At 41.4% G+C, this 288358-nt stretch overlaps 1 protein-coding gene and 1 long non-coding RNA gene across 5 annotated transcripts; one reads left to right on the forward strand and one right to left on the reverse strand.

Moving 5' to 3' along the window:
• Positions 1–9430: 9430 nt before the first annotated feature.
• On the forward strand, positions 9431–216972 carry ptprua (protein tyrosine phosphatase receptor type Ua). 4 transcript variants are annotated; one of them, XM_071499977.1, is made up of 31 exons: positions 9431–10588; positions 65450–65578; positions 105889–106160; positions 123554–123635; positions 130054–130169; positions 133640–133811; positions 135804–136097; positions 144544–144864; positions 148060–148169; positions 152214–152415; positions 155791–155893; positions 158510–158789; positions 162599–162635; positions 171327–171465; positions 173467–173496; positions 174017–174177; positions 174537–174724; positions 179641–179713; positions 181444–181520; positions 183463–183480; positions 186531–186567; positions 193459–193556; positions 196040–196156; positions 196955–197109; positions 199674–199809; positions 201757–201906; positions 203815–204129; positions 208433–208558; positions 211600–211757; positions 212427–212562; positions 215920–216972. In XM_071499977.1, the coding sequence occupies exons 1-31, from the start codon at positions 10519–10521 to the stop codon at positions 215980–215982; spliced, it is 4365 nt and encodes a 1454-aa protein (XP_071356078.1). In that variant the 5' UTR covers positions 9431–10518; the 3' UTR covers positions 215983–216972. The 4 variants fall into 4 exon arrangements, with proteins under 4 accessions (XP_071356078.1, XP_071356080.1, XP_071356082.1 ...); XM_071499979.1 differs by lacking the exon at positions 173467–173496; XM_071499978.1 differs by lacking the exon at positions 183463–183480 and having other exon boundaries at positions 9433–10588.
• Positions 171380–179474, reverse strand: LOC139633911 (uncharacterized). The gene is made up of 3 exons (XR_011693866.1): positions 179359–179474; positions 178967–179107; positions 171380–171496 (listed from the first exon to the last, which is right to left on the reverse strand). It is a non-coding gene; the product is annotated as an uncharacterized lncRNA (long non-coding RNA).
• Positions 216973–288358: the final 71386 nt, after the last annotated feature.

The raw sequence follows: 288358 nt of genomic DNA on the forward strand, positions 1-288358 counted from the left end.
AAAACCAAACTTACTTTTATTCATTTAACATACAATCTAAAACACATTCCTGATAGCATTTGATAGCATCTATCTGAGGAACGGTCCAGTTTGAGAGAACATCCTTCAGTCGGTGACTGAGATGTAGACCTAGCAGATCAACTCCACAGCTCTAAGTACACACATTATGCATGTAAATCTGTAAAAGATCTTGGTGCACTGAATTGCATTTCATATGTTTTCTGTTTGCATGCAGTAAATATTTTATTCATTGGTTTTGTTTCTGTCTTGATGTTATGTACAGAATGTTTCTGCCACTATAATTATATCTACCTAAGAATGTATGCTGTATGTAATGTTTTGTCTCTATATGTCAGCACCTATAAGTGGTGGCACACTTATTAGAATCACACTCTCTAACACTTACCACCCACACGTTCCCTTCCATAACACACCGGTTTTATTTTTTCTTTTTGACACTGATTAAATTCCCCCGCAACCTAACTCAGGTTTATTGGAAAATTGATGTGTAGGAATGAAAACATTGTCCACAAAATGCTCCATAATTACAGTGTTGGTTCAATACAACTGACAAGTGAGTGGGCTTTTTGCCACACTAACTGAGCCACAAAATGCCTGTAAGCTTTAGATTGTGTCACCCTCTGGAAACTTTATCATTTATGTTTTTTTTTTGCTCATGATGTAAATATCGTTTTGGAGGTCAGCTCAGACATGTGTCTGGAGCTTCGGGTGCTCTGCTTGAGAAAACAGTAACACACATGTGGAGATGCTACATAGGATTTTGTCCTCTGTCACTAGACGACACATTTCATGCAGTTTGACAACTGAATTTAATTTCATTTGAATAGCAAAACCATTGATAAATAATAAAATAAATATGAAAATATGTTTTTATCCTAACTGCTAATTACTTGCAATTACTACACCCACTTTCCACCCACTTTTTTTTTTAAACAGAATATTGCTGAACATATAGAAGTTGATTATATAACAGTGTTCAAGCTTCACTGCTAACTCCTACATGTTGACTGTTTGACTTGTGTCCTGTTGATGTATAAACCCACTTACATGGACATTCAGACATCTTTTGGAGAGGGGCTGTAAGCTGCAATGTGGACCTTCCACAAATGAATGAATACAAAATTCTATCCATCAGACTGTTTGTCACTCTGACCCTGTGTGATGGTTTTTTTAGTGATACTGTGACATGTGGGGGCATGTTATCATATCGCCACACTGTTTTCTGTTTCAACCTGTCACTACAGATTGGTGGACTGTACAGTGATAGACCACTGACCATTAGCTAATACTGTTATCACCACTGAGGGTTTGACTCAGTGTTTTATTAGTTTTAATGGAATTATTTAAATGCTTAACTTTTGGAATTAAATTGTCTTTGCAGTGCAGTAGTGTTTGTTCTGCATGTTCTTCATAATCAGATACATGCACACAATAAAGAATTTAAAGGGAAATTATCATTATAATATCATTATTATCATTGTTATCATTATTATAATATCATGGCATTATTATTATTGATGTTATTATTCTTGTGGTATACAATTGACTCTTACCATCCTACCGTGCACATGCACATGCACACTCACACACACTCACACACACACACACACACACACACACACACACCTAAATCTCACTTTATGTACACTCTTTACACATCTATTATGTTTTATAGACATAATGTCTTCTATGTCTTTGCGTTGCGATGTGATGTTAGAATTGTAATAAGGAAATGACGTACTGTTTGTGTACTGTACATGTGTAAACACTGCAGCTTTCAAATTAGGTTATGTTTGCATGCTCACATATTTTTGTGAGGGGTAACTGCCTTTTCTCTTATCATCGGTCATGAGTTTGGATTATCATGCACATGTGCCTCAGGACTTAAGCTTTAAGAGATTGGGCTCTTTGTTTGGACTTTTGGTTTATTTCCTGTTTTATTTTGAAATCACTATTTTGTTTGTTGCCCATCCTGTGAATTTTCCTGTTTGTTTTTCCTCAGGTGAGTCTCCAGTGTCCTGTTCCTGACTGCCTTTTTTGTGAGTAAATAGTAAATAAAATTTTGGTTAATAGTGTAAACAAAACCCATTTAGAATCAGGTTTTGATGATTACTGAAATGAGGTACCACAGGTGGGCCTGCTTTGTGGGAGACTAAGTTAGCTTTATTGGCTGAATGTTTGCAAACCAGCCTGTTAGCCTATCAGTTGTAGTTAGCTGTTCAAAAGATTCTTCTTCACTGCGGACATTTATTCCAGTTAGCCAAGTTAGCCTGACTGATAGCAGGGCTCTGAAACTGGACCCCTCAATCAAATGCAGCCATGAGTAAGCAGACCTGTGTTTTGTCTACTGTCAAAGAGGGCTAACTTTACATATATGATTTCCTCAATTACTTGTCTTGAGTGAAACACATCATCCCTTAGCTGGGTGTTATGTGTATAAGGATTTCTCAGGTGTCCTGACAGGTAAGTCTTGCATCATGGAAGTAGTTAACCCTACCTTGTCTGTTTCTTTCTAACATGTTTTAATGCATTTTAAAGCTGATGTAACGTTGTCTTTGTATGAACAACTTTTTCCATGGTCCTCTGTAAACTCGTTGAACTTGAAAGATGGCAATGTCAGACTGGACACTGGCATGATAGCAAAATGGACAGTCAGGCTGAATATTAGCCCAGCTTTATAAATGCAGCTTATGTTCATCCTCGGGCTGGATGGTGTTTCAAGGACGACTCAAGATGAGTGACAAGGACAGACTGGAGATGTGACCTTCTGATGCTCAGAACGCCACATATGAGATTTTACAATTTGGAATTACAGGAGACCCAACACATAACAAATGTTTTCATCAGTCTTGTCTCTTTCAGACGCTGAAGGCTGATACTCACTGCTGTTGAAGGCCATGTTGTACAATCTGAACACAGTACGTTACCCTTAACCAGCCTTGGAACAGCTGCTCAAACCAGAGAAGAGGAGAGGAGAACAAAGATGTGGATGAAGATGAGAACAGTGTGCACATTTTAAAAGAGTAAACTTGAGGTGAGCAATGCTGCAGTTTGACTCAGACACTTGTGATAAGTGAGCGCTGCATGATAGCTTGATAAGTGAATAGCTGTTTGTACTGCGTTGTCAATCACAGCAAATAATGTTATGAATCAGTTTAACCACTATGTAAATAGTGTCATTGCAGTGTCTGCTACAGTCACTGTAAGTCTTGGCTCTCAGTGTGCCCCTCTGGAATTGTCTTGATGACACTGCAGAAATGAGTGATTATTGATCCAAATCAATAGGTAGTTTCAAAGACAGCCTAACTGGATTGCATAGGCAGGTAACTTTAAAGCTGCACCAGTCAATATTTTTTATATTAACAACAGGTCAAAGGACTTTGTGTAATGTCATTGGGGTTGCCTGTAGTGACAACGCCACAGAAAATGATCATTTGAATTTGCAGTGTCCCCTCAGCTCTACGGAGCATCTGCACTCTTCATGCTGCTTTACTGTTTCGGCTCAACCTCATTTCCAGCAGTAGCAAGCAGCTGTTATCAGTGAAAGGCTGATACGCTCTGTATGCTACCAGTCTAGCACCAAACATCAGACTGAAGCCTTTAGCAGTGTAGCCGTGAGATGTTTTTGCCAGCCCATACAGAAATGTAATATATAACATGTAACTATATCAAGAGGGATGTTGCCATATATGTCACCTATATTATTATCACATATTTACATCCTCTGGATATATGGAGATATAGGTTTATAACATATATGAAATACCCCAATACAATTTGTATGTGTACATATATTAAAAATATCTGTATGATGAATTTCTTATGGATTTGTAACATGTAAATGTTACATATTTAATTTATATATGCAGGTTTATTAAAACAACATACATATAAAAAAAAAAAAATCTTTTTGCTATGTTTTTAAAAAAAATTAATTTCTTATTTATCTTAAACATTTCAAATTATTCTAATGCGGTTTTATTTTATATGTACATATATTACATTTACGTATGGTAGGAGTTGGTGGAGACCAAACAAGAGCGAAGAGGAGAGTAATGGATGTACATTCACAAGGTGGCCAGACACTTGACATGAATGCTAATGTTGCTCCATGTCTGGCTGTGTGAAAAAGCAGTTTGATTGCTAACATGTTGAGCTGGACAGGTAGCTTGTTATTCAGCTCTGCTTCCTTATCTGTAAAAGTCACTGCATGCCACTGGGCTACAGTTTAAAAAGACTACGGTTGTACAAACACCGCTCTCCAAACTTTAGTTTCCTGCTGTCCTAAAACACCAGGCATTTGCATCATTTTAACCCACCCACCAACTCTACTCCCTGAAAACAGGTGCATGCACAACTGCACCGAATGCCCAATGCTTGCATAATCGAGGCCATTATTTCTCACTGCATACTATAAAAGCTGTGAAAAAACAAGCAACTAAAACAGTTAAATGCATGAGAAAGGTGCAGTATATGTGGATTTCTCAGTGCCAGTTCAGATTTGTCAAGAGAAAATCTCCTAAATACAATAACCGTGGGGTGTAGAGGAAAGCACAATCCACTGTGACTGCTTTACCGCATGGTTGATTAAACTGGGGCCACCTTAACCTGACAAACAGGCTGTATACTAAATAAACAGCAGATCTGATCCATGCAGGACTATTCATCAGTAACAAAGGAAAACAGAGGCTTGCTGTGCCCCTGCCCTGATGAATTATGAAACAGCTCAGACCTTAAGTTGACCTGTGACTTATATCTACTAAACTGCTTGTATACAAAACACATTGTGGTTAATAAAACCGCTGCTAAAGGCCTGACTCAAGCACCACATTGCGAAAAGTGCCACTGCAGCAGCTAGGCATCCGCTTGCTCAAAAGCTTCCTCTGCAACCCTCATTTACCTTTCCATTCATATTAAATCACTCCCAATGTAACACATACACCAAAACAACTGCAGCAGTGGACTTCTGTTAGGTTGACCTCAGCTGTGTTCATTCAAGGGAAAAACAGCACCGAAACCAGAGCACAGTCTCTGCGGTGCACCACTCTATGATACAGTATACTGCAGGGCACACAGGATATAGAGGATACACTAATCTGCCTTTTCATTAGCTGAATATTTCAGTCTAATATTGAAATAAAAATGAAAGTGAAATGAAATTTAGCTAAGAATTCAGTACACAGAATGTGCGTGTTGTTTGTTTTTATGATTTACTTATTCAGATAAAATTGCAGTGATACGACCCTGTATAATATCTACTAATGAACAGTACTTATCTTATGGTGATTTGAATTATTGGGTAACATATAAAGTGCTGCGGTCACAGGACTACCTGTTGCTGTGAGTCTTTTCCATCACTAAAGGTGGATCCATTAAAGAGATCCATCTATGAAGAGTGGGCAGAAGTCTTCTGTTATGTGTCCGACTAGCTATTTGCAAAGCCTGCTGTCATATAGGAGCGAGTCGTGATATTTGAATATGGGGATACTGGTGCAAGCTTTTTCCTGGAAAGCATTCATGGTGCTGCACTCAGTTGTGACAGCTGGAGAGAGAAGTTTACACCCTCCCACTTTCTCACCTTTCTTGCCAATTGCTGCTTGAAGTGGGTGTGGCAAAGGGCTATATAGCACTTTTCTAGTCATACTGAGCACTCAGTGGGTTTTACACTACAGGTCACGTTCACCCATGCACACACACATTCATGCAGTGCTTCTCTACCTAACACCCACAAAACTGGGGTTCAGTATCTTGGCTAAGAACACTTCAACATGCGGACAGGAGGAGCTGGTAATCAAACCACTGACCTTCCGAGAAGTGGGCGACCTGCTCTACCACCTGGGCCACAGCCGTCCTGCGCTTGTGTCATTGTCAGTTTCGGAAGGTTACAGAAATTGTCGTAGCCCAACCCCCAATTCCAATGATGACAAACATTCAGATGTCGTAACAGTAGTTGAACTCCTATGCTTGTGTAGTGCAGGACCACCACAGCACTGAGTGTGCTAGTTCTGTTTGAACAGGGGGCTAGTTAGCCTTGCTAGCTACCTTCCACTTTATGAACTGACATTTACCATGGTTCTTCCAAATGTGAAATATTTTAAAGAGACAGCTCAACTGGCTAATGGCTAAAAATAACAACAACAACAAAAAAACTTTCAGTCAGTGGGTTTGAAAGATGCTTGCTATGGATAATGCCACATCAGAGAGGTTTAGAAATGATCCTAAACATGTCCAAAAAAGGTTTTATCTTCATTGTGTAAAATGATGCACAAATAGCTCCAGTATCATGACTGTTTATATTTCTTTCTACAAAAACTGATAAATTCAAATTTCAGCTTAACTTTAAGGAGATATTTGTAAATTTTGCTACCGCTATATTGTTCAGCATTAAACTTCATTACTTTACTCCCCAGTTTACTTTTCAGTAAAGAGTTACTTGCCAGGCAACCTTCTTCTGTTTTACCCCTATTACTATCACTTCTTTTCTTGTACTGAAGCTAGCGAGCTAACCAGCTAGCCCCGACCTGGTTGGACGGTCTCATCACTTTCAGGATACAGAGTCACTGTAACATCCAGTGCTGCTCAGATGGTGCATTATAATGTCTTGTCTTGTAAATGCAACGATGGCTGAAACACTTGCCAAGACTGGTAAGTAAACAGCTGTTGATGCTAACACTAGCTCTGTAGCAATAGCAACACTTACAAATAGTTCCTTTAATGCTGATATGAGATAGTTACAGGCCAGTAGGTAGAGTTCTTCCCTGCAGATGTCATCGACTTCTCTTTCTACACTGGCGGGAGTTTGTCTGATGATGATCACAAGCTGGAGCTCTGATCTTACCAACTTTATACTTTCCAGCTACATTACAGGTGACAAAGCTGAAATACAGCAGAATTAATATAGGCAAATTAACTGGTTATATAACATGTAACACAAGCACTTTATGAGCAAGCTGTAAACGCAAGCACAGAGCAACTTATTAGACTTGAAGGACATGTGGACCACTATATCACTGACAGCAATATATCAACCTCTCCCAATAGTTTAAAAATTTACATTGAAATATTATGTCCTGGCAAATGAAGCAAGCTCAAAATATGCCCCCCCCCCCCCCCCCCCCACACACACACACACACACACACACACACACACACACTCACACACACACACACACACACACACTCACACACACACACACACACACACACACAGCCGTCCTCCAAAAAATAAATATTTCCCAGACACAAGTTAAAAGCCCCGAGGCTACAAAATCAATATTTCATAGGCAGGAGGTGATAAAGAGTCTTGATCCAGCTCTTCCTGCCTTTGAAGCAGCCAGTAGTCCAGTAGTGAGCAGCAGGATGGCTCGATGCCATCTGAAGCCACAGCCAAGTGGATTTGGGCCACTGCACAAATTTAACAGGTATAGGAAAGAGTTGGTCACACTTCACTCTGCAGAGCGTTGATAATTTTGGAAATAAAAGCCTAGGTGACCATCAAAGGAGCTCTTTATTATGGAATGACCCCGAAGAGAATCAAAATCCAGAGGATAAAACCATCTTACACAGGCTGGGTCATTATATTAACACTCAGCCATTCTACTACTCTGCCAGGGTTCAGGATTTAGTCCAATATAATGACCAGCAGGTCAAGTTGGTTTCAGATCCAGGAATTTTTCAAGACCTAAAAACATGATCATATATGTAATATTTTGGCCTGATTTATGGCTACAAATGTAAAATCTACTTCACCAACTATTTATTGTAGTTTTTATACAAGCTATGTGCATGATTTAAGTAGTTTTTATCAAAGTTGTTACTAAATCTCCAGGTTGAGCTTGATTTATAGTCAATGAGGGGTAACAGGAGTTTCCTGTGGCATAGTTTTTAATTTATATTTTGGCTCTTCACAGAGCCAGCATAGATATGGTGTAATTTCTTAAAGCAGAAATATAAATAAAGCTTTAGGCTTTCCCTATAAGCACCACAGGAAGTCGTCTAAACCACTCCTTTAAACCCATCAGCTCTTTCACTCCAGACTAAACTGAACAAAGAGACAAGCTATGCAAGCTAAATAAGACTTTTCACTGTAAGGATGTTTTGTAATTTGATTAATATTTCATTAATTTCTTGCAGTGTTTAATGGATTATTGTGTACATGAGATTCCTGTGTTTATTAAGGCCTAAAGCTATATGCTATACCAAGACTGTGGAAACATTAACTACTATAGGGGAGATGATGGCGTGATTTACTTTATGAATTGAATCATTTGGTTAATGCCTGCCATCTGATTAGTCACATATTTTCTCTCTAATATTTATTTTTCATGTATTGAGGGGGAAAATAAACATTTATTCAACTATTCATCCATTTACTGATTGATACTAATAAAGTGTTGAAACAGCTATTGGATCCTGAAGCCCCTGAAGCTTCCAGGTTCTCTGAATGATCGATTTGTGGGAATATTACCTAATCTTGAGTTAAATGAAATAGGGGTCCTTTAATGAGTTTATCTGACCCCAGTTGTTGGGAATTAAAACTGAAGAGTGTTTTTTTTCCCTCCTCATATTGTTTCCTTTGAAGTATTTTTATAGCTTTGAAGGGGTGAAAGAATTCACATTTTCACATGCAAAAGGCAAATGTTAAAGAAAAAAAAATGTTGATTTTTGTTTACTTTCTTATCCCTGTAATGACTCCTCAGATATTTCTTGGGACCCGTCTGGGCCCTGACCCCTGGGCAAGCAACCACTGATGCACATTGTGCATTGTTTTAACACTTGTTAGTTTTCAGTAGTTTCTGGGGGTTTGCAGACAATATCTATGAAGTTATCATGGTTTAGGTATATAGACTGTAACTAAAGATGGGCGCAACCTCTGTGACGTCACCCACAGGTTTCTGAAGAGTGGGTTTGAAGCTCAGCGGGTCCACTGTCGCCATCCTGGCGGTGCCTCACTTGCGTATACTCACGTATACTTGCCTTGCATATGTTCACCCACCTGTCACTCAAAGTGGCCACGTCCTCAATTATGCAAAACTTTAAGCCCTAATAAAATTTATATACGAGTTATATAAAAATTCACCCCTGTACAGTTGTCATGAAGGAGGAAATTATCAATAGAGACCAAAACCATTTTTGTACAAGGCTGTAAACATGTTTATTTCTGCTGTAAAGTTGGACATTTGAACATGGGAGTCTATGAGGGTTGACTCACTGTTGGAGCCAGACTCAAGTGGTCATTCAAGGAACTGCAGTTTTTGACACTTTGTGTTGGCTTCTTTTTTCAGCTCTGGAGGCTGCTGCTTGGCTGGGTGCCACACAGTCTACTCTGTCCCTGCTGGTCACTGAAAGAATATACATGAGGTCGATGGGGGGGTGGGGGGGGGTTAGCAGGGCCCTGCTGCTGTGATTACTTTTGTATCCTGCTTTAGTTGTTGCTGCATGACAGGAATGACACTTTAACAGAAAGACAACAGCATGAACATGAACTTGAGACCAGCTCAACAACCCAACAGACAATAAGAACAAACCAGCATTTAAGAATAAACAGAAATATATAAAGGAAAAAAAATTACATCTCCAAATATATTTAAAGCATTAAAACATAGTGATACCTGCTCAATAAATATGAATTAAAACAAAGCCCATAGACGAGGCCAGAGGTCGGGGTCCCCTGCCAGCTTTGCCAGCGGGCGTCTTGTCTGTGGCCTGAACCCAGGCTGTCCAGGTAACACTCCGTCTCACTCTTATCACACTGCCGCCCTGCTGTCAGAAGCCAGCAGGCCTATGTTAAATACTGCAAACAGTCGGACAGAGCAGCTACTCATTCGTCATACTGATGAAAAATAAAAAAATAAAGCGCCATCAAGCATGGACACTGATTCGGTCGCCTTTGGCAAGATGTGGCTCCCTAAATACCTCAGCAGAGGTGAGTCAGAATTTAATCGGGAGCTTTTTAGCATAATAATAGAGAGTAACAGCCAAACGGAAATTAGTGTTTGGAAGCCAAAAATGCACTTAAACGGAACATGGAGGAAAAATGTCCCCTGTGATGTGACAGTGCGGTGACCTGCTGTATATCTAATAATTCACTGATCCATTTTGCCTCTGGAAAACTGCAGATGCAAATGCAAGGGGCTTTTTGTGGCTGCGAGGCTGCTTGATGCACCCGCTGGCCACATGGAGGCGCCGCAGACCCGCATTCCTGCGTCCCGCCCGGTCTTCACAGTGGGAAAAAAAAAAAGTAGTGAAGCCGTTAGAGGAATAAGGGGGCTCTTTTTGAACGCTTTAGCTCCAGATCAGATGCTCCCTGTGCGGGCTGTGGAGGGAGCAGGCAGCGCTTCTGCAGGGGGAACCAGCGGTGAATGGGAGCTGAGCGCACAACTTCTCTCCAGTGCGGCTCCTGCGGCCCCTGCGGCCCCTGCGGCTCCTGCTGCTGGACTTCTCTCTAGGATTTTCTTCTTGTGACAAGACGAGCTGGACTTTACTTCTTCTGCCAACATGTATTCAGCGGCATTGCTACTGATGCTGAGCGCCGTGATCTACGCAGACAGCATGGAAGGACCAACAGGTAAAAAAAAAGAAAAAGAAAGAAAGAGAAGAAGGGAAAGCAATGTGTTCAGGTGTGATTTGTGGACAGCGCAGTGAGCGCACCGCGGACAAAGTTGCTGTGTTGAAGTTGATCTCCGAGCTTTAAAGTCTAAACATGTGTCGCTCGGTCTGTGGTTTCCCAAACTGAAAAAGTTGACTGTTGAGTGGGTTCAGCTGTGAAAATCAGGCTGTTCCCAGCGGTGCGAACTTTGTGCCTGCCAGGGTGCTGCCAGGTGGGGGGCATGAGATTGTGGAATTGCCTCCATCCTCAGGGTATAATCATCGCATCATCTCATTACACGACTCAGTGCTGTTTGGTGAGATTTTCTGAGGACGTTTCCTCTCGATCAGATCAGCGGGCTTGGAAATGAAAGTGGACTGAAAGTGAATGCTGAACGCTCTCTCTCTCTCCTAATCTCCCTCTATGGCTCTCTATCTCTGTCAAGTGTGCTCGGCATCCTGACGTCCACTGTCATGTTTTTATTGTTGAGGCTTCAGCCTCTCCTGATCCAGTGTGTCATCCCAGACGATGTAAATCACATCTCAGTGATTAAGTCATCCGGCATTGGATTTTTTTTATTGCTGATGTAAATGAAATGGACTTGCCAGCCCGCCTGCATGTTAACAGCATTGATGGAGCATTTTGCATTATTATGTTTCTGAAGCAGGGGGATAATGTGGTTGACTGCTTCAGTTAGCAGCAGAGCAAACTTTGGGGTGAACAAAATCAAGGGGAAGTGTGTTTTCTGCTGCTACAGAGCAATACAGTGGAGCTGAATTAGTAATGTAAGTGTTGTGCTCCAAATAACAGCAGTGGCAGCTGATCCAAATATTCTCTGTGTGTAGTTTATCAGTCAGAGTCTGACAGACAGTTTAAAAGTGTTTGTCAAAGCCTGGGACTTAAAGCTGTAATACCTGAAATCCACAGAGTCTATCTGAGATAGGAGCTCAAATCCTCTTCACATCGCCTGCAGCAGGTTTAACATTTGAATGGCTGAAGCAGTTTTTTTTTTTTTGAAGATTTCCAAAAGGCCACCGCGTCTTGTCTTTTGAGGAGTGTTGTGAAGATACAGTTGGAAAAAAAAAAAAAAAAGCCTCCGGTCACACCCTGTCAAGTTCATCTTAAGTAAAAGGGCCAGTTGGTTTATTCCAGGAATGCTTTGCAAGTCGTGTGAGTGTTGTAGCTGCGATATAAATACTCTGGTACATGGGTATCAGTTACACAGCCGCCACAAGCAGTTGTTGAACAGACGTGCAACTGAGCCACTCCCTGCTCTCCTGGATCAGATCGGTTCTGTAGGCATGGTTTAATGCATGAGGCTAACTGTCTTAGGAGCTTACACACGCAGAAGCCTGTCTCATCATCGGTTGGCATTAATCCAGTTTATTTGGTGGAAATCACTTGTGTTGTCAAGAATAGATGCTTGTTGAAAATTATTAGAAGGTATAGATGAAGACTACTTATGTCTTGGGCTGTGTATTGAACCTCAGTATTATTTTTAAGCACTGACTGAAATCTGTTGTATCGAAAAAATTGACATCAATTGGTCATCAGGTAGGTAACATATGCACATATGTATATTACTACAAATTTTGTACTAATACTGAACTTTTAACCTTATTTTGGGGGAATCCAAACTTTTAACTCATGTAATATATATAAAGACTTGTGCGTTGCATTTGAAATAAAGAACTTTACCAAAATAAACTATAATCTGAAGTTTAAAAAGTTTCTTGATTTGGAGAGTACATGATAAAATATGTGATAAAAGAATAAGTTAACGAGGCCAAAGCGCAACACACATTGTCTGTGTTGCAGAGGGTTGCATCATTTGACACATGTCTGTTGATGCCCACAGCCAAAGCTGAACACATCATAGAAATAGAGGAAGCAGTCAAGGTACAGTAGCTGAGGTTTTGTGGAGCAAATCTGATAAAATGCTGCTTTTCATGAAACAAAGGTCCTGCCAGACTCAAACTGGCAGGTTGTTGCCTCAACCCCCAGGCCCCCAGTGGACCCCCAAAAATACTTGCTTTATATAAAGGGTTGACACATGTGGGTGCTTGGAAATAGAACCGTGCTGTAGCCAGAGGGGCGGTCAACCTTTGCTGATGTGGCCGATCTGCAGGCGTACATATAAAAGGTGCTTTTTTTCTGACGTGCATCACATGTCACAGGTGAGGAGTCATACCGAGCCTTCAACACTTGTTGCTACTCGATGCTTCAGACACATTTCTGGTTTATTCTTTAAAGGTTCTGAGGTTTTCTACACAGCTCTAGCGCTGGGTGAAAATCATCAAAGGTTGTGCCTTGCAGTTTTGTTGACGTCATGCGGTGGGATCTAAGCGTGTTGAAGTTTAAACATTTGCCTCTTTTCTGCCTTTTGGGGCTGCCAGAAAGTGGTGTCATGCAGCTTTAAATTTAAACGGAGGTGGGGGGTGGGGGGGTGGGGGCAGAGAGGATGCAGTGCCACCCGCACTTTGCATTTCCTCTGTATTCAAGCAAACGCTCCAGTATCAAAGAGCAGTGCCTGTGTGCGGCTGTGCTTGGAGGTCTCCATACTTTCACCCACAGAGTGTGTGATTGCTGAGGTGAAACTGGGCATGTTGTTTAAGTGCACCGGCCCCTGTTAGTGAGGGCTCCGAGGAGTCCGAGCAAGGAGGTAATTTAATCTTGAAATGAAACCACGTGAGCGACCCCCCCCCCAGCCCCCAAGCGCACGACACGCAGCTCCGGACGCTCGGAAGGAGGTTAGCTGGAAAATAGCACTCTGAAATGGGCGCTGACACCGGAAGGTGGGCTTTCATGGGCTGCTGGGAGTATGTAGAGAGGGTCCACGGTGTGTGTAGTGGTGTGGATTCGGCTCAGAGTTAATCCAAGGAAAAACAGCCTGACACACCGCTCTCCTGGGGCAACCGTGGAGGCTGTAAATGGAGAAAATGGAGCGTATGCTCACACAAAAAGCAATGATGAAATGAGGTTGTTCTGGAGGAAATAACACAAGCTTCTTTAATAGAACAATAGTGAATTGCATAATGGCTACATGCTGTTCAAGAAAATGACTACACTCTGTAATTATAGTTCATGATAATGAGATGGCAATGGAACAAGGTTGTTTCGACACCCATTTTATAAAAGAAGAAAAATCACAGAAATCTATCAATATAACACAGTTCACATCGTTTACCAGACAGTTACGAGCCTTCAGAGCTGTGGGACTGAGTTTCAGAGGCGAAAGACTAAACAGTCCAGCTTTAATTATCTGTTTGGCTGAAGAAAAATGGATGCAATTAAGCTTGAAATGAATAAAAATGACCACTTTAAAATGATAAAGTACAGCCCACATTTCACTCCTCACCTTTCTGACGCTGACTGCATTGAAGTCCGGCTGACCTGTTTGTCTTCACTTTAAATGCACTATTAAATGGTCAAGCATGGAATGCGTGGACAAAGCAGCCTGACAGACGGAGCCAATGAGAGCAGACCAGCCTGGCTGAGGTTGCAGTCAATAAGACCTTTTACTCCCTCCATGTTCCACCGCTTTCACGACTTTGGAGTCATTTTAATTGCGTCTGCTGTTAGTTGCCAGTCACTCTGTTGGTCTCGGAGACAGTGCAGCTAAAGCCAAACTTGCAAAGGTGTTTTGACAGAATTGAAGTTTTTACCTTTAATCATCCAAATGGAAGACTTCTGGAGGTTTCTGGAAGTTCTCGGGCCGGTGAATGGCTGAGAGACTTGGCAAACTCCAGTGCCTTTTATATATGGCTGCAGCATGATTACTTCTATTTATCTAAAATGATTTTCCCTTATCATTGAGGGAGGAGTCATGGCTGCTGTTGTGCTACTGAAGTTAATTTTCTCCATGGGAGTAGAGCTGGTGAAATGCAATGTCGCCTCCAACAGATTTTATTGTATCTGTCTAGGCTGAGTTCCAGCTCCTTCTGCTCCATCTGTCTTTACATCTAGTCTATTTAAGTAGTCATCAGTTGTCAACAGTCCAGGCAGTAATGCATTATGCGTAACAGTGATGGGAATACATTTTTCCCTAACTAATGGAAGGGATTGCAATTTCAGATTTAGTCATTTCTTTCCACTTACTAATCCTGATGATGCAGCATTACTCTGACACTTCTGGGGTCCTCTTGCTTGCTGTTTTACCCATGGAGGGTTGTATCAGTTGTGTCTCTGTGTGTTCACAGGACAGATTGGTCTGAGCTGTGCTAGCTTGGCACAGGGGCCACAGTTTAAACTGTAATTACCAGCTAATGTTAGCCGGAGCTGTAATTCCAAGTCATCTTGAATATCTTGATGATATCTCCCTCTTGGTGAAAAGAATGACAAAAGTGTCAACAAACCGTTGGCAAAATAGCTGCAAACCACCTTTGGTGTCATTTATATCCAAATAAAATCCAATATTAACACTAATACAACCAATTTACCTAATTTAAAAAGAGCAATGCTCTGTTTGTCACCACAAATACACCACAATAGATGCTAACTTAGGCTAATTAAAGGAGCTATTTGTAAGTGTTGCTACACAGCCAGTGTTAGCACTAACAGCTGTTTACTTACCAGTCTACGAGGTCGGCATCAAGCTTCCTGTCTCCAGCGGTGGAAAGCAACACAAGTGTTAACTCTTTTCTCATTTTCTCATTTTGTCTTCTACTGAAGTTAGCACGCTAACCAGCTAGCCCTGGCCTGTCTTGTCACTGTTGTCCTATAGCAACTCACTGCAGCCTCCGAGAAAGCTTACAAATAGCCCGTTTAAAGGATGAGACTACAAGGCCAGCGCTGGTTTTAACTCTGTGAACAGTTCCAAGTTGGAATAATAGTTTTCTTGCATGAATGCAATTAATAAACATTTGTTGATTTTCTTGACTAATTTACTCAGGTAGTTGTTGATCATTCATGGTGGTAGCATCACCGGCGCCGTTATCGCCTCCTACAATATGTTCATGACATTAATCTACCAGTGCTGCCGCCGCTGCTGCTGCTGCTGCAGCGCACACGTGCCTGTCACCACCATGCGTCGATAATGGAGCTGACAGCGCTGCCACGGCAGAGCGCCTTGGCCTGGGCCCACGAGGCGTCTTCGTGGAGGGAGCCGGGACCATTATTGCCTCTCCAGGTGTTAGAAACGTGTTGTTTTTCCCCCATCAACAACAAATTGTTATTGAACAGATGGAGGAGTGCCAGCACCGCGCTGCCTGTCAAGCTGATCGCTAAACAAGGTTTAGACAATGAAATTAATTTGCTCAGCTTTAAACGTCCTCACGTGCCGGCGAATGCCTGTCTCGGTTTTCACTTTAGATTACTTTAGGGAAACTGCTGGGTTTGTGATTTTTTTTGTCGCTCACTCTTCTCTCTGTGACTCATTTCACTGCTTATACAGCTCTCCATTTTATTTCAACAAGCTATATAATGATCTGCTGGATGAAAGAATTCATGAGATCAGTGGAATAGCTGAGGCGAATAAATTCACCTACCATGAACGCCTCAGCTGATTGAGAATCAGCTGCCGGTGGAATTAGGATGTTGGGATTTGCTGTCCGTCACAGGTATGCAGGTGTGCAGTGTACAGCTAATGGTATGATTATCGAGTCTCAGAGGCGTGGCCTGCTGAAAGGGAAACAAAAGCCAGCAAGGTTCAAGCATCCAGACTTGTCGGCGACAGATCATACTCAGACATCAGCTTCTTCTCTGCTCTCCTTCAGCCTCTCCCTCCTTCAGCTTAAGAGCTCACCGTCTGCTGGAGATCACGTCTCGTATTGTTCACAGAGCATTGAGAGTGTGAGGATGATGCTTGACTTGACTACATTTCATGTCACCAGTGTCTCTTAATTCCCCAAACAGCCTGAAGAAAGGAAATATCATCAGGCTAGACTGGAACACGTATCTTGTCAAGTCTGAGCAGTTACCTTGAAACACTTAACCAGCGTTGGGTAAGAGCTGGTGGCGACTTAAAGCTACTTGAAGCTGCAAAACATTCAAACAAATTGCACACAGTGGTGAGGTGATGCAGGGAGAACAAAAAAAACTTGAATTAAGTTTAATTCACAAATGATCATGGTGTGCGATCCGGTACCAAAAGTACAAACATGCAGAAACTCTATAGATATAAATTATACAGAAAAATACAAGTATGAAATCTAATTTAAATACAAAGTTAAATAAATAAATGACCCATCAAAATAAAAAATAATAAAATACAGGCAGCTCTGATGATATATGCCCTATGGAAAGAGTACAGTGTTTGTTCTGTCTTGTTTTTCATTAGATCTCAAATGTCACTGTAACTTATTTAGATGTTCTGCAGATGTAGGGGATATGTTCAAAATTCCAGCTTAGTGTTAATATTAACATAAAACTCTATTAGAACAGAGTTTTTCTTTTTTTTAATCTGAAGAATTATACCTGTAGGTCCCTGCTGTTTACAGAAATCAAGCCACTTCAGCACTGCATTCTGTTTAAAAAGGAAATGATCTGTGGTTTCAGTATCGAGAATGTTGCTGCTACAACTGGTAATGATTCTCATTATCAATTAATCTGCCGATTGTTTTCTTGATTAATCACAAATAACGTGTCCGAGCAGCAGCCCAAACAGAAACTCCTCACAGCTGAGAAGCTGAACGTTTCAGAAATGACTGAAATGATTTATTGGTCATCAGAGGAGCAGCCATGTTGGCTGACCCGACAGCTGAATGGTCAGGGCGCACACCACGTGGGCGCAAACGCTCCGAGCAGGCGCGCGTTCCGTTCAATTCCCAGCTGTTTGCCGGCCTCTTTGCTGGATTTCCTGCCACATTCTGCTGTCCTATAAATAAAAACTTACAAATGCCACAAAAAAAAAAAAAAAGTTGCCAAATTAAATTTCTGTTGATCGTCTAATCAACTAACTGGTTGACTGATGCACATTGATACGTCTTGTTCCATTTACAGTAATTACAAAATGATGCATTTAGCATTGATTTGTTCTCAACAATAAAAACAACATACTTTCACAGTTATTATATAGTACAGCTACCAGTAGTGTGTAGTATTGGAACGCAGATCAGGTCCAGACGTTCACGTCCTTTCTCAGGGGAACCGATGCAGGAACCAGTTTAGAAGCAGGGGTATGGGTATTTAACCTTGAGCACTTTTTTTGTGTTGACCAAATACTGTTGCTGCCACTGAGAATCAGGAAGTGTCAGCTGCTGAAAGCTGTCTTTGAATACCTGATTCGACGTCTTTCTTTGAGACACTTTTGGGGGGGAATTTTATTGAGGAAAAATTCTTTTGCGGCTGCTTGTGTTTAGACAACATGTAAAAAAAAAAAAAATTCAAAATGATACTTAGCCCTAATTAGAAGGAGCAGACGAAGCAGACTGAGGCGAAACGGGTGCGTTGAATTCTCTCAGCATCGCAGACTGATGGTAGATTGCAGTGTGTGTGTGGGGGGGGGTTTTCCTGCTCGAGGATAATTTTACCCCGTGGTATTGAAATCACTGCTCTCAGCACACAGACCTGACCGGCGTGCAGGGAACGTCAGGTGAGACTGATGATGTGGAGTCGGTTGGTTTCGCTGCCACTGTGTGCTTGTATTGAAGATGAGTTGGACACAGAGATGAGATACGGAGGAGCGAGACTGTTCTGCAGTGATGGCTGCCTGTCCATTCAGTCCAGTCCCGCTCTCCGTCAGATTCGGCTGCTGCTGCCATTACTTCCCAGATTTGTCACTGCCGCTGACAGCCAGCCATGAATAATCTTTATGAATATTCCTCCGTCGCTTCTGCTGCCTGGGCGACGATGTGTTTATGCTGCGCGGCTGGACCAATTGTCCAGCCTGTTCCTGGGTCGTGAAACCTGCGGTCGGACCTGTCACAACAGATGATGGGGTTGACGCAGGCAGCAGAGAGGAAACTGTTGCTTGGTTATCACTGCAGCGTGAGACAACCAAAGAGCAGATTCAGCAGGGGGGGGGGTCAAAGTTCAGCCACAGGATGATTTTTGTGGCGGTGCTGTCAGCAAGCGTCACTTTAGATTGAGATGACATCTGGGGCCAAACTGCAGGAATAGCTTTCCTCTTGCTTCCTTTCCTCTCTGCAGCTTCTGGGGGAAAATAACTGTGTGATATCAGAAAGCTTTTTCTGCTCCTTCCTCCTCAGCTCTTTATCTCCCAGAGTTTTCCCTCCCAGGCTCACATGTTTAGTCCCCCGCGTCATTAATTTCGAAGACCACAGTGCTGATAAACTCAAGTTAGATTAACTGACTACAAACTCACTCCTCCTTCTATCCTTGCTGTCATTTTTATAAGATGCAAAAAAAGAAAAGAAGAAAAATCACTGATATGGAGCAAGACCCAGGGTGTGAAGGGGTCCCAGGGTAGCAGTAGATATTACGCTTTAAAAAGTAGACACTTAAAGTTATCAAACCTGTGGGCCTGCAAGTCTCTCTGTGGCGCACAGGAGATATTAAAAGTTGAAGGGAAACTTGAAAGAAAAAAAAAAAGTCAAATTATTAAATAAATAATATGACATGTCCCCCAGTGGAGTGAACAAGGGCACTGCGGCAGTGGCTGTTCACCCCTGTCAAGGTTAGTGGTGACCCTCCTGTGCACAGCAGGGGAGGTTATGCGGCATGAGCAGCAACACCTGTGTGTCTGCTATCACTGCGGGACATCTTCATCACCACCTTCTTCACTTCCTCCTTCTGCAAAGCAGATTTGAGTCGGTGCCAGTTTTTGTGGCTCAGCGTTGCCCTTTTTACAGGAAGAATCTCATGTTGTAGTGATATATAAGAAGTGCCAGGGTGCAGGCCGGGGGGGTGGGAGGGTGATGAGTGTAGCTGTTCCCTCCATCTATAGCTGCTCTAGATCAGGACTGTGCCGATGGGCAGTGATCATCAGAGTGACTGGAGAGAGCTTATTCCTTTTTTATTATTATTATTATTATTATATTAAAGTATTATTCAATCTAATTTGGCATGCCATTGTTTCACACACACACACACACACACACTGACTAATTGTCTGATTGTTTGTTGTTCATAGGTGCTAAGACTGACACACAACTTGTCGCTTAGTTGGCTTTAGTCTGCTGCGTTTTGTGGTTTCTAACAGGGAAGTGAAGGGACAGTCAACAAGTGAGAGGGAGAACTGCAAGCCATAAATGTTTTGAGTGAACATGGTAAAGCTCTAATTATTAAAAGTAAACCATCAATGCTTTGTTTGTGATGATAATTTTGTTTGGTTTTAACATAGGGTAACATATACATTTGTCATCTTTCTGTTATTATTCTGGGTGTCTGAGTAAGAGCAAGAGAGAGAGATTGGCGAGAGAACAAGAGAGAGAACAAACCATTACATTTTAAAACATTACAATTAAAAACAGTTTCAATGCATATTTCTAAACTGCCCCAATGTCATCAGGGAATCAATCTTTAAAGTGTGTTGTAGGTTTATTCCATGAGTCTGGAGCACAAAATCTAAAAGCAGTCTCTCCGAGTTCAGAGTTGACCTGAGGAACATGGAGTGTGATCCAGTCCAGTTTGAGAAACACCTGCAGGGAGATCTATTAGTGATGTGAGGTAATTTATTTAAAATACTAAAATCTTTAATCTTCTGATACTGATCCAGATAGCTCTGGCATTAAGTAAATTTAAAACCTGCATACCTCACCTGGTGCACAGATTGAGGTCATGTTAATGTAGTAACATGAAAACATTTGTGTAGCACTGAAAACTGGGTTTAAGTTTTTGAGAACATTAGAGAGAAACAGAAGGACAGGTCGTGTCTGGACCGATACCTGATCTGCGAAGATCAGGGTCACTGATCCGGTCCTGCAAACTGGATCAGTGCAAAGAGAGAGAGCTTGAGAGAGAAGTTTAAATCCTGCATACTTTCCTCACCTCCACCCACCTGTGAAAGTGTGTGCGCTTGTCAGATTGTGGGTGTCGGACAGTTGCAGGAATTGTCAGCCGCAGCCCCCCCTCCTCGCCCAATTCTGATGTCGGAAAAGTGTGGGGGAGGGGGTTCGAGCCGGTGCGCGGCGATCTAACAAGCACTTTGGTTGAATCACTCTGACAGCTTTACACCGAGCAGCTCCCACTGTCACTGGGAGGAACCGTGTCGATTTGCAGCAGGACATGTGAAAGAAAAGCCGACTTTTCCTGGAGAAATAGGTTTCAAAGTGAAATTAATAAACACTCCTGGTGTTGGTGTTTCCTGCTGGGAATCGAACCATTAACCCTGGCAGCTTTAATGCCTTGCTGCCCCATCTTGGCCCTCTCGCCTCCCAGCCCATCTGTCCTTCTTCTTCCCCTTTTAGAATCAGTTGGCATGCACATTTTCGCTGGTGCTCTGTCTCCTTTCTTCCCCACCCTCCCTCTGACTTCTATGTGGAGGGGCCACCTTGGCAACCATTCGTACAATGGTGGCATTTTGGCAGTTATGAGAGGCAATAGCACCTGGGCCAGCATATGTTGTGTTTGCCTTCCAAACGGCGTGTGCATCGGTAGCGAGTGCGGGGGTTGCGGGCCCCCGCGGCCTCTGAACTCAGACAGGTAAACGTAAAGGATTACATTCACGAGCAAGGAGCTGACGGATCCCGCCCTGCATGGGAATGAGCAAGCTGCAGCATCTTTGCATTCACAGAGGAACGCATTAGCCTTGGATGATTGGAAGCCTTTATTCTGCTTTATGAAATGTGTTTCTGCCAGTGCCTGTTGTATGATGTTGTGGTTTCTATAAGCTTGCCGTTGCAGCGGGACCTAAATCATTGATTCAGTGAGCAAGACCTGCGAGTGCAGGTGCGGCACCACAGGTGGAGGTGGAGAAAAGGAAGCAGAGAGTGAAGCGAAAGAAGTGGAAGAAGTGTGTTGAGAACAAGAGGGGGGTGGTACGGGGATTATTGATTAAATCGGAGCGGGCTGCGGGAAAACAGCATGGAAATCAGTTGGTGGGCGGCTTTCTGTCTGCGCCGCAACTGCGCGCATCACCTTTCATCTTCCCTCCGCCGTCTGATCTAGCAGCCCGGCCCGAGGTGAAAGTGACTCTGGGGAGGCGTCTCCAGATCAGCCGCCCGAACATGCGTGTCCCTGTGCCCTCCTGGCCTACACCCCTAATCTCTGCATCAATAGAGTCTGAGCAGATGGCACCGTGGCCCCGGTCACCAAGCCCATACACAATAATAATAGGGCATGAGAGGATGATGAGGCTGGCCCAGACACTGGAGGGATGACGCAGAGATGACCCGAGCAGACATTAAAAACAGATCTACTTTGTTTGCCCTTGCATGAGGCGGCAGTTGACATATGTTGTTTGTGAGTTGGTTTAAACGCAGATTCCTGTATACTGACCTAGAAAAGTGATGAGAGCAGCAGAAAGGTTGCCATCAAACGGCTGCACTGGTTGATTTACTTATTTATTAATTTGTGAGTGTTTGTTCCATGTAGAAGCTCCTCGCTGCTGTTCATGTGTTAGGAAACTAAAGACAATCTTCAGCCACAGGAGGAGCCGTGGCTCTGGACTCTGTGTGGGAAACTGGTTACTTATGGAGTTAAACTGATGTGGGTTTTGGAAGTGACGCCCATGTTTTGGGGAAGATTTTGCTGCTGGTGGTTAGTTTATTATGGTTTAATTCAACAGTCAGGCTAAATACTTGCCAAATTAATTTCTGGGAGGTTCCTAAAGAAATCATTTAAACTAGTGTTTGAAACAACATGCAGCACCAAAAGACAAACAGGAGTAAACACAAAAGTCAGCAACAGTTTAACAGTGAGAAATTTATTTCAAGTTGAAACTTGAAAGCGATCGCTGAGTGTGACGATGTAATGGAGGAAATTCCTCGCCCCAACACTGACTCAAGTGATGTCACTTGAGGCAATCAATCAAACTTCACTCATGTCTGATGATTTTCAATAATATCAAATATCAATATTTCATGACATGTGATATTTTTCCACAATAAAAACAGTAATATAAAAAAAAAAAGATTAAAAAAAACAGTCTGCCCTGCTTCTGAGTCTGACCCTCTGCTGTTGCTTTACACAAAAGATACATACGGGTTTGCTCTGGTTTGCTTGTGCCATGGACTGAGTTAATGTAACTTTATAATTACTCTGATGGAGTTTGAGTTCTGAATCATACACAGATTTCTGTCCTGGAGTTGCTTCTTCATGTCTGTTATTTCATTGTATTTATTGGGCTTTAAGGGTATTTTGCTAGGTCTTGTAACTGTAGGAGAAATATTGTACTTAAGGCCTAAAGGGAACATAAAAATGAAGAAGAGACTGGGACCAGGTGTCAGACCTTGGGAGGGGGGCAGGAAAAGGCTTAAAGCAAAAGCTAGTATAGTTTCCTGAGTCAGCTGCCAGAAGGTCAGTAATTTGCTTCTATTCATATCATACTGTATGTCACATTCTTAACCACTAAGTAACTTTAATTTGCCAGTAGCCTGCTACTACAGAGCAGGGAGGGGTCGCAGTGGCCTTGATATGGTTAGGATGTATGTAGAACAATGTATGACATGTTTGTCACTGTCACTCCTGAGGGATGGTTTGCTTCTGCCTGAATCTGTGCAGCCACGCCTACATGCTTCTGTAGCAAGTCCCAGACATCTCTAATTATATGCACACAAAAGTAGGCTATGTATTGTTTTCATATCTCCACCCCCCTCCCCCCACCCCACCACCACCACCACCACTTGCTAACTCTGTCACCTACTTTCTGCCAGGCCGGAAGACCTGTCGTTAATTAAACCTGCCAATCACAGAGAGAAAACAGGAGGAGGGGAGAGGAGAGAGGGAGAGAGTTTTCCAGCAGTTCGTACTTTATAGTAATAGAGTCAGTCACATCTTCATTTTGGAGGCTGCACTCAAGGACAGTAACAGTTGGCTTCAACAGTGTTTGTGTGTGGATGTGCATGTGTGTGTGCGCCTTGTCCTCACTCTGTATACGCACGAGTGCATTTAGGGAGGGTGGAGCAATTAATAGGGGGTGCAGATTAGGGATGCTGTCACAAGTGACAGCTCTTTTTTTTTTCTTTTTTTTTTTTTAAATTCTGTCTTCACAGAAAGGAAGAGGGGTTGAGTAACGAGCGCTGTTGCACAGTCTGACACGGATATGAGTCTCCTTTTGCCTCCCTTTGTCCTTGCCGCATGGACAATGTCTTTGACTCCATGTGTTGTCCATGTTTAATTAAGAATCTGCTTGAGAGGGATTACAGTACAAGGCAGGGTCAATCTGTAGAGGCAAAGAAGTGAGAGCAGAAGTAGAATCACTAATAGAAGGTTTAGTGTGGCTGGTTGGCTGGGCACAGTGTGGATGGGGTTGGGGTTGAAAACACTGGCCACCATGTGAGTGAAGACTAACAAGATTGTGTTATCCTTTGGCCGGCCAGTATGTTTTAGGGATGGTTTACAGTAAATCCTTACTTAAGCAGTGTCCTGCCTAATTAACTTGATTTGTTTGTGCGTAATTAGGCTGCAGGCATGCTTGGATTGCTCACCTCCACTGGACTGCTAACCGCAGCACAGATGTAAGAATGCCCTGCAACAAAGCTTACCTTGCAGCCATGCGAGAAAGTGCACACCAACACACAAACAGTGACACACAGGCGATGCTTAGGTAAGGGGGAAAAAAGCCAAAGTGCACATTTTTAAGTGTTGAAGGTAAAACACTCTGTCACTGAAAGGTTTTTAAGTTTATGGTTGACTGACTCCACCACCATTAAACAGCCATCATCACCATCACTGCTACTGCTGTTACTAATGTTGTACAAATGCTACAGCTAATAATAATTCTACTAATAGTGTTGGTGCCACTGTTGCTGCTGCTGGTACAAATACTCTGTCTAATTCTAATGCTGCTGATGCTGCAATGTTGCACCAACTAATGCTGCTATTCTAATTCATTCTACTACCATTATTGAATGCTACCACTAACACGAACACCACTGCTGATGCCTTTCCTGCTTTGTACTAATGCTACTACATTTGCTGCTAATGCTGCTAAGTAGTTTGCTAATGCTTCTTCTCTAGCTACAGCTGCAGCTAATCTTTCTGCTGCTGCTTGTTACTAATGGTTTTATTAAGGCAAATTCCACTGCTTCTATTACTTCTGTTGCTAGTACTGCTGCTGCAGCTATTACTACCAATGCTTAGTCTATGATTGCTACCGCTACCATGCTAATGCTTCAAATTCCAATGCTACTATTGCTACTACCGCTATACTACTAATACTACTGTTGCTACTACTGTTAGTACTACTGCATATAATACTACTGCTAATAGTGTTGCATAGTGTGCCATTTACAACCACGGCAGTGCAACACACACTGCCTGTGTCGTGTCATTTGACACCTGGAGCACACACCTGTGCGCAGACTAGAACATTAATGTGCAACTGTTTTCATGCTCAACAGAGACTGATTACTTGACGGGCGAGCACATGTCCAACACGTCCAAACCGTACGTCTAGCCATCCATCCTCCTCCCTGTGCAGACTCACAGCATCATCCTCCTCCTTCGCTCTCATTAGAATTACCACTGCCGCTAGAACGCTTCGTCACTTGAATGTACACAAGATGTTTTGGGATATTTGCTGAAGGACTGATACGGTCTCATACGACAGCTGAAGTGTAGCTTAACAATAAAACTATGAGTCGCAATAAGCTGCTCGCACAAACGGCCTTGTTTTCCACGGGGAGGACAGTCTCTGCACATCAGATGTTGTGCTGCTCTTAATGCTTCTACAAGTGCTTCTACCTCATCTGATGCTAGTCCTGCAGGCTGCTCTGCTTTTACTGCTATTTTCATTCCTATTACTGCAACTAATAATCAGTGCTTTAGCTATGATTGCTAACACTGATACCACTTCTACTAGTAATGGGTTAACAACCATTGTAGCATTGATAAAGCGATAATATGATAAATAAAATGATAAATATGCCTGTAAACCTGTGTAGCTATAGATTGATGGCATAAAACTGCATTAAAATCATGGGTTGCTGCCTTAGCTCCCACCCTCAGCTTTGAACCTGAGATATGAAGCCTTGTCTCTGAGTAGAGACCTGACTCAGGACTGACCTATAACTTTTGCTGGTGCAACACAAGACCCGGGGGCTTGTGGGGATTTTGACGGCAGGGTTTGCCAGAGGGCACCGGGGGTGTGTGCTCTGCCCAAACCCTGACTTAGGTGTCTGCTGCCGGGGAGAGGCAGAGCAGTAAAAGTGTGTGGGCGTGTGTGTGGGTGTGTGAGATTTGACCTAGCCAGGGGCATGAATAAAAATGTCCAGTAATTGCCTGACTCTGTCACTGAGATCATTACCACAGGTGTTGGAGCCCTTGAGGATGCAGGTGGGGATGTGAGCCTGTGGAGCTTTGACAGAAAAACAACCATTTCCCCATGTTTTTTATAAAGACTTGGCACGAGGTTGTAATGATTAGGTAGGTAGGGGCCCTTTCACTGTCACTAAATTTGACAGTTGGTCTTAATGATGTTGACATTTCAAATATGCTTGGGAGAAAATGTTGTTCAGCGCAATCGCCCTCTCCCTTCATGTTATGAAAAACAAAATCACTGGCATGTGAAATTTGCGTGGCGGTGGACGAGGAGGAGGGGGAAATGGTTGTAGCAACTGGGAGGAGGGCACAAGTTTTTTTTCTAGTTGATTAGGCGGCTGAAATCATCCTTTGTGAAGGCAGCGCAGGCAAGGGAGGGAGAGAAGCTAAACCTCCCAGAGGAAGGCCTTTTGGGTTCATTGCTGCTGGATTGATGCGGGCGGGGTTTTGTTCTGGGCTTGGTTTCAGAGGCGTGGGCCCATTCAGAGGCGAGACTGGAGGCTCCTGGATTTATTCCGGCCCAGTGGGTAGCTGCAGCGGTGCCGGCGGGCCACGCTGGAGGATTTAAACTCCTATCACAACGGCAAAAGCGGCATGCTACTTGCAGAGAAAACGAGAGCAGGGAAGCAAAACCGTACACTCTCATTATCAGAGTCTACAGGAGACTGAGACGGAGGGATGGACAGAGAGAGATTGCTGCAGAAAGAAAGGAAGCAGAATGAGCTGAAGGAACAAAGAGTCACACAGCAAAGATGGAGGGAGAAATAACAGAGCAGAAACTTTGTAATGCCTTAGTAAAAATATCTGTCTTCAGCTGCAGCCTGAAGGAAGGCTGAAGAAGGGAAGGCGATTAGGAGAGGAGGAAATGAGGAAGATGAGAGGGCTACTTAGTCACTATGTGAAGGATAGAGAGCCTGTTGTCCACTGTTTGGACACAGCAGAGGCACTGTCTGCAGCTGCATGGTCCCTGTGGCAGAGCTCCGTCTGTGGGACTATGTGCATCCATACAAGCACACAGACAACTTGCAGTAAAGGGAGGCTTCTCATTAATGTGCGCTACAACACAAGGCTCATTTTAGAGACCATTACATCCTGGTGGGAACTGCTCATTTGTCAAGATGGTCCAGGAATCATCCTTTGTCTTCTTTATTGTGGTGCTGCACTTGATGCAAAGCCAGTCCACAGAAACTGACTACATAATTCATATATCTGTCTGTCTGTCTATCTATATACTTATAGACTATACATGAGGGAGAGGGAAAGAGAGAGAGCAGTCTATTTATTCTCCTGGCCCTCTGCTGTCTCTGCTTCCAAACACCCAAGGGAGACGCTTAATTTTTTGTGAACCAGGTGCAGTAGACAGGGAGCAGCTCTGTGTGTGTGTGTGTGTGTGTGTGTGTGTGTGTTTGTGTGTGTGTGTGCTGTAACTGTGTCTGTCTATATACAAGGGTTCAGTTAACGATACCTCTCTCAGCTTGGGGGATGAGCTTTTTTCTGGGGCATCTTCCCTAAAGTGGTGCCTTCCGTGCAGCACAAGTCTGTCTCAGACGAAGCCCCAATGCAGCTATGGGGGCGGTTTCATGAGGGGACGGCTGAACGGGTCTGTCTGCTGGCCTGCTCCAGAGGGGGGGGGGGTGGGGGTGGGTTACTGATGATGAATGGATAAACTCAAAGACTGTGTCCTGGAGTGGAGACTTTTCCAGGACTGTACAGGACTGACCTTGGAGGCAGACGTGAAGGAGATCCACAGCTCTGGTCTGACAGACGATCTGCGGACCTGATCTCTCCCCTGCAGGCTCAGTGGCTGCAGAGTGGAGCAACAACTGCTAGGCTGATATCAGACAGGTGGTGTCATCCTCCTGTGGCGTGCAGGACATGATGCATACTGTCATTAGTGAAGCATTTACTAGTAGCTAACAAATCTGCTTATTAGCAAGCTGGTGGAACACTTATGAATTCCTCCTTCTTGATTAGATTCAGTTTTCCTCATTTGCAGATAAAAGTAACTAAAACTCAAAGATCTCCTATCACCTTTTGTTGTCTCAGGAGGGAGAAACATTTCTTTTTAATGGCAATTTAATGAATGAAGATTTGAAATGCTGATTAAATCTGACACATTAAAGTCACAGCCGTGTCTTTTACACTTTACTTTTCATGATCTACTTGCTTCTACTTTATGCTACTGGAGATTCTCCTGAGATAAACATGATTATTTATCCAGATGTTGGTAGGCCTGGGCACCTGGATCTTTTTTTTGAATAGACCTGGATCTAAAAGATTTATTTATTTATTATTATTATTTCATTTTTTTGGCACACGTTGGCATGATATACGAGATACGAGAATATATATATATATATGTATATAAGAAGATTTTTGTAAATTAATAAATGAGCCACTGTGAGCCACAGGCGAGGCCAGAGGAGGTGGAGGAGGAGTCACCTGTTGCTGTAGCAGCAGCAGCAGGTGAGTCATGACATCAGTGACGCTGACTCACCTACATGCTCAGGTCGGTGAAGAAGAGGGCTCTCGTGTTTTTGACACAAGTCACACACCTTACATGTTATGATGTGACGACATAGTTTGAGAGCCACAGGTCTCAGCTAGTCTGCACTCACTGTGATATTAATGTGGAACATCGAGCTGAGCAGAGACAAACTGTGGGATGACCTCACTCATCTCTGCAGCTGCTTCACTTTCAATATTATTTCAAAATGTCAAGTTATTTAGCAAGTTAATGAATACAGTGTAGCTCAGAACACTTCATATAGGAGGAATACAAGAGAGGGTGAAACGCAAGACGTAAAAGACGATGATTGATGATGATTAGATGGCATGGCACATGGCATAACAGGTGTGAAGTAAATCAAATGGAGAATAATATAGGACCATAAAAAAATACAGAGTAAAAGGAGAGTGATTAGTACAGTACATAAAACTAAAAGGAAACATTGTAACTATTAAACAGAGATTAAATGAGCCATTTTCCTGAATTTTGGTTCTTGTACTTTGTGGAAAAATGTTAGATTTCCCAAAGTGAGGTATAAAAAGCATTTTATCAGTATTGGTACTAAGACCTGGGTGGGCCAGGCTGATATATCGGCCGATATTAGTTTATGGCAGACACATGTATGTTGATGTTGGTGTATAAGTAACAAGACAAGCGATGCCAAACTAGGTTTGAGCTCATTTTGAAGCAGTGTCACAAATACTTAGTTTTCAATCAGAGAGGACTAACAAGTTCATTTTTACACTGTAAATTGTCCCCGTTAGTATGTATGTAACAGTGTTTTTATGGTTGTCGAACGGTCATGGATAATAGAAACAACATCAACTGCTACTGTCACATGGGAATCGAACACCGCTCTCCTGTGTCATATTCATCCATCCACCCCAACCTCCTCCTCCTGGACTTTGTCGCTCTATAAACTACGTCACTGCACTTTTCCCTTTGCTGCTGTCTTGTCCTCCTATAATTACTGATTACCACTAAGTGTTGCCAAAACAACAAAATGTAACTATGGGACATATTTAACTGCTGAACAGATGACCTATGGGGCCGTCGGGATAGTCAGATTCCTTCATCCTGACGAGGAAACAGTTGAGTAGAAGTTAAATCACAAATTCTTTTAAAAGAAAATGCTTTGCTTGAATCAGCCTTAATCCTGTTTAAATTGCATGTTTGGTGTCACTGAATGTGTCCACTGGGATAAATGTAATCTGTCATCACTGACAGACACAAACTAGACTGGTGCATCGAATGTGCACAGGAGGCTGTAAACACATCAGTCAGGTTTATGCTGCGTTCATGACAGATCGGATTCCCCACAAGTACAGTAAGAGCTGCCACCTGGGATCCTTGTTAGTCTGTGACAATGTTTGTTACATGAATGCTTCCATTATCCCACTTTTCTGATCTCACCTGAACTCAGAATAACTATTTAGTCCACTTTAGTGGTTTTTGTTCTCCTTCTCTCAGCCATTGTGCTGTTTTCTTGGACCGGTAGCTTTCCCACCACACCAGCACCTGCGCCGTGTTTTGAAATTTTCCCAAACCTGACTCTGCGGATCACTCTGGAAGGGGCTTGATTATTTCAGCCAGTAACACAAGCAGATCTGATTGCAGAGACCCTCGGCTATGAATAAGAGTGATTATCAAAAAGTCCAACAACTGCATTTATCGTAGAATAACACGCCATAATAATCCACGGTTGTAATGTTTCATATTATGTTCTGCTGATTGCCAAGTTTTTTTAACTCTTGTTGAAATGGATGATAATCACAGCCCCACTCTGACAGATCATAGACGTCCCTTTACTGAGTGCCGAGTGGAAAATGAGTAAATTGGTGGTATGTTGTCCGTAAAAGCAGCCCCTCCACAATCCCCGCCCCCCAAAAAAAAGAAAAAAAAAGAAAAAAAACCCCATAAAACAAAACGCACCAGCAATAATTGACGCTTCATTAACAAGCCAATGATCAGTGCTTCTATTAAAAGAGGACGGAGGAAAAGGAACTGCTGGCCGATAGTTGGCATATCATCCCTCTTGCAACTAAATTACCCACTTTCTCAATGACTCACATACAATAGACTCTAATTATAATCATTCTCAAGGGTTCGCAGGAATGTGTTATATCGTTAAGTAGGCTGCACATGCTTAGAGAGATCCCAGGACTCTGCCTCGGAAGCAACAGGCAGCATTCAGCTTTGCAGCGTGTGGGTTTATTCTAGTCAGTTCTCCAAACTAAAGACAGGTTTATGAGGGTGGTTATTGCTCCCCCCTCTCCCCTTTTCCCTCTGATGTTCCGGTAAATTCGACTGAATATCTTTAGAGAGGCATCTTCTCTGAGGAATGTGCTCCTCCACAGGGGACTGGGTATATTTGTAGAAGCGATCTGTCTACTTGAACAATGTGTCTCCTGAGTGTCTTAACTCTCATTTCTTCTCTTACTGGCGAAATGAAAGAAGACACACAGCACCGTCTACCCATTATCCTCAGGGCTTAGTCTCTCCTGTCTTCTTAGATGAGAATTATGATGTGTGTGTGTGTGTATGTGTATACATGTCTGTATGTGTTTGTCTGTTTGTTGTGCATGTTTCTGAAAATCTCACCTCCTGTATTTCTCAGAGAAACCTAATCCAAAAAAAAAACCTAAAGTAAAAGTACCTAAAAAACATAAGTAGTAGAAATATGATGTATCAGGTGACATTAAAAGTCGAACACTGCAAAAAAAGTACTTAAAACACCTGAAACAAATTTGCCACTGTCCTAACATTATTCCAATGTATTTTAATGCAAATGAACTCTTTTTAAAGAATTTTAGAAACTCATCTGTCATTCGTCTTGACTGTGCTGCAGTGATGTGCTCTGTTCACTCATCTGCATCTGCATCTTGAAACCTGCTCAGCCGGTGAAACTTGTATTTTATACATGTTGAAATAATCATGCATCAGTGGCAGAATATGAGTTTATTTGTTGTATAGTGTACTGCTTTTTGCATAAAATTTAAAAAAATTTAAAAAGAGAATGGAAATTGGGCTGTTTGTATTTTATTTGAAAAACTAGACATAAAAATTGAAAAAAGGGAGGATTTAAAGGGTTAAATACAACACAGCTACTTGTGACTGTTACACCATATTACACAGCATTACATAATGTATTTTATGCAGTTAGGAAGCTGATGAAGCTTATACATATTGACTTCAGTTTAAATGTGTTAATGACAATAATATATTCATGCTTTTTTATTTTCTGTGCCACATAGGGAGAGACTGGAAAAGATGACTGAACCTGGAGGAACCTTAGCCCATTAAAAACAAACATGGACCAATTCATTTTTACCTGCTCCGTGGTTGGATAGTCACGTAAACGGGGTCATTACAGGCGTGTTAATGCAGTCATGTAAAAGGCTTCAATAGGTTGCTGCCTTCACAGTTCACATGCGGCAGTGACTGGATGAGAAAAGGGGAGCCGTTATGCACATTAGCTGTAGGTGCGAGGCAATTAGAAACGCTACACCTTCAATTTACAAAATTATTCAAGTATAAGGAGGCAATTAAAATCGGGTTGTAAATGGTTCTATTGGCGTACATTTGCCGAGGCATGGTAAATCATGGCTGACACACACACACACACACACATACACACACAGAGACAAGCAACCTCAGTTACACCACTGATCGGTTTATAGTCTCCCGTTCATAACCTCCCTGGTGACGGGCTGTGGCAGAAACAACTGGAGCGCCAGGGAGAAAACTCATAGATATGAGGAGAACAGTCAAACTCCAATTACACCTCCAGAGATGAAGTGTAATTGAGATGGCCCAGTGGAGTATGGATTTCTAACGTGACCACTTACTTTACTCGCATGTACGCACGGTGCACCAGAAATCGGCGAAGGCATCACGATATAAAACCTGCAAATGATTGAAAGGGTTAATTAACAGCGATGACTAAAGAGTTACTCAGCCAGGTGCCGAGATTTCTGGCTTTCTGTCTCATCCCCCTGTTGTGGAGCAATCCCACCCCCTGCCCCCCCCTCCCATCCACTCCCCCACAGCTGCTGGCACTTTCAGCTCATTGATGGATGGGGCAATGAGTGAGTTTCAGCTACCGAAGCTAAAACGTCTTCTTCTCATGCCAGAAAACGACAGTGATAGAGCGGCATTTTATTACAGTATTTATCATAGCATCTTTGCATGGTGACATATTAACTCTTGACCAAGCGGGAACCTCGGGGGGGGGGGGTAGAAAATAAAGTACTAAAAGCTGCAGTTCCTTGAACGGCCACTTGGGGCTGGCTCCACGAGCGAGCCAATCCCCGTAAGCTCCCATGTTAAACTGTCCGCAACTTCACAGCAGAAAGGTTTACAGCTTGGTACAAAAAACAGTTTTAGTCTCTAGAGCTAATTTCCTCCTTCATGGCAACTGAACAGGTTAGACTTATATAAGTCACCTGTTTAAATTTTATTAAGGCTTAAAGTTATGTATTATTGAGGGCGTGGCCGCTTTGAGTGACAGGTGGTTGGTCGCGTGTCCGCCACAAACCAGCATGCACCAAAGTCTCGGCTATACACCCGCCCCAACCTCTTTGCCCATTTTTGGATGAGGCGGAGTCAGGCACTGCCAAGATGGCAATGGCAGAGCAGCCCGCTCTGAGCTTCAAAACCTACGGGTTATGTCACAGAGGCTACGTCCACCTTTATATACCGTCTCTGGACCTCACATGTTCATTTGATCTCAGCTGCACTGACTTTATTATTTCTATACCATCTACAGTTAGTAAGGCTTCTCTCAGCGTTGCCCTGGGTTGTTCTTTTCGCCAACAGAGGTTGATAGAAGTAAGGCTCATTAATGCAGCTTCAAAGCCTAATGTATACAGTGAGTTTCATAAGTTTTGGAAGTGCAACATATTCTCCTTCACAGACACAAAGTTGGCAACCCTGCAGTGCCAGTGCCCTGTCTGTATGAATAACACATGAAGTTGGCTGGCAGCTGTGCTGTTTCCCACGCAAAGTCCTCTGCCGACGGCTTTCCTCGAGGATCAGCTGCTCACTAGAACTGTGTTGTTTCTAATTGATCAGCGGCGTTGGGCCTGGATGACCAACCCCCCTGCCCAAAAGTTGGCCATGTTGGAGAAGAGGAGATTTTTTTTTTTTGGCTGAAGTTCCAGCATGACCCAAGCAGCGTGACACCTCAGATCTACAAGCCATAGAAAGAGACAAACAAGAACAGCCAAAGGCGTCTCTTTCTTCCTCCCTTACATACGTGCACACTCACACTCTCTGCACCTCCCAATAGACACTCTTTTTTTCCTTCCTCCCTGTGACTTCTAATGCACAAACACACACATGGCTTTTTTTTTTTTTTTGTGTTTTGCTGCTACCCACCCGCCAGCCCGCACCTCTTGCCTGTCCTGGCCATCAGTCAGCCTTCCCGCTGTGCTGCTGATGTGACAGAGGAGCCGTCAGAGCATCTCAGTCAGCGGCTCTGACGGTGAGCCAGAGTGACAGAGCGACAGGGGGAAACGCGCCAAACAAACAGCCAGTAATATTGCCCTGTCCTTTCACTTACAGCTCTCTGTCAAACCAGAGTGCTGACAGAGTGGGAAACAGTACAGACACGTTTACACATGCACACACACCCGAGCATTGTGTACGCACACGCACGCACACACGCACACACACACATAAATGCAGTATACACACAGCTGTTTGCATTATAAATGGATCATTTCAAAGAAGCTTTCTTGCTGATGCATATTGAGTGATTTCCAATAGCTTTTCGCTGCAAAGCTCTGCTAGCCAAATGCAAGGATTCATGAATGCCAAAAACTGTATCCCTCACATTCAGTGTGTGACTTTGCCATCATAACCCCCCTCTGAGCCACACCGACTTATTTACACAGCTTCAGGTTAGGATTATGTCCACGGGCCCTGATTGTTTCCCATGCATGACTGGCATTAATGTGTCTGGGTAGCTAAACAGGACGGGCGATGCACAGAGACATGGCTGGCTCTTACCTCAATCAGGGCCTGGATGATCCAGGATTACCATAGATCTCATCCATTCATTCCCTATGGGCTGCAGCTTGGTCTGCCTCCAAGACGCCCGCCTAGTGCTATATGTTAATCACTGCTGAGAGGCAGCATCTGCAAAAGACTACACTAGGAGATTGTGGGAACACTTACGAAAGATGAGTATTCTCATATAGTTGCCATTTGTGGTGGTATAGTGCTTGCTCAGTTTCAGGAAGAATCCAAAAGCCTTTGCCTTGTTTTATATAGTCAGTGACAGATCTACCTGTTTATGTACAAACTTACCATGTGATGAGCACACACTGCAGGAATTGTGGGAACTTTACTTTGCCTCTGCACCACGAGGCTGCCAGCTTTGACAGTGGCTCATTTTTCTGTTATTTAGGGTAGAAAATAATTAAACCGTGGAGTGCCATTATTGAATTTAATGTGGAAAATCAGACTCTTTTCTTCCTGAAATAGTCATTGTCTCCTGGTTGAGTTCTGCGGAACAGTGACAAAAGAGATTAAGAGGCCCTAATTCTCCTCAGAAATCCACTTTAGCCCTACTAGAGAATCTCGCCCGAGGGTTGGAGAAAGCTTTATATCCCTATCGCCAGACTGAGCTCCTCTTAGCTTTGCATGTCCCCGGTACATCTGATAGTGTTCACCTGGGCCGAGTGAGTGGGATTACCTCCTGGACACTAACTGTGAAGACCTTCTGACCTCCAGACTGACCCATCGGGATTCTCAGCCGTCTGATTGCCTTTGAATGGTACTATTTCCATATTAATATGAGATGTAGCTGCATAATTCAATAGACTACAGTCCTCTTGGTCCACTGTTGGATGACCTTCGACCTGGGCACCCAAACAGATCTAGCTCCTTACACTCAAGCACTGACTAAGCACTCCTCATCTACGAACTCGTCTTTTCAGGCATGTGTTTCTGTAAGTGCAGAAGAGTTGTCGGCCTCGATTATACTCAAGCACAAACAAAGATGCGTCCTGCAGCATGACTGCAGGCTACGAAGACATCGCTGCCCACCGAACGCCGAGATCTCAGAGGTGACACCCATGTTCGCTGAGTCGGCAATGAATTATTTTCTCCTTAATCGGGACAGAAAAGACGCTGTCCGTCTTCAAATGGGCTGCACCGGCCGGTGTCACTGGCAGCAGGGATTGCCATAAATCACGTCTCAGACTTCGTTGCGAGCATGAATCGTTTGTGTGGAGGTGGGAGCGTTTGCACACTGCACATCTCCTTGGATCTGGTTACTCTGTGGGGCTGGTGGCCAGTTGGAGCAGTTAACAGGTAGCTAATTCACCCTGCAGCTATGGCAGGTCCCCCGCTGGTGGTGAAGCAGCTACTGGGCAGTCTGCAGCTGAATGACTTCCTACTGCTTCCTCCCTTTTCCTGGAACCTACGGATTTCAAGATTGCGACCAAGGAGAGTAATCCCATTTAGAGCAGCCCATTTGGTCCAGATGTATTTATGTGTTCCGTCTCTCTGAGAGTGAGTGATTCATTTTGTTGTGTCGGGCCACTCTGCCTGGATAAAGAATTAGCAGGCAGGTTAGCCTAATGTAATGCTCCCTTCTGGAACTTCAGTCTGTGATAGCCTAAGGGTGCAAACATAAGTGGATTAGAAAACGCACACATGGAGAATCCACTGTCTGTTTTATAAAACGCACACGTCCCAGCGTCTCTAGCTGACTCTCCCCTCCTTGTCTTTTTTTCTTCATACACACCAAAGGACTTGCAAATAAGCACATGCATAAGCATGAAAAGACCCACATGCTGGAGCATTATTCTGGGGCGATGCATTGACGGCGGCCTTGCGCTGAGACTCCCAGCCTCTTGCTTGAATCCGGCTGTGATGCTAACACGAGGTGAAGTGTTATCCCGCCATGGCCCTGGTCATGAGGCTCGCCCTCTGCGGGGTGGCACGGCACCAACTGTGCAACCACGGACAGTGGGCACAACCTGGAGCAAGGCGGCAGGAGAGAGAGTGAGACCCAGAGATAATGATGCAGTGCGTGTTGCTTCCCATTTTTTTTTTTTTTTTAAGATTTATTTATTTCTTTCTTTGCCATCATTATGCTGCCTGCCTCGTGGCCTTTTCCGCAGGCAAGCCATTAGTGGGATGTGATGGCGTCCAAAGCTTTCTTCGAGTGACAAACATGATTTAATTCTACTGCGTCCTGTATCTCCATCTGAAGAGAGGGACACGGTCTTGTGACCAGCACCGAGATACATCATTACAGAGCAAAATGTCCTCTGTTTCTCCTTCACAGAGTTTCCAGATAGGTCCCAGGGGTCCTTGTGTTGGTACTGGATTAGATAACAGATACAGTATTCCTTCCACACACACACACACACACACACAAAGAAAAACATTCATAACTTCACTATTGACACTGTGGCACTTTAAAGCCTGTGTGTGCGTTCATATGTGAGGGGGGGGGTGGGGCAGCTTGTTTTTGTTCGGGCACGGCCTGAGCTGAATGTCTTCAGACAGCATTAGACAATGCAGGCATGACGGGGGCTTCATTTAATTCATTGACCTCATTCCTTGATCTTGTTTATTTGCGTTCTTCTGGCTGCTTAGCGAGCCTCACTTAATGACGGGGGGCAACTGGAGCGGCACGGCGGCTCAAGGTAATGCTGCTCAGAGGGTGGATCTGGCTGCTTTGAGAGATGGGGGGGGGGCTCTCCCACTCATGCTTGGGGGGAGAGGACGCACAAAAGCAGGAGAGTAATAGACTTTTAAACTAACTCTGTGAATGGCTGATTTAATGCCTGTATTTCAGGATGCTAAATCAATGCCTCGCCCCACCCTCAGGCTCAGTACAGCAGCTCCTATAGGATATCCATAAATTGAGTGGATGACGGCGGCTGAGTCAAAGCCACCTACTCCCATTAAACCCCATCATGAGGAGGGACAGGTATAGGTCACATTGTCCGAGTGCTGACAGAGATTAATTGAGGCCGTGTGACTTTGTGCACCCGCAGGGCCTCAGGGGGCGTCTCTGTCCCTGCCCTTAAATAACCTCGCGGTGCCCAGCCACCTTGCCGACAGTAACAGGTGAATATTTTATGAACCGCAGGGATTTGAGAGAAACTGCTACCGGTTTTTTTTTTTTTTTTGATGGCAGCTAATGGCTTTAGCTGTGAGCTAGGGAGAGGATTGGAGTTTACTTTCCCGCAACTCGATCTGAAGATTTGCCAGTCTGTTCCACAGACAGTGGCTGTTTCGATTGCTTGGGCAAACTAAGTGTCATGTTGGTCTGCCCTGCCTCTTGTGTTTTGTTTTTTTTAAAGGAGAAACTTAAGAGAGAGCCACCGCAGTAAACTGTGCAGGGAAGTGTGTGTGAATTTTAAGAAAGGCACAGATGGCGAGGCTGGAAGTAGATGCAACAACAAAGTGCAGCGGCGACTCTATCTGTCTGTTCTTCAAATCTTCAGCTGTCTGGGGCTCTGTCTTCGTCTGCTGATGTCAACCTTTCTGGCTGTGACAAAACGCTCCAGTTAAACGGCTTTTTATTCCTGTTTGTGGGTACAAAGCGTGCAGGGCTTTCATAATTGGACCGGTGATTTTCAGTCACAGGCTCATTTCTGAGGAGCTGCCTTCCCCCTATGCACAAACACTTTTGAAGATGCACAACACACTTCTTTAAGTGTTGTTTTTAGCTTTTTGTCTACATCATGTTGTTTTTGACTTTATTTCCTAGAGATCACCAGTCAGTCGAATAATGAATTTTCTTCTTAGATTCTTTCCTGTCTGAGTTTCTGCAGGTGGATACTTGCGGTTTATTACATGGCTCTTATTCTTGTAGTTTGGGTTTATATCTCGCAACGTGACAGCATTGCTGAAACAAAGAGGTTTGAAAGACATGAGCTGTCAGATAATCAGAATTTTCAACAAACCTGCTTCGAAACCTTGTTAGTCAATTTTATTTGGAAGCGAAAAAACAGAGGTGAAAAATATGAAATCAATATCAAAACCAAAGCCTTCCTCGATGTGGCTCTGGTGTCACACAGAGGGATTGTTACCAATATTCCTGGTGTTCCCACTTTTGGTTTTACCTCAGTAGATTGTGATTTTGATAGGGTGCAGCCAGTGACTTGATTTGATTTGATGTCCTTACCAAGCCTGAAGATTGTTAAATGTCTCATATTTTACACTTGTACAGTGTTTTGTTTGAAGTGTTGATATCCTTAAGAAGATATATTTGTGGATTTAAGAACCAAAAACCATTTTCCTCATTACCTCCTCTGTCTCTCTGGAGCTCCAGTCAGCCAATCAGAAGCCTCTCTTCTGATTGGCAAAAACAAAAATGTAGCAGATTTCAGGTAAACACTCAGAGAAACCAAATCCTGCAAGGTTGGATGGTGGATCCAGGTGGGTGGGGCTTGGGGCATGGCTGAGAGCGGTGACTGCTTTGTTGTGACATCACAAAGTTCAGGAAGTCCTGACGTCTGGTTTTAAGGCTCAATTTCTGAATACAGGCTGTGTGCATTTCTCTGTGGACTGAGGCTTTGATACTTTCACAGTATTAATATAGAACCTAGACCTGCTTTATAATCAAAAATACATGGACATCTACCTTTATACAATATTGGACCTTTAAATGGGATTTAAATATCGTGACTCAGGACTTGGGACTTCAAAACCAGGACTTGAGACTTTGCAATATAACAACTTTGCCTCATCAGGCTATGAATTATAATAAACCTGATTTATCCTTTAATTTTTTCATGTGCTTCATAGCAGGAAAAACCAAGTTCTATCTATTTCAGAGAAAAGCAATTAGATACTGAGTTTTCAGAGAACAGCATTGGTTACCTTAATGAACCGGCTGAGAGCAGTCTAAACTCACCTTGATATGACTCACACAGGTTTTATTGAGCTTCATAAATGTTTGGATAGAAGCAGCTCCTTCACATTTCCGCCTTTGTGCCTCTATTAGTCTGGAAATGAATTGACACAGTAACTAGAGATATAGATTGTTTGCTTCATTTAGAACCTGTTTAAGAAGCCTTTTAAAAGCATCATCAGATCAATGGTGACATATTCTGAACATCCTCCTCCTGTTCCAAGCTGCCAGACCTTGTCTCATTTTTCCATTGCAAAGGGAAACTTATGCAGAGGGAGAAAGCTGTGTGGATTTATGCTGAGTATTTTCACATGTCTCTGATGAAGGTTTAGGTGTGTGCACACTCTTGTCTAGGTGAGGATGTGTGCATATGTGCGACTAAACAGTGTGTGTTCTCACATTTTTGAATGTGTCTCCACACTGTGTTTGTGTGCGTGTGTTTGTTTGTGTGTGTGTGCGATTCCATCTGTCTCTGTGTTTGAATAAATGCGAGCTTTTTAAAATTGCTCTCCGTAAACGCCAGAGTGGAGTACATCAAAAGGCCCATCGCCTCCCCCCATGGCCCTACCTGGTGAAATTGCGTACACCTGCTGCTCCATTCAGACTAAATTACCTTTTGTACACAAAGATGTGACATGTCGTTGCATGAAAAACATCTCAGGTTTCATCACGCTTTCCGACATCTCGGGCGCTCATCCTCGCCCCTTTCTTTTACAGTTTTTTTTTTTGCCAGCTCTCATTTCCGTTTTGATGCGCTGCGGGGTGATGAAACCCGGGAGAGGAAGCGGGGGGTGGGTGTTGTCTAGACGCGGTGATGGGAGAGGGTGGCGTTGGGATAATTCCTGCACCGTGGGAGGTTTGAGGAGAGGAAGGCTCTGCTAGGTTTGCAGAGGTTTGTGGGGGGTAAATGGAGATAATTAGAGACATTTTGGAGGCGCGGAGGGGATCTGAGTCATCGGAGGCCGCTGCTCCTCTCCTACATCCTTCCATCCCCTCGCACATACGATGAGATGCAGTGTTTGCTGCAGTTTAAATGACCGCAATGCAAATGCAAATAACTCTGTGAAGCAAACACCTGCATCCTTATGCGGCTGCTTGTTGTGTTTTTTCCCCCCTGCCACTTCACGTATGACTAATTACCACTTGTGACTGAGAGGAAATGCTGCGGTGATGATAAACAGTTGGCAAAGACACCTCTCCGCCACTAGGGGCAGTGCGCACTCCAGGGAAAACACACAGCGAAGAATTAATGGAGAAAGACACTGACGGTGCATTTAGTGGACTCTGTAAACAGCAGCTTCTTACATTGTAAACACTTTATTTCAGCTTTATGTACTGATCAGCTTTCTGGTGGGTGTCACCAACAGGAGCAGTCAAGTGAAGGGAGCAATATATTTCAAATTAATTTCTAATTAAACCAGCTGTCAGCTTAACGATGACTGCAGGGGTGTGTAGTTGTTTCTAACTCATGAAAGTCCTGCTTTGCTCATACACATTTAATCCAATGCCGAAAACTTGGCCTAAAAATAATATGTATCAATGAATCTGTTATAATTTTCAGATTTTCATGGATCATTTACTCTAGAAAAGAGCCCAAACAGTGCCCCAAATTGCCCTTTTTTTCCCAAACCGCAGTCCAATATTGAAATAGATTTTTACAAAGATTTAGGAAAGAGAAAAGCAGGGTATCTTCATATTTTACAGGTTGAGGTAATATTTGACTTCTTTGCTTGAACAGTTTTTAATGTTTAACCCAAAACTTTAATTTATGTCAGATATGTCAGTAATATTGTAACCGGTAAATTAGTATGAAAATTAGTTTGTTTTTTTTTTTACTGAAATGACTTTACTTTTTAGTCTTACACCGATGTCTGTTGTGTACATGCAAAATGTTAAACCTCGGCCTGTTCACCTTTATGAAAAATAAACACATCATGTCACTTGTTATGAATTGTAGCTCTAAGAAAACCAAGTGTACCTCTCACAGTAGACCTTCACAGTCACAGACAAATTTCCAGTCTTGATCGTTTGATGTAAGGTGGTCGTCCGAGCTTTACTCAGTCTTTTCTTCTTCTTGATGTTCCAATAAAATCAAACATGTTTAATATTATCGTAAGTTTTTAGTCTTGGATCATGGAAGTAGTGGCGTTCAAAGACACCGCAAACTGAAGGCGACTGGAGGTGTGCAAATGTGAATTGTTTGGTGCAAAGGAGGCAAGGGTAATTGGACACAAGGAAAATAATTTCAAAGTAAAACAGGAAATAATAAATACAAAGTCCAAACACAGTCATTTTAGGGGCAAATCATGACAACTATAGTGTTGAGTTACTAACTTTATATACTACTACTAATAATAATGATAATAATAATGCAGAATTTAAAAAAAACAACAAAAAACAAAAACAAAAACATGAGCCAGGAGTCATAGTCATCATTTTATAAATAATGAGCCTGCAAGATCATTAGTCTTTACAAAATCTTATAGTTTGTGACTGAAAACTCATTGTCTTCAGGTGTGAGAGGGTGTCAGACTATAGTTTTTTTCTAGTGTGTGGTAAGCATGTGTTTTCTCTGGCCAATGGGCGTACGTGTAATCGGGGTGTAACATCTGTGAGCAGGATGGTTTTCTTCATATTTCAGTGACTGATGATACAAGATGATTTTGACTGATCATCCTGTCTTTGCTCAGTGAGTGTCTCCTTTTTCCCCCCTCCCTGCCAAAAATCTGTCCATCAAGTATATCATGTCATTTTGCTCACTTTGCTAACCTGAGGACTGATCGCTGTGCTAGTGTTAAAACACACAGTTTATTGCTCCCATCTGAAACAGGCTCATTCAACTTGAATTCCGCACAGGACTGCAAATAATGATTATTATCATCACTGATTAACCCGCTAATTATTTTCTTGAACAGGGTAATTGTTTTGTCGGTAAAAAGCGAGAGTGAAATAGTGAGAAATCACAATTTTCCCCAGCTGAAGGTGACATTGAAATTACTTTCAGTTTGATTAACAGTCCATCATGCAGAGATACTCAGTTTATCACACAAGAAGAAGAAAAGCAGAAAAGCCTTTTAACGAAAGCACAGAATTTGTTGCATTTTTGCTCAAACAAGGAGCTGTGGAAATACATACCAGTTCGTTTTTTGTCAGTTATTCATTTTTGCAGGTGTAGCTACATTCCCTTGCCCTTTCATTTGCCCTTTCTGTTGATCGATTTCTTAATCATCTAATCATCCCAGCACTACCCAAAACTATATTAGCAAGTCAGTTTCATATACCTGACAAAATGTATGCAATCATCTCATAAGCCATAAATCTGCTTTTCCTTAACTTCCCGTGGACCAAGGCAATGCAGCTGCCAGGTGCTTTCACTTTCATGGTGAATAAGGTATTTATTAGGTGTGTGTATTGGGAAGAATCTGGCGATATGAAGTTTTATGCAATTTTATCAGGCCAGTGGAATATATCACAAAACCCTTCATCCTGTACAGCACTGAGAGGGCACATATCTTTTAGTGAGAATTTACTTGTGGGGGTGGGAGACGCAGTGTGTGACTGATGTGCGTGCAGAGACCCATGAAGCTTAGACGGGGAGAGTGTAACCATGGTTATTCTCTAAATGCTTGCCCAATTGTCTCACATGCAGAATATCAGTAGACGCAACAATTTATAGATGTCCCCCTAACGCCTCACGTGCAGGCTCTCAGTAGACTCTGGCTTGGCGGCTGCGTTGAGAGAAGCTTCTAATTTTAACTCAACTCCAAAAAAAAAATGAGTTAATGAAATTATGTGTTCTAATGTAAGATTTGCCCAAGTGATTTTATCTAGTAGAGCCTCTGTATGGACAAAGCTGTAGACTTGGACTAGGAAATGAAGTGTTGACTGAGTTATTTTGGTGGCACAAGTTGAGGTCGGTGTGACCTTGCTCCAGAGTGAGCTGAGATCCACTCGTTTAACATTAGCTGTTTGCTGTTCTGTTATCTATACATCAAGTGTCTCCCTGAAAATAAAAACATGGCACAATATGTTGCCACCCCAGAGCAATGTGCTGCTCTTAAACTTGAACTTGAGTCATGTCTGATGTGTGGAGTTGTGGAGAGGTGGAGTTAAAAACCTGAGCACCCAAACTCTACAGAACCCTTGAGTCAGTGCTGTAGAGCACTACAAACAAGCTTAAGCACTCCTGTGTTGTTGTTGTTTTTAACAATCAGGTCTTTCCCTAGGATATTCCCACATGACTTGAATGCAGCTCAACAATATTTCCTTCTTTCTCTCTTCTTCACCTCACCTCTTCTCCGGTGTCTTGTTTCCCGCTTTAGACATTCTCGCCTCTTAAGCTCTCTTGAGCCTTCCTGTCGTTTGTGCTCTCTTGAGCACATACCCAGTCTGTCAGACATTCACAGTCCGCTCTTCCTGTCTCTGTGTGATAGCCTGAGGCGGTGTTTTTCATCGGTACAGATGATAAATCCAGTCAACTGTTTGTCTCCTTGCTCCTTGAAGGTGTTTTGCATTGCATATTGTCATAGAGACGAGCAGTAAATTAAAGGAAAAACCAACACAGTGCCTTCGGAAGGTGTCTAGGCAGCTTCAGTGCTTCAAGTCTCTGAACTCAACTGGAGGGATGAACACCCTTGTTCCATTGTACCAGATTTGGTGTTTTGATGATGGTGGTGGAGAGCGCTGTCTAACACGCCACTCAAAAGTCTCCAATAGGTGCTTGACTGGGCTGAGATCTAGTGACTGTGAAGCATGTGATTCTCGTCATTTTCCTACTCATCAAACCATTCGATGACCCCTCGCGTCCTCTGCAATTCACTATTTCTCTCCATTCATTCTGGTTTTTCTTTTAATTTGACTTATAGCTAATTGTCAGTTTCCTGTCCATGGCTCGCATTAACAGGTTTATAATCCTCATCAACAAACTGACATTTCCCGTGTATGATTTCAACATCGTCGTGGCCTTTGTGCTGCTTTTGTTTCTTCTTGTGTAAATGACTCATGCTGCCTGTGCTTTACAACACCACCTACTGTTTTTCTGTAACGACCTGGAAACGATCATGAGTACGAGACATGGCTTGTGAAGAGATGTGCTGATGTAAGCGTCATGTTCTTGACTCAGAATAATTATGGATACTTAAGAATTCAGTTCACACATGTCTTCTTTATTTAGATCGATCTCATTCTTTCCTAAAAAAAAAATTCTAAATAAAATAAATGTTGGGAGCACTTTATTTTAAAGGTCCATAGTTTCGTGATTTCCTATAAAGTAACTGATATGTAAATTCTTAAGAATGTTCCTGGAAAGGATTAAGCACGTAGTTGATATCATGGGGAAAATGGAGACAGTGACAATCTTTTATTATCTATTATTTAGTATTATCATTTTTGTCAGATCAAATGAGATATGTGAAGATGTTCCCTCTGGTGCTCTGAAATTGTGATCAGTATTTTCCACATTAATTATATTTCTTAGCAGTTAACATTATTGTTAATTTGATAAATAATTGGCTGTTGCCTAAATACAGGCACATATGCAGTTTAACAGATGTTTGAGTCAGAACTGCTCACAGACTCTGTTTTCAGTTTAGAATTTCTTGATTTTTGTTCTTATAATAAAACCTGGGTGGGTATTTATCATGTTTACTGTCTTTCTACATGACACACTTATTTCCTGGAAACCTGTGGGGAAGCTATGAAGAAATTATGGGATTTCTAAAATAATACAATTTTTCTCACATGTATTAGTCATGCATTTTTACATAACGCAACATTGCTGGCCACATTGTGATCACATATTCCCTATTTTCCTCATTCTTGCTGTGTGTCTGCTCGGTCTCATTCTTTTTTTTTTTTTGTTTTTGTTTTATTCCTTGGGTATTTTGTTGCTGCAGCAGTTCAATTTCCCAGAGGCGATCATGAATGTTTTATTTTATCTCATCTTGTCCTCCCCCCCCCCCCCCCCCCCCCCCCCCCCCCCCAAAGCACCTGTATCTGCTGCATTCTTTTTACTCTCCAAAGGACTGAGCTGCAGTACAGCGCCGCTGCTTCAGAGCCGGCACCCGCTGTGCTCTCAGATCATCACATGATGTTGGGTTTCTGCCTGACAAAGCAAGGGTTTGCGCTGGAAAGTCTCAGTGATCCTCTGGGGAAATAGTTTCATTGCTAAATAGCAATAGAATAGCACAGAAAAAAAAGTGTGTATTTGTAAGAATGCAGCACATAAACATGCTCCAACAACAGCTTGCATTGCTGCTAATTGAAACTGATCTTCAAATAGCAGTAATATCAGTATACACTAGCAAGCAGCACAGCCTATTAAGACTGTACTAATTTGTTTGTAATGAATCATTGAATATCTGCAATTATAAACATTAAAGGGGCACTCCGCTAATTTTATACATGAAGATGAGTTTGGGTGTCATGTACAGTGCTACTCGGGCCATGAGAACAGCTGGACAATGTGGTCTCTGGCTCTGTGGGTGCTTGGTGACGTCTGATGATGTAACAGTTGTCACAGTTTTGTAACATTGGGCTTGAGACTGGAAAATTCACCACGAAAGGCCTGTGATATAAACTGAGAGCTTGATAGGCAAGGCCATTTACCAGGAATGGAACATATGAAGAGACAAACGTTTGAGATGCATTGTGGGAATTGTCGTACCCAGTGTTTTTAGAGCTTGCATGTGAAAAGCCTCTGTTGCACCAATGTTGACCGGCCTTGTTTTAATCTGTTTCTTATGAGTTCCCCAAGTTTATGGAAGCACATCGATACTGAGTTAATGGTTTATCCTTGTCAGATGCACAGTGGTAGTTTATTTTAACAACGGCACAATAAAGACATCGCTCTGGGGCCGGTTGCATAAAAGACCATGAGTTTGAATTTCCCATAAAGTCAGAGTTACAATTTTACTTAAAATAAAAACAGTTGCACAAAACGCCCTTAACTCTTCTCTCTAAGGTTTCCTCCTTATCTTAGTGTTATCACTTAAAGCCAGTTAAACACAAAAGACCTTAGCGACCAAAGTAAGGAAAAAACTAAAGCTACCTCTGACTGTATCTCAGTTGAAGCATGGCTGAGTTTATGGGGATAAATGAAGCAAATAAATGAGAAGAGTGTTCTGCAACCAGGAGACACCCTTAACGATGAGGAATTGATTTTACATTACAGATTTGACCAGCAGTCAGTCTATGTTCTGTCCGACTGTCTTGGCCTATAATCCTCCTGGTCAGGTGTAGCTTAGATATTTCACTCACGGGGTTTAAACGCTCATACCGTGGGTAGTGGTGCACTTCTTTATGTTAGCAGCTTTCCCAAAAGTGATAAGAGATATAACAAGTGCAAATGGAAGGTCTCCAGGTCTCCATGGAAACCTTTAGTGCCATTCTTAAGTAGAAAATTTAAGGTGTTTTATGCAAATAAACACACACACACACACACACACACACATATATATATATATATATATATATATATAACATCTCTGTAACATTATTGGCTGACATATTCACTAATAAAGACATATCTGCAATAAACCACCTGCCATTATTGGTCTAGCTCTGATTCTCTGGGGGTGATCAGCTCTATATCAATTACACCACACACACACACACACACACACACACACACACACACAGTCCCAGTCAAAACAACCACTTCATTTTGTTACTGAGGAGAAGAGAGCTGCAGTCTGTAAATCTCATCATATGACACTTCATCCTGAAATGAGATATACAACATTTCAAAAGCGGGAGGGGGGGCTGCTCTTGCAAAATGACCGTCGGGATGAAAGTAACAGGATTTGGATTTTCATTAAAATCATAATGAATACAGGCTTTAATGGGATCAAGTGAACAGATACACATATTGAAACAGTCGCCAATATGATGAGAAGAAATCAAGTTAAGTTAATGGTTCCAGAGTAATGCTCCGTCTGTGGGGAATAACTTTGGGTGTTTTGCTGGCATTCATGAGCCTTTATATTTGCAGCAGGTCCAACTGCTTGAATTCTCTCTCATACTCATTAAATTTGCCATTTCATGTCATTTAATAAGAGCCCAGGGAGAAGAACACCTAATGATTGTTTCTCAAAACAATTTACAAAAGACAGATTGTCCTGATATGAGAATGAATATTTATCCCCAATATGTAAAGAAAAGCCCAGGGGCTCATGTTTATCTCGCTCCGCAAATTATGCCACTGCTTCTTTCCCAGCAAAATAAAAGTACAAAGTATTTTCACTTCCATGGAGTCAGATGCGAGAGGTGTAAAGAAAGCCAAATAAAGTAAACACTTCCTTGTTCTCTTTTCATGCTTATTTGTAAAGACTCCAGCCTTACAAAACCTGTTTTTTTTTTTTCACCATCCATTTGCCTTTGAATGAAGCCAAGAAAGCGGTCAATGGCTTCAGTGGACTGGGTGCTGAGGAGGTTTGGGCTGATTAGCCCCTGGGAGACTTTGTGCTAATGCTCTTTTTCATTACTCTCCAAGATTATCAAAAGCTACTCTCTTCCAAGCAAGCTTGTTTCCTCTTTCCTCGTGTTCACTTACAAATACAAATAGTCCCCTCTTCATAGAGTTGAGACGCACGCACACACACACATTAACTGGCTTGACTTTGGTTTTCCTGTTAGCACTCAGAGATGAGAGAGAGAGAGAGAGAGAGAGCTGGGCTGATAAGGGAGATGAAAGCTGTGGAAGAAAAGAGGGAAACGAGGGAATAAACTGCTCCTGAAGGAAAATGTAAGGATCAGTAATGTGCCTCCATGTGGTGATTAAAAGGACCCAAGGGTGCTACGAGTGGTGGGAGGCCATGGGGTTAGTTCTGTAGGAGCCAGGATCAAGGCCACGTTGACAGCTTCAGAATTCCCTTTCACCCCGGCTCATTTCCTCAATGGTTCAGCACTCCTGGCTCCCTCTCCCCTTTGCTATGATACACACTTGCAGACACACTCTACTACAGAGACAGCCGATGGTCATTATCACCCATGAGCGCTCTGCAGGGTTTGGAGGGTCCTTTCTCACCGTCTCCATGCACCAGTGTCTGTGTGAAGCCATCTGCTCGTGGCTTCTGCAACTCTCTAGTTCCCTGGGGCTTCTCTGGTTCTGCTCAGCTCTTACTGGGGGGTGGGATGACTTCCTGTTGCTACAACTCATACACGTTCAGATAGATGGGACAATAATACCCTTTTTACACCAACATTAGTAGGTAAGCAGGTTTTATTAACTCCTTTTACACTGCCAGACAAGTTTGCCTTTCTGTTCTGTTAGGAGAGGACACCAACCCTGGTGCTCCTGTAGGTTCTACTGGAGCACCAAGTGTCGGTGATTGTGTGTTTTTGAAACTTATTCTGGGCTGTGCTCACTCTTTCATTCCCGAGTGCAGCTCACTCTCGGCAGAAGGTGCTGCTGCACAGACGAGCTACGGGCTTGTTCATGACAGGAGGACAGTCTAATTGCTCACACAAGGTTTGTGGTTTGACGTATCCTGATCAGCTTAAGGTAACACTTTACTTTCCTCTGTTTAGAGCTGTTCTTCCGACTTGTGGGTGAATCCCATGTTGGGGCCAGATGCCAAGTGGTACTACATGAAGAACAAACTGATGTGTTTGCGCTGCGGCCTAGCCTGGATGCTGCTCCTTGTAAGATATTGGAAGCTGTTTGAGAGTGTGAATGTTAAATGAGGATAGGATCTGGCTTGTCAGGGGGGCCCTCAGTGGTCCAGGCTGAGTGATGGATAGAGCGCTTTAAAATATTATCTGAACAGCGGCTTAAGTGTCATAATGGATATTACCACATCATAAACTTTCCCTCCTTGCTTAATGCTCCAAAGACAGACACATAAGGGTCTGCGCACGCCTGCCCATGTAGATGTGCGCTGTGTGCTCATACACATACTTGTGCATGCAAGCTGCCATAACTGTGCACACACACACACACACACACACACACACACACACACACACACACACACACACACACACACACACACACACACACACACAGGCTCTAGTTAACCTCTACAGAGTCCCAGTTGTTCTGTAACTCAGCCCAGATGGCCATGTGGGCTATGGGCACTGGCCTCTATACTGGCCACTATTAATATGCAACACTAATTCCCAGCCCTTGTAATTCTTTACCCCTGCTCTACAGTCATTTAACTCCTCTCCAGTGACTCGACAGGCCTGCGTATCAGATCTCTACATCTGTATGACCACAGCTAAGCAGCTAATTATCAGCTTATACCGCCCCGTGAAGGAGGTTATCATTCGTCGTTGGGGCAGGCGACGTGTGTCGAGGTGGGTGGGTGGGTGGGGGGATGGGGGGGTTGTGGTTTCTGAGGGCCCTTGTGAAGATGTCAAGGCTGGCCCTCTGAACACAAGAGTGCGGGTCGAGCAGGGACCCGGCTGTGGTAATTACAGCCCATGCCACAGAAACTCAGACACACTCATCTCGCCTCCTTGCTCACAGTTGTTTTTGGTACAATATCTCATGAGCAGTCCGTGCCAGGCTCATTTGTGATATATTTGTGCGGTTGTTGCCTGGTGAAGGGCTATAATCTGTGAAGCGCCAAGAAGTGCTTATAATGCCGCCTGCAAGGGAACAAAAGAGTCGAAAATATTGAGTAATGAAGCTAAAATGTGTCATTTTGTAAGATTCAGATAAAGTTGCCCTTAATTAACATTTAAGTTAATTTCACACATTTTTTTTTGCACATAGCAAAACTAAACAAGTTTTTTGTGGATCTCGAGGCCTTTAATACCCAGAAATAATGCATCTTGAACTCATTAAACTCCACACAGCACTCATGTAAACCAACATAATGGGCTATGTTGCTTTTTACCAGAAGATACCAGAATGATCAGAGAGCCATGTTTTTTTGTTTTTTTTTGTTTTGTTTTTTTTTAAATAAAAACCTGATACAAATAATAATTTTTCAATTTTACTATCTTTGAACTGTGAAGATTTCATTGTGACTGCATGGGTTTGTGTGGACAAAGCCCTTGTGTATTGCTGATGGGTGTTTTTCTTTCTAGCTTTAGCCAAAACAAGCAATGAAAACAATGTTTCCCCTGAAATTAAAAAAGAAAAAATTGTAATTGACTTGCGGCACTGCTTTCTAATAATCCGATTGTGTATTTGCAGTGATGTTAAAGGTCCCATATTTAAAATTTTTCCTGTGTTTTTTTTGAAGTGTTGATATCCATATGAAGATATATTTGTGGTTTGATGAACCAAAAGCCCTCTGAATACAGGCTGTGTGCATTTCTCTGTGGACTGAGGCTTTGATACTTTCACAGTATTAATATAGAACCTAGACCTGCTTTATAATCAAAAACAAATGGACATCTACCTTTAGACAATATTGGACCTTTAAATGTTCAGGCTTTGATGTGTCCCTTAGTGTTTCTCCATCATTGGTGGACTGCAAGAATCAGTTTGATGAGTATCAGTGTTCTTTGTTGTTGTTATGTTAATCGGATTAAAAGAGATGTGTTTCCAAATGAGTACACAACACAGCTGTGAGGAAGAAGGTAACATTAATAAGAAAGTCTCATTTAGCAAATAGCATTAGCTTCTACTCGTGTGTAGATGTGTTTATAAGGCAGTGATAGTATGATGGGCTAATAGTTAAATAAGAAGTGGTTTTATTGGTTTCTACAAAGCTGTATCAGTGGGAAAATGATCTGCTCTGTGTCAGAAACAGCACAGGGCTGAGTTGGGACAAATGTTGAGAGGCCTTTACACTGAGCTGCAGCAGCACATGCCAGCAGCCTCTTTATCGGGCTCTGCAGAAATATTGTGTTATCTGACAGTTATTACTCCAGTTGCTACAATCCTGTTAGAGTGGGTTTAGTATTTTTCCACTTGTAGACATCGCATACGGTCACTGAATCATCAGACCTGTGACAGTGGGGTGCTGTGGTTTTGAATGGATCCTGAAAATTTACCAGGGTACAGTTTGATTTCATACAACTCCTTCTCTCTCTACGGGCGAGCTGGCTGAGCAGCAGAATGCCTGGTAGATGGTCTGATTAGTCTGACCTTCCCTGTGCTGTTCAGTTGTGTAACTTTGACCTATGAACCTTTTGTGTTTCTCTCCAGCTGTCAGTCAGAGGTGGTGCATGTGGCTGCTGTTGAGCGAGATGTCTCCTTGTGTTGAAGAGAACATTTTTAACTTGGTGAAATCTTCACCGCACTGACCTAAATTCATTAGAGAGACAATGCAGCTTTTTTTTCTTTTTTTTTCTTTTTTTTACATCATAAAAAGTTAAATTCAAAACCAGTCACACCAGTGTACCTAGTTGCTTATTGTGGCTAATTTTAGTCAGTTTGGCCCGTGATGGTAGAAGTACAGATATTGAGGTCTTTTACTAAAGTAATGGTCATAATACCACAGTGTAAAAAATACCGCACTACAAGTGAAAGTCCTGTATTCAAATTCATACTTAAGTAGATGTACAAAAGTATTGTCAGCTAAATATACATGAGTATCAAAAGTAAAAGTACACATTATTCATATTACTGGGCTATTTATAGTGGGATGTTAATGTTGGTCACGGCAGAGAGGGCAAGGATGTATATTACGACCTGGGCAAAGAGCCCCAGGGACCCCAGCAGCCCCAGATTCAGTTTGTGGCATTTGAGTTGATTAACTGTAAATGTGAGTACAGTGCCATCTATGTCAGGTCCTGCGTTATCCCCTGATCTTTGTGGCTTGTTTCACAGAGCACCCCGTGTGTTTATACTGTGCTGACGAGGTGCATGTCTCTAAATGAAGTTGTGCTTAATCAAACCACCGTCCAGCCATTTGGTATTTTAACCTATAATTCTGCATCATATGATAAATAAGAAGAAAATATTTTTGGATGTAAAATTGTAATCTGACTGGGCTTGGGGTGATATCAAATAATGTCGAATATCGCATTTTGATCACCAGTTTCAGATGTTTATAGCCTTTTATAAATGTGAGGTGTTTGAATATTCATGTAAAGGGTAAATGTACTCTATTCATTTCTGAAACTCCATGTTTTATGTGGCACCTATTTAATAAAAAGGAGAATGACGTTTCTACTTCTAATATCTCTTCTTCCCTTTTCCGTCCTTCCTTCCTTCTTTTCTTCCCAGAAATTTCGGTTACTCTAAATAACTGCAGGCATTATTTCCTGTGTGCTGGAATTAAGCAGCTCACGAAAAGTCTTCTAAAAGATTGAACAGCAAATTATGTCTGCATTTTGGACATTTCGGTTATGTTTCTTTATCATAATAATGGACAGTGCTCTCATAGCTAAGCCTCTTACTACAAGTGCTCATTTAAATGTATATGGTGCGAAAGGAAGCGCTGCGTATAATGTGATGTAAAGCCTCTTGTTACTGGAGACTACTTTGTGTTGCCATGTCTCACAGTTCTTACATGTGCAGATGAACGGTTTAACCTTGTGCTGCTGCTAGAAAGGTACTCAATGGCTCCTCAGCCCAGCGCTCACTCGGTCAGGGAAGACGTGGGGTGAAAAATACAGAAATAAAAAGTGAAAGAGCAGAAGACAGAACGGCTTCGAAAGGGGAGTAAACGATGCCACTGGAAGGGAAGGATCAAGTGTTCCACAGCGCATCTGAATCAAAGCCCTCTTTTCTCTTCTCTGCGGTGTGAGAGGGGAGGTGTGAGCTGTAATTAAGTCGAAGCAAAGACAGTGTGACTCTCTCTGAGGAGCACTGATCTCTTTCAAAAAGGGGCTCTCATCGCCGTGGTTACGCTGCCCTGTTATATGAGTTTAGCATATTGTTTGTGTGTGCAAATGGGGGTGTGTGCGTGTCGATTTCTTCAAGTACTGCTATGGTAATTGCTGCTTTTTGGACTAGTGTATTTCACGAGGTGGCTTTCATTTCTTCATGTGTCAGTATATTTGACCTAACAACAGCACCAGGTGCTTCCCTGTTTTGCCTGCAGAGGAGCCTTAATTCTTTGACCTAGATGCAGCAAGGTGCTGAAAACACAAGCCCACCTCTGTGGTGACCTGATTACATCACACAGTCCCTGCAGACTTTTAGCAGCACATTCATGTTGCACACTAGGGCTGGGAATGGCAATTTTTTGAGACAACTGAGCAATACAGGACAAAAATTTTGATAATAATAATAATAATAATAATAAACTTTATGTGTATAGTACCACACTTTCCCTTGTCATTACAATACATCACAGTAAACAGAACATCTTTTGGTTTTGGACTTTGAACTATTAATTGAGAAAAGAACAAGCAACAAGTTGCAGTTGTCTAGAATTTTGCTCCACCTTAATCAGTGACTACATTAAATTGCCACTTACATATTAATGCATCAGTAATAATAATGCAATAATATAGTATAATGCACTTTACCTGCATTAGTATTTTAACGTTTGATCAACTTTTGCAGAACTTCTATTTCTAAAGTTGAACACCAAAATAAAATCCCTGTCAAATGTATGCAGTGCTAAAATGCTGACGCACTCTTTGAACCTGGTCTTGTAGGAGCACAGTGTTTGCATAAATCGGGGCGGTGCACTAAAGAATATTGTCTAGCCATGTGCCTGTTGGGACTGGGATGGCAGGAGGCTGTGCAGTCAGGGCCCTGTCTCAGTAATGGAGGTCAGGCCCCTGCAGCTGCCGGCAGTACTCATGGGACGAGCTGCAGCAGCGGCGTTGGGCCTTTGGAGCTCTGAGGAAAGAGGAGGGGAGGGAGGGAGTGTTGTCATCTGTATCCCTGCATCTTGTCACTTGGCTTTCTCTGCACGTTCCTCTTCCCTAGCTTACTTCTCAGTACACAGCAAGTAGAAATAAATAATAAAAAATTACGAATGGCTTACTGAGCGCGCGGCACTTGTGCCTGACCACCCGCGGTGAATACAAGGGCTGAGCGCATAACATATTCTGCACCCAACATATAGAAAGCAGCCAATAAATAACCATCACAATCAGTCATTCTGCAGTACAGTTGTTTCCTCACATGGCTAAGCTGTGTCTGCTCGGAGCGATTCTACGCATTTATTTTTACCATTTGATTGTAGGGAAATCAGCGTCAAAGCCGTCGGGCAGTTGGTTGCCATTGCATCATGCAATCATGCATGTTGTATAAATCTATGCACGCCATTACCATAGCTGCAAATAACATCCAGCAGAGGGATTCAGGCTGTTTTTGAGGCCTCTGCATTTTAAGTCTTTGAGAGCAGATGTGTTTGATTTGTAGTCGGCTCACACCTCCGAAAAATATCACCTTTTTTTTTTAAGACCATTCATTAATATGTAGCTTCTAATTGGGAAGGAGGAATTTAAGAGTGGAGACAGTCATAATTTCCAATATGAATACATCACCACTAAACAGAGATATAAAGCTTTCAACTAATGCATTTAGGTCAGCCCTGAAATGAATATTCCTCTGTTGCAGAGGACAAAAAAGACTTGACATAACCACTTAAAAAAGCTTTCCACATGAAGGGAAAAAGTGTCTCCTCCAGCACTCTTGATTAAATTTTCATATGTAACTGTAGTTGAGCGTATCTGTCATTTTCCCCCTTTCTCCGTCAGAGAAACGGCTCAGGGCTGTAATGCAGGTGCTGAAGAGAAACCCTCCGTCTTCTTAATTAGTGTGATTTGAGCCTCATCGGACAAGGTCTGTTTTTATTCATCAACCTCTATTCATGCGCCCCCTCTCCTCATGACATCTCTGACAATAGCATTAACTGGCAGAGCAGTTCCGATGGTTTTACAGCGCAGCTTCAGATTATGGGAGATGGAGCCCTGTAATTGATGTCTCTGTGGAGGGAGGGGTGGGGGGGGGGGGGTGGGGGGGCAAAATGGAAAGATTAAATGAGAAATGAAAGAAAAGAGCAACCCCCCCCCAATGAAAAGTATCTGGTCTGTTTGCATTGGGTGCTTTGTGACTCTCTTTTCCTAGCTGGCAGAGAATTTATACACCATCTCCACGCTGACAAAGGGTGAAGTGTATCTCTTAGCCAGAACCTTTTCTGCCCCTTCTCTGCCGGTATCTATCTGTTTTTCTGTCTCGCTCGCTGGTTTATCATGCAGCCACCCATTTAATCTCGCTGTATACGGACCAGTTCATCTGTGTTGCTGTGTCGGGTCAGGTCAGAAAGTTACTTTAGGAATGAGATTCTGGAAACGCTGGCTTTTCTTCTTTCTCTTTGGACAGGAAAGTGGTCAAAGCACATTAGGTAATCAATGGCCTTTTATAAACCTCTAATAAGAAGGGTAGCAAATTCTTATCCAATTTTCTTGTGCGACTCATTTAGCTGCGTATATCAACAACCTTATCAACCTCTATAAGTCGACTGTGGTGGTTACTTTGTGCTACGAGGCAGTAAAAACCCATCCATTACCCTCTAAAAGATACTGAAGGATGTTGAAGACTGTTATCGACCTCACAAAGTACCAGTCTTGGCCACAGCCCTGGCTACTGGGATTTTCCTGAGTTGCAGTTAGGGACTGGAACCATCGCGGACTAGTAATGAAACAATTTCACACAACAGCATATGCCCTGCAGTGCCAATCTTGCCATCCACTCCCAACCCTAGCAGGAAAAGTGCAGCATACAGTTAGAGGTAAATGAGATTTTTAACAATTTCCACCTTGTGTGTTCATAGAAGCTTCTGTCCAATCTGCTGAATCAGAATATAGCGGTTTGGACCAAGGTGGTACAGGAAAAAGAGGGGTGTTCATGAGAAACATGGGTGCAGCTTACAGGGGACATCGTTCATCCTCATTTAATGGAGACGTATGGCCAGGTTCGTCTTGGGTTGGACAGCCGTATCACCATTACCAGAGCATTTACTCTACATCTACTTGTCTTGTAAAGGTCACAAGAGCGCAGCGGTTCAGCCCATCAGTCATAACATGCTTGGGTATCTCCAGTCAAATCCCTGTATAATGATAAATTACGATAAATGATTGCGGCTGTAGCTCCGCCAAGTAGATTTTGATCGATCTCCCCTTACACATACAGTATGTTTACTCACATAGGTTATCACAGTTGGCATAAAATCAACCACTGCATTCTGGCACAGGTACATTTTTATTGGGTTGGACCTGTGATTGAGTTTCACTGTGGTTATAGACTGGTGTATCACTCCTCTGACATACTAATCCCACATCTGGGGCTAGAGGCATAAATCTTTGTAGGTTCACATCTAAATCTATGTGTGGGTGCAAAGTCAGAAATATGCATATTTTGCCTTTGCCTGAAACTGTCCTGTAAAATATGAACCCTTAGCTCATTTGTGCAGCAGGTTATTATGATCCACAGTTACATTTAATTGCCAGGTGACCTCTAGCAGCCGTAGCGATGGTGAGGGTAGCAAAAGGGGAATTTAGGTGATGTTCTATAAAGAGCGACAAAGTCCACATTAGGAGGAGGTTGGGGTGAGATGGATGGGTGGGCATTCACATGGGAGACCGCCAATAGTCAAGGTTGTTTCCTTTATCCATGACCACAACCTCAACCACGTGTTTATTATTGTAACCATGACTACGAAGGTCCAATAATCTCAAGGAACTACTTATTTTAACCCAAACAGAATCTTTTCCTGTCCTTATCCATGCTCACATGTGGTGGCTCCTTACAGCCCTGAAGTTATCATTAATTCATTACATGTACCTGGAAACCCAACATCGACACTGATCGACACAATAGGAATTTCTTCCAAATATCCTTGATTTGCTATGAACACTGATATAGTTTCCTTCTGTCATTTAATACACGGGTCTGGGGTATTTGGATTGATATTGTAATTGAAAGGAACATGCACTTTGAAATTTGATTGTAACCAGGGATCATACGGAAACAGACAAACTTCACAATAAAGGATAAAACGAGAAAAGACAATATTTCAGAAAACAGAGTTGCCATTGCACCACCACAAAATAAAAAAATTAACTGGCGATGATAATCACACAAAAGTGATTGTGAAATAATTAACATTAAGTTTATAAATGTGCCTTTGGTATAAGTGTACAGTGCAACAATCACTACTGATTGAAAGTCAGTCCATAAAATTGATTATGAAGTAATTTCAATTCTAAATCATACTCAGCTCACTCTAGACAAGTGCATGTACTCATGACTTAGGTCTGAGGTATATGTGAAAATGTCTTTTTATAAGTACTACTTAAAGGTACCTTATGGACTTTTTGTCCACTAGGAGCACTGTGGAGCAGTGTTTTCAACAAAGTTCGTCCCCACTTTCTTTGTACTGCGCGCATTCACGTGCATGAGCGAGCACACTGCGCGACTCTTGCCTTTCAGTTGGGTTCACGCTATCAAGGTGATTGACAGTTGTTGGTGGTAATGTGACAAGAATGGTAGCAATGTGTGAACAACAAGGAAGGAGGAAGAAAACTGGATGTAAATAATGCATGAAATGAAATATTTTTTTAAATTGGCTTTGTAAATGTTTTATGAGGAAAGAAATGCACTCAGCAGGGATATACAAAATGTGTTTTGGTGAGAAAACTCAATGTAAACATAGTTTTTGTTGGTTTACAAGAAAACTGCAGGGCCTTTAATTTGGTATATACATGTTTTTTGTGTATATGCATCATTTATGGCCTCCGGTGTCTGGGTTTCAGTTCTTGTTAGTATAATGATCGTCTCAATGCAGCTTCAGGTTGCAAACAATGACATTCACTGAATATTTTTATGGCATGAAAAGGTCAAGTTTATAGACACCCAGATAGTGGCTCTCTGTGACTCTGGTCTAAATACTGCACATTGTTTTCAGTATTGTCAATCAAAAATCTATATTGCTCAAAGACTGCTGTTTCTCTTTAATACTCTTTAGCCCATTCTTCATCATCCTGCCCCCCTTGTCGTGCTGCTTCTTGTCCTCCTCCTTGCCGAGGCTTCTGAAAATGCAGTGGCTGTTATTAATGGTCTGAGAAGAAGTGGTGTTTAGATGATTCCTCTGCTGGTTCAGTATTGATGAGCTGTACAGCTGGATCTCTCTCACCTCCCTCCTTTCCTCTCCTCCTCTCCTCCCTCCTCTCCTCCCTCCTCTCCTCCCCTCTACGTAAGTAAACTTGTCAGGCCTGATGCATTGCCTGCACATGCTCAAATGCAAATCACGCAACAGCGGAGCTTTATCTCAAACCAAACAAGAGAAGCGGCAGAACATCCTGGATCCTCAGTCCCAGCAGAGCTGCTGTATCTGAGAGACTCTGATTAAAGGAGTGCCAGCGGAGCACTGCTGCTGGTTACACAATATTAGGTGGTTTGCCTGAGGAATTTGCTTAAACGCAATGGGAAATGAGCTTAACAGATTGAGCTGACTTATCAGCACAGGACAAGATTTTTGGTCAGTAAAGTTTAAGTCTGATTTTTTTAAGGGAAGATAAGTGACAGGAGTGGCGCTCTGAGAGAAATCTGCATTGAAAATAGTATCTCATATGGGGAAGAAGAAGTACCCCTCAACTTAGATTGAAACATAATAAAAAAAGAGCAATGATCAACTCGACTATGAGGGAGGAAATCCAAGACTATCTTTTGAATAGGACACAGTATCATTTACAGTTCATGTTCTTTAAATGAGTAGTGAAAGGCAGTCTTTCACACTGGCAGCCATCCACACCAGCTGGAATTTTTTATCCATGCGAATCGTCGCCACTCTACTCTGCACTGTGTAATCACTGTTATCCTTGTAAGAGTAATTGCAAATGAGTGTCCTTGTTAAATCTGTATATAGATGATTTAAGTCCATCTGAGAACGGCACTGGAACAGTGTGATCAATAGAAACCCATCCTCATCCCAGCCTTCTTTGATTACCTCTTGGTGTTTTATACTGTTTTCCTTTTGGAGACAAAGGAAAAAAAAAATCTTGTTTCCTACGAATCCTCTTGTTATACATGCTCTGCACTGTCTGTGATTTGTTCTCATTATCCCCGCCCCTCTTACGCTTTGCTCTGTCTCTCCCCTTCTCCTGTTTGAGGGCTCTTCACCCCGCCCACGGGTTCTGTCTCATCCCTCTAATTTATTTCTCCCTCTCCAGGATAAATGCTATGTAAGAGGCTTGTGTTTTCCTCCCTCTCCATCACAACGTATTTATGATGTGCCTGCTGTGCGGGCTATTAGTCAGGGTCGTGGTGTTCACTGTAGAAGTGAGCGAGGTCGGACAGTCGTACCCGGGGTCCATCACAAGCACTTCAGGCTGGCCTGTACCTTCTCCCATTAATCTCCCTCCAGGGCCTCTCCTGGCTGCCTCACAGCCACTTTGTGCAGCAGAGTTATGCTCTTCCCGCTACTTTGTGACTTTCATCCTACACAAACACTGCTAATAGGATTCAATTAACACCTTCTCAAACCACTGACTGGTTACAGAAGGCATCCATCTCTGAAAAGGTTAGTTCACCCAAATTACAAAAACACTTACCTGAAATGGTATTCAGCCTTGCAGAGAGTTTTAGTTTTGATCCAGGTTTTAGAGGCGTTATTTGTACGTTTTCTGTGCTGGGTGGTGGTGATTGTCGCTTTACAAGAGCTTCAGATATTATATTTAAAAGACAAGAGGAGGATACCCTCTGAGCAACACTACATCTTCAACGTAAATTGGAGGCTAAAGTGAGTTGCTATCAGACAGTGACAAGACGGGCCAGGGCTAGCTGGTTAGCATGCTAACTTCAGTTGAGGAAAAATACTTTATAGAGACAAGAGTTCACATTAACATTGCTATCCACCACTGGGGACAGCTCTAGGTGAGTGAAGGAGTTAAGGAGACTCTTCTTCTAGAGTGGTAAATTAGGGTTAGAGTTAGGGTTAGGTAATGTTAGCTATGTAGCAAAGCAAGACTTTCAAATAGCTTCTTTAAACCTCTGCAATTAAACATTTCTGGTCCTTTTGAGCAGACAATCTAACATTTTCCCATGTTGGTACCTCAAATGCACAGAGCAGAGTAGTCTGACTTCCTGCAAAGGTAAAACTTGGCTAAACTTTCCCTAAGACTGGTAAGTAAACAGCTGTTAATGCTAATGCTGGCTATGTAGCAATGGCAAGTAGCTCCTTTAAGGTCTACCCCAATACAATGGAGGTGAATGGAATGTATTTGTGGTTTGTCACTCATTAAAAATGGCATTTGGCATAATTTCAGCATCTCCCTCCAGAAACAGTGCCCCCTTTATTTTGGGTAATCCTGTTACGCCCCACACTTGGGTGGCCCTAAGGGGCACACAACATGCCACCAGTGACCCACCTCAGACCAACAAGACACTTCTAAAACGATCAAAAAACTAGTTTATTTAACACAAATGTATACCAGACACCAAATCAAGACTACAGTAACATAAAGTAAGGACACAACAACCAAAGGAAACCAAAACCCTAGTCTGAGAGGCAGCAGAAACAGCAGTCCCCACGCTGGACCTCTGGCTCCTGATACTGGCACCAGAGCTTTTAAACCTTCTTCACTGGCCAGGTGCCTCTCTTAGAGGCTTACTTGTGAGCAGCCTGGGTGGAGCTAGAGGGGAGACAGGACAAGAAAAGACAAAAAGGCACCAGGGACAACACGGTGCCTCAACACCCCCGCCCTTACCACAATGAATAAAGAGGTTTGTAAGGGTTGCGAAAGGTTGCAAAATGGCTACAACACATCACGAAACAAGTGTTACTGCATTAACCCACAACGACCAGAAACACAGGTGACAACACTACAGTGGAGTGCAACAGCCACAAACCAAAAGAGCCGCAACAAGTCGACCAACTGCAAAGCTGCTGCCATACCACAACAGCAACACATAAAGACCCAACAAAAGTGAACTGTCACTACCGCAACACAAAGTAGACACCAGGTGGTTTTGTTAAACACAACCACACGCTACAGTAGTAATTGGCTCAACAAGCAACACACACACTGACCCCATAGATCCAATGATCTCTGGAGTGACGACATCCCACACACAAGAAGGTCAAAACAAAAGTGAGTAACTGTATTTAAACTCAAACAGTAACATCCAAGTGACCTAAACCAAAAGTGGACTGCAACAGCCACAACCCAAGATGGACACAGCGTAGTGAACCACTACACACAAATGTTGCCTCTTACACAGCAAGTGTGAGAGGCAACACAGCTAGTGTAAGAGGCAACCCAAGAGTGCAGGTACCACAACAAAGGTCACACACCGCAAGTTACTGCACCCAAAAGTATTTATCACAGCTACACAAGCAGTTTTCGGTTGAGTCACATTCTTCTGATGAAATAGTCCCGAAAATGAAACCAACAAAATTTGACTTACCTCGATTGGAGCAGCTGCAGAAACGTTGAGGATTGGCATCTTCAGACCTGAGCAAATATAAAAATAGTGCTACAAGGAAATTAGAGTGGGGTAGTGGTGGTGGTGGGGCCTAGGGGGTGGCCCTACCATGTAATCACACAGCAAGAAAAATATGAGTAATAACCAGCCTTATCCTTTAAATTTGACCATTTATACAAAGAAAGTCGGAAAGATGACTAATATTGAATTTTCCCCTCAGACATATCATGGGGGGAAACCTCTGAAACAGTGTTTAGACCATCAGTGAAAGCTCTGTTAATGAGATTCTTTGCTGCCTCTTGCAGGCTTTGGCAGCTAAATCCTCCCACACCACACAGAGGATTTTTCTGATCAGCTGTCCCTAGAAAAATGCTAATAAGAAAAAACAAAACAAAACAAAAAACACTTCATTGCTTGCTTATGTGGAATTTGGGAGAACACTGCAGCTGAGTTAAGATTAAAGCAATGAAGTGACTTGAAAATGAGCATCTAGCGTTGTATAATTCTGGACAAAACAACAAGTCTGGTTTTATTGGGTTATAACAGCAAGTTACACGTTAGGTGGGAATCTATCTGCAGAGGAACAGAATAAGTCTCACTTAGTATTTTTTTCATTTTCCTTTGCCAGGCATAGGAAGAGCTGAGCGTGTGTTGGAGGTTGAGACAGAAGTACAAGCCAAACACAGATAACACATTCCAGACATGGTATCTTACGACAAGCTTGAGTCTTGTTTGGCAAATTACCTCCCCTATCTTTCAAAAAGGAGGGCGCCTCGTTCATGCACGTTTATTTATTTCTCCCTCTTTGTTCTCCTCCTGAGGAACTTGTCAGCTGTGACAGTAGCTCACTGAAGTTATCTCGGGGCCCCCCTGTCCACGGCTCTAGGTGTTATTGCTGCTCTGCACTGCGGTGCATTGCTCAGGGACTGTGGTGAATGGTGCTGTGCTATTGCCCTAATAACCAATTAGCATTCCAAGAAACGGCTTTCTCTCACATTCAAGTTATTCTTATGTGGAAAATTCAGTCAATCTCAGTCCCACGTCGTCCAGAATTCCCTGTTGCTGTGATGAACACAAATAATTCATTCCCACAGTCGTTACGGCTGTAGCCTGTGTGACATTGACAGATTCATTATTATTTTATTTGTTTTTAAGTAAACATGAAAACTGCAAACAACCTTATCTAACCACACACACACACACACACACACACACACACACACACACACACACACACACACACTTCTTATACACACACTCAAGGAAATGCGCACACATCAGTAAGAATTCAGCAGAATGCGTGTGGCTTTTCTAATTACATGGGCTTGCCCTCCTGCTGCCAGGGAAGCTCATTTAGGCACTGAGAGGAACATGCACGCTAAAAGCAAAGGAGGCTGGGAAGGATGAGTCTTAATGAGGGGAATCAGTGGAACGTGTCTGATGGTGACATTTCTTCCTGGAGCTGGAGGGCTCTCGATGAAAGGCAGGCCTTCACCGCGGGCCCTGCTCCACCACTCAGCCCTCTCATCCTCGGATAACCGGGCACAGAGCTGAACAACAAGCAGCCCTCACACAGGAGGCAATTAAAACTCTGATCTGCTTACACACCCGGAAATGCTCGCGTGGCTGCGGGCGGAGAGGAAGAGGGACGGGGGTTGACTGGCGGTGGGGCGCTGATATTTGTTTGTCAGCAGGAACAACGAAAGCGGTGGTCCAAAATTAGCAGTCTTAGTAGCTTATTGTCACATGCCGATTTTCTTCAGACGCAAAAGTTATACATTAACAAAGAAAACAGATGGAGCTTCCAAACAAAACACAAAAAGCAACATTGGGGGAGGAGGCCAAATGGGATACTATTAAGTAGAAACTGGCACGGAGTCAGAGTAGCTCTTTAACACCAGCAGCACTGCTGCCAAGCCTTAATACAATCTGTTAGTGAAGAGGGTCCGGGGACCACAGTGGGCTCAGGGCGTTCGGAGTTGGACAGAAGACTCTCTTTCAAGCCGGGGCCAGCGAGAGCAATGGCCAGTTCAGCAGATTGGTGACAAAACCCATGCTGCACTGTATGTCTTATAAATGAGCAGCTCCCCTGCATCCCGCTCCACTACTGTTGAGTCACCCACCAGCAGTAGGTCCCACGCTGTTCTCTGAGCGAGTGGATCTGTACAAATCTCACTTTCTATTGAACCTCAGGAGACTCATTTGGTCCTGACGACTGGTTTTAAGGCTCAGTGTCTGAATACAGGCTGTGTGCATTTCTCTGTGGACTGAGGCTTTGATACTTTCACAGTGTTAATATAGAACCTGGACCTGATCTATAATCAAAGAAGACACGGACATCTACCGTTATACAATATGGGACCTTTAAATGATACTGAAATGTTTGGCCAATGAGCAACATCTCTTTCTCTTTTTGTCCCTGTCTAATTTGTGTCCATCTTGTGGGCTTGGAATAATTCTCGCTTACCTGAAGCTGGATATCGTCACAGCGAGAGAGCAGTTTTGTTTCTTTAAAGTTCCCACATTAGTCAGATTCACAGCAGACGTTTCATTGTAAAATCACAGGTGGAATTAACAACATTACTGACACTTGGCCCAGTAATTAATGCATTGCATCAATTAGTGTTATTATCAGCTGAAACTGAGTTTAACTTGAAAAATATCTGCTGTGAAAACACTTCAATTTTTAGTTTCTCTAGTTATTCCACAGTTTTCTCCAAGGTCATGTGATTTTTTTTCATAACCACTGAACCAAAGTCTAAATCTCAGAAATAAAACCCACCTATTCCTTGAAGTGATTCACCAGTTATGAATCAATTAATCCGTTTTCAAGCAAACATCTGTTTGTTTCAGCTTCTTGACCATGACATGTCTGCTTTTCTCTGTTTAATATGTCTGTGAAATCAATACCTTGTTGCTTGGACTGTTATTGACAAGACAAGCAATTTGAGCATTTGAAGAGGGCTCTGGGAAACTGTGATGGGAACCTTTCACTATTTTCTGTAATTTCAAAGACCAAATGATGGATAGATTAATCAATGAAGCATAGAATAGCTGGATGCAGCTCTGACAGACATGTGTTGTAAACCATCTGTATCGATGGGAAACATCGCTCTGTGGATGAAGCCAAGTAGAGCATATGGCTCACACCCATGCGTGACCACGAGCTGGTCTGTCCAAGTTCTGACTGTTCATGTTTAGAGTTTCTGAACTGCACCTGTGTTTTCTGACCAATTAAAACAAAAACACTCATTACCCATCCTCCCACTCAGCTTGACAGCGGAGCTGGTGGCTTTAAAAGCCTGTGGTTTGTGTGATAAAGGCAGAATGGTGAATGCAACCATTAGTGGCCAGACAGGGTTGGGTCACCTTCACAGGCTGAGAGCAAGGCTGTTGTTGTCCTCCATTAGATGAAGAACCCCCCCCCCCCCCTCCGCTGCCTCGGGCACCGCTGCCCATTATTTCTGGCTATGTGGGTGACCTGTGTCTGCTGTGTCATTTTCACACCACAGGGCTAATTGCACCAAATGGTGGCAGATTTTGAGGGAATAGATGAGATAGGCAGCCCATGCTGACCACCCAGTGCCAACCATTAGCTGTAATTTCGTTTGTGGCTGCAGAGATTCTTCAGGAGTTGATATATTAACACATTTACAGCGAGCCTGTGGTGATGTAACCAAGCAATCATTTCTCTGGTGTTTCTGTAATAGGGACTCTGATGTGTTCGTTCCCCACTTTTCTCTTGGTTGCATGTAGCAAAGAAAGTTTCACAATAGCTGGAAGTTTTCTTCAGACTTGCCTTTTATGACCAATTTTGCTCTTTCCTCTCTGCAGCTGGCTGCACCTTTGATGAGGACTCAGACCCTGGCTTGTGTGAGTACCGACAGGGCCAAGAGGATGACTTCGACTGGCAGCTAATCAGGACCTACAATTGGCCACACCCAACCCCGGATCTTCTACGAGGTAGGCTTCAGTCTGTGTCACAGTTAAGGCTTCTGACCACACCACCTGGTCTGGCAGCAGAAGATCTGTAGCTGCTGACCGTGCTGCACACCTGCTGCTGAGGAGCAGCTCACCCCAGATCAGTTATGGGCTGTGCTCATGTGTGAAAAGTAAGAAGGGGGATTAAACATCTATTCTAGTGACTATTCCAGGCCCCCTGAATGAGTCTCTTAGTGATTTTGCAGCGACGTTTAGGGAGCTAATTTTCAGGTGAGTAGTGGGCAGAGAAAAACAACATAGCAGGGGTGCATGTGTATTAATAAGTGGGATTTGGATGGATCCAGTATCAAGTATTTATCATGGTTGTGTGACTACCTCAGGCAATGAAGTCAAGGCAAGTTTATTTGTACAGCACCTTTCACTAATAAGGAAATTTACTGCTTTTATAAATAAATGCTGTGGAAATGTTCTTTCCACCCTGGGGTTTGCCTCTCAGGCTACATACATTGAACCCTACTGTGTTGTACAGGTTGTGTAGGTAGTATAGACGAAGACCTGCAGACATCGCTCATGGCAAAAAAAAAGTAGTGTCACCTCCTCTGCATGTTTTTCTGTAAAAATCTGTTATTAACAACTACTATTTTCCTTAAAATCTATCCAGAAACTTTGTAGTTTCACAACTGAATAAAATGGCAGTAGCCTACACAGGAAATTACTCTGTGCAGCTACTGGCAGTTACTGTTATAGAGCGGCGAAGAAGAACTGATTTCCGGTAAACAGTGTATAGTAAATGTTAGCTGTTCGCAAAATGTCAGTCAAATTAGACAATAGAAGAAAGATATGGCATTGATGTATTTGTCCATGGTTTAACCTGAGCCAATACAACAATGACAGCAATCAAATCATGTCCAAACAGGGTTGGTAGTATACAGCTGTTATATATCTCTTTTTAACTCAGTGGTATTGGATTGGTATGTGGTATTGGCCGATACACAAGCTGAGGTATTGGGAAGGAAACAAAGTTATCAGAGCATCTCCGATATTGGAAATCACTGACATATAAAACAGTAAAACTCTTGCTCTTTGTAGTAAAGGTGAAACACTAAACTAAATATGATTTAAGTACTATTATGATGGAAAGTAGAGTGATAGTTAGGTGTATGTTTGAAAGCCCCTCACGCGCCCCTTTCCAACGATGGAATAGAGAGGGCTGTGTTTTGCTTTCCAACCTCACACAGTGATTGACCAGGTGTGTGAAAGACAGCACAGTTTGAACTTCTCTCTCTCAAGCTCCTTTTTTAACATTCTTCACACAACTACCCCCGTCAATTTCTATCTATTAAAAACGAGTTAAACGCCATGGAAGCCTGCAAGGAGAGACTGAAGTCTGAAACGAGGTACCTGTTCAGACTTCGAATGTGGCAGCTATTAACACTCCAGCCTTTAAGCGTGGTCAGAAGACACCCTGTATGAACCTACCTCTGCCTTGGGAAAAACATCAGTGAGAAACATGTGTGAGTCATGATTCGACTCACACTCGAATATCTGCTAATGGAACAGGAAATGTCACTGAGGGAACAGCTGCAAGAAGAGTAACTATGAAGATTACTTGCTAATAAGCCAGGCTGATGGCCAGATAGTCAACCCATGGTGTTAGCTCTGCAGTCGTTATCCTGAGGGAGGCATCTGGGAATTAATATTTTGTAAAAACAAACATGAGCCAAAAGGAGCATCAAGTGTCTGGAGATATTTACCAGCTAGTCTGGAAATAGAGTTATAAACAATGCTGTTTGGGTACAAAAACACGACACAGACACAATAAGACACCAGACTACTATAAAGCAGCCTTGCCACAGCTTTTATGTGCTGTTTTTCAGACGGTTAATTATGGGAGCTCCATGAATGTTCCGAATAAAATAATGACACATTTCATTAAAACAAATTTAGCGCAAACTGAATGGGACTGTTTGTGCAGCGTTCTGGCTGTTACCAGAGTGGAACTTCAGATCTTCTTACAGAGTGGTCCAGGCAGGATAATTGTATGGTTTTGAATGCAGAGGGTCCAAAGACAAGGAGCTACTTTATTATCACTGCCACTGCTGTGAAAGTTACTTACAAAAGTAGAGTGTTTCTGATAAAGTTACACTGGTACATCAGCTCCTGTTCAGACTTCGAAACTTGTACCCAGACTTCTCCTAGCTCAGTTCAGCTGAGACTGACTGCAGTCCACCTTCTCCTCACCTAGCATAACAATGCATTTCAGATGTATCTGCATTTGAGATTGATTTTGCCTCCCAACTCACTCATGATTTATAACTAACAAACTCTGACTGCTGCCAAACAAAAAAAAAACAAAAAAAACCCCCAAAAAAACCCCTCCACATTTCATTGGCCATGCAGCGAAAGCAGAGAGACACGGTGGCTGGTGGGTATGTTGCCTCAGGGAGGCCACAAACTTCATCACCTTGTGCCGAGTCGTTTGAAAAATAGACTGTTCTTCAGGAGGTTGTGGCGATATGCAGTATGCATAATAGAAAGTTGACTATGTGGTCCTTCTGTACAGACAGGGAGGCATTGGCCTATGCTATAGTCCTTCTAAATGCAACGTAAGCAGAGACCCAACTGGTTCCTGTATTTTGGCTGCTTTCACATCTTTATTGAGAGTTATTCACTTATCAAAGAATCACCCAAGATGCCCTTTGGTGCAAAGAATAAAGAGGTTCATAGATATGCAGGGGAATGTTGAATAACTTAGAGGATGGAGCCTTTCTGTCTCAGTTCTCAGTCTAAACTGAGTCTAAAACCTTCTAAGAAGGGAAGGTGAGGAGATTTTTGTCCTTTGGATCAAATACTTAACGACTTGTGCTGGTGGTTTTGTTGAACAGACAGACTGTATGCAGCTGTCATATCAGTTCTTTAAACTGCACTAATCAATATTTTTACATATTTGAAAATGTTCACCCAACTCTGCAGTTCCCCTCAACTCTATGGAGGTAATTATCCTGTTACTATCCTCCAGGAGCTCATTGATTTTGTTTAGCAACTAGCTGGTGAACATCCTAGTATTAGTAGTACTAGTATTTTATTCAGTCATTACACATAATACATAAATTGTGGCCAATGCAGACAGTAAAAACAACAATCAACAGTCTCTATATCAGTGGTGACTGAGCAGGCTCAGACAGAGGCAAAATGCTTAATATGCCCGCCTACACTGTGTCAATTTAAGCTACCAAACAAAAAAGAAAATAAAATCTTTCACACATGAAACCCTCAGAAACAGCTCTGCAAACCAAAACCAAATCACACATTTTTAAATGTGTATCGGCTAAAGAGTTGGTGGAGACCAACACAGAGCTGAAAGGAGAGCAAATATCAGACCCCCTTTCATCACATGGACAGAAACACAACTCTGATTGAAAAGTAATGTTAGTCCTGACTGCTGAATGTTCACTGTAACAACTGCGTCACATATTAGTGTTCAATTCAATTGAATTTTATTTGTATAGCGCTAAATCATAATATACATTATACTTTGTTTTACTCCTCCAAGTGGTCTAAAAACTCTGGTGTAAGATTATCACCTCTGCTGTTATGTAACTGTAATTTAGATTTTCTATTTGTTTCTTTACTAAAGGAGATTTTTCAGACTCTGTAAAGAGACCCGGCACGAAACAGCAGACACACAAAGTTAGAGACTAGCTGGTGAACATAACGGAGCGTTTAGCAGCTAAAGAGCCAGATAGTTTCTCAGAGTGAAGATTGGACTTCAGTCAGGTGGCCAGAAACAAGTTGTGTAAATACACAAGTCTTTGCTTACATGTTCGCTAACACAACTTTTAAAGATGGTTTTGTGTTGTCAGGAGTACCGAAGATCCAAAGCTGAAATACATTCTATTAATTATCATTAATATCATATATGACAATGAAAAGCAGCAGATTCTCACATATGAGAAGCTGAAATCTGGGATAGTTTGACTGAAGAAATAATGAAATATCAAAATAAAAAAAAGTTCAATGATTTTCTGTCAGCCACCTGATCTTCTCTGATGTTAAATTTCATTTTATACATCCAAGCCTGTGCGTCTCCTCCACTCTAGTAACAGTAGAAAGTTTAGAAAATGATGTAAGAATTACTCAAAACATGATCACCCTGGTAAAAATAAAGAAGAAGCTGACTCATAGTGATTACACATGCACATTGCAGAAGCGCTGTGAAATCTGGCTACTCTCACGAGGAATCACAGTATTCTCTCACTTGCGTCTTGGAGAAAAGTGCGAGCATGCTTTATTTCCACTCTGGCTGGATATTAATGGATGTTGAAATGGACTTACAGCCTACATGCGCGTGCTCATCAGGTTCCCTCAGTGATTTATGCCAAACAATCTCAGTACCTTGGACCTGGTTCCAATCTTGAACCCACTGACAGCTTGTTTTCCCCACGTTCAGTCCCTTGCTGCTTTTCTGCTTAAGTTTGTCATGCATCTACACAGGTGGCCTGCTTCCAATCTGCGCTGACATTTTCCATATATGTTTATTTAAAACACTTTTCGTTTTTCTCAGGAATTGCTGTGCAAGCACACATCCGAGAGGAAAAAACCACCAAGTGTGAACGGTGCCGGTTATAGGCTGCTGACTCGGGTAAACTGTTGGCGGTTCGTGGAAGGAGCCGGCAGACTTCCGGGATTTCATAATTCATTCGCAGTTATCAAGTGCTTGTTCCGCTGTTCCAGGCGCAGCTCCCCCGGGGCGGGCTGGGTATGTTAACGAACTCCCTGGGATTGGTGGAGTCTAGCATGGGTCATTGCTGATTACACTTCCTGGTGTTCCTCAGGGGCAGGCAGCACCACAAAGGCAGCTTCTTTATCTTCTTTTCATCCATTAGAGAAGGTCGATTTCAGGCGGGATGAGCACATGCTCGAGGGGCTCAAATGTTCCTCTCAGAACATGATGCTGGATGAGAGCTGTGTGAGATCCCATCATCAGAGAAATGTGTGACAAGTATGAGCCCACTCATGGGGGTCGTACTTAAACCACAGGCTGTGTTGAGGACTAGTAGCTATTACTATATTCACATTAACACCAATCTTCCTCTGTCCCTTTGAGCTATTGTACTGTATGTAAACTTTCCTGTGTGCCAAGATCACATTCATACTAGATATTAAGTCTTATCCAGGGGTGGACAGTAACTAAGTACATTTACTTCAGTAATATTTTTCAAGTATCTCTGCTTGAGTATTTTTACTCCACTACACTTGTTACTTTGAATAAGTAGCTTTTAGTCAGTGGAATGGATTTTATTTTATTTTGAAAATGCGATAGGCCGTGCACTGTGGTTATCACAGGAGAAAAACCAATCACAGCAAACTCCAACGCTGTCAGTCGTGTTGTGTTGCTGCATTTATGAACAGCTCGATTTGAACCTGTCAGTGTCGTAACGATGCTACGTCAGATAAAGATTCTGCACCAGAGCACCACGGCCTGATCTGAAGATCATGTTTGAAGTTTTAGAAATAAAAAAAAGAGAGATTCCTTTCATTTTAAATATTTGCTGTGTTTATTCTCCAGGTTCTGCAGTCAGTTCCTCAGTCAGTCAGCGGGTTGTTTCAGAGTCATTTGGTTCTGTAAATGTGGAACAATAAAACAACACATTGAAATAAAAAATATTAGAGTATTTTTTAAAAGCAAATACTCCAGTACTTTAACTCAAGTAAAAATTAGACTGAAATTTTATTTGTATTGGAGTAATATTTGACCAAAATATCAAATGATATTAAAAAAGGTATATTTCCTCATTTCCCAGTCCTGCTGCACATTATTAAGTAGCTGTACTGTTCATATGGAATCTGGTGAGACAAGTTGGTAAATCTAACCTGCTTGTTAAGCTTTCACATGTATGTTTCCATATGTGAAATTCAGCAGATGTAGTTCATTAGATGTCAAGCTGTAAGTGTCGCACTTTACCTGGAGTGTGAAGTCAGCTCTATCTGTTATGTTTTCACACTTGAGTGAAAAAAGAATCAGTTTGTCCAAACTCTGGATCATCCTGCAGCTCAGGGGGAATTTTCAAGGTCACGGCTTTCCAAGGGCACTTGAGGTAACATTACAAATGTACATTTCACCATGAATTTTTCCAAAGGCGTTAAATTCCTCCAGAGACGCTAAAGACACTGAAATTGAGACAACAACTTAGTTTATTGGGCACCAGCAGCTCAATAGTATTGATTTGTGCCCACCAGCCGGTGGAATACCAATGACATGAAACATTGCAGCTAAAAAGGAACATGTCACGGCCCTTCAGCTTTGCAGTTTTTTAATTTTTTTTTCATGATAGTGTTTCAGTCTGCTTATCAGCATTGTAATGCAGGGTGTAAGATGCCCAGGCTCAGAGTCTGGAGCTATGTGGGAAAGCAGACATGATTTCTGTGCATGATAGACAGTGTTTCTGTTGTCCTTTTGATAGTAAAATTGAACAGGGCTGTGCTAAGCAAAGCAAAGCAGATTCAGAGGCCCTTGAGGGAGATTTTATTGGAGTTAAATTAAATTGAACCCACAGAAGACTAAAAAAAATTGACTGGAGTTAAGTCGATACCACTATGGTTGGTCTAGATCAGAGGCTTTCTGGAGGTTTCCAGCTGGGAGCGGAGGGGGGAGACATTGGGCCAAGATACTGCATGAGATGAAAGGGACAGGTACACGCTGGCGTTGTGTGCAAAGAACAACAGGATGTAAGTTATTGTAGTTTGTCCCACTGATCCGACCTGCTCGCCAGCATGGTTACAGCGGCAGCAGCGGCAGCAACACACAGCTCATGGAGGCAGTTAAAGTACTTTAAAACATATATAATATGTCAGAAATCTAATTCTTTCTTACGCCAGTCCAAAGACAGTTGTCTCGATTTTGTTTTCGTTGTGTCTGTTCCACATTAAAGTGTCTAAAACTGACTGGACCAATATTATCACAAACGTTTCCAGGAATTTTCAAATGTAGAGGAATCTGTGATTTTAATCATGGTCACTGTCCGGTTTCAGTCATCAGAGAGTTATCAGAGAAAAGATTTGTTTGGCAGCTCAGCTCAGCTCAGCTCCCAGCTGCTCTGAGACGTCCTGTGTTCACTGAACTGTATCAGTAAATCATTGATTTTTACCATGAAACTGCTTTATTCTGTGTTTCTACTGGGTTTAATCCCCTGGTCCATTTGTTATGGAGAGGAGGACATCTCTGTGGATAATTCAGCTGCTGGTAATAATCTCCTGAATGTCTGGTTCATAAGTTATCAAAGAAACAATCGAAACAAAGCTTAGCAGCAGTCTCAGCTTCCAACCCTCCCCTGACGTCTCATGTCTGCCGCTGTGTCGGCGAAACGCTAGCTTTAAATGTAAAACTGCTTTATTCATTGTTTTTACTGGTTATAATCACCTGGTGTGTATAGTTTGGAGAGGGGGAGACTGCTGTAGATAATTCAGCTCCTGGTAAAAACCTCCTGAACCACTGACACTGTAGGAATCCAAACCAGGAGAAGCTGACGGCAATGATGGTGAAGAATTCCAACTCCCATGACCCCACGCTTCTTCACTGCATCCCAATGTCATCCTCTGTTATTGTTTTGATTGAGAGAGCCCACAGCAGCAGAAGTTCCATAAATACTTCCAGCTCGTGTATCGTATGCATTCTCTGTTACATTTGTGTTTTATTTTTTTTCTAAATAAAAAGTGGCTGTCAGTGAACTCACACAGTTTAATCACAGTTTAATCAATCACAGCGTCAATAGCTGCTCTGTGGACAGTACCTCATTACCTCATTTAGGTTGGACAATCAAAGTCCAGCCACATCTGTAAGTCAAAGTGAAACATGCCTGCACTGGAAGGAGGATTTCAAAGTGCAGTGCATTACATAGCAGGTTGTTCAATAGTCATATGCATATTACCTTTTTAAAAACAAATGGAAAAAGGAAATGTTTATTTATTTTCCATATGCAACTTGTTGGAAATGTAGGTGGAAACACATATATTAGTGTCACAGAGAAGAGACCTTTTCACATTTAAAAAGAGCAGCAGAGGCACCACCATCCATGCAAAGAGATAATGTCTGCTTTTAGATTTCTTCAAACACTCAGCCCTGCCATTTCAAACAGAAAGTATGCAAATATCATGTGGCTTGCAGAAGTCATCATTAATGGCAGCTTTGGTTCAGCATAAATCACCTTTGAGCTGTCAGTGCTGGCGCAGCACTGGTCCAAAAATGCACAAAGCTCTGCAAAGTGGAAGTAAAGCAAACTAAACTTCTGAGGCTCCTCTCCCTTCAAACTTCCCTCTTGGGGTTTGGACATGATGCTCATTTGTTGAGCAGAACTTCAAACATTTTGTGGTTTCTTGCCTCCACCCTCTGCCCTCTTGCCTGTCCCCACTCTTCTGGCTGCTAGCTTTGATGAGCTCGGCCCCGGACTAGAAAAACTAACGAGGGGAGGCAGAATGACTCTTTGCATTTAAATGGCACATTAACAGAGAGCAGTTTCTCTTGATCCCATGACTTATTTGAATTTGTTAGCATTGGAGAGCCTGTTGTTGTGGAGGTACAGTGAGGTTCATTGCCTGCTGAGGGGCCTATTCATAAATACTGGTGCTGTGGCTGGACGCTGTGTTGACTTTGTCAGTTATATCAATATATTTTCAAATGAGACATTGGATCAGAAAATACTGCTTCTATCTATTAAGGTTTGAAGTTGCATTACAGAACCTTGTTCCTCAGTAAAGTTGTGTGTCTGCACGCAACCGCAGCCTCACTCGCTCACAAATTCTCCTGCAACATGGAGGGAGACGCAGCGCTGGTCCACACTGCTGTAGAAGATCTGGTTTGGAAAAAGATTTAATTATTTGGAGATGGTTTGGCTTTAAAAGATCAGGTGGTGTTAGAGACTGCCATAAGCAGGCTGCATCCAAAAATGGAAGCACTTCAAATCCCTTCCAGCGTTTACAACAGTGCTATAAACTGCAGAGCGTGTTAAACTTCATGTTGCTGCTGCTGCTGCGCCTTGTTGTTATTTCTGTTCTATTTACATTTTTGTTATTTGCACAGCTGTGTGTTTTTGTTAAGCATGGGAGGAAAACCTGTAAGTGAATTTTTAAATCAGTCTGTTATTGTTGCTGAAAACAACTGGAGGAGTGTTCTCAGAGATAGAGTTGGATTTGCTGTTTTATTTAATCAATCATTCACTCGATCAATACTTTTATCCCATTAAGCCATGATCCTAATCGTGATTAAACAAAAGTCCAACCCAAAATCTTTTTTCTAACCTTTCTTTGCACAAGTTAGATGAGAAGAACAGCTACCACTGTCATGTTTACGATGGGGCAAAAAGCAGGGGAAAACAGCTAAGTTCAGAAATTCACCTGCCAGCTCACTAATTAACATGTTGTACCTTGTTTGTTTGATTCAAATATAAAAAGAAATCTAAGAACAACACTTTTCATTTTGAGCTTACTAGGTACCTCAGGTTGATGAAGCAGATGGTCATTTTTAAAGGTGCTGGTTGGCAATTCTTTTTTTCAACTTTGGACAGAGTCAGGCTAGCTGTTTCCTCCCACTACCTGTCTATGCCAAGCTAAGCTAATCACCACCTGGCTTCTTTACATAAAGAAGGTTCTGGGTCTGCCATCTTGTTTTTTTGAAACCAGAAAAAAACAATATTTGGTTGGTTTAACCATATTACTGAGTTAATAAATCAAGTGAGAATTAGAGCCATTTTTCCATAGACTTCAATACAATCTGACTTATTTTTGCAACCAGTGGAGTCGCCCCCTGATGGTCATGAGATAGAATGCAGCTTTAAGACTCTTCTGCAGTTGTTTCACTTTTCAGACCTGGAGTCTACGTCCATTTTTATACACAGTCTTGCTTCAAACCCGTTGGCTGGCTCCTCGTGCCTGCGTGGGTTTTCTCCAGGTTCCACCCACAATCCAGATACATGTAGGTTTGTTTAAGTGGCACCATAAGGTATGAATGTGAGTGTGAATGGTTGTGTGTCTCTGTATGCCAGCCCTGTGACAGACCAGTGACCTGTCCAGCTTGTACCCCGCCCTCGCCCATGTCAGCTGGGATTAGCTCCAGCACCTCCGCGACCCTAAAAGGATAAACAGTATGGCTGATGGATGGATGGATCTTCTCAGTATGGGCAGTAACTTCACTGCAACACGTAGTGGCCACTGATGAAGCTACATTATGAGACAGTTTTTTTCTAGTGGCAACATTCAGGTGTGGTGGTTCAAATCTTGACTTTGGCAACGACCTTGCTGATAATTGTTCATTGGTTTGGTATTTTGAGCTCAATGCAGCTTTTGTAATAAACAGTGACTGTAGTGGGATTTGTTGGTTTTTTTTATATCTTCTTTTATTGAGTCAATACAAATTTGTTACTGCTTCTTTGAAAAGAACATTTCATCATATTTATAAATTAAAAGTATGCTTTTGTGAACTTGGCAGTTGCGTCAGACTTTGGCTGTCACTGCTGTTGTAGATAAACGTCAGTGATTGTTTAGTATAATTCTGAGACTCTGGGCCCCCTTTTTTTCCTCGGTGAAGTTGTGACACTTGTCATTGCAGCCGTCTGTTCCTCTGAGGTTCTAAATTTACTTTCTTTTATCAGACTCGGGGGGAAGTTAAGGGGAAGACATAAACCATCTGTGTGTGTATCTTGGGCGAGACAGACTGAGCCAGCTAAGTACCACAAGCAGACCATAGACAGACTCGATAAATGAAAACAGGTTGAAAAAAAAATATACTGAAGGAGAAAAGCCGATGTGTTGTTGGGGATGCCAGATGTTTCTGCACACAAAGGGGAGATTTAGGAGTGATATGCTAAAGGGGAGTGATAGAGCTTTTTCTTTTCATTTTTTTTGCAGGAATTTTCCATGTGGAACTTTTACCTGCCTGTTGCTTTCTTATCCTCTTGTGGCACATTGAATGATAAAGGCTCAGGACAAACAGTGAAATTGCACTTTGTGGTAGAAGAAGACTGATGATAACAAAGTCCTGTCTCCTCTTCCTCTAAGGCTCGACCCTGAGCACCGCACATTGTGTGCATCAGCTGTCGTCAGGGAGTAAATGCACGTCCTTATCCTCGTGAATCAACTGCACCGAGTCTGATGCTATTGAAATTATGTTGACAGCACATGTTGATTGGCTTATTATGCAGCTAGCCAGAGATGTGATTAGGCACGCTCCATCTGATTCACCATTGTCTTTGGAGAAGTGCTGCTGACCATTATAATCAGTTGATTCAAAAAGGAAGATTTTTCAGGAGGCAGGAGATACGGGGGATGATTCGGTCTCTGCAGCAGGTATGATAATAATGTGACCGTCCCTCTGTAAAGAACACGACTGTAATGACAGGCCTGTAAATAGAGGCCAGTGTGAAGCTGGCCGCATCGTTAGCATAGAGAGTCAGCAATATCTTCTCAGTGACAGGACTTACTCTATCAGCATTGGAATATGGACGCTCTCTCACGTAGGGGTAGGCCAAGTTTTTAAAAAAAGCTGTATTGGGTAGGCAGTTGGGTCACAAATACATCAACCATGACTCACCCCACAAGTCGTGTTTACTGAAAAAAGGGTGTAGGGTGTTTTTGTACCTTGATTTGTGATGTATTTAACCAAATCAAATGTAACCTAATGAGCTAGCGTTATCTGGTTGGTTTTCCTGGTGGAAATGTGTCAGCTGTGTACAACAAAAACAACACAACTATTAAACACATCTTAAATAGCTTTTACAATCTGGGAAGCCAAAACACAGCATGATGTCTAAAGAAAATCTGTTTTTGCAGCCGCTGAGTTCATCTCAAATTACTTTTAGCCACATCCTGTGTTGCCTTCTTGAACTTGTCAGTTAGGTTTAAACTACACCAGCAGTGCATAAACAGTTGTCCATGAGCCATGGACCTCCCAACTGGCTTCCAGTGAGTACATCAATGTTACCTAAAATCCACTCATGTCCTTAGATAACCCTCATTTTTGCCTCAGTTTGCAGTTTCAATGTCTGCAAATGTGGCTCTTGAGTCCTAGCTAACAAGGGGGTCAATCACAACCCCCCTCTCTAAGCTCTCTCCAGTTTATGAAAGGCATTTAGAGTAGATTTGCATTATTTATTAGCTTTGCCAATGCCCTTCAATGTTTGCTTGAGCTTTTAATACCTGGTATTAACACTGCAAGTGACTCTTCCCACAAACAGCTCCCATTACTCCGAAACGGCCTCTGCTCTCCGTCGCTCCCGCTGCTCATAATAAGGCTGCTCCACGTTGGCTTCTTTCTCTTCTCATACATCAGTTCACACCCTCAGAAACACGACAGCGCTTCCTCTGACTGTCTGCAGCAGCTGTCACAGTTTTACAAATGTAAACAGCCGAGAAATCCACGCTAAAAAGTTGATTGTAAAAATAGTAGATTTGTTTTAAAATAGATGTGTTCATGAATCCAAATAAACAAACTAAAAATATTTTTGTTGGCAGTTGCTCTAAATATACGTGAGTTGAATGTGAATCGAGGAGCTGGGGGTTGATTGTACTCCAGAGAGAAAGTTTTCACCCTCTGAATCACTCCGGGTGTATTTATGGTAACAGCGTTCTGGAGTAAAGAATACAACAGAAATGCGAATGGATCTGAATTTGGCACAAGTCAACAGTTTGCATGAGGACTGTGAGTAACAGTTGCTTCCTCTCCTACTTTAAATTTATACAGGCTAATAGCTAATAGCTTACATCCCCACTCAAGGTAAGCTGCTTACTGTGCAATGTAAGTGTGTGTTAGTGTGTGTGCTCTTATATTTAGGTTTGAAATAACAGGAATGCTGAGAGTAAGAATTTGCATATTTTGAGCTCATATAAACCAATTCTCCACTTTTTATCAACAAATTATTTTATGATTATTTCTTGTTCAAAATGTGAATGTAGTGGACAAGTCATAGTGGGCAATAACAAGTCACAGTTATAGTGTAAAATATAATTGGTTAGGTATTAGGTTTGTATGATACATTATATTGCACATGGGTTCACACATTAATGGAAGGCTAATCATCCATCTCTTCACTATCATTTTCGTTCCACTTTGACTATGATAAATTCATACATTTTTTAAAATCTCAATATAATGTCCTTAATACTGATAGAATGTGAATGTTTCATTTCTAGGATTATTTTATGAATGGTGCTGCTACAGCAGCATGGGTTTGGAGTCATATTAGTGCCTATTATGGTTTTATTTCTTTTGGATTTAATGGCCTATCCACTAACGTTGACCTCTGTTTCTCCCTATTATTCTTATTAATACTTTTTCTGTCCATTCTTTCTAATAGCTCTTTCTTTTGTCCTCTTTTTTTTCTGCATTTGGTGTCTTCATCCCCTCTCACTTTTCCTCCTCCTCTCCCATCCCTCAGGTGCTGTCAGGCTATCTTTAGGAAATATTTCCATATCCCCTCACTGCAAACATCACACTGTCAGTGTAATTGATATATTATACATTACAGGTTCCAGAGTTAGGATGAGCCATTTGCATATAATGGGCTGATAACTGATGTAATAATGAAAGGCTAGAGCCCTGCGCAGGAAGGATGAGGCTTGCGAGACTAATGACCATTTAAATAATGCACAATAAGTGATATTCTCCATCCAGGTCAAAACCTCTGGAGGTCTGTAGCGAGCAAAAGCAGAAGAGGCAGGAAATCTACAGTTCGACTGAACTCCAGCACAAAGTCAAAATCCTTCAAAGAACTTTGTGGACTCCTTAACTCCTTTAACTAGCACCTGCTGAGACCACAGTGTCTCTGACTCCTGGTCCTGAAAGACCAGGCACAAACATTTTAAAAAGACCAAAACTGGAAGAGTTACTTTTTATGACCAAGAAGAATTCAGTCACTAATGGAAACAGAAACTACATCCTGGAAGTTACTGTGTGAACCCTACGAACCTAAACACGACTGAACCTGCTACAAGGATAACTGAGTCTATTAGTGGTTGTATTTTGATCTGATCAGCTCAACATAAGCTTTCAGTAAGCTCATAGCTGCCAACACCTGTAGTTCACATGGCCCTTAACCTTTATTATAATTAATAGCAATAAGACACGCATCCATACATTTTGTGTGTTTCTTTGACGTTATCTAAGAGTGTACATAAAACACAAGCTAGACACACAATCTAATTTCAATGCAACTGTTACCTCAACCCGGCAACCCACACAGTGGCAATCCTGGACTCTGGAGGGGCCCAGGCAAAAACTGAAGCCCATTTAAGACCCCTGACTATTGGCAGATGCTACAGTTTAACAGTGTCTGCTAAAAAAAAAAAAAAAAAAAAAAAAAAAGTTTCCCTCCACCTTGTGCATTTGTTACTGACAATCAATCAGATAAAACAAATCAAGTGAATACTTTGACAAGCGACATTAACACTGATCCAACTAATGATGAAACCCTGACTCAGTCGCCTCAGCTGCTCCTACGCTGTGTGAACCAGCTGCCTCTGACCTGATGGCTACAACACAGCGTGGCTTCATTTAGCGCCACATTAACTCACACTATTCCTTATTTTGGGCAACATATCAGATAACTGCCTTAACATGTCTCCAGTATCTGACTTTGAGCCCATTAGTGTTTCCCTTCCCCTGCCTCATGTAGACACTTCCTATATCCCTGTGGAAAGCATCACCATTTTTGCTACTTTTACAGGTGCTGATTAGCAGATGATGGCTGACAAATGTAAAGTGTAACGTTGTGTGCACTTTAATACCTAAGTCCTCTGCAGCACCCATTAACAAACATTACATCTACAGCCATTATATGTTGCGGCCAAAATGTGGCAATGATTTATTTATTTATTTATTTATATTAATCAGTGGTTCAATTACTGTGGTGCAGTTAATATCGTCGAGCTAAAAATCCTCTTCCCTCTCTTTTCTTACTTTTTGTCTGAAGCAGCAAACAAAACTGTTATTAGTTTCCTCTCTTTGTCCAAAAATACACCAGGAGCAGACACAATATATTATGTTATTTTATTCTGATGGCAGAGCTGCAGTTCTTTTTTTTTTTTTTAACTTAGTTAGCTGATATTTTGTGCAAATATTGAATCTCTATAAACATTTTATCCTGTTCATAGCAGGAATCTTGAGCAGATTACAAGTGGTACAAGCAGCATAGGCCTATCATAGCCAAAGCTGTATATTGGTGAAGCCCTACTTCTTAATGCCTGTAACATTCTTCCTCCACACTCCTCCTTCCTGTGCTGTGTCTGAAGAATCCCTCCGTGTGTGTTAGTATTTCACACTACTCCATTTCTTTTCAGCTCGTGTGTTACATATCAGTTGTCCCTGTGGCTGCCTGACTCTCTTAATTCTCGTCTCCGTCTGTGGCTTGCGGCTCTTTTTGGCTGCAGGTTGTTGTTGTTGCCTATACAGCAGCAGTCTTTTCCCTCCGAGTGGCAGATAAAATTCTGGTTGACACAGAGGGATGACATGGGAGGGTTATCGAACGCAGAACAGGCAGCCCCAGCTCACTGCTTCCCCATGGTCGGCTTCCCCACATGGGTAATTGGGTTCTTCTTCTGCTCCTTCTTTTTCTTCGTCTTCTTGCTTGCTGCCCACTGATGAGTGCTTGTCGCTATCTCCCTTTTTCTTTCATTCTCACACGGTGCTTTTTTTTTTTTTTGCTCATGTCAGCTATGGTGAAATTGAAAGTTTGTAGGATTAAAATTCGAAATGGTGCTGCTAAATATCCTCTACACTCTGCTTGCCATTTGAAGAGGCTGAAGCGACTTGGGAAATGAGGGCTGGGACTGGAGGCTGGTGGAGATGATGATGTCAAAAGGAAATATTTTCTCTCTCAGCCACTCTCATCCAAATGTGAAAGCTCTGTCTGGGGATGGAAAGACATCCTTATCTTCCTTTTAAACCTGTTGAATCACTGCTTAAGTGTTAGCTTTGCTCAGCAAAACTTGTGACCTTTTCTGTTGAATTTACTGTAAATATTCACATAGCTGCCAGGAATTATATTTACCTTAATTACTCTCCTTTTTTTAATCTGCTTTTATTTGAATGATGTTGATACTCTTAGCTCTTAATTCAAATTTAAAGGTCCCATATGTGATACTTTGCCGGTGTTTTATAAGATATATTCGTGGTTTTAAGAACTAAAAACCACTTCAATGTAGTTTTATATCTCCTTTCTCAGGCTTCTCCCTGTCAATCAGACGAACCTCTCTTCTGATTGGCTGACTGTTTTCTGAGTGATTAATTGAAAATATAGCAGATATCAGTTAAACAGTCAGAGAAACCAAATCCTGCAAGGCTGTGTGGTGGTTCCAGGTAGACCAGGCTTGGGGTTAGGGTTTAGGGTCATGGCTGGGAGCAGCAACTGCTTTGTTGTGACATCACAAAGTTCCAGAAGTCCTGACGTCTGGTTTTAAGGCTCAGTTTCTGAATACAGGCTGTGTACATTTCTCTGTGGACTGAGGCTTTGATACTTTCACAGTATTAATATAGAACCTAGACCTGCTTTATAATCTAAAAAGACATGGAAATCTCAATTTATACAATCAGGGATCTTTAAGATGTCCCTCACGTTTAACTGTTATGGAGTCCATGTGATATGTAAAAATGATGTTCAGTTTTTTAAGGCATGACACTTGCTAAACTTTGAGGCCCTGAACTTTTTTCAGAAATGGAGTCATTGCATAAACACCTTGTGGTAGCCATGGTGGCCTTTTTACTTTCGGCCATTACCAAATTATGTATTTGGCATCATATGTCCTGAACAAAACATTATAGCACAGAAACGGTGATGTCTAACTCTATGAGTATATATCTTATATATAGTACAATATCATAAACCGCTCAGTGGTAAATTCAGTGACATTGTGAGATGGAAATCTAAAAACCTAGGCTTTACTACATAATGATCTGTCTGTTGGATGTAGAGTTTTAAAGACTTAATCCTTTTGTTAACCCTCAAAACAGAGTGACTGTAAAAAGTAGAACAATATTCACTACGACCATATCAACTAAGCAAAAAAAGAATTAGTTAAACACAATGATTTACTTCAAAAACGTTATTTCAGAAACGTGTGTTTGATTACTTTGTTGTTGTCGAACCTATTCTTCACTGTCTCCTTCACAGTCTCCTCCACACTGACACAGAGCTGTGCACTTTAAGGAAAATTTTAGTACTTGTCCCAGACAGTGACCTCTTTGGTACACTGCTCTTTTGGGGTACTGCACCAGTGCATTCTTAGTTGGGGGGATTTGCTCCATTTCTCTTCCTTTCTTTGTGAACTCAAGACAATTTGATTGATGCTGAGTTGGGTGCTGGGTGCTTTGGTGCTGCAGTTGTAGAGGAGAACTGTGAAGCGCTCGACAGTGGAAATGACCTCTCTGGTGGGTGAGATGAGAACATTGCAAGTAGAAACAACTTGTTTGGTACTCGACATTTCCTCAAGGATCCTGGCCAGAAAGTGAAACAGTTGTTTTGTTTTCATCTACCAGCAGGAAGCCTTTTTAGTTGTCTGGTATCTTATTTTTTCCATCCACTCTTGTTCTTGTCCCCTTTTGGCTCCACCGCGAACAGGTCATCTATTAATTGGAAGGTCGGTGGTCCAATCCCCGGTTCCTCCAGTCTGCGAGTCACCAAGTGTGCTTGGGCAAGAAACTGAACCTCAAATTGCCCCTGATGGCTGTTCCATCAATGTTTGAATGTGTGTATGAATGTGTGAATGGGGAATGCTTTGTAAAGTGCTTTGAGTGGTCTCTAAGACTAGAAAAGTGATATATAAGTGCAGTCCATTTACCATTACCTCCATTTGTCAGCCTTTGGATCTCTAGAGATAAGCTGCCATGAATAAAACTCAACACTTTCTGCACACATGTTGCACATTAAAAGCCTTGAAGCAGCTAAGCACGAGCTCGTTGGAAAATCCCTTTCATACTCCTTTGAAAAGTGTTTATTTCCAACATATACATGGAGAACAACTTAAAGTTGTTGTAAAACATCACTTGAAATCACAGTGGAAATATTAATCTGATGGAAGAAACTGAAATAGTTCATGTACTTCAGGCATTGCTCCTCTTTTCTTCATTGTCACTGAAGCATTATATTTTGATGATTTACTTTCTTTAGGGTTTAGTGTAGCAAAGTGAGAGGAAGAAAAAAGAGAATATCTAAAACAGTAATGGTAGTAAAGAACAGAGCAGACAGAGCAGAGGTGATTCAAGAATAAATAAAATCCTGTTGTTTCTGTTTTGAACTCTTGGGATTGTTAAGCTGCTGATGCTTCACATTAAAAGGCCTTGCAACAGCTCAAAGGATAAACATCTGCAGGAAGTGTTTTATTGATGGTCACTTAACAACACACAAAAATCTGTACATGGTGACTGGAATTATTTAGTGAGTTAAAATAAAACTCTGTTAAAACAAGAAACTCAGAGCATTAGATTTCGGAGTCTATATAAAAGCTGAATGGCTGTTTTTTAGGCCATGATTCAGATATCTTTATCAGGGAACTAATGACATGTACGTTCTAGTCATTTCTTTAAAATTATCCAAAATATTTACTTACATGGGATATTCTTTTGGTATTTTTTTAAATTATATTTCAAAGATGAATGTGGACAAGCCTTTTCTCATGAATACAGAACTTGAGTGCAGTCCTGTGACAACTTGGCAGCTACCTCTGGTTTCTGTCTTTGGACTTGTTTGCCTGCTTGTCTTTGAATAACCACACACAGTTCCCTCAGTGCCTGTTAACGTCAAGCTGACCACTCGGAGCGATGCTGGGAGGTGCACCCATGGGTAACTTATGGTTCCTATGCTGCCCTTCAACAGTGGATGGGGGTTGTCTTGGCTTTCCCCTGGTACATCTTTATGCTGAGATGAACTGACATGCTCTCCTGGAGCAGCCGTTGGAAGAGGAGAGAGAGAAAGTGAGGGAATCTACACTTGGCAGGCCTAATCCAGACTTCAGGATGTGCTGTTCCAGGCTGCTATCTTTAACCGGGGGCTGCAACTCCCACAGAGAAGAATGCAAGACTTTGATTGGGCCGCCCACACTGGTGCAATGTTTTGGCCAGAGCTGCAGGCTTAGTTGTATTATAGTTGCTGCTGTGCACTTTTTACTGCAGGCCAGAGTGAAACAACGAAAAGAAGGTTGTGACCTTGAGAACTGCCCTTGGCTTAGATAAGCATTGCTTTCTTGCACACACTACTCCACAACCAGAGCAAAGAGATGCCGCAAAAAAAACAAAAAAAAAGAAAAGAAATCCCCCAAATCTCAGCATCACCACTTCACTTTATTGTAGAGATGGGCAAGAAAAATCTCTTAAATTCCTCACAAAACCAGTGAAGGCTCTATTTTTATTCATTAACCATAGCTTAGATTAATCTGAGCTGGAGAGTTTATTCTGTATAGTTTTAATTGGATGTAAAACACTCCCCTCTGATTAGACCATTGCGGCGTTGGCAGAGGGGTTTTCAGTTAGCTCTTTCTATTCTCCAGAGTTAGATCCGAGACTCCCCATCCATCAGAAAGGGTGAAGACTTCCACAGCGATGGCATGAGGAGACAAGGAGAGTTTATTTCCCCAAACAGGTGGAAATTTAATTGAATGAGAGAGGGTTGTGTAATCCTGTTTTTCATGGTCTGTTACCACCCCCGTCCTGGTACCGGTGACCCAAAGCACCCAAGCAAGCCTGGCCAAAAAGAGCTGAGAGAAGTCCACATCTCAACAATGCATCGCCTCCACCCCATCTTTTTTTTTTCTCACTTTTTACTGTCTAGGTCTTGCTCTATCTCTCTTCCCTTTCTCTTCTCCACACTAAAATATTATAAAGATAGAGAAAATGAGAGCGATAAAGTAATTAAAAGTCAGGAAAGTTTCTCTGGGTACTGCACACCAAATTAGTTTTTTGAGTCATTTTGCCTTCAAGTGGTCTTTGATGCTTTGAATTAGCCATATCTCTAAAGGAGTTGTAATGAATTAGTATTAAATTTGCACAGGTCCTCATTTCCTTTTGTTCTACCACACTTATAATCAGGGGTTAGGGCCCTAAAAGACAAAACTATGTGGCGTAAGGTAAGAAACTCCACCTGGGCAAAATAGGGTAGGTTATATCAGTGCATAATGTGTGAGCCCCACCACCTGCAGATACATCACTACAGCTGTGATAACAGAGCTTTGTTTTCTTGCACCTGTCAGCAAAGAAGGGGGGGGTCACACCTCTACTGTGACAAGATGGAAAATGTAAAAAAAAAAAAGGAGAGTCTAAAAAAAAGAAGAGTCTCATACAGGCACTGTCTGAAGAAGTAATCACTAGATGTGTATGTGTGGGGCGTTCAGGATTACTTTAAAAAACCTTTTAACATTTGAGAATTTAACCTTTTGTTAAATGAAAATTTCTGAAGAGCAAGCTTTCAAAAAAGTATTTGTACTGAAACTCAGGTATTATGTTAACACTGCTGTCAACAGATTTGAATGATTGTCAGTGCTAATACTGTTGTGGATGGTGATTGTCAAGTATTGAGGAACAATCGCATCATTGAAGGTCATTGTAAGACTAAAATCACCTTCAGTGGATTCCAACAACTTTGCCAAATGGTTGACTGTAAATGAAATCTGAAGTGGGTTCCCTTTTTTGTTGTGTTAATCCCAAAAGTCAGTTTTTGAATTGATCCATGCTGGTCTGAAAGTCTTCAGTCTCTGGGGCATTGAAATCAGCCTGCTTTTGTTTTCTTTCTCAGCTCCGCCGTGGCAGAGTTTTCTTTTTTTCATCTCAGCATTTTGAGCACTGTCGCTGTTCAGAGCGCAGAACACGGTTGTGATTAATAGAGTCTGTAATGCACCAGCCTTATACACTGCTCTCCCTCAGTACACACTCGGAAATAAAGAGAAATTGAAAAATAATGCATGTAAGTAGCAAGTGGAAGGATAGGTTGTTTTTTTTTTTTTTTTATGAGGAAAAATAAAACAAGATGCTGCTTGCCTGGATTGAACCTCAGCAAATGTCAGACTAAAACAAATGAATAAATTGATACACGAAATAGAAACGCAGCAGTCAAGACAAAGCTGTTATGAGCACATTTTCTTTCTTTTAGTACTCATTTGCTGTTCTGAGATAGATTTATTATCTAGACTGTCACATAATTGGCATACCTACGAGGAAAAGCTGCTTTAACATCCACCCATGAATAGGAAATTAAAAGCACTCACACTGGAGAGGATGTGGCTCACAGTAGTTGCTCATGACAGGCAACTGAATAGTTGTTTAATAGAGGCCAGGGTCAGGGCTGGAAGCCCCAGGGTTCCTCGGGGCAAAAATGAGTTGTGTGCTCTTATTCACCCTCCACCACAACAAGTTAGTTTGATCATATTTTGATTTAATGCAAATTTATTCGAGAACATGTACTATGTCGGCCTATTATCAACTGAATTATTGAAAAGGACTATTAAACATGTCTACATTTTCGGGCTAAGTTTTTATTCAAGTAACAAGTTGTGTTACCACTAAACTTTAAACAACGGTGTTGGCATACAATATCTGCTGTGCATGTGTTTCACAGTTGGTGTCTAAGCGTGTATGTATTAAGTCTTATTTTTCCTCCTCCCACTCGTTCTGCTGTTAGTTGTGCTTGTTTTTAGACCTTGTCAGGTGTCAACAAAACTGGAGTGTGATGTTATGAGAAAGTGTCTTCTCACCAACAGGATCTCATTATTTTCAAGGTGCCCTGGTTCTTCAGTAACAGGAACAGCAGCACTTTTCTGCTTTGCAGGGGACACAGGGAAATACTACAGCAAGAGTTCCCTGTAAACCACTGAAGACGCATCCTACATTTTTTCATGCTCGAGTTAACGCTGTACTTAGGGACTGCTTTTTGGTAAAAATACACAACTCTATTTAGCTTGCTTGTTCCGTCACCTCAAATTGAGGTGCTTTACATTTTGCCCTACTTGCCCCCAAAAAGTTGGATTTTCTAAGGTTTTTGGCAGGAAAGCTGCAAAAACTAAAAGACAAACTGAAATTCAAGCTGATTCAAACAGTTGAGGTATATCTGGGTGAGCCAAAAAAAAGGATGAAATGCATTCAAAGAAGAGAAAGCTGAAGTCAGAGAAGAGGAAAAAGGGGGAACAAAGTGAGATGAGATCATGCGACAGTTTATTATGCAGATGAGGAGAGTCAGCGACTCCTAAACTGTCTGAGCGTTTCCTAATTCATCACTGTCGCTTCCAGTGTGTGTGTCGGTGTGTGTCTGTGTGTGTGAGTGTGTGTGTTACTTACGGAACAGCAGAGCATCTGCGTGGCAGCCACCAGCTCTGATTGATCACCCTTCTGCAGACTACAGGAGCACATTCCTGGGGCTGCGCCTTGCCCGTGGATGCCTCAGAGCCTTGATTAAGGCTGAGGCGACCCCAGAAATGAGTGCCATTGGAGGGTTCACCCTCTGAGACATTGTTCTTTCTCTTTCATTCTCTGTCTTGCCGCTCTTCAGATTAATCCACCCGCCCCCCTCCTTCACCCATCTGCTCTTTTCTTTCTCTGGTTGTCCTCCTCTCTTCTCTTGTCCAGCCACTTTGCCATTTTTTCCTCAATTGACTTACCTTTATATATTAGTCACCTTTTGCTATTTCTTCTGTTCATTCCTTCGCCACGTCCACACTAATACAGTCCTTACAACTGCTTTAGCCTCATATCAGAAATAATCTATGTCCATACTAACACACCTGAAAACGCATATCACATGACCATTAATGCGTGCACATGTTAGTGTAAATAAGAACCAGTTTGTCTAATCTTTTAGTCCAATGTCTACTTTGTCTGCTTGGTTAGTTGTAGAAAGTGCAATGAACAAGGAACAGAAAAGGTACTTGTAGCAGATTGCACAACAGCTGCTAGAAAAGACAGGTCAGTTCAGCAATGCTGGTAATTGCTGTCATCTAGGTGTCTGTGTCATCATTTCCTTCACAATTTTCAAACTTAAACACGGTCAGCAAAGTGCTGACAACAGGTGTCACCAATATCATTCATGTAACCTCAGTAGATTGTTAGCATCTGTTGCACATGCTAACATGTTAGCATATACTTTGTGGAAAGTTACAAGTTTTGTTTATTCAGTGCTCCATTGCTAACATTTTAACATTAGTTGCACTGAGTAATTGTTGTTTTATTTATTTGCTACATTCGCTAATTGTCAGGTACAAAATTTATCTATATTAGGATTTGTTTTGTGTTTAGTTAATAACCATTAGGACTATTAGCGTGACTTTTCTGTAACACTAATACAGCAGTGACCTTTTTATAAAGTAGGAAAGTAATTATTTGGTTATTTGGAAGAAGAAAAAAAAAAAGTTGAACTGTTGCACTGGGGAATTTGATATCTGTTGAACCTTCCAAACAATTATCATTTTCAATAAAATCAAAGCAGCTAATTTCACAATTTAAAACACACTTAAGAAAAAGGTGGGTTTAAGTCAATCACTGAACAGTTATTCAGCAGCTAGGACGGCGTCTTAAAGCCGGTCTTTTTAAACAGCTGAGTTACATTCACCTTAGCAGATGTAACATATACTGGTCTGATTCAAGCCAAGCTACATTAGTTACAGCTGCATTATTGCCTGTGGCCAATGGTCTGCTCATCCTGCCAATTCTAGACACCCACAGCACCTAGCTAAGTTCCTTACTTTGTGCAGTGCAGAAACTGTCAAAAATAATCTGAATATTCACCAATGTATGGATAGAAGGAATAGATTTACCTCTTCTCAAGTAGCTCTTTTAGTATCACTTTTGCCCCTTGGCAAAAATCATCCTTTGTTGTTCCTCTTGTTGTAGTTATAATCAGAGCTCCCCATACTCATAGCAGTGAGTGTTTGAGCATCACTCAGTAAGACGTAAAAGACTGAAGGTTGATTGATCTCCTGGCTGCCATTAGGGAGTGGCAGGTGGCAAGTTTCTTCGTGACAGCTGACAAAATAATACCACGAAAGCCATCATGTTTCAAATTGGACTGGTCATAGGTTCTGAGGGTAAATCCATACTGAATCCCTAAAAGCTGCAATTATTTTTGACTTTCACAGCTGATGGGCAACACTTGCTGTGATATCATTGAGTGGGGCAGTGACCAGAGATACAGTGTGCTTCAAAGTTTCAGTGCATAGAGAGCTCTGGAGCAGAAGTTGTCTTTCCTCTGAATGAGTGTAGATTTACCCGTTGGAGGCTAAACCGATTTAACAGAAGAGTCTATTAAATCTTCATATGGTAGTTTTTTTCTCCTTCCTCCTCCGTTTCCCTTTCTCCTCATTCGTATCCATGTCTGGAGGGCTGCTGACACAGGAAGCAGCGTCTGACGGCTGTGAATTTGTCTTCCATTAGACTGGTGCGTTCCCCAGGAGTGTCACTGGCTCGAATCATACGGCTGCTATTACTTCCCACAGGCATTACATTATTTATCTTCCCAGCTGACACCTATCACCCCTAGTGACTGCTCTGCAGCCCCGCTGACATCCCTGCTGTCACCCCACTGCTGCAGCCCATTTGCCCCACATTAACATCTCCAGATCCTCCGGGGAACCAGACTTGCACCTTTCCCTAGTTTCACTCAGTTTCACTCAGCCTCCAAACTTCCCCAGCTCCATCAAATTACTGAAGAACGTTAGAAAGTGTGCCTGCAGTAGAAAAAATAACACAATCCCTCACCATTTGATTTGCCCCTCACTTCTGAATCAGTCAGAAAAAATAAAACAAAGGAAGTCAGTGCTGCTTTCTATGTACAATTTGGGAAAGTTGATAATCCTTTTAGGGAACTTCAAAAGGGTATGTGGAAAAATGCCAGCAGTCCAAGTACATTAGTTACAGTGTGAAAGTAGCACTCAGCCCTGCATAACAAACACAGCCTGACCTTGATCCAAAATGAATGCACTCGCCACATAACCGCACACTCTACTCTCTCTCTCACACACACACACACACACACACACACACACACACACACACACACACACACACACACACACACAAACACACACACACACACATATGAACACTCACAAACACAGGTCAAGGGTCAGTGGCGTATTGTTTCCCATCTCTTGTGGTTTTCCTGCATCGAGGGTCCTCCATACTCTCGCTCCTGTCATGGATTAATTGGATTTTTGACCCAGTTCCAGTTTTGCTCCCCTCCTTTTCCTTGTGCTCCGTTTAGGCACTGTCACAAGATTGTGTAAAACGCTTGTGTGTGTGTGTGAGTGTGTGGGTTATCAAATTTGTGTAGAGCATTTACTGTTGGCTACCTCATTTTTAGTCTGTTGAGATTCTTTGTCTCCCTGCCACCCTCCTTGTCACTCCCCCCAACAGGAGGGCAACAGCCGGCGAACAAAGCCGGACTCTCTGTTTGAATCCCTCCACATACACACACACACACACACACACGCACACACCCCTCCTTCCCTTCTCAATTCCAGCCACTTGCTGCCTTGTCACAACTATAACAGCCACTGCCACTACCACTGCTATTGTTCTCCTGGCGTTGTGGGACCACGCTAGGGGGCTGTTGGCATTAAGTTCATCTGTAGTGCACTGCACAGAGAGCCAGTAAAGGAGAAGAGACAAGGAATTACCCTGCCTGCATGGCTGAAAACTCATATCTCTCTCTTTTATTTGTTGTTCTACCTCTGTCGTCCTAAATCAAGCCCCGGCTCTCTGTAATAAAACTGATGAGAGGGCCGTCTTGGGATGCCTCTGCTGCTTTTTCTGTGGGGCTGATCATGCATTATTGTTGAAAAGGTCCTTTTTGTCTACAGTCGGGCATTCGCTGTGGAGAAAACATTTTACAGTAGAGTGCACGACCTTGCGTCGAAAACACTTTGGTGTCTTCTTTTGCAGCAAAAAAATACTCAGTGTAGTCACTGCAACTCTGTGGATATTTCCCTGTGGGCGTTTCATTAGTATTTTTCATCTCGGTTTGCTTGTAATTACAGACCCGAGGCTGCTGCAGGGTGCAGGGTCAGCTTTTGCAGTCCCTTTACAGACATTTGTCTGCTCTCCTGCCATGATTTGTAGTCCGTCGGATGGCTCCGCTCCCAAAGTTAGCAGATGCAGGGATTAAGAGTTCTGCTCATAAATGTCAAATGATAGATTTGAGAACAGCGTGCGTTTCCCCTCCAACTTCAGCTGAGATGCTTATTATGCTGATTTATTACTATTGATTTCAATTTCCAAGGCTTTATTTGCTGGAAGCTGTACCATTAAAACTGCAGCCACGTAGGATATGAATTAAGATCCTGGGGATTACAACCGCCTTTCAATTGTGTCTGGCAGAGCAATGACTTTTGAATGAGCAACACTGTGTGTGTGTGTGTGTGTGTGTGTGTGTGTGTGTGTGTGTGCGTGTGTGTGTGAAAGCAAATGAAGTAATGCCTGCTTTTTGTTTGGTCCATTTGAATCCCGCACCCAGGCAATTGGCTGGTTTTGTGTCTCCTCGCAGCCAATTGGATTGAAGTGTGGGTGATTTTGAATAACTCACAGTCACAGTGGAGTGTGTGGTACGTTAAGCCGTTACTCCGGTGCTTTGGTCCCAAAGGGGATTTGAAAGGCCCCTGTCAGTTAACGGTTTTCCTTTCAGTGACACATTTAAAATTTAAAACACCCTGCTTTTCTTTATCCGACAGGCTGCTGTGTGGTTTGGCTTGAGATTAGGGACACATACAGGTTCATTGTTATTTGATGAACCTTTGTGACTGTGGCAGGCCAGCATTAGTGTGCCCCCTACTGCCAGAATGAAGCCCCCAACCATGTCGAGTAACAGACTGAGGGCTGTTATTATTATAATTTACATTTTAAATCCATACATTTATCTTGTCATATTCATCTTTACTCAGTTCATGATTTGGAATTAAGACTGTATAAGGTTAAGTTTAAGGGGGTGCTGGGGTTCATAGTGGTACATGAAAAGGACTGTCAGCCTGTAAAGATCTTCCACCTGTTGATGTGATGGATATAACTGTTTCATTTTGTAATTACTTCTTTTTTTTACTGGGTTTCAATAGAAGAAAGTAAAGTTTTCTGCTCTGAATAAATCCAATAAAATATATAACCCTGAAATTTCTAAGTAATAATATCTATTTTCTGTATTAACTGGCTCTAACTGGCTCTGCCCTGTTTGTCTTAACTGACAAAGACTGTAAAAACCATAACGACAGACAAAATCAAAAGGGACATTATATTCCTTCATTTGACCTTAACCATACTTCTTTTCTAAAGCTAACCCTTCCCCCACGCAAACATAATATATGTACATGTATTGAATTTCAATATATGAAATATATGTATATATCAAATAAAACATATATGTGAGATTATATATGAGACCTATTAGAAATTGGAACATTTTCATATATTGATAGATACATCTAGACCATACAAATATATATGTAAATGTTTGTATGCTTATTTTGTAGACATATCTTAAATAAATATATATTTATCAATATATGTTGATACTAATCTACCTTTACACTACCATGTCTACAATTTTTAGACTTGTCTTCCTTATGGGGACACAAAACTAGTGGCTGTAAACAGATTTAAATCCCCACAGCCTGAGACATAACTGGATGACACACACATACAAACATGCAATCATGCATGCACGCATACACACATGTACACACATATGGGTTATATAATATTGAGCTGAATCTTATTCCGTATTTTTCACTGTTTACTAGTCGATGTGATATATTTTGTCTATTTATTCATGGGAGTTTTTTTATTTCATAATGTTTGTTTCAGTGAATGACAATCTTGCACATTTTACTGATGTTTGCAAACTGAATAGCTTCTGTGTTTGTCAGCAGCTTCATTCAAATCAGGCAAAACTGTTATTTGTCAAACTCATGAGCCGCTGCTGCGTTTGTTTCAGATTCCACATCCAGCATTTCAGCACTTTCCTGCCCACGCTCACCCGGGCTGACAATATGTTCCTGGGGTCAGGGCTTCATAGCTGGGCTAAGGAAGGGACAGGTGGAGGAAAAGAAGTGCTGGTCTTTGCAGCTTGAAGGTGATCTGGACCAGATGGTAGCCTCTCTCCTCCAGATGCACTTTACCTTTCCATATCCGCCACTGGCACACCGTAGGACTGTAAAAGATAGGGCCTTATCACAGCCACTCTGCATGTGGAGGTGGGTGGAGGGGGTAGTTGGGAGTGGGACCTGCAGTGGGCCTTGATCCAGCCTGCCAGATCCAATACCACCCCCCCACCCCCCCTTCTTCTTCCTCCTCCTCCTCCTCCTCCTCCTCTTCCACACAGATGCTGCAACTCTGCACTGCACCAACTGATGAAAATCAGATTTTAGGCTATTGGCCTCAAACTTCCCACCCACTTCTCACGGTTCCTATCAGTGAAGGGCAAATACAGCCAAGAAGCCGGCTTATCTCAAGAGGAGATGGGTTTGGGGGAATTGAAGGCTTTGTTTGTCTTTGCCAAGCAGAACAGAAGCCGAGGACTCAGGATGGCTCCTCCGCGGACCTGCTTTTCTTTTTCCACTGGCGTCTTCTTCCTCTCACCTCAGGTTACTCCACCTGAATACTTGTCCTCATGTTGCATTGTGAAATGTGCCTCGCACTTCCAGGATATTATAAGTCTCCTCTTGCTTTCGCCTCCTTGTACGACTTGATGTCTGAGAGACTTCAGGGTCATGACTGCGATGGAGCCTGTTACAGTGCGACCGCTCAGGCAGTTTCCATTTTCAGCACAGAGACACACCCAATGGGAGTCATCAAGAAAGTGATAATATGTCTGTCTGAGGGTGATGCATCCCCTCTGAAGGATGTTTGTTTTTCTCACCCTGAAGGGCCACAGCCTCAGTCACATCCATAAGTCGTTATCAAGACAGCAGTTCTGCGGCACGTCATGGCAAATGTAGAAAAAAAATAAAACACACTCTTCGCCCCAGCTGAGGTATTTTACCTATTTTCACTTTTAGCTAGAGCTGAACAATTAATTGAACAATTAATATTCCTGGAAAACAACCAGGACATCGGGCCTCCTGTTTCTCTGGTGGGCTACAACAAGCTCATTGGTTCTGTTGATCTTGAGGTATTGAGGTGATTGTCATTGCACCATGTGACAACACTATCATTCCTCTGTACTCCACTGTAGTAATAATCTAAAATTGAAGAGGCAAATTTCTAACTAAAAATTATTCACTGCAAAGTTCAATTCTGCCAAAATGTAATACCTTTTATTAAATTCATTAATGGCTGCACTCTGTACAGGAGTCTGGACCAGTAATTCTAGTTTCTTCCTATCTTGTTAACCATCTGGCCATGCCTCAGATTTACCTTGAGACCTCTTGGCCCCCCTGGATAAATGCATAAGAAAGAATAAGTAATTTCAATCTGTGCTGTAACTTTTGGTAATCAGTCTTTGTGATTTAACTTTGAACTGCTTTACCCTTTTCACTATTATACACATTCTTTACAGAGAGTTTGAAATAGGCCTGAATGCAGTAGGCTAAAATTATGATAGTCTCAAGTTTGATTATCCTCAGGATAGCACAGAAAAAACGACTGTGGTCTTTTCAAGCACCATATTTCTAAAGGTCCTCAAACATCATTCCTTTTGGTGAAGGACTCGGCTCATGGGGGAGCTCCCTGCTGCTGTACCTGTTAGTCCAGGATTTCCGTGCACAAGTCCTGATCCTGTACAACAAGAGAGAGCAAACGGAAGGAACAGGGTCTGGGAAATGATATGCTCTGTTTACTAACTGACCAGAGAAACCTAGAAGAAATAGGGCAGAGAGAGCGAGGAATACTGGCATGAAGAGCACAGAGAGTACCAGCTCCCCAAAAGGCCCCTGGGACGACGAGATGAAACAAACAGTAGATCACAGGAGTTAGATGATGAGGCTGAGGGCGGGTGGTATATATCAAGATGCAGCAGAGGGGCGGAGAGCTGGCCGTGGTATGAGGGAGGATAGTCAACCAGCCCACACATTGTCACCGGGCGGCTGCTAATGCACTATTGATTTCTGCCACTGAGAAGATTCCCCTGCATCCCACTTCCACTTCCATCCACTCAAGTCTCTGTCAGCTGGTCTGGACTCAGACTTAGGGTTGGGGTTAGGATTACTAGGTACTGCCTCTAGAAAGATTGCGCTGAAGTGTCGGTGGTCAACAAGCTTGTGAATGAGAAAAGTTGGTCCCAACTAAACTTTTTCATGGTTATCGACCCCAGCAGCCGATCAAATTTGTCCGCTACCTTGTTCTGCTAAAACTATGTATTTATCGTGTTTAAGGAAAAATAGTTGAGACTAGAAAGTACAAAATGAACAACATGACAATAGCTATCCATATGTCCTTTGATACAAGTTTTATTTGAGGCCGCAGGAATAATTTCCTTGAAAATGATGCTTGATGCTGGGGCCATCAGCTAAGTGCTACCCTCGACACCCTCCATTGACGTTAACAATGGATGCTCAAATGCCTAAAAAGTGAGACCATATGTATGTAGTGGTATACTAACCTGATGTAGAAGTGCATACTGATATTTAGTATTTTTCACTTCACACCTTGTGGCAGTTCTGATTTGCTTCTTTAAATAGAATTAATTACATCAGAAAAACCTGTGAAACCATGCCTACTGCTGAAATAATAACCTGGACAGCAAAGCCAAGCCAATCCAACTTAATGTTTTATATAATCAACTGAAGCTATTTCAAGGAAAAGTACAACTTTATATGTTCATACTTTTCATAGTTGGTTGTATCAGTTTTGTTAGGTTTGTTCTCACCACAGTCTTCTCAACATTTACCACTCACCCTCAATTTCTTTTCCAAAGAAGTTTGGCTATAGGTGGAAATTTGCTTGTCACCTATTTGATCATCTGACCACAACAGTTCTGACCAATGGGATCTGTTGGTGAGCTCCAAGGTCTTAGCAAATACCTTTATGTCAAGTTCAATTTTATCTTGATTAAAGAACCGAGCTATAAAAATAACAACTAACTAGCAAGTCATAATAAACCATCCGTCACATCAAAGCTTGGATAGCCAATTATCACAGTGTCGGACTTTGCGAGCCAACACTCGTAAAGGTCTTTGGTATCTGTCAAGCCCATTCTCATAGTTATATTCTTTATCATCAGCTCTTGGTCATGATGACATTTTACTCACTACCTCAACGGTAGAGATTTGGGAGATGAACATGTAGGCGTCTAAGGAGCTATTTTCTTGTAGGACTCTAAGAAAAGTGTTTGAAATTATGCAACTTTATTTCTTTAGAAACTTGTCCTTCCAGCAAGTCCTTCATACCTGCTGGAATGTTTATCAAATCTCGTCACCATCGGTGCCCCAAAAAATAAATAAATAAAACGTCTTCCTAATTAAATGACAAAATACATTGTTTTTAACTGCTGATGACACATACTAGCATTTTCTGAGACGATGCCACGGTAGGAAACATCTTCCAAAACCATTACCAATCACTGTTTTATTAATGAATGAATCCATTGTATGATGTGGCTAATCAATGGTTAAGGTTTGGCTAAGTTTTGGAAAAGATCATGGTTTGGGTTAAAGTGACTACTTTGTTAAGATTAGGGGAACTTCGTCATCATGTTTACAATAATACACACATGTTTAAGGTTAGGGAGTCATCGTGGTCTTGATTAAAAGACACCTTTGCTGAAAAATGGCAAACAAACAGCAGTGTGACTATATCGTAATGACTGTGCTGCTGGAGGGTTTTGTCACTCGCTGGAAGGAAAACCAACTGATTCTCTTGGTCTCAAATAAAATTTTCTACTGAGGTGTGATGTAGTTGAATAGGAAGTCTATAACAGATGAGATGTTTGGTACCATTTATTTGGTATCACTGAACTGTATGCACTGCAACTTGGGCTGCAGTGCATACAGTAGTTCTGTGTCTTTGAGATAAGAGTTTGGGGTTAGAGAGTGAGCGAGCATTAGCTTGAGCATGTATGTGGGTAATCCTGCAGCATAATCAGAACAGCAGGTCAGGTATACCTGTTGCAGTACATGTGGTACAGCATTTGCATAGACAATGAAAGCAACACTGTTGGCACATTTCACTCAGTATGTGATGCTAATCGGTGCATCTTGGAAGCGTCAGTGTAGAAACACAGTAATGACTCTGTTGTTGTCAGCGGTCTCCAGGTTGTCTGCTGGGCTCTTGAGTCTTACCTGGGGAATTCATTAGCTCGAGTTGTCAGCTGCAGTCAGACTCGTATTGTTTGCGGGGCGTTTAGGCTCTGTCAGTATCGCATTCATGACCAGCTGCTGGTGGTTTGCAGATTTCCCATTTGCACGGTGTAAGCACTGTGTCACTTTGTAAATGGCAAAATCTGCATTGCCTTTTGGCTCCAGTAAACAAGCCCCAGCCGCAGTGTTCCCGCCAGCCGAGCAGATCACACTCTACAGCCAAAGATACAAAGAGGAGCAAACAGCGAGACCAATCTGTGCCCTCCCAATCATCTACGCTCGCCGCACTTCACTTCTCTTGTATGAGCAATATCATCTGAGGTCACCATGGCTCTGGGTTGCAATATCAGAAAAAAAAAGAATAAAAGACAGAAAGCAAATGAAGATCTGAAAGACCAAATTCAGAGTCCAAATTGAAAATCTTGGATGACCTTCTCCAGATGCCCTGGAGGAGGAGGGTTGAGGAAAATAGTCTAGCTTGCTCTCACCATCATACAATCTCATTTAACATCAGCAGAAACCAGACTGTTAAGCGTTATTCATGACGAGTGGAGGTGGAGGTGGAGGTGGTGGGAGGTAGACGGCATTAGATAAAATTTTGATTAAAATGCATCAGGTTTTGCTTGGCCTTTTCCAAGGAAAGATGGTGTTGTCACTGTGTAGAATGGGGCCCGCCTGAGTTATACAAAGCATTATTGATGGCAGTGGAGGGAGGCTGACGAAAAATGACGGAGACAAACATAAAGATAAAAGCCCTTGCTATCTCTTCCTCTTTCCTTCCTGCACTTCCCCGCCCCTCCTTTCCACTTTCAGCTCCTCTGCTTTTTTCCTTGGTGTAAGTGTGATAAAAGCGGGCAGACCTATGACTCAGGTTCCCACCCCACATTCTGATATGAATTCAGGGAGCTGAGGCCGTCCCCTAATCTCTTAATGCATGTTCCCTCGCCCTTGGCAGGGTCATGGGAGAAATAGATGGAGCCTTATCAGCTTTTATGGATTTATGGAGAATTTCTCAGCACTGGATGTATTTTTTTATTTTTTTATTTTTTTTATACCAACTGGTGTGTGCGTATACAGTATGTGTATTTGTGCATGTGTGTATCCTCAAGGATGTATAATAAGGTTATCAGGGCCAGTAATGTCTTCATGAATATTATCAAGTTTCTAATTACTGCATCAATCATGTTGACTTACGCCATCATGCTAGAATGAAATGAGATGCTGAGCTTGTTTTGAGGAATTTGTGCCGGCGTGCCAACCTTGAGCAGCTGATCTCTCGTCTGTTCTCTTAGGCTAGTCTATGATTTAAAGGTGCACCAATCAATATTTTTCATATTAACAACTGATCAAATGACTGTGTACAATGTGAAAGATGTGACTTACAGTGAAAATCTCACAAAGAATTTTCTCCTGATTCTACAGTTCCCCTCATTTCTACAGAGATTTTTAGCATCTTTAAGCTCTTTGTTTTGGTTTTCCAGTCCATGACTTTTATTGGTTTGATTCACCTCTTTCATTAAGCTAGCAACAAAAAACTAGCAGCAAAACAGCTCCAATAAACTCACTGTACAGTACCTGCCAAGTACCAAATAAGACTAGGTCAGAACCTAGTATTTGGTTGGACCATGTCGTAGCCTATTCACATTTAGCTTAGTGTCAGCCAGTTTCAACCTTTATCTGTTTGTGTCTCTCCTAGTGTGTTCACATGTACAGTATTTTAAAACAGCTTAATTCCCATTAAAGCTGTTATTTGCATGTTTGGTTTTAGTTTTGGTGTTAAACAACGGGACAAGACTTGAGCAACAATGAAACATTGATCATTGATTAAAACTATGTTACCAGCAGTCACTTTCAAGCTGCTGCTCTGGACTGCTGAAATCCTGATTGTCACCTGACAAAGTCATCATACACAGAAATTAAAGTCAACACCTGTCCTGTGATTTCAGCTATGGGGAAAGCCTGACCTCACATTAAGTGGGCCAGTTCTGGTGACTGCCTTCTACGGAAAGGTTTGTCCGAAGAGTCACTATAGATTTTTTTAGAGGCGCTTTTATGAAAACAAGTCACTAAAAGGGTCTAAAAAATCAGTTAATCTAGTGACTATGGTGCTAAAGTTGCTTGTTTGCTCCAAATCATTTTGAAAGAGAAACGATCAGTCGGGAAAGTCCAACACAATAAGGCTGACCCTGCCATCGTGGCCCAGCCGGCAACGGACAGACAACGTTGGCTGGTAAACATAGTGGAGCAATTAGCAGCTAGTTGAGGCTAGGAGAGTGAAGAGGAAGTGAATACTGGACCTGCATCAGTCAGGTGACCACAAGCAGGACTCCAAATGAATTATTAAGTATCTCTGTGTCGGCTCGATGTGTAAATTGGCAAATGTTTCCTCACACATTTACCATAATAACTTATATGTCAAATGTGTGTGATGTTGAATTCATTGTGAAGTTGTTCCCGAAAACAGCCAAAAATTTGATCAGTGCTGCTGTACAGATATGAAATAGACTCTCAGACGTTCTCACTTTAGATGAATTCTGCCTGCACAGGAAAACTGAAGAGTGTAGGCAGCTTTACTTGAGTGAAGTGACAGAAAGTTAAACTCTGTTCAGAATAATTAAAATGATATTTAGTAACTTAATTGGGCCAGCTGTCACTCAGTTGTCAGCAACTATTGTTAAAATTGCTTTCTGTGTGATAGCTCAAATGGTATGAAATTCCATAAACACACATTTGCCAGTTTATTAGCTACACCCAGCTAAAACTAATGCAGTCTAAGACAGCAGTTGTGCCATACATCCTACAGTCAGGCGGGTTATAGTGTGCAGTTTTGGTCTGAAACTGCTTTAGAGGTGCAGATTCAACTTTATGATAACTTTAGAGGAATTAATTTGTGGTGCTGCTGAATTGTCCTGTATCTATGTATGGTTCTATGGTTAGTCTACCCTCAATGACATGGCATTTATTATAATTTAAAGAGCTTGTCCACCTAAAACTGATTCCTGAAACAGAGAAATTAGAAACATCAATTGATAGTCCTATGTACTGTCCTCACAATTATAAGAAAGAGCAAATGTAATGAAGGCAAGACAAGCACTTCTTTCAGTTAGTTTGTTGTGGCTTAACATCAATTTGCATAGATCTTAGTAGAGATCATCCGAAGGATCAGCATCGGACAGATTCAGGAACATTTCAGTGGATCGTGTAGTCGGTAGTTGTCACCTTAGAATGATATGATTCTGTTTACAGGGAAAATGAAGTAAAAAATGTGACCAATAAAATCTAGATCTTTAGAACTGAACAGAGAATAAAGATGTATCATTCACACATCTGTGTTCATAGGTCAGTTGTACACCAGATGTTTCCCAACATGCAAAGCGGTGTTGCAGTTGGTGTAGAGCGATTGCTGCACTAGAATGTAAAAAAACTGCAGCAGCCTTGATGTCATCAGGGGACTTTTGCTGATGTCAGCATGACATCACAGCAGGTCAGGATGAAGGTGAGTACTTTGTGGTGACAGCCAGTGATAAAAACTTACATCGTATTTAGGAAATAAAGAGCTATGGTGTCTTTAAATCTCTGTATAGAAATAACTAGTTGACTGTCTCGTTCTTCACTCTCTCAACTACAAGGTGGATTCAACTGATTCAGAGAAAACTGGGGCTTAAAATAAGATATACCGTAGAAGCTATTTCGACATTTGATTTACCAAATGGGATGAGGTGCTTGAAGATATTTGAATATAATGTGGAAGACAGCCTCACTGTCTCCACCTGACTCTTCCCAATGCAATCCTGTCATAAAAGACAGCTTGAGACTTGCACTCCAGCAGTGAGGGGGTCCAGCTCTCATAGCTGAAGAAAAAGCAATTTAGCCACAGAGGCCCCTCTCCCACCCCCACCCAACCCCCCACTCCCTGCGAGAAATCACAAATCAGGGGGACGGTGGCGGTGCGGCAGACTTAGCCAGAGCCTGCCCAGATTCGCCTGTGAGCAGGTGAAGGAGAGAAAAAAAATATATTAGCGTTGTCCGAAAATACAGGGAGATCTCTGAGGACAGCAGCTGCAGGTTATCACAGGGTATTTCTGGCAGTTTGACGTCTCATCTGTGCTTTTGGGGCAGGGAAGATGGAGCCGAGGGAGGGAACGGACAGTGTTCAGGGAGGCTTTGTGATATGCATTTTAAATCCCTTCATATCCAAACTACGGTCCCAGCTTTTAACCTCTTTCTTTCTTCCTTTTTTTTTTGTTGATTTCCTTAAACCTAAGGACTGATGAAAGAAATCAGAAGTCCGTCTGTAATTCTGAGCGAGCAGGCAGGGTGCACTCTAGGCAACACATTAAACCAGCCTCCTGGTGACTTGCCTTTGCATACCAAAGGATACAACTGTATCAGGAGTGAGACATAGAAAATTACTTGATAACACAAACTACACGTGGTATAATTGAGTTCATTTCACATTTGGCTCTGCCTAAATAAATAGCTGCACTCAGAGGAAGATTTCTTTTTTTCCGAGCACATTAAAGACTAAAGAAACTGTCTCTAGTTTGTTATCGGCCCACTATGTACTAAAATCTAAAATATCAGCACCAATTACTTCTTTGAATGTTTCCTACGCTTAATGAAACTGAGTCTGCACATCACCTGTTAATGAAACACCTTCACAGGTACTTTTCTTTCATGCTCATTTTTTTTCTTTTTTTTTTTCTTTTTGCCTTTTTCTTGAAAACGGAGAGCAGATAGTGAATCTATGTATTTAAATGAATTCTGTTTATGCTTCTCGAGACCGTTTGCATTGGGATGAAACGGAACTGGGTGACGTAGAAGATTAGGAGGTGGAGGAACTGGAGGTGAAAAATGAGGTAATGGACAAGGAAATAGGGAGAAAATGAAAGTAAGATGAACAAAGAAGAGGAACGATGTGAGGAAGACACTTCTCACTCCTGGGAAGGTCGGCGGGACTTGGCGCTAAGTCTGCTTTTGGGCCTGTAAACAGTGTGTGTGTGTGTGTGTGTGTGTGTGTGTGTGTGTGTGTGTGTGTGTGTGTGTGCGCGTGCTGATAGATGTCAGTGTGCGAGTATTACAGCCATCTCTCTGGTTTAAGCATTCCCCTGGTTGCCATTATGGCCTAATAACCGTGTCAGTATGATTAATGCAGGAGGCAGGTCTCTGATTGCACTCTCGCTCAACTACAGTACCTAGGCAACTACACAACCCACGATCCCTCTGTCTGTGCTCATCCACCACTGGCAGTACCGAGCAGCAGCGGCGGCGGCCACCGCACTGGATGTGAAGGTTATGCTTAGCTGGTGTTCACCCTCCCGCCCTGTTTGGCTGTACCAAAGAGTCAGTGTGATGATGATGATGGGGGGATTAGAAGTTAGGGAGGAAGCTATGTGATCCCCAAGGCCACTTTAAGCAGTCCAAGGTAATGAACACAGACAGCTCACTGCCAGTGGTTTTATCTCCTTGTGTTTATCTTCATCCCCGTTCAGCAGTTGTTTCTTAAAAGTTACAGCGAAACACTTCAAAAGCGTCTCGAGGCTGAGGTTTAGTTTAATGTTCTGTGTAGACTTGAGCTGATATTTGATCATTTCCAATATTGTTTTATTTCCTGACAAATGCAATATTTTATATAATATCAAAAAAAAGGTTTATTTTATTTTATTTTTTTGCAGTTTTGCACAGTCTGCCCTGCTGCCGAGTCCCACCCTCATTTCACTGCTTTGCTGACTGTACATTACATCTTGGCATTTGACAAATATAAAATAGAGTTATATAATTATAGTACAAATATATATCATATATCAGGATATTTGGGCTGGACTGTGGTGAGATATTGCATTTTGGATCTTCTACATGGATGAAGGTTCATTTGAAAGTCAAAACCAGCTAGGGCAGCTTTTTGGTAGCCTAAATTTAAAGAGGTAACACAAGTAATTCTATCCTTTGATGATCTGATTTGTGATTACTCATTAAAACGTTACTGAAATCCATATGTACCCTTGAATGTGTTTATGTCAGTGATGGTGACAGAGATCATAGGTAACGTGCAACATGGACGGGATGTCACTGAAAAATCTCTCTCCATTAGACTTTCTTGCATCTCCTCCCCTCTTTTTAGATTTTCCCACATCAGCCGAGTTTAAAAACGTTTCAGCTTTAGTGTGTTTTTCAAACATAGCTTCTGACACTTCTGATCCTGCGTTGAAGTGATGGTGGGCGATCTGGCCCAAAGATCATATCACAGTCTTTTTAGGTGGAATCACGATCCACCATGTGAATCACGAGCCTCCCCACAGGCTTGGTTGAACTCGTGAGCACATGAACAGTTGTGTATATGGTTGCCTGGACACAAAGCTTGTCTCCTCCAACTCAAAAGGCCCAACTGACAAACCTCTGCATCCTGTTTCCGCTCTGATTTTACTCCTGGCCAGAAGTTGGATGTTTGTCTGCTCACTACTCTTCCTCTGTTTGCTTCGTTGATGCAGGGTATTCAGTTGGACAGTGCTGCTATTTATTTATTTGAGTGTCATATGTAAGTACTTTCATTTGGAAGTGCAGATGTTGAACTTTCCAATTAAATTTCTGAGTGCTCCTACATTAAAGTCTTAAAAAGGCCTTTTTCCACCTGTGGTTGGGGTTCACATTGTTTTATAGTTGAGTGTTGGTTGTGACAGCACCACCACAACACTACATGGGCATGTCGTTTTGGATCCAGCCGTTTTGTGGGTTTAATGACCTGTGTTTCCATTTTACATTCAGTGTGTGACACAGGCCGACAGTGGGCTGCGTCCATACTCGTAGAGCTGGAGTTACATCCAGGCAACCTTTCTTTCCCCCTGTCTCATTTCTGAATAAATGACTGCTGCTGTGCAGTTGTTGTGTTTATTTTCTTCCATTTGCTGCAATTCAGAGCGGAGATTATGGCGAGGGGAAGGTTTGCCGTGGAGATGGCTTTGCGGGATATGTGGTATTGAAAGGAAACAGATTGCCAAATCTTTCTTCATCTTGCTTTATGTTGTCTTCCGTGAAAAACAACTTAAAGGTGCCCTGTGGAATTTTCTTGCAAACATTAAAAAAAAAAAAAAAAAAAAGTATTTTCACATTCAGCACATTCACTGTTTCTCACCAAAACACACTGTGTGTATCATTGAGGTCTAACAAATATGTTGAGTGCATTTCCGTCCACATAAAACACTCGCAAAGCCAATATTTTAAGATCAAGCTTTGTTTATATCCATGCAGTCTCTGCTGGAACATTGCTGCATATCTTGGCACGTTACCACCACCTGTAGGTCAGTGGAATGGCGTGAAACCGTTGGCAGCAGTGTCTGTTGTGTCACTCACATGTGCCTGCATGTGCGCCTTTGTGTGCACATGCAGGATAAACCAAATGCTAATTTAGGTTTTGATGTCAAAGACACGAATCACTTTGTAAATTCAAATATTAAGAGTCAGTTTGTAATTTTTTGCGTAGGTGGTTATTTTTAAATAAGCATCCGGTGGTGGCAAACCTCCCCGTTCATTTTCCCCCACTCTCTGCTGTGGCCAGGAGATCTCTGCCGTGCTGCCAGGATGAGAGAGCCGGCAGTGACTGTGAACTTAAGTCCAAAATGAAAGCCCAATCTGACACCCGGCGCCACAGCTTTGAACACGCCAGATCTGAGGCAGCGCTGCAAAACTGACGGAAGCAGGAAGCAGGGAGAAGCAGAGACATATACAGACAAATAGCCAGAGAGGATTGCACAGATATTCTGGGTAACAACCTTGAGCCTGTCAACTTTGGCTCTCAGGCTCTTTTTCGGAGGATTTAAAAATAAAAAGAAAGCAGTCGTTCTTCAGCGGTTGAAAACTAACATGACATATCTATCCCGAGGTGAGGCGTAACAGGTGAATCCCAAAGAGTTGGTGCTTGTTATTTTTTTTTAGATTTCACTCAGTTCTGCTGCTATTGTGAAGGGTACCGTATGTAGGTATAGCAGCTGCTGTTTAGAAGAAGTGTTGCTTTCCAGACAAGGTCAAACAGTTCTTCATCTTTTCAAGTTAAAATGAGCAGTATCTGAATCAGTGCTTAATACCTGTCCCTTCTCCTCCAGGGTCCTTCATGATGGTCAATTCCTCGCAGCATTTCGGGGGCCAGCGGGCTCAGCTACTCCTGCTCCCACTCAGCGAGAACGACACCCACTGCATCCAGTTCAGCTACTTCCTGTACAGCCGCGACGGCCACAGCCCTGGGGACCTGCAGGTCTACATTCGGGTCAATGGGGGCCCCAAGGGCAGCGCTGTTTGGAATATCTCGGGCTCCCAGGGACGCCAGTGGTACCAGGTGGAGCTCGCCGTCAGCACTTTCTGGCCCAGTGAATACCAGGTAGTCTTTGCATCGCATTAATCACATTGTAACTATTGTTAAATATTAAAGGTCAGCTGATTTCGAGGGGATGACATGCAGCAAAGGGGCCGGATTCAAACCCAGATGCTGCTGGGACCCATATGCTCATTTCCAGCTCTATATTTTTATTCTGGAACGTCCCTAGAGCAGCTTTGTATGATTCACAGTTCAAAAAAAGACCTTATTTATCTCAAACTGCTTGTTATGCAGTCCCTCAGTTGAGCCTCTGATGGAAACAGGTAATATTAGCTCAGGCCTCCTTTAAAGCCTGAATCTGAACTTGAATATGAGAGTGGACGACACAAACATCTACAGCAACACAGATTACAGCAGGATGTCTCTGTTGAGTAAATATTACACCTATTACCTGCTTACTGTGACACATCGGTGGATTTAGTCTTTCAATGACAATCCATACATAAAATGTTTTGTATATATGCCCAAGTTAATAGGTGTGTATGTGGGAAATGAGCTAAAATGGTGCCTGAAGAGGAAAACATCTGCTGTCAGGAAATACAAAAGCTAACATTGGTAGTAAAATGTTATTCTGCTGTCACCAAATGACTGTGCTGTATAGAAAACCTGCACCATCTGTCATTTGTATGCTGGAGGACACTGAATGCCTACAATATTATTCAAGTAGACTATTTTGCTTGGAGCCGATGAGGGTATAAAGAAGCTGACCTCAGCTCGTGGCAGAAGTAGATAACAATGCTGAGAACCCAGCGTTCAGAGCAGTCTGACGCCTGAGCTTTTGTCTTACTGGAACTTTTACATACATTTACCTCATTATTTGAAAATATGGCCACGTTTAATGTGGACATCCAACATGGTGATGTTATATGTAAGGCTGAAAATAAAGAAAAGCATAATAAGTCCCTTTTAATATTATGTGCTCAACCAGTTGCGCTACCAGAGCACTGCAGTTCATTTTTATTATATGGAAGAAGATTTGTGGCTTGAGCCTAGTTTGATGTGAAAATACTACGTATTAAATATAAATTTGACGTAAACACATAAACCATCTGACAAGTGAGTCACTTGTAGTTAAACACCACAGATGTTAACCAGTTACTTATTGACAGGGGCTGCTCAGCCTGCACATAACTGCCATCTGCAGCGTTGCAGAGAGCTTTCTAAGGGGAAGTCATGAGGGCTGTTGAGATTAAAGGTTTTAACAGAAAGATTACATTAGAAACTCGGGGCATCTTGTCTGAAGGACAGACACATTTACAGAGGAGGGAGATGCATTATGGTAAATGTAGTTTCCAGTGTGTTTAGAGCTCCACCCATCAGGATTGATCTTGGCCTGTGCTGCTTTAATTTTAACCATTCACTGTTTTAATCTGTGTTTTATTAGTCCAGGATTTGATTTAATACTGATACCAACCTGCTGGAGTTCCCCTTCAGACAGGAGTTCTCACATCATCAGTTAACTGATATGTACCTAATAAGTTGACTGGTGTAAAATTGATAATAATTTTGACAATTGTTTTGTCATTGTCAAGTAAATAAATCACACATGCTAGTCACAGCTTCACAAATGGATACAAACATGAATTTTCTTTCTTCTCTTTCCCGTCTCAGTTTCACTTTTATCAATATAAAATAAATAATTGATATTCCAGTCAGATTGAATAGGAATCACTGTGGGTTGGGGGAATTGAGATGGATATTCTTCAGTATATGGGATATTTTATAGAATAAATGATTAATGAATGTACTCATGTTAGTTGCAACTCTATCAGCTGGTGGCTACCTATGATATGATCATGATGATTGATTGATTGCATACAGCCAACAGTGCATGCTGGAGTTGATGAGTTTGATGAGGATTTTACGATTAATTGTGGCTTTTATGTAAATGATCTAATATTGACTCTTAAAAACCCAAAGATCCATCTTTGCATTTATGCCTTTTCTCAGCAAACACAAAAAGGTTACTTTAGGCTGAAACGCATAGAAGGTAGCTGGCTGTACTAGCCGCCATGAGTTACGACAGTCTTCTAAACTGTGACGTGAATTAATTACAGTCTGTGTGGATCCTCTGCAGTTTGCAGGGCTGTCGTGACTCAGGATGGTTACTGACTCTGGATGTCTCTTAGTGACTCTAGTCTATCAATCTCACATCTCGAGGGATAGATAGAAAGGTTTGCTGAGGAGATATTATCTATGAGATGTGAGGCCATAGAAGTCAACTGAGCAGTGTGTGGATTTTACACTAGCTAGCCAGTTGTCTGCAGATATCAGGCTGATGTGTTGCAGATGAATTAGTGAGCAGACTTTCAGTTTCTGTCCTGTCGGTACTCAAGGTGATAATTAAAGTGCATGTCTGAAGCATCTGCTACAGGCAGTCAATGCATAGCTGTGTGGGACAGCATTTATTTTTTTCAAATCTGCATAATGATGACGCTCTTGTAAGTGGTGCAGGTTTCTTTTTTTTTTTTTTCTTGCTATACTGTTTTGCATATGTAGGCTATAAGAATATTGATGTCTAGTGTTTTAGTTGTTTTGCATTTACCAAGAAAAATCAATCTCTGGTCAACAGTTTTATGACTGGAAAATGTGTTGTGTGAAATGTAGCCTATAATGTGCACTTTACACAGTTTTATAGTCAAAGAACAGTGTTGCTCATTTGTTGAATGTAAGAAATGCAAGTTCCCTGGATAAATTCTGAGAAAAGCTTTATGCAACATCGGTATTTATCTGTTGTAACTGAATCAAATCAGTTGAATCCAATCAAAATCAGGTCTAATCAGTAGATGATTGTTGATATCCAGCTCCAGTGAAGATGGTGAAAGTCACAGGACAGAGTCACTATTCAATAATGCCATATATTGACTCTATGAGTAAACTGTGTTCTGAACAGAGTGCTTTGTAAAATTACCAATAATGGTTCTCATCAAACTGTAATTAAAAACTACCCAAATTAGTTATTGATTGAGACAGGTCAATGCAATGCAAAAGCCACCACACAAATGTATAAGCCACAACACAAACACAAAAGCCACAATACAAATGTAAAAGCAACAACACAAATGCAAAAGCCACAGCCCAAATACCCTACAGAAGTGGCAAAGAGAATGCAAAAGCAACAACACAAATGCAAAAGCCACAACACAAATACTTGTCTGGGTATATTAAGGTTTTTGCTTTACATGTATGAAGAGTTTGATGTCAGATGCATGACAGTGATCCACGGCATTGCACCAAATAGTTTTGATGATATTTTTGCCATGCTAGCAGCATGGCTTTTAGCATCCTAATGTATAACATAGCTAAACTAACTATGCTGAACTAAGGTTCTAAACATGGGGAAACTTACACCTCCTTAGCATCAGCATGTTAGCATAGTCACTGTGAGCATGTTAGCATCCAAACGTTAGCATTTAGCTTAAAGCACAAGTGTGCACAAGTACAGCCTCGCAGAGCTGCTAGCGTGGCTGTAGACTCTTAAGGTTTCAACACACATTCGGATGGAGCTGATTGTGAATATGATTTGGGTGTTACAGTGTGTGCCAGTCCTTCTCATGAAGATGTTTTTAAACATATTTGTGACTGACAGTGGCCACCGATGACATCACCTCCTGTCGCCAGTGGTAGACATGGAAACTGGAAAATGTACAGCTATACTTGAAGAAAGCTTTGTTTTACAAAGTTCCCCTGTTATTTCCTGTGTAGGCTAGGACATTACAGCCCGTTATGCTGCCCGTGTCCTTCCATCCAGGATCTCACCCAGACTCAAAGCTTTTTTTCCCCCCTGTTTTGGCCTTTTCAATGCAAATGTCACTGCATATAAACAGAGCTGGTTGGCGTCCATGTTTTGATACAAGAACACAGGTGACAGTCGGTGTACTCTCAGGATTTGCGGGGTTGTCTACCACTAAAACGGCAGTTGTTACTGAGCAGTTGTTCAATGTGTTGTCTAATGCAGTAGTTACCAACCTTTTCCAACTCATGGCCGACTTGAAAATCTCAAAGATGTTGGCAGTCCACATCCGACCCCATAACAATACGGAGGCTAAATAATGCATTCTCAGGGCACTTTTCATGCTAAGCATGACGATGGAACACTCAGACTCAAGCTCAATCTTTTTGTTGTTTGACAGGGAAGGGATCACTTGTCAGTTCATCATGTGTCTCTTGATTCTCTTTCCTTTTAATTCTTCCTGTTGCTGCTATGTGGCAACAAAGTGGTTCGGCTGGTGACAAAGTTCCTATCATTGGCTTATCACGGTGATAGGCCTTAATATCAGGAAAAAAAAATACTGAACAGAGATTTTAAGCATTTCAGATCATTTAATTTTAAAAAACATTATAGTTTCTTTATATATATATATATTTTCACCATCTTTTCGCCCACTTCGCAGCCCATCAATGGGCCCATAGGTTGGGAACCACTGGTCTCATATAATCATTCAGGTGTAAGGTTTATTCTCTTCTCAAAGACTAAAAAATCTGTGCAAGTGGGTGGGACCTTTGTAAGATTGGTCTTAAGCCTTGTCCCAAGCTTTAGTCTTGGAATTTCTACATATATTGTGATATGCCTCAAAAATGGGAAAATATTTTTGCTATATTATCATGTAATTTTCATCCATAGTGGCCAGCCCCAATGAAAAGCATTCGTCCATTCACTAAAGACTTCAGAATCAGAATCAGAATCAGAATCAGTTTTATTGCCAAGTATGTTTTCACATACAAGGAATTTTTTCTGGTGATTGGTGCAATTGATCAGCAACAGTGGGGCTCTCTAGCCTTGTTGATGAGGCTAATAGCAGATGGGAAGAAGCTATTTTTGTGGCGAGAGGTTTTGGTCCTGAAGGACCGCAGCCTCCTGCCAGAGGGGAGTGTCACAAAGAGTTTGTGTCCAGGGTGGGAGGAGTCAGCTACAATCTTCCCTGCACGCCTCAGAGTCCTTGAGGTGTACAGGTCCTGGAGGGATGGAAGATTGCAGCCAATCACCTTCTCAGCAGAGTGGATGATACGCTGCAGTCTGTTATTGTCCCTCTCCGTGGCAGCAGCGTACCAGATGGTGATAGAGGAGGTGAGGATGGACTCAATGATGGAGGTGTAGAAGTTCACCATCATAGTCCTTGGCAGGTTGAACTTCTTCAATTGCCTCAGGAAATACATCCTCTGCTGAGCTTTTTTGATGAGGGAGCTGATGTTTAGCTCCCATTTGAGATCCTGTGTGATGGTGGTTCCCAAGAAGCGGAAATGCTCCACGGTGGCCACGGGGGAGTCGCACAGGGAGATGGGGGTGGGTGGGGCTGGGCTCTTCCTGAAGTCCACTATCATTTCCACTGTCTTCAGAGCGTTTAGCTCTAGGTTGCTCTGCCTGCACCAGGTCACCAGACGGTCAGTCTCCCACCTGTAGGCAGACTCATCGCCATCAGAGATGAGTCCAATGAGAGTGGTGTCGTCTGCAAACTTCAGGAGCTTGACAGACTGATGGCTGGAGGTGCAGGTGTTGGTGTACAGGGAGAAGAGCAGAGGAGAAAGAACGCAGCCTTGTGGGGATCCAGTGCTGATGGTCTGGGAGTCAGACACGTGCTTTCCTAGCTTCACGTGCTGCCTCCTGTCAGACAGGAAGTCGGTGATCCACCTGCAGGTGGAGTCAGGCACGCTCAGCTGGGAGAGCTTGTCCTGCAGCAGAGCCGGGATGATGGTGTTGAAGGCAGAGCTGAAGTCCACAAACAGGATCCTGGCATAGGTCCCTGAGGAGTCCAGGTGCTGGAGGATGAAGTGGAGAGCCATGTTGACGGCGTCATCTACAGACCTGTTGGCTCTGTAGGCGAACTGCAGGGGGTCCAGGAGTGGGTCAGTGATGGATTTGAGATGGGACAGGACAAGGCGCTCAAATGATTTCATGACCACAGAGGTCAGGGCAATGGGTCTATAGTCATTTAGACCTGTGGGCCTTGGTTTTTTGGGGACAGGGATGATGGTGGAGGATTTGAAGCAGGCTGGCACGTGGCAGGTCTCCAGTGAGATGATGCCATGTTGCTTCACTGAGCTACTCTGTGGCCACCAAATACTGAACCATGGCTGATGTCAGCTTCAACAGCATTATTATCATCCTCCCTATCATTCAAACCACAGGCCAGAATTAGGAAATTGCCACTGTGTCATATATCACGGTGGCTCAATAGGGGTATAATTACAGTGGGCATGTGTTTGCATTGTATCTTTATTTATTAGTCAATTTACCTGCTTGCTGCAGTGTAATCAATAGCTCAGTTTGTGCCTGTATTGCCGGGGCTGCGTTATTAGCACTGTTGTGTAGCTTGTAGGATTCTGATGACTGGATGCAGCCCTGCCTCACCTCATTACGGCCGATAATTTATCCCCTAATGCTCCCTTTCTTTTCACCAAGCCTGCCGCCTCCCACCACCCCCACCACCACCCCCACCCCAAAACAGGCGTTAATGAGAAGACAGTGGCTTGTGTGAGGGACTGTAGGAGTGTGGGTCCTCCGAACAGTCAATTGACCTCAATTCCATGTGACCCTCAGCGCGGGGTGTTTGCTTCCATAACCTTGGCGCACTCTGGGCCCCATCTCAATAAATCAAGAGCCAGTTAATGAGATTAGAGGGCTGCTCAGATCAATGAGGACAGCCTGCACTTTACCATCCTCAGCTCTCCTGTCCTGAGCGACTCTCACAAACAGCCAAACTGATTTAAAGTAATGATTTTCTTCCCCTCTGTGTGGACATTAGAGGTTTGTCTGCCACGCACCCTGGCAGAGGAGGAGATGGGGTGAAGGGGGAGGGTGCTGTCAGACGGGGGGAGCTGAGGTGTACAATCAGACAAGTCGGCCCAGGCAGAGAGTTTGCTTAGTGCTGCAGTGTTTACCATTAGGAAAGGCGTGCATAAGCAATGTAATCTACTACTCATGTGATGTATGTCCAAGCTGCCTGACTGATGAGAAGGTGCCGTTCTCTAAAGTCCTCCTGCCAGGCAAGTAGACACAGGACAGATTGCATTATTTGTCCTATAAACCTGGATGATCGGCAGCAGGTAATGAAGCGGGTGAAGCTGTGCAGATGAATGAAGAGGCTTAAACATAGGCCTGAAGGAACACAGTGTGTCTATCTGCTGTATGAAGAGGAACAGGAGTGCCCCCCCCGCTCTCCCTCTCCTCAGCAGCTCCCACCACTATGACTCAAAGCTCAGTGCAGGCCCCACAGGGCCCCACTCATCCATCCAGACCCATCGATAAAGATCATTGTCCAGCACTGCCAGCCAAGAGATCGGCCCCTGCAGGCTGCTGAGGAGCAGACCCACACAGGAAGAGCACTACCACTTCAGAGAGCTGGGGGCTTGGTGGAAAATTTAAATATATCTAGTAATCAGTGAGCATCAACGCCCCCTCAGGAAAGAGTGACTGCTACAGAGATGTGTTGGACTGTGATCAGAGGTGCGCTGGTCTTCTGCCTTTAGGCTTTCACTGATATGAGATTTTAAAATTCAATGCCAATATTCCTGGATTCCAGATGTCCATTGTCGATAGCGTATTTTCTGCTATAAATTAGAGCATTTTCTGGTTCATGCAGCATTTTAGTGATGGCAGGGTGGAAGGGTCTCTCAGACAAATTGTAGATCAGTTTAGAAAGAGTAAAACTTCCAAAAACTGTAAGTTTTGAAACTGCGTGTGAAGAAATAACAAACTTTTGGCCAACTATTCAACTTTGCCAATAAGCTGGCAGATTTTATACTGCACTGAGGTTCAGGCAACTGAGGCAGGTAAAAAAGAAAATGCTGCAAAATCTGGACTCAAACCCCCAAAGTAGCAGTTTATATTGTTTCCATTATCCATGACCATTTGACAGAGTTAACCACATTGTTATCGTTATGGAAACCACAACAGAAAAGATTGTTGAATGTTGAGGAAGTATTATTTTAACCAAAATGAGATTTCTCGGACCTGTCAAAGCTCCTCCAGAGCCACAGAGGAAATAACAGTGGTCATCTCTGTGATGAGTGAACTGATCTTTAGGTTGAACATTGGTGGAATTCCCCTTTAAGCGCTGCAGACATTGGGCAGAGATCCACTTTAGCACCAGCTGATCATTAGCTCTAGCGCTTCATGCTAACACCTAAGCACTTTGTCATGCTTTTGTTTTAATTGATGTTCAAAACTGCAAGACATAGCCATCGATCATACTCTGTATGAGGCATCTGTATTTTACATTCCAGTGGTCTGTTATGTCTCCTAAAGCATTAGCATGGACGCTGTGGTGTGACTGCACACGTTCCCAACAGCCGTTACAGTCGCTGGCTGGTATTTCTGTCATGATGTGGGCCAGGGCGACAAATTAGCTTCTAAGACTTCACAAACCTTTGAAGTCTTCATGTAATGATGAAGCCTTCCCATACAAATGTGAGCATTTTGAATGCAGTTTGAGAGCACCACCTCTGTCATGGTGTGGCCGTGACGCAACACGCTCTATGCAGCAACATATTGAGTGTCCAGTGCTTCAGGAATCTGCATTCCTCCCTGCTCTCCTGGTGTCTGGATTGACAGCTGCATTCACTCAGAGGACGAGAACAGGCGTCTTCAGTCGACCATGAAACATGAATGAGTCAGTGAAGCTACCAATCACTGATAAGCAGAGTCTTGGGTCTTGCAATGTGTGTCTTTCACCTCACGGGGGTTGTGAGCTTTCTTAACCTTTTTATTGCTCTGACCACTGATTTCCCTTGAATCTCTTCTCCTACACATTAAAATATTTTTGCTCCAAGGCAAACTTTGAAGCTGTATTAATAAATTTGCATGTGGCAAAATGAGCATGGCGCATATTTGAAGAAAGCACACACGTGCACACACAACTGTTGTGTGCGGTGTAGGAATTATGCCATAGTTGAATATGAAGGTCATAGTTATTATTACATGTTGTTTGCCTTCTTTCACTCACTCTTGTAACCAGATGAAGTGAAGCATAGAAGCATTATGTGACATCACATAAGGTAAAAGGTAAAAGAAAAATAAGGAAATCGAAACACAAAGGTTTGTTGACAGTTGATATGAATCTGTTGCCAAAGCACAGCTGTTTATTCTGAATGATTGCAGCTCCTTGTCCACAGTGTTGTCTGTCATTCCTTTCTCGTTCCCTTCAATAAACACTTCGACATTGGTGGCTGGCGAAGGCTGTGCAGAGCAAACAGCAGTTGTTGGAGGTAGATACCAACTCGCTGATTTTCTTGTATTTAAAAGATAACTACAGCATGCAAATCTCTTGCGTTTGGCGTTTTCACGTCTCGCCATTCGCTTCTTCTCAGGCTCGATATAGACTGTTGATTCCAATAAAAACAGTAGCAAAATCCACCTACACTAATGTGGATCCAGTGCAGCTGCAGTGAACCCGGAACCTCTTCACTGCATCCCTGTATATCACACAGTACATGCACGAGGGAAAAAAGTGGAACGACCAAACCAGACAAATGTCGTATCGTTTGAAAGGCCTCATTAAGAAAGAGGTTCCCTCAAAATTTCATGCCCGTAGCTGCTTTCTCTGCGGAGCAGTTACACCAACATACACACACAAATCGCTTTCCAGTTTGAGTAGTAGGATAAAATTATCCAGCAACTTTCAGCAGCATGGAGGCTTATAAATCTGTATTGAAAAGAGCTGTTAACACCGATAAGCCATCCTGTCCTGCTGCACAGTTAACACCTTTGTCTGTCAATCTGATTGGATCAGTGTGTCTCGTCTGACCTGAGTTCATGACCCCGCACCCCCCAAGACGCTGCTTCGCTTTGGTGAACAGACCTTTCCTCCTTCAGACTGGCAGGGCTTTGAAGGACAGAGGAGGAAATTGATCAGACTGGTTTACTTTTTTCCCATCAGCTTGTTTTTTGGAAGAGCAGTGGGCGTTAAAATGCTCCTCTTTTTAAAAAAGCTGGCTTCTCTCCTTCAGGTTTATTTTTTACTGCTCCAGGTTGTTCTTTCTCTCCCTGGCCACCTTGTCCTCCTTATCTCACCATCTTAATTCCCAGTGCATCTCACTGTTGAGTCCCCTTCTCCCTTATCTTTCTTATCAGTTTCTCTTTTGCTCACCTCTTTTATTGCTTCTTCTACAAACCCCCATATTATTATTTTTATTTATTTATTTGTTTTGGTGGGAATTTGCCGACTTCAAAGTTGGAATCCTTCACACTTTTATGCAATCGAACGCCATTTTTAATACAACTTATGCTTGGCATTTTTCCTGAAATAGCCATTCAGTGTATTTGTATTCTTTAATATAGTACTTTTTATTGGCAGTGGGAGTCAGCCCAGTTCACAGAGAATTATGCATTTAACTATGCATGTGTGTTGGAGATGAAACTTCCTAATGCCCCTACTTCACATTAATGCAGTGCAATAATTAGATGCAATAACAGATGATGTGTAAGTCCTTATAAGACTATTTATTCTAATTCTATCAATTTTTATGCCAAACTAAGTTTCACTCCTAAAGTACAATGACAATAAAGTATTTATCTATTTATTTACTGGCAAAATACAGGGTGGCTTTTATTGTGAAGCGCCAACAGGAAATGCAATGGCTTTGTTACTGTGGGTACCACTGACAGCAGCTTTTTTTTGGTCAAAATTGCCTCTACAACATGAAAAGTTAATTTTTCAGCCAACAGGCTTTGGGACTAAATATACTTGAATTAGACAATATTTAAGCCCAATAAAAACGAGTTAGCCTGAGAGTTGACAATAATAGATTCAGTATTTCTCTGACAGACAGAGCTGAGGAGGGACTCATCCCACTTCTGTATTTCAAAATCCTGGTTTCCTGCTACTAGTATAAAAAGAGGTTTTTTATTTATTTATTTTTTCTGATATTCCATTTTTATGTAACTTTCTATAATACATTTGATAAAAAAAAAATATTTTTGCAGAATAAATTTCAAATTGGTGGGTGTATCACATCCTTACAGTCAAGTATTAAAACCACCCACAAACACACTGTTAGGGACCAAGCAGTGAGGCAATGAGAACACGGATAAAAGTGTTTTTTTAATTTACCTAAAAGATACAATAGCACATGTATAATAGGTCTATAAAAGAGGTCGACAAAACACAACTGTGCTCAAGAAAACAACTAAACAAGGCATTAACTGAACAATTTGACCCAACGACAGATGAGGGAACAAAATAGTGACTTAGCCAAAGCAAATAACACAAAAAGCTGGACAACAACTATAATTCAACACAAAGCAAAACTAACTAAACCCAAAATCCCACCATGACACGTCAGCACATGGTCTGACACACTGAGCAAACCGACCTCAGAGACAAATAAAACTAATGATTATCATAAACAGAAAAAAATGCTTATGTAATACCACAGTGTTAAAATGTGTTCACCCCATATATAACAATGTACGGTTAAAAACAAACAGATTCTAAATCAGTTAAACTGTGCGATATAAATTGTTTGGGTTTATCTTGACTGCAAATGAAAAGAACCTGTGTCAGTAACAAACTAATGAAGTGAAGAGGGTGGATTGGAATATCACCATGTGTGGCTGTGCCCATCACACACACACAAACACACACACAAGTCACACAAAGAAAGCATGCAGCTGCAGCCTCACTGCAGTGTGCACACCTCGCTGTGTCTCTTCAGCCTGCAGAGAGAAGACGGACGGCTTAATTTGTGTGTCATATATTTCAGTGTTTTACTGCCACAATGCCAATATGGATCAATAGTACCGGCCTCGCTCTAGCTGAAGAAATCAATTAACAGAACATTGTAGCAATTTTTGTTCAACTCAAACGATTGCATGTAAGTCGTTAAATTAATTAAAGTCCTCACGAAGATTGATGGCGTCCGTGCATCAGCTCAGAACTTTATCATTAGTGCGCGCATAAATAATTTCTGCAAGGCTGTAATGAAAACTAAAAACAAAAAAATATTAATTACTGTGGAGTCCTGTTTTTAATGCGATCCCTTTCACTGCAGACACTCTTCATTTTATGTATTCACTGCGAGGCCTCCTGAGATGCAGTATGGATTCTGTTACTCCACACCATCAATTCTCCTACGCTGAATTTTATGAGCCAAACACGATGCTGCGGGAGGTGCGTATTAAAATGCTTGCATACCTTTTCGCATCAAATGGCACTGTCCAGCTGCTTCCGTCTCCTTAAGCTGCTTTTTCTTGTGCCAGGACTTCCTGATTTGGATTTCTTTGTCGTGTCAGTTCCACCAGCAGTCGCTCCAGCCTGGGAGATGGCACCCTGCTGCTTGAACTAAACCAGACCTTTATTCACACTTCACAGATTGTGTCTCTTTGCAGTGTTACAAGCCTCCTTTTTTGTTGCCCACTTTCTCACAACAAAAGCCTGAGAGAGAATGAGAGAAAGCTGGAGAATGACATCACCTTGGACGGGTTATTGTCACTTGGACCAATCCGTCTCTTATATTGTTTGCAGAAATAGATTTTCCTCCATGCCTACTTGCGCAAGTATTGGGAAAGGGGGAAACTTTGCTATCAAATATTAAAGATGCTATCAGGCCTCATCATGACAAACAGTATCAGTGTGGCTTAAGCTGCCACACTCCACTTTCTATCTCCTTCACCTGTGCAAGGTGTTCCTCCTCTATCGCTTCCGACTCTATTTTTCCCTCTACAAATCTTCTTACTATTATGGCCCTGCCGACTTCACACACTGTGGCATAAGGAAACACATGCGAACAGGCAAAACATGACACTGAAGAAAACATCTTCACCCAATCAGTAACTCATGCACATTGAAAAAGAAAAAAAGCTCCAAAGAAATATGAATAGAAACACACTCATCCATTTGACACCCAAGAGATTAGAGCGATGACACTCACACTGCACATGCTCAGTTAGACCCCCCCCCCCAAGGAAGTCTTTTATATAAGCTGTATTTTTTGTCAAACTGTCCTGAACCTTTGTATGAATCGATCAAAACTCAGTTTGAATCATTGTTTCGTTGACTTCTAAGTGACGTGGTTAGCGTGTGTCAACGTCAGTGTGTCTAGCTAGCACATGGCGTTCTGTCATGGCTGACAGGGTGGGGACACTTGCAACAAGTTATTGTCACTGTCCTTGAGCAAAACAGATCATGCAACAGTATTTTTCAACATTTTTAGTTCAAAAATAGACAATCTATGCAACTAATATTTAGCACAACAATAAATTCTCTTTTTATCACATAAGAGAATACAAACAAGTTATTTTGGCAATGACTTTGTTAGCCTCTCTTATCATATTTTTTATTGTTCTGTTAACAAATGAAACAGATAAATTGTGCCCATTTTAACTCAAGGTAGCCTATAAGCAAAGCTCAATAACTGTTCTTTGATAAGTTAAATATTATTAAATACATAATAAATAATACTATAATATTATTGTGTAATAAAATATTGGCTGGGGTCAGTTGCAACATCTGAATTGTTCCATTCAAATAAATATAGTGAATTATATGTCATATGTAATCATATTTCAGTGGTATGGGTAATTAGCAGACAGATGTAACTTTAGTATAAACAGGTCAAACTCCAGGAGGAATTTTATTCGACCAACGCGTTTCGGCTTGTGGCCTTCCACGCCAAAACACGTTGGACAAATAAAATTCTTCTGTTGACCACAAGTGTCGCTGGAGTTCTGACTGTTTGGACCCGTTCATTTCTCCGTGCACTTTGGAAGTAGGTGAAGTTGTGCCAGATATCTTATTTTGTAAGTTTAGTATACAAAGGTTTTCTGGTCTAGTCCAAATGGTCTCTGAGTAACTGAGAGAAATGCTAGTGTTGCAACCGCCTCCAGTCTCCCCTACATATTGGTGCTTTTTTTGTCATGAAGAAGTGGCAAAAAAATAAAAAAATAAAAAAATTGTGAAACTACTATGAATAAAAACAGTCAAAAGCAACATAAGGCCACTTCTGCTGCCTAAGCAGAGACGAGACTAAAACAGCAGGTATACTTTTAGTTTTTTTTTTGCTTTTTAGCTTTTCGAGTCTAAAAAATGGAACATTCAAGTCACTTCATGTTATTTTAAGCATTTGCACTGTCACAAATCCTGCTGGTAAAAATAAAGTACAGCTATAACCTCCTCTCACTGTTCTGTCAGTGTGGGAAACTATCTCTCTGTCTGATAGAAGTCATGCTTTAAACCCACAGTGACCCACTTTCTACTGTGTTTGACATAATTATCCTGGAGAAGTTATATTAAAATAGCTTTTACTTACCAATTACTAGATTAAAAACAATGTATTGTACTTCAGTCTCTATCAGGATTCTCTCGGAACCAGTGAGCTGATTGGTCAGTAGGTTGGCTGTGCTGGGTAGGTTACCATGGTAACAGCATTTGGTTTCGGAATTTGGGTTTGGAATATAAGCTGATGATTGGATGATGAAGATCATAGCAGTGTGCTGTACATAATGTATATAGTGTTTATGCTAACAGCCTCCATCACGTTCTCTGGAAACTTTCTTTTGTAACTTAGCTCCTTTTGTTTTTTTTTTTCAACTTGCAGTGTTTCAGTCTTTGTCGTGTGTTTTTTTTTGCTGCATGCGTTTGGTTGTGTTGCCTGTATTGGCACGACCGACATGTTGTTCAACTGGGGAACATGTTGGTGTTTTTGTGTGCGCTGAGCTCTCAGGGCTACTGCAGCTTCTCCTCCTGAAACTACTCTGCACTTTTCATACAATGAGCTAATTGTTTCATTTGCAGTGCCCCGGTTTGGATGTTCAAACTGCACGGGGATCCCACTGTAGCCATTTGTATAATAGCTTGTGTTTTCATGCGCACAGCTATTGGATGCCAAGGTTATTCCTCAGCGTCTGGCGCGGTCATAGTCAAACACACTTTTCTATAAGAGAGGGCAATGCAGAGGAGCTTAATGATGGCTCAAAGTGCGGAGCTGAGTGAATCGATGGTGGTGTGTGTGTTGACGCGTGATGAATTGAAGAGTTAATCGGTCAGACGTCTCTAATGGCCCGACATAGGAATGAAAAATAAAAATAAATTAGTGGAAAGAAAGCCTTAGTCTGTATCCATCTGCCAAGGCCTTTTGTGGTATTGATTGGCCCAAGGCACTTAAAGCCTGATGTATTGTCAACATTGCAATCTATTGCCCGTCTGAGTGCACGGTCACAGTCTGACTTCCACTTGGCTTTGGCATAGATAACTAGAGAAGTAGTATGAGTGGGTGAAACACTCTGACTGCCACACACACACACACACTTCTGATATAGTATACAGTTACAGCTTTCATCTTACCGGCTGTTAATGCACTCAACCCTCAAGTTCAGAGTTTGTTGCGCTGCAGTATAAAGTAAGGAGTTGCTCCGCTGACTGTAATTACTACTTGGAAACCCAGAATGACTTTGTTGCACTCTGGGAGGCCTCCTGATTCACTTTGAGGCTCTGCATGCGCCCGGCTCATTTAGATGAGTGAGTGAATGCTTAAGCTGAGTTTAAGGACTCCTGCAGCTGCCATATGGATTGATAAAAGGGACAGAAGAGTGGGAGAGAAGGATTTATTCATGCATTGTGGACTGTAAGGCTTGATAAGGTACATTTACAGTAAGTCTAATCAAACACCCCCAAACCCTTGGAAGTGTTGGTATTTGATGTTTCTTTGAATTTGCTAGAATTTACATTAATACTCGTAGACAAACTTGTCTATATGTGTTGGGTTTTTAAGCCATTATCTCAACAGTCATGATGTTGCCACTGTACTGGTGCACATGTAGCTCACCTACCTGCTGGGTTTTAGCTTGTGTTAGCTTTGCAGTACATTTTTGTTGCAATATGTTGTTGTTGAAACTGTATAATTCAGTGATTTATGTTGACATTTACTGGTTTGCACCTGCATGGATCAGAGCTCAAGTCAAAACATTCCCCACATTATATGCAGAGAAAGAAGCAAACTGATTATAGGGGTGAAAAAAAAAGAAAAGAAAAATAATAAATAGCTAATAATAAATAGTTTGGTACAATTTTAGTGGCAAGGTAATTTTTGCTTTTCATTTTCACTGAAAATAAAATATATGATAAAAAAGAAAAAAAATATAAAAATGATGATGATGAGATTTTTTTGCTATATTTTTCCCTCGAGCACCACAGTGCTTTATTTATAATATGCTGAGACACATTTCACCTTTATCAAAAAATTGCAGCTCCTACGATTTAGATATTGCAAATGGCCATGTTGCAATAATATTTTGATTAATTGTCCAGCCCTTTTTGATAGTAATATAAGTTATGAGCCTACCACTAAGAATGCAGTGGTTGTGTCTATTTTCCGATGCACATCGAGTGCCAGTTTGTGTTGTTATCCATAATTCTAGTAAGAGTTATTGCACCCTGTGCTGCACTTAAATCATCTCACAATGCATCATAACAAGCAGCACTAAGTGACACCTAACTAACATCACGTCGCATGAAAGTTATAACGCGTTATAAGACTCCGTTTGTTGTCTCATCCTTGTTATTAAAGAGTTTTTTATGATGGAGAGGAGGTCAGAAAAGGTTCGTGTTTACCCATTAGGTAAGAGACGGCTATGTTAAGTCAATTTATGTATGAAGTGCAATATCATGAATCACAAATTTGCCTGAAGGTGCCTTAAAATCTCTGCAGCATTTAACACCCTGTATGCTTGGCCCCAGGTAGAAAGGTAGAAAGAAAATGCCCTTGTGGAGGTAGATATTGAAGAAGCATGAGGATGAGTTTATGATTTAATTCGGGCCTCGTTAAAGATCAGGACAGGGCTCAGAACAAGTAAGATTTGCTTGTAGACAGCGACCTGTTTAATTGCAAGAAAACTAAATTGAATGTGTATTTCCATGTCCACGATCTACACTGGGAGTATGTGTGAAACAGTAAATCTAGCAGTTCAGCCTGTGTGTGTGAACATTGAGACACACAGCTGAGACCACTGTCCTGTGGTTGCTTTGCAGTCAGAGCTGTTCAGGCCAGTGTTGGTGCAGAAATTGATATCTTTGCCTCATCTGTGAAACGTTCTCCCTGTATGATCCATCTGACCTTTTTTGTATAGAATAGTGGCTCCACAGAGGGCTTGTTTCTTCTGAGGGGTTTATACCAGATTTTGAGTTTTCTTCATTGCTGCTGTAGAGAGCTGAAAAGAGTTGGAAACATACCACAAAACAGAATTGATGGAAAAATACAAGATGCTTTCCTGCTTACTGTTTTAATGGCAATATCAAGTTTTACCCCCCAAAATTAAATGTACAATGGATTTAATGAAAGATCAGTGCATTTCTGCTCTCGACAGGCCTTTGGACCCCATCCCCTTAATTTCCTACACTGCCAATTTTCTTGCCACTCAAGATGTAATGGTCTGTAGTCATTTAAATTATCCATTGTCTCCACAGGTCATCTTCGAAGCGACTGTTTCCGAAGAGCGACAGGGCTACATTGCCTTGGACGACATCGTGCTGCTCAATTACCCCTGTTGTAAGTAACCCGTTCTGCAATGCTCATAGCCTACCTGCTGACCTTTTCTGGGAAAGTGTCCGGCTGAACAACGGAAGCCCGGGCCAGAACGCTCAAACAGTTTCCTCAAGGTGATTGAAGACTATGAGTTTGTCCTGCTGATGGGGGGGGGGGGGGGGGGGGGGGGGGGGGCAACCGAAGGTGCATATAGCTGGTACCTGTCCGAGTGTCAGAGCCACAATAACACAGCAGGAGGCTTTCTCTTTTGTGCTGGCAGAATGGCTGACCTTTTCTTCTGATCGCTGTGCTCCCAGCCGAGTCCTTTTAAAGATAACGTGATGTTGCAGACAGGAGAAGGATAGCTAGTTAGTTGTTGTACTTTGATCCTTTCTGGTAGTTGTTTTTTTTTTTTCTCTTTGTTATCACTGGGCTTTATGTTTGCCGGTAATGTTACATGATGTTCTGTCACATTTACAATTATACCCCCTGCAAAGAGTCTGCAGATGTTGTATCTATCGTAACAGGCACTTTTCTTTAACTGCTGTGCTGCTTCCAAGATGATTAGCTCCGTTTGGCCGCACTGACAGAGCCTAAGTCCACCTGGAAGTAGAGGTCATTTAAAGTCTCCCCTGACCCACGCTTACTTCCTAATCAAGATCACGTGGAGCCAGAAAAGAAATAATACAATTCACCTGAAAATGGCACCATCATTGGCATTTTATCAAATAATAGGTTTATCCATTTAGCAGTGATGTGATGCAGAGAGTTAGATTGCTCTATAATTAGTCAGTTCTACGTGAGTTGTTGATGGAAAGCCATTAACCTGAATCAAGTGTAAAGCAAGGTTTTAATTAGATTCAGAACATGTGTGGATGGTTTTGTTTTTGCTGCCTGTACTACTAGCTGTCATATATGTGTTGCTGAGTTTGTGTTTTTAGCGAGCGGTTGATTGCATCATGGTGGTTTAATTTCAGTTTCAGAGGCTTTGCCACCTCTACGAGAATAACAAAGCTGAATTCTTATGGTTTTTCTTGAAGGATTTTTCTTGGTATGCAGTTGCTTCAGTGTGTATGTTAAAACTGCAATAATGAACATTTTTGACATTAAGAAGGAGTAGGGATAGAACTAAAAGAGCCAGATGTTTGGTAGAGACAAAAACAGAGCTAAAAGGAGGATAATCAGAGGACGTAAATTCATCACATTCCAAATGAATGCTAGCCTTGTTCTGTGTCTGTGAGATTATTAAACAGGAAATTGGTAATGCTAACAAATTAGTCCATAACAACTGTGGGCTATGTCAGCTTCAGTCCAGCAATACTGACATTGATATTGTTGCTCAGAAACCAAATATTTCTGTCAAGTATCACTGTTTAGATCCATACTGACCCTCTGTGAGAAAGGTGATATAGTTTTTTGGTTGCATAAAAGTGGGAAAATTAAATGACTGATAACACAGAGCATGTATGGGCTTGTGAAATTCAGGCACCGTTTTCTGGCTCTACTGAAAACTATGAGGCAGATCACATGATATCAATTATCGAATCCTCACTAGGAAACAGACAGCAGGGCTGAAATAACCTCTCATCGAAACAGCTTTGATTCTTTTTTTTTGCTTTAACCCAAGCTCAGCTCAAATTTACCACTTGCCCTCTGTCACACTATCCCCAGTGGAGCAGGATGTGTTTCCATGGTGATTTTGGATGGGGTTTTTGGGTAGGAAGTGTTGCCAGGGCCCCTCAGTATGTGACTCAGGCCTCCTTTAGCCTTTGTACAGATGGTGGTGCTTGGACCTCACCATGCCTATTAGTTCGCATTGGGGGACAGTGGCCCTGCCAGGCGCTGCTACATATACTTCTTGCACACTTTCATGTGTTGTAAATTCAATTCTAAATGGATAAAACTGCCATTTTTGTACATCAACCTCTACTCAATTTCATTAACAATCACAAAGTAGAAACATTTTTGCACATGAAAAATTAAAAACGGAAATCTCTCATTTAGTATTCAGAGCATTATTTCAGTACGTTGCAAAAGTATCTTGAGCAGCAATCACAGCTTGAAGTCTTCTTGGCCAAGTCTCTACAAGCTTTGCACACCTCATATGCCTCATGACTTTCATCCACTCACTCTACCATAAAGGCCTGATTGATGTTCTTTCAGCAGGTTCTCCAATCTCTGTTAGAATCACTGTGTTAGAGTGACTGTTGGGTTCTTGGTCACCACCCTGACCAAGGTCCTTCTTTCCTGGTTACTCAGTCAGTTAAACAGCCATGTCTAGGAAGTGCCAAACTTCTTGCATTTTACAATCTTTGATGCCACTGTGCAGCAGGTTTCATACCCTGGCTCTGATCTGTGCTGCGTCAGAATTATATCACAGAGGTGTGCACAGAGTTCCTTGAACTTCATGACTTCGCCTTTGTCCTGACATGCAGTGTGAATTGTGAGACCTTATAAACACAGTTGTGTGCCTTTCTTAACTGTGTCCAAATAATAAAGTTTGCCACAAGTGGACTCAAATCAAATTCTAATCACATTTCAAGGAAAATTGAACCTAACAGGATGCACCTGACCACAGTTCGGAGTGCCACAGCGAAGGGTCTCAATACTTTTCAAGAGATTTCAGTTTTAGACTTTTTATTAAAACAAAAGAACAAAAACAAAACACATTCTAGTAACATGTTTTTGACTTTGTCATCGTGGCTTAATGAGTGTATGGGAATTGGGAATTTTATATATTTAAGATTAAACCTACAACACAATAAAATGTGCAAAACGTGAAGGAGACTAAATACTTTCTGAAGCCACTATGAAGACCATAAACATATGAATCATAACGCAGAAGCGATATATACTAAACCACACACTCCTCTACTCATAAACAAACAAATGTCAAGTACAGACAAACACTTACATACACAACCACATCTTATTTTGTATCAGCCGGTGTAGCCGCAAGAGCAGTCACCTTTTCCAACCCTTAAAAACACACACACTCACTCAAATATGTAAGTAAACATTAGTAAGCTGGCATAAATTTCCCCACAGGCAACAAAAATAATTGCATGCCCCCTTAGGAAAGACTCAACTCAAAGGTAACTGCCATGCAGTTTGCATTCCCACTCATTTGACATTTGTGTTGTTTTCCTCTTGAGTCCATGTCTTTATTCTAAACACGTGTTTCAGTCAAGACCAATCTCTCCTGCAAAAAGAATAAGAGGCAGCTTTACTAATTCAAAGAATCAACATCTCAGTCAGTTGGAATACATTTGAGACTGCAAATACCTTGGCTCCATATATGTTTAGTGGTATTAATTAAGGCTAGACAGGCCACAAATCTGCACCACTGGGCTTTTAGATTTTAAATGAAGTGTTCTCAATAACTATAAATGCTGTTACCTCATCCTCAGATGACTTCTTCTGTAATTGGGGCTGTGAATGCTCGTCTTTAATAAATGATTATTATTATATTATGATTATTATCATTTAATAATTAGAAATGTAAATTTTATTCTTAATGTTTATAGCAAAACATAAATTGCTGTGTCTGTAAGCTAGTACTGCTTACTTAACTATTCAACGTAGCTCCTGAGAGTTAGCTACTTCCAGTAGCTAATGTCGCTTATGGATATTCATTATAAAGTGAATATTATCTCCGTTTTTAGCTACATTTGGTAAAAAACATTTGAGCTAGTTGAGAAAATGAGGTGCTAGCCTGATGCTAAAAACATTTTCACATGATGTAAGAAGGAGACATTTTCACAAAATGTTCAATTTTATGCTCCTTGTTTGCTAGTTAGCGGTAAAATGTCGTTCGCTAGTAGTTAAGTGAGTAGTATCAGTTAAAATTTCTTCAAACCTTCAAACATTAACCACAGAACAAAAACCTTTTGTTCAGAACCTCAGTAAAAGGCCTATTTTTGCATCTTAATTTGTATATGTTGTACAGAGCTGATGCTGGTTCGGACATTTTTGCGGTGTTTGGCATGAAAATGTACTTATATATTGGTATAAACTATAAATACTGTCAGCTGTGGTTTATACCTTTCAGCTAAACCTTTGTAATAAACACATAAAAAGATGTACTGTTATTGTTGATCATATACTGTGTTAACATAATTCAAATGTTGGAGGATTACAAAAGCTTTAATATTCCAGAGGTGTTAGATAGTGAAGACCACAATACTTTTTAATCTAAGTAATTTTTTGGATCTTGACACATAGACAAGCAAGGCTTTATGGAAATTGCTAAATACTAATAGCTGCTAAAATGGGATCCATTTCCTTCCAGGTATTACCTGATGCATAATAACATTCATAACAGTAGGCCGTTTTCACTGAGGACATGCTGTGAAAGAAATCTTTTGTTATCAGTTTGAGACAATTGCAGTTAAAATAATACCACATTATTTTGAAACATAACACTCATGGATATTTCCAAGTGCTTTTCGGGAGCTAATTTTAAAAACTAGAACTAGTGCAAAAGTATACTGGCATTCCTGCTTCTTAATAGCAGTGGAATACTTTTTGTCTGCATAACAAAAACACAAATCATGATGTCAGACTGATGCATTAATGAGAAACACACATACTGGAAATATGACATCTTTCATTGTGTTCTGCTACTTGCCTATTGACCAGAACAGCGCTGAAAATGACAACCATCTGGCAGCAAAGTAGCAGGACCAGAAATCAGAATCAACAGAACCGACAGGAAGAGAATCAGCCCCAAAGGACAGAGAAGAAAAAAATGTATGAATGGGTTTTTAAACAGGTTCATCTGTTTTTGAAAATCATCAAGTATTTGTGCAACAATTTTCCAAAAACTGTGTGAGTTAGGGTTAGAGATGCTGTGTAGGAGTGTTTTTTTTTTTTTATTTGAATTTTTAATTTTTTGCACTTACACATTTTTTCCACCATTCAGCAGTTGATGCCCACATATCAAAATAAATCCGGCCCATACTTGGGCCACATGCTTGTTTTATTCTGGCCCAGTATGCTCAGTTCCACGGCCCAAATCTGGCCCACATGCATACATGGTTGTCAGATGCTACTTCTACATCTGGATCAATTCTGGTGCACACACAAAAAATCTTCCAGCTGTCAGTCACTACTGGAGGATAACAGCCGGACTCTGCCCAGATGTGGAAACATATGGACCAGAATCAGGCCTGGGACTAAGGCATATGTTGGGCTATGAGTTTCATTTTGCTGTCTGGTTGATAAGATATAAGATAAGAACTACTTTATTTATCCCTATAGGGAAACTCAAAATTAGTTGATGGCAATGCACCAAGAAATGTAGCAATGTGCCAGAAAAAAGTTAGGGAAGAAAAATGCTGCCAGTTAGCAAACATGGATGTAAACAATGTAGGCTTCAAAATATTCAAAAAACAAATGTCTTTGCAAATGTTTCAACCTCCTTCTTAGACCTCACGAGAAAATACATTGTGTTTTGTTTTGTTTACAAATAATTACACTGGATACCTTAAAGAAATGATGATTAAATATGGTTCACTATATTTGATGGCAACAGTGTGGGTGTGTTGTCTCTACCATAGAGGCTCCCATATGGTGCTGCACACATTACAGTAAACAAATGTAATGCTTTTTATGCATTGGCAGAGGCAAGCGTGACTAACTGTGTGGGTATGTCATTTTATAAACAGGATGCATATACATTTCAGCAGACACAGTGCTTATGCATATCTAGCTAAGCATGGGGACAGCTTTGTTCGGGAGAGTCATTTGGTAAAAATTATGCCAGTTTTGCATCACGGCTTTAGCTATTTCGTATTTCATTAAATCACATTGTAGAGTAATAATAAGAAGTATTTTTCAGCTGTCATAGAAACAATAGGGCTGTAAGAGTAATTCAGACTCTAGATTCAGAAGTTTCCTAATGCCGGGAGAGTGTAGCATTTGATGCTGAAGAAAAACAATGCCTTTCTGTCATCCTAGGCAACTGTGTCTCTGTAAACTGAATGGAGAATGAGTGTGTGGCAAGTGTGTGGGTGGAATCTTCAAAACATGTCTGTCTTAATAAGTGATTTAGTCTCATCTGGAGCCTCATGACCTGCCTTTTCTTAAGACAAGTGGAAATGAAACACGTGACGTGGTGAGATGATTCTACTTGGTGCCAACAGCTTTAGGTGATATTTTAACAGTAAGATCACTACAGGTGCAATGCCATGTTTGGAAGGGTAAAGGTTATGTAAATATTCATATGCTCATATGTTCATTATACATAACAGCACTATGCAGTATGCATGCATCCACGTTTGTGAGGCTGTATCTCGGTGTGTCGCTATCGTACAGGCGCTGAATAAATTACAATTCACATCTGTGTGTTTAATACATTTAGACAGTGATGCTCAGCTCCAGATGTGCCACTTTCATCACTGTGTGTGTGTGTGTGTGTGTTGTGCGTCCCTTTCCACAGACAAGGTGCCTCATTTCTCCCGGCTGGGTGACGTGGAGGTGAATGCAGGGCAGAATGCCTCGTTCCAGTGTGTCGCCACAGGCAAAGTTTCTGAGACTGAGCCCTTCCTCCTGGAGGTAAGAAGGAGAGAGCGTGTGTGAGGGCGTTTTTCTTTTCTTTTTATTTATTGTCTTTGCTTAAACAGTCAAGCCAACATCCCAGCACCTGGATATGAGAGGATGATTGGGGGCTGTGCAAAGAAGACGAAAAACAGAGGAGGAGAAAATAGAAAGATGTTTTACATGTTTGGCATTTAGCTGACAGTCTTATCCAGAGAAGCTCACAGGAGTTAGATTTATGTTTACACGCATGGCTGCTGGACATATTCCCATTAAAGTCTTATTCAGGCTGTTGTTAACATGAGCCTTTTTTACTGTGACTCATTGTAAAGCAGTTAAGAGAATATTCCCGTCTGCAGATCTTCCACCACAATAGAGCCTGAAAAACATTCAGTTACCAGCGACCAATCATCTTTGACTCAGCAGTGATGCATTTTAATACAGGCCAAAGTCTAAAAGGTCCCAGTAATAGTTAGTTACTGGGATAGTTTTCACTACACAACAAAATACAATAGTCTGTAATGTCAGAGACTTTGTGCTTTGATAATCTGTCTCAGGGAGAGGGACCAGGTTATCATAAGCAAGTTCTCCAGAATTGGTCTCACTGTGTTCTTCCTCATGCTCACGGATACTGAGATCTATAATCCCCAAAGCAGACCACACTATATTTTTGCCTGTTACAACTTTTTCCATCTGTTTCAGATGAAGGATTCTGATTGGAGTCAGAAAATCTTGTGATTGGAAAAACAGGTGCCAGGGACAGACCTACACTATTGTGTATATAGCTTTGCTCAGTAGAGTCCCCTGTGCTCCTGTGGGTCAACGTCATGGAGCAGCCCACAGAAGCTGTCAGTGTTTGTGTCTTAACGTTACGAGACAACCCAGATGCTTTAGGTATTCCGATATTCAATATTATCAAATATTGCAATATTTCCCTCCATATGGAATATTTTTCACAATAAGTTTGCAGCATGGCTAATACCTGAAACATAAACTACAATAACATAAATATTACTTATGCATTCTGTCCACACTTAAAGGGACATTTCACCCTTTTACACGAGCGGAGTAATTTTCCTGGTTAATGAGGCCTGTGAAACCTTCTGTCAGTGTGTTTCCACTATTTAATGCGTATTTTCAATTTGCGCATAACAAAATCTGAATGGAATCTGAATATTTGCATCACAGTAGTGTGTGGAAACACACATTAATTATATATTATTATTTTATTTTGCTGATTTCATGGAAATGTGTTCTACATTTGGAAATGATTGTTGAATGTCATGTCTTTGATATCTTGGGCTTGGACACAAACATTTTTGTATTTAAAATCCTGTATTTAAAAGATGTGAACATTTACAAGACATCGAGGTTATGAGGAAAGAATCGTATTATGTTGCATTATGGGAAATGTGGGATACACTGTTGTAGAGCTAAACCCATACAAGGGACTACAAGTCAAGATATTTCAGCTTCTGCTGCATCAGTTTTGTCCATTGCATTTCTAAAGTCTTTTCCCCACAATTTCCCCAGCGTTATAAAAGTACTACACCTCTGTTAATATTCAAAAATTGAAGCTAGAATCATCTCTCTGACCTTGTGATGAACTGTATAGTAGTTGTTAAAGGAAATGGGAGCCATTATCATAGGTTAGCATAATAACACTAAGTACTGTAATTTGATATTGTTAAATAATGCAGTAATTTTGTGTTTTGTGGGGGAATGAGTCACTCGAGAGTTTGGAGGATTATTAAGTTTGCACCTCTGCTTTTGTAGCGTTTTGATTGTGATGGCATTTAGTTTACTAAAGCCCCTAAAGTCATTTCTCTCATGCAGCAACTGAAAATAGTTTCAATTTTCCTAGTTTGAATATGAGCTAATATTAGTCTTCAAAAATCCATCCCTGAATGCCTCCACTCTTCCTCTGGCCTTGAAGCCCGCACATCTAAGTGCTTTTGAAATGACGGCAGCAGAGAGAAGGCGCTTTGCAAATGAGATCTCAGTGTACGTGGTGATCCTTCCCTTGTGTTTCCGCCTGATTTTATTTCACACCCCCTTCTCTCCTCTCTGAATTGAAGCCTTTGAAGATCATCGGCATGCGAAAGAGCCATTTTTTATCAGTTTCACAGTTTGCAAATTTGTTGACAGAGCTACACACACACCCACGCAGACAGATGCAAACAAACAATACGAGGCTTGTCTTTCATAATTTGACAGGAGACTGCGGAGAACTTCTCTGCCTAAGTCAACTCTCGCTTCAACTCCTCCCTCCTTTTCTTATTAAGAAAAAAAAAACTTGGTAACAGCAGAAAATAGAGATATATCACAAACCATTACTGCCTTCTGTTCCTCCATTTGTTGTTCAAGGCCTGTTTGATCACCAGCACTGAGTCTGCTAATTGCTGCTTTCTCTTTGATCTCCCTGGCGCCGTGGTGGTCCTCTCTGGACCAGTCTGAAGCTGCTCTTCTACACTCCTCTCTCTATTTAGGTAGTCCAAATAAATTGTTAGCATAATGTTTCTTAATCAGTTAGCATCATATTTCCTCCGCTGTCCTCTGGCCCAGATTGCAGGCGGCTGTCTCAGATGATATTTAGATCTTTAATAACAACGTGTTCTGAGTCCAAACCTGAATTAGTCATTGCACCAACTCTTAATTACAATATGATGCAGGGCTCGCTGCCAGACAAGAATAGCACCAGGCTTGGCAAAGGGAAGCATTTATTTGCATTAAAAGCCTGCAGGTGGTCTTTAAAGTAAAAAAAAAAAAAAAGGAATGAAAAGTGTTAAGTCACTTCAAACCAAAATACAAAGAAGTGTTAACAAAAAAACAAAGGAAAAAGATTTTTAAAAACTCCCAGGAGATCATGTGACAGAGCTAAAGGTAAAATAAGCTCTAATCTGTAGCTTCGGGCAGCGCGGCACATCCACTGTACATCTAATTTCATATTTTACAACACTGACATTGCAAAACCAATTCGGAAATGTGGATGTCAAAGCCACTTACTTGTGAAAAGCATCAGCAGGCGACATTTTTTACATAATAATCTGCTTATTCTGTGAGAGAGCTGCATACATTGCACCTGGAACAGATTACCCCGAGTGTTGTCTTCTGGTTTCCTGTTCCACTGGTTGAGCCAATTGCAGGTGTGCCTGGAGCGCTGACACATTAGCGTGGCAGGAGATGAGGAGATGTCAGCACGAGGCCCTGTGCTAGAAACAACAACCCGGGAGGCCCGTGTCACCGGCGTTTCACGAGCAAAAAAAACGCTCCTGTTACCTGTGACATTTATCACGTACTTATTATCTTGCCCTCCCATGTAGCTCATTCCAACCCTCCTTTGTCTTGCTGTCTGCTCCTCAGCCTGCCGCCCATTTTTAATAACTTGAATAGACTTCAGGTAAACATGTGGTTGGGTTGTCGTGCTCGCAGCTCATTCCTCTCTCCCTCTCTCTCTCTCTCTCTCTGTGTCTTTGCCTGGCTGTCAGCGGAGGAACGGCGTGGTGCTTGACACGCCCTTGCTGTCACGGCTGAGCCACAAGCGACTGATGGCGACTTTCCAGGTGGAGGCGCAACGTGGGGAGCAAGACCTCTACCGCTGCATCACCCTGTCATCCAGAGGAGCCACCGTCTCCAACTTTGGAGAACTCATTGTCAGAGGTGAGCGAAGTTTAGGGGCATGAGAACAGCTGAGCAAACATTCCAAAGTTTTCCCAAGTCTTTGGCCTTTAGCCTTTTGGGAAACGTGGTTATCAGAGAGAGATGAGAAGATTGGTACAACTCTCATGTCTGAAAATACACCGACCTCATGTCAATAATCACTTCAGTATGGAGCTAGAGTCAGGACATGTTTAGCTATAGCCAGAGTTGCCATCAATGGGAAGTAAGAATTCCTTAGTTGAAAAGTCAAATAAAGTTTCTAGACGTGCATTTTTAAATACATATGACATCACTACACAGTGATTAGCATATCCACAGCAGCCATTAAGTTCAAATAATTGAAATCATTTAAAAAAAATCTGGTCAAACAAAGGTTAACTGACTAACTAGCTCATTATTAGCTATAATTGCTGCAATCTTCCCATCCACATTAATATGCATCTACATCTACCTCAAACTTTTAACCTAGACTTTAGACACCAGAGTAAACTTTTGTCATTAAGAAAAAAATAAAAACAAGTTAAACTTAAAGTTATTAAAGTTATTTCATGTAAAACAAAAATACAATAGACAAAAAAAGAGTCCCCAGGCAACAACGGGGAACAGCAATAGTTTCTTTGTACTGGTGGACACATTCACAGTGTGTTATTGGCCGTTGTGTTGACTGAACGTGCTGCTGATTTCCCCCATTCACTGAACACATTCAGTACAAAAAGGTGCAGCCACAGTAAACAAAGTGAGTGCACACAGTGATGGAAAAATATCGCCTGCCCCAAAAAAAGAGTTAGATTTGTCGCTAGGGTTTTAAAAGTCACCAAATATTGCCAGAAAATCACTGAGATGGTAACATGGAGCCCTGCTGGGCACAAACAGCATAAAAACTGGGAGCAGTAGGGAAGAGCCACCTGGGGGCACCTATGCCTCCCTACACCACTAACAAACATTAATATGTTGCATCTTGTTTGTTTAGGCTGATTTCAAGGTTTGGTGACATCCCAAAAGACATGTACCCACTGACCACACGTGGTGCTGGAGCTGAAGATGCTGCTCAGAAAGACTCAGCGGAGGAATAAACTGCTGTTTGTCAAGAAATAGTTCCAACATGAAACTAGTTTTCACTGTTCATTTTTACATTTCTCTTTCTGTATTTGTCAAACAACACCTTCATCCAATCTGTAGTCTTCGCTAGGCTAACTGCTAGCTCCTGTTTCATCCTTACCGCACAGACACTGACGGGTCACTCTCTAAAAGACAACAAACAAGTCTGTTTTCAAAATGCTGGATTATTCCTTTATGTAAATACAAAAGTATCTCTGTCCCGTGTAGTCACAGCGACCTCTCTGTCCAACGTCCGATGAATTCATCTGATGTTTGCAGGGGTGACGAGGGTCACATTGTCCATCAAGGCTCACTTCCTCATGTGCAGAGAGCAAAGAATTAATAATGCAACTGTTCATGTACATAAAGTCTGTCTCTCTCCCCTCTCTCTCCTTCTCTCTCTCTCTCCCTCTGTCCCTCTCTCTCCATCTCCCTCTGCCTCTCTCTCTCTCTCTCTCTCTCTCTCCTTCTCCCTCTCCTCTCCCTCTCTCTCTCTCTCCCTCTATCCCTCTCTCTCTCCATCACCCTCTGCCTCTTTCTCTCTCTCTCTTTCCCTCTCTCTCCCTCCCTCTCTTTTTCCTATAATCCTGACGTGATTAAAAGATTTTTATGACTCACTGCTCTAGCAGAGCAGAAATAATGTTATTGAAACTATAAAACAAAAAAGAGACAATCCATGACAGAAATCCTTGACGTCTCCTTTGCTCTCATGATGTGGTTCTTTTCTGCTCCAAATCGCAGTGTTTGACTGTTTTTCATCAGTGTTTTCAAGGACAGATTTTCATCTGCATTCCTCTGTTGTTTTATGTCTTATCACGTATAAACAGTATGAAAACCTCCTTCTAATAGGATTACACATTCGGATATATAATGACAACATGTTCTTTATTGTAGTGCCCCCAACTCCGATTGCACCCCCTCAGCTCCTGCGGGCAGGCCCTACCTATCTGATCATCCAGCTCAACACTAACTCCATCGTGGGGGATGGGCCAGTCATTCGGCGGGAAATCCAGTACCGAGCCAGCCAGTCCACGTGGACAGAGACTCACGGTGTGGGCTCACTTACCTATAAGGTTTGGCATTTGGAACCGGACACAGAGTACCGCATCAGCGTCCTGCTCACCCGGCCTGGAGAGGGGGGCACCGGAGCACCTGGACCCCCTCTGATCAGCAGGACAAAGTGTGCAGGTGAGTCGGATCAAGCATAAAATCATCCTCCTAAATTGGAGATAAAATCCCTGGCAATAAAGCAAACTGGAGCATTAGTTACAAACACAGAAACAGAGCTCCTCTGGCACCAGGAATAATCTCATTGGTTGGGATAAACCTCAGTGGGCGAGACTTAAAGAGCTTTTTTTTTTTTCAGATTGTAGCCTAGTGAAAAAGGTGGGAGAGGAGGAAGCTATTACTGAGAAGTTCACAATTTTAGTTTTATCCATACTAAGCTCCACCCCTGCATTAAGGTTTATCTCAGTCACTGACAATATTCTTGCCTCCAGACATTGCTCCTCCAAGAAATGTTGCTAAAACCTGAATTTACTGAAATGATGTGAAGCCCTGATTATGGCTGGAACAGATGATTGTTTTCATTATTATTTTTTCACCCAATAAATTTATCCTCTAGTCTGTAAATATACAGAAAGTAGAGAAACATGCATATCACAAGTTCTCATAACCCAAGGTGACATCTTTAAATTGCTTGTTTTGTTTGTTTTAAAACTCAAAAACGTTTCATTTACAATAATATAAAACAGAAAAGCAGTAAACTCACACATTTGAAAAGCTGGAAAAACTGAATATTTGGCCAATTAAGACAATTTACATCAAAACTCACACTCACACTTTTTTTTTTTGGAATCATAACTCAGGCACACAGACATCATTCAGTACTACTCACTGGTCTGGTTGTCAGTACCATGATTAAAGAGGAACTGTTGATAGCTAATGCTGTATGACTTGTCATAGTGATAATTTGCCCAAAAATACAGACATAAAACCACACCCATCCACTAACCCGCACCAGTCACTGACACCATGGAAATATTTTCATCACTCATTGCATTATGGGAACTGTAGCACTGAAAGCAATGCAAATCTATGAATACATTTTTAGCTAGCAGCATGACTGTAGTGATGGCAGTGTTGCTTTGTGGGTCAGTCCCACCACCACTTAGGTCTGGACTGAAATATCTAAATAACTATGGGATGGATTACATTCTTCCCCCCAGGAAGAATGTAATCTATTTATGTGGTCAAAACTAACAACATTCCCATTAGCCTCAGCTTTACCAAGTGTTTAATTAGCAATTTTTTACCATGCTAACACGGTAAATGGAGATCATAGTAAACAAGAGAGAACAGGAGAGGGAGAGAGGGAAGCCATCGCTAACTGCTAAGCTAAAGTAACTAGCAGATCTAAACAGTGTGTAAACAACTGTTAGCGAAACAATCACTAAAAGAAGGAGAGAGCTATGAGTGCTGGAGCCCAGCTGTTGTAAGTTTAAATGTACGGCAGGTAATTAGCTGCTGTAATGAAGGAAATAGCAAATTTAACAGAGTTGAGATAGAGCAGTAAAACACACTACGAGTAATAGAAACATTAGTAACTGGAAATGAGCCAATACACAGCATGTCATCACGTCAGGAGCATGAGCTTTGAGATAACTGCTGTATCTCAAAACAGTACTGTACCAAAGTACAGCCTCACAGAGACGTTCAACGTGCCATATTGTTTAAGTGAGATGTCCTTGTCTTTTTTGATTATCAATCAAGTCTAGGTTCTATATTAATACTGTGAAAGTATCAAAGCCTCAGTCCACAGAGAAATTCAGAAACTGAGCCTTGAAACGACCCATCAGGACTTATGTAACTTTGTGAAGTCACAACGAAGCAGTCACCATTCGCCCCAAGCCCAGCCCACCTGGACCCACCATTGAACCATTGCTGGATTGGTTTCTCTGAGTCTCTAATTGAAATTGGCTATAATTTTCATTCAGTCACTCTGAGCCTCTCTTCTAATTGGCTTGCCAACCTTAAAACCACAAATATATCTCCTTATGGGTATCAAAATAATCAAATAAAACATTGTACAAGTGTAAATATGGGACCTTTAACATGGCTGTAGACTCTTAGTCTTGTTTGTCAGTACTTATGCATTCATATAAATATATTTGTGTGTTTAAAACCTGTGGACATGAAGGCAAACTCAAACAAATAGAATCTAAGTTTCCTAAATTAAAACAGTCCTACAACATGCATAGTAACTGTCATGTCTGCCACCTAAATATCACAGTTTATGCCATGTCTAGTTTAAACACAGAGGCAAAGCCAAGACCCTGTCAACAAAGGGGAGTAAAAACTGAGCAAAGAGTGAAACAGTTCAGAATCATTGTTTATTAATAGTTGAATGACTATGAATGAATCATTTCAATACTGAATCTTATTTTTCTTTTTGTTTTATTGCTCAGTCACACATGATACAGTATATGAATGCGTCTTAGAATAGAACCTCAGAGGAAGTGTCTTTGCTCCAAATAGAAAGTGTGACTTAGCCATGTGACTCGTGATGAGTTACTGTGACGCCACCAGTGCATTGAGCAAACAGAAGACTGAAAGCATCAGCACAAACCAACAAACAGACGACCATCTGGTTCCTGCTGCAGTTCACAGAGACAGAAATCACAGCATGTTCCTGCTCTGACGCTTTAAGATTCACCTGAGCTCTGAGCTGCAGCTGGAAGCTGCATCAAACGGTTTTGACGCATCACTTAACAACTTGTAGTTTGCCTACAGCCACTGAGAGCAAAAGGTGTGTTTGTTGTCATTGTGGTACGGAAGGTGTCTGATGGCTTCCATTCATCCTGGGCTTAGCCTTAATAAAAACACATGTTTATATGAAGAACTGAGGTGCACTTTCTTCTGCTGTCATTTATATGTAAGGCAAGGAGTGGGGAGAATCTGTGAAACACAACAGATCATGTGTGAGGACGTATAACTGAAGCACCACACCTGTGGGTTACAGTTTTTTTTTTTCTGATTTGCTGAAACACTATTCCATCCTCAACCAAATGCTGAGTGGCCTGAACTCCATTGATTGAATCAGTCACTTACAAAGAGGTTTTCACCCAGTGAGACACAAGTTGCATATCTCATTTACCCCCTTTTTGCAAAACTCTAAACACATTTTCGCTCACTAAAACACACCGCGCATTGTGGTGCACTCGCGATGCTTAATGGTAACCACAGGTGGCAGACGTTAAACACAATGACAGCACAGTTGTCTTACCGTACACACAACTACTCAAACATGTGGTGAAACCAACATGAGCCAGCTCAGAGCACACAGGTTGATGAGGGTTGAAGTTTGAGAGAAACGATGGAGGAAAATAACCAGAGAGGTAGAGGAAGAAGAGGAGGAGGACGAGGAAGAGCAAGCACAAGATCAAGAACAGTCACTTCAGATGAAATTCAAGCAGCTTCAATAGACCATGTTCTTGTTCATGGAATGATGAAGAGGGAAGCAGGACAGTACTTAGAGTAGGCATTACCGAAACATTAGTGAGCTTTGAATATTTTTTTAGATAACATAAAATATCTGTTGTAAACAGTGAACATTTCTGCAGCTACACGCTCTGAACATCGTGTTTCAGATTTTTTTTAGGTAGTGCATAATGAACGCTCAGAGCTGTTTTGATTTTGATTGGCTCTGTGTACAATCTGAAAACTTAGATTTTGAGCTCAGGTAAAATTGTTCTGAAGTGATTGTTTGATTTTGTCTGGAGGTTCGGTGAATGTAGTTAAAAACCTGGGTTTTGTGTCGACACTTTTTCTTCCACGCTTTTCTGAAATGTGTTTTAGCGAATGTGAAAACCTGGTGTGAAGCTGGCTGTGGAGGAAAGTACAGTTGAAGTGCGTGTGTGGTATTAAGGTTCTCACTATCTAAGGAACGACATGCAGGCGGAGGGCAGGGTCTCCTCACAACCTTTCATCTGTGTTTTAGCCACGGTGCTACTCATCTGGGTGAAAAAGGCACCCTGCTGCCCTGTCAAGTAGACAGCGTGACGCCCCTGTCACCTGCCACACTCTTTGATCCACTCTTGTCAGTGTCTTCCACTCGCCCACCTCCTGTCTACTCCCATTGCTCACATCTGAAGCTTTATGCCTGGGGAGAAAGCAGCAGACAGCAGAGGCCCGGTGACACGAAGCTCTGGATGAATTTGTCTTCCTAATGTGTCACAGAGAGCCATTTCTTTTAACAGAGACTCCTCTTTTTTGGACAGTTGCTGAGTGTGACATTTGACACTTACTGGTGCAGACGAGTTCACTCCTGTGGCGCCGTTGTCCAGGGAGGCCAGTCACACAGAGGCCCAGTTCAGACGCTGAATGAATCATGTGCCCAATTGCTTTTTTTTTTTCCAATGTTCATGCTTCTCGTGTGGCTACAAATAGGCGATCTTGGCAGATGTGTCACTCAAGTACCAAAAGCATTAATGCTTCCTGAAAACCACTCTGTGTGACATTTTCTATGAGATTATAGCATCTTTTTCTTATGGGGAGAGGAGAATGAGATGATTCTGCTGCTAAAGTTTGCACCTGATCCTTAAACTGCCAAAGTGAACAGCTCCAGTTTTTCACTGGGGTTCAGTCGTTCAGACTTGTGCTCTCCTACTCTGAGAGCACTGACCTCCGTTAGTGGAGGGGCTGGAACACTAGAGACTTCTTTTACCTACAAGACTAAAGTTATAATGAAATAGAAATGTCCTTAAAGTACTGATGAAGACTATTCAGCCATCCTTTAGTCACACTCATGTAACTACATCTGCTTTCTTTCAATTGTGAGCTGGTGTGTGACGTTGCAGATGTTGGCAGCAGTGACAGCATTTATGTCACTCACAGTCTACATAATTTATATCTTCGAAGTTGAACGCCACTATATTGATACCTGCAGAAATTCATTCTAAAATACATGTTTCAGCAGTCAAAACCCCATGTGGGTTCAGTGGTAAGTATGAGGGTGTGCACCGATAGTCCATCATGATTCCAACGTAGCTCCTGGCGGGAGGGACAGGCCTCAGTGGCAGCTCATTGAGGCAGCTGTTAAAGATGAGGAGGACAAGATGAAATGTGCAGACCCACAGGGACTCTCCCTCATTCATTTTTTCCTCTTCCCCCTACTCTTCTCTTGTCCAGCTTCCGTATCCCTCCTTCACTCCCTGTGCCTCTGGCTAATCCCTTTGATTAGGCTAATCAAGCTGAATGTCAATTTGGGGCAGGGCTGGTGGAGGACTGGAGGGTGGAGAGGGCAGGACAGAGCCTGCAGCAGAGCTGCTGTAATGATGAGTAATGGCATCTGGAGCAGAAACTGAACATTCAGTCAGCGAGCCTCTGGTGGCGGACCTGGTTTTAGCTGGATTAGACTGTTATATGGGCCTGATGCTGCTAAAAAAACACACACTGAGGCGTGTATTCTCATGCACTTTTGACATGAAAGGTATGATACAGTTTTTGAAATTTTGCTGTATGATTGATTGATGCTGTTCGTGGGAAGGTTTTATCTTGTATTGTTATTGGCTGTGAAAACACAAATCAGCCAAACTCTGCCTGGGAGAGACAACATCTTTCAAATCAGCAAGGACTCTAAAGACATTTCCCTCTGCGTTGCACCTCTGTCCCCCCAGAACTGATGTCTCCTCCATGACATTGCTTCATGAATTCTCGTAGTAGCTCTGATCTATGTTTAGTGATGCACCAGGGCTATAGCCATTGCTTCCCCCCGGCCCAGCTGCCCAGCAGTCTGCAGCTCTGCAGTGCCTGTCAATGCCATGATGAAGGCATTGCTGTCCTCTTGGTTTGTCTGATGTCTCAGCAGTAGGTCCAGGCAAGTCTACAGGACAGAAATAACCCCTACCCACCCACACACACAACCCCCCACCCACTGTGTGAAACTGCACATTTTGCTTGACAGGGACATGGCTGTCTGCAGTCACAACGTTCACACATGACAGCAGTAATTAGGCACCGTCTGTTCACGTATGATTCTGTGCCAGGGCCAGGCACTAGTCTCCTACTGACACTCATTCACATTAGGAGAGAAGGCAACACTGCAGTGTATATTACTTCTTCATTCTTTTTTTTTCATTGTTTCACCCCTCACTAACCTCGAAGCTGCAACAGTTTCTGCCTCCTTTTCCCCATCAGTATTCCCCCTTAAGCTGTGCTGGGTACGATGTTTTGGAAAAAATCCAGTTGTATTGTCAACACAAATCACAAAATTGCGCTGCAAGAGAAAACAGCATCCCATTCCGTCTTACTAGATATGAACTGATCATGGTTTTCCATCTATCCATTTTCTTTTGCTTATCAATGCTCATGTGGTAGTGGCAGCAAAGTAGTCAGTCAGCTGGCTCCCCAGTCACATCCTATTCATGCTTTGGTCTGCCCCTGGATCCCCTGCCAATTTGACGCACCCAGATCACCCCCACAGGGAGGTATCCTGAGTAGATGTCCCAGGCACTTCAGCAGGTTCAGTTCATTGTAAAGGAACAGTGGTTCTACTCCACAATCCTTTATGATCCTCATGCTGCACTTCAGGATGAGGATGTGTTGCACTGAAAAAGATGCTGGTTTTGACCATTTGCATTTGTGAACTGATTGTTTCAGACAAAGCTCAAGACCAGAGGAGATGGTGGGAGTGTAAATCGATGGGTAAATCCCCATTGACTAGTGCAATACATGCATGGATGCAGAAGCTGCATTAATCCACCTATCAATCTCCCAAACTTTATCCTATGGGTCAACAACTCCCTCATCAACTACTGGCTATGAATTAGAATCACAATGATACCCCTCATGTAAGAGCATTTTTGGATGGCTTGCAACAGCGGGGCCAACCCCTAATTGCAAATGTTGCTGACTGACTGACTGACTGAGTGATAAGGTTACACCATTGGTCAGCCAGCCAAGTGTACCCCATTGGTTGAACTTTTCAAAATGATTTGGCACATAAGCAGTGTTGCCAATTTAGCACTTTTGTTTCTAAATTAAGTGACTTTTCAGACCCCTTTATCAACTATTTTTTCAAAAAAACACCAAACGACAAATTTAGCGACTTCTTGGACAAACCTTAGCTACATTCTGGGAGTTGCCAGTATTGACCCAGAAGCGCAAGGTTGAGCTTTCTCTCCAGAGGCACACCTTTCTAAGCACAGATGACTCAACATTAATGAGCTTTCTAACTTTCTCTGTGAGAGATCATTTCACCAGTGAATGAGGCCAAAATCACAGCACAGTCGTTGTCTTTAGCTTTTGTAAGGTGACGTCGCCTTCAGCATTTTAGCAGTAGCTTGGGAGTGACTGCTGGCTAACATGTAGTCTTAATCGGCTGTTTCAGTCAATATTTTATACTTGTTCTGTTGTTCAACAACAGAAACAGACAAACACATGTAAATGAGAACAGCTTTATTGTGAATTCAGCTGTATTATAATACTGTATATGTGAGCACAGAGAGTAGGAGAGAAGCAAACAGATAAAGGGCTGAAACCAGCTGACACTAGACAGAATGCAAATAGCCTACGATGCAGTCCAGTCCAGCCATATACTGGGTTTTAACCAAGTCTTATATTCATGGATCCAATAACTATGTGTAATGTGAAAGGGCTCGCTTGTCAAGATGAACCTACAGAGAATTATCAGCAACTCTGCAGTTCCCTTTAGCTCGATGTAGCTTTTTGGTTCACAGTCACTGCTCTCCTTAACCTCATTTCCAGCAGCAGCAGCAGCAGCAGCTGTATTCAGTGGAAAAACCTCTGAAAAACCCACCGTATACACAAAACAACCGACAGACAACGTTAGCAACTAGCTGGTGAGCGTAGTGGAGCATTTAGCGGCTAAAGTGACTGACATTTTTCTCAGGTATAAGTGGAGAATAAACCAGAACAAAAAGGACTTTGATTGGACTTAGACTTATCAGATCAACAGACTCCAAATGAATGTTGATGCCAGTGAATGTAACTTCTCGCAAACATGTTTCCCATAACATTTTTAAACCATGTTAATGTGTTTACAGCTTGTTCCACAATCCCCAAGTGGCCAAAAAAGTCAATTAATGCTGCATTAAAAAAGAGAATTTCACCTGGAGGTTCATACCATGAACTTCATAATCTCTTTTACCAGCTTTCGACCACATCTCATGGCCTTTATCAGCAAATCTGTATTATGCGGTATGATTTTAAACTGTGTGGCTGCTTTATTCCAACATAAGAGTGTGATTTTGTAACACATGAATGCTCAAACAAAATTTTCCTTCATCTTATTGCATCTACTCACATCACAGAATTCAAGGAAATTTAAATTAAATGTAAAAGATAAAGTAAGAATTCACATCAGCAGATTTATCAGTTATCTGAAATGTATTAGTTCTCAAAAGTCAGACTATATTTTACATGCAAACTCATAGATTTGCCCAGTTTGTCCAAGTATAGCTTTGGTTTTGGACTTTTCTTTCTTTACTGTCAGTGAGCCTCTTCCTTACAGTGTTTCCTCTCTGGTCCCTTTGGTACCTTTACAGAAGCTGGTAAATACGAGCTCACTCTTTGCACTGCATTGATAAAAATCTCTGCTCTCTGTCCCCTCTAGAGCCCATGCGTGCCTTGCGGGGCCTGACGGCAACAGAGATCCAGCCGCGGCTGCTGGCCCTCCAGTGGGAGCCACTGGGCTACAACCTCACCCGCTGTCACACCTACTCCCTGTCCCTGTGCTACCGCTACTCCATGCCAACAGGGGGCAGCGGAGGGAACAATGCCACTGTCAGAGAGTGCCTGTCTGTGGATCGCAACACGTCTCACTTCACTCTGAGAGACCTGCCGCCCTTCCGCTCAGTCCACGTCCGGCTGGCACTGGCCAACCCTGAAGGAAAGAAGGAGAGCAGGGAGGTCACCTTCCAGACCGAAGAAGACAGTGAGTGGGCGGTTTCAGTTTACTCAGTCAACACCAGGACAAAAAGATGCAATGGTTTGCTGAAACAAGGCCTGCATTTTTTTTTTTTTTTTTTTTACCTCTATGCAACAGCGTAGTCATTAAGCAGAACAGGGATGTTTTTATGTATGCACTGAAGCTCTGTATTGTCATAGTTACTCAGCTCAGGCTTCAGAAGTTCTTACATTTCTAGTTGTCTAAGCGCACTCTTTCATGCTCAGATAATTATTGTGTACTGCTTACACAAATCCATGCCTTTAGTCATCCAGTAGCAGTGGAAAAAAAACACAAATACTGACTTACAAAATAAGCTGGATCAGCATAACTAAATGGAAAATCAGCCTTTTAAATGGAGACCGGTGGAACAATAATCAGCTCGGGCCATGGTCCCTAGCAAAATGGCAAAAATGATTTTGCTTATCTTTGAATTAATATTTTCCTGTGTACATCAGCAGATTAGGCACATTCTAATGCAAATTCTCAGAGAGTGGAAGTACAGAAGGTCAAACACTTATTGTTATGTAGAATAAGCAAGACTTTTCAATGTAATTGAAAGCCACTCAGGGATATTCTTGACCGGGCGGAGAGAGTGAGAGGGAATGGCAGCTATGATATGAAACTGGCAGCATTTTTATTGCATCTTCAAAATGCATTTAAGTTCCTGCTAAAAAATGTAAAATCGCTTTGCATTCAATTTTACAGCCACACTTGAAAATAACAAGCAGTGGAGGAGATATGGAGGGAAACAGACAGTGTGTTTAATTATCTACACCTACACGTCGCTGTCTTGTAGGCAGAGGGAAATGCATTTACATAAATGGAATAGCATACATAATGTAGCGAGGTGTTTTAATTTTATTTATTAGATTTGACTGGTCAGGAGGTGACAATTTAAAACGCTATATGTCAAAAAACAAGCCTGATTGTTTTCCTCCCCTCAACTTTACTTGATAGTTTGAATGTCAGCACCAATGGAAAGTTCTGCTTTTGAGCCACTGAATGCCAGCCTGACAACCTGACAGTCCCCAATCCCCCTGTCACACGCAGAGCCGCCATCACCTTCACAACTACAGTAATTGAGCTGCAGCCAGTGACAGTTCCTCCTGCCTGTTTCCTATTGGGCTCAAATATCAAACACTGGTGCAGCGCTTTGCTTACGCTGAGTCTCTGCTGCTTGGCGGGAGCAGCTTTGGCTGTCAGGGTTTCATGGATACAGCAGGATTTTCGTCCGGGGTGCCTTTTCCTACCTCAACCTCAGCTTCTGATGCGAAGAGACAGGCCAAAGAAGTTGGGCATTGTCTCCTACAATATCAAGTGTTCAGTAGTTCTGTCACAGCTAACACACAAACAGAGAGCACGGATGCGGAGGCGCAGGGACATCACTGGGAAGGAAAGAGGTCTGACAGGGGCGAGAAACACGAGCAGTCAGGTTGTAAAAAAACAAAAACAAAACAAATAAAAATAACTACAGGTTAGTCAAAAAAAGGTGAACAACACGGGCGGAGTGGAATAAAAAGTAGCCTAACAAAACCCACCTGGGACACCACCCACCACCCACATGACCCATGTCACGTAGGAATTAAGTCAAACAAAATTGTGATATTTTTTTTGTTTGATCATTTGTAGAACAATATATGGCACAGAAATCACTGTGCAGTGTAACAATGCTAATAATATTATAATTGTGTTGTTATGCCATCATTTCTTATTTACACTGAGACAGGTCAGAGTCTGGGGGTATTTTTGTAAACTATAGTTTGTAAAGGTGGGGTTAGCAACTTGGGCCAGATTGCAAATTTATAAATAGGGGTCCCATGACAGACAGATGAAAGTGTGTTTACAGGTGTTGGGGAGTACTTGACTCACGGCTACATTAGCCGCTACTAGCATAATACACCTGAATATCCCAAACTGACAAGGAGGAAGAGTGCATGGAATAAAAAAGATCTTGATCCTTTTCTAAACCGTCCACTGTGGAGAACTCTTTTAACTACTTAGTGTAGTTATTTTTCATTATCTCAGGATTATCTGGTGTTTCATCCCAATAAACTCAGGGAAAACAGTGTTATTATAACTGGTCGACATGATGGCCCCAAACTATGAATAAAAGAGCCAACGTGAAATAATAAAAGAAAATGTTTCTTTAAATGTGAAAAAACTGAATCTTTTGACGCCTCTATTAATAACTCTCAAATCATGTTACTTCTGTACTTAAGTGGGCATTTAATTACATAATTTTGCTTCTTTAGAAGAGAAGGAACATTTTGCAAAGGTGGTTTTGTGCATTATGTAAGACATGACACACTGTTCAGGGCATCGCTCCGCCCGAGTTTTCATTTCCTGTATCTTCCCTTGTTTGTACATTTTATAATAGAAATATGATTCACTCAAAACAGATGAAGTGAGGTTTATTTTGGAATTATTTCAGGTGAACGACTGTTTTTTTTAAATCCACGGTCTCTCATTATCTGTCACAACTTCAGTCACTTCCAATGGAAACAAAGAAAGCAGTCCCTGGCACTTCAAAGCCTGTTTTATGAAAACTTTTTTTTTACTTCCTTGCAGAAACATCCATATTATTTCAATGACTCTCTCAGATTTAGGGCTTTTTGATTGTCATTCTGTGACCTGTTAATGCTAGAAGGCTACTATCACCAAGTGTTACCACAGAGCACCCGTGCCAGAAATCCAATGGGGTCGATTCTTTATTTCTTCTCAGAACTTAGTAAATTGTCCTGCACTTCAGGCACTGAAAAACTAGCTGCACTGCTTTAAGAGGATGCATCTTATTAAGCCAAAAAACGCAGAGAGGTACTCTGGCACTTCACAGGTTGGATTACTTTGCTGTTTCTTTGTCAGTAAGGTGCTAAGGAAGAAAAATCGACTGCCATCCTCCGAGACACGGTGCTCTATTATCAGACAGTAGAAGCCAGAATCTCAATTCATCCTGAGGGCTGAGAGCAAGCCAGTCCACAGTTTCCTTTCATCACCTCCCTTCAGCTCTGTCTTTCTGCTCCTTCGTTTTCATCCTCCTCCATCCCCCCCTGGCCTCTGTGCTTTTTCGTTCTGTCATAGGTGTTTTTACCCCCTGGCATGCCTGCACAAGAGTCCATTAACTCGAGACCGGAGCTGAGTGTTTGTTTCAGAGAAGGTTGTTTTTCTTTTTCCCCGCTGTAGTTCCTGGCGGCATCGCTCCAGAGTCCCTGACCTTCACCCCGCTCGATGACATGATCTTCCTCAAGTGGGAGGAGCCCATCGAGCCCAACGGCCTCATCACACAGTACGAGGTAGGATACCTTGTTGGTCACGCAAGAAATCTACAATCCAAACGATACAGCTGCCTTTGCATCACACACTAATCCTTTCCAGGTGTAGGATGTTATTTTCCCCTTGCCAATATCTATTTTATTCATCCTCCTTCAGTATAATGACTCAAATCAAGGAAAGTCTCCTCTGCAGGTTTTAAAACACTACACTGCTCCCCCTCTTTGATTTTCCCCAGGCTTGTTTTTCCTGTTTCTTGCCCAAATGCTGGTAACACACATGAGCCTGAGCCACTAGAGTGGGGAGGACCCACTTTTCACAGTTCATGGGATTTAGTGTACATGTTCATATGGTAATGAAGCTGAGGCACAGACTTGAGGCTGTAATTACATGGGGGACAACCATTCTAATTACTTATTTGCCTAAGAGATACCTCCACAAGGGGGCAACTTTAAATGTTTCTAATTAATTATTGAAGGGCCCATATTAACTGTAGACCTTTGTAGCCTGGGTTTCAGAGCTTTTTTCTTAAAGATCCACTCTGGTCGTCTGATGGGGAGAGAAACTAGTTTCCATTCACAAGCAGAAGTTTGGGAAGAGGGGGACTAGGCAGAGAAGTGAATGATGCTGTGACCGTGGTACAAATACAGATGAAGTGCCCTCTTCCCTAACCTCCACACTACTACTGCTCTGGCTTTACAATAGAGTGGGAGCAATACAGGATTATTGAGATCCAATACAATATCCATGTTTGCCAAAAATCTGATAACAATATTTGTTTGATAGGATCGATGTGACGCCGCCTGTTGACCTTCACACAACCTCGACGAACTAAGCTGTATTTTCAAGCACAACGAACACTCGTGCATACAAAACAACTATACCTGCTTAAACACTATGAACGCCACATCATTTTCCACCAAAACCCTGACCCTTGAGAAACCCTGCATGGCTGTTGCTGTGTTAGGAGCACTGGCTATCCTCGAACTCAGTCAGCTGTATATGAAGAATCAAGTCCTCATGCTAGCATTTGCGACTACTAGCTTCACGCAGTCAGTAAAGCTGAGCTCCTCTGATATGAGCAGCAAAGCAACGACACTGAAATTCTCCTCTGTGTCAATAACTTTATGATGATTGAGGTGTGTTCAGACCAGGTAACAACCCACCATTACGTCATCCATTGGTTTGTGAACTGGCATTTTGAAGCCTCAAGTTTGCAAATTGGCCGTCGCCATCTTGGTTTTTTGAAACCAGAAGAAACCTTATTTGGACAAGAAGGTGGAGCTGAGGAGGAGTGAGGGGTAGATCTGACCTGCTCTGTACTCTATCCTGATTGTCAGGCAGGTACAGTCTGTCAATCACACTCTAACCACGCCCTAATGCATGCCCTGCTTTATCATCTGTTTTCCTCTAAATGGGACCATAATTTCAAAACTGAACATCATGTTGTATTGAAAAAGACATGAAACTAGAGACTGAGACCATGAACTCATTAGGAAAATGTTTACTGAGGTAATAATAAGTGAGAAGTATAGCCATTTTCACATAGAATTCAATACAATCGGACTTCTTATTACAAACCAGTGGAGTTGCCCCTGATGGTCATGAGATAGAATGCAGCTTTGAAGAAATTCCGCATTAGCTTCACTTTTCAGAGTCTACGTCCATTTTTATACACAGTCTATGGCTCAGACAGAAAGTGAAGCAAGTTTTCACCTAGCACCAATTTTACCGCTGGACCAATGCACCAAAACCTTGAACTAGCTAGCAGCAGATACACCCACTGTGCATATGGGAGTCTGTGTGTCTGTGTTTGTGTGGCAGCTCAGCCTCTGACTGAACTCAGCACTAGAAACACCAGTTCTTTCTGTTATTTTCCCTCCAGTCAATCTCGTTTTTTTTTTCCCTCTCAACATCTGTACATTTTGTGAAGCAGGTTCACAAAGCCCAGGGACGAGTTGAAACATTTTGAGCATGTGTGGACGTGTCTGCACATCAGTTTTTGCCGCAAAACTCAAAATCAAAAATCAAAAATTCACCTCTGCATCCCGTCTGAACACTCAGCAGCAGTTTATGGCAAAAAAAATATGGGAAAACTGTTTTGTTTCTTTGTGTGAACAAAGAGCTCTTATACCTCATACATACACAGATATCTGATATATCTATATATTCTACACGTATTATTTTAGTTTTGATCAGTTAGAATATAAATTTGTTATTTCAATATAGTTTTACATTGATATCTCACTTATTTCTCGAGCTCTAGCAAGAACAGGGCGTTTTGTGTCAGTAATTAGCATCACAAAATTACAACTTATATATTGTAGACAGCGCAACAGGACTTTTTCCAACATCACATGAAGGAGTTCGGCTAACCTGTTCTCCTTTCATGCCACGTCAGGAGAGGCAGAAAACAGAGGAACGATGTCATTGAAGGGTTTACAAATAATAAAAAGAGAACAGTTAATGTGCATAAGAATCCGAGAGCAATCACCTTTTTCCCCGTAAAGTCATGTCCTGCAGTCCCTCTGTGAGTTAATCAGTAACAAATATGTCACCCATCCATTTATTCATCTATTTTTGAAAATGATTATCCTGTTCGTGGTCACAGGCATATTACAGTGAAATACCATGCCACCCTGAAAGTAAAATGTTGAAGTTAAATTGGCTGAGGACACGGCGCTGGAATGAAGAATGGGCAATTTTAAAACCAAGCTTGTCGATTTCCACAGTTTTACGGATCATGATCTACAGACTTTATCACATATATCAAATAGCAACAGAAAAGGAAAAAAAACACACACAAACATCATGCTGGTCTTCATTCATACTTGTCACCTTCGGTACCTGTTGTTTTTTTTTTCTCTGCTTTATCATCTAATCCAGAAAACTGTGTAAAACCAGGCCAACGGTGCTGTAGAGGAAGAATATGACACAGAGGCTGATTATCAGCGGCTAACTGCAGCGTAAGATTTATTAGATCTGAGCAGAGACATGACACCTTTTTGCAGTAGTCCTAAGATTAATTGAGTGGTGTTTCTCATGAGAGTGTTTCAAATGAAATGCCAGCGAAATTCAATCTTTCAGGTAGTGGGAATAGTAAGCTATATGCTGCGTAAAGCATATTACAGATACTGTATCTACTCTACAGGCTTATACAGTAAGATTAGTTCTGGCCTAAGAATGGTAAATTGAGGAACACTGACAATGAGCTCGTTTGAACACGTGCTGAGTGAAGCTGAAAATCTAACTTCAAAGTTTGATCATTTTCATTAACTTAAAAGCCGGTAGTGGTTTGCACTTCCTTTTTCACCACTGATGGCAATGTTGGTCTGTTGGGCAGTTGGTTGATTCACTATTTTAACAAATATTTGATGAAATTTTGTACATAGTCATGCTCCCCAAAGGATACCCTGACCTTTCCTCTAGTGCCAACAGCTGCGAAATATATCAACATCGACAAGATTGATTGATTTTATGGGTATTTATGACGATGAACCCCAACAATTTAAATGATTTTGGTGCGATTTTTTGGTTTTGAGTGATGTGTTTTGACACTGGATGGATCGCCATGAGATTTACTACAGATATTGTATCCTCCACAGGATGAATTGTAATAATTTGGATCATCTGACCTTTCCTCTAATGCCCACAGCTGTGAATCCCAACAGCTTTGGTGACCATTTTTGGGTTTTGAGTGAGATGTTTTGACACTGGATGGAAAACAGTTATTCTGTCCTCCACAGGATGAATACTTTTGGTGATCCTTCCTCTAGTGGCACCATCAGGTCTAAATTGTGACCAAATGCCTGCAAAACTATTGACATTCCCACCAGCCTCAGCTGTACTTCATGTCTCGTACTGTTTGGTGTTAACATGCTGAAGTGAGATGGTAAACATTATACTGCTGACATCAGCGCGTTTGTCATCCAGAGCATGTTAGCACTCTGGTGTTAGCATGTAGCTCAAAGCATCATCGGGTTTCAGTACATCCTCACAGAGCTACTAGCATGGCTGCAGACTCTTGGACTTGTTTTAATTCAGTGGCATCTTTTCTCTCTTCTCAGATCAGCTACCAGAGTATCGAGTCGTCAGACCCGGGCATTAACGTGCCGGGCCCTCGCCGCACAGTGTCCAAACTGAGGAACGAGACCTACCACATGTTCTCTGGCCTGCATCCTGGAACCACCTACCTGGTTTCAGTCCGCGCCAGAACCGCCAAGGGGTTTGGCCAGACAGCGCTCACCGAAATCACCACCAACATCTCCGGTGAGGCCTTGTTTTGACTGCTGTCAGATTGGTCAGCTGTGTCAGTGCATGAGTGTACACTTCAGTTCAATTCAATTTTATTTTTATAATGCAAAATCATAACTTATATTTTCTCAAGGCACTTTACACTGTAAGGTCAAGACCTTACCATATGATAGAGCGAAACAAAAACACGTTCTTACTCAAAGCATTTTCAGAATATGGAAAGAGGACTAAGTAATGACATGTGATTCACTCCATCTGAAGAGGTTTTGATTAAATTACGCATATACTTTTAGAAAATACAAATTATCTTCATTTTCCTTCAGCCGAACAGCTCTTAGACCTGCAGTGGCTTTGTTTGACACAGACCTGAACTGTAGAGAACACAAATGTTCAGCTTGAATGGTTTGGCTGAAAACAGCTTTATTCAGCCAACATCACTCCAAACTGAGCCTGTGTTTACCATTCAAAAGGCGACACGGCAGGTCAGAAATGAGAGAAGCAGCGTGTGTGAGTGAAAAGGCAGTCGGTATGGATCTCGAGATCGGTCTGGAAAATGTGTCTGAGAGGAAGGTGAAACACTATTTTCTGCAAATGGCGATCTGCAGGCTGTTTCACTGGTTGCAGTATGTTTACTCTGATGAAACATCACATGCTGTAGTGTTGTTTTTCCAGTTAGCATATGAGGAGTAAGTACAGTGTGTGGACCATTTATACAGTGAAAAGTGAAATCACTTCCTCCTTTTTCAAACCTCTGGGTGCCGTGTGAGGAAGAGTGCTAATCTCGAAACGTGATGCAACCTGAATACCTGATGCTCCAGGCCTTTTTTCTGTTGTTCAAATGCAGTACAACCTATGTCTATATTTATCTGTCAGGGAGCTCAAGTGTGAATTTTGACCTGTGTGTCTCAAAAGTTAAGGTTGAATAAGGTTTAAGTGTTGGAACAAGTGAAAGAGTAAATGTTTTTCAACCCAAACCACAGTCTCCCTCTAACTTGAATTGTTGAATTTCTGCTCTAATATGAATCATTTTAAAAAACAATATAACATAGAACTGAACAATAATGTTAAAGTTTAAAGCCATGCTTTAACATATATAAATTTCATCATTAGTTTTTGCTTTATTTTTGGTACACTGTCAGAGTCTTATCCACATCCACACATCTACTTTGTGTCCAAAGGAAAACTGCAGTGCATGAAGCTAACACTCGACCCAGACTTGCAACTGTGTTTTGGTGCTTTGGTAGTTATGATGCTACATTGGAATAAAATATTTGAAGTTGTGAATGAAATGAGTCGCTTGGTTTTAATGCAGTGCAGTTGTGATTTTTGGACAGAAACACGTGGACATATACATTTAGTCTGTTTACCTGTTCCAGTCCTGTTACACTATGTCAACTACAGTTAGTTATGTTCTGTTCAGTAATGCAAATGATTATTAGTCTGAAAGAACAATTAAGCAGATTATGCACACAAATTCTTCTGGATTTTAAGAGCATGATTTATATTTGATTATTTATAATACTATAAAAAGAAGGTCTAGACCTCCTCTATTTAAAAAGTGCCTTGAGATAACTTCTGTTGTGAACTGGTGCTATATAAATAAAACTGACTTGGCTTGACTATTAATTTGTGCACACTCACACTTTTTTCTCCACCATACCTGCTCAGTATAGATGGACACATGATCATATGAATACATAGATATAAACATAGATAAAGGTTTCAGATTAGAAGGATCAGATTATTTGCTTTGGAAGGGTGATAAAAGACATATTTTATTTTTCTGACGAACCTTTTGTGCCATAAGTGGCTGCATTTGTGCACAAACACACCTAAACACTGTACACTTTTTTATTTAAAACACTTCACATCCTAAACAGCTTTTGCTGTCGTGTGTTTAAGCAAGACGTGACCTGGAACTGCTCACGTAGAGCTGCACAGTTGGGCTGAACAATTAATCAAAATGGCAATATGGCCAAGTGCATTATCCAAATTGCAGCAACTGCAATTTTTTGATAAAGGTAAAGTGTGTCCCAACATACAGTGAAACATCGTGGTGCTACAGAGTGATATTCTCCAGATGTAAGGGGAACGTGCTTGTATGGTACAGACTACAGCAAAAATCACATCATCATCATTTTTATTTATTTATTTTTTTTGCAGTGAAAATGAAATGCAAACCTTACCATTACCATTGAAATCCCAATAACTGTGAAAATTATAGCAATATGATTATTTCTTTTTTTTATTTTTTTTGCTCATTGCTCAAACCTCCTGCACAGGTGTGTCAGAAGTGGCTGCACTGGGCTCTGACTCCGAGGCATGTTACTGCTGACGCGAAACAAAGTGCTTTGACTAAGTAAAGGTTAATATTTGAAAAATTTTTAAAAATAATTTTGGGCTTTGGATCTAACTGATCTATATGTTACCAAATGAATCCTTTTTATTTTTATTTTTTGTTGCGACCCCACACTGTAGAGAGAGCTTCCTGTTCCCCATCCCGTCTTATTATCTGTACCTGTTCCATCTGGTTTCGAAGGTGGCCTCTGTGGGCTGACAGCTGTCAAGATATAATATTCAACCTACAGCATCACATGCTTTCTCCTGGCTGTGCTGTCTGGAAAAAGCCAAGTGGGAAACCAGCTCCTGCACCGAGCGTGGAAGCGTAATGTCGCACTAGTACTCCTTTCATCATTCATGTTAACCTAAAACGCACCATCTGAAACGCTTCTCAACAACACTATGTATAATGCAGACCTCAGCTGGCTGTGTGTATATGTAAGCGTGAGTTTGTTTTTATTTTCCAGATGACAGCTTACAAAAGCAAATTTTTACAACAAGCCTCGGAAGCAGAAACACTTCCACTTCCATTCTGGAGCCGTTTTTGTTCCAGCTTATCTGTTGTACCAGGATGGCCATTTGCTTCACTACATACTGCAGTTAATTCACTCCCTGTAGTAAACAGAGATGGGAACACTCAACCTCATTGTCCCCAGAGCTTTTCTGAGGTTGTGCAGCTCTGAGATCTGTCCTAATTATATTATAAGGGCCTCTTGTTTTCTCTGTAGTTGGCTGCTGTTTCTAGTCATCATCAGTCAATGGCAGTGTGTGGGAGGCCTCCACACACTACAGTACACAGGGGATCTGCGCGGGTAATGAATAAAGATAGCACACTGTATCTTTTCATATAGGGGAGGATAAATTACTAAAATATCCAAGCATAAGTGCAGCTACATGTCTTTTTAAACTCTCAGGTCTAAACAAAACCCCAATTGATTTTTTCCAGAAAATGCTAAATTTAAATTGAAGTTTTCTTCCACAGTATTTCAACTTTTTTGGCCCGGCCTTATCTCCTCTTTGTTTTTTTTCCTGCTCCAATTCCTTTCTCAGCCCCGGTGTTTGACTATGAAGACATCCCCTCTCCGCTGAGTGAGTCGGAGAGCACCATCACCGTGCTGCTGCGCCCTGCGCTGGGGAGAGGGGCTCCTGTCAGGTACAACTAATACACGCTTCACTCCTACACCGGCGTTCATTCAGTGCTCTTCCGCACTGTGATATTTATAGCTGCCGTCAAAAAGAGCCTGGTAGGGAAGCAGGAGATAGTTCTTTAGGCTTGTAGCATAGCAGATGTCATTTTTAGTACAAGATATGAAGAACCAGAAAGGTTTTAGATTCATATTTTGAATGTTTTGAATGAATTACTGGGGGGTCTATTGAAGAACGGCACCAGTCCCATCACGATTTCTTCAGCAGCTTTCTGTTCTGATTGAACTAGTGTTGAAACAAAGTCCAAACAGAAACATAAATAAATAGCTGATCATTGCTTCTTCTACCCTGAAACTTGACTTACCGCATCAGACGCCTGCAGAATGACACCCACACCTACCACTGACATGGTGACTGTCTGACACCTGTGTCACTGTCACAAACACCACACTCCAATTTCAGTCACAATTCAGGGTTTGAGAAAAATGAAAGCACAGGATTTTGGAAAAACTAGAAAAGAACATCCACATCTCCATGGTAGAACTAATTTCTCTTGATCAAAGATACAGTAATGTATATTAGGGTTTGGATAATACAGATGATTTTGAATATCACCCCCATGTGCAATATTTTTCATAATATGGAAAAAAAATGTAATTAACTAAAAAAAAAAAAACTTATGGAGGCGATAAGATCATTTAGGGCGGCACAGTGGTGCAGTGGTAAGCTGCTGTCACCTCACAGCAAGAAGGTCTGGGGTCGGAACCCCGGGCCTGGGGCCTTCCTGTGTGGAGTTTGCATGTTCTCCCCGTGTCTGCGTGGGTTCTCTCCGGGTACTCCAGCTTCCTCCCACAGCACACTAGGTTGATTGGTGACTCTAAATTCCCTGTAGGTATGAATGAGAGTGTGTATGTGGTTGTTTGTCTCTATGTTTCAGCCCTGTGATAGACTGGCGACCTGTCCAGGGTGTACCCTGCCCTCGCCCCCCACGACCCAGTTTGGATTAGCAGTATAGAAAATGGATGGATAACATTTATCATATATTGATGGAATGTATGGAGATACAAAATTTTGGTTATCAACCAAGCCAAATGTAAATAGATATGCATGTTATGTAACCACAAATATTGAAGTCACTACAGAGCTATGACATAAGTTGGCAAGACAGACGCATATATGATGCATAATGTTGTATGCATTATAAAAAATAAACTTAGATTTTTATATAAATAAACATATAGTTACATACTGTGTGTGTGATGCAAGATACCATTTTGTGGTATCTTGCATCACACAGAGGCACTACTCCAACTGTGATTATGTGTTTCTCTCCAAATTCCTGTTTGTTCTACAAAGCATAATTATGTTTTTTTCCCCTCTGAAAATGGGCACTATTACATGTGTTGAATCACTATTTAAATGGGAACTTGTGGTTTGATATAACTTGGATCTTAGTTTGATAGTTTTGGCCGTCATTCCTGTCATTAATCATAATATTGTGTTCACAAAGTTAATTGCTGAGGTCTGGAAATGTGGCGACACTGGTAAAAAAGAAATGATGGATGATGAAACATAAACAGTCAGACAGGTTGTAAACAAACAGGTCAGCCAAACTTATTTGGAAGAGAAAACAAAGATGTATAACCCAACTGCCATACCTGCCATCCTGTACCATTAGGTGTTTTTACCATTTTACCTTAAGTAAAGTGGTTTAGATAATGGGCTAAACTTTTTTTTTATTTCATTTTTTGTTGTTACCAAATCTCTGCAGTATAATTGCATCAGTTAGTTTTTCCAGCAGATTTACCTTTAATTGTGCCCTTAAGTGATGGAGAGCAACAAATACAGACTGTACTACTGTATAAGTGTAAAAGTCCATTCCCTACAGCCCCACAGTCTTCATTAGCAGATGGAATTTGCATTGTTGTCATGGAGATGGCTCACGACTTGGGTTGTGTCCACATTAATACATTTTTATTTTAAAATGGAGAAGGATTTCAGCTCTGTATCAGAAATAATCTCCGTCCGTACTAACATACCCGAGCACATTTCCACAACCATTCAAGAACGCTGAGCATTCAAGTTTCGGGGTAAACAGGAAGCACACTGCCTGCTCTGCAGTCAGTTGCTTAGTTTCAGAAAATAATATAAGCAAAGACATCAATGGTGAAAAGAAAGAGCAGAGATGTCTTTGCTTGGTCTGACAATGAGGTGGAAAACTTACAGTATTTAGGAATTGTTGTTTTCATCTAGGAAAGGGTCATGTGATTGGAGCGTGATGAATCAGGGCAGGAGACGTCACGACTGATAAGACCCAATCCAACTAAAATGAGGCCAGCAGCATTTCCAAAAGTGTCTGTTTTAGTGGCTTATACATATATATATACATATGTATATATATACATATATATATACATATATATACACACATACATACACACATACATACACACATATATATATATATATATATATATATATATATATATATATATATATATATATATATATATATATATATATATATATATATATATATACATATATATATATATATATATATATATATAGTAATTGATGTAATTACATATATAGTAAATAACCCCGCACTGCCCTCCCACAGTGCCTACCAGGTGGTGGTGGTGGAAGAGGACGGGTCCCGCCAGGTGAGGAGGAGGGAGCTTGGTACCGTCGACTGTTTCCCCACGCCGAACTCCCACAACGAGGCCCAGGCCAAAGGGGCTCCGCATTACTACACAGCAGAGCTGGCCCCCAGCAGCCTGCCCGAGGCCACACCCTTCACCGTGGGCGACAACCACACCTACAACGGCTACTGGAACAGCCCTTTAGACCCCACCAAGAACTACCTCATCTATTTTCAGGCCACCAGCAACTTCAGAGGGGTAAGACCTATTAAGATGCCCGACAGTGCTTTTGTTTCCGGAGCTCGGACATGCTGCTTTTGTTTTAGCAACCTTGTCAGTCAATTTAGATTTGTGAGAGAAGGCAGGAGGCAGTACACTGGAGGCACTCTCAGAGAGGAAACAGTCCTCTGCATAAACAAGGTTTTATTTATTCCCGAATGGGGTGATGTATGTTATGCATTTTCAGGACGGCTTTGGGTCGATTGTTTCCCACTGGTGAATCTCGGACTCGTTAATGTTGTATCATTTCAGTGAAACAACAAAAATAGACAAACAATGAGTTTTTTCTCCCTAAAACTACTTCAAAAACATCACACAAACACCACGGCCAAATGAATGTTAACAGCTTTTAAAAGATAATTGCTTGCAGAATACAGTGTGCACCCCTGCATTTATTTTGGAATCGTCCACTTGTCAGATTCCCTCACGTTCAAGCTCTTTAATAGACTTTTTTTCTTCAGGGAAAATCAAACATTCCTGGCAGGCTTAAAAATATCTGAAAAGGAACTCATTGAGCAATTGGAAAAGTGACTGAAGCATGAATCGGAAATGTTGTGGCCAGTGTGCACAGAGGCAGTGAAAGCAGATGTTCTTTAAATCATTCTGCACTCATGGAGATTATGTGTGCCCGCCTGCCTCCAGGTCCCCATCTAAACATCACTACCTGACTCCTCTGTGGATGCAGCCAGTTCCCTCTGGGTACCGGTGGGTGGGCCTCAGGAGCCAGGAAGGCCAGCAGTCTGTCTCTGGTCCTGGGCTGCGGTCGAAAAGTCAAAGTCATCTCCTTTCCTAAACACTTTTGACCTCGATGGAAAACTTTACGAGGGCAAGATGTGAAGAATCCTATCCTATGCTAAAGGAGATAAGATAGGAAGCATTAAGGCCCCTTTCCTTATCATTTAGAGAATTCGACCAGCTCTCATCACGGCTGCCACTGAGACACTGCCGGGTCGTTTCACTCAGTTAGAAACCTTCCTTTTCGACTGCAGCCCAGGTCAGGACCAATATGCTGTGTGTCTGAGCAAAATTCCTCCCATTTGATCTGAAATCAACAGTTAGCTTTCCCCATCATGGAGAGCCATTTGTGAAGATTCTCCAAATTAAAAGCTCCGTTGGCTCAGCCGCTCTAGGACAGAAATCAGCCGACATAACAAACTAAATATTATAATTCATGTTGATGATTTTCTTTTTTTTGGTCCTGCAAACATTCTCATCTCCAATCTATTATCTAAACTATAGTTGTGTTTCATGAGAGATGGGCTGCTCGGGGAGGAGGGGGAAAAAACGAATTATTTTGACAATTACTCTGGAAAAATTAGATGTACGAGGCTTTCTATGGACCACGAGCTGCCGTTGAATTGAAACAGTAATTGCTTTGGCAGATATGCCTTCAGTGGGGCTTGAAAGATGCATGATTGGTGCTGCCAGTTTCTTGTGAAACACACAAGCAGGAAACAAACGCACACATCTCCAAGTATTTTATTTTTTATTTTTCTGTCATTTCTGCAGGAGTCATTTGGCTCTTTAGAAATATCTAGATTACTGCTATCTATTACACTAAAAGTGAAAATAACAGCATGCTGGTATTTTCCATTTCATTTACCCTTCCCTTGCATTTATCATTACTCATCATGTGGGGTTACTCTTCCTAGTTTTTCAGAGTGTATATACTGGCAAGTGGATTGGGAGGGGTTTGATTCTGATCTGTTCTTGATTCAGCTCCAGGTTGGCAGAATACCCAGATTCACTAAACTAGCAAATCTATTATTGAATCTTTTATCTCTCTGTGTCCTTTTTTTATTAGCAGCTAAATTCAGATTGAAGGCCTTACTGTTTCTAGCCATGTTAATCACCACTTTCATTGTTTTCAAGACAAATGTAGCTTCCAGCAGTTTACATCAGCTGTAGCTTATGAATATTAATTCAGTATGAAAGTAACTTGACAAAACACCAAAATGAAACTTGTTTGCAAGCCAGTGCTTCATTTAAAGGAGCTATTTGTTGAAGTTTTGCTGTTGCTACATGGCCAGCAGTGGCTTTGACAGCTGTTTGCTTACCAGTACAGCCCTACTGGTATGGGATCGCCCCATATTTGAAAATAAAATGCTGTCATGCACTTAATGTCACGTAAAACCAAACTAGTTCTAGCCTACAAGTGGATGGTGGAAGTTTATCAATGAGAAGGAAACTGATGAGCTCTGTGCGCTGTGAGAAAATACACATATGGTTGCCTTCGACAGATAATAACGGCAGGTTGGCACCCAGGTGGCTCACCTGGTCAAACACATGCAAAAAGACTTAAAGACTTAGTCCTCACTGCTGCGGCCAGGGTTCGAGTCTGATCTGCAGCCCTTTGCTGCATGTCATCTGCTTTCTCTCTCTCCTTGACCGTCCTCTCTAATGCTAATTGTAAATCAGTACTAGTCTACATTTTTTTTGTTACCCTTGATATTTTTGTTATTTTGAGTTATGGGGAGGGGGGGCTTATGTCTGACTAAAGTCACATCATGAGATTCAAGTCCCCCCACCTCTTGCTGTCTGCCCACTGCTGAACAGCTGACACACTTAGAGACCAGCTGGTGAACATAGTGGAGCATTTAGCAGCTAAAGAGACAGTTATTTTTCTCAGGAGTTGGTGGAGAGCAGACACAGCTGAAAGAGAGGGAACATTGGACTTGTATTTGTTAGACTGACTGAAGCACAACGCTGAATGAACGCTAATGCTGCTACGTGTCTGCTGGATGTTTCCCAACATGTTCACCATGACAAGTGTGCAGGGTTACAAGGCTGTTATGTCAAGGTGGTTGATGCATGTATTCAACATTCCCGAGCTCATTTTGTTCATCTTACAGTCAGGTTTTAGATTGTAAACATTAATTAGTTCTATTACTCAAAACTGGAGTGTTTCTGTCTTTCAGACAACAAAACACGATTTACATACCTCAACTGAATCCATGAGTTTTCATTATTTATAACTTCCTTACAAATGCTAAAAGCTGAATCATCAAGGATTCTGTAAGGGATTAGGAAGGATTGGTATTTGATAGGCAGATCTAATACTGGAATCATATTCCATAAAACGCTGCTGAAATCTGCCGGGGATTCTGCAGTATACTCTAAATCCTTCATTTTAACAAGACTGCCATTAGATTTCTACTTTGACAAGCACCAGTGTTCCTGTACCAAAAGGCCAAAAGCCCACCTTGACAGAGGACAAGATGACACATGACATGCTACCTGCCGCTGCTTTAATAACCCCTGGGCGGGAGTAAATATGACTTTTCTGTCACTGTAAGAGATGAGGGGAGATGAGAATCCACTTCAAATGGATTTCCAATTAAAAAAGGTAATTTGGCAACTGTTTTAGGTGAAAGGTTTTTGACTCCAATCTCAGAGCACAGATTAGCATAATTGCCCATAAAGACTGATTTAACTTCCTTAAGTCTTAAATTGGTAACATGCCCTTCTATCTTTCGGGATAGAGGTGGCTGTTTTTAGGGTGGGGGAGGTGAGTGAGTCAGAGCCAATCAGGGGACCCAGGTGAGAGACCTCACATGGTGTAGGGGAGCAGAGGTCTCTCACATCCCAAGGAGATGTCTTCCGTGTGGAAATTTCAATTATTTCCCCCACATAGCAAAGGTCTGGGTGACTTTGGCATCGGCTACCTGTGTTGCAAGTTTTAGACAAGACTGTGGATTTCAACAGACTGACTCGTAATGAAGTTACACTGTGGTAATTTGGTACCAAGCCAAATGAATTTACTCAGCCTTTCCTTTTTTTCCTCACAGGAGACCAGAATAAACTGCATTCGGATCGCTCGCAAAGGTAAACACTTTCTTTTCTTTCAATCCAGAAGGTGCTACTTATATCATTTTCACGTCAATAACTTATCGTCAATTAGTTATAAATCGGCATACATCAAACATGGCAACCACAAAGGCTGTCTTATGGTCTGTCTTTTACATTGTCAGCTACATTATTGCACTGATGTATAGTTTTACAGTGCACAGGGAGGTGGAGTTCTCTGTTCAGTGCAGTTGGAGCTTCAGCTTTATCGCCACTGCACATATTGGATGAAGTAAAAACTACAAAGTGAAGCCAGTACTTGCACACTCTGTTCCACAAGAAAGAAAACCACATTCAAACTTACACTGACATTTGTAATAATGCTAATTAGTAAAAATCTGGGCCTGGAACATAACCTTACCCAACACTATGCTATGCAGCTCATTGAATTTGATAAGACAGTAATGAGTTTTTAAAATACGAACTGATACCATTATTTACTTAACATTTTTGTTTTCAGCTGCGTTTAACAAATTCAGTTCATATAGACCATTAAATGTTACCGGCTTGACAGAGGGAGGTGAGTTAAGTGGCCCGGGGTAGTTAAGAAATATCTGAGCTATCTGTGGCACGAGGACAGAATGGAGATGTTACTGACTACAGATATTACAGATTAAAAAAAATGGGAAAATGACATTAGAAGAAATAGTTGGAGGATATCCATCAGCACCCACTAGAAGTTTATCAGCAGAGACCCTGCCCTCTGCCTGTATTTTCTTATTATTCTGGAAAGTTTTGCAAATTTATAACTGCATGGTTTAAAAATGTGTATTACAAAAAATCATAACTGACCTTGTTTGCAGTCAGAGGTTTCCTGTTTTATAGACGTCTGTCTTGTAATCATGGTCTAATGTGATAAGGATAATGCTCTGGGGACCTCAGGGTATTTTTTTTGTAGTCCCACAAGTGGTCACTGGGACAAACTGGCAGCAAGCCCATGGCAGCACCATATCCATACCCTCTTAAAAAATTCATGAAACTGATATATGAGTTACATTTCGTCTGTTATCTGGCAGTAGGTGCTTAAGGCGTGTTTGCTAACCCCAGTGGTCAATAAACAAGTCCTTTCAAACAGAAACAGACACTTACCAGTAACCACAGGTGCCACCAAATCACCCGAGGTGTACAACTTTAAAAGCTGATAAATATTAATATTTCACCCATCAGCTTCATTGTTGAGATGTGGGATCGCATGACAGCTTTATAACTGTCTGGGGCAAATACATTAGCAAGCAGACATCTTTTTAACAAGTCCCTGGTTAAATCATTTTATCCAGAGCGCTTATTCCGAGTTGAAAATGAATTTGAACTTCACAGTTATCACTTTGTAACTGTGGGGGTTTTTTTCTGCCTTAGGGGTGAACACATGCAGGTTTGCAGTGACATGGATTGGAAGATGTGCAATGGATCATAATGATTATAATAAGTAGGTAAGATAATGATACTATATTGGGGACTCATTTAACATGTCTGCTCGTGTGCTTGCCCCATGGAACCCTCTGTTAAGCTGTGTTTGACAGTGTTGTATCCCCATTTCTCAGCAATTAAGCTGCTGAATAAAATGTTATCATTACCTATTGTAATGAGCGCATGAAAATAAGAAGCAGGTTAGAAAAAAGCAGGAATTCTGAAAATGCCACCACAATAGTGTGAAAGCACAGGGGTGAGACCGAGGCCGCCAGTTGTCTTTTCCTTTCTAACATAATGCTGATTAAATGATTTTGATTCTCTGAGTAATTATAACCACTGTAGGAACTTTTGTGGTTCAAGTGGTTTCAGCGATGTGGTACAGGGTGCATGTCGGAGACTTCAGCAGTTATCCTGGATCAGGCTGCTTCTTAAGGGATTTGACATGGACTTAGTGTTGTTTTGGGTGCTGCAGGGAGGAAGCCCCTGTGCCAATCTCTCCTCAGCAGAGACACCGGAGGAAAGGTGAAAGCAAACATGCATCCGTGATCTCACTCTGTTTCTCTTGAATCACTGACACTGACATTTGGCAAACCCCTTTTGGGGCTTTGATGGCTTTGAAATCCAGAATGTGGCAACATTTCCTTTCTCTTTTTCTTTTTTTTTCCCTGAGAGAGGAAGCGACCAGGAGTATTTGCTTGAGAGACAGACACAGATAGAAGCCTCTCAGTTCAAACAATAGGGGAGGGCGAGACAGACAGAGGGTGAAATGGAGTTGTTCCCCTCTTCCCCCTGACTGAATTATGCCTGAAGTTTGTAGTGCTCTCGAGAAAGGTGGCAGTTAAATTGGATTCCTCTCCCTGAACTCTTTCTTATCTGAAGTGTGATGACATCAAAGAATCCTGCCTTACTATTGTCAGCCAGCATGTCACATAAGTAGAGTAGGGGAGGTGGGTTGCAGGCATATTTATAGAAGCCATTTTTTAGTGTAGTTGTGCATATATGACTGTGGCAGGCAGGCCCAGAGGACATGCTGATGTTGCTGCGGTTCCCTCAGAGGTGGCGCAGAGGTCCTGTTAAGCCCGTCCCTGGCTTCTTTTCATTTCCTGTCACCGGCTTCCCACACACAGATGCTGCCAGCTGTGTTCACCAGAGTGCCCGGCCAAACCACGGCAGTGGTGGGCGAGTTTTTTTTTTTTCCCTTTTCCTTTCTCTTCACCACCTGGGCCGATTCTTTGTCTTTTTGTCCTCAGATGAAAGATGGCCAGCATTAGCTGACACTAAAGAACAATGAGAACATGTTCATTACAAATCAAATTATCTTGGAAGATTCCCCATTCTGCCACAAGAGGAGGGTTTCATTCATGTCAGCTCAGACGGCAGAAACGCATCAAATTCACATTTAGCTGCTGCAGCATTTGAAAAATTAGCTTAAAATCTGGGTGACAGCTAAATGGATTCACATCATACCATAAATTCTCAAATAGTTTATATAGACGTAATTGACCTCAACTGTACAGGGACTGAGATATTTAAAAACGAATGGCTTATGTTACATAAGCTGGTCTGAAATACTGAAGAGTGTGGAGTGACAAAATATGTTCAACACTTCCTCCGTGTTAGCCTGTTGTCTTGTTGAATTAGGCATAACAAGCATTTTCCACAGGACTAGTTTAATCAAACAACTTAGTCACAGTGCCTCATACTCACCTTTGCATCTTTTTAACAGAAATATTGTTTTTATTCAGATTGATTGCAGTTGGTTCAAACTCAGATTTTTTTTTTCTTTTTGTGTTGAGCTACTGGTGATGAAATTAAATATCTGCAAAGCTTTTGTTAAGACTGTTCCCGGCTGCTATTTATTTTGTCTCTGAGTTTGTCTCCTGAATAGAAATGTTGTTTTTGATGTGCCAACCTAGAGCAGTTGGTTTTACTTTGCCTTATTTTCACGGTGCTGTCAATGAAACATGAAAAGACTTCTGGGAGCTTAAAGGGCAAAGCTCATCCCCTTTACTAGTTGGCTTTTATGTGAACCTTTAGCTTTGTTTTTTTTTTTTTTTTGGTTTTTGTTGATTTTTTTTATTTATGTGCTTAACTCAAGACCTTTGCACTGTTATTGCACTGCTATCTATGTGAACAAAGAAAAGGATGAGCAAAAAATCAGCAACTAAAACACTGAAATAAAATGAATAATATACCAAAAACAGATCCATTAAATACCCGTAGTTTCATAGTGAGAGTAATAAGAAAATCAGCTGCTGGACATCAGAACTAAATGCACAGCTGCTGACTTAAACAGTCAGTATATGCATACCTGTATCACATCATAACATCTTATACAACCTTGTCATATTTAAAGATACAGCACTGATATCACAGCAAACCCTAAGTAACCAGTATGTTAAGTATATAATAGCATCTCTGTGTATTTAATTTTCAGTACTCTATTAGCAGCGTTGATTTTAGCTGTTGACCTTTCCCATACACATGTTTTGTTAAAAAGCGGTAGCCAAGTGTAAAACTAAGATCTTGAGGGATTTGACCTGCTCACGAGGATTGTTTGCTTGGCTGGTGTGTCTGTCCTGAGCAGACAGGTGAGCATCTTACCTCAACCCAAAAAACAAGAGGCATGGAAAACAGGGAAGGTCCTTTATTTTATAAGATGTGTTTTGGTCCTGACCAAAGATATGTATGAATTCTCCAGTTTCTAAACATTTGGGACATTTATCTTATTTACTTTGTTGTTAGAGTCAGAAATTTTATTATAGCCTAGATTTATTTCCAATCACATACCAGCCCAAGTTTATGGAGGTCTTGTCCCCATATCAGTAACTGGAAAGACTGGAACATGTGTTGAAAGTTTCTTGTAAACGAACAAGACAAAGCCCTTAAGTTTTCAGAGCTGTACTTAGTTACAAAAAAAAAAAAAAAAAGAAAGGAAAGGTATCCTTTAAACCTGGAAGCAGCAAAGTCCTTTATCGTTGAAAATATCATCTTTTGTCAGCAGACAAAAGTCAGATCCCGTCAAGAGGAAATTGATGTGAGCTAGAAAGTTCATTTTTATGAGGAAGAAGCTGTAAGGGAGACCAGGAGGCTAAATCTTTTTTCCCCATAAGTGAATTATAGTTATCTCTAATTATGAAGGAGACAGAGAGTTTGATGTGTATACTCAGATAAATAAGCCATTACAGTTCAAAGGAGCTGGTAAAGGAGGTAATTGAATTTCCCTGGGTGTTCTGTTGAGGCCCCTAAGATTTTGACCGATTCATTTTATATCTAGAAAAGGACCCAAAATCATTAAAATACAGCGTACAACGTAATGTGTTACCAATGTCAGACATAAAGCAAAATGTCTCCATGAAGAGAAATGACATGGTATATCCCTTTAATAGTAATTACAGCAGTATTTTCATGAGTGTTGATGTCATTGATATTAGCTGATTGAAAAAACGTCAAAGTAGAAGCAATTGGTATTAATGTTGTGAAAATGTATATTACAGTAAATTTACCTACATGAAATATTGTATTACAGGTATTCCAGTGTTTTTACTCATCTTTAATAAGGACGTTCTTTCATATGTTAGTGTTGGATATTTGAATTCCAGCTTCTAGTTGAGAATTTCCAGTGCATGTATGTTTATGTCTTCGTTCCTTTGTGACTCGAATAATATTATGTTTTTTTTTTGATTGATAAATTGCAGAACAGAACAAGGACAAGACAAAATGTTGAGTTTTGGTGACAGTACCTTAAGATTGATCGGAAAAAAAGTGGCCTCACAGCAGCGGATTGGTGACCGTGACAGGCCTGTATTAGGACTAAACAGCAGCCTGCAGCGCTGAAAAATGAAGCCAAAACCCAAGTGTCAAAAACTGTTTCTCAAATTGATTCTTGAAGCTGGCTCCAAAAGTGAGTCGATCCCCTTAGACTCCCATGTTAAAATGCCCAGCTGTACAGCAGAAATAAACATGTTTACAGCCTGGTACAAAAAAAACAAAAAAAACGGTTTTAGCTAATTTCCCCTTTCCTGACAATTGTACAGAGGGTGATTTTTTTTTTTTTCTAATATCTTACCCATTTACATTTTATTAAGGCTTGAAATTATGCCATGCACTGAAGTCTTGTCCTGCTGTAAAATTCAGGCTAATACAGAGAAACTGTGAACAATGAAGGTTTGAGTTTTATTGACAGTACACACTTAACACTGATCAAGCGCTAACACTGACTCATAGCAGGAGAGCAGTGATTGTGACATGACTCCTGTTGCGCTGGTGGGATAAGTGCTGTGGAATCGTACTGTACGCTGAAGTGAACCGTGTATACTGTAGCACATGTAATTCCAGCCCTCCTTGAAGCCAAGTAAGGGAGCAGCTTGTATTTGTTTGTACCGGACAGATTTTCCTTGGATTTGCAGCCTGTGTATACGTATGTCCTCTTTTCTGTGAGACCAAAATAATCTCGCCTGTACATTTGCAGACCCATACAAGGAAATGATGAATTGTGATGAAATATGCAACTCGCTGTCTGTACCCCTCCTGTCTTATTCCCGTGGATTTCCCTGCATGTCCACAGCTGGACAATTTCTAAACACGGCCCTGAAAGCAGGATGACTCACCTAGTATGATTTGTGTGATTACAGCACGTCTGTCAGGCTTGTATTGTTTGCCAGGAGCTATAGTCACCACCAGTCCACAGCTTATCAAGCCAAACTCCACATCCTGCTTCACTGTAAAGGCTTTTTTTTTTTCTCTCTCTTTTCAAGTCACAGATGATGAAAGGCAGCGACTCCCCCATGAAGCATCTTTGCTTTGTTTAAATACAGGGATGTCCAATTCAGCTGTGCTGCATCAAGACACGTCTGAGACCCTTGAATGATGCCTTCTCTCCGTGTTTTGTTTGACTCCCCGCTGTATTTGTTTTCTCATCAACAGGATGGCTTATTAATGAAGAGCTCATTCCCAGAAGTATAGTATTCCTTCAATTCAGTCATACTCAATAGCAATTTTTCACCTTTGGATAAAACACAACAGAAAGCACGGATGATTGATAGAGAGGGAGGTTTCATGATCTGGGCAATGCACTGAGACTGCAACATATGGGCAGGAGGGAAATAGTTACCTGCATCAGTTTTGTAAGATAACCAGAGTGTTGTCTTGCCCAAGCCAAACATGTTTAAATCTCCTATGTTGGGTCTCAAGTCTCTGATAACGGTGCACTGGAATAGTGTTCAAGCCCTTTCTGATACTGTCTAGTGAGCTCTTTATTGTGCCGCCTCTAGCGATTAAGTGCGGTGCAGCATTTGCATGGTAATGTAATAGCTCGCTGACTACTTCAGCTGGAAACACTCCCCTGTGTATAAGCTCCGACTGGATCTGTAGTGACCTCCAACACGCCTCATTCCCTCCCCCAGCTTGTTTGAATCAGCCTGGTAGATGCTTACCGCAGAGTGAGGATCCTTATCCTGTCAGTGTGCTACAATAACCCTGCCAGGATTAATGTACTGTAGGAGACTCCATCAGGATATCTGCAACAATGCCAACCTGTTTGCATTTGTGAGGGAAATTATTGAACAGATGTGTTTTGTCTTTGTGTTGGAGTCTATTGCCGACTTGTTACTAAGTTCGAGAGTGTTGTCGATCCTTTATGCAAGTAAAAAGATCTGGTGGGACGTCGTCCTTGGCTGGGTCATGATGACCGGACTGTTGAGGTTATTAATGTTATTGAACATCGATTTCAGGAAATGTTTGGACAAGACGGTTCCAGTAAAAGGATCCAACTTGGCCTTTTGGGATTGTTTTGCTGTTTTGCATCTTTGCCATAAGGCGTTGATGGAATGCTATAAGAGACGTGTTCAGACCTCGCACTAACATGCGTCTGTAGTGATCTGATCGTAAGTGGTCAGCTCTAAGTATGACTGTTCACACCTGGCTTTAAAATGTTTGTCGAGCAATCACCTGTGATTGCGCACCTTCACACCAGAACTTAGAGCTTTCCGCTTGTGATCAGATTAGCAGAGACGGATCTTAATACCAGGTCTGAGCAGGGCCCTTGTCAGAATGCCATGCACACTGACCTGAGAGTTGTGTGTAACTGTATTCTCCGTGTACACGTAAAAAAAATGATATTAAAGAGAACTTTTCCACAACTTCACACAAATTCTTTCTTTGATAAGTTAGATGAGGGAAGTTTTTTTCATATATTCATAACATCCTGATGCCCGTTAGATTATTATTAAATTAGACTTGAAAGTGAGCTGCAAGACGGTGATAGGAAGCCCACCCCTATGTGAGTGACACTATTTCCTGGTAATGTAAGTATCGGACTTGGGTGTGATCTCATTATCCTCAAAAATCCAGTTCGCTAATGCAATGCATAGCAGCTCATAGATGTGAAAGTTACAGTCATGTAACACTACCCCTGCCAGCAATGATGCAAAATGATGATTCGTTAGTGTGTAAGCTCTCAGTTCACTGTTCACTCTACAAGTACCTACTGAGCAATTTCTAACATAACTAAAATTTCTACTCATCACTTTCACCTTGAAACTGAAACTGTGATACTTCACTTAAATTGCACAAAAACACCTTTATTTCCTCACTTCCTGTTTGTAGCATCTGGCTGTGCGGATGTTACCTTATGTGCTCCAGAAAGGCCAGGGTAGTTTTCATGAGGGGGTCTGATCACAACATGTACAGTACCACAGTATCACTGTTTAGCAAGTAGCTACTTTATGAAAATATATAAAATGCTTTTTAGGTTCAGCTATAAAAGGCTCACAGCGGAGAGGCCTGGCTCCCCTGGGCCCCCCAGTTAGCACAGTACCATATTTCAGTTTTATGTGCCCAGGTTTGGGCACCACATATCTCACAACCTGAACAAAGAAAACCAAAACAATTCACATAGCTTTATAAACTGTTTAAAAACCTCCACTGGGGGTAAATGAAACTATATATATATATATATATATTTATTTATTTATTTATTTTGGTCATTTGGGTGAACTCACTGTTGAGGCTCTGTGGTAAAAGAACAGCACACTCATATCAGCAGACTTTCAGTATCAAGACCAACACAAGCTGCCAATTTTCCTGGCAATAGTTTTGTTTGTTTATGGTAATTATGCTGAAATGAATATGACAATGATTTACTGACATTAAACCACAACGTGTAGCATCTTGCTTCTGCAATTCGAGCTGATTATTCAGTCACAGTGGCTGTCTTTGTCTCCTCTTCCTCCTGACCTCTCTGTCACGCATGGCGCACAGCTGCCTGCAAGGACTCGAAGAGGGCCCTGGAGGTTTCCCAGCATGCAGAGGACATGGGTCTGATCCTTGGAGCGTGTGCCGGCGGTCTCGTGGTCCTCATTCTGCTTCTGGGGGCCATCGTCATCATTGTCAAGAAGGGGTGAGTGCCTGCAAAAATGTTTGTGTGTGTGCTGGGCAGACAATGTGAGATGGGTTAGACCTTTTCACAGTCAAGCATTTGCAGTCTTAAGTCTTATTGTTCCTGTATAGCCCATCCGAAGGAGTAAATTTATCTCTATCCCACTTGGCAGCTAGGGTCTATTGAGGAAAGCATTTGGCAATGAGAGTGAATTACAACCAGAGTTAGTGGAATGGTAGAGCATTAATCCTAAACTCTTCCACCGCTGCCTCAGCCAAGCTTTTGTGTTTCATCTCATCTTTTAATTTCAAGGTCTGTGTGTCGGCTGAGCACATTCAAATGCAGCCTGCTCGCACTGGAATCGCTGGCTGCTTTCCACCTGCAAATTACCTCTGTCGTCAATCGCACCTGCAGTGTATTCTTCCTCCGCTCGCTGGGCGATGGTGGAACACTCATCTGAGTGTGAAATATTTCATCAAGGGGCATGTTATTCCATTGCCCACCCAATTACATGAGGCGAGCAGCTGTGAGGTGCCAGTGGATGGGCTAGTAATTGGTTAGGAAGGTTGTTTTTGCTTTTTTTTGGAGGGAGGAACTCCTCTGCCCCAAGGAATTTTCTCGCAGAGAATAGAGGGAGAATGAATGGGGATGTCTGGGAGAAGGCAGTGACTGATAAGATTCAGTGGGCCAATCTAGCGGGCACAATAGCAGCTAGACAGCCACATGGGGGCAACAGGAGCAGACATGTTTATATTCAGTCACAGAATACTGTCACTCTGCATGTGCAAAGTTAGACTGTGTTGTGGTTCTGTAATCTGCAGGAGAATCAGAGATCCCATGCACAGCAGAATATTCAGCAGGGTGCTCGCAATGCAGGAAACGAGAGAGAATCAAAAATGTAGAGAGGGCTTTCTGCACACCAAAACTCAGCTCAACCAATTTCAAACGTATTTATTTCAACACAGTCGGCGAGTGCAGGTGCTTCATCAGGCTCAGTTTGATCATTCACATGAGTACATATTCAACCACTGTAGCTCCTACTGTTTAGGTTAGCTTGATGTCAGACACTGAATGTATGTCTCCATCTTGATAAAGGTTGGTGGACTGTGTCAACCACTGATAAGAGATGAGAGCAGTTGAAGTGTCGGAGAAACTGTAAGTGATGTCATTTAAAGGTCCCATATTTTACACTTTTCTGGTGTTTTATGTGAAGTGTTGATATCCACGAGAAGATATATTTGTTGGTTTTAAAAACCAAAAACTATCTCAATGTAGTTTTACATCTTCTCTCTCAGGCTTCTCTATTAAGCTCTCATAACAACAGGTCAGAGTTCTGATTCTGAGCCAATCAGAAGAGAGACTCAGAGAAACCAAATCCTGCAAGGTTGGATGGTGTGTCCAGGTGGGCGGGGCTTGAGGAATAGCTGTGAGCAGTGACTGCTTTGTTGTGACATCACAATACCACATAGAAAAATACAAGTTCAAAATAGGCCTAAATAAGGAGGCTGCTGTCTTTTGAAAGAGTTGATGAAAAGATTGAGTCCAGAGATATCTGGACTATCTATGCAGAGATTCAGGTGTGTTATGCTGGTAGAGAGATGATGAGATGAGGAGCAGGCAGGAGTCTTGTAAGTGTGTCCCAGCTGGGTTCATCACTTTTGTCCATTTGCATGTGTTTTCTTCAGTCTCAGGGCCACTGTGCAAAACCTTTTTTTGCATATGCAGTTGTACGCAGTTGTGGCCATTCTCCTTTAAGAAATTAAAATGACATTGACAATACAGCAACATAAATACAGATATAATACAAGTTCAGTTGGTGCTGAGATGAGTTTTGGCGTGCGACAAGCCCAGTCTTCTTTTTTTTGCTGTGTCCTGCTTCATGATGGCTTACTAAGAACATCCCAACGCACTGAGCATCTTCATTGATCTTCCTGATGCCCATCTTGATAAACCATAGTCACCTCTCTTTTTTTTCTCCTCACTCTCTGTCTCTCTCCTTTCCTCCTCCTTCATGCTAATCAGAAGGGACTTCTATTCTTACCCTTACTACCCGTAAGTTACTCCTCTCTCCATCGTCCACCCTTGACACCCTGATGCCATCTCTCCCCTTGCTTGCCCTTCGTAGTCCCAGGATTACTAACGTGGAAATAAGCATTGCTATCTCCAGCCCATCCTCCAATATAGGCACCCCTCCTCCTTCCTCCTCCTCCTCCTCCTCCTCCTCCTCCTCCTCCTCCTCCTCCACCTACTGCGCCTCCACCACAACCCCACCGCCACCCCCAACACTCTCTCGCTATCACCAAATCTCACTTTCCCCCCTCGTCCAGTTTCAATCTTGTAGCCCTTATATTTCCCCTCAGTCCAATTTCTCATCTCCTCACCCGTCCTACTTTCCTTTCTTCCTTATCTCTTTGCCTGTCTTTCTCTCATTCTGCCTATTTTCTGCTGTCCTCTGTCTATTATTACTCCCCCCCCCCACCCGTCTCTCTCTCTCTCTCTCTCTCTCTCTCTCTCTCTGTCTCTCTCTCTCTCTCTCTCTGTCCTGCGCCTCTCTGTGCCTGCATCTCTACAGTAGGAAGAAGGTGGCCATAAACAAGGCAGCCATGTCCTACAGGCAGGAGAAGAGTCGGAAGCTGAGCTCTTTAGACTGCAGCATGACAGAGCAGAGCACTCTCCAGCAGGATGAGAGGATGGCCCACTCCTTCATGGATGCCAACGGCTGCAACGCCCGAAGTAAGACAGCAAGCTGCGTAAGGGTACTCTTGTGAGAAAGTGTCTATTGAGATGAGACCCCCCTCTTCCTGACCTTCAGCCATGTTTACTTCCAAGCATGTATTCAATCTGTTCTACCAGACCATAAGGTGTTCTCCACAGAGACATCTCCTGCAAGTCTCTTGTCTGCTTGAACATGCTGCAGAGTCAGTCACTCACACGTCTCGCATCTCTGAAACACTGACTTTTATTTATTTTTTATTTTTTTTACTTCAGCTGCCTCCTGGACTTTTCACCCGAGTTGACATTAATAACAAAGAAAGAGTCAGTGTCTCAGTGTCAGCGGTATGGCTCTAACTATATGTCGTTCGTGTTCCCAGATGAGCAGCGCAGCTCTGTCAACGAGTCCAGCAGCTTACTGGGAGGCTCGCCGCACCGGCACTGTCGGAGGAAGAGCTCACCATATCACACGGGTCAGCTCCACCCTGCCGTGAGGGTAGCCGACCTCCTCCAGCACATCAACCAGATGAAGACGGCGGAGGGATACGGTTTCAAACAAGAATACGAGGTAAGAAAGGAGAAAACAGTCCCTTACTTCCAATCAAGGGAAAAATCTTGATACTGGCTTTGAGTCGCAGTATTTTGAGTTTGGCCCTTTCCAGTGGTTCATGCATAAAGCCGTGTCCAGGAGGAAATGGTTGTTCCCAGTTTAATGTGGAGGAACTTGACTGACCTCCAAAAGGCCGTGCGCTGTGTGTACGTTCAACAAAGCCTACTGTCATTTCCACATAGGTTGGAGTTACACTGTAACATGGAGAATCGGAGACAGACTGGAGAGGGACACTGATAACCATGACAGTGAAGCTCCTCTAACTGTCATTTTAACTGAAAACGAATCTTTCTCTTACATTAACTAAGTACACAGTTTAACCAAAACCATGATCTCTCCCTAAACAAGTTGTTCTAGTGCCTAAACCCAACCAAACCTCAACCATAGCATTGTCACATTAGAAAAAGTAATTTCTAGCAGGCACAGTCAAGTGACGTTGTCCTGGTAATGGACAACAACCATCAGGTCAAAACAGGCCTCTGTTTGTCCTTCTGGAGTTCCTGGACCAACAGTGGATTTTGTATTAATCAAGCGGACCACCCAGTGAGTCACTCAGTTTTGAGTCAGTTTCAACGTAGAGTTGAGACACTCAACTCGACACAACTTAAAACTGACAACTTGATCAAGCAGATGTAAGTCATTCGTTATTATCTGTTGTCATGGTGAAGAATAAGATAATAACAGTTTTTTTAGACAATAATGTAAATTAAAGCTGACACTGAAAGTCACCATTACTTGGATTAGACACAAGTATGGTTTTACGCTGCGTTCACTTGTGATGGGAATTGCTACTGGCAACTCTTGGTTAACAGAAACTGAAAGTTTAGGTGTTAACTTCAGTAGAATCTTTTACACCAGGAGGGAAGTCTTTCACAGGCCTTCACTGTACCATTGTTAATATTTTAACCATATTAACTATATGTTCACACATGTATGAGCTGCATATTTTACTTCCTGAATGATGTCATTCTCTGTCTTCATCAGTCAGGTTGCAGTATAAGTACATATATGAAAATAACTAGTGAAAACCTGCGTTCAGTTAGTGCAACAGGCTGCAGGTCTCAACTCCGTCCAACACCTTTGACATGAACTGGAAAGTCGACTGCAGCTGACTCCAGGACTCATCACCCAACATCAGTGTTGGACCTCAATAATGCTCCTGTGGCTGAGTGGGAGCAAATAGCCTGCCTTTAGCCAGGTTCTAATGTCTGTAGGAAAACCAGAAGAATTTTAATACCCTTGGGATTTGGAATGAGCTGTTCAAAGATCACAAATTAGTACAATGTTTCTGCAGGAACATAAGAACACATATCCTGGGGCCTCCCATAACTTGACCCTGTGAGAACTCTGTGAGGCAAGGCTGTGGTACCAGCTTCTTTCATGACTGCTGGGTTTTGGTCAGTATGGTTGTTATCACAGTGGCGTCCAGATCCTCAAACCTCAAACCCCTTGCACTGTTGTACCCTCAATTCTGCAGAAACTAGCTGTAATATTTGTTTCCTTGGCTGACTTTCTTGTAACGCGACGACACATCTGCTTAACCAGTCGCCACAGACAGCACGGCTGGCAACCCATAAACAGTCGACCGGTGATGCTCGGACCGTATATATGAGCCTCTGAGCAGTGCAGGATATGCAGTTCCATGAACTTATTTTCAAAAGAACAGTGCAGGAGAAAATAGAGCCTGTTACAGGAGTCAAATCACACCATGTTGTGTCATGTTGTGTTACTGTTGTGGGAAAAGCACTAATACTTGCTTCAGGTGCTGGTGTTTTTTTTTTGTTTGTTTGTTTTTTTGCTGTGTAGTGTATTTATGTGTTCAGTATGTGCTTGTGAATAAGTTACTGCCTTTTTAAAGCACTGTAGAACAACTGCTCAGCAACTGTCTGACACATTACAGCTCTGCAGCTCAGACCTGTGCGCTCTCCAACACCTTGATCACCCCTTTCTCCAGATGGGAAGAATAGAAGAAAAACAACATTACAGATGGTTCCTGATACTTTTTGGGTAGTTAGTGGATGGGGGTCACTCTGTGTATTACTGCAGACAGCTACTGTCTACTTTGAAAAGGCTTAAATGGAGAGTTAAATATTAATGAGCCAGCTGTAAAATGCTGCTCTTCATCTGCATCACAGAGATAATGCAGATATGCTGAACCTCCTGGTGTTGTGTGGATTAATTATGCTTTCCAAAGTTACCCTCTTTTTACTTTAATTTGAGGTCCTCCATATCAACCAGTGGTGATGAGTCTTTTTTTGTGCCTCTACCTGAAGGAAGCCAGATGTACTTTTTCGATTCATTAAGCTATCCCCTGAGGGGCCAACAAATTCCCCCCCCTCCGAAATCAATATATGGGTCGCTTTTTCACTCCTCAGTCTGGCTCCCCATCGCCTTGAGAAATAAACAAGATGAAGGGGATCAGTCTGCACAATGCTGTCAGACTTCATAACCCTTATTTCCCACAGGGTCATGCTGCTGCCATTGATCAGACATTGCAAGGCATCGTGGGGGGGGGGCGCGGTGAATAAACACAGTGGCGGAAAGTGTGTCACCGCCAATGACTGCAGCGGCCCACCTATGGGTGAAGCTATGTCATTTTGTCTTCTCCTGGAGCTGTAGTGCGCCCACAACACTGCGTCATATCACAAGACAGTGATATGACGTAGAGCCGGACAGATAGTGGGTTAATCAATATTGTGCTGAGCCAGATATTGATATTTGACAGTAAAATAAGATAATCCTAACTCTAACCTCCAAAATTCTTTTTAACGTAAAGATTTTTGAAGAAAACCATTAAATTTCCTGGGTGGCTGTGGCTCAGGAGGTAGACCAGGTGTCCACTAACTGTAAAGTCGGTGGTTCGATTCCTGCCTACTACAGCCTGCATGTTGAAGTGCCGTTGGGCAAGATACTGAACCCCTTGCCCCTAGTGTATCATTGGCGTGTGAAAGAAAAGTGCAGCATGCATAGAAGATGCCCGAGGTGAAGGGGTGAATGTGGCTTGACGTGTTAACGCTTTGAGTGGTCAATGAGATATAAAAGTGATATATACCCGCATTTCATTTACCAAATTCGGTCATTAAAGCTGCACTAATCAATATTAACAAACAATCAAATGAAATGTTTAATGTGAATGGTGGTACTAGTAGAAAGAAACCCACAGAAAAAATATTGCCCAACTCCAGTTCCCATCTACTCTACAGAGCTTTTTTGCCTGTGAGTTCACTGTTCTCTGATAAACCCTCTGTACACTTCCTGCTCAGCACCGAGCAGCAGTTGTCCACTGCATTTAGTTCAAAAGCAGATTAGTGTGAGAATTTGTATCCAGTAAATACTCTGTGGACTGCATCTTATGTGTTGTTAAGTAAACTATGTTGCGTCTTACTATGACTGATGGTGTCTAACATGAGCAGATGTTTCTGTTGTTTTACATGAGAGATGTCTGTATGTGTGTTTTGGGGAGGCGCTCAGTTGGAAAAACCCAATGTTTTGGATAAAACTCAATTCATGCTTGCTGCCTCTGCACTGGTTGCTAGGGTCAGTGTGGGTTCGCGTGATGTAGATATAATCATCTTCCCGCACGCTGACCGTGCACATGCTCGAAAGGCAAACTGGATGCTTGTCTTGTTTATTGTATACATGTACTGTGTTCTTCTTAAGTGGTTGCTCGAACCATTTTCCTTGTCTTTGTTGGTCAGCCAAAAACAACAACCTCCTCTCCTACTGTGTGGAATGTGTCCACTAATTGTAGTTTGAATGGAAGTGGACTGGAAGTCTCAACCTGTCTGCTTGCATATGAAAGTATAAAACAAAGCTTAAGGATTTAGAAATATTTGCATATAAAGCTTATGGTCGTCAGGGTTGTTTGCTTGTGTTACCAGGTCACTGTCAGTCACCTCTCATAAAACAGAAGTTTTTGTCTATTGAACTAATAACTTAGGATGTTTTTTTGTTTTTTTTACTTTAACTTTGATTGGTTCATTGTTGTTCATGAATATTTAATGATAAATACTTGAGATTCAAAACCAGGTTTTTAGGGGCTTTAAAGTGCTGAGCATCATGAAATTAGCTGAGAAAATAATAGAAAGAAATAAATCAAGTAAAGCTCCATGAAGGTGAGCAGGGTGTTCTTGTGGCTCCAGAAAATACAGGGTGCTGGACAAAGGCAGGTGTGTTAAGAAGGATTAGATCAGGTATTACCTGTGCAGGATCCAGTGCCAGATGTAATCCCTCCGATCAGCTTGCTTTCTCCGGCTCGGTCTGGGGTCTCAGGTGGTCCCCATTTGCACAGGAAGGATTGCTTGGCCGCAGATGAGAGACGGCGTGCTTCAGTATGAGAGCCTGGATGTGCATTCAGATACAGCAGGGAGATTAAACTGGGAATTAAAGTGCAAGAGAATATGACACAACTCAGGCCAGGTCTATTCAAGCTCCTCTTTCTTCCTCCGTAAATAGTATTGATTTAGATTCAATGACTCATCTCACAGCAGCAGCAGATTTAGTAGATGTTTGTCATAAACAGCTGTCACAGATTTAGCAGTTTAGCACTGAGGTATTATACAGCAATGGCATCTTCAAGCTGCAAGTCTCACACTCTGGATCCTCTGGGCTGGATCCTCCCTCTCAAGGCCACAGCCATCTCTCAGAGCCGCATGTCCTCTCTCAGCCTCAGTCTCTCCCCTCTGTGGTGTGGCAGATGTCTGCTGATGACTTGGCAAGACGCTATAATAGCGCTTAGACAACCTTAGGGTAACAAAGTCGTTTCTATTGTGAGTTTCAAGATGCATCAAAGACTGTTTTTTTTTTTTTTTTTTTTTTTTTTTGTGATGTCTCTTTTTACAACTTAACTTGTGATCTGTGTCTTAACTTTGCAGAGTTTCTTTGATGGCTGGGACGTCACAAAAAAGAAAGACAAGACCAAAGGACGGCATGATAGCTTGCTTAGCCGTAAGTATTTGTGTATATAGCCTCCTGGGTTAAACAGAAAATTATAAAGAGATGTTGATGCTGTTATGACTTGGCTGTGTTCCAGCCTGTCTTTTATTGGGGACTACAGCAGAAACATTAATAGCTTTTTATACTTACACACTAAAGTAGATTACCATTTAACGACACCATTGCCTGTATCCTGTGAGTGAGCCAAACGCACCCAATAATTATTTTTACCTCTGCTTGAATGGTTGTTAATGCTCGAAAAAAAACAACAACGCTGTAGTTAAGGTTTGATTAAAACTGATCAACAGTGGCTTTAATAGTGATTCTGAAATGTCTACATTGATAGCAGATCTACTCATCAGCCATCAGCCAATTAGAACACATCTAATGTGGCCATTTTTTCAACTGGTTTAAGACATAGTGGCTTTTACCCTTTGCCATACAATGACAGCAATATTAACCTTCATCAGTGCCTTTGTTGGGTGCATTCAGGACGTCTGTCGCCCTGAGTTTTACCTCTCAGTCCATGTAAAGGCAGCCCTGACCTTCTGATTGGTGGAGCTTATACAGAGCAAAAGAAGCATGTAGAGACACAAAAGCTGCTCAGCTTACTCTGTATGTTTTTGAGAAGGAAAATGATTAGTTATTATAATAAAAGTAAGATTTTGATTTTACAGGTGACAGTATCTATTTTTATGGTTATAATAAAAAGCAATGAAACTTGATTATCAGTCAAAGATAAAGCAGATAAAGAAACTGCTCCTGAAACAACGATTAATTATTTCTATTATTATTATTATTATTGTTGTTGTTGTTGTGAGTGTTGAGCTGTAAAGACTATTGGAAGACTAAATGTTATCTAAGTTTGTACATTGATTATATATAAATTCTTTTTAGGATGTATTGAGCATCATTACCACTATAAGTGTAATGTGTTTTTTGTGAACTTTTCTTATACTGGGAATACAGGTTAATGTTTTTTTTTTTTAATCAGTGTTGGATTATTCACCCAAAATCAAATCAATGGTTGTTTTGGTCCACTGTTCTCATTTGGGCTTCAGAATATCACAAATATATTGTGACTTGTACAAAAAGATGTATATGTAACATTTGTTTATTTGTTTATTTGTTTATTAATATTGCAAGATATTTTATATTATTATGTAATCATTATTATACACATGTATTTTACATATTAACAGTCATTAACAAATGGTGATGTGTACCTTTAAAAAGAGCTAGAGGAAAGTTAAACAGTTTGCAACCATGTCACAGGTTGGATAAAAAACCCAATAAACCAGTAAAATAAAAAAATAAAAAAATAATAATATCATGATAAGACTAGCAGTGGGTCAAAACAACCCTTGTCTTGGTTTTCCACACATAGTTATTGGGTAAAGTTGCATCTACATTGATTCTAATTGGTCCAGTTTTGACTAGAAATCAGACAACAAACCAGATTATTAGTAGATTAAACAGATTATTATTCATTTGGTTTAATCATGTGACTGATCCTGTTTCTCGCCTCCGTCTGACAGTGACTACAATGTTACTATGGGATGTTAATGTAAGACGGGAATGATGGCTAAATCCATGAAAATAACACCCAAGTTTTAAGAAGCCAGAGTGATCATTCAGATATTCAGATCTGACATTCAGATTAGGTGCGAGGGATGACCTTATAACTGCTTTCTTTTTTTCTCAATAAAAACTAATATATTTGCTGTTTTTGTGCATTTCAGATGATCGCCACCGGGTCAAACTCCACTCTCTGCTTGCAGACCCAAGTTCTGACTATGTCAATGCCAACTACATAGACGTAAGTCACCTGCTGCCGTGCCATTCCTCCTCTTTCGCTTCCTACTCCTTCATCTCGTTCTTTGCTGATGCTACCGCTCCGCCTCAACAGCTCGGGCTAATCGTGTGTTATTGTTGAGGTTGATCGGGTGCTTGACCAGAAAGCATCTCCACATGCTGTCTGAGGCTGTGCGAGCTCTCTGTTACTCAGACTGAACTGTCATTTAGCAATTACGCCCACAAAGCAGCATTATATCTATGCGTCCCAGCACATGCAGGCTTTGAGGTGAGATTTTATCCCAGCAACTCCAGAGATCCTACAAGAGCCCATAAGCTTGGAGCAGTGGGCCACATGACTCACCCAAATGCTTATGTAAGGCGACATTGCACAGGAACTGGACCCACTGTAACACAGCTGATCTTTTCATCTACTTTCAGATATTTTGATCTCACTTACAGTTCAGCTCGAGTGAGTATCTCAGGGAGGCTCTCCAGTCCCAGCAGCAGTTTGCACTCCTGCCAGATCCTGTCTTGGCAGCTTTGCATTAGCTGGACCAACACTATCCGTGGGACAGTCACGTTTTCCTTCTGGTGCAGGTCAGGCTGTGGTCTCTGCTGCTCACTTGTAACGGAAAGGGTCACTTGAAGGTGACTCTGAAAAGCTCTCAACAGTCTTGCATCTGTTTTTGGCGCAGCCTACTGAAGTACTCATCTCAGGGTTTAACGTGAGTTGTTATGGTCCCTGAATGCTGTATTTTGTTCTTTGTTTCTGCTATTGTCTGCTGAACAAAGGGAAATGTAAAGTGGGCAGTGGACGCCTGACTGAGTGTATGTGGGTGGCATCGGTTAAAGCAGGACGTCCAAGCTAAATGCTCCGAGGACCTTTGTGTCATTAACTGTGCCATCTATAGCACCTCCTGCATGTCAAGACAAGAGCCCTGGCTCACAACACTGCAGTGAAATGACTCCAGATGATTCATGGATGAGTCCAAGGTTGGAATAAATGGAATATTGCTTTTTTTTTAAAGGTTAAACAAAAAAGTTCCACCGCCCTCTCATTGGCATGCAAGATTACATAATTTTTTCTTTTGCATGCATACTAAGACATGACACTTGATGTCAATTATTTAGATATTCTTTTTCTTGCCGTCTATTGCTGACAGATGTAACACAAAAGTGACACCATACCCACTCATTTCTTAGGGGATTCTGCATTTGCTGTTCTGAACACCCACAACCCGGGGATTCTTTTCTTGCTCTGGTGCTCGGGTAGTGATGCCTGTTACACTTGTGTTGGTAGCAGCAGTAATTTGTTTGGTGTAAGATAAAATGGGAATAAGGATGGGAAAGTAATGGTTGCCATGGCCAAGCAGACAAATCAAAAGGCTTAATTTCTTTGAAAGACAGACTCAATATGCTGTATCTATCTTTGTCTGTCTTTGTGTTTCATCTGTGGAAGGCAGGGTGACCCACTTTATTTCCCTGTCACCTTAAAAAAGAATTAATTTCATGCAAGTTGGTTCAGACAACTTTGAACTTCTTAAGTAGCTCTGGGCATCTTTCCCATCAGAAATGATAATACTGTATCCACCAAGTTAGTTTCTGAGATTTACGAACTCTGCAACTTTACTAAAAAGTCAGGTTAGCCAAACTTACTTGGCCAGGTAAAGGAAGGATTTTGGTTATGGCAAATAAGCTATGGTTAAAATATCCAACACACCTTTGAAGAAAAACTGGTTACTTAAAACCTAAGTTGGCATTATCATAGAATTATGGAAATTTGAGGTTTCTGAACTCTATTCTCTCCACAGGTCCGCAAAGCGAGCTGCTCTCTAATCATTTCATTGCCCTCTTTTCCTGGTCTTTAATCACAATAACTAGCTCTTGTTTCCTCCCCTACTTTCCTTCTTTCTCTCTCTCTTTTTTCCACCCCCCACCCTTTTCAACCTTTTGGCACCTCTTAGATTCGGATAAACAGGGAAGTAAGTACCTTGCTTCTCATCTCTTTTCATCTCCTCTCCCTTTTTCACGCTGCCCCCCTCTTGCTGTCCATGCCAGCCCGTCATGGCTTCCCTGCCAACAGCAGATCTTCCTTCCCTCTTCCGCTCTGAGCTGCTGAGCCTTTCTGCCTTTAGCCATCACTTCTTCCCCCTGGGTATTTCCCCCGAAAACTGACTGCAGCAGACTCTCTGTCCTCTTTCATCCATAGTCAGATGCTCACCTGGATTTTTTGCTTCACATCAGGCTGTCCTCTAAAAGGCTGATAGAGTGCGACAGAGTAGAGAAGATGAGGTCAGATCAAAGCCAGCATACACGTTGTGACACAGCAGACACTGTAAATATAGCTATTCAGTGTCAGTGAACTAGTGAAAAAGACAGACAAAACATGGTGCATGCAGCAGGAATTATGTCAGACAGAGCTTACCTGGGTTTTACCTAATATCACTCTGTTTCACCACAGAAACACCAGTTCCATATTTATCAAGCATCTCAGAGAGTAAGTAGTGGTAAAGTGGCGGTGCAAATTTCACTGACTTCTTGTGAAGTAGCCGTTTTGCTGGAAGTTTGGTGACTTGTTGCATAATTGAAGGGCTTTTGCAAGTTGTTGTGGCCAACTAGCTAACCAGTCACATGCTACGGAGCTGGTAACAAGCTAGCATTAGCTGGCCCCAAAAGCCAGAAAGGCTACCTGACATAACTGCCATTTAGAAAGTTAGAAAACTTGTTAACTGTCAGTCAGTCACATGCTAGCAAGCGGGTAATGGCCAGCCACAAAAGTCAGCAAGGCAAGCTGATTTAACTGCTATTTAGCAAGTTAGAAAGCTTGTTGTTAGCTTGTCCACCTTGCTGTTATCAACATAGTTAACTGCCAGTGACCAAGCTAGCTAGCTCCGTGTCTAATAACTGCAAACCATCATTGTAGATGGTGAAACACGGCCAATACACAGTTCTGGCTCCCAGTTGGTCGCCACTGTTAAGATGGTTTTAAATTGGCAGCACAAATTTGCTCAGCAGAGTTCAGAGAAGTTAAACCATGCATGGAAGCTCTGTGTGGATTTGTTTTGCCACCATGAGCAAATCCATTGATTGTGGGGGTCCAAGGAGTGGCAGGTGGCTACTGAGAGAATACATTTTACGCATTCCAACCAACAGGTGTAAAAGTAAACTCTGAATTTTAAATTAACAAAACAGATCAGTGGATGGAAACGTTTTGTGACTGTTTTTTTCTTGAGATTTATAGTAATTGGTTCACACAAATAACTCAGGACATGACTTTGGGAATGATTTTTTATTTTATTTTTTTTTTTTTGCCAGCAAGAAAATTGTAGCTTCAACAGAGATAATTTGAGTCTCTCAGAATATGAATTGCAAGGGTTTTAAAAAACACAACTATAATTCGTGTATTTTGAAACTTTGTCATATTTGGAAAAATATCTCTTTAGCCTTTACTTGTGTTTAACTCGCTCACTATACAATTACAAGTGATGATATTTTCTGTGTGTTACTTGCTTTTTCTCTTGATTTTCAAATGCAGGTTGTAAGTCATCTGAATTTGTCTGAAATCTCACAGTGGTAACCAGAACAAAAAGGCACAAAAAAGATGTTGAAAAACCCTGATGTCATTTATTTTCAAAGGAAATTCTCCCTCTAATGCTCTCCAGTACTCCCAGGGAGGTTGGGTTTTATCACTCAAAGTTTCAGCAGGATTCTTACAAGTGATTCTGAGATGCATGATAAATATGAGCTCATTTATTTGCAGACACGAAGGTCAGCTGTTCATTAACTTGTCACAGGTTGTAGCTAAAGTGAATCAAATTTGTCAAGGCAAACAAACTGAAAGCTGTTTTTCTGCCTTTTTGATAGAATTGATAAGCTTTCCACATCTCAAATGACTCTGCATGTTTTATTTTATTTAAATTATTTTTATTTTATTTTCCAGTCCATTGTGAATTGACATTGCTTGATGTTTTTCTGCTTGCCTGCTGTTGGAAAGTGCAGTTGCCAAGGTGACAGACAGGAAACTGGTTGGCCCAGGGAAACTCAGCAACAGAGGCTCATGGGAATGAGGGTCGCTGCACTCTTTCATAGCGATGGCCATCCATCTCAACTTCTCTCTGTGGCATGACAGTTATGGAATGTAATTTGTGTGGCTGTCTGGCGGAATAGTGCATATGCGTAGTGTGTATGCGTGTGTTTTTGTGTTAGGTGTGGGGGGGTTGGGGCGTACAGTACACACAGTGTACATTATCTGTACAAATGTTTACCGTATACAGCAGTTGGAATCACTTTACCCATGAGCGGTGAGAGGGCCCACTAATCTTAATGCAGGGGATCTATCATGCTTGGCTGCTTTGCATTCAGCACTCAGGGTCTGTGTGGTGGAGGGCCAGGATGCCACTAATAGCCTTCCAGACTGTGCACACTGTATCATAACTGCACTAATGCCAAGCTGGGCAGAGAGGAGACAGCCAGATCAGTCAGTGTCACTCAGGTGGAATTACTCACTTGTCTCAGGATCTCTCACTTGTCAATCTACCTTTGATCAGCAGCCATGGCTGCATACAAAGTCCCGCAAGCCAGGTTGCTTTGAAATGCAGCCCCCTCACTCTGCATGTAATGACCTGGCTCAGAGGCAGACAGAGAAAAACTTGAATTCATGCCATTTCTCTGTGCATTATAATTCAAGTGCGATCCTTCACCCATACTCCGAGCCCAAACAATCCAAAAAGAACATGGCCGGTCAAACATGCTAATGTATTTTCAGCCAAACAGCACAGCGCAGTTTTTCACGGCTGCTGAAACGTCTTCAGTCAGAAGCACAGCCAAAATCTAGCAGACCGCTGACATCAAGCCCGACTCTGAGAGGAATAAGAGATGATTTGATGCTGAAAATGGAGAAAGAGAATGGATGGAAAGGGGTGAAATGAGAGTTAGAGGTGCCCGAGCCTCATTTCATCACTGTAATTATTAACTCTCTCCCATCTTTTTCTTTCTTTTCTCCACTATCTTTCTTGCTGTCTCTGTCACACAGGGTTACCAGCGATCAAACCACTTCATCGCCACTCAAGGTGAGTGTCAAGCGCCCAGCAGCAGTGTTTGACTGCTAATATTTACGTTTGTTTGTGGTGTTCTTTACACAGCAGCCCAACTGACAACATTAAAATGAGCTTACTGAAGTATTAATGCGAAGACCAGATGGAGTCAGGTGTTGCGTCATGATCACATCTGGATTTCCACCGTAAAGCTTCCCTTTCCTTCGACTGTGAGACACACTCCCATAAACAATCGACTGTAACTGTCAGTCAATCCGCACTGTAACACTACTGAGTGTCACTCTCTGTGAGGTTGGGCTTTTGTGTCTCTCCTCCCCACCATCTGCATGTGTGGTGCATCATCTCTCTGATGTGGGTTTGATACACTATATAGGCTGCTTTCCCCAGGCAGCACACACATGATCACAGAGAGAGAGAGAAAGAAGGAGAGAAAGAGACTGAGAAGGAAAGAGAGCAAGACATTCTCTTTATTCTGTCCTGGCTCTGATCCTATTTATTCAGGGAATATGTTTTTCACTTCCGTAATCCCCGATTTCTTTCCATCTCTCACTTTGGTCTCAGTTCTACCACTTCACAAAAGTAACCTCCGAGAATTTCTCTCCCTCTCTTTCACATTTTGCTCACAAAGTCTTTCTGCATACCAGGTGCAGGCAAAGGTGGAAGGAGAGGCACAATGTGCTATCCAAGTGGAAGCACTAGGTGAAGTTTAGTGTGGAATAGTAATGGAACTAAGGTACTGATTAAAGAATCAAAGAAAAAAAGTTCTGTCTTTGATTCATAAAATAGATTGCTGATTATTTTTATTGAAATACAAACATCACCAATTTTACATATTTAGTCATTTAACATGTTAAAATACTGTTGCATTTTACTTTATTTACTATATTTTTACTATGTTTGATTTTATTTTGTTATGAAATAGAATATTCATATATATATATACACTGATTAACCTTAACATTATGGCTCTGCTGTGGTATCTGGCTCCAAGCCGTTATTAGTAGATCCTTTAAGTCCCGTAAATTGCGAGGTGGGGCCTCCATGGATCGGACTTGTTTTTCCAGCACATTCAACAGAGGCTCGATTGGACTGAGATCTGGATCTTGCTGTGTTCCTCAAATCCTTCTTTAACCATTTTTGCAGTGTTGCAGGGCACATTATGCTGCTGAAGGAGGCCACTGCCATCAGGGAAAACCCTTTACATGAAGGGGTGTACTTGGTCAGCAACAGTGTTTAGATAGGTGGTATCTGTCAGAGTAACATGCACATGAATGGCAGAACCCAAGGTTTCCCAGCAGAACATTGCCCAAAGCATCACACTGCCTCCACCAGCTTGCCTTCTTCCCATAGTGCATCCTGGTGCCATGTCTTCCCCAAGAATGAGCTATTGTGCATTTGTACCTTTATTTGATAGGGCAGTGGAGAATGACAGCAAGAAGAGAGAGGGGCAGGAAAGAGTTAGGAGTTGAACCAGCGACTCGCCTGCTAAGAGTATTTGCTCATGTGGTACGCGCTCAAACAACTCGGCTACTGACACTGACACCTTTCCATCAGAGAAAAAGCTATTTGAGCTATAGTAGCTCTTTTATTTGACCGTACAACACGGGCCAGCCTTCGCTCCCCAAGTGCATCAATGAGTCTTGACCCTGTCCATGACCCTGTCGCCAGTTCACCAGTTTCCCTTCCTTGGACCACTTCTGTTAGGTCCTGACCACTGCAGACCAGGAACATCCAACAAGAGCTGCAGTTTTGGAGATGCTCTGACCCAGTCATCCAGCCATCACAATTTGGCCTTTGTCAAAGTCGCTCAGATCTGTATGCTTGCCCATTTTTTCTGCTTCCAGGTGCCATTGTAATGAGATAATCAATGTTATTTACTTCACCTGTCAGTGGTCATAATGTTATGGCTGATTGGTCTACATTACCATACAGTGGGCCATAGAGTGGACAGCACAGTTATATGTACACATACACACAAAATTGAAAACTAGCTGTTTTGTATTAAACTGGAAGTTTTTTTCTAGCCTGTCAAAATTAATGACAACAATGGATATGACTTTTATTTAGGCTCCTGTGCAGAGTTAAATGAATACTGGTATATTTGTAATACTGGTTGCCAAAGGTCCTGCACACTATCACAGATATAGCAGACAATACAATATCGTACAGTTTATACATGCAATAAATTAAAGTTTTACACATCGAATGTATGTCTATCATCATCTTGTAAATTCAAAATCACATCATAAGCCATTAGTAAATCCAACAAATCTTATATGTTTTGGAATTTTGAAATTTTGAGAGTGATGAAGTCCATTATCATAATGCACTGTACCTCTGCTGTTCTCTGATAGCTGCCTTTTTAAACATTACTGCTAATAACCCTCTAAACATTATTTAACTATTGTTAAGATAAAATGTTTTACACATAAAAAAAATGTTTTTTTAAATCATCAAACATGCTTAAACACTGTTGCTGCTTCAAAGGAGCTGTTTGTAAGTTTTGCCTTTTTAGCCAGTGTTAGCATTAACTTTATTCTTTCAAACATTGCAAGTTCAGCATCAAACTTCATTCATTTTATTTCTGTCACTTCTTTTCTTCTACAGAAGTTAGCATGCTAACCAGCTAACCGTGGTCCGTCTCATCATTTTCCGATAACGAGTCACTGTAGCTGCCAGTTGGCCCTGAAGAAGTAGCGTTTTCCTCAGGTTTTTCCTTGTGTAATGTAAACGCAGCAATGGCTGAAACTTTCTGCAAGACTGGTAAACAGCTGTTAATGCTAATCTTAACACTATGTAGCATAAGAAAAACTTACAAAACATACTTTTTATTAACTTACTATCTTATTTTTGTAGTTTTGGCCTTCATCCCTATCAGTTAGGACACGATTATGAAATCACATTGTTTCCAGTAAAACTATCATCATCCCTGCACCGTGTTTACACAGGAGGTGTAGTGTGAGCAGCATATTTGGAGAGCAGCAGCTTCTATCCTACCTCTGTGTCAGGATGCGTTCAGGCACGGTATTACAATAGGTCACCAGCGCCTTTGAAGCACACAGAGCTCAACATCCAGTATAATCACTGCAATTATGCTGCAAAATGAAAGGAAATAGATTTGAGAGGTAAAACAAAAAGCACGCAGCAGGCAGAGTGTGTGTTGGGCTCTGAGAGCTGCCAAAAGACAGGTCACCTACGCTCAGTAAGTATCCTTTGTACTGCACTGAAGTTGCTGCTGATGCTTTCGTAATGTGGGCTGTGTAGACACAGAGCCCGTGGGTCAGCATCCACTGAGAGTGAGTCACAACATTATATGCACATTCTGATATCTATCCTTACAGTAGTTCAAAGTGTTCGTACAGAGGCTCACCCTCATACCAATAGCTGCTTAACGCTGTCAGAGCGGCCTCGGTTCTTTGTGGTGTAGATTCTACAAGATGGTGGAAATTTTCCTATGAGACTCTGCTCCATGTTTACATGACATCATATCATTTCTGCAGATTTGTCAGCTGCACATTCATACGGCTGATCTCCTGTTCAGCCACATCCTAAAGGTGTTCTCCTGGATTCAGGTCTGGAGAGTGGGGAGGCCACTGACGGTCACTGAACTCACTGTTGAAACGACTTTTGCTTTGTGACATGGAGCATTCATGCTGGAAGTAGCCATTGTGATGTGATGGTGTGACCTAGAGGGATGCACGTGATCAGATAGATTGTGGCATTCAGACCATAGTTGATTGGTTTTAAGGGGCCAAAAATGCACCAAGGAAACGTTCCCCACACCAGTGAGTCTCTATCCACTGCAGCCTCAGGTTTCTGTTCTTGGCTGACAGGAGAGGAACCCAGCCGCTTCAATGTTTGACATGTTGTGTTTTCTTAGATGATTTTCTGCTCACCACAGTTGTACAGAGTGGTTATCTGAGTTACCCGGGTCAGATTGGTTGTCAGCTCCTCTGTGCTCTCTCATCAACCAGATGTTTCTGTTCACAGAACTGCCACTCACTGCATGTTTTTAGTTTTTGGCAGTAAAAAACACTAAGACACTGTTGTGTATGAATATCCCAGGGGATTAGTAGTTTTGGGAAATACTCAAACCAACACATCTGGCACCAACAATCATGCCATAGTCCTGATCTGTATGTGCAGGATTTTTCAGCCCTGGAAGTTGCCGCTTGATGAATAAGCAGGTTTACAGCTGTTCCTAATGAAGTGCTCAGTTAGTGCCTGTCGAAGTTTTCTCAGGATCCCTCCACCACCTCTCTGTTAAACGTGTGATGTTGTTGTGCCTTTAAACTCAAGCCCTCAGCCACTGAACGTTATCTTTAAGCCCAAACTGACGTCGACGTGAGAAGCACCTGTCGTGTGTGTTTTGACAGTGGAAGAACATGTTAGACGATGTTTTCATCAGAGGTATTTTCAAGTCCACAATGCCTCTTATGTTTTCTGATATAATTTATTGGATTTCTTTATATTTGTGGAATTGAATTAATGTTTCCATGTTTACTCACTTATTGCTATTTTTTGGTGGTAATTATGCATCTATGAGGACACAATCAGTTTCTGATCCCAAGTTTAAAAAGTCTAACCTGCTAACCTAACTTGAAATTAGGAAATTAAGACCCAGGTTAGAAAATATGTCCCAAAGTACATTTAGTTGTTGTTACAAAGTAACTGTAATTCATTACTTCCACACAGTTTGTATAATAACACTCAGCGTATACAGGCAGTGAGCCCTGGGTGGTCGGCTGTCACCGCAGGTTGAGGTTGATTTTTTTTTTGTATCTTAGATGAGTCTTAAGGTAGCTGAGTTTGTGCAGCGGGCAGCAGGTGCTTTGGGCTAAATCTCTATTATGTCCAGAGATGAGGGAGGGAGTTGGGTAAGGGGGAGGCGGATGGGGGGGGAAGAGAAATGCCAAGCGCACTCTGAAAGCTCGAGTCCAAAGCGGCAGTGCGTTGTGTTATGCATACAGATTCACCCCAGCTGCCGCGATCGCACATCATCCGTCTCTTTACTGACTGCCATGTCCCTCTGGCCATGCATTAGTGGGCTTCTCCTGCTGCTGCTGAAAAATTAACATCTCGTATCACCAATACACATGGAAACTGGCACAGTGATTGCTAACAGGGAGGGAGCTGTGAATAAGCCTGTGAAGAGGAGGGAAAACAGTGGTTAAAGTAGCTGCCCACTAGAGCTTATTAAGTCGCTTGCGGGCTGGCAGCGGCTCACCTCAGGTCGACTACAGTAAAGCCCAGTATCTGACAGTCATGAAAGGAGAAGCTGCTGTCAGGCTCTGCAGATGCCTTGTTTTTTAACAGGCAAGTACCACTTCCTCCTGTATCCCTCAACCTTTGTAGGTCTTTGCCTTGAGGGCATTCAGTCAAATGCACATTTGATTCCCCTGATTAAGACAACAGTGGAAGTAAAAGCAGTGGAAAAAACAAGAGCTACTATCTACCTCATTGCATTTGTTTGTTTGTGAGCCTCTGTGTTACACTTTTCATGTTATTTTCACCTTTTGCAGGATCATTCAAAAACTCCAGTCTATTCTGCCCCAGCCAGACTCTGAAACACTTTGTCCAAACCTTTGTCACCATGTCGGAGGATTAAAGCCCCCCTTTTTTTTTAGCCTTCCTGTAAAAGTTTCACCACTAAAACATTGAATGACATATCTCAGATTCTCAAATCTCCACATCTGACTTAAAGAATAAGGCTTGTGTACCCCTTTATTTTTATGATAGACGGCAAATCCCATGAAAAGTATGAGCACTTGATAAAATTTTACAGCCAGAGGCGGCTCGGAGGTCACAGGAAGCAGGAAACACGTCCAGGCCTCAACTGAAGAGACTGGAGGACAGAAGAAATATTAGCAAGACAGAATCATCACTTGTCCTACTCTCAACCCATCAAAGGATGTGATGTCACAGTTTTAATGTGGGCAGTATAAAAATAGCTGCAGTTTTTTAGCAAATGTTACCCAAACAGGAGTAAATAGAGGATTTGTTTGGCACTATTTTCAGCAGCAGATTAATCCACATTTGGTGTTTTGGCAGCAGAGCATTGTAAATAGGACTGAGTCACAATAAACTAAGATATATCAGGCTTTAGATGCACAGTTAACACTTGTTCCTTGGATATATTCACTGTTGTTTTTTATTGTTTTGTGGCATTTGTTGACTATAAAAAAAATTGAGAAAAAAAAGACATGACTGACTTTATGACTTTAGAACCTCCTCCTTTGGGCTGAATTGTTTTTAGTATGAGATTCTGCTCTTCAAATTAACCTGAACAAAAAAATAAATTAAAAACAAACAGAAGGCAAATACAAGGAAACGTTAAAACATTCACTGCCCTTGGATGATGAGGTGCAACCTACTCTTAAAAAAGTGGTTTAGGTCAGTTACAGGAGACGAGATAATGTTCCTATTAAACAAACTGCATGGGCAGAAATGAATGGACATCTTGTTCACTAACAGAGGTGTGGTGTGCTTGGTGGAGGAGGCAGTATGAAGGAGGACCCGGTGATATTATCAACGCCACAGTGTAATGAAATCGATGAAAGTGTCATCTTCTTCAGGGGCCTGTGATTTGTGTCAGCCACCGGTGCTTGGGAAAGGCAATACATGAGCTTGTTTGCACGGCTCAGGATTTGTGGGTGTATTGAAATGACATTTCTCAGTAGTATTAGGAGAACGCAGAGCGGGCAATAGTTCATGAATGGCACATTGTTACTCTATTCCCTGGCATGGATTACACAGCACCTCTACATTGATGGTTATTGCTGCTGTTCTCTCTGACTTATGGCTCATCTCTCCTTATCCTCCTCTCTTTCTCTTCCTCCACCTTTTCTCTCTTTTTTTCTCTCTCTTCTCCACCTAAACTTCTACTGTATCTCCCCTCCTCCACAGGCCCCAAGCAGGAGATGATCTACGACTTCTGGAGGATGGTTTGGCAGGAGAACTGCTTCAGTATTGTCATGATCACCAAGCTGGTGGAAGTGGGCAGGGTAGGTTTCGCTTCCCTTTGTCCTGTGACCTCTCTAGCCCCTGTGAAGATGGATGGAGGGAATGTATTTCTGGAGCTTCCTTTATCATTTCCTATATATCAGAAGAGCCGCTGTGCTCTGTGCCGTGGGAGGAAATGGCTCCCGCTGTCTGATCATGAGTGATCACCTTTTGCTTTGGTGGCTGCACACCAAGGTCAAAGCTTTGATGTATATGAAGGCCCATGGTGGAATATTGTGGCCTCTTTTCTATTAACTATTCCTGCCTCTGTTGAATACAGGCTGCCACTGATAACAGTATTCAATCTGTGTATAATGAAAGTATCATGCTCTGAACGTACCATTTATAAAATGTAATCATTGAAGATACCAGAAGTGTTAATATTGAGCACAAAAGGTGTTTTCTCTTTATGTGACAAATTAAAGGAGAATTCCATAACGTCTACACATCAAGTTGAGTTCACTGATCATATTAAGAACTGCTCAGCTTGTGATAACAGCTCGTGGCCTTTGACGGGGTTGCGCCAGCTATTTCTAAAACAACAACTGACTTTGTGTGTGCAGTCCCTCTGAATTTCTGCCTAAGGAATGTCTGGCTACTAAAGATTGTAATAATGTGTAAATTGGTTGATGTGAAACATCATTGGTGCTGACCAATCAAAACTAGTCAACTGTGTAAACAGGAAGTCACTCTATCAACAACAACTGTAGCATAACTGCAAACAATAATATTTTGAGAGTAGTAATTAATTAATATACAGTATTCAGTATTAATATTTTCTTTGTTTTAGATATGCACACATGGAGAAAGATGTTTCAGGTTTAATACTGTTCATACAGTTTAGAATAAGTGGGAGATAACCAACATCCATCCATTAGCTATAGCGCTTATCCTTATTGGGTTGCGGGGGAACCCAGAACCTTCTCGCTGTGAGGCGACAGTGCTAACCACTGCACCATCTTGCCATCCATCCTAACCAACAGTATGTAGTCATTTAGTCCGACATTATTTGCATAATATTTTATAATTTGAGTTATATTGCATCATGTTTGTGAAATGTATCTAAAATGTAAATTATATTACATATTTACTTGTATCCCTTCTGGGTCATTATGCATTAGCAAGCTAATGTTTGTTTTGTCAGTTGAGTTAGCTATGCAACAGTTACACCTGGCAGCAACATAACTGACTTTGTTCTGTGCATACAAAGAGAAATATCTGTATTCCAGATGTAGTAGTGTTCATGTGGTTAACAAGGAGTCGGAAATATCCAATCATGCTAACCTAGCTGACCTAACGTGGCTATTGGGTCATTATTTGCATTCGTTTTGTAGCAAGGTAGTGCAAGTTTTGTTAGCTAATTCAGTTAGCTGCTCAACTGTTACACCTGACAGGTTCTGGGTGTGGATATTTAGTAACAACTAATCCCAAAGTAAATAAATCTCCTTAAGGTAGATCTCCATAAACACTAACTTTATAGCTAGATCTTACAAACAGCTGGTGCAAACACTGGAGGAAGTCTTCCAAAGTCCACAAAAATGAGGACAGGGATAGCTCTGCCTCTGCTACATCCATTTTGAGTGTTACATTTTAATTCATGTCTTATACCCCAACTTTATGGATTGCAATGCTAAATTGCTGTGGTTACCATTAACCAAATATCTACAACCAAAAGCTTTAGTTTTAGAGCTGTTTCCATTCTAATAACAACTGATTAAAAAATGCAAATGGTACAACATCTCATTTTGTGAAACTGAAATAACAAACATGCAGCACAGCACAATTAAGTGACAGTCTGGGTCACAAATTAACACAGACTCTGGGAAAAAAAATGTGAAAATAGGAAATGTAAAAACACCCAATACAATTAATAGCGACCTTTTAGCATTTCACTCTTTCACATTACAGTGCAACTGTTGTCCCCCATAGGCGACAACTTTCTCATCGTCTTTCTCAGGCTTTATAAGTGAGAAAAATGTAGCTTTTTTGGATCAGAAAATGAGTCTGCAGCCTGAAGCAGAGGAAAGTGTTGACACCATGCAGCCAGCAGGAGGAAAAAATGTTGACGCCACGAAAACACACTGCATCAACAGAAAAACAACACAGCCATTCTCTTAGAAACTAAACCGTAAAGGGTTGGAGGGACGACTGGTTGTGGATTGAGAGGGAAAATAACAACATCATCTACCGAAAGTTCTATTTCCAAGAGCAGGAAATGCCCTTTTAAATCATACCAGAACACGCCTTATCTTACCTTGGTGTCAACACTTTAATGTCTCAGATATGATGGTGGAGATGATTGGAAAAACTGTAGTAAAGTCCAAATATTTAGCAAAGGTCACAATAGGATTAGAGCATTGCAATTCTTTTGCTTGTGGAAATCACAGTGCCAAGTGGTGTGAATGATTGTGTTCTAGTTTTGAGATAAATCAGCTGTGTGTGTTTGTGAACTCCTCTAAACTCAAGCTGTTTGTTTGTTGTCCAGATGAAGTGCTGTAAGTATTGGCCCGATGACACCGAGCTCTATGGTGACATTAAGATAACACTACTGAAGACAGAAACACTGGCAGAGTACACCGTGCGCACCTTCGCCATGGAGAGGGTGAGTCATACTCTCATATTATTTTATCTCAACTCTCTCAGTATAGCCTCTATGTCATATATATCCACCAGTACAATTGCCAGTTTATTAGGTACACCCAGCGGAAACTGATGCACTCTAATCAAGTCCGTGACGTTACCCATTGGTTTGTGAACTGTCGTCTTGAAGCCATGAGTTTGCAATTTGGCCATCGCCATCTTGGTTTTTTGAAACCAGAAGAAACTAAACTATATTTGGATGACAGGGTGGAGGAAGCGTGAGGGGTGGATCTGACCTGCTCTGTCCTCTGTCTTACAGTCTGTGAATCACACGGTAGCTACATTCTAATGCATACCCTGCTTTGTCGTCTAGTTTCCCTTTAAATGGGACCATATTTAAAAAAAATGAACATCATGTTGTATTGAAGGAGACTTGAATCTAGCGACTGAGACAATAAACTCATCAGGAAAATGTTTTTCTGAAGTAATAAATCAAGTGAAAAGCAGACATTTTCCCATTGACTTCAATACAATCAGACATTATCAGTAGGTTTAAGGCATTTCAACGTCACTTTGCAGACCCTGAGTCTACGTCCATTTTTATCTACAGTCCATTACTCTCCTGCAATAAATCATGATGATTATAAACCATATAAGAACCAGCTGTATTAGTTTTAGCTAGGGTTATCTAATAAACTGACAACTATGTTTCTCATTCAGCTGCAGGTTTGCTAAATGGTTTCTTTATGTGTCTTCTTCCACACATTTCTGTTCTTATAGTAATAGCACCTCATTAAATCTGCCTGATTGTTTCCTCTAGAGAGGTTACCCTGCTAAACATGAGGTGTGCCAGTTCCACTTCACCTCCTGGCCTGAGCACGGCGTGCCGTATCACGCCACTGGCCTGCTGGCTTTCCTGCGCCGGGTCAAAGCCTCAACACCTCCTGACGCTGGGCCTGTGGTGGTCCACTGCAGGTAACTCAACACCTTCCATCCTGATAATGAGCTACACACCTAACAGATGTAATGGTTTAAAAATAAACCACAGCCTCAGTTATTCTTCATCTCTTCAATATCAAATTTCTCCAATGTTCAACACATTACAATGCACTTAATTTACCCTGTTTATTTCTACTTAAGCTTGTGTCTCTCTACATTTCCCTAAATAACTTTCAGCTTCTTGTACATGTGAAAATGGAGAGCAGAATAGTGAGGGAAACAAAAATAGAATAAGACTTTCCAACAGGATGTTGTATTTCGTACACCAGTGAGAAATTCACAAAGACAGAGGAAGCTGCATTTTTGACAATCAATGATATTGTCTGCCTTTTCATGGAAGGACATTTATTCTCTGATTTATTTTCCATTCAAATGTTAAAATGTGCACACACCAGGTTTATTTACTTTATGTTTTGATGAAAAAAACCTGGGTGGAAACACCTGAAGATATAATAATGATAATAATAATAATAATAATAATAATAATTGCTAAAAGAGGTGATACAATAAATACATATGGAGTTTTCCAATACACCTTCACAGGAACACGACAAGCACTCATGTCACACTGCTACTCACAAAAATAAAGAAGAGGGTATCTGAGGTGTGTGTAACCCTGGTTGAGTCCAGGAGGAGTTCTTGTTCCATGTCACCCACTGAACTCTGGTGTGGCCTGGTTGATGGGTTGAATAGGAGGGTTGGGATAGCTTATGGATACAGATCGGTTAGAGGATTGCTTTCTGAACAGTTCTTGAACAGCAGATGGATTTATTAGCAGTTTAGCTCTTGAATTCATGCTAAAACCATGAAAACCCGCCTGTATGGCAGCAGGACAGGTGGCAGTGTAGAGAGACAGTTCCCAGACAGGTCTGCTATATTTACCAAAATGAATCTGGTCCCGCATGTTTTGAAGTAAAAACTTATACATTGAAGGGGTAAAGCAGTGAAAAGCTAGAGGCAAATTAGACCAGAGACTCAAGAAAAGCAAAAGACAGACAGTGGAAAAAAACTGTGACGATGATGAACATGAGGCGAAGGATAAAGGCTGTCTGTTCAGACATCAAGACGAAACTTTCACAACACCCTTTCCAGAGAAGGAGGAGGAGACAACATGCAAGAGTTTATTGAAAGTTTTATCAAGATGGAGTCGTCCCACTCTGATTCTGAGCTTGGAATACAGCGATGTCACAGCGCTTGGTCCCAAGACACAGCAAAATGCTGTACGTAATTTACCTAAACTCTGCATGCTTATGAACGCCGGTCCCACCACCTATACCAGCACAACAGAGGTGATGGAAGATTTGAAGAAGAAGGGGCTAATCGCAGAGACCAACAGAGACGAGGACTCTCCAGCACCCATGCAGAGGCTGAAGAAGATCTCCTGGGAGATGGTGGACTTGAAAATCGAGGCACACGCCGAGAGAGAGAGAGAGAGAGCGCAGAAAAGGCTTCAGGGACCTTTAACTCTGGAAGTTTTAAAAATATTGCCCTACAAGTGCACTGAATTATATACTCATTACAGAGGTATATCAGTTTGCACTGGGGAGACCCTGCATAAATCAAAGGTGTTCCTTTGCAACTGATAACACATGAGCTGAATTGTATTACCCTCAGTGATCTGTCTGTTCAGTTCTCCTGTGCATTTGTGCTCCACTAAAACAAAAATTACAAAAATAAAGTATGAAAAACCAGACCATGCTTGGAAGCAGACCAAGATAGTCTTTTAAAAATGGTCCTGGTCCACATGGACAAATAAACCATGGTGATTGCTCCGGAGTCTGTTAAGTCACGTGTGGAAACCTCCTTAGAAACGACTGAGACCTGGTCCTTAGATAGTTTTGGTCTCTTGTTTAGTCTACACCAGAGTTTGATTGACACCTGTCAGAAATATCTGCATTGTTAGTCAGTTGTGCATGAACATGAGTAAATATCATAGGGAGACTTGTGATTTTCAACAATCACCAAGACGCTGAGATTTGTTTCTTATTTTCACCCTGTCTGCCACGGCACACCAGCTGCCTGACTGTGGGCCCTGATTCTGACTAAGCACCACTCCTGTTGCACCTTATCATAAATTATGTGCTTGTTTAACAATATTGATGTAGCGCAGGGAGATTTGTTTTTTCTTTTGTTGAAAAAACAATTTAAAAACTATGAAGACAGATGTGTTCTTGAGGCATAAAGGATCCCAGTGCAGGCAATCAAATGGGTTTTAACAAACCTGTATCTGGAGTGTACCCAGGCATTCACAGACACCCACACCTACCTTTATAGCAGTGTTAGACCCCGACCAGGCCAGCACATAGGGCGTTTTTAAATGTCTGGCACCCTCCAACTAAAAGGTTTTTAACTTTCAAACTTCAGCCTTTTTTTTTTTTATGCTGCCAGAGCACAATGGTCACTGTATTCCTTTCATTGCTTTCCAGAACAAAGCCCCTTATTATATTTGACTTTAGGCAGAGTATCTTGATCATTACTAAAAGCTCCCTGCTGAGATGTATTCAGGCTTGTCAATCTCTTTCCTGTCTTCCTTGCACCAGTATGGGGGCAGGCAGGACTGGCTGCTACATTGTGCTGGATGTCATGCTGGATATGGCTGAGTGTGAAGGAGTGGTGGACATCTACAACTGCGTCAAGACCCTCTGCTCGCGACGCATCAACATGATCCAGACTGAAGTGAGTGGGAGGACAGCAATGTGGTTAGAGAGGCCATGCTTGTAACTTGTAACCTAGAAACTCTCAGGTTTGATCTTCACAATAAGATGTACACTTTTTAATTATTTTTCACATCATTGATACTACCACCAGTGGTGGAGGAACTGGTCATATACATTACTTAACTAAAAGTAACAAATATCATAAATTACCCCATTACAAGCAAAAGTTCAGAATAGGACTGGACGATATGGCCTATAAATGATATGGTGATAGAGATAGAGGGGGAATGACATGCAGCAAAGAGCACGACCAGCCAGGCGTCGAACTGGGGGTTCGCCTGCTCAGAGCTTATGCACCCATGTGGTATGCACCGTAACCATTCAGCTTTTGGGTCACATCATATCACGATACTTCAAAGCTACATCACGATACACGATATGTATCTCAATATTTTAAAATATCCTCTAAAGCACTTCATAAATGCACAATTTAATCCTTTAAAATTACACTAGTGTGAATCATCACACTAGTGTAATTTCTGCATTAAAATGTCTGCAACTTTCTGTATTAAAATGTGTTTACTCTTTATTTATTAGTGTTTCTATTGGAACAATTTTACATTTGCAACAATTGGGAAATCACAACCAAGTTAAATTTGACCCTCATCAAAAACAGAGCTCAAAGCAACAAGAATTCAACAAGAATCCTTGAGAGAGACATTCAACACACTGCTCTTTCTTTTCTGAACCAATGTGTCTGCCTCCATCTTCTGTTACTGTTTCTGAAGATGTATGAACTTACCTTGGCAAGATACAAAACCACACACGCCTTACGCAGGTGGCTTAAAACAATTACTTGACCATATGTATTCAGCGTTTGTAGTATCAGTCATTTATTACATCCCACGTCAAATGTCTGGCCACCTGAGAAATGTAAGCCAACTACATGTGGTGGAATAAAAGTATGAAGTAAAATAAAATGCTAGGATTGTAGCGTATTTGCATGAAAATACTCAACATTTTACATAAGTTAAGTATTTCTTCATGTTAACTTAGTTAATTTGAACTGCTAATAATGCTTCTCTACAACTCTAGAAATGAAAGCCAAACTTATTTAAGGATACAGTGTTTATGGTTTGAAAGCCATTTAATATAATCATTATTCTACACTCATTTCCAAAGGCAAATTATGTTAAAACATTCATTTTCAAAGAAACATAGGACAGTGCTGCCAAGTCGATACTTAAAAGACAAATATCAACTTTTCATATCCTGAGATACTTGTTTTAACTGTGTAAATAAACACACAACATCAAGATATTTGAATATTTACTGTGAATTCCCGGTCTTCCTAAACAAACAAACCAGAGAAAGACATTAATTACTGGAGTAAACATCTATTAAAAGTTGAAAAATGTTCTCTCATTAACACGTCTGGAAGTGGAGACAGTACAGTAAATACCAAAACAATGGAATTTATCTCCCTTTTCACCTTTCAGCTGGAGCTCGTCTACCAGTGGAATCCGTATTTCTGTGATTACAGAATGCATTAAAAATTATAAACAAGTTGGAAGAAGGACATTTTTATCCCTGTAATTCTGAATGTATCCTCGACTCTTTAATCTTTTGTTTGGTTGAATGTCAAAACAAATTTCCTGGCTTCCATGTTAATTGCACAGCTCATGACGTTATTCAGATATTTTGTGTGGGCAGTGTTTGGCTCTTCTGATGTATGCTTTCTGCACTTTCTACCCCATTTACAGACAATTTTCTGCAGGGGAATAATGCCTGAGAGTGGGCATGGCAATATGACGACTGTTTGACAGTTATGACTATTAGTCAACATTCAACAACAGTAATTAAATTTAGCATTGTTCTTCACAAGTGGGCAATTAACAGCAGGCTCGTACGTGCAGTGGGGTTGTTTTTTTGAGTATTTTTGTTTCCTTTTGTTTCTGTCTCTTAGGAGCAGTATGTGTTCATCCACGATGCTATCCTGGAGGCTTGTCTGTGCGGAGAGACCGCCATCCCTGTTAATGAGTTTGCTCTCATCTATAAGGAGATGCTGAAGGTTGATTCTCAGAGCAACACCTGCCAGCTCAGAGAGGAGTTTCAGGTAACACAAAAGTACACACAATTTGTATTTAAAGGTCCCATATTATATAAAGATAGATTTCCATGTGTTTTTTGATTATAAAGTAGGTCTAGGTTCTAAATAATAACTTGTTTATTTGAAGTTTGATGTTGGTGATTTCAACAGCTACAAATGCAGCAGAAAACACATCACTGCCTATTTGACTGCTCTGACTTGTAGAGGCAATATTGGTACTGTGAACCAGAAAGGTTTAGGTTGTGATTGACAGTTTACCATCAGATTTCTCCCGTTGATGCCACTACCACTGCGCTAGATGGACAAACATAATCAGAACATATTGTGTTTTAATTATATTCAGATGGTTTACAGATCAAAGGCCAGGGGATCACCACAGTCATGTGAAATTCATCCTCAAGAGATCTGTACCAAATAACATGGAAGGTCACAGGTTCAAAACCCAGCTGGGCAGATTGTAGTATTCAGATATTCCTTATGTAGAGCTTTATATAAACTATATCAGGATGTCTGGTAGCTGGTCGCCTGGACATATTTCAATACATTATCAAGTAAAAATCAATTATTGAACTAGCAGTCAAATGTCCCTGTTTCAAGCTAATCATATCTCAGATGTTTTCATTTCGATTTGATTGGGCAATTTTTGCAGCAAGCTGCACTGTAATGCCTGCACAACTATAAAGCAAACCTAAATGTCAAACAACACTCCACCACGCAGGTGATATTAAATGTCCACATCTGAGCTTTAACAGTTACAGATTTCAGCTTTGGCTCTCACTGCTATTTATTTTTTTTCATTTAAACTGTGTATTAAATATACTCCTCGCAGTTTTTACGAGGCTGAAGGTCTTGAAAATCATTGTGCTGGAACTTCAAAAGTGAGACTACAAACATAACAAATAACACAAACAATAAAAATGTCCAAGACTGCACTATAGTTCTCTTATTTTATTTTGCAGCTTTGCCACTACTTGACTTTTTTCATTCCACAGATGTCAATTTCAGTACAACTTACTGTTTACTTACTGACATAACTGTGATTCAACCTGTGTCCTCTCTGTTTACATACACAGTAAACTGCAGGTCTTTCATGTGAAAAGTCCTCTGCTCATTAGAAATAATGAAATGAGAGTGACAGCCACCAAGGCTGAAGCTGTTTATCTAATAACATTAAACAGAGAAACTATTGTGCTCATTATAATAGTTTTAGATTGCAACTGAGATCATGTACTGTAGATGTCTTTTATGTAATACCAGTTATTATTATTATACCAGTTATAATGACATGCCATTGATTGGTAACCTTTGGACAGAATAATTAAAAACTCGCCTCTCTGCATGCTGCACAGTTAGCTTGTTTCAGCGCTCATATGAGTCATCCAATCAGAAAGCTCCTCATAACTGCAACTAGTAGCCTAGACGTTAATATTCCTGTTACGAGCTGAAATGTTATATTCATTTTGTCTTAACCAAGGGGGAGTCATTCACAATATGAAGCGAGTAAGATAATAAGTTCATTTCAATTTCCTGTGCTTCGTAATATGCTTATTCATAATGTATGAGATTGCACTAAATGTGTTTTTATCCATTAAGCCTTGTGGGGGTTTTGACTGATAATAAATATGTTTAAAGTCTCCCAGAGATGACTGGAGATAGTTGTGCTTGTCAAGTATTGACAGTCGGGCTGTTTGAGGAGAGAATATTTTCATTGCCGCTGTCCATCTCTCTTTGATCCCATTGCTGTTCCGCTGCCTCCGTCTCCTCTTATCATAATCTTTATTCTCAGTCTTTCATTTTATCTTTGGATCTAAACACATTCTCAAACACACATGCCAACCTTTCTAATTATCCTCTCTGCGCACTCTTGTCTTCTTCACTTTCTTGCTCCTCCTCCTCCTCCTCCTCCTCCCTCAGACTCTGAACTCGGTGACTCCTCACCTGGATGTGGAGGAGTGCAGCATTTCCCTGATGCCCAGGAACCGTGAGAAAAATCGCAGCATGGATGTTCTGCCACCGGACCGCTCCCTGGCCTTCCTCATCACCACCGAGGGAGAAGGCAACAATTACATCAACGCTGCGCTCGCAGACAGCTTCCTCAGGCCCGCTGCCTTCGTGGTGACGCCGCACCCACTGCCCGGCACCACAACCGACTTCTGGAGGCTTGTTTACGACTATGGTTGCACCTCAGTGGTGATGCTCAACCAGCTCAACCAGTCCAACTCTGCCTGGGTAAGAGGAGAGGGGTTTTTTCCAGTACCAGTGCAAAAATGATACTTTTAGACTGATACTGATGCCTCGACTGTGCCTGAAAAAAAAAAACACAAATCAATAGTCAGTGGTGTGAAGAACAGCTTTTTTATTGCTAATAAATTTGCAAGATGTGCAATCAAAATTACCTTACTAACCTGAGGAAAGGCTGTTGTTGTCATCATCAACGGTCTCCACATGTCCCACACTGGTGGCTGATGTGCTTGGCATTGGGTCATGCAAGTGTATCCCGTGCGTCACCAGAGGTTTCATTAAATTTGACGTGTTCCCCCTGAATCCTGAATCCTTTGGAGTGAAATACAGCAACACTTTAGACCGTTTAGCATTTTAAACATAGACTATAAATAAAGATGGACATAGCTTCTGTGACATCACCCTCAGGTCTCTGAAGAGCGCTTTTGAAGCTCAGACTGGGCCGCTTTTGCCTTTGCCATCTTGGCATTGCCTGATTTCCGCCAAACTCCAAGCTAATCCAAAAATGGCCAAAGAGGTGGGGCGTGTGTGGAGCCGAGACTTCAGTGCAAGCTAACGTTGTGGCAAGCTAACCCTAACCCTAATCCACCTGTCACTCAAAGCCTCAAAGCAGTATGCCCTCAATTATACAGAACTTTAAGCCTTAGTAAAATTTAAACGTTGAATAAAAATGTACCCTCCATTACACCTGTCATGAAGGGGGAAATTTGCTATATAGACCAAAACCGTGTTTTGTACCAGGCTCTAAACATTCTGCTGTACAGTTGGGCATTTTAACATTGGAGTCTATGGGAATTGAATTGCCTTTGGAGCCAGCCTCAAGTTGCCATTTGAGGAGCTGCAGCTTTTGGCACTTCTGTGTTGGCTTCATTTTTCAACCCTGGAGGTTGCCGCTTCATTTCAACCATGTTCATGATGGCTACAAGCTAACGCTAGGCTACCTCTGCCATCAGAGTAAATGTAATGTTTACGTTAACATGATACTTCTGTTGTCTGTAACATCCATTTAAGAACTCTAGAGGGCAAATATTTCAGTTGACAGCTCGGGAATTTAAGTGCCACCAAAAACTGCAAGTTGATTCAGTCCGGTAGCTACCAGTCATATAGGGACTGGAGCCACACTGGTAACAGGCTTTAGTGCTCAACCTTGGCAATAACCTAGCTGGAGATTAAATTGTCTACACTTCAAGGGAGTAGAAGTCATTTTATTATTAACATCATTAGGTTGAGCCCTTACTTCGAACTTATCATCTTGCCACTAGTAATTTAGCCATGAGCAATATGAACTCTGTGAGGCAGCATCTTAATCACAGCTGGATTTTGAGTAGTGCCACACAGACGCTCTACCAATACAGATACTTCCAAAGTGTAATACCAGAGCAAGGTTTCTTAACATTTTCCGGCTTCTCACTCATGACCCCGACAGAGAGTTTCCAGCAGCATGGACGAGGCTCCAGCAGCATCAGACGACATGAAGCATATTTATTCAAGACGAATCATTTCTTTAATTAGAAACAAATTAAAGTAATAGCAATGCATCCTTTTGGGGAATTTGTTTGTGGGGTCACAAAAAGTTTCAGTTGAGTTTACAGAAGTTTAAATATACTGAGGTGATTTCAGCCAGAAGCAGCTTCTCTCCTGAGAAATGTACAGGTTTTATTACCTCAAGAAGATATGGGGGATGTAGAGTGTCAGGGCCATTTCCCACCAGATCCAGATACTGTAAATGGCAAACAGGCAAACCATAAGTTTAAGACCAGGGCAAAAAGTGTAGGAAAAAACCCAGAAGCTGTGTAAACCAGAAAGCTTTCAGCCTCTCTTTACTCCAGTCCACTTAGCCAGCAAACTCTCCCGCAAGGAGCAACTTCTCCTCCCTGAGAAATCAAACAACTGCCTTGTAAATCTGGATTTTCTCAAAGACAAGGAGCTCTCCCTAATCACTGTGTGGAAGGCAAAATACACTTTCATCCCAGCTTGAACAAGACTGATACAAAAGAAACTCAGCCTGACTCAGCCATTGACTTTAGGTCTCTTACTCCAACAAATGTCAAAAAAGGTAACTGGTTGACAATAATAAAAACATAATAATAAAACATAATAATTATATATATATATATATATATATATAATTTTAGGACAGAATCTACAGAATCTCTTTTCATGAAACTGATAAATCCAGCACTGACAGTTTCTTGTGACTGAGGCTATGTCTGTCGCCCTGCTGTCACCACATGTGAGGTGACAGCAGGGCGACATAGATAGATAGATAGATAGATAGAACAAAGAAAGTAGCCCTGCACCAATTGTACTGGACGATCCAGTGATGGCCATGAAATCACTGTTTATTTCAGTTGATTATTTAATGTGCACTTAATGAACTGGCAAACAAGCTGAGATCTGAGGAGTGTTTTTAATTTGATGCATTTGCTTTGAAGGTTTCCAGCAGTTGAGATATTTCATCATTTTTTCAGCGTCCAAGTAGCAGAACTGGCTGCCACCAAAATATGGTTTTAAAAGTTGCTTGTTGTATTTTACGAAACACAGATAGAATAAGATGTTACCTGCAGCTCATCACTGACTGTGAGTAGGTCTTAGTGACTTTGGAGTCTAAAATGCTTTAAGAATTACTCTTAAGCCCAAAGCTTGTGAGATTTTCATTTTCATTTATGCTTATAGTACTTCTCTGCCTTTAGTCCATGCTGTCTGTTGACAGTAATCACTGGCATTATCACTGTAGCCACCATCTCTCACTGGAATTAAGTGTCATTTTAGTGAGACAGAAGTGAAGTATGCTGTAAAAAACTTTGTACAATGTAAGTGCTGCATATCAATAAACAGTACTTACAACTGAAAATGTCCTATTTGAGCTATCAATACAATGCGGCAACATATCACATTCAACATGTTTTCTACCTTTCTACAGTGTGCACATCTTTAATTGTTTGTATGAAACCTGTCTATAAAAGTCAAGTCTATGTTACAGTTGTAACTAATGATTATTTTCAATTTTGATTCATCAGTTGATTGAGTTTTAAAATTCCAGTGATGTAAAGCAGAGAGTAGCAGTAAATCCACACATTTGAGAAGCTGGACGCAGCTAATGTTTGGTTCTTGTCATTTCATTTCTGCTTAATTGCTGAATTACATCAGTGCTACTTATTAATACAAGTAAAACTCTGCTTATGAATGTTTAAAAAATATTTGCAGATGATTTTTTAAATTCATAAATTAAACTAACAGTTCATATTGCTGTTCCCTATGGTGTAACCTGTGGACACTAGTAGTAATAACGTGTCCATTTCCTCCCCTTCAGATAAGACCTGAATGTGGCTCGCAGCACAGTGAGAACGGGTCATCAAGTCTGGCCTTTAACTGGTGTTCTGCCACAAAGCTTCAGCCCTGGATGCAGTTTAATTTGCACAGGCTGTCACGGCATTAACACATTCTTATCGTTTGCCTCCATGTTTGCTCATGCGTGGGTTTGCTCTGCCATCTCCCTATCGTCACTCTGTCACTGTGTCATGTCGGATTCCCGCTCAACATTTCCACCATGCCTGTCAGCGGCAACCTGTCCTTCTTCCTCTGTCATTCTCTCCTTCTCCTTCCTCGTCTCTCACTGTCAGTGGATTAACAGTTCATCCCTTCAACACACACACACACACACACACACACACACACACACACACACACACACACATTTTCCTTTTGTGAGTTGGGGGTGCCAATCTCCTTTCTACATACATTAATATTTATCTCCCCTCCTGCCCAATGTCACCTGTTAATACCCTTCTGGCAGTTTCAAATGCCATTATCATTTCCTACTCCAGGGGTCCCCTCAGCCCCAAAGTCACCACACCGCTCCCTTTGTTTTTTTTTTTTGTGGGGGGAATGGGGGGGGGCAGGGGGATGCTTCTTTGAAGCAGTGCTGATAGGAGACCTTGGCTTTTGTGAGTGCCCACCTCTCGGCTAACTTCCTGGCACAGCCAAGGTCTCCTACACCATTAATTTATAATGAGCTAATGGTAATGATTTCGACTCATAAATAATTCAAGCCAGGTGACCATGGCTTATGTGAGGGATTGTTCTGAGCAGCAAGCAGGTTGTTTTTTTGTTCGTTTAATTTACGATTGCCATTTGTAGATAATCATTGTCATTTAAACTAATTGTCTGTGCTGTCAATACTCAGGTGTCTTGTTACTGGGGTTTACCATCACTGGCTGCTGACATAATGGTTTGTCCTGCCTCAAGCAAGAGTGGACTAATGACCTGGTACCTCCTCTCCTCTCCTCAGCCATGTTTGCAGTATTGGCCTGAGCCGGGGCTGCAGCAGTTTGGGCCCATGACAGTGGAGCTTCTGTCCAGGACGGCCGACGATGACGTTATCATACGTCTCTTCCGGGTTCAGAACATTACCCGGGTAGGTAGAACCGACACAAATTGAAAAAGCAGAATCATGTGCTCCTATTTATGAGATGTTGCATAATTGATATTTGATTATATTTGGCAAATTACTAACCATCTCTTGTCAGAATACATGCAAAGAAATACTTTTTTACAGCCCTAAAAAGTACAGTGGCTTCAGTTTCTTCACTTTTTTCATACTTTATTGTGTTGATTATTCATTTCAAATGAAAAAAAGCAAAATCACCCTTTGACAACCATTGCAAGGGGTTACAGCTTCAGTTTGCAATGAAAGTACAGAGTTTCAATGGTGTGCTGTGTACAAACGCCACAGGGGAAGCCATGAGGGCTTTAGAGAGTGAAATTTCTTCCCTCTTAAGTCAAGGAACCATTCAAATTGTGCCAGAGGATGAATTGAATCTGAGCTTCTACTCCTGGTATTTCCTCATCCCAAAAAAGGGAGGCTCACTGCTTCCTGTTCTGGATTTATGTTTCTTCAGTTCTAGCTTCTAAAAGTATGCATTCAGAATTCCCACAGACAAGTCCTGTTCCGTTCAATTTCACTGGGCTCCTAGTTTACATCTATAATATGCAATGTTTATTTTCACATAATCATATATCCAACGCACAGAGGTTTGTTTCTCAGGGTGTCAAGGTGTTTCCATATTTGGAGGATTTTCTCCTATGGGCTCCCAGCATGGAGGAAGCAAAGAAAGACACTTGTTATTATGCTGTGGGGCCGCCTTTGGTTTCAGTGGTAAACAAGACAAGAGTATTTCCCAATTAGCAGTAGGGAAACTCAGTCTCGCTGAGAGTCTGCCTGCACCTGAAAGGGCTGATGGCCTCAGTAACTTCTGACATGCCTCAGCAGTTGCTCAGGATGCTGGATTTCCAGAGCTGTGGGTTCTTCTAATGCCTTTAACGAAAAAAACTGTGACAGGGGATACTTTGTTGACCTTTGTTTCAGAGAACTCAGGTAACCCCAGTAACCAAAACATTTCTTAGTTTTCTATATGAAAACAAAAACTTATTTCCTCCACGTTGTCCTCCCTATTTTCTCAGACTTGATTTAATGAAAGGATGTAATTGCTGCTGTATTGTTTCTTAGTAAAGAAACAAACATTAAGATCCAAGTGTAAACACTGCATCACTCAGGTTCCGTGAAATGTCAGTTTGACAGCTTTAATGGCATAATTATTATAATTGAAATTCATAATTTTCTTATCCAGTGACATGTTTTTACTTTGATATAGAACATGGACAAAAACAGTTGCTTAAGTCCTGCCTCAGCAGAAGACCATTCCCACTCTGTATTGCTGTGGGAGGCATTTCCTGGCACTGAATCAATTCATTTATTTTTAAGAGGGGTAATGAAGCCTGATACTAATATAATGATTCTGAATGGTGACCTAGGTCCCAGCTGGAATTTGTTGTTCCCGGCGGTCAGAATGATTTGCAGTATAATAATCTGACTCTCCACAGAGCAAGTGTATCAACAGCATGATAACGTCATTAGCCACATATCATACCAAGGCGTGTTTAATAAGCAGATATAGTCCTGTTTGAGCAGTAATGTGATCCTGCAACAAACAGGGCGTCTGTTCGAAGACTCCATGTTTTCTGCAATTACTGCAAGAACTTTCTTGGTTTTGACCATATCCAATATTTCAGTATGGCTTTTGTGTTACTGAATGTGTTCATAGATTGTGTGTCTCAGTGTTTAGCTCTAGCTCCCATCCTTTGGCCCCAGTAGATTATCTTTTAGATGCATCCAGCTGCTAGTTGAGCAGATGTGTCCTTGTCATTAAGCCCCCTGTAGCTGACAAACTCTCGTCCGCTCACTTACCTCACCCTCATGGTGGCCTAAATGTTTTATGAAGAGGGAAATTCATTCAACATTCAACATTTGTTTTGGTGAGAAGAACTGGATATAAACATAACTGTCATTTTTTTTTTTTTTTTTATTTTCTTAAAAAAGTGAATCCAAAGGGTAGCTTTCTCACATTGCAGCGAACAGCTCTTGCTGCCTTTGGCTTTGTTGAAATTTGTAAACAAGTTAACCCAGAAGCCCTTAGTTCTGCATGTTCTCTGATATTACCAATAGTTTCCTGGGACATTTTGAAGTATAGATTCAGATCAATTGCTGCCTGGCATTTTACAGTCCAAAAATGTCAACATTTCATGTGTACTGTTAACTGGGTTATCTCTCAGAAATCAACTTTGTTTCCATCTGCAGGAGACAGCTGTTTTCAGCAAAAAGTTAATTAAAATTAACTAAATTAGCAACTAGCAGCTGAAGAGCAAGATAAACGAAACAGAGTGAAAAGGAGAATGAACTTTGGATTTACATTTAATCAGGTGGCCACGAACACCACTACATCTCTGCTGAATGTTTAAATAAGAAACTGACAAATTAAAAAGTTCTCAAAGAGGAAAGTTGCTAACATATTGTATGTGTTTAAAGTTCGCTGCACTGCCCCCATGTGGCCAAAGAAATTTATGAATGCGGCTTTTTTGCATCACTATGAAAAAATGGTTTTCAAAATCACAAACACACAAAAAAAAATACATCAAGAAGAATGAAGCTTAACAAGAAATATGTAAAAAATTCTATTTTTTTCTATACAGACTTTAATATATCAGGGATCTTCTTTGTGCAAGAGTCATGTCTGCACTGGCTTTACTGCTCCACTACTACTGTGTGGTTAGTGCTGCTTTATAAAATCACAGTGAAGCCATCAGTTTTGATAGCATGGTAGTTTATGTTTACAGTCATTTTGATAACATCTCATTTTAATGTGGCAAGTGAAAGGCGCACTGCTACACAGTGCGCCTTTAACAGCCCATTATAAGTTAAGAACAGAAGCTCTGCCATTGAACTTGAGCATGTTTGAAGTGTTGACAGAAACACCCTCTGGCTGATAACCTGATAGATGTTTTAATGAGTTTGCAGACTGTGAAGCATATGCAATGGGTTTAATGCATATGCAATTGGAATACACTGGAAAGAAGAACTCTTGTCATTTTTCCCTCCCTCTCCACCACTCCACTCTGTAGCTTCAGGAGGGCCAGCTTGTGGTGCGTCACTTCCAGTTCCTGCGCTGGTCCCCGTACCGTGATGTGCCCGACTCCAAGAAAGCCTTCCTCAGCCTTTTGGCTCAGGTTCACAACTGGCAGATGGAGTGTGGAGAAGGACGCACCATTGTCCACTGTCTGTGAGTCTACTTAACACACACCTACACAAATGAGCCTTTTTAGACTTAAACTTCAGTCTATGGTGATGTAATTTTCAATTAAAACTATTATTCAGCAGCTGCTCATGAATTTTATTCTTGTCTGAATGGAAAAGCTTTTGAGGCGGCTTTGAACTGAAGTAGACTCTGTTCTAATAAGATGCCAGACTGTTCACATTATTCACCTTGGTGCTTTTATTTAAAACTTGCCATGGTCACACTTAAGAAAAGTTCTTGCACTTATTAAATCTCATTAACTCTGCATTACAGAATAAAAATTAAGCATTAAGTGTTTGTTTCATTGCATCACCTGCTTGATTTTTTTCGATGCCTGCCTTCCACTAGATTTGTCCCCCATTTCCATGTCACAGCCCTTTGATCTCTGGAGGTCAGGCTGTGTGTTAGACATCTGATATCTGATCAAGTCCCCAGTCCTGTATTTTAATGAGGACTTTGCTCGGATATTCATCTTGAAAGTCTGCCAGTTGGCCTTTTTCTGACAGCATGCTTGATCTGTGCTCAGTCCAACTGTGACATTTCACTCTGCCGCTCCCCCTCTGAGAGCCTGACTGAGCTGCTGTGCCACATCTTTATTAGGTCACTCATGTCTTTATGCTTCTATTCTGTGCGTTTCTGTCTTTGTTCGAGCAGGAATGGTGGTGGTCGAAGCGGTACTTTCTGTGCCTGCACCATGATCCTGGATATGATTCGTCACCACAGCATGGTGGATGTGTTCTTTGCTGCCAAAACACTGCGCAACGCTAAGCCAAACATGGTGGAGACAATGGTGAGCAAGTTGGGGGGGGTCTTTAAATCTCTTTACTGAATCATATTATATACCATGCTGCTCCTTCAGACAAGGAATGGCAGGGTAGTGTAAAGCCTCTCTGCAGGAACTGAGGGACTTTACATCAGCCACTTTCATTAAATACATCAAATGTATTTTACTACTTGTTTCGCTGCATTCATTATTCTACATCCATTCAGAAAGAGAGCATGAAAGCATAAAAGGGAGATTACACGGTAAAACAATCTAAAGGTGTGTTTTAACTGAATGGAAATGACATTTTAGATGCAGAGTGTTGCATACAAAGTCTAAGAAAAGCAGAGAGTGGGTGAAAATCAATACAGATTTGCATGAAATGAGACAAAGTTGTGTCTGCATGAGTTGAAAATGTTCTAACTTGAAATAAAAATGTGTACTTGTCCCAACGCTGTATGCAGTGCAATTAATGAATGTTCCGGGACCAAAAAAGGGGCAATACAGAAGTTAAATAACAGAGAGAACTGGAGCTTTTGATAAGTTCTGAGATCAGTCAGAGTTAGCCTGGTAAGTTATCCTCTGAATTGTTGCCCACATCTCTAATTTGTTCAGTGATTCAAATAAAACTTGTGTTCTACTCATTAAAATTTGTCCTGGCTGGTTTGATAAACAAAACATGACCTATTGGAACTTTGTAGGTAGTATTAATAATGAGGGCCTCATCTTCCTACATCGCTAGCTAGCTACTTTAGCTACATAGATGAAAAAAAGCAACAGAAACTACTGCAGCCACCAGCTACATTGCCTATGTTGTGTTCAGGGCCAAAATGACCTTGTGTTCCAAAAAGAAATTGGCCAACATTAACACATTAGGCTGAATAACAAAACTGAACTAAATGTAATTTAATCTGATTGTCAGTCTAAGTCAGGGTCTGAGCTATCACATACACTCCCAGCATGCAAACAGTCTGTGCATACATGCACATAACAGCTAGCATAGGTGGAAATTGGCGTCGCATTCAGTCTGAACACCTAAAGACCATTTAAAGGTCCCATATAGTATAAAGGTAGATATCCTTTGATTATAGATCAGGTCTAGGTTCTATGTCAATACTGTGAAAGTGTCAAAGCCTCAGTCCACAGAGAAATGCACACAGCCTGTGTTCAGAAACTGAGCCTTAAAAGAGCCATCAGAACTTCTGTAACTTTGTGATGTCACAACAAAGCAGTCACTGCTTCTCAGCTATAGTCTGAGCCCAACCCACCCAGACTCACCATCCAACCTGGCAGGATTTATTATTTACCTGAAATCTGCTATATTTTTATTCAATCACACAGAAAACAGTGTCACTGACCTGTTGTTACTAGAGCTCCAGAAAGAAGCATAAGAGAGTAAACCACATTGTAAAACCACATTGAGATGATTTCTGGTACTTAAAACTACAAATATATCTTCTTATGGATATCAAAACGTCAAATGAAACACAGAAAAAGTGCAAAATCTGGGACCTTTAAAATCAGAGATTTTAAGGCCCTGGCTTCCTTTAGTCATTGTTGGTGTGTTGTTATTGTGTTCATAATATCTGGTCAAACATAACTTTTTGTTTGAAGCAGAGTTTAATAGGAATACCTCAGGTTTTTGTGTCAGTTCCTGTAGATTCAAAAAGGCCTACATCCATTATTTAGCTGTGACATTCAGCAGTCAAACGGGAAGAAATCCATTGTAGAGAAGACAGCGTTACCAATCTCTCCACCCACAGTAACCTTAAGAGACCAGGATATACTGCAGCTATATAAGAGACACGGTGGCTTTGAGTAAGGAGATCACACAGCAGATGAATCAGCACAGCCATGTGTCTCCACTGTTCATGGGCTTAATTGCGTCTTGCAGCCATGTAGTGTTACTTTTTGAGAATGCATATGACCAACACATCAAAGTAACATCGGATTGCTATTCATCGTGAACATTTGGATGCATAGTTGAAAGCAAGTACATCAGAGGCTTGGGTTAAAGGATAAGGCTGGCAATATTCTATGGTTTTGTTCCACAAAAAAAAAAAAAAAAAAAAAAATCCCATGATAAGACCAAAACCAACACTGTGTTCTCTCTCAATATTTTCTATTTTCTATTGCCTACCCTGCCTGTGGCATTCTGCCCCAAGCTCCCTGGTTCCTGCTGGAGATGTAAATCTTTAAAGGAATAGTTGGACATTTTGGCAAATGCACTTATTGGCTTTGTTGGTCAGGAGAGATTGAAGCTACTCCCATGCCTGTCTATTTTAATGTGAAACTTTAAATTTAGCATACAGGGGAACAGTTAGGGCTGATGTGTCCAAAGGAAACTGAACCCACCTGCAGCACCTCCAGAGTTTACCAATTAACAAATTTTTATACAATGTGACAGGAACAGCACATTGTTATTTTATGGGGGCTCATGGTGGAATATTTCCTCGTCAGGTGCAACAGCTTCCTGGAGTCTCGTCATTGCTGCAAGGTTGCTAGGCAACCAGTAGAGACTTCAGAAAGTTACTGCTCCCAGCCAGGAAAAAGTCAGATACATAACCTGCCATAAAACTACAACATGACATTTTTAACACTTTGGTTTTTGTAATTATTAAAAAAAACAAAAACATGATATAACGTTTTAATTAACAAGCTCGTTACCATTTGACAGAGCAAGGCTAGCTGTTTTCTGAAGCTAAGCCAACCAGCTGCTGGCTCCAGCTTCATATTTACTGTGCAGACATGAGAGTAATACTAATGTTCTCAGCAACTCTCAGCGAGGAAGCAAATAAGGGTATTTTTTTAAATGTCTAACTACTTCTTTGAAAGCAAGAACTGTATATTAGAGGCTTAATGCAGGTAGACATAGACTAATTTGAACTACAGCATTGTCTGACTAAATAACTTCAGGAATACATTAAAGGTCCCATATTGTAAGAAGTGAGATTTTCATGTCTTTTTTTGGTTATAAAGCAGGTCTAAGTTCTTTATTAATACTGTGAAAGTATCAAAGCCTCAGTCCACAGAGAAATGCACACAGCCTGTATTCAGAAACTGAGCATTATAAGGAGCCACGACTTCTTTAACTTGTGATGTGATGTCACAACAAAGCAGTCACTGCTCTCAGCCATGCCCCAAGCGTGCTTCCCTGAAATCTGCTGTATTTTTATTCTATCACACACATTTCTAGAGCTACAGAGACATGTGAAACTACACTGAGATAGTTTTTGGTTCTTAAAACCACAAATATATGTTCTTATAGATGTAAAAACTTTAAATACAACACATGAAAAGTCTAAATATATGGGACCTTTAATGAACATTTATGGAAAACCATCTTTGTCCTTTTTGAAGACTAAACCTCTGTTCTGATCCTAGGAGCAGTATCGGTTCTGCTATGACCTGGCCCAGGAGTACCTGGACTGCTTGGAAGTCAGATAGCACCTATCCCTCTCTTCTTGTTCCTCCTCAAGGAGAAGGTCTGGAACCTGGATCACGCGTCCTGGATTTCTGCTCCCGGCTCCTTAGTCCATCTATACAGCTCTGGTTGTCTTCTTCGCCATGCCTGGATGAAACATTGTTTGCCATAAAAGACTGACTTGAGAACACTCACTGGACAACTTGTAACATACTATTAAAACCCTTTTTGCTTTTCCTCGGCGCTTTGATCCAACATGTTCTCTCTTGTGCCACTTTACATCTGCCAAACCAGGGGACGCTAACAGGAGTGGAGTTCATTTTATATATAACCACTGTCAAGGCAGCCAGACTACCTGTTGTACACCTCGATGACGGGATTCGAAGATCTCCTGTATCCTGCCTTACTGTGAACAAACACTGAAAGGGAACTACAGTTGATGCCAACCACTGGGTGATATTTTGTGTTTGTTTGTAACACTGTAAATGGTGCAATCTGCTGTTGGTGAACATCCCATGTCGTACTGTACTATATTTGAACTTGAGACTGACGAATGAAGTTAAATTGAGGGAGGAAAGGAAATGAGTCGTCACATACGATGGACATGTCTGTACAGTAGAGTTGTCTCGGACCTATTTTCTCTTTATTTATTCTTTGTGTATATAGATGTTTTTTTCCTCCCTTCCCCGCTCCGGGTGTTTCTAGATGTTCTCAACGTCTTATCAATGTGCCAATCCATTCTCTCTGTGTCTGTAAATGGGGACCACTTCAGCATCTGCATGCCCAGTCTTAAGTGTTTCATTGCAGTGTGTGGCCCAAGTCTGCTTTAGGGTGGATTCTGCAACGTGAATCCTTCCACTAGTCCTGAGAGAGCTCTGTAAGAATAACCATGTGTTGCTGTGAGAATACAGAGAAAATCTGTCGCTTTCTAAATTTGTATTTATTCAATGTGTTTTATTTTCTAAATAGTGTATAAAAAAGGAAAAGAAATAAAATATGATGTTGTTGCTTAACAACTATGTGTTTTGGAGCGTTTTATTTACACCTCACAGACAGGGCGGGGGGGGGGGGGGTAGTTTGGTATTAGAATATTTAAAGTTGTTTATATGGCATTCAATTATTACTCCAACTATTAATAATGTATTTAACACATTTTTTACAAATGTGGCCCTTCATTAAAACTGTGCCCGAGTCTGAGGTTTCATAACCCGCCCCAGCTCGCTGAGCTCCAGCTGGAAGCGTGGCCCACGCTGCACTCTGCAGAGCTATTTTTATGCATTTATGAGTTTGTGGTGGAGGAGTTGTTGATGACTCCTAACACCTCCACCATCGCCGCCACCACCGCCCCCGTGCCCCCGCCCCTTGCAGCCAGCAGATATCATTGCTTAAAAAAAACCCACAGTTCATTCTCTTGACCTGTGTTTTAATTTACGCTTATCATTTAATTAGCAACTTTAATGGACTTTTTTATCATTACCACCAAACAGAGCCTCTAGTATTAAGCCACCTCTTTAATTGGAGAGTCTTGATGATCCATTGATCGAGGGCTTTGCGCACTTCATCTGCATGTGGCACTTTGCAAGTGATGTCACATCTAGTTCCTGTGCTTTATGAGCGGCTGATAAGCTCCAGTGATTCACGGCTTGACCCTTTTCTGCCCTGCGCTCCTCTGCTTCTTATCAATATACTGTACTCCCTCTGCTGCCTGTGCACTTTTTAAACGAGAGACAGGACACTGACAGATGATTTTCTCGCATATGCAGAATCAGAATCAGAATCAGAATCAGAATCAGAATCAGAATCAGAATCAGTTTTATTGCCAAGTATGCTTTCACATACAAGGAATTTTTTCTGGTGATTGGTGCAATTGATCAGCAACAGTGGGGCTCTCTAGCCTTGTTGATGAGGCTAATAGCAGATGGGAAGAAGCTATTTTTGTGGCGAGAGGTTTTGGTCCTGAAGGACCGCAGCCTCCTGCCAGAGGGGAGTGTCTCAAAGAGTTTGTGTCCAGGGTGGGAGGAGTCAGCTACAATCTTCCCTGCACGCCTCAGAGTCCTTGAGGCGTACAGGTCCTGGAGGGACGGAAGATTGCAGCCAATCACCTTCTCAGCAGAGTGGATGATACGCTGCAGTCTGTTATTGTCCCTCTCCGTGGCAGCAGCGTACCAGATGGTGATGGAGGAGGTGAGGATGGACTCAATGATGGAGGTGTAGAAGTTCACCATCATAGTCCTTGGCAGGTTGAACTTCTTCAATTGCCTCAGGAAATACATCCTCTGCTGAGCTTTTTTGATGAGGGAGCTGATGTTTAGCTCCCATTTGAGATCCTGTGTGATGGTGGTTCCCAAGAAGCGAAAATGCTCCACGGTAGCCACGGGGGAGTCACACAGGGAGATGGGGGTGGGTGGGGCTGGGCTCTTCCTGAAGTCCACTATCATTTCCACTGTCTTCAGAGCGTTTAGCTCTAGGTTGTTCTGCCTGCACCAGGTCACCAGACGCTCAGTCTCCCACCTGTAGGCAGACTCATCGCCATCAGAGATGAGTCCAATGAGAGTGGTGTCGTCTGCAAACTTCAGGAGCTTGACAGACTGATAGACTGTCAGAGGACTGATAGATGCAGAGGAGAGAGCAGCAACCACTGGGCAAACGAACCCCAGAAATAGCCAAACAGTGTGATAAAGGTCAAAGGGCATGCTAGGCTGTATTGTTTACCCATCACTATTGTCTTCCAGGTTCAATTACACTCTCTCTTTGTACTTCCAAGGCAATAGGTCTCCCTTTACTGCATTTAAGATGATGAAAAGCTGTATAATGCGCGTTAGATGAAGAACACAATTGCTATTGTGTGCAGCGCACAAAAGGACAGGGACGGTGCTCTCCTCAAAGCAGATTACACAAACACAAACCTGGAAAATGTGTTTTTGCGTCGTGTGTTGCTGGAAAAAAAGCGCAGGGTCTTCAGATACGCGTCTTCCGCCGCTGCCACTTTCTTTTTGAGGTGGATCTGAGAGCTTTAGAGAGCAGTGCGAGTCTCATTGTCGCAGCAGCGGTTGTCTGTAATTACTGTAGGAGCCATTGTTTCAGTTTGAAAGGCTGCATTCAAGCGCAGGAGCTGAGACTTTTCTAGATGACTGAATGCAATGAAAAACAGAAACAGGGCTTTGTGTGTGTGTGTGTGTTTGTATCTGGGGATGCTTATCTTGATGATTTCATTAATCACAGGACATTTCCTACACACACACACACACACACACACACACACACACACACACACACTTGCAGGGAAATTACGCTCATTCCAGGCAATTGACAGAAACATACAGATTATCTAATTACTGCATGAAGGTGGCAATAATGCTCTGTAATCTTAAAAGTGGTGGCATTGTTTCAGTTCCAGACTACCTGCAGTCATCGCTCTCACTGCGGCTCCACACATGAATAGTTTATTATTTGCTCTTTTGTTTCATTTTTCATTGTCATACCCTCCTACTAAGAGAGCAATCACAACAGACTTATGCATGCCTTTTGATTGTTCACAATCTCGCTCATAAGTTATTAATATCCACACAAAAGAACAGACACGCTGTGCTGTTTGAGCAGACCGTTGGTAAACAGCGCCGGGCAGGTTTCCACGACAGATCTCCTGGTGGCGGGTTGCAGTTTGTCTTAAAACGTGTCCAGCAGGCTCTGCAGGACCGGCCTCCTCCTTATCCCTGCCGTGTTAAATCCCAGCTTTTTAACTTCTGTAATGAATCAGTAGTGTGGTTTCAGAGGAGCCGAATGGGCTGATGGGATGCAGGAGCATGGGGGAGCAGGCCCTGGCACCCTGGCTGCCAGAGAAAAGCTGTCCAAACACAAACACAAAGATGTGTTGCGTTCCTGTGGCTGGTTTTGTGTTGAAGGCTCCAGCCATGCAGTGAGTAGCCACATGAATCAATTAATATCTCCTTCATTTTGACACAAATTCACCATGGGAGGTGGACCACAGCCCAGCTGGTGAATATAGATGTATCTGTGCGTCTCCTCCAACTGATGGCAGATTCAATTTGCGCTCACTTTATCTCCATGCGGATTCATCTTATCTCTGACACGACTTTACATTGCATTAAATTAGATTGCTCGTGGCTGGTATGTGGACTGGAAGCTTTTCTCGTCTCTTTACACGGTCAAATCAAATAATGTCCCACAAGGTCTCCAAAACCTATTTCAAGATGGTAGGGCAGCTGACGATAAGAGCTGGTGTTTTTTAAGAAAACGTCTTATTCAGTAAGGCAATCATCATTGATTATGTCAGGCGCGGATGATAGAACGTCTATGAAGGCTGCGAGTTAATGGCAAATACGCCGTTCGCTACGAAGGCAGCACATCAGTCGGGGGTAGCCCGTGGCAGTGCTGAGAAAGAGGGGCCAGAAAAAACTGATGAGCCTGTTCTCCCACCCACAGCATAATATACTGAGGTGGGAGGGAAGATGCGAGGCGATGGCCGAGGGCAAGCCAATAATGACCCTCCTTCATCCCAGTGGCTTGCAGTTCACAAGGCCTGCATCTCCATCTTCCACCTCTGTGCGTGACAATAAGCTCAGAGGGAGGCTGAGGGGGGCTGAGGTGCCGTGACCTGTACAGACCTTAGTCATATGAGTAATACTGTGTACCCTGACTGACACACAGTCCTCAGTTTTGATGAAAGCTATATTTTCATCAAAATTTCTATCACATTACATATTAAAAACCAAAAAAAAAATCCGCTCTAAATGTATTCCAATTTAAACATACTGAGTGTAAAATAACTGGAAGTGGCTTTAGATATGTAGACTTTGTACTTTTTACTTGTAGAATGTAAACTCCTCCAAGATGAGCTGAACCCCCACAATTCCCAGAAAAAATATTGAGGCCATGACCTCAGTGTCCCTGCTGGAGGCTGTGGCACCGGATGTATGTAGATGCTAGTTAATCGTAACCTCTGGTATAGCCCCTCATGACAGCAGGCAAATAGCAGTACAGTATTACATCATGAGAGCTGATGTTTTTTATACAGCCAGTATAAACGGGAAATATCATTTAAGTGCTTAATATGCAATAAATGCATATTTGTTCTGAATGAGCAAATACACACAGTACGTATTTGCTGTGCAGTAATCTTTTTTTTTTACATACACATACATACATACACAGACTGACAGTTAATCCTTTGAAAAGCTACTGTGTAATTCTGAAATAAAATACAGCAATCAAATGTAATGCAATTTAAAGTTAGGTGCTACTGTGCATATATCATTAAAGTTTAAGGCAGTAGCAAAAACTGCTCAAACAGTAGACCTACATATGGCCTTGTGTTCGCATGGCAGCCATCTCAATTTACTGCACTAGCAAATCAAATTCTCTTTATATCCTGTGTTAGACTTTCATATACACACACAATATTTCTGAATCAGGATTATGTGCAATTACCTGCTTTGAGTCAGCTGAGGTCCTTCTTTCTTTTTCTCTCTTTCTTTCACATCAGCATCCCTGAACTCACACACATTAGACCACGGGCCCCAGTTTGATACCAGTTTGGTCTCACATTCCCCCATCTGGTAAGATTTTTGTGTTTAGATGTTTTGTCAAAGAATGTGTTTGAAACCCATGTTGTTACACATTCTGTCACTGTGTTATTTAAGGATGGAATTAAAGTGAAATGAAATGATTCCCCTTTTTGCTGGGAACCCCCAGGAACCCCGTCAAGTACCCTCAAGTACCACCTCTTTGCCATTGTGCTGGTTGACGATGCTGGTAAATTTGAAGTTACTCAATATTAATGGTTAAATTGTGGATAATTTGTCCGAGCTAATGAGGTGTGGCATGTATGCATTTATTTCTTTGTTCTTTTACTGAGGCCATCAGGTCACTGGCGACCCAGTTAAACACCACAAATCCACAATAATAATGCAGTAGGCTTGAGACTCCTGTTGGGTGACATAAAGTGTTAACTGCCCCGTCCTTCAGAAATAACCATTATGAAAATCCAGTGTCAAACAGTGCACGGTTTCTGAAGCAGTTTGTCCTCCTTGATGTGCGGGGCTCACAGTAAATGTTTGAGCAGTGGAGGGAATTGTGGTAAAAATGAATTCCAGCCACTGGGTTCAATGTGGTTCTGCTGATAAAGTAGATTTCTCCGGGTAAGTGAGAACAGTGTCTTTTTGCTTGAAGTAATTGTGTGCTGTGCTGCCTGCCAAGCTCGCAGGGGGTGTCCAGCTTGCAGGTGGGCGTCACTCAGGGACGTATTGACGTCAGTAGTTCTGTGAAGCAAGGCCTGGAACCACAACGAGATGGTTCACACAAATGACAAAAGTGGTTTTCGCCCTGACAGAGTAACTCCCTTTAGCATGTACTTAGAGCCTCGCGACTTTGTGGATCACAACTTGGAAAAGCATAATAGGTCTAATATCTCCATTCTAGCATATGAGCAGTATGAGCCAGCATACACAGTAACCTGGGGACAGCCACTATTAATCAATGTTATTAGATACGCCTGTGCTGCAGCCAGGGGCAAGCAGGGGGCACTATGGCTGCCTCAGCTCCCCTTACAATGTGCTTTGTGGCCCTTAGGGACCTAATTAAACTTTTTTTTTTCGTTAGAACTCAGCATCAGTTATTGTTTGGCCACAGTTATCATATAATAGCTTGGTTTATATGTTTGCCTGCTCAGTGTTAAGTTTCCTTTTTCACACTGCTAATGATAAGACATCTTGGGGCAAGACTGTTGCCTTCATCAGGTGAATTTCACTCACCTCAAAATACAGGAGCACAGAATTCCTCATGTTCTGTTACTCAGTTAACTGCACAACATATAATTTGTCTGATATTTGCATGAAAAATCCTCCAAAAAGCAGCAGCATGACAAACACAGCTGTGTGGTCACATTCAGTGACTTGAGTCAACTGTGAGTGCACCCATCAGTCAGTCAAAGCGACGATGCCCTCAATTATGCATAACTTTAAGCCTTAGTAAAGTTTAAAGGGGTGAGTTATATAAAAAATCACCCCCTACAGTTGTCATGAAGGAGGAAATTAGACCAGTATTATTATTATTATTATTATTGTATTTAATTGTTTGTTCATATTTTTTGTATCCATTGTTGAACCAGATGAACCTGCAGGGGGCACAGGTCCAAAAATTAGCTGCATAAAATATGTACATTTATTCTGGTAGAATACTACTAGACCTCAGGAAAGGGCCTTGAGATCTGGTAAAACACTTGAGGCCATTATCATGTCAGTTGATAGTAATGCTTTAATGACACATATTCCCGAACAAAAATCAGTTCAGCAGAAACTAGTTCACGTGCAGTAAGCCTGGGGCTTTCAGGGCCTCCTGGGGTTTCTGGTGCCCCAGGGCAGTTGTCTGCTTTACCCACTTGGTAGGTCAGCCCTGCCCCATAAGCCCCCTAGGCACAATTACCTGCTGCCCTACTGTGTCTGTCGTAAGAGAGGTCTGTTTGATGCTATTGAGCTTTGCACTGTTATATTACTGCACATATTGTGCAGGGTTTGTACTGATTGTTGGCCGATGTTGATTTTGTTTTTTTTTTTAGGGCTGATTCCAATACCAATTATTAGTAATGAAGGGGTCTGATAACCAATATCAAATACCAACATACCAACAGAAAACCACTGCTACATAAAATCTATGGACACCCACTGTGGTGTCCAGGAGTTTCTATTGTTTTGTCCACCCACTAGTGAAGGTAAAGAACAGAAACAGCACTTTACACTGTAAAACTATCACACTGTTGAGTCAACACCTCTCCACACCACCAGGTGTTCCTAATAAACTGCCAACGGAGTGTATATTTATAATTATCCTCACAATTAGAGGTAACTGCAATTGTTCATTGAAATTACAGCTATAAAACAAGACAATGGTCATTTTCAGCTTTTTTTTTTTTTTTTAATCATCAGATCATTTTTATATTTGCGAGAGGGTAACACGGAGCAGAAGTGACCTGTGAGATGAAGACGCACACGCCTCCAATTCCTGAGCAAGGTAACAACTACTAACCAGCTCTGTTGTTGTGAGGAAAACTACTTGTGCAGTGAGCAACATAAAACCAGATTGTCGTTGCAATTATTCAACTGACTTGTTGATTAAAAGAACACAAGTTGGCTGCGCTATAAAAAGATACACCAGCTACTCCTCTGCTGTATTTCTGATAAAGTAGCTGCTCAGCAAATTACTTCCTGTTACCATGGTAACCATAGCTGTCATCAAATTAACCAAGGACTACAACTTTATGTGACAAATGCAGTCATTTTAATTATTTATCTTAAGTTGTATTTATTTGTTGGTATTATGTTGCCCATGTATGATTATATGTTGACAAGATACAAACAAATTCAAGACCTGATCTTAAAAACATTGCTCCGAGGTGTTATAAGGCGACACTCTAGCCACTCACTTCCTGTCTGTCTTCACTGTCCTATCTGATATATACGGTGGCCCTGAGAGCTCAACACACTGTAAAACACAGAAAACACATCCAAATAGAAAAAACACAAGCAAATTCAGAAAATGTCTTCATCAATTTAACAATATGTGCTGCAAATTCTCACAACACAGCCGAATACACGAATGTGCTGCAAATACTGACAAAAGTGTTTACAGGAGACGCTAAGAAGTAATGACCTTGAACGGGGCGCACCTGTGAGTATTTGCATCACGTATTGTTGAATTGATGAAGATATTTTCTGAACTTGTTTGCGTTTTGTCTATTTGCGTGTGTTTTCTAAAGTTCTAGTGCACTGAGCTCTCAGGGCCACCGTAAATAAAGGCTGAAGGAAAAAAAAACCAAAAACACCGTTCTCCCCAGCACCTTCACAGGGTGTCTTTCATTTAAGTGGATGTGTTTGTTTTGTCGTGGTAGCGATTGTGATTCCACAATCTGTCCATTAATTTGAAAAAGTAAAAACTTAACCCCTGACAAACACCTCAGTTCCACAAGCCCTTAATTAAGAAACTAATTAGATTGTAAGCAGCTGACTTTTTCCTTAATTCACAGATTCTTTTGACAGATCCTCTAATTGTCATTTTAAGGTGTTATACAAAGGGCTAAAAATAGGCTAGCTTCAAAATTATTTAACTTCAGAAACCTTTAATTAACAACTTATTCTGCAGGGCACAAGACTTTCCCCTGAATTATGAAATGTATAATATGCATAACTCATGTTGAAATATAAAAAAAACAAAATTCAGATTGGTGTCTTCCACCTCTGGAACCAGTCCATCCTTTGTGTTAACAGAGAGAAGAGGATGGCCACAGCCAGAAAAACAAACCAGAAGCCAGAGAGAATTTCTGGATGGCGTGCAGAGCAGAAAAACATAATGTACAGAAGAAGCAGTGAATCAGTTCTTTTAACTCTGCCCTGTTCTTTCACTTACTTTTGCTTGGTGGCAGATGAAAGGCCTCTGTGCCTCTCCGGCACTCTTTTGATTTATATGTGTCATTCAAATGGGGGAGAAAAGTGAAGAGAGTCTGCAAGGAGCCCAGTTTGTCTGCACACAGTGAATACATCACATCATTGTCCATTAAACATACTGGAGTCCAGTCTTACCTGGCATTAGTATGTTTGGTGCTACTGATTAGCCAGGGTGGCAGCAGACACAGTGTATGTTGTAAGAAAGCTGCACTAGCACATCACCAGAGAGTGATTCCAATCAATACCTCCAAAGTAATGTGCTACATACCATTACACCTCTGAATTGATTATTACACAGCAGCGATTTCATGGACTTTACACAGTGAAGCAGTGTCATGTTTGAACATGACAGACAGTCCATGAACAGCAGTTGATAAGTTCCACAGCACTAATGGTCCTGGAAATTAAATGGCAAGGACCATAGCTCTCTCCTCTGTCTCCGTTGGGCAAAATCCACTGACCAGTCAACTACACAGATGGAAAATCAATAGCCAATCACCGATTGGTGTAGTCACATGGTTAACTCGCTGGAGAAATGTCTCCATTCAGATTAGGACAGCACAAATACCAAGCGTTTCGCAGAGAGATGTTTTTATTGTTATCTACATATATATAGTTTGTATGTGTTTGTGTGTGTGTGTTGTCATGCACAATTCCAAAGAAACTGCAGTGCCTGTGAAATGGACCTGAGGGAACAGCAGTGAATAATAGCAGGGCTCTGTGAACACACAGGAGTATGATCAATGGTTTCTTTCACTTTTATGCCAGCTGTATGAAAACACATGGCTCCTTACTGCTGTAGGCCTCTCTTTGAAACTGTGGACTTGGGTTAGCACGGAGATAAAAGGTAGGAAGAAGGAACCATTGTTATCATCACACTTAATGTTACACGCTGCACCTGTCTGTCTGTATCAAGCTGAACAGGAGTCTTTAACTTGTTACACAGATGTATAATTGATCTCATGTACAATTTAGAAACAGAGAAAGTTCCCCTGACTGGAAAAAACTTTCCACATTCAGCTTGATAGCTGTAGAAGCTAACAGACACTAGTTAGGGTAAGGTATTCAAGGCTACTTATCAAACAATGGAAATGAGTATTAGGGTTAGAGTTACTATACAACTATACTATACTTTAATAGTAATACTATACTTTACTATTACCTATATGCTATTTAGCTCAATGTAATTGTATCATTTTGATTCAAATCAAATCCCATGAAGACAATAAATGTGCTCCTCTAAAACAGGGGTAAGTTTGGCACTAAACTTGGGTCAGTTCTTTTCTAATCCATTAGACAGCGGGTCAAAACATAATCAAAGGCTAATTTAAGAAACTGATTGATAAAATTGCATCTGGAATTTTCATGTGTGTCACTGTGGCCCACAGTCACATATTATAAGTTTGAATGAAGCTGGTGTTATTATTTTCATATCATGCATTGTATGTCCACTATTAAAGAGGTCTGTCAAGCAAGCCAGAGAACTTCTCCTTTGGAACTTCCTGTCAGAACGCTTCAGAATAAAAGCTCACAATAGCTCAAAATAAAGCATTAGATTGAGCATTGGGGATGGAGGCTGCAGCTCTGGGGAAAAAGCAGTTCCTCAGCCTGTAAGTCTGGGTTTTTTAAGGTACGGTATCGCTTCCCTGAGGGAAGGGGGACAAACAGAGAATGTCCTGGGTGAGTTTTATCCACACTGATGGACCTTGCCTTCCTCTGCAGGCGTCCAGCATATAAACAGTCTAAGGTTGGGAGTGCAGCCTCCACAATTCTCTGAGCAGTCTTAACCACCGGGGACAGGTCCCTCCTATTTTCCACTGTGCAGTGTACCACACCGTGCAGCCCTGACAGAGGACGCTCTCTATTGTGCTCCTGTAAAACTTTAAAATCACATTGACTGTATCTGTCCCTATTGCCTTCATAAACTCCCATTATCCTTCAAATATTTGTAAAAACACATTTAAAATCAATACTGTTGTATCACAAGTGGCCACTTTTGCACAAAAAATTCTTAACTTGACATCCCCTAACCAGGTCTCTTCCAGAGCTTTTATCCACATGTCATGGTCTTTGTGACAGAGATAGCCCAGGGTTATTATTCCATGATCCTGGACAATTGAATCATCGCCATGACGACAGAGCAGCCTTCATCAGCTGATGAATTGTAAATGGACTGCAATTCTATAGCACTTTTCTAGTCTTATCGAGCAATGGAAGTTACATTAACACACCGATGATACAATGGGGGCTTTGTGGTTCAGTATCTTGCGCAAGGACATTTCAAAATGCAGAGTGAAGGAGCTGGGAATTGAACCACAAACAATTGTGTTTTGGGTCCAAATGTGAATATTGGCTGGTTTTCTTAGTCTTCAATAATAATTAACTTAATATCTTTGGGTTCTGGACTGTAGGTCGAACAAAGCAAGACATTTGAAGATATAACCTGGGAAACTTTGATGGGCGATTTTGGCCCGTTGGCCCAAGCATCTAAGACCTTATCCCAAAAAAGTTTTATCTGGTACTTAAAGAGATAGTAAACAGCAGTCTAGTTTGTGCAACCTCCACACTAGGTCCTTTTCATTACTTTTGGTGTCTGAATTTACTGCCATTTTTACAGAGAAGACAGTTGTGAATAACTTACTCTGGCCATATTCATTGTAATGAAAGAGTGTGGCACCCAGTGCAACAGCACAACTATTTCATCACTGGTTTTGGCCTTTTAATGGAATTCTTCTTGCAATTCTAATCTTTTTAATAAAGCAGGGCTGCATTCAGAAACCACAACTTACATTAAATGATGTAAGGAGCTTCTAAATCTTTCTCCTCCCTTCAGAGGAAGAGATAAATAATCCAGACGGGGAGCAAGAGAGACAGAGATGGGTAAAGAGGTTTTCTCATCAGGGGACTTGTGAGTCTTCACTTTGAATGGTGAACCTGAGTTGATCCCAGGCTGCCATTGGCGATCTAGTTTAGCCAGTGTTCCCGGTACTCTTCTCCAAGTGCTGCACTTCTGAGTGCTTTAATTTACCCAGCTGAGGTTTCGATGTGGATACACTAATGAAAGTACCTTCAGGATGCACTGACTGAGCTCCAGGGGATCAGTCTCACTATATCTTTTAAGAGATCTGTAAGGTTAACATTGCATCCAGTAATTAAAGTAGATTTGGGAGAAAAATCAATGCCAACATGTTCATTTCAAGCTAATTGCCAGCAGAGCTTGGTTTTCTTATTGGGATCAAAGTCCCTTTGCTGTGCATCCACAATCTCACTGCAGCAACCAGTAAGTAAAGTGTTGATGTGCACAAGTGAGCTGAGTGAAATCAAGCCTGTCTGTCAGTCTAATGATAGCAGAGCACACTGAGCACACAGCTCCGGGACATAAACCAGCACAGCATGATAAAAGATAGCTTTTAGAGCTGCAGCATATTGGTTGATTAATAATACTACAATATTTTTTAACATCACTCTGAAGGTTTTCCACTGGTTTCTACTCTAAATCCATCATAAACTGCATCATTATCTGGTTACTCTCAGCTGTTGATGCAGGAGAGTGAGCTTCAGCGATTGTCGCTTGGTTCAGATGCCATTATCAGAACCTGAAGTAGAAGTTCCCCTCACCTCACCTTAAAAAATTCATTACTTATTCTCCAAAAATAAATGTGTGGGTTCAGAAACCACTTCAAATTCCCCTGATTCTCCAGGACCCAACTTGACAGACTATAAACCACACTAATGTGCCAGGGCATAGGGTCTCTGTCCTGCTCTCCTAATCATGCACTACACTGTTGCGTTAATTAAAACTAAACTTAATGAGTCATACGTTACAGACTTGCCCTCAGCAACACCAATTAGTTTTTGTTTTGGCTAGTTAGAGTCTTTCTGAAGGGCCCGAGGCTGTTAGGAAAGATCTGGTTTAGTTACACAATGGAGCAATAAACAGGAATCAAAGGGAGGGACACACGTCACACTCTTATTCTGCTTTTAATGCAGAAGCTTTTCTATTTCCTCTTCAGTGTTAAGGTCAGTGATCAGAAACCTTCATACCCAAAATAAACATTAACATTTTATATCTAGAATCAATTCTACTCCCTCTGGATGAGCTCATGGACTGCTATACACAGTGGACACATTGTTCTTATTATACTACTTTCTGGTCCACTTCAACTGTTGACAGTTCAAGTGGAGTGGTCCCACACCACAACAAACTGTAGGCTACATGGACATCCACTAAGAGCCTTGCATACACCTTCTGATGATGAAATCAACATCACTCTGACTTGGGATGTGATGACAACCGATACTTCGGTACCAAAATTCTGAGAACGTGATGGTACTTGTTTTTCTCTACAGTACCGGTACTGTAGATGTGGTAGGTACTGGGCATATGATTCTTCCTGGACTGATGAGAGCAGTATACCAACACTGCAAGTGTCCTAGTCTCAGAACAAATTAGAAGAGAAAAAGAAAGTGGACACAGTAAACAATATGTGGGATACAGCTGCAGCAAGCACAGGTGCAGCAACAGGTCCGCTGCGACTTGTGGAGAGAAAACACCATAACTGGTGTATGGAGATGTTTTGTACTTGATGTGGATCATCGGGGACAAGTTATAAACAATGAAAAGCCAGTACGCAAACAGCATCACAGGAGGAAACAGCTCAATCTGATCTAAGCAGCTCAGAGACAGACTTCAGATCTGTAGACAGAGTTCAGGCTGAGTGAGTTTCAGTTGTTCACATTAAATGTTGTCAACATTTTCATGTCCTGAAATGTTTCTGGTATTGTTTATGAAATGTAACAGTTGAAGCTGTAACAACACTCCACACACAATGTTCACACATGTTAACGCTAGCTTGTTTGGGCTGGGTGCACACTACAGCCATCTCTGTTCAATCTATTGAAATATAATGCTGACTGTATTGGACTCAGTCTCTAGTGGACCCTCATGTACTCAAGGGTACAGACAGTATAACACAAGCCTTAGTTTTAGTGAACTATTATCATTTACACAGCCATCTCTGGTCAATGCCACTTCACGAGGCACCAAGGCAGGTGTTTGTAATAAAAAAAATCATTTCTTTTTTTTTTCTTTTTTTTTCCTCCACACTGATGAAAAGGAACAGACTGTGTGAAATCAATCAGTGAAGTAAACAGTGAAACCATTATCAGTCATAATTATTGTAACCCATGAATTCACCCCAAACCTTAATGAAAACTAATTAAAAAAACTAAAAGTGTCATTTTAGGAATTTAGTCTCGCACTTCAGTAAAGATGTGGGACTGCAAGAGACACAGTTAAAAAGAGAAAGGTAAAAATAAAGCAGCAAAACATTGATACCTGACTTTTAATCAAGATCCAAAAACACTAGATCCAGCACTTCCCTTAATACAATGTCATAGTATCATAATTGTGACAGAATTGTAATGGTAACTGCCACAGTGGTCAAGTAACCGTTAAGAGTGGCAGCAGGTTGCGGATTATGAGAGCTCATTGGGACACTCTTGGGTTGATAGGGACATTGTGCACATGGCACAGTCAAGCTCAGATGATTTGTTGAAACACATAAGTAGGATCAGACATAGAGTATTACACTGACAGTAAAGAAAACTGCAGGAGTTGAGAGGATGAATAAGATTAAGAAAGCAATTAAACCAAGTTCTAAAAGCACATAGATACTGCATATAAAAAGACTTCACATTATTGTATTTTGAAATTATTCGTAACGTTTTCTGCCTGATAAAATCTTTAAGGAAGGCTCATGTTTCTCAGAATCTTTGATAAAGTGATATTTAATATTTCATATATTTAATATCTTGACAGTGTCGGATATGCAATACCAATCCCCTCAAAAAGAATGGACTACTTTTATGGGATAACCATCTGTGGAGCTTCTGCCATAACTGTGTGTTTGGACACGGATTAATAATATTCACACTGACTCAAACCATAAACGTCGACATGGCTGTTGATTTTAGCAGATCTAAAATCAGCCTATAGGTGCATTTAAAAAAAAACAAAAAAAAAAACAAAAAAACGCACCTATCACTAATTGAAGACGATCAAACTTGACTATCTAGAGGAAGTAAAAGTCGTAACAAGGTTTCTGTAGGTGAACCTGCGTTCCGTTACCGTTTATCACTATAACTAATTATCACTATAACTGTTTATTACCCGGGTTAATTACTATGGTTAATTTGACTGACTTTAGGTTGTGTAGGGCGTCAACCAGCAACAGTCTCCCAGACACATTTGCAGCAAGCAAGGTGGGTTTGTTCAGTCAAAACATGGCGGTTGGTGATTGTGTGTTTTTAAAACTTATGTCAGGCCTGCAGCTGTGTGTCTTCTACCTGTAGGGTGAATGTGCACTTAGGTGCTCAAGACCACAGGTGTGGGTATGGGAACATACCCTAAGCCTTTAGCCAATGATTCTGAGTCAGTGGTACATTAAGGTAAATGCCAATATGCATGCTAACCTGCTGAGAATGACAATGCTAGCATGCTGATTTTAAGTAGGCATAATGTTTACTATCGTCACCATCATAGTTCAACATTCACATTCAAAAGCTGAGCCCACCCTTACCACTGTGTCACCAAGCTTCTGTCACCTATTGTGGATCATGTTGCCTAGCAACCTTGACAACACATTACTTTTTTTTCACAAAAACTTGAGGCTTTATTGCCTTTGGTTTTAACAGTTGCATCGTTAGCTGTTGAACTGAGCTGAAACCCAACTGTTAGCACCCCCACTTATATTTAAAAGTGTCCTCAGGCTGTCTTTCAATACTGGAATGAATCTTGGAATAGGTGGGGTCACAAAAGCCCCACCGATGAAAAGAAGACCACATTTCTTGGCCACATTTGAAAGGGTTTTTGAAATGGGACACTGTTTATGAGTATAAGAAAAAATGCGACATTTTCATGCTTACCACCAGATGGTTTCATTCATCTAGTTATGTAACCTTAAAGCTTCCACTGTCTTGATTACCAATACCAGAGCCAATCAATAATCTTTTATCAGTTCAGTTGAAAATAAATCACGATAATGATGGTAAAGAAGGGTTAATGTGCACCAAAAGGTTCTCTGATTTATCATATGTAAACTTGTGTGTAAACATTGCATTTCCATGCTCATCATTAATATTTAAGCTCCCTCAAACTGACAGTAAACATGTTGTGGGTTGATCTGTCTCTGTGATCAGAATCAGCATTGCATTTTTTCCCCCCTGTTTGAAGTTGGTAGCAACAGGATTGTATGTTCATGCAACATAGCGCAATGTTGAGCTACAGTGGCAATGTTGAGTGTGTGTAGCATAATTGGATGCTTACAAACAACTTCATTTTCAGTGGAAAATGTAAACAGCTTCCACAAAATATGTATAAATATAAATCAGGTTTTGTCAACATGTAGTGTATCCTGTTGGCATGCTGCTGAATGTTTTATTTCTATTTATTTATACAAAGTAAAATTGTGTCATCCTAAGTTTAAAAAAAAAAAATAACAATAAAAATTGTGTTCACCATTATCCAGACTTGAAGCTGAGAAAGTACTGTACTATGTATAAATTGCTGCAAAGTGATGTAACAAAACACATTTCAGATTATTGTTCTTTTCTTATTCTTCTTCTTATTATTCTCTCCATACAAGTCTGCAACTATTGATCTTATATCTTTAATCTTCACGATAGAAATACTTGTGTATTTCAGTGGGGAGCACTGAGCGTTCAGGAAACACACTTTTAAATCATTCCTGCTGTGAGGTGAGCTCGTTTTCTCACTGTGACATCAACAAAATGTTCACAAACCTGTTTAAATTTGTGGTTACCACATTTATTTACCACATGTATATCTACACAAATATACAGCTCTTTCTAACTTTAAACAGAATTATAATTTCATGATTTATAGGTGTTTTACTATTAAATGTGAAATGAAATACATTTTTGTTACATTAGTAATTAGTTTCTTTTATAGCAGTTGATGACGATTCAATGCTCATTTAAGAAACTGTCAGTTTTGATGAACAATTCTGACTGAGATAGTTCATCATTATGCTGCTTTCTCTTTATGTAACAGAAACGTTTGTATGCTTTTTATACTTTTTTGTGTGATATAATCCTCACCTCATACTTTCTGGTTTTTAATTTTTAATTTTAGTTTTAGTCTCTTCTCTTCTCTTTATCTGCCATTTTCCTGGACACTGCACTTCGGGCTGCAGTATATTGACTTTTTTGTATTGATATATTTTCAAACAAGATATATATCTTATCTGTATATTATTATAGTTGGATGTTGTGTTGTTAATATAACCAATTTTTCTTTATTTCTCATGCGGATGACCATCTTAATTGGCATTTGTATATTTATTACATGAATATAAAGTAATGACACAGGCATCTTCACTGTTGACTGGTGTAGAGATAAAACAACACACTGTGCTGTGGCCCCTCTGCTGCTCAGAGCCTGTTCTGAATGGTCGTGGTGAAAACATTACGCTCCACTCCATGTAACACACCTGCTGCTGTGAGAGAGCGGGGACTGTGATAATTACACTCTGTTAAAGTCCCAAAGAGCAGGCAGAGCAGGAACAGGACGGCAGAATAACTCACATGGTGCACGAGTGTGCACAGCAAGTGCACCACTGCCTGCTGAAGCTTCACTCAATACTGGCTCCTCTCCTCATCCTCAATTCCCTTCCCATCCTCAGCCCCTCCATTCCACCAGACCTCCATTGCCCCCCTCCTGTGGCTCCCCGTACTCCAGGTCCAGACCCCCAGCCCCACTCCAAGCCTCTCCCTCCCACTCAGCTTGAATTAAACACCTTTTCAAACCTGTTTTATGGGATGGAACTACTTCCCCTTCCACCTGTTATAGTCATACATGTAAACTCTATAAATACATAAAAGAGTGTTGACACTGATGACGGCTGACCATAATTACAGTCTTGTGTTTAACTTCTTCACTTCGTTGTGGTGTGTGTGTGTGTGTGTGTGTGTGTGTGTGTGTGTGTGTATGTGCGGACTGTGAGGTGCTGTGGCAACACCACAAACCTTGTTAAACATCTGAGATTTAATCACAACACAGAACATGATGAGGTGAGGCAGCGGCAGTCTGATGAAGAGGAGAGGTGCTGCTAGGGCGAGACAGACTTCACTCACCGAGTCCGTTGGCAGTGGCAGCCAGTATCCAGGTACAGAGAGAGAGAGAGAGAGAGAGAGAGAGATGCTGTCGGCGACGTTTATCACTGTCACTGACCGTGGGAAAGGGATTCACTGTCCAGTCTTCAGTTTGTGTGCTGATGTTCAAACAACAGGAGCTTCCCGCTTCCTTAAAACCATAGGTGCCATTTCATTCAAATAGATATAAATAAACATGTCAGCTAATCAAATAGATATAGTTATGAAGCTAAGTAATGAAAAAAGTAAGTGCTACAGGAAATAATTATATAAAGATCAGGGCTGGAGTGAAATTGATGTCCCTGGGATTACCTCACATCACTTCAATGAAATATTTCTCAGATGTGTTATTATTTTCAGCCTGAACTCCAACAAATGTTTTCATTATAGTTGACTTAGTTAAGGTAGGACCTGCAACAGTTAATTAATTGATGAGTTGACAAAATGTATAATAAATTAATATTAGTTTTCAAGCAAAAATACCAACAAACTGATCACCTCAGCTTCTCAGATGTTAGATTACTGCTGCCCCTGGTCTTACATGAGAGGAAATTCATTGCCTGCCGCCTTCTTCTCTCATATGCGTGTAGTTCTGTTATACTGCTCTTGTTGGTCCAGGAAGAATCACATCTCCACTACCTACCACATCTATGGTGCCAGTACACAAAAACAACTACTGTCACGTTTTCAGAACTTTGGCATCGATTTGATGCCAAAGTATCTGTTGTAGTGATATCTGTAGTAGTTACAATGCAGCAGTTGGTGTTGACTTTACCATCAAACTAACATAAAGCTGGCGCGACAGGCTGTAGATCCCCTGCTCAGAGGTCACATATTGCAGTGGTTCAAATGTTGTCCCATGGTATCCCGGTCACTTTTCTCTGTTGATGTCACATGTAGGCTACAGGCATGTCATTTCTAATGCAGATTATAGAAACCTCACATTGTCCACATGTGTCTCCAACCAATGATCTAAGGTTTTGGATGATCAGTCAGTTTTTTAGAGCATCTTTTGTCATGTTCACAACTGAATTTTATTTGCTTTTCCCTCCATCCAATTGCAATCTCATCACCCAGGACAGGATTCAATGTAGGTGGAGGGGTTTCATCATCACATCCTTTTCCTCTCCTTTAGAGCACACAACCCATTTACCCTAAGGGGCCTCATTTCACTCTTAAGCTTTGTTACTTTCCGCTACTTTCCATTGCACTTGTGGCCTTCTGCACACAAAAACCTGACAAGATAACTCCCCTTGATTGTGAAGCCGAGGGTCCATGCAGAGTGGCAGCCCTCTCAACTAACTAGTTTTTTATCCTAATTGGAGATATTGAGCAGTCCTCCTGTCCTGTGATTACCCAGACAGAATACGCCAGCCTCCCTTTAATGTGCTGTTTGAGCCACACATTGAAAAGAAGTGAAGGAAAATACAAGCCTGGCTTCGGTGACTGTCAAATGAAAATCTCTTTACACAGCCTTTTGACATCTCTCAGTAGAGCTATAGGCAACTCTCCAGCCTCATTCTGTCAAACAGCGTTTGGCAATTTGGTCACAGTGAAATGATGGAGGAGTTAAGCATGGTTTTTTTTTTCACTTAAACGCCAGTGGTTCATCTCATTGTGCTGTGATGTGGTAGAGCGTGAGAGAAGCAGAGCTCATCGCATCACACAGACTGATAGATAAAGTGAGAAGCATGGATGGTAAATGCTATACCTGTTTCTGTGGAAACCAGCATTGAGGTAGAAGTGTACAATATTAAGCACAGCCCACTGTGATAGACCTCTCCTGGATTTTTCATCTCTGGCCAGGTGGAGTGAGCTGGCGGACATCCCAACCCAAACAAACGTGCTTTGGAGCCAGTCATCACCACTGGGCAGTGAACTGAGCTGAACTCTTACCTTTAATATTTATCAGATTGCGGAAAACCCATATCTGCAGACATCCCTGAGCTCTGCATCGCTTTATCAAAGCACTGACTCTCTGTTGGAGCAGCCGGTAGTCATCTGGCAAGACTGGGTCTGAGTTAGTAGATGAAAGCTCGCCTTGAGGCATGATTTCAGACTCATCTGTTGTACAGATTCTGCCGGGCACATGTTTGTCTCAGCCGGCGGTGGTGAGACGTCTCTATGGAAATGCTGGGCCTCAGCGTATGCTCTGAGAGAGAGCCAGTGGTGCCTGTGCCTTTTGACTCCTGAGAGTGAAGCCAAGGCCAACTGCCAGCATATCAAGGGAGGGTGTAAAATTGCTCTGAAACATTAGGACTGAGAGTGACCAAGGAGTGAATTAGGCCATGGTGAATCATTTTATGCCACCCCCAGCTCGTACCCACTCATCTGTCCTTTATCGTTTCATTCTGCTAAGGGTGTCTTGTGTAGTTCTGAAGAGTTGAAAAAAAAAACACTCTCTGTGGTCTATCAACATGTATTTCATGTGCTTCCATCAACTCTCTTTATAACTCGTAGGCTCAATGTGAATTGGTTTGATAATGTTATACTGCAGCTAAAAAAAACAAAATGTGATGGCAAATTCTGTCCATGCGTTTGTGCACACATACAGTTAGCAGGTCAGGTGAACACTCAGTATTCTGCATTATTTGTCTGCTGTCTTAATAACATGAGTTCAAGTCACCCGTATCCCACCAAGCTTATCAGTCATTTACAGTGACTCACATGCCTTTTTATGTTTTTGTACAAGTAAACTGATGTTTTATAATCCTGTCATTTCCCTACAGAGGCATCATGCATTCACTTGAGGAAAAAAAAAAATTCTGCTTTATTTCAGAATTTATGAAAGGTTTTATCTCAGAATTTTGAGAAAAGTTTCCATGCAAAAAAAAAAAAAAAAAAAAATTCAGCAGTTTTTCTGAATTAACAAGATTACTAAGATCTCAGAAGAGTTTTTCCATCACCCACCTCCTTCCTAAATCCGAGGAGGAAAATATATTTCTTGTTTTTACTTACTGTCTGCTAACATACTGTTTCTGTTTTGTTTTCATTGACTTAGTGTATCAATCAAAATCAATCCACTAGCTTGTGCAAACCTTAAATATTGATTAACTAATGTTATACAGTTTCATGATCAACCTGCATCAAGTGCATCACTGCTAACTTAACTGTTATTCTGCTTGTTTATGATACGTTTCACGTTGCAAGGATATAATAAATACAGCCGGGAGTCAGGAAGCAAGTGATGTACTACGGACAGTTTTGCTTTGATTTGAGTCAAAGTTGAGGACAGCTGTATCACCACTGTCAGGGCAAGGATGTACCCTGGTATCTGTAAAAACGAGCCTCCCTACAGGGTACAGGTCATAGTTTTTTTTTTGCTCAGAAGATTTGTTAGATTCCTTACGTTTATATGACTTGCTACATGGAATACAACAGTATCCTTACAGACATTATCCTTTCAGTGACAGAATTCAAACTTCCCACCCTGAGTGTGATGTCAGGGGGAAAATGGCTGCTGTGTGAATAGTGACTGACTGATTAATCAGAAGGTCAGTCCAACAGTCTGCATTTGGAAGTGTCCTCGGGCAAGATACTGAACCCCAAATTGTATTGTCAGTGTCTGAATGTATGGTAGAAAAGTGCTATATGTGCAGCGACGAGCGCTGAATGTGTGTGTGAATGGGTGAATGTGGCTCCCATTGTAAGGTGCTTTTAGTGGTTGATGAGAAGAGAAAGGGCTTTAAGTGCAGCTCACAGACAAGCATGTACAACAATGTAAAGCTGAACAGTAAAAAAATCTGTGGGAAGAAAATACCATTATTTGCTGTAAATACTCACAACTATCCAGAAGAAAAGTGGTGATTGTTACTTGTTCACAGGTTTGTAAAACGTGCATTGCTAAACTTACATCACCTGGTAGAGAAGCATGAATTGCAAATTTACATATAGGTAAAGAAGATACAGGCCCTCACAGTAGAATAGTCTTTAATATGGGGCAATCCCAACTGTGGACAAGCCTTTTTTCTTAAGCCTTTATATACTGGATAGTTTTGAGCTCCATGTACATATTTTGTATTCTGGGACATCCCTAGGCATGAACGTTCTCTGTGATTGTCCTTTCCTCTATGTATGAAAATGTGAAGCATTGCCTGTGCATCTTGGATGTTGTGTGGTTTTTATTGTGAGTTGTACTCACCATTTGTTATTGTGAAGCAGTTTGATTGTGGTGGTTTATGTATGAATATCTTTTTGAATGTCTAGTTTTGCTATTTGTTGTCCTGTTGCTGCTGATGTGTAGCCACTGCCCCTGTGGTGGTTCACTGACAGATGTACCCCATTAAGCGATCATGTTGTGACCTCAGCTGTAAATACATTGTCAGATTTACCAGTTTCTCACACTGATGATGGCTTACAGCTGAAAGGCATTCTTTGATTGGCACATATTAAATATCAAGACCACTCGAGTGTGAGAGTCGGCATCTTCTTTACCTTGTTGACCATTCACCTGATACAGTAATTTAGTCAGGCTTTGGAGTTTTCTGCGCTGCCACTGTTTTCTTCACACTTAGATATTGATTGTAGGGCTGTGTGATATAGCTGATAAGTAATATCACTATAGTGGGCTATATTAGGTAATATTGCCATACATGATTGATATTGCAATATTTTGAAATCTCCTCTAAAGCCCTTCATAAATACATGATTTAACCCTTTGATGTGTAAAGAAGCACACCTCTCACGCCTCGCTGCTGCATTGTGTGAGCTAGATATTCAGCATCTCTCCGAACATGACACATGACGAGCAGCTCCCAGCAAAAAATAGACATCTGGTGATAGGCATGCTGACATGATACCAGCAACATTATATACAACTGACACCTTTCACCGTAACTTCAGTGTCTGGACTTTATATGAATATGACGCAGACATGAAAAAATTATAAATTTACTACATCCCACGTGGAACAAGCCACTAGAGTGCCAGTAGAGTTTCCGCACAGAGTTTCAGAAATCACTTATTGGCTGGTGCAGCACTGCATTGGCAGGGGTGGGCAACATATTGAATATATGTTATCACATATAATTGGTTGACATAATTGGTTGACATATTTTTATTTGTACATTTTTTTGTGCATTTTTTTTTTTTTGCAAGTCTCGTCCTACTGCCAATGCAGTGCTGCACCAGCCAATAAGTGATTTCTGAAACTCTTCTGGCACTTTCCACTGTAGTCTCTGTGTCTAGGCTGAATCTGAACATGTTATAGAGATGAAAATTATAAATATGTTTTTTTTAACCATTTTAGCAGCTGTATGTGGAGACATTGGTGTTTTCTGAGGCATTTTCTGTCAAAAAGTAATTCAGAAATTAATAAAAAATGAAGAGAAAGCCATCATTCAAGTATCCTGCAAACTGTGTGTAGAGAGACAGAGCTGGGAGACACGTAGCCGGTGTGAACATGCATGTTTTTCTGCAGCAGGTTCACACATCCGGTTTGTCTCCGGCATAATGAGATCTCATCATCCTCTGGGAATCATGAATAGCCACACTACAATTCAAGGAAATCTGGCTCGTTGTCAGCTGTCCTGCTCTGCACCAAACTGACTAACCAGTCAATCAACAGGCAGACTGAGAGCTTAGACCTGCGGTATCCATGTCGCTCAGAGTCAGTGTTAGTCATGTTAACCTTTTGCACTCTGGATGTACCACTGTCCAGACATTTGTTTCAGAGTCTCAGCTTGTGTGAATGTGTGTGAAACGCTACACGTCCCCATCAGTTGCTTTCTTGTGCCTTGTGATCCATAAACAGAAGAAGACAGACACAGTATTGGCTGTGGTTACTGAGGTGCTATGAGGAGACACTGGATTGAAATTCAAAGCTTTCTGAAGTGTGACAATTGGCTTCGGACACTGCTCAGTGACACAGAAGATGAACCACCAGTCGGACACGTTGCACCGGTATCCAACTGCTGAAAGTGAGATTTCTTGAACTGGAAACTGCTCTGTTATGTTTTGCAGAAAAGAGAGAGAATGAGTCAAGCGGAAGGGAATCATTTAGCAGGATTGACCTATTCTAATAGAGGTGGGGGGATTTGCTCCGGTTTAGTACTTCATGACGGCAGAAATGGGACAGAAAACAATTGGATGGTAATCTTTTGAAAAGCCACTTGTTGGGAACCAACAGGGATTTTTTGTGCTCAAAGCAAAATCTAAACAGAGCAATTGCATGTCTTTAATGGAACATCTCTACGGTGCACTATCAAGTCACGGTCACTTCCCCTCTGTCCTGTCATGGCTGTTATCCTTCCCTCTCTTCACATCGTTAACCAGCGCTTCCCTTTCTCCGCGAGATCCAATCCACGGTCTGATGTAATGACTTACATCTCTCAGTTTCCAGGGGAAAGATTAACATTAACAGTTTGAGCGAGTGGATTGCCTGACACACTGAGGTCTTTCTTTCAATTGACCCCCCCGCCGCCTCCAGAGACATGAATTATCAGTCAAATCACAGAGCCTTCACTGTTCACACCAGTAAGCATTTCAGAAATGCAGCCACTTGCTTCAAAAGAACTGCACAGTCTGCTGTGTGACAAATCTTCTGCCCGTTGCACTCTGGGTTGCAGGAATGTGCGCTGTGTTGTGAAGGTGAAAAAGGAGGTAAAACATCAAGTCATTTACATATAATTCTCCTCATGGGTCAAGGAGTGCTGCAAGTGCCCAGCATCCCCAACCGCCATCAGAAATGAAGGTTTCAGATGATATTAAACATCTACAGTGAGAAAGAAAACTCATGAAAGAAGCAAAGAGGAAATAATTTTGTGGGTCGGACTCAGAAGAGAGTTCTGCTTTCTCAGGCAGTGACTTTTGGGCTGAAATGGCCCACGTAACCTATGTGGATTACCAAGAATGTCACTTCACTCTCATGAAAAAGCACACCGGTCTAATGCTCACACTCCTCAGGAGCACACGGCCAATTTAACCAGTTTACTCAAATAAAATTCTGGGGTTGGGCGCAGTCACGTCCTTCCCCGTAGGAGGTGATGAGTGAAATTTAAGGGCTGGGAACAAAACACTGGTATCTCATTACCTTTTGTTGATATGGCAGCCTTGTTAGCAAACAGTTATATCAGGCAGAAATGGAGCAACATTAGCATTCATTCAAAGTCATATCCCTGGCCACCATGTGAATGTTAGTCCAGTGTTCATTCTCCTGTGAATGCTGGCTGCTAGGCAGTTAAATGTTCTACTATATTCATCAGATAGTGGCTCAATATTTTTGCCTCTGCCCGTCAACAGCCAGGAGTTTTCAGATTGTCTGTCTGTCCACCCCATTTATATATATATATATATATATATATATATATATATTGGCACATTTGGACTGAAGGACAAACTCATCACATTTTGGTGGTCAAAGTTCAAAGGTCAGTGTGACCTCACAAAATACTTATTAGCCATTATCCAAGACTTGATACGCAATATGAAAAAATTTCACTGAAACTGAAATTGGACTTCTGTTCACTTTCTGTCTAAGGGAACATAAACTATAGTGCTGCTTGTATGGATCAAAAATCTAGGCACAGATCCATTCCTACCTATATTCAAATGTAATATACAGTATGTACATAAAATAAATAAAAACACATGTCAAAATGATCTATGAAACCTATTAGAAATTGGAACAGTTTTCATATATTGTATTACATTGTAGACATATGTGATAGAAATATATATCTATCCCCAAAACTCAAGCTATGTTGATATCATATCCAGAAGTCTGAAACCACTTTTCCAGAATGGGAAGATAGACATGTTCTAAATGAATAAGAAAAACATATATAAGCATATAGGCCTTTTCTATATATATATTGTTTTGATAGCCTCACATATATATCATTAACATATATGGGCACATGTTATACCATATAAAAAAATCATCACATGGATATTTAAATTATTTATTTTTTACTGTGGGTATTTCATATGTTATGAGCATATGTTTGTATATCCAGAGGATGTATATATAATAATAATGTTTTCACCACAACCATTCAGACCAAGCTCAGAGCTGTTGTGTTGTGTGTTGTTTTATCTCTACACCAGTCAACAGTGAATGACATATTCATGTCATAAATATATAAATGTCAATTAGATTCATCCCTTGATCTGAGAAATAAAAAGAAAAAAGTCTGATTTGGACAGAAGTGACTTCCACTGTATAACAATTACTGAAGGAACAGTGGTGGGGTTGCTGGCTGCTGAAAAGCTGATGCTGAGCTGCATCACTTGAGTAGGTGTAAGCTGGACTTTGTTGCTATATGGTTGGGAGCGTTTCCAGCGTTTCCTGATGAATGACTGGGAGGTAAACTGCATGACTGAAGCAGCTGTGAAGCAGTTGGAATAATGAGAAAAGGGTGCAGGGGGCAGATATATACATGCGGTATATGCTGAAAAGAGAGTCATAGTGTAAGGACTTAAATTAGCTTAATGTGCCATTCAAGTGTCCCAGTTGGAATAATGCTAAAGAGTCAGCTGAAGTCTATGCCCTACAAGCACAGCAGTGTGAGATGTGTGTGTGTGTGTGTGTGTGTCACTGAGATTTTTATTTTGAAAGTCCTTTGAACCTGCCCCTCCAAAACAGGACCATCAGATGACACACACACAAACCTCATTTTGGATGATCCTTTTTCCATCATGAGTCATGTCTGTCTCTAGTTCCAGACCTCAGTCAGAAACCAAGGAAATCAGACTCCAAAGTCTGAACATCCTCTGACTCACATCTCAGAAAACCCATTTCTGATATAAATAGCAGAATTTAATGTTTTAATGTTAACATTACTAAGGTTTGGTGTTTAAACATTATACAGTAGGGCTGTATAATTAATTGAAATATTATCAAATGCAATATCCAAACCACACAAGCTGCAGTTTATTTTGATGAAAGTAAAATGCGTCACAGCAGACCATAAACGAAGATTTGCGGTGCTACAAAGGTTGCCCCTGGCTTAAAAAAATCATATTCTCTAGTCAGGAAGAACATGCTTGTTTGGTACAGACCTGGGCAGAAATAACATCATTGCTTTTATATATTTTTTTTTTCGGTGAAAATGAAATGCAAAAATATACGATATGAATTGGGCGATATGTTCACTTTTTGATAAAAACATTACATTTGGCACACCTGTACAGGTTTACTGTATATAACATCATAAACTATTCAGTGTAATGGTTAATAGTAAATTCAGTGAGAAGTAAATTACAGTAGCACAGCATACACACATCCCTTACTTTTTTCCCCACATTCAGTTAGGAAGAACATCAGGGTCAGAGCCAGAGGCAGAGTTGTGCAGGTCTGTCTATGTGTATCTGTGTATCTGTGTAGTCTTATGAGCACTTTACTCATATCGTGATCGCAATATCTACCAAAATAATAATTGATGTGTTTTGCATATTGTACAGCTTTTAATATACAGTAATGATTAATGTTAGGATGATGTGTTAGACCAGTCTCCTGATTTTTATTTGGGATGACATAAAGGATCCATATGCATCCATCCAGGTGCCAAGATGAGGGTCAACTCCCCTGGTTATAACTGGTTCAGACTGTGTGATGCTCTTAGCCTTTCTCCATGTGAGCCCACAGAGTTGGAAACAGAGAAGTGAACCAGCAAAGACTAGCTGAGACTTCTAAAGCCTGCACCATGTCGGTCCTGAGGTCTGAACCTGACCACCCAACTCTGAACCACCAATGACAGCTGTGGTCCAGACTCTCACCTCTGTGCGCGCCTGACATCAGCTCACCTCTCTACGTGCTGCAGTTGTCTTGGCAACCAATCTAAACATCACCATGCTACCTCAATGACCTGCGGCGTTTGCCAAACACTTATTAAAAGCTGCCTCCACCAGCCAGGTTTAGCTGAAGCTGTCACCTTTCTGAACGTCTAACATTCTGCTGTCTGCAATCTACTGAAGCTGAGCTTCATGCTGCCAACTCACCTGCAGGATGCCCCCCGGCCTGGGCTGCAGGAGACTGCCTGTAGACTGCACTGTTGTCCTGCCATTACCGTCATTCACTGCACACTGCTACAGGTACTGTCCATGTATTTTATCATTATTATATAGGATTCTCTAAAGCAGCGGTTTCCAACCTTTTCCAACTCATGGGCCACTTGAAAATATTGAAATTTGGCATCCCACATCTGATCCCATAATGATACAGAGGCCATTAATTTAATGATGATGATTGAACATTCAGGATTAAACTGAAAGCAAAGGAACTCAATTTTTCTTTTTTGTTGATGGGGAGAAATAACTTGTTGATTTACCATCTCTCTCTCTACGCTTTTCTTTTAACTCTTTAATTGCTAACCAGCTATCCATTATGATGCTCCAGTTTGTGCCTTGGTTGTAATCCTTTACCGCACAATCAGACTTAGACAGCTAATATATATATGATGTGGTCGACTGGCTGGCGACAGCATAAATGTTCCTATCATTGGCTTGTTGCAGTGATAGGCCTTTATATGAGAAAAAAAATGTTTTCAAAAATCATATATTTTCCTTTTTTTTTATTACAATTAAATCTTTTCACCAAAATCGTACTGTTTGCCAAATGATTTGTTGGCCCACGTGTAATACCTTCGCGGCTCACCAGTGGAACCTGGCCCACTGGTGAGATAGTAGCATCCCTATCTGTCACAGTTATAATGTAGTGTAGCGTCATCATGTATTCTCATTACTTGTATCTATTTTGTTATTTGAATATATTTTTTCATATCTTACATTAGTTCAGAATTGAACACTCTCTTGCTCTCCCACCTTTGTTTACTGATTGTAAGTCTTAAAGATGTCTTGACTTAAGAAACTAATATAAATCTGATCATTTGTTTCATCTTTTATTATTTTATGTGGTTCCCATTGTCAGCATCACTATTCAAATATCCACATGTATTTGAATATTTTCTCTGTGTTCATTATAAGTGTAAATATGGTTAAAGCATGATCTGAAAGAAGTTGTCCTGACTTTTTTATGTGTGTAAATGTTTAATATCAGAATTCCTGAAGCAAATTTTTGTCAAGAAATATATTTCAGAGATGCACACGCTACAACTGTGTTGTTAGCCAATGAGACAACACCTGGCTCAGACTGGTCACATAATAAAGAACAACAAGAGAGGCAGCCTTGAACTCGTGACTCATTATGCAAAGGCATCAATGATGAAACAATTTGTTTTAGCAATGAAAGGAATTAACTGCGTTTTGTGCTACAGTATCTATGTAGCAGGAGTTTCACAGAAATGTCAATCAAGTGTTTGATAAATGCCACAGAGATCAGAGGAGCAGTCTAATTAGCAAATCTTTGTCAGCTGTGTGTGCCCACCTGTGATTAAGGTGTTGCCATGGTGACTCCTGGGTCAGACAGGTCATTGAATAGAGATTATGCTGAGACTCTGGTTCATTACTTAAAGACCCCCTCCAAACAAAATCAAGTGTTTAACCTTGCTAACATGTCTATGATGTTTTGTATATAATAGAAGACATCATCATGAGGAAAATAAGCAGTCAATGCCATGACTGAGTATTTCCACTTTGGAACTGCAGTGAATTAATGAAATAACAGGGAGGGATTCACAAGTCATATAACCTACTGAACCAATCTTGTCAACTTGGGCAAAATAAACCTGAAACCTTGTCAGTACAGAAAGCAAGAGTTTGCATTGACACAACCACTGACACTGTGTCAGCCACTGCCAGTTACAAGCTAAAAAACAGCATAAACAAATAAAAGATAACTACGCTAACTGTTCGTCTGTACATCTGCAGGTCATCGATTTTGGTCACAAAAGACTCCTCTTTTGTGACAGTCTGGGTCTGTCTGAGATGCAAACATGTGGCTGAGTCTCTCTGATGTTTCTACCTCTAAGCATCTTGATGCTCATATGTAAGCACAGATGTGCTTCCAGCCCTGTTGGAAAACCATGTGTAGAGAGGAACTTTAAAGTATGTAATTAAAGTATGTTATAACACTGTGTCAGCCATTGCCAGTTACAAGCTAACAAACAACATAAACAAATAAAAGATGATAATGACGCTAACTGTTTGTCTGTGATTCCTATTTCCTAAATTTTCATATTGTTAGACAGCATGCATTGTGCATTGTAACATAAGTGTCCATGGTGTCAAAAATGTGAGAAACAGAGTGAGGTAAAAAAGTCCCCTAATTTACATCAATCCCGAAAATTCAGGTCTCAGTCAACACTGTCAGTGGGGCAATTGAACAATGCTCCTGTCACTGTGAGGCCCATACTGCTTAAGTGTTTAAGTCAGTTTGCTTAGATTGGATGAAAGAAGACAAATTTGTCAGTGTTTTAATAAAAATTATGGTGTATAATTTGAAATATATTAATAACAAAAGTAACTCTGATAAGGTGAACACTTTGACGACTGAATTAAGTTTCTATATTGAGTGGTTATGAAGTAGTTAGGTACCAAAAAAACAAGGACGAATAAGAACCTTTTTTTTTAACCCGAGAACAACATAGTGGTATTCCTGGGACCCAGCTTTGATTTGTTTGCACTGGTGTGCCTGACATGTAGCAGGTCTCTCTCTGTAGGATGCAGGTGGGAAAGACATAAGACTACACAGATACACATAGACAGACCTGCACAACTCTGCCTCTGGCTCTGACCCTGATGTTCTTCCTGACTGAATGTGGGGAAAAAAGTAAGGGATGTGTGTATGCTGTGCTATTGTAATTTACTTCTCACTGAATTTACTATTAACCATTACACTGAATAGTTTATGATGTTGTATACAGTATCATTGTAACCATTGGCCATCAAAACATAGGCAAACTTACAATGCAAAATACAGAATTTGGTTATCACAGAAAATAAAATGGCCTTCAGTGGCTCAATTGCTGAAAATGTTTAGGATCTAAACCTGTACAGGTGTGCCAAATGTAATGTTTTTATCAAAAAGTGAACATATCGCCCAAATTTGGCACATATGACCTGGACAATGGTAGAAATGTTTCAGAAAAAGAAACTGAAGGAAATTATATACAGTAGAAAAAAAGAATTATAGCAGTAGTGTCCTAAAAAGAAATATTTTGATATTTTAATGGTTTTGTTGAAAGTAGCAGAGGTAGTTAGCGACCAAAAAGTGTATTGAAGAAAAAAAATGATGGTGTAGGATAACAATGCTGATTCAGAATTGGCACTACCTCATTACTAAATACATAAAAAGGAGTACTTTAGTGAGTGATAGCATTGGGTGATTGTTTTTAGTGCCCACCAACACATAAATTGCACCAATCAAATTACAGTACCAGTAACATCAGTCAGACCCAAAACTTCATGCCCCCATGAAGGGGCTCGTGTAACTGCAGAAATACAATCCTTGTTTTACTTTAAAAGCAATACCACACAGACACTGATTTCTTAGGAAAATGTATTTTATTTTCTGTTCAGTTTTATAAAGTAAAACACTATTCTACAGCAGTGAATAGTGATGGGTTCAGAGAAAGCTACCAGCTCACCAACTGGAGAGTTTTCCCTGCTGTTATCCTTTTGGCATCTGATTGCTGGGTACTTAAGTTAAAAGCTTTCAGGTTCTACTTGCTGCCAGGTGGGACATACACCTTTTCCACAGCAAGAGAGCAAAATATAAAATACTACACCTAGGTCAGTAGTTTTAGTGATGGTATCCAGGGAAGTGATGTATGCCTGCATGCAACGCCAACACAGCTGCTTTAGGGTTAAAAAAAATTGGTCAACTTGCCTCTATTTTAGCAGCACTGCTTGAACTTCTACATGCTCGGAATGATGAAAAGCTGTATCCATAATCTGTCCAAACTTATCCTGCCACAGTGATACTTGTAATAAAGCAGTGTCCATAAAATTATTTGTTGTTATGGACACTGCAGAAAGTACAGTGGGTTTGACACCACAGGAAACTCTTTCCTCAGCAACTGAGATGAGACCCTTAAGATACAGTGCATGAGTGTGCATATACTGTATACACCGAGCACTTTATTAGAAACACCTGTAGACCTAGTTATTCATGCAATTATCTACTATTATATAATGAATAAAATCCTACAGAAACAGACCATGAGCTTCAGTTGTCACTGTCTATAGGGAATCATCTCACTAGCCTTGTTCAGCTTCTGTAATATTGAGCCAGATATTCCAGCTTCTTATTTCAGTTCCTGTGCAACCTATTAACAACCTCTGTGAATCTCTTTTACTCAAAGCAGTGCTTTCACTGTGTGTATCTGAGGATGACCTGCTGGTCAAACTCGTGAGCTCCCCACAACCTCCAACCTATTGCCTTCTAAATACAACTAGCTTCTAGCTGTGGTATGATTGTTGGTACCTGATGGACGGCTTTGAGTATCACTGAATCTCCCTCCCAGAGTCTCTAGAGTTTTTACTCAGAATGGTGCGAAAAATAAAAAACATCCAGTGAGCGGAGCTTCTGTGGACAGAAACTCCTCATTGATTAGAGAGGTCAGAGTAGAGTGACCAGTCTGGTTGAAGCTGACAGAAAGGCTACAGAAACTCAGTTAACAACTGTGATGAGCCAAAAAGCATCCCAGAGTAACACTTCCCTGGAGGTGGATGGGCTACAACTGCAGAAGACCACGTCAGGTTCCACTCCTGTCAGCTAGGAACAGAAATCTGATGCTGCAGTGGGCCCGGGCTCATCAAAACTGGACAGTTGAAGACTGGAAAAACAGAGCCAGGTCAGAGAGGAGAGAGGGGGTCCAAAGGTTGGTTGAGGCAGCCGAAAGAGCTATGGCATAAAAGGGAGGAGATGAGCTGGAAGCCAGGAGTAGAAGGGCAGTGAGCTGGCCACTTCTACCAACCCAACCAGAGTGTGCTGTGGTTAAGGGTCAAAACACTTGATGAAGGTTGGACACCACCTGAAGACCTCTTGTCCTGGCCAAAACTACAGCTAGACTACCCATGACTAGACTAGTTTGGAGTTGATATCCTACAGACGTATGTAAATCTGTCTGTATTTGTTGACGAGACATATAATACATTTCGTCATAGATCTTGTTTTCAAAGGTTACTTTATATTTACTTTTAGTTTTATTTTCATAGTGAAAATGAATGTTTTTCATCATAGTTTCCACCAGCTCTGTTCAGAATGTCTGTTTAGATAACTATCATACCATCATTTCAATACCATGTAAAAAGAAAACGTATTTCATTTTTTAATAATCGTATTCTACAGAAATGTATCCATGGCAGCGTTTTTTTAATAAAGTCCTAAAACAGCATTGTCAAACCCACAGATAACATAACAGCTTGCAACAGCTTGTAAACTGGCTGACACAGCTCACTAATGATTGTGCCAGCTCAGCTACCTCAGTAGGTCATGTGACTGTGGTCTTAGGTCACAGCGATGTCTGGAGAATCACCCATCACTGTTTACAAACGTCCATGTTCAGCTTTTACCTAGTGGACTTCAGCAATTAATTGGGGATCATTACCAACATTACTACCTACAAATAAAGTGGTAAGTATTCTATTTGCTTGTTAATATCCTGTCTGACTTTGTCTTAGCTTTGTTACCATTTCCACTTCACAGCATTTACTTTGGTGAGTACAACATTAGTATTATGTTACCTACTTAAACAATACCCACTTTGTTGTTTCATCAAATTTTCCTTTATTCATAAAAGCTGGAACCATTTCAATGTCAGTGTTCATGTGACAAGTACAGTAATGAAGTCTTTCAGACATTGTTAAATTTACACCATTGTCTTGTGCGGCCACTTGGGGCTGCAGCATAATCTAGTTTGGCCTGGAAACCACTTAAAAATCTCTTCTAATTTTTGCAACAGCAGGTCCTTATTGTCGTTGCAGCCATGGGAGACGTAGGCAATCAGCTACCCATCCTGTCGGGCTGGTCAAAAATAGTAATCACATCAGAGAAGTGAAATAATCTCAGCCATCAGGGAGAATGTCTCTGCAGGTATAGACCATTTGACGGATTCTATACTTGGCATGATAAGGAAGGGATCAACCATTGACTCCAAACAGGCATGTGCAGTACCTTTTCATTTTCCTTAGATCTCCACAGAGGCTGCAAAAGGGACACTGTGCAGGCTTAAGTGGGATTGATTTGGCAAGAAAATTAATAGCACATTGCAGTACTTCATATGTGGGTATGTTATTGTCTGCCATCACAGCCTATTCAGAATAGATGACAGACCATTCACTGATAATTTACGAGTCTGCTTTTATCTAGAAAAGTGATTTTCAGACTGGAGCCCTGGTTGTACTATGTATTTAAGAAGGTCAGGAGCATTTTTAAAGCAGGTATTTAAACTTAAATGACTCTTTCGCTGATGTTATATCGGAGTGAGCCATAAGATACAAGGAAAAATCTTACAGAAAAATGTCGTCTAAAAAGTAAGAGGCAAAACTTAGAAATCCTGCAGTTTATCGCGGAGCTGCAGCACGTCATCTACACTTCAGATAATGTGTGATGCTGCCTGTGAGGGCCTCCGAGATTTCTTTTGGCTCATTTGGGCCGTGATGGGCAGCATGATGTGGCACTGCACTATCTCTATTGACAGCACATTTATCACACTTTGTCTCTGATAGCATTCATTTGCATGGGCCAATCTCCAGTCATGTTGCTGGAGGTTGTCGTGACAGTATGTTCTTTTTTGTCCCAAAGCCACGCAAAAAAAGATAAACATTTGTTCGTTGCCAAACAGGAAGACTGTGTGCTGTTATGCACTGGTGAAAAATGGCATCCCTTTATTGCTTATTCTCACCATTTATTCCAGGCAAATGTTTACTATGCACTGTCATGTCAGCTTCATGCTTCACAGCACACGACAGAACAACAGTTGACTTCTTTGATTCTGGTAATAGAATCATAATTTGTATAGAACAAGAATTTTTATAAAAGTAATCATTATTACAAGAAGTCATTGATCCAAATAATATTTTCTTTGAAAGTAAATATTACTGGTCTGCAAATGTATGGTGGCCCAAAGGTGACAAAGAAAAAAAAAAAAAAACAGTAATAAAGTTAAAAAAAGAAATAAAGTTAAGGTAAAATAGGGAAATGAATATAGGGAAGTAGATGACAAAAATACGTTTCTATAAATATTTGTGCAATTATATGAAAACAGTAATTGAAATGAAAATGAATACATAAATAAAAAAATAAATGGGAAAATAAAACAAAGACACCACAACTACACAATACAGGAAAATAAGAAACAAGGATTTGAGAGAAACAGTTACAAGAGTCATGAAAAAAAACATCAGATAATGAGGCTTTAAAATCACCAAGGGAAACGGAAGACTCTAGAGTTTAATGTTGTTTGCAGTTTATTCCATTTAAATGGTGCATAGTACCTGAAACGAGTTCTGCCAACATTAGTGTGTACAGTACATGAGGGATATCAATGGTTAATTAGTTGCTGGATGGTGTAATGTAGATAGCAGATCTCTGTGAGAGAAGATACTAAAGGTGCTTCAACAGTTGAGTTTTATACATGGATGACATGAGATGGCTATTTCTTCTTGACCATAGGGACGTCCAACCCACCATGTGATACATAGGACAATGATGATTACGATGTGTCATTTGTGATAAAGCATAGTGCACTACAACAAACAGGGTTGAACTGCTTCAGTGTAGCTGGAGTAGCATGACAATACAGATTGTCTCCATAGTCAAAGACGCATATGAAGGTTCTCCACAACATCTTTGCAGATCTGAGAAGCAGCTACAGCAGCAGCCAATGTCTCATCTCACTGCACTGTAGGACTGAGCGGCTCAGGAAATCCTTTGTTCCCACTGTCATCAGACTGTTCAACACCTCGGCCAAAGGCAGTGGATCATGACGTGGACTTAAATCTTTACTGAATAGATTAGTGAGCTGCTGGACAGTCTGAAATTCCCCAAGGGATTAATAAAGTATCTTTATCTTTCTATCTGCAGTAGTTTTACAGTTGGAAGAAGAGAGACATCCTTTAATTGTATACAAGAAAACTAGTTTGATTTTTAATTTGTGAATCAAATGCTGTGTATGCGTCTTGAATGGTAGGAATGGAGGACTCAGCAAGAGCAATATGAATGCCGGGCTAGAGAAAACCATGTACTTATTCTCTGCATTTAAAACTAGTCTGTGATTAAGGAGCCATCATTGGAATCCAACAAAAGCAGACTGAAGATGAGTCAGAGCCTGGGCTTGGGTGGAACTTGGGGCATATGAAACTGTATTGTACCATGTAGCATGTACCATCGAGCCTTTGTGAATGTTTCATTATAGTAGATTTATTTATTTCAGTTTAAATTAATATGTTTATAGCACTTATTTTATCAATAGATCGCTTTATATCTTGTTTCTGTAAAAGACAGTAATTCATGTTTTTTTCTTTTTTTCATAGTTTCACTTTATTTCAATGTGACTGCAACAGTAAAGTCATTAAAATGAAGAGCTAAGATGCCAACTTCCGGACTCATATCTTTACTTAATGGAGTTTGGCTGGCTGTCAATCAACGTTCCACCACTCATACAAGTAGGGAGGACAGTTACAATCATCATCAAAGAAATGGACATTTAAGTACTGATTAGGGCGAGTTATTTTATTTATGTATAATGTAAACAACAATGAACCAAGTATAGCCCCTGTGGCAACCCATTTCTAATGGCAAGATGGCTTGACTGACCACCATCAGCAACAATGGTCTGAATTCTTGCTGTGAGACGAGTGAAACAACTTAATGTTTATATATCAGACGGTAATTGTTGAGATCAGAGACATCCCCACCACTATGCAAGGATACTACTAAAGCGATTTCCAAGTGGCAACCCACCGTGACACTACCCATGGTTTGTGACTGCTGTTTTGAAGCCTTGAGTTTGCGATTTGGCCGTCGTCATCTTGGTTTTTTGAAACCAAAAGAAAACATATTTGGATGAGAAGGTGGAGCTGAGGAGGAGAGAGGGGTGGATCTGACCTGCTCTGTACTCTATCCTGATTGTCAGACAGGTCGCCATGTGTGCTGCAGTCTTTCAATCACACAGTAGCCCTAATGCACACCCTGCTTTATTGTCTATTTTCTTTTAAATGAACCATGATTTAAAAAATGAACATCATGTTGTATTGAAGAAGACTTGAAACTAAAGACTGAGACCATAAACTCATTAGGAAAAGGTTTACTGAGGTAATAAATCACCAGAGAAGTAGGACCTTTTTCCTATAGACTTCAGTACAGTCGGACTTCTTTCTGCAACCAGTGGAGTCACCCCCTGATGGTCATTAGATAGAACGCATGTTTAAGGCTCTTCCGCATTGGCTTCACTTTTCAGATCCAGAGTCTGTGTCCATTTTCATATACAGTCCATGATGCTTTCCCACAAAGTTGGAATTTGAATGTTTCCTGTGTCAGGAAACTTCTACATCTTCAGGACAGATTGGAGCCTACAGTGAGTTGCTATCAAAAAGTGACGAGACGAGCCCTGGCTAACTGCTATATTGAATAAAGTTTGATGCTGAACTTGCAACATTTTGTCTAGACTGGAAAGTGAACAGCTATTAATGCTAATGCTGAATCCTTTAAGGGGGCACTTACTTGGATAAGACTCAAGATTATCCCTGCAAGTGTTTTTGCATGCTTAACCACAAGCAGAGCTTGTTTCAGCACTGTTTAAGAGTGGATACAATAAATTTTATTAGACACTACAATTGATGTCCACAATATGAGGAAGAGAAACAGGGGTGAAGTGAGGCATAATCACAGAAAAATGTTCTGACATTTTGTTCTAGCTTTTAAGTACCAGTCATTTCTGTTATATTGCAGCCTGACCCATCAGATTTGTACTACTGTGTAAAATCTTTTTTGGCTAGTTTTTCCTTTCAACCCTTCCACTGTCGTCACTGTTAAATCCCCAGCATTTGGGCAACAAGAGCGTCACATAATTCAACTTAATTCAAAAACAGTCTGTCACACAGTGCAATGAAAGTCTTAATCTGCAAAACCTCCCAGTAGCACCACTAAATAGCCCAGCACAGGAAAAAACACAAGACACATGACAAATGCAACAAAAGTGCAGGAAAAATATTTAGTGCAAATGAGTTGCAAACATGAGTAGTCTGTGTTAAGTCTGCAGAGGTAGGTTGTCAGTAACGTTTGAGTCCATGTCCATATGTATGTGTTGCTTGTGTGTGTGTGTGTGTGTGTGTGTGTGTGTGTGTGTGTGTGTATGTGTGTCTATATTAGAACAAAATATCTTTAATAGAAAATCTTGACAAAGTTTTGTAGTGTGCAGTAAGGTAGAATGGCTTCAGTTATTCTTTCAGTTGTTTTAAAGATATCAGTCTCATTGATTTTCCTCTTAAGGCTTATGTTAAATAATATAATGGCAATATCACATATGTTGTATATTAACTTGTTCTACATCTTCCTAGTTTGTCAGATTTCACCTGAGCTTCTTTGAAAACTTTGATTTCTTGACTGGAATTTGAAATGAAGTTGTGTGGGTTACAATGCACCATGCATTTGTATTGATGGGCTCAGTGGTGGGTCCAGTGGGATTGAGGAGTTTAAGTCAGACTTACAAACAACACTGAGGTGTTTCCAGCAAACATAATAATCCTCTGGGAAAGAATTCAAAGCTTTACTCTGCACTCAGTAACCAAAGTCGCTCTGTCACTGCTCAGCAGGAGATGAACAGATGTGAGTAGGTGCTCTCATGTCATCCCGCCACCAGCGCTTCCAAAGCAGGACTAGAAACCCATCAGGGATTTGTTAGAATGTCTCAGAGGATGAAGAGCATTTAGCTTTATGAGCAATTTCCTGAAAACACACAGCTCAAAAAACATACAGCAGGTATTAAGAAGACATTTTATGGCACTAGTATTTTACCACAATGGGTCCTTATGGCTCTAAGACTAATACATCCTAGAATAAGTGCAATCAGATTTCCACAAAACAATATTGTTGAGTTAGAACAAACAGTAGAGCCCGCAGGCTATGTAAAAGGTAGATAGTTATGAAAGAGAGTCATGCATTTAAGGCCAGTTAATTTAAATATGTCTAGGAAATTAAAGCCAGCTTGATAATTAAAATATGCTAGATGAGGCGTTACCAAAATTTAAATGTGTGCCATTAAAGAAGCCCGACCCATAGTGTTGTGTTGTTGCTGGAAAGTTGTCATACTCATTGGTGGTTTATGGAGGTCAGATGAGTAGCACAGGGAACTGTTTGATGGAGGCCATGAACTCAGTGTAATAGTTTTTGAGAGGTCATCTGAGTTTAGATGGATGGAAGAAACCTGGTATAAAAGATGGAAAAGTGGTATAAAAGTTTAGTTTAGTGTAGGAAGTAAGTTAATTTCTGAAGCACATTTAACACAGCTTAAGCTGACCAAAGCGCTACACAAACAATATTAAAATTTAAAGTCAAGGTAAAACACAAAGAACAAAAACAACAATAAACAACCAGGGACAGAATTAGAGATATTACAACAGATAAAGGATTAATAGGCCAAAAAGGCCAGTGAATAAAAACATCTGCAGCCCTGATTTAAAAACAGAGATGGAAGGAGCACATCTAGTTTCTAATGGCCACTGGTTCCACCATTGTAGATATGAAGAACAAGTATTGACTGTAGCAAAACTTCCACCACAATTGATGTATTTGATTCATTTGTTGGCAGTGAAGAGATCTTGAGGGATTAAATAACAGGTCTAATGTAAAAAGAACAGCTGAACTGAAGAGATTGAAAAATTATTCGGGTCAAGGTTATCTATATTAATGCCTAAAATGAGCCAAAGCTAGCCAAGCGTCGCAAAGGAAGCTCAGTATTGCTTCTATTGTTATTTAGCATGCTGCCACCAAATAAAGGAAACAACATTAGGCTGCCAGCTAGCTTGCTATCAAGCATGCTTCCATCACTGCCAATATTTATTGAGAATTGTGGCAACAAACAAAGACAATTTTATGTAGGCTTGTCTTCATGAAATGTGAGTACAATACAAATGACTGGTCCACAGAAAGCAGGAAGAGAGCTCACCGATATGATGATGTGTGAAATTTGAGAGTGTATCTGTAGAGATCTGTATCTGTAGAGATAAGCAGAGATGACAGAAAGGCTGGAAATGTGTGAATCTATATCAGAGCTGGATTGATTACAAGTAGACAAAGGTGAACCATGATCTGGTCAGTAAAGAAAAAAAATCTAAACAGTAACAAAGAGAAGGGAAGAATTATTACATCTGAATTTTAGTTAGGGGAAGAATACACAAACACAACTCGTGACCAACTAAACTAAATACTATTTTTTGACTTTACAGAGTAGCTAACACCAGACTAAAAAGCATTGTTTCGTTACCCTCTCTAAAGTTTCAAGTGCATTGAACCTCTGACCACATCCAGCATAACTGTCGTGCGAGGCTGGATATAGTCAGACGTGTGTTTTGTTACACCTACACCACACCCAGCAGTATGTCACAGCAAAGTACACTGAACTACACTTCCTCATGACTGTAGCAAAGTGATTAAACCACCAGACATCAGGAGAACAACACTGATACATGCTGTTAAGTTGCTTTTAAAGACATGAGGGTTAGGGAAAGATTGTGGAGGCGAAATGAAGAGATGCAAGCGATTACAAATGCTGTCAGCTTTTGAATGTTTAAATCAAAAAAAAAAAAATAGGGTTTCAATGTCATTGAAATAAACAAAAACTCTTATTGAGTACAAACTTAAAGAGGAGGCAATTTCAGTAATTATTTAAAACCCACACCAACCCATTGAAAGCTAAAAGGAAAACTGTAATTGAGAAGAGTGTCCATGCAATACTCAAATATATCATTTAATAACATCTGGTGGACTTGTATAGAGTAGCAGGGTGCCTCAGATCAGATGCAGACATTTTGATAATCCCTTTAGCCGTGATTTCAGTGCTGGGCTATAGAAATCTGCAGCAGGGAAATAACATCTTCATTGAGATCAGGGCCTGTAAATAAGCTGCAAATACAAGGAGATCAAATTCATCCATGTAGGTAAACTATTTCTGGGTATACTTGTACCTTTTACCTCCTGCTAATGTTTTCTTATGTAAAGACGGTATATATATGTTCATCAAGCACTTTACACCATACCTGTGTAAGATTGTGGCATTCACGCAGTGGCATTCATTCAGTTGGGAGAGAGAGAAAAAAAAAGAGTGAAAACGTTTCTTCAATTGACAAAAGCCTTCAGTGCTGTTCTCTGCTTTTCTTTCACAGAAGAAATACTCTCCAGTTCTAATATAACTGATGCTACCAACAGCATCTAACCTCTTTAGGTTAACAAAGCATTGTTGTTAACGACACCTAAGACAAGCCTGCAGGTGCCAGTAGTTCTTCCTGTATGGGAGGTTGATTGGTTCAAACCACTGTGGTTCAGCCACGAGCAAAGAACTTGGAGCCTGGCAAGATCGATTCTCACTTGCAAGAAGTCCGGATGCCTCACGGGCTTAGACAGGAGTGGAACCTGATGTGGTCTTCTGCTGTTGTAGCCCATCTGCCTCAAGGGAGGTCTTGTGTATGTATTCTGAGATGCTTTTCTTTTATGGTCTCACTGGTCTACCCAGGAGGTCATCCTCAGATACACACAGTGAAATCAAACTTATTCACAGAGGTTGTTCACAGGTTAGATGTAAGCACAGCAACTGGAATAATGTGCTGGAATGTGTGGCTCAATAAGATGGACGAATATCAAGGCCAGTGAGAGGATTCTGTGGAGAAGGTGAAAATGATGTCTGATATGACCATCTGTCTAACAAGGAGGAAATGTTCTCCAACTTTCACTTTTCTTTACTCAGCCAATTATGAACAGAACTTCAAAACTGCTATTGTGGCCACAATTACAGTATTTTGATTGCGCAAACTCCATTGTGTCAATTTCAGCGCCACTGAATGCAACGCTCTCTGAGCAGGACATCCACAACAAACAGAAATGCTCTTTTATAATTGGTCAAAGTGGATGCTCCTGTGGACCCTCGTACTTTGTGATGGCAAAGCAAATCTGGAAGCAAATCAGGTACCGTTTCATTTACTGCCATTCAGTTTATATTACTGAGGTCTTGGCAAATGGCTGACATCCCTTGCTTGCTCTTTTATCCACTTTGACCACTTTACTGACAGGAGCTCTAAAAGCTACCACTGTAACACGTAACAGCTCTATGGTGTTACTGATAGTCCTGTGTGTATGTTTTCTGTCTTTTTCCTTTCAATAGATAATTTTCTTGACTTCAATTACTGGTAAAGAAAGCTGGGGAAAAGCCTTAAACACTAGAGGTAAATATAAAACTTCTATAAAACTAGCACTGCACACTGTAAAAGTGAAATATAGCTTTAAATGCCGCTAGACTGGGACTCCAAGTGAAAGCACCCTCAGAATGTATGTGGGTGTGTGTGTGTGTGTGTGTGTGTGTGTGCATTTGTATGGTTGCTCATCTGCAGCATCCATGGGGAGTCTTTACTCATCTAATCACTCTACTCCCCTGAGCCGACGTCCTAATTAGGTCTAAAATATACATCATAGTTTCCCTCATCTCTTTAATTAAAAGTTGATGGTAATTATTCAGCTATCAAATGATATGACACTTTTGCATACTTGGAAAAGTGTCCAAAAAGAGTGGCTTATGTGCCAGTTTAAGGACAAAAAAAAAAAAAAAAAACAACCCAGTTTTATGTGAAGATGAAATGCTATATGCTTCTTTTATGCTCTCTGAAAATGTGCATCATTGCCCTTTTAATTGAGAGTGTGTATAAAAAGGAATAGCTGAGTGATGAAATCATTCACAGGAGAGAAGAGATGTGACATGGGGTAATTATTTCAGGCACTGAGTGGTGGAGTACATTTTTAGGATGCAGCCAGTCATGTGGTTAATGAAAAGGTGGCTGAACTCAGTATCATCCACCTCCTCCTCATCGTCATCATCCTCTTAAGCTAAAGATTTCAGCCCAAGTAGAAGATCCCAAATCTCAATCCGCCTCAGTCTAACCCATCAGTTAATGAGCGTAAAACCCTGACTCTTCAAGCCCCTGAGTGTAGAGCTGTCATAAGATCATATACTGCATATTTTGATAGCTTAACCTTGCAGTCCTCAACATTTGAATTGTCATACCCCGATTTTTATGCAATTTATTTAAGTTTTTTTTTTCAGCATTTCAGTGCCATTCGTTGTATTAGCATTTGTAATTCCCTACACAGTATGTGCAGTAGTTTTCATGGCTGCTGGCAGAGTCTGCCTTTCCCATGGGACATTCAGATTATGTACCCACACACAGGGGATTCACACACATGCGTGTACTAGAAAGCCGGTGCATGTGCACAACTCAAGTGCTGTTGTTGCCTGGCATTTCCATTTCTTTTTTTATAAAAATTAAAATAGTGTGAAATGATTAATCCTGTTACTCCACAGTTTGTTAGACTGTGCTGTAAACGGATACCCCAGATGCATTTCTTCTGTAGTGTGTATATATACACAAAGTGTATACTGAGCATAGTTTTAAATTGATCCTGCAATAACAGAGTGAGCCTTAAAGGTTCTGTAAATGAGATTTGAATCAATAATGTAGGAGCAAACAACTATTTTTCATGTAAAGATATCGTGGCCTAATGGTGTATTGAGCAGAGAATGATGTCACACCCCCTGTGTGTGTGTGTGTTGTAATCTGAGTTTCTCTGGTCTTTGTTTTAGTAGCTGGCAGCCCATGCATGTTATTGCATGTTCCTGTGCATGTCTGTGGATGTGAGTCCCCAAATAGTTGGCCCTCCCCACATTTATTAATACACAGGCACCGCCCACATGCAAGATGGCTCAGTGCAGTATGCAGTGTTCAGATGAAAGCCACCTACTACAATTTCTTCCACTGAAGAAACATTTTTGGCTAAAAAGGCCAGAGGTGTAGCAGATGAAGCATTTGTTTTGGTCTGAGATGTCTAGTGAGACATCTAGTGGCAGTGTCGATCATTTACATAACCTTTAATAACACAGTGTCTTTTTTTAATACCACCACTGGGGGGGCACCAAAGCTGAAAATGTAAAATTCTACCGATAGTGACTTTATGTGCTATATATACGTTTTCTCTGCCACTGAATGTGGTTTCTCCGCTAGTGGTGGCAGTGGTGCACAATGGTCACTTGATAAGAAAGTCAGGCATCATTGCATTTATAAGGTGGTTAGACTACTCCCTCTGTGCAGTGCTTTTTTCTTCATCCTCTCAAGCTGAACTGATGCCAGATTGGATCACAGTGACTCACCATCACAAAGTAGTATTACTGGATGGGACAAGGCTAGCTGGTTACCATGTTAACTTCAGTAGAGGGAAAACAGTGATAGAAATAGAAAAACAATAGTTAAAATTAGCATTTCTTTCCACCACTTGGGACAGCTCTAAGAGAATAAAGGAATAAAGTTTGATGTTGAATTTGCAACTTTTCTTCTAAACCATGAAGTAAAAAGCCTTATAATATTAATGCTATAGAGCAATGGCAAAAACTTGCATATAGCACCTTCAACTACAACAATCACCCACAGCGATAGTGATAGTGATTGCCTTTGCAGGGTTCCTCTAAAATGTAAATTCTGATTACATTTAATGCTGCACAACAAAAATATGTCTTCAGTTATTAGCATCCCAGCATCTACACCATCTGCTCCGTGGTTGTTTTTCTAGAAAAAGGAGTCAGACCACTCACTTGGAACAGCATCTACTTTTCAGATGTGTAACTGTAAACAACACCATTAGTATCATCGTCACATCACACGTCGTCAAGTGTATTTATAATGGATTGTTTTACAGCATGACAATTTGGCATATGGATGAGTGAACACATTAAAGTAAAATTTGTATTACAGTTGCCAAAATTTTCAGCCACTTGGAGATGCATTTAAAAAAAATGGTTATAGGTCTTCAACAGTGTATTCTTCATGCTGTACTGTGGATAACTGATGTGAGGTTACATTGTGAATATGAATTTGCTGAAGAGGGTTGTTGACAGTGGATCACAGTGGGTCACTGTGGGTACACAAACATAAAGAGGGTGTGACAAATATGACAAACTCAGGTCACTGAGCTCAGGTCTCAACATCTGTCATGGCTGAACTAAACTTAGAACTTCCATTTCTCAGCATGAGACCAGCAACTCAAGTGACCTTCCATTTATTTCCATTCTGGACCGAGCTTCAAAAAAATGACCTGCAGCAGATTTCATTTTCTGTTTTTTTTTTTGTTGTTGTTTTTTTTTTTCCTCTCGGTCTTCTATGTTTTGAGAAGCTGTGAGAAAGAAAAAAAAAGTACATCACAAACAAACACAGTTGTTAGCTCTGACTGTGAGGTCAAGTAAAGACAGTCCACGGTGCACCTGCAGTGACAGTAGCACGGAGGGCTAAGGGAGGCTCTCGCTCTGCTTGGTATGCCCAGATTCCATCAGAGCCTCGCCAGTTACACATTAACACCCCTGGAGACTCTCTAAGGTTCACACTCTGCAGCCTCAAACACTTGACCCAGTCATGATTGATGGGACAGCACTGCACAGGGCAGCCAATCACTTTACATTTTATCAGATGGATGCACAGGCGGTATGGGATTACAGTAGACCTGCTGACACCCAGCAGCTGCCTACATGCAGCGCTGCATGCAGTTTGATCCCAAGACGGAGATCAATTCATTACCCGACATCATTTATCACAGCGGAGACAGTTCCAATCAACTTTAAATCACTTAGTGGTACTTGAAGTATTTGTCCCATGTGAATCCAGGGAGCTCATATACAGGCAATTTAAAATCTCATTTTCTGCACACTATTAGTGCAAAACTTTTTTACCCATTTATCCAATGCATGTTTTTTTAATCAATCTTTTTTGTGCAAATGGAAATACCGTTACAGCAGCGCATTTGAACAATGCACTAGATAGTCTTGTCCATTGGGCTAACATACCTAGCGGCGCTGATTGGTTGCAACCATAATTTATACCTTGCAGACATAATTTATAATAAAAAAAAGAAATTCTGGACTGAATATAATGTTCTGGCTTCAAGCAGTATGTTCAATGTGTACAATGTGGGTGGCTTCAATGAATTCTTCATGCACAGGCATTTATGATCTTCCATGGACAACAGGCTGGTCGTACACTAACCAAATAATTATGATAAAAATGTTCTAGGCTGTAGGAAAACATTAATGAAATGAATGACGCCTGCACACCGACCCTAAAGCACATATTTATTAAATAGACAATGTTTCTATCCAAGCCAGAACTTTGTAGTTTCAGAATGTCTAAAGGAACTGATTGTAAGTTGTGTAAGCTTTTTACTTTTACTTTTTTACTTTTACTTACCATTCTTGCCGAGAGCTTCATCCATCGTTGCATTTACAAGAGGTTATAATATACTGTAATATAATAAAATCTGAGCAGCGCTACTTCTCCAGGGCAGACTGGATGTCAGTAGAAGAAAAGAAGTGATAGAATACAGGCAAAACAAAAGGGTTGCTTTCCATTGCTGGAGACAGCTCTTGGTGAATAAATAAGGAATGAAGTTTGCTGAACTTGCAGTGTTCTCCTATTCCATCACTTCTTTTCTTCTACTGAAGTTAGCATGCTAACCAGCTAGTTCCTGCCCAGTCGGTCCGTCTGGCCACTTTCTGATACTGAGTCACTGTAGCGTCCAGTCTGCTCAGAGGGCGTATTATAACCTCATGCAACGATGGCTGAGGCTCTCTGGTAAGTAAACAGCTGTTCAGCCACCTGTTGGCAGCAGAGCAAGCACACTGTTGCCTATTTTCACATCCAGCAGACACAGAGCAACATTAGCACTCACTTCAGTTGTGTTTCTGGCCACCTGATGAATTGAAGCCTAATATTCACTCTCCTTTTAGCTCTGATTTTGTCTTCACCAACTCCTGAAGGAACTACGCCCTTTTAGTGACTCTGTCGCTGCTAAACGCTCCACTATGTTTACCTGCCACTTGCTAGAATAGACTTGTATTATTATGACTATGTGAAAAACTTAATAGTTTTCTGCCCCTAGGCTTCCTCCGATAATGAAGTGAACAAAATTATAAAGAGAAAATCCTCTGTTGATTGAACTTCACCATTATGCATGCCTCAGTGAGGGACTGTGAGAAAGCATTGCTTCATTTAAAGAGTTCACAAGGCAGAAAGTTAGAGCAGCATTGCCTTATGCCACTGCAATCATTTCACAGTAAAACTCAAATTGTCATCCAGGGCTGTGTTACTTGTTCCAGACTGTTTTTGTGACATCTTTGACTCATATCTTTGGTGTAAGATGAGTTAAGATGAGTGAGTTTAGGCAGACACAGGAGTAGGTGGAGGTGAGTGAAGGGCAACTAAAAGGCACTAATTTGAGGGTGGAGACACTGTAATCAGTTGAAAGCGACAGACGCTCCTTTAATCTAGCAGAGTGGTTTTCAGGAGAGATGCTCAGGAGCGTCAGAGCAGCTTTGCAGCAGGGAGACATGATATTCATCACACAGGCCTGCTAACACACAATAGAAACAACAGCTAAAAAGACCAACCACCACCAAATAACTATAAAAACTTGAAATTTGACAAGAGAGATCAGCTGGTGTCTTTCAAAGAGGTCAGGAAGACGGCTGGGATCAATATCCTGTGACCAGTATATCTGAGTGGAATTATACTTAGTAGTGACTGCTATGTACATTGTAATAATGTGGCAATATTGACAAACTGAGTGTAAGTCATGTCTGAGAAAAGCTGAAAGTATCTGAATTGATCTTGTTGACAGTCTCCCTTTAGCTGCAGAGCAAATGTTGGCTAACATTAAAGTGTCAGCGCTCTTGAAAATTTATCACCACGCAAACATCAAGCCAACTGCTGCAACACACAGTGGAGCTAGCTGAGCAATATGTAACTTTGCACCAAAGATTGTCTTTTATCCGAGATCTGAGGTGGAGGTGGTGTTGTCGGGTAACACAGCCGCCTCAAAAATGTGTTTGTGTGTTCCCAAATATTGTTTACTGTCGGTTAGTGTGAGCTGTTGGTCAGTACTCGACCGCTATCCAGCTACAGTGGAGTGTGTGACAGGCATAGACTCATCACTCTGTTTTTTTGAACAGCAAAAAGATACAATTCTTGCCAGCTTTTAAATATCAAAACATTTCTCTCTCTAACAAACCATCTTTGGCTGGTCTGCAAAGCCTGTTTACTAGTTGTCACCCAACAGTTTCATTGTATGACGTTTTAATAATTTTTGCTAATGTTGAAACTCACGACACAACAAAGTACACAAACTTGCTGCAAGGTGGTGGTGCAGGGTGTTTGTGTATTTGGTTGTCCTGTGAGTATTTGCATTACATTTGTGTATTTGGTTGTGTTGTGGGTACTTGCAGCACAGTGTTGTCAAATTGATGGAGATGTTTTCTGAATTTGTTTGTGTTAAAATGGGGCTACACTGATGATAAGTTGTGATGGTGATGAAATACAACCCTGGCAGTTGAGTTTGAATGGGTTAGAGGAGCTGCTAATCAGATACCAAAACACTGCATGTGGACAATACCATTATTCTGTCTGTACTGAAGTGATCATGACCTTGACCCTTCCACACATTCAATGAGTCACATTTAACTTTTTTACCAACCCTGCTTTTCTTACACATGAGCCCTCTCCATTGTGTTATGCTATGTCACATTGTGTTACATCATGTCATGTCACATTGCGTTGCGTCACTTTGCGTTGTGTTACGGTGCGTTGTGTTACGGTGCGTTGTGTTACATTGTGTTGCATTATAATCCATTACATAACGTTGCATTGCATTATGTTATATTCTGTTGCATGGAGCTGCGTTGCCTGGAGTGCTGTAATGTTACATGATGTGAAGTTGCATAACACTGACGTTGCTTAATGTTACATATCACTACATATCGTTACATTACATTGCATTGTATTGTGCCCCCACTGTGCCAGCATGGAACTCTTTTTAATATGTGGCAAAATACCTACCTGCAGAGAACGGTGTTCAAGGATGTCATCTCTTAACTTTTACACTATGTTGAAACCAACAACAGTGCTGCTTCAAAAAATATAAAAATCAGAGAGCAATGCTACAAAAGCACTTCCTAGAACATTGTTTGATTTAAAAAAAAAAAAAAACATCAGATGAAAACAGGAATAGTTGAATAACCTTTTTTTCTTAAGATTACTTTTTGGCATTTTGCTTTTATTTGACAGTCAGTGCAGAGATAGACAGGAAACAGAGAGAGAGGGGTGTGAGTGCAACAAACATCCCCTGGCCATCATTGACTCTGCAGTAGTGTGGTACATATCCACACAATCTTTATGAAAGAATGGCAGCAAAAATGGTGATTGACAATCCACGGTTGTGTGTTCAAAATAAACATTGTGTCACAGGAAGAAATGTCTATTTCCAGGGAAAATCAGTGATATGATCTCAGGAAATAATGGCTATAAATCTGCTTGAAAACATTCAATCCCTGCCCAAAGGAGAGAAGCTGCTCAGCTGAGACAGGTGATATTAAGATTATGTTTATGAGAAAGCTTAATGAGAGAATATGGATGCATTGCCATCATGGCCCTTGGGGTTGTCCAAAAAATGAAGCTGTGTTGTTTGAGATCGTATTATAGATGGCCCCCTACTCAGCTCTTCTATTGTTCTTGCTGCTGTGGGGTACAGTGCAATCAGAAAGTCTATGTTGCAGCTTTATACTAAAATAAAAAACACATATGCTTTCTCCCTCATCAAGCTACACTCAATACCCCATACTGACAAAGTGAAAACAGAATTTTAGAATTTTTTGCAAATTTATTAAAAAAAGGAAAAACTTAAATATAATATGACAGTATTCAGACCCTTTGTTATGACAATTTAGCTCATGTGCCTCCCATTTCTCTTTATCATCTTTTGAGTCCACCTGTAGGTAAATTCAGCTGACTGGACGCGACGTGTAAAGGCAGACATCTGATTTTATAAGGTCTCACAGCTGACAGTACACATCAGAGCAAAAACCATGAGGAGGAAGGAGCTGCCTGCAGAGCTCAGAGACAGGACTGGATTGAAGCACAGATCTGAGGAAGGTGATACAAACCTTTTCTGCTGCAGTGAAGATTCCCAAGAGCACAGTGGCCTCCATCATTCTTACATGGAAGAAGTTGAGAAGAACCAGGACTCTTCCCAGAGATGGCCGCCCAGCCTGATATATGTACATACGAACTGCACATATGCATCTGTATGCATATATTTTTCATTTAAAGAGGACTACCATTCTTTTTTCTTATGTTTTATTCATGAAACAAGGTTAATTGTGTGTGTCCCACATAATTTGCAAACACACAACTATCTGGGTTTAAACAAAAGCAAGAGTTTTGTATGTGTATATATGAATATGTTTGAAGTAGTTTGAGGAAAAAAATGTTGCAGGGAGGTGAACTAAGTGACATGAACACCTACACCATTTTTTTAAATACAATAAAATAACACTATATTTTGCAGTGCTTAAATGTCCATTACTTCAGCTCTGTTGCATCAATCTGGTAACATACAGTAGAGTCACATTGCACAAAATAAAATGACCACGACTATTTGTTAAGACCCCAAAATGACAGTCATGTTCTCAACCATGAGCAGCAGTGATGCATTAGACAATGTGTCGATGCTCAATAGATCCACAGGCTTCCAGTAAATGTGCCTCCGTCTGCCCGCTGGAGCTCCACAGCTCCTCGAAGCATATTTAAATTCAGAGCAACCCTTCTGGCTAGCCTGATGTGATGGCTGAGTGAACAGAGCGACAATAAACAATTACTGTTTATTAACTTTATTGAAGGTGCCCTGGATGACAGCTCGAGAGACAGTGAGGAGATGGGCAGTGTTTGCAGACTGCTGTTATTTTAAAGGTGGGACAGCAGCTACAGATCAACCTGTCATCTAAGACACGGCGCTATTTTTTAAAAACACCATTACAAGAAAAGCAGGATGTTTTGGTTTTTGGGGGGGGGGGGGTTGGCAAATTTCCTTCCTGTGCATTTATGCTTGTCTGAGGTTTGTCTGCAATTTTGTACAAGGACATAAAAGAATGTCCCAAGAGAAGAAGGAACAAAAATTGCATGTCATTGTAAAACAGAGGTTCGCACAACAAAACAATGGGTGAGTGATACAGAGAGCTTTCAAAATGTCAGAACAAAGTCATTTCGTTGACATTTATTCAAACACCAAATCCACTTGCTTTCATGGGATTTCAATGGAATGCCACCAAGTGCCTTTGCCTGCTATTTCATACCAGCTTCTAACATTTATACCTCCTTCTAACTACTCTGGACTGCTCTAGCGTTTCCCCAGATCAGGCTCTTGAATGATATAGATTAAGTAAAAATCATACTCTGCAAACATGAACTGAAACAAAGGAAAAATCTGTTTTCCATGAGCTTTTTTATGGCCACTGCACAATGTCAGTAGGAGCTCTGAAATCATTTTCCACATGCTTGCCTAGTGCGCACACACACACACACACACACACACACACACACACACACACACACACACTGAATATGAAGCAGAGATGATAACAATACAATCCCACATTTCCTGACAGCCGTTGCAAATATATCAATTTTCCACTTGGGTTTTTTTCTAGGGCATTTTCATGAATTAATTTAATAACTCCAGGCATTAACAGCACAAAACACACTGTGTACATTATTTGTAGCACTTGTTTGACCGTAATCTCCATCATCATGGGACATTTATAGCCTTATACTGCTCATGTCTTCGTGGCCATAATTGCAGGTTTTCATTAACATTTGCCAGCGCTGAAGCTGTAGCTCAGGAGGACCGCGTTTGATGGAAGCCTCCTCTGTTAATTGACGCGTTGGGATTTAGTAGAAGGAGGGATCTGCCCCCGAGGCTCCGCGGGTCAAAAGTTGAACTTCATTTTCAGGCAGTAAACCTAATAGCTCTTGCAAATGATCTTCAGACTTTTTGTATCCCCCCGAATGTTAATTAAATTGGATGCTGCTACGAGCCCGGTTAACCTGCTAATAACTGTTTGTTGAGAGGAGTAAATATGAGCTTTAAGAAGGATGACGGCAGCGCAGACAGACAGACGAGCGGAGGCGATACAGTCAGCAGGCGACTCCCAGCTCCGACTGAAACAAGTGGCTGTTGTTGCTCAGTGATTTGCTTGTCGTTCTTCTGTTATAATGACCTCAATACCAAGCGTGTCTTTAATACTCATTCCTTACTTTGTTTCAGACCTTGTATATAGTAGGCATGTCTGTATTTCATGGTTACACGCTCCACGACCACATCTCAGCCATATGACCTTTATAAATATTCATCACTCTCCTACCGAGTGGACAAAAGAGAAACCCAGCGAAATATTTAGTTATAGATGGAAGTCAGAAAAAGTATGAAGATAAAAGAATCTACTTTACTGTAACTTTCTTACATGATGATGAACTGATCATGGAACAGCAGCTTACCAATCAATATTTTACCTATTGAACTTTGGTTTGATCAGATGATGTCCTCTGATGAATTTTTTTTTTAACCTTTTAAGTTTTTAACCTTGTTACCATATCCATATGAGTATTTCCACCTTGAACTGCAGTGAACCAATGACAGTCTCATAAAAACAGATTCAGACAGCCAGGGATTCATATGTTGTAGAACCTAAGGAGCCAATCCCTCAATTTGCGGGAAAATGGGGCTTAAGAAACCTGAAACCTTGTCAGTACAGAGAGCAAGAGTTTGCAATAGCACAACCACTAACACTGTGTCAGCCACTGCCTGTTACAAGCCAACAAACAACATAAACAAATAAAAGATGCGAGCTACGCTAACTGTTCTGATATGTCTGCTAGTCTCTGATTCTGGTCTCAACAGACTCCTCCTCTGGGTCTGGGCCTGACTGAGTCTCTCTGATGTTTCTACCTCTGACCATCTTGATACTCTCTGCTCTTTCCCCTGTCAGCGTAGTGCAAGCAGCAGTGGTGGACGGGGCACAAGGCCTGATCCAGATTTCTCAATGAAGAACTAAGTGTAGATGTGCTTAGATGTGCTTATGTGAAAAATGGGAAACATGGGGAAATCATATTAAGCAAATATTAATCATAAAAGAGTATTTTTACATAGTTTAAACAGGTCTGGAGAGGAACTGGCAAAACTAGCTGTAATGCACCAAAGTTAAAGGATAAGTGGTGGTAATATTCTATATTTCTATATTTCTCTTCTTGCCAACAAATCCTTTGTGTAACCAAAGCCTGACATATCTTATTCCTCTGTGCCTCAGAGCTCCATTGTTGTCCAAATCTATTGAAAAAACATCAATGTGCCACACTGTTGCACTGAGTGACATGTTCCTTCATTTCCATAAACACACACACACACACGCACACACACACACACACACACACACACACACACACACTGTAGTTTATTTGGATTCACTCCCACAGACACCATCTCACTAGAACACCAAATGAAGATTAATCCACCAGTGAAAGTAGGTCCCAGCAAACATCTGTCTAAGTAATGTTTACTAAAAACTACAGTACCCTAGTTTTGGGAAATTAACGATATCTTTGTAAATCGTCTGAAAGATTGACATGCCATGGACAGAGAGGGGAAGTCAGAATATAAAATATAAAATAGACAGACTAACACATTGTTTGTTTTGGTCTTGTCATGGGATTGTTGAAAATCTGAAAAATACAGAGCACCAACCTCATCCTTAGATTAACAACAGGTGTGCACATCAAATATATGGAAATGTAGAAGAAATGGAAAATATCAGGAGTTATTACAAGAGGTTCATATAAAACAGCGGTCAGATACTGTACCTTGATCCTATCTGTTTTAAAATTGTGCTTATATGGAAAAAAATGACTGAATTGATGAACCTACCAAACACTAAAACTCTTAAAATTCTGCAGACAGGAAAGGTGGAACTTAAAGAACATTATATTTTTTATGAGGATTTCACATGACCAGAGACGACAGGTTTAGTCCATGTGGAGCAAACGACAGTTGTTGTGATGCTGGAATGTCACCAAATACATTTACTTGAGTACTGTACCGTTACTGTAATTGTCAGTTGCTTGTACTTTCCTTGAGTACTGCAGTTCATGCTACATTATGATTTTGCTTCACCACATTTCAGAGGCAAGTATTGTAGTTTTCACTCACTGCATTTGACAATTTGAGTAACTCGTTATTTCACAGATTAAGTCAAACAAAACATATGGTCAGTTTGTGAAAACATCACTGATTAATTGCTAGAAAAAAAGCAAAATAATGTATAAAAATCACTGTTGTGTAAACTTGCAAGATTCTGACTTTCTATGCATCATTAATAAATTTATAAAATCCCAGTTCAGCTTTAATGTTTTCAGCACATTTATGTGTTCAGGTAGCATGATTTAAAAACACCCCTCTCAGTGCAACCTAGACACATCATTAGTGATGTAACCTGGGGTCATCAGGTGTTTCGGGTTTTTTCAGCATCTGACGCCCTTGCCCAGGTGACCCAGTCAGGGTTGATCAGGTGTGTTTGGGTGAGGCTATCTATTGATCCACGGCCTTTATGATGCCTTCTCAGCGGCATCAGTGATCCTACCGATGGCTCCCATAACTTGCAGTCCCCTAATTCCCAGCAGCTTGAGTCCCCTAAGAGTGACCGTCCTTCGAATCCTCTGCACCCGACCTCGATGGGGTTGCATCGGGTCCTCCATCTCCTGCTTTGGCATTCACCTACCAGCCCCTCTTCCTCTCAAACGCCTCCTCCATCCTTCCTTCCCAGGGTACAGTCACCTCCAACTGGGCTTCTTGCCTTGCTGCTTTCCCACATGAGAATCCTGCTTGAGCGTGGTCACTGTCTCCCCCTTCAGCTGCCAGTCCTGAGCTGTTGCCAGAAGCCCTCCTCCCCCCTTGTTTTGGGCCCATGTGTGGCACTTGTACCAGTCAAGGAAATTATGATTTCACCCATATCTGCTTGTTGGTTTGTCAGTAGGATTAGGCAAAAAGTGCTTGGTGGAGGGACAGGGCATCAGCCAGGAAAGAACCATTTCAATTTTGGTGCAGGTTCAGTTAACCCTAGGGTTGGTGTTTTGTGTTGATCAATTAATAAATTAACTCACAGCAAAAATATGTGCTTTTTTGCCCACTAAACTACAACTAGAGTTCATGGCTAGTTCATAATAACCAGCTTTTCCTCTGGGGATGGATCAGGAGAGTGGTTGGTAAATTTCATGGTATCCTCCCCATTTGGCCCCAGTTTATCTTGAGAATGAGAATGAATTTCACGTCAATCTGATGAGATATTGTTATGGAGTAAATAGTTGGATGGGCAGACTGAGTGATGTCTTACTTAAATAAATCATCAGTGGTTTTCTAAAACGAGCTCTGATGTCTGCTGCAGTGATAACAGCACTGCAAGATGACAAGTGTGACATTTTTAAAGTCTACATGTAGTGGATTCAGTGAACGATTGTGTTCACGGGTGTTTTTGGTCTGTGGGAGATGAGATGAGAGGTTATGAGTTGTACTTGTATTTGCCACCCCCCCCCCCCCTTCCCTTTGATTGTGGCAGTATAAAGACATCACACTCCCATATTTAAAATTCTTGAATACGTTTAAGGATAAGACAAGAAGGTTTTATTTTAATCTATGTACATGGTCCACTTTTGCTCCTTTGACAGAGGGGGGGAAAAAAAGGTTACAGCACCCAGTGTATGGTTCAAAAGGGTCGTACTTAGTCTCTTAATGAATCATGAGTGTGTTTTGGGAATAACATGCAATAAACCAATCAGAGCGTCATCTCCCATTCCCTTTAAAAGTGCCTTTGCAGATTTGCCGGGTAGTAAGAAAGAGTGCTTCTCTACAGAGGAACTGATCTCTGTCAATGTTGAATTAAATAAGTGCTGAAAATTTTTTTTACAACCACAAAAAGCAAGCAGGTGAAGAAACCTACATATTGTATCCATCTAGATTCTCAGTGTCAACAGAGCACCTCCACACAACAAACAGTGCAGTCAGAGTTGTGTTGGTCTGTGTGTGTGTGTGTGTGTGCACTTCAGCATGTTGTGCACCCGTCTATGTAGGCACACATTACTCTCTCGATGTTGCACCCTTGTTTTACATGCCCCCCCCCTTGTGTTCTTCTCCCTCTCCTCAGGTGCTCCTGATCCATAGTGAGTATTTGGCCCCGCCCCCCACAGCCTGTTGAATGGAGGCTGGAGGACAGGGAGATCTCTCACACATGAAGCAGACCTCTGACCTCTGTGGGTTCTGGGTTACTTTGGGGGGGGGGGGGTGCTCTGGCCAGACTCCCTCCATTTCGGTGGTCAAAGGTCAAAGGTCAAGGTCAGCGTGACCTCACAAAACACTTTTCAGCCATTACTCGGGATTTCACACAGCAATTATGACAAAATTTCACACAAATGGTTATTATGTTATATGACTGGATAAAAAGGGATGTAAACTGATGCTAGTCTAAGTCGCGGAGGCATACAACTGCGAGGCGGTAATTTGCTAGTTTGCTTTTTTTTTTTATTTCGGGTGTGCTCTGTATATGTTGCCTCTCACAAGTTTGAGCCAAATGATCTGTTGTGGCTGTAACAGTATATCAGATAACAATGAATTACTGCAGCAACTTCAGACCAGGTTTTTGTCGATAAGTCTTGCAAACTTGCTTTCCACTGCCTCAACATAGCAATGCACAGACAATGCACCTTATTTTACAGCACATCCATTTTCGCTAAATGTGGACACTGGATGTGAAAATGACTGTGTTGATATGTAACTACCAAAGACTTGCGTTGGGCTCTGTGCCACTTTGCACTGGGTGTCAGATAAAGCCCAGAGCGATTAATTCACTTTGGTCCCTTGTCCACTGATCGCTGATCTCCTTTTCTGTAAGAAAATACAAACAGAAACCACAGCGAGTTATGTTTATTGGAGTGAATTTATGTCTCCAACTCACAGTTTATCTTTGATCAGTTATCAAAGTGTGTTACTTTGTGTGTCGCTGCAAGCTTCAACATTACTGGTTTGCTTTTGTAAGACAGTCTAATTTCTTTGGCTGTGCAGTATCTCACGACTGCAGTGACTCAAACGCAACTTCTTTGTGCAATTAACAGCTGATTGCAGATAATTAAAGTTGTCATTGTTTGTGTGAAACATTGCTGTAAATTTGCCTTGGCTGTGAAGAAATATCCATGTCTGTATTTATCTGCAACCAACAGTTGATGCCTACATTTTTTTGTTAGATGCAAAACTAATTCTCATTGGGAGATAGAAATTTGTTTGGGCCTTTGTTTCCTTCAAAGTCTGATTAAAGATAAACAGATTATTACTTGTACCAAGGTCCAGTACACAAGAGGCAAGTTTCTCCTGCAGACAAACAAATAGTTTGAAATTCACAGGGTTCTCGGTGCCAAACTTGGTGACGGCTGGAAGAGACGCACTATTTGCTCTCACTTTTGTTCCTGTTGAATATTTCTTTTGGAGAGACTTTTGGGACAGAGGCAGGATGAGCAAGTGTTAAAAAGCTGATATCACAGGTGACAGTTTATTTCAGGATGCGCACAGAACTCCTAATTTACATTCAAATCAACACAGCAATGCATGAGAAATGTGTTTGTTTTGCAGCAGATTCCTAACAATTCTGTGCGCCGACAATTCCCCAAATTCCCCGACAAAGCCCAGAAAGAAGTGGAATAGAAGCAGAGGCACTTTGGCTCCATTCACACCTGGAATTAACAATCCAGTCACATGTGAACAGCTCTGAGTACGTCAGTTCACACCTGGCTTTAGACTGCGTCTCCACACGTCTCAAGTGACCACTTGTGATCGGATCTCACTCTCTTCCTCAGTATGCAAATAAACACGTGCATCATTTGTGTTTGCAGAGACTGAATGTGTTGTTGTTTTTAGCCAGTCTCACTTTGACAGACAGTGTGTGTGTGTGTGAGAGAGAGAGGCAAGGAGGGGCTGAGCGAAACAATGTGTTGTGCACAGCTCTACAGTGAAATAAAGTTTTAGCCATTTGACCAATCCTCCCACAGTCCAAAGGTTAATTGGTGACTCTACATTGTCCATAGGTGTGAATGTGAGTGTGTGTGGTTGTTTGTCTTTATGTGTCAGCCCTGTGATAGACTGGTGACCTGTCCAGGGTGTACCCCGCCCTCGCCTGATGTCAGCTGGGATTGGCTCCTGCCCCCCACGACCCTGTACGGATAAGTGGTATAGATAATGAATGAGTATGTGGGAGTCAATGTTGCTCTTGTACCACAAATATACCAATGTATGGTAAACACTGTGAGGAAGGAAAAACATATTTTGGTTCTCGGTGAAACTGTGGTGGGACAAGTTAGAATGCGGAAGAGGACGTCACAGTCCAGGACACTTTTGTGTTCACACTGTTGGAGGAATGCGGCCCACACCTCCTCCGAATGTGGTCTGAGTGATCGGCATCTCCACATGGGGCTGCTGTGGCCACCTGTGATCAGATCTCACTTCCCTGCTTTATATGCAACCCCCCCCCCCCCAAAAAAAAGCATTGTTGCTTTTAGTCAGTCCAATGATGACAGACAAGTCCATTGTCAATGTGTTTGTGAGAAAGAGAGAGAGAGAGGGGAACAGAGGGGTTGAGCGAATCCCTCTGCACACAGCTCTATGGTGAAATGAGGTCTCAGTCATTCGCAATAGTGAAATATTTTCAGTTCATTATGAAACTGTGTTGGGAATAATTAGACTGTGGCAGAAGACGTCAGTAGAGAAGGCGGCCCTTCAACAGATTCAACACACTGCTTAAAGAATGGAGCCACATGTGGCCCAGACCACCTCCGAACGTGATCTGAGTGATCGGATCTCAAATGCGTCCTCAATGCATCTTGGGTGCGTTCACACCTGTACTGTCGGATGTTAACGCCACGTCCGAATATAGCCAGAAAACAGGTGTCCTCAGTGTATTTTGATCATGATCCGACATGTGGACAGCTCTGAGACGCATGTTAAGTCCAGGTCTGAACAGGGCCTTGGTCTGTTTGAACAGCAGAGCGACTCTGCCCCCCCACTTCCCTCAGCTGAGCACACATCTGAGCATGAATTAGATCCCATCTGTTCATTAATACACAATAGTCATTGTGTATCATTTATACAGGTCCTGTCCCCTGTAAACTATCCACATATTGGTCCCTTATTAGTTTTGCTAAGATTGTGTAATGAAGCAGCAAACTTTTGCATTATGATTCAGTGGACATGCCTGCGGGCAGACTGTGTCTAGATGCTCTCGCATGATTGCTTTAACTCGGCAAGTTGTTTTGTCTTTCAGCAGGAATAATGCAACAAATAAAACAGCATTCAAGGTTAATGAGAATGTAAACTGCTCTTAAAGGACCGCTGCAGTGACAGTGATCCGTTTGTTTCATCTCATGACGCTTGGCAGTTTAAATTTAGCACAATATTATGCACATCACTGTAGCTGGACTTCCTAACACGCCCTGTGAGAAAGCATCTGTCTGTAATTTACATAGGGTGTGCAGCTCAGCTCGGGGTTTGCCAGAATAGCATAGCAATTTTACTGTGTTTAATATTAAGTAAATAATAAAGACATAATTAAATAGTGATTGATGTCTAGATAACTTACAGTTTAAATGCATCAATGATTTCTGACATTTACTTCTTTTAGAGATTTTATTTCAAAAGGGTCCTGTTTTTTTCTTAAAGTGAAAAGTTTGTTTTTATTTGTCATTTTTCTAATTAGACTTAACTTCATGTCACATTTATTTCACAATTTGAAACTTTTTTTCATTATACTGTATGTCTCTTTTGATGAGAGTGGAGTTGTCAGCAGCAGTTACCTTTTGTGTATTTATCTATTTCAATCTCAGTGCCTTCAGTTTTGATGCAAAAACACCAGTATACAAAAAACAACTTTATTTTTGTAGCACTTTTCATACAGAGGGTAATTTAAGGTGCTTTATGTAAATCATGGAGAAAAAACAGAAAATGTTTTACCTGGCAGAATGTTTGGCACGTTGATGGACAAGAGACAACCCACATATTCTTTTTCATTGTTTGGGTTATTCCTTTGTTTGGTCATAAGCTCAATGCTCACCTGATATATGTTTATGTGCAATAGCAACTTTAATGTTTTAGTCAGTTCATGTGTGGTTACAATGAGTAAAACTCACACAGGCATTTTGGGGCAGCCTAGTGGGTCCTCACTGTCCTGAATGGGCACATTCAGTAGACGCAGAGAGCCTGCAGTGTGCAGCCACATTATGCTGATGTGCTTGTGTCTCTGTATTTCCAGAACTAAAGGAAAGGAATTGTTTTAAACTTATGCATGCCTGGAAGTCCCTTTTTGTGTCTAAGTGTGCAACATTTAAAAGCGGTCTTAATTTAAAGAGCAACTTAACGCCAGGATAAAAAGCACTGGTCTGTCAGGTCTGTTTAAAAGCAACTGCATAGGATAGTTGTATTTGCAAAGTGGAGGATACAAATGTTTACTTTACATGTTTTAACAAACAGATAAAAGCAACTGGGTCTACTATAAATTTAATATAAAAAAAGTCAATTTCATGGACAGAAGTATATGTTCAAAGCCTATGCTAGCAGTTGCATGAAATGTGTTGTTAAAATAATGTGCAGATGTTAATTAAATGGTAAATGGACTTGCACGTACATAGCACTTTTCTAGTCTTACTGACCACTCAAAATGCATTACAACACTTGCCACATTCATCCATTCACTCACACATTCATACATCACACCCACACACACACTGATGGGTCAGCCATTGGAGCAATGTGGGGTTCAGTATCTTACCCAAGGACACTTCGACATGCAGCCTAGAGGAGCCGGGGATCGAACCACTGGCCTTCTAATAATTGGACGACCCGCTCTACCTCCTGAGCCATATGCATCAGTCTTCTTCGATTGATGCATATCGTTATAAAACTAATCAAATAAATTTTGCTGGGTAGCTATGAAGAGGTTGCTGTTTCCCAGATGGTGAAGTTATACCAATAAGGTCTTGTGAAAAAGCTGTAAATCATCTGTGAAAGAATAAAAGTTTTCCTGCATGTTCCCCCTGGGGCTCTGTACAATTTTTAACCTTATAGGAAAAGTCACATGGTCACCTATATGATCAGGAATCATCCTCTGTATATACATATCTGTAGGTAGAGCTATAGGTAGCCTACTTGCTCTTTTTTGTGGTATAAAGCAATTCAGATGTGTAGCCACACCCACAGTGGTTCCTGTGGGTGCGTCCTGGTGCACTGGAGGATTACAGACCGGTGGCACTGACCTCTCACATCATGAAGGTCATGGAGAGACTGGTCCTTGCACACCTCAGACCACTGGTGTGCCCATCAGAAGACCCCCTGCAGTTCGCATACCAGCCCCATGTTGGGGTGGATGATGCAATCATCTACCTGCTGCAGAAGGCTTACTCCTCCCTGGACAGACCCAACACCTCAGTGCACAACATGTTCTTTGACTTCACCATCCAGCCCTGACTGCTGAAGACCAAACTGGACTATCTGACGGGCAGACCGCAGTTTGTGAGATTACGGAACTGTGTGTCTGGTCGTCTGATCTGTAACATTGGGGCCCCCCAGGGAACTGTGCTTCCTCTTCACCACATACACGTCAGACTTTAAGTACTGCACTGCGTCGTGTCATCTGCAGAAATTCTCTGATGACACGGCCATTGTGGGGTGTGTGGAGGGAGGGAGGGAGGCTGAGTACAGGGACCTGGTTGAGTGCTTTGTGAAGTGGTGTGGGGAGAACCACCTGCAGAACGTGGCAAAGACGAAGGAGATGGTGGTGGACTTCAGAAAGAACAAGCCCCTGCCCTCTCCTGTCTGCATCAGTGGGACGGATGTGGATTTAGTGGCCTCATACAAGTACCTGGGTGTAACACTGGACAATAAACTGGACTGGTCCACCAATACAGAGGCCATCTACAAGAAGGGTCAGAGCCGGCTTTACTTCTTGAGGAGGCTCAGGTCTTTTCATGTCTGTAACAAGATGCTGCAGATGTTCTATCAGTCTGTTGTGGCGAGCACCATCTTCTTTGCTGCGGTGTCCTGGGGTGCAGGCATCAAGGCAAAGGACGCCAACAGACTGCACAAACTCATCAGAAAGGCAGAGTCTGTTGTTGGCTCTAAACTTGTCACCCTGGAGGAGGTGGTGGAGGAAAGGATGCTGGCAAAACTGCTGGTAATCATGGACAATCCCTCTCACCCCCTCCACAAAACACTGGACAAGCTGAAGAGCAGCTTCAGCAACAGACTCATCCAACCCTGCTGCTCTAAGGAACCATACAGGAAATCGTTCCTACCTATCAGACTGTACAACTCATCTATCTCTGTCAGAGCCAAGATGACACAGGATGACCTGTCACCCTTTGCACTCTAAATCACCACAACACTCCACTCCAAATACTAACCGTATTGATATTATATATCATATTCATACAATATTTGTATCCTTCTTTTTGCACTTTCTATTTACATTTGCATATTCATAGTATATTTTTATTTATGGTATTTATATCTTGCCATTCTGTATTTTTATTTCTATTCTGTCTACCTCAGTATTCTATTCTATTGTATGTTTGTATTCTAATACACCGGACTGCTGTAACAACCTAATTTCCCTTCGGGGATGAATAAAGTCATCTATCTATTGTTGTTTCTTAAACAGCGATGATGTGATGATGATGAAGAAAACTCCGCTGACACCGTCTTGCTTGTATATAAAGAGGTTTATTACAAAGAAGTCCAGCATCATATCAAGCACCCTGGGTTGCCTGAGAGAGGAGTCGAAGCCAATGTGAATCTCCTCTGAATAACTGCTCTAACTCCCCATCTATATGAGTTGGTTGTCTTCCTAAACCTAAGACAACGTATGTAATCCATACCATAAAAGGCCTCAGTCAGAAGGACAGTCATCTTCCAAAACCCCTAGACCTAGGACCAAAAAAGGCCACATTCTCCTAAACAGAGAAGCACCCATCTCCTAGTGCATCCTCTGACTTGGGGCCCCTATCTAAACATACCAAACCCATAAAGTTACACATCCTATAGAGCCCCAGACACTACATATTTCCCCCCTTCGAGACTACGCAGAGTCTCGAAAAATAAATGAATAACACATACATGCTTGCAGTTATAAGAAGTATAACAGTTCCTCCTACAGCATAACCTTAGCAATTCAACAACTTTGTGGAGTGTGAGAGTGAAAAACCTGTCAGGCAGCTATCTGTCCTGAAATGTCCATCAAACAATCTAGACAGGAAAATTCTCTCACGGCCCCTCTGCCTTAGGCGACCACATATAGTACTCCAGACCAATTAAAAAGGAAGAATTTTAACAATATGTATAGGGATATGACTTAAGCAAATACATATGGAAACCTCAGAAAATGAAATCAAAACAATGTCCAAATTCAGGCTGGTCGACCCATCGCACCTTCCAATGGACCTTTCCCTGCCTAGCACCAATATCCCTAAGCATCCCCGAAAAAAAGAAAACATCTGAGATTCCAGTATATTTACTCAATAACAGAAAACATCATTCTTCAATCAATTAAAACAAAAACTTTATAAAATATAATAAAAAGTATTACTCATGTAATAAAGAAACTCAAAACTAAGCAAGACATAATAGTTTGGCTAAATTATCACTACTATATAAACATCCTCTATTACTATCACAGATTACAATAAACAGAACAAAATCCAATATTATGAAAATATATGTAAGAGAAAACAGAAAAATGCATCACACTGCAGCTCCTCAGCAGCGTCGACTCTCAGTGTAGTGTCGATGGTGTTTTTAAATCTGGCCAGTCCTTTTTATTGTCCATGTCTGAATGTCTTCAGAATGTCAGAATTCCTGAAGAACCAACCACCCTCGCAGTGGTCTTCCCTCAATATCGTTCTAGGAGGAAAAAAGAAAACACCAAACAGTATCTTTGCAGAAACAACAGATGCAAATTGAAACATCAAATGCAGATTAGCACCTTATAAGTAGATGTGAAATTCACAATATCGTACTTTTACATTATTCCTAGTTATAAATCACCTTTTCCATTTCCCCCCTTTAATCACACCACTCTATAATAAGAAACTACTAAAAAATAATAACAGAAAATATATGTTAAAGATTCAGATATTCAAAATGGATATTGCTCTACTAGTTTGCCTTCTATCACCACTTCCTTCTAAACACCCTCACGAACACCTTGTCTCCAGGTTGCACTGTGCTCCTCTTTTGCTCATTGAGCCTCTCCTGCACCTCCACTTGTCTTTGCCTGTCAGAAACATATGTGGATATTCTTTTATGCAAAGTAGCCATATATGTAACATACGCTCGCATTTCATCTTTCAAAAGGGCCAGGCTTGGACCCTTTCCACTTGTACGCAAACAAGACGTTGGCATCCGTCTTCCCGTGACCAACTCATGAGGTGTCATATGCAAATCACGCAGCTCACTTGAGCGACACACCATTAGCGCCAGCGGAAGTGCCGCTATCCAATTTAGGCCCGTGTGTTGACAGATTTTAACAATGCGATTTCTCAAAACACCATTCATTTTTTCACAAATCCCTTGACTTTGCGGATGATAGACTGCTTCAAGATGCTGTTTAATTCCCAGTTTTTGCAAAATCAATTTCACTGTTTTATTCACAAACTCCTTCCCATTGTCTGAGGATATCCTATCTGGAAGTCCCCACCTGCTTATGACCTCTCTACACAAAAACTTGGCAACCGACTGAGCATCCTTCCGCTTGGTTGGACAAGCCTCAGGCCATCGCGAAAATCTGTCCACGACAACTAGCATATATCTCTTACCTTCAACTGGTTTTATCATGTCCACAAAGTCCACAACTAACTAGCTCACGCATAGGACCCCTCGGAGTTGGAATGTGACCAGGGGGAACCATCACACCCCTCCGAACATTATTTTTCAGACAGATAGTACATCTACCTATGACATAATCAATTTGTTCAAGCAAATATGGTGCCCAAAACCCATACTCCTTTGTAATCTTTCTCCTAACTTCCCCCCTTGCAACATGAGCTAACCCATGCGCTTCCTGAATCATCAGGCCTAACAGGTCTGGAGGTGCTACTATCAGCCCCTCATGATTTCTCCAAAGACCAATAGAATCTTGGGTGGCACCTCGGTCTAGCCACAACTGTTTATCCATTGCAGGAGCAGCTTCCTGCATTGAAATCACATCCCTAAGTGTAATTTTATCTTCCAAATTCACTTCATGAGTTACCAGAAGAACTTTACCCAATTTGTCTGCTCCTGTTACTGCTTTTGCAGCTTCATCAGCCGCTTTATTCCCTTGTGTGACCTTTGACACATCCACTTTATGTGCTGCACATTTAGCTATTGCTATTTCTTTAGGCTTCATCATAGCATGCAACAGTTTCATTATCTGAGCGTGATGCTGTATTGGAGAACCATCTGTTTTCTTAAACCCTCGGTTTTTCCACACTGATCCAAACAAGTGATACACATTATGTGCATATGCGGAGTCTGTATATATTGTCACTCGCTTACCTTCCGCCAACAAACACGCTTCAGTTAGCCCTACAAGTTCAGCAAGCTGTGCAGATGCAGGCTGTGGTACTACTTCAGCCTTCTCAACAACAAATTCAGTTCCTTGGGCTTTTACTACTGCGTAGCCAGCACTCAATTTATCTCCTACACGATAACAGGACCCATCAGTCCGTTGCCAAGCTTTTCTTCTAAATGACTACAACATGTATTATCTTTTGCATATGTAGAGAGATGGATGTATTCTATTAACCCCAAATTAAAAAAATGTTCTTATTATGAGTTTGTGGATAAAACCACACTAGCCTTGATCAGCCTGGATTCAGGAGCTGCACACTCTGTCGTCAGCAAGCCTCAATCCATGTGACGCACTGGCCAGCTGCCTTCTCGTCTGCACTTTGGAAGATCCCAATTCAGACGCACTTCGTCTCCTTTCTCTCCTCCTCCCACTCTCACACACCATAGGTGGATAAAGGAGGAAAAAGAGAAAACAGACAAAAATTCAGTATCTTATGAACTCACTAGGTCCTTATAAACAACACAATAAACTACTCAGTGTGATTTACGCATATTATCTACCAACACTTAGGTCATTTTTATCTACATCAGATGTTTTCCTTCTTTTAAACTACAACCATTAATGAACACCAAGTTATCATTTCATACAATACATTATCAATTTAGATGTTTTAGTTTGTTTCACTCTAATAGCATCTTAAATCTTCCAATAGTATATTATTATCCACAAGCTGTATTTCCTAGTACTCTTTTTACTCTACAATGATTCCAATATCCTACAAACTGCCAAATCATAATGACCTAACATCTTTCTCCATTACACTACCTTACAAGGAGAGAAGGGAGGGAGCACCCTCACCACTCCTCCTATTAGAAAGAGCCATCTTATTTGCATTCTATGTGGGGTATCCCCCTTTGCTCCACCTCTTAAAATTAGCAAGAACTTCCAGTATATTCTAACTCTCAAAGAGTGAACATCTAGCCCAATTTCCATATATCTCCCCAAGATCAGATAGACTCCACATGACAAAGCATAGAGTCAGAAACAAAGAACACACACACAAACCAGAGCAGAATCTCAGTCAACCACCAAAAATACAAAACCTCCATTAACAGCCAAATCTATCTTCTCCCCTATTTTGAATAAGACTGTATGTTCTTTAAACAGACAAATCCACTACATACAATCACACACACAGACTCACTGAGAAACTCACAGACAACAAGAAAGATGGACAGAGAAGGACCACACATTGCACTCATCGCTAACTCACATTCCAAATTCAATAAACTTAATCAAAAAATTTAACTTTATTTCCCTTTCTAATACTTATTAAATCTTTTTACCCATACTTATGCACACAAAATATCCTCACTAATTTTTACAGTTCTCTTCAAAATCTTATACGTCCTTTTTGGGGCTCATATGTTCTTACAAATTGAAAATGTCCCCTCGAAAGAGGCTCATAGATCTTATCAAAGTCCCCCTCAAAGGCTCATAAGTTTTTAGTCACATACATATAAAGTCCTCTTATTTTTGAGGCTCATGTTGTTTTATTCACGTGTATAATGTCCTCTTATTTTTGAGGCTCATAAGTTTTTAACACTAAATGACAAAATATCTTCCCTTATAGATTACTAAATCTCCTGTTCTCAACCACAACCTATATATGCCTATTCAATATGAAATCTATCACATTAACATAAACCACATTAACCAACCCATACCTTTCACACACAGCTGAAACACAGCTGAGACAGCGCTCCACACACACACAGACACACAGGCAGAGACCAATCATCCAACAAACAAAGGCACAGAGCAAACTCACAAAATAAAAGCACACAGCAAATTCAACATCATCCCAAAAAACACAAGCAGCATTTAATCCCAAATTCTCAAAGCCAACTCATTCATACTTTTCCTATAGCATGCTTTTCACCGCTTCTTTTCTCTCTTTTTCCTTCTAAATTTATGCTACCTTATGAGGTGTAGATATTCAATGAGAGGCTGCTTCAGACACTGTTCGTCAACTAGTGTTCGAGTGGGAACTTACAATTGAATTTTCCTTTCTACACCTCCAGTTCCTAGAACTGACCCGAAATTCACCTAGTGATGTTCCAGGATTTTTGGCCCGTCTAAAACCGCCTCTCAGAGGTCTTCTATCCAAATCTGCGGCTTCTTTCTTTAACTCTTATTTTCTCATTTCTTTCTATTCCTCTATTGTCTCTTTACTTTTACCTTTATCTTCTCTTTTACCTTGTCTCTTTTTTCATGTTTCCAATTTCCCCTGGGCCCAGGGTTGTTACTTTCCTCTTTTTCTTTCAGCCAAATCTGACTATTCCTCAAAGCCAACTTTCACGCAGTGACTAATATACACATGTCTTACCGTTAAGAAGCTGAGGGCCCAATCTTCATTAATCTTGCACGATGTTGTTTAGCTCACCTTATCGTTACTAATTAGGCTATTCTACACTTTTTACTTCAACTTCTTATTTTCTCTACTTCCTTTACTTCAACTTTTATTCTTCTTCCTTTCTTAAACTTTTATTCTCTATCTTCTCTATTATACTCCCCCCTATTGCGTTGTTCACAACGCAATAAAACCCAATTTAGAACGGAGCATCACTCCACACATCAACACATCATGGCACACACACACATGATTCTTTACGGTGTGATCTGACAGCAAACACACAACAGCCTCAACGAACAGACCAGCGCCCAATCATGTGAGAAATGCTCACCGTATCCGCGGCTTGGAGCGGGAGTAGGTGCGCTGAAGTTGTTGGAGACGCCGCAGGTCACAACACGTCCGGACTTCGTGACGCCAAATTCTTGTCTCTCTTTCTTCGAAATCCTGTTCGTGACGCCAAATTCTTGTTGTTTCTTAAACAGCGATGATGTGATGATGATGAAGAAAACTCCGCTGACACCGTCTTGCTTGTATATAAAGAGGTTTATTACAAAGAAGTCCAGCATCATATCAAGCACCCTGGGTTGCCTGAGAGAGGAGTCGAAGCCAATGTGAATCTCCTCTGAATAACTGCTCTAACTCCCCATCTATATGAGTTGGTTGTCTTCCTAAACCTAAGACAACGTATGTAATCCATACCATAAAAGGCCTCAGTCAGAAGGACAGTCATCTTCCAAAACCCCTAGACCTAGGACCAAAAAAGGCCACATTCTCCTAAACAGAGAAGCACCCATCTCCTAGTGCATCCTCTGACTTGGGGCCCCTATCTAAACATACCAAACCCATAAAGTTACACATCCTATAGAGCCCCAGACACTACACTATCTATCTATCTATCTATCTATCTATTTGATGTAAGATGCAGCAACGCGATTGGTCGATGAGGGCTAGTTGTTACAATTAGTTAAAGTTATTTGTTATGCTATTACTACATAGCTAGCTTTAGCTTAGCAGCTGTTTACAGACCAGTCTGGAAGAAATGCTGCGAAATCGGCATCAAACCTCTTTCCTGTACTCACCAAGAGCAGAAGTTAGCATGCTAACCAGCTAGCCCTGGCCTGTCCTCTCACTTCACGATAGCGACACATTGTAGCCTCCATTCTGCCGTGAAGACGTAGCACTGCTCCGTGGGAGTATTATATCGACAATGATGACTGAAGCTCTTGTCAAACGACAATCATCACCAGCTCCACATTCAGCAGGAGAGAAAACTTTAACAGCACATTTAAAACTGTATTCTTTGAAAAGAGATCACAATATACTGTACTGCTTTCAAAGACAAGGGGGATCTACGCTTTGAACACCATGAACATGTCAACAGACACAGTGGAGAGATGCTCAGAGTGGTTCGAAGAGACAGAAACAGACAGACAGAAACAGACAGACAGACATTCAGTGCTTGCAGTCACCACCATAAGAGTGAGACCCACCAAACTTGCCTTCCCTGCAGTGCGGCGCTGAAAGGTGCAGTCACCGACATGCCCGTGCTCATTTCTCCTTCCCCAGACAGCTCCCACAGGCCGCCCACCATGTTGTGCTTTTTACCCCCCTTCCCTCCTCCAGCACCATCCCATTCCCATTCTGTCGACAGCGACCTCCTCCCTCTTCTGCCTGTTTTTTACTGTGAAATGGAGCCCTTCTCAATCACACAGCGCCATTGGCCTGCTCTTTATTTCCCACTTTTTTTTTTTTGTTCCCTCTCTCTCTCTCTCTCTCTCTCTCTCTCTCTGGCTGGGAGCTTATCTGAGAGGCTCAGCTGCTGGTCGACTGTCCACAGAGAACCCCAGGCCACAACAACAGCAACAACAAAAAAGTCTGGCAAATATAGCCACTCTTTGGCGTGGATTTATTTATGTTAAGTACTGAGACACTTCAACTATTTACCGTAACCTCAACTTGAAACGTGGAAAGCGATAAGCTGCCGGCTATTCTTCAGCTCACATGATACAGCACTGAAATGCCACTGAAATTGAGTGAATGGAAAGAGGTGATGGCTGCCTTTTTCAGATTTTTTTTTAAATGTTTTTTTATTTTTTAATTTATTCATTTATTTTTGTTCAGCAGAGTGAGGGAGGGAATAATGCATCTGTGCTGTCCAGTGGAAACCATGCATCTCCAAAATGTCAGCTTCTCATGGAATAAAAAAAACAACACGTGTTTTTCAGCTTGTGACAAAACAAAACTCTGAGTCTGAATGACGGATGCAAAGCATGTCAGTGAAGTGTGTCTGCCGGCTCTTAGTGTAAGGACATTATATTAGCTGGTATGTTGGTGTGGCTATGATCATTCAAGCATGACTGCTGGAGTGGGATTTGAATCCCAGACTCTTTGGTGGCAATCACACTCAGGGTTAGACTGAAACAATAATTCAGACCGGGAATTTCACTCCAACCCAGGCCACCATGCAAACCTACAGTCCATGTGTACTATACACGTGTAGCAGAAAGGCTTGTACGGAGAACTCCTTGTACAAGCCTACACCAACACCAAACACCTGTGTGGTTCTGGACAAAACTTGTGTTGGATTGAAGCATTCATTAATTCCAGCATCTCTAAATGAATAGGTGCAAATGATGCAATTATACATAATTTAATTCATTCAGACATTCTTCTTATTCATTATCCTTCACAGTCATAGCTGGAGCAGGTGAATTCTCAGGTTGTTTTTAGTATATGGAATAAAATTACAGAAATTGATTATTTTAAATCAGAAACACAAAAACATGTTTACAGTTTTTTTTAGATTAAAAAAAATGTGCATCATTAATTATACAATGCTATTTCAATTATCAGGAGGCAGAGTTGAGAAATCTGATTGCATGTGTTATTGAACCTCTCAATCAGAAAAAAGTAAAATAATCACTGACACTCGGGTGATTAATTAAAATGTATTGTTGGTGGTGTTTACAGGCTTCCAGAATAGTCTCACTTTGGATCTTGATGCTCGCAGCTGTGGATTTTAGGCACAAAGAAGAAAAAAGGTCAACAAACAAATCACACTGTTGTAATACACAAGAAGCATCTTATTCCAAGTGGGGGTCTGAAAGTCTGAGACCACTTTCCCTATTCAAGTGAAAGAGAAATGGGAACATCATATGAAACTGTTTACATTCAGCTTCACCTTCCTGAAGGTTTTTTTTTTTGTTGCTCAAAACTCGATTTCAAGCACTGACAGCAACAGTGTGGGTGAGGCCTTTATGCATCCTCACCTTGGTATTTGAGGGGATGAGACAGGTGTGTTTCATGTACCGAAAACCATGAATATCATTGGACACAAAGGTCAGTCATCTCTTCAATCCATCTACAATGGAAAAGTAATAACACGGGCAGACCGGATTCATAATGACCCAACACACGTCCTCCATCAACAACATGAACTCTCACCATCAGGGAAACGGTTCAGAGCCAGCAGATACAAAAGCAGCCGCTACAAACTCTCACTCATTCCGTCATCCATTACACTTCTAAATAAGCAGCCACACTCCCAGCACCCCTCAGCTTGAACTGCAGGCATCACTTTAGCTTTAGTATCTATCTTAAATTATCATTATTATTATTATTATTTACCATTATTGTTTTCACATTTTTTTAGAATCCCTGTTTATCTCATTCTTTGTTTTTATGTAGTTTTATTAATCTTGTTGTGTTTTAACAAGCCTGACCCATGTGCAATACAAGTTGAGCAATATACAATCCCTGTGCA

This window comes from Trachinotus anak, unplaced genomic scaffold (assembly GCF_046630095.1).
Source record: "Trachinotus anak isolate AG129_WGS33_773 ecotype Australia unplaced genomic scaffold, CSIRO_AGI_Tana_v1 ptg000016l, whole genome shotgun sequence".
NCBI classification, from domain to species: Eukaryota; Metazoa; Chordata; class Actinopteri; order Carangiformes; family Carangidae; genus Trachinotus; species Trachinotus anak.

Coding starts and splice junctions, on each gene's coding strand:
- ptprua (XM_071499977.1), top strand. CDS start 10,519: ATGTATTCAGCGGCATTGCTACTGATGCTGAGCGCCGTGATCTACGCA. Junction 123,636..130,053: donor GCTGCTCAATTACCCCTGTT/GTAAGTAACCCG, acceptor CCCTTTCCACAG/ACAAGGTGCCTCATTTCTCC. Junction 211,758..212,426: donor CGCACCATTGTCCACTGTCT/GTGAGTCTACTT, acceptor TTGTTCGAGCAG/GAATGGTGGTGGTCGAAGCG.